The sequence below is a fragment of the Meleagris gallopavo genome, chromosome 6 (genome assembly GCF_905368555.1).
Source record: "Meleagris gallopavo chromosome 6, MGAL_WU_HG_1.1, whole genome shotgun sequence".
NCBI lineage: Eukaryota > Metazoa > Chordata > Aves > Galliformes > Phasianidae > Meleagris > Meleagris gallopavo.
In genome coordinates, this window is record NC_139409.1 from 32,487,014 (window position 1) to 32,775,371 (window position 288,358).

At 39.2% G+C, this 288,358-nt stretch overlaps 2 protein-coding genes and 1 long non-coding RNA gene across 7 annotated transcripts; 2 read left to right on the forward strand and 1 right to left on the reverse strand.

The window, feature by feature from the left end:
• The first annotated feature begins 10,587 nt into the window (after positions 1–10,587).
• On the forward strand, positions 10,588–61,349 carry TAX1BP1 (Tax1 binding protein 1). Of its 5 annotated transcripts, none has more exons than XM_085226262.1 (18): positions 10,589–10,741; positions 12,398–12,581; positions 24,571–24,673; positions 26,778–26,965; positions 27,724–27,882; positions 39,120–39,268; positions 39,391–39,481; positions 40,431–40,616; positions 42,819–43,046; positions 43,280–43,426; positions 44,690–44,783; positions 45,918–46,045; positions 46,892–47,017; positions 48,938–49,009; positions 52,420–52,594; positions 52,935–53,083; positions 59,420–59,505; positions 60,181–61,349. In XM_085226262.1, the coding sequence occupies exons 2-18, from the start codon at positions 12,405–12,407 to the stop codon at positions 60,380–60,382; spliced, it is 2,460 nt and encodes an 819-aa protein (XP_085082388.1). In that variant the 5' UTR covers positions 10,589–10,741; positions 12,398–12,404; the 3' UTR covers positions 60,383–61,349. The 5 variants fall into 5 exon arrangements, with proteins under 5 accessions (XP_085082391.1, XP_085082388.1, XP_085082392.1 ...); XM_085226263.1 differs by having other exon boundaries at positions 10,607–10,741; positions 12,378–12,581; XM_085226264.1 differs by lacking the exon at positions 10,589–10,741 and adding an exon at positions 11,053–11,210.
• Positions 61,350–62,131: 782 nt separating this feature from the next.
• JAZF1 (JAZF zinc finger 1) lies at positions 62,132–237,249 on the reverse strand. The gene is made up of 5 exons (XM_085226269.1): positions 236,990–237,249; positions 144,749–144,821; positions 91,183–91,379; positions 70,636–70,805; positions 62,132–64,464 (listed from the first exon to the last, which is right to left on the reverse strand). Exons 1-5 carry the CDS (start codon positions 237,102–237,104, stop codon positions 64,288–64,290), a joined length of 732 nt encoding a protein of 243 aa, XP_085082395.1. The 5' UTR covers positions 237,105–237,249; the 3' UTR covers positions 62,132–64,287.
• LOC146544134 (uncharacterized) lies at positions 172,444–183,368 on the forward strand. Its single transcript, XR_014883922.1, has 3 exons — positions 172,444–172,621; positions 178,659–178,765; positions 179,873–183,368. It is a non-coding gene; the product is annotated as an uncharacterized LOC146544134 (long non-coding RNA).
• Positions 237,250–288,358: the final 51,109 nt, after the last annotated feature.

The following is a 288,358-nucleotide window of genomic DNA, read 5'->3' on the forward strand; positions in this document are numbered from 1 at the left end:
ATTAAAAGGCAAAATACACATAAGGACTTTTAAAAATAGGACATTTATAGTATATTTTTGGTAATGTATATTTTCTTGCATTTAAGGATGTTTTTACCTTAATGAGAAACTCTTAAAAGCAAAGGGAATTGTCAAATAATACTAAAGGTTTCTGGATCAGCTTTCAGAGCCTGCCCCTGACATAACTGCATTCATGTGAGATAATTACTGTTAATCTCAAATATATAAGTTTCCATCACTTTGGGGAGATTTCCTTTTTTAGGACATCGACTTTTCCAATTATCGAGACTGGTAACTATGCACTATATTTACTTAATTTACTTAATTTAGTTATATATTCTGGAGCAGTATGTAATCCAGTAATTAACCATGAACTGAATGTGCAGTATGCTGAATATTGCGTGCGCACACACACACAGAGGGAAGCACATTCCAGACTTCTGCAAACATTGCCCTGGGGAAACACTGACACTTTTTTTGTATGAAGAATTCTTGTCTACTTTGTCAGGAGCATTCCTCCTGTTGTCTGGAATTGAGTTGCAGCTCATTTGGATGTCAGCTGAATGCAGAGTGCACAGGTTAATATAAGTACATACGTACCTGCACTATTTAATACCACGGTCAGTTAAACACTGTAGGCAATTTGTTTTCATTTTTATGCTTTAACTGTTAATCTTTGTGTACAGTAGCTTATTTTTACACGCTTATTTCACATGACAAAGAAATGCAATGAAGAGGATGACTTTGGTTCAGATTCAAGATGAACAGTTAAGGAAAAAAAATCCAAAATAAATATTGCTACATGTGATAAATAGTATCGATCATGCTTACTTGATTTTGACTACTGGATGCAGTGCATCATATACAGTACCCATTGGTTTATTGCCCTCCAACTGTTAGTCAATGTCTTTCTGTCATTTATGGGATACTGACATTGGAAAAGAAAATAAACATGGTAGGGCAACATGGAAAAGTGATGTAGAAAAGCAACACAGTTGGTGTGTTGATGATCTTAAATTTAAGGGTCCCAATCAAAGAAGTCTGCATGTAAAACAAAAAGTATGAAAAACATAGAAAAAACAAAAATTTTGTCCAACCAGCAAATGTATATACCAGTATTTAAACAGATTTGCATTACTCTGATAAAATCCTGAACTAACCTCATCATGATATAAAAATAAAAAGGAATATTAGCAATTACTTATTCCTTGGGCCTTCCTACACAAAAGTGCAGAGCACAGTACTTCAGAAACAGTTTCTTTGTGTGGTAAGTTCCTGAGCAAAACCGTGGTTTAACCTGGCAGGCAGCTCAGCACCATGCAGCTGTTCACTCACTCTCCCTGCCCAGTGGGATGAGAGAAAGATCTGGAAGCAAAATAGACCACGTGAATTGAGATATAAGCTATTTACTAAGAATAGAAGAGAAAAAGGGATCAGAAAAAGCAATTACAACCATACACAATGCAATTACATATCTGCAATGCAATTACTCAGCTAACAACACAACTGCCCACTGACTGACGTACGAATAGCAACACAACATCTCACCACCTGCTAACACCCAACTAATCCTCAAGCAGCCAATGGTCCCTGGCCAGCTCTCCACAAAGCAGGACGACATGTACCTAATGAAGCTCAACAAGATCAAGTGCAAGGTGTTGCTCTTCCGTCAATGCAATATGAATGCTTCCCAGATATATGTTCAGTCTGGGAGAAGAACTCATTGAGAAGAGCTCTGCGGAGGAGGATTTGGGGGTCCTAGTGGATGAAAAGCTGGACATGGGCCAGCAGTGCGCACTTGCAGCCTGGAAAGCCAACTATATCCTGGGCTGCATCAGAAGATGGGTGGCCAGCAAGGTGAAAAAGGGGATTGTCCCCCTCTACTCTACTCTGCGCTTCTGAGTCCCCACCTGCAGTACCATTTCCTGGGGCCTCTGGCACAAGAAAGATGTGGAGCTGTTGGAGCAGGTCCAAAAAAATTAAAAGATTATTTACAACATATCTGCTAACTGATGTATCAGAAGGTCATACTTTGTGAAACCCTTCATATTGATCAGCTGCTTTCTCACATAACAGTATGCAGATGTTTGCAGCCAGCACACATTCTTCTGTGTGAATTTCTGCCCACAGCATGTGTTATAAATTTTTAGGTATTTGGACAACTCCTCACAAGAGTGAATTGCCATTCTATCAGAGGCCACAAATTATGATTTAGAATTTACACATAGTACTAAGCTTGATTATCTACTGCTTGGTTACTAGCACATAGTAACTACATAAAAAAAGGAAAAGAAATTGTACAGCTAATGTAAGAGTTATTGGCCAATTCACTTAAGGCTCACAGCATGCTTCATCTGTACTGTGATATGAATTCCAGTAGAGCAGAGTCACAAGAGTATTGGTCACCAAAACAATAGGAACATTATGTAAAAGTCCAAATCATAGTGTGAGTGCTCTACCCACCACTCCCCTCCAAAACAAAAAAAAAAAAAAGAGAAAAAAAAAGGGAGAAGTGCTTTGCTTTCCTAAATAAGAAAAGTCAACCCTTTTGTTAATATACTCACTAAAGAAGTAATTTCATTTTTGTTGTCTGAGCTGGGAGATAAAATATGAATATATATTACAAAGAGATGTTGAGTAACCAGAAGCAACCAATGCACCTAAGAGTTTTCTGTTAATACATACAGTACTAAGCTAAAACTTGGCTATGATATTAATCCTAATGCCAATAGTAACAAACAATATTACTAATAATACTATTAATAATTAATATCACTGATTACAAATGAATCTATTCTGAACTCCTGGAGTATAACTAAATATAAATGAAATGCAAATCTGGTCTGCTGTGCCTGCCTTTTGATATCTGGTTGAATATAGGAAAAGATGCACAAGAAAAACCACATGACCAGTTTCCAAAATCCAGAGTTGTTGATTTAGGGGAAACTGGAATTTTCTGAGTTTTCCTCAGTATTAGTGCTTCTGTAAAATGGACATGATATGCCTGCTTATATACACAAACTGAAGCTTTGATTGCAAAATAAGATGGACAAAAATATTTTCCATAATGGATTTGTTTGAAAGAAAAACACTTTTTGAATGGTCTGTTTTTTTCCCCCCCAGTAACACATTATCTTCACTGAGCATGAAATCAAGCAGTGGTTTGTTATTATTAAAAATGAACATAGCTGTATCATTATCACTAGAGGATATATAATCCTATTATCATTTTACTCGATAAACAGTGACAATGTTGTGTTTGTAACAGCCTCCAGAGATATAATAAATCTAGCCAGGGAATGTCAGCCTGGTCCAAGACAGATTAAATTTAGAGAACTGGAACATAGTTCCCAGTAAACAAACACTTTGAGGTCAGGAGGTCATACTCACTCAGCTGTACTTCATAAGCCCTATTGGAAATAACTTTCATACCATCACTGAGTATGTTTCATGCTACCTAATAATACCGAGGGCCAAGCAGAGATAGAAATGATTTCTTGGTTAAATATTGAGTGTAAAATGATCAAGAAACAATATGTAAGTGGCAAATCAATATGATGTTAGACATTCAGAGAGTGCAGTTCATGAGATCTCTTCTGTGGGGAAAAAAAAAAACTAATCCCACTCTAAAGCTCGTGGAAATTCCCATTGCCAAATGAGCTGGATTTGGCTCTGCATGACTGTGAATAATATAGCACCAACTAAGGTTAACTATACTTGAATGCAGAAGAGTATTAGGAACATACAGCCAAGGAACTCTCTCATGGCAGTTGACTAACTGCTTCATAGTGGGGGCTACAAGTCAGCAAAGGTCTGGGAAGGAGAGAGAGAACTGCATACTGAATTTGCTTTTGGCATTTCTTCTGAGAGAAAAATTCCTGATTTTGACAGTCCTAAAATAAATACATATCAATGTGCTGCTTAATATGGATAAAGCTTCCAAAAATTTCTAAGATCACTTGGTGCTTTTTGGAGGGACTTGCACACCTTGATGGCCTTGCTTCAGGAAGTGGTGTCCTTCTGAGAGGCCATGTGCCATCAGCAGATGCTACTGACAAGCACAGGCAGGGCTGAGTGGTGGATTTCAACTGACACTTTAATGAAGCCTCAAAGAGTCCCCATTAGCACATTGTGTATTCAGGACACGTGGATATACAGACTGAATGCTGTGATAGTATGAAATACATTTTAAAAACAGATTCTAACTAAGTGTTTTGTATACAAAACACTATCTACAGGCCAGAAAATTCTTGCCATATAATAAACCAAAGCCATATGTCATGGCTGTGACATTAGTGTATGCATGTTTAAAAGACAAATAGTTGTTATCCATGTTAATAATGTAAAGTACATTTTGACTGAAAGAGCCAGTTCTAAAACACAAGAAGCAGCAACTGCACTCTGGTCAAAACTGCTAACTTTGCTACCTTACAATATAAAGTACTTTTTAGTGAAAAAGAAGGTCATTTGCTAAATACGTGCCTTCTTGTAGAGCATTGCAGAAATGTAAACACTGCATTATTGTTTTTATAGTCCTTATACAAGGAAGATCATTGCAAAATAAGATAGAAAAATTTTTCAAAAATGGTGTATGGTAAAATAGTCTGCATTTCTAAGTGAAATTGTACTTGATGAAATAAAAAAAATCAGAAAAACTGGATTACTTTCTATATACAAATCTGCATAGAAAAATCCAGTATATTCTGGTCTGTACAATGTTAACAGGCAGGATAGTCAGGAGGATGAACTAAATACCAATTATAATTTCTGTGCTGCATTTCCTAGTATTTGATTTGCACAAAATGTATGTTAAAAGTTACTGTTTTTGCACAGAATGTGAGAATTCCTTACATCTGAATTAAGAACTCCAGCAGCAGGAGGATTCCAGATCTGTTGGATGTTTTCTGTACAGACAGGAATACTGCAGGTTTAGACCATTCTCAAAAGTAAATGTGGGGCTACAGAGAAAAGCAGGGCTGCCTTTCTTAAGTCCCAGGTCAGGCACAGCATCACTCAGATATCCTTATATCCTTTGAGAAAAATATATACTATTAGAAGAAAACAGGAGAGCTGTCAGGCTCCGTACAGATAGAACCTGTGCAGACACTCCTGCATGGTGTCAGTGACGGCAGTCAGCCCAGAGGGGACCTGGAAGAGGATACAAACAGCATGCTTGTATGGCTAAGGGAAGTGTCCTTCTGTTCTCCATCCTCAGGGCTGAGGGCTTTGCCCTGAGGGGTAAGAGCTTAGAAATCTCCTTGCTTGTTTGTTTCCTGCCACAGGCAGTTTTCCTGCCTCTGAAAACAAAATGTTGGTCATTTGGGAGCTTCCTATTACTTTAGGATGGCAAAGATAAAAGGCTGGAAGAAACAGTAAATCTACCAAAGCATACAAAGCAAAAGTATTTACCTGTTTTATATCTGTTAAGATTTAAGTGACACCTACTCAGTGGTCATGTACATGCAGCTCTGCATGTGCTCATAAGAGGTATGCTAAAGGCAAAAAAAAAAAAGTCCCAAAAAACCCAAACCCAACTTGCTAACATCATAAATAAGAAATGAAACACTCCCCCAGACCTGGGTCTCCAGTGCACATATAGTAATTACACACCAGAGAGTAAAGCCTCAGTGTGTGCAAGCATTTAATTTGTTATTTGCATTTATTAAAAACATTCCTTTTCGCTTTAACAATACAGTAACCCAATAGTGAAATAGCAGCAATTCAAATGCAGTCATTTACAGACATGCGGTTTCTTGTGCCCATTGTACAGTGCAACGCTGCCAAGTCTCACACCTCAGGAGTAAGCTCCTGCTCTCTCCTCTCTCTGTCACACACGTACATGCACACACATGCAAAATTTACATGTCTGCTCTCACCTACACTCTTTTGGGAAAAGCCACAAATTTCATCAATCTCACTCATACAGATCTAAAAATCTTGGCAGCTTTTGAATAGCTTTTTTTCACCACCTGCAATTAAGTGTTGGAAAAGAAATCCAAAATATACACAGAGAAACTTTCTCCTTAATAGGAAATGTTAGCAACAGTGTGATTGCTAATATGTTCCAAAGTTTTACCATACCATCTTACTGGAAGGCAAAGTCCGTATGCTGTGTGATTAGATTTCCTTAAACGCTGGGCAATTCAGTGTTGTCAGCTGAAATGTAAAACATTATTTATAACTGTTTAACTGTTTTAAGAGTATAGTTAATAGTTTTCTGTAACATGATCTTAAAGAAGTTGATTAAGTGTGCTTTACAACGTGACCAGGAAGAGCTTCCGATTAGTGACATTGATCTATATATTTTACATCTCACATGGCCCATACTCTTAAAAGTTGGGAGTGTTTAAATAGGAGTTGAAGCAAAATGAAATCAAATTATTAGAACTTAAGTGTTTCCTTACCACACTTCATCAATATCAACATGTCATGCCAATAGATTGAATATCCACAACATAAAGTACCTTTCTCTGGTCATAAAAACTAGAAATACACAATTTTTCTGTCACTCATTCAAAGCAAAGATGGCTCTCAGGGGAATAATACAGATCTGGATCTAAAATTCATCATGGCTTTGATTCAGGCCATAATACCAATGGTAAACAGAAATACACTGGGCTCTTAACCTTAATACAATTTCAAATGTAGCCAAGGTTAAACACATGTGACAGCAACACATTTCTAATTTCAAAGTAGTAAATTGTTAATAGAGCTCACAAGTTTTAAAAGACAGTGTCATTATGAAAATAGTAAATGATTTCTAAACTTGTATCACTGTTTTCTAAGAGCCTGTAACATGCCCCATGCTTCCCATGACAATCCTGGTTAGTTTCTGCTTAGAGTTTTTATTCCTCATTGTACAATCAATGAATATACAGATGATATAGTATAACCAGGAGTTTGGCTGAGGCAATTATTATACTAGAGTAGGAAGAAAGGACACTCACCCTCTCCGGGGTTCACATGATAGACTCTGATGGAGCAGATCTCCAGAAGAGATCCTTCCCCACTGGCAGTCAGCTCTTAAATGGGTCTAGGAGAGGTGCAGCCAGGCTCCACCCCTTCCTGCAGCACAGGTGAATCACCTTCACCTGTTCTCCCGTGGCTGACTTATTGCTCACCTCAGGTGATTAATCAGAGGTTCAGGCTGTGATTCAGCCGCCCCATACACTTGTTCATCTTATGCCTGAAGAGGGACTTGTGCAGGTCTCATACTTAGTATGTATAACTTCAAAGCAGAGGGATTTTCACATCTTGGTCTACATTTCCAAATCCTTCAGAATTTAGTATTGCTCAAATCCAGTTACTGCATTCACACATATTTTTACCTTATTTAGGTGCGCAGTGAAAGTAGAGGCAAGGGACAAAATGGAAACACAAAGGATTCTGACCTGGTATTGAGAAACTTTTTTTACAATTAGTGTTGTCAAGCACCAGAGCAGATCCTTTAAGTGATGGTGGAATCTCAATCCTTGGAGATATTCAGAGCGTAGGTAGGCTAGGCCCTAAGTGCTCTCATTAGAGCTGCTCTGGAGGCCTCTTCCAAACTCTGTGGTTCTGATTCCGTGATACAGATAGGGAGAATTGTGTCAGAAAGATGCTTGATTTCTTCCTTAAAAAATTAAACAAAAAATTAAACATTGGCTAAGCAACGATTCTACATGCTTAAGAGTAAAATTCTGGAATATGTGTCAAATCTATTATAAAATACCACTTGAACAAAAACACCTTGCTGCGTTCTTGAAGCCAGTGTGGTTGGAAAGGTGGAAGTCAGAGTAAAGACAGGATTACTGCCACCAAACCCATAACAAGCTTTTCTAATTGAATTAGCGTATTAGAGAGTCTCACATGACAAGGCATTCACCAGAAATGCTATCGCTTTTTTAATGTTACAATATTAAATACAATGCAGATAATATAAACATTAATAGAAAAAAATAATATACTAAAGAGCTAGTTTCTCAAAAGATTTATATTACACAGATGAATTTAAAGAGTTAGCACCTTATGATCTCTGCCTAGAAAATTCAGATCAATTAAGGCACTTAATCATTAATTCTAACACCAAGTCCTCCACTGAACAAGACAGAGATGGAGCTCCTGTAGTGAAGTTAGTTAAGGGCTACTAAAATGATTAAGGGTCTAGAACAGCTCTTCAGCGAGGAAAGGCTGAGAGAACTGGGCCTGTTCAGCCTGGGGATGAGAAAACTCAGGGGAGATCTGAATCAATGTGTAAAAGTATTTGAAAGGAGAGTATCAAGTGGATGGAACCAGACTCTTCTCAGTGGTGCCCAGGGGTAGGACAAAAGGCAGTGGGCACAATCTACAACAATGGAAGTTCTGTGAGGAAATGACTGAGCACTGGAACAGGTTGCACGGAGAGGTTGTGGAATCACCTTCCCCAGAGATATGCAAGAGTCATGTGGAAACAACCCTGGATAGTGTGTGTTATGGGACTCTGCTTGAGCAGTTTACTACCTTGAAATTAGAAATGTGTCCCCATCACACGTATTTAACTTCAGCTCCATTTGGGACCAGTTGACTCCAGAGGTCCGTTCCAGCCCCAAGCACTCCATAATTCTGTGATTGTACTAAGTGCAAATTTCACCAATTCCAATTGCAAATTCTGTGGTTGAAATCTTCCTTTGTAGCAGTAAAAGCATGTTAATTGTTGGGATGATGGAGCACAGCTTTGTCAGTATACTTTCATTCTCAAAGTGGCAATAACGAAATGAGAAAAGGCTCTGCACCATAATTATGTAGAATAGTCAAATTGCTAGAGGGATAAGACTGTTATCTAAACTTACAATATAAATACATCAGTGACAATGTTTATTAAGTCATATCTATTTCAGTAAGAAGTGTTCTTAATTTAAGTAATTGAATAAACATTTCTAGACTTAGATGGTTAGGGTTATGTGCATTTTTCCACTAAAATTTTATATTAAAAAAAATGTGAATTTAAGTACAATGAAAGACAAGATTATTCTTTACTTATTTGTCCTTAATACATTGTATGAATCACAAGCATGTACAGTTTGTTTTAACTCCTACCTAGACATTTAGCAATATAAATAATAATTTAATATAGAAATATGACTAAATCATAACTAGTTCTCTTGACTGAATATTATGAACTGAGCACAAAAATAATCAAGATTCTTTAAAAACTCAGAATTGTGGATAACTTTTTAAAATTGGAAAACAGAAGTTTTTTTCCTCAGGCTTTTACTGTAAAAAGTATGTTAGCTGTGAAAGAAAGAACATCTTAATTTCAAAACTCCCAGTATATTCCATAAAGCAGCATCATGATAGTAAAAACAAAACTATTTGTCTCATCACTGTTTATGCTTCTCAGATACTGTGAAACTGAAGTTCTTTCAAAGTCAGAGCCCACAGCAGAACAGTATCTTGTGACTCTTAGATAACCCTTTATCACATCATGACATGTAAAGAGCAGTGAGAAGAAATGGAGGGTAGAGATAAGACAGAATAGCTCTCCCCACCTCCTCAGAAATACGTATGGCTAGTTATTGCACCAATTTTGTTTACCGCTACACAAATTCCTCTGTTCTTAAGGAAAAAAAAGTCTTGCACACATACTTCTTGTGTCTTCTACCTGAAAGGAGGTTGTAGTGACTTGTCTTCTCCCAGGTTACTAGTGATAGGACGAGAGGTAGTGGCTCTAAGTTGTGCCAGATGTTCAGGTTGGATGTTAAGAAATTTTTTTTCTCAGAAAGAGTGAAGCAGGCTGCCCAGTGGTTGTGGAGTCACTGTCCCAGGAGGTGTTCAAGGGTTATTTGCGGCCCTGAGGGACATGGTTAGCAGGCATGGTGATGATGGGCTGGTGGTTGGGCTAGATGATCTTAGTGTTTTTTTCCAACCTTAACGACTTTATGATTCTAAAACAATTTAGAATTTTAGGGTTTGTATATAATGCAGGAAATGTGTTGCTTTCCAGGGAAAAATGGAACATATGAATAACTTAAGGCATTATTATGTCTAGAAATAAAAAAGGTTATTGAATAACCTCTTGTACAGGTTACACGTGAAGATATAAGGCTGTTTTCAGACAACCATTAATGGCTGAAGAGTTTCTGTGCTCCAGCTTAGTTTCATTAGGGGTGACCATTAAAAAGCTGACAATCTTGCCAAACTGTCAAATCAATAAGCTGGTTATTATGGCTTAGAATGGAAATAGAATGAATGGAAATAGAGACAGCTATTGGAAATAGAAACAGTGGCGATAAAGAAGTAAAGGTGATTTCAAAGACCATTTGTGGTAGTGGTCATGTTGGGTGTACTGGGAGAAGCCCGACATACCAGTGTGGTTACTCATCACTGAACTCTGTTCCTCATCTCCGTTGTTCTGTAGGGAAGCTACAGCTTGGCACTGGACAAAGCTCAAGTAGAATCGGCGTTTTTATGAGGTAACGTGCGTAACCGGGGATTTGCCAATTCATGCAGGCAGGAGAACTGTGCATTTATGGCCGCTTTTATCTCACTCCTTGGTGGCTCAGGGACAGGCATAGGCCGGGAGCTTAATAGCAGCAGCTTCCGAGACGCAAGCTCGGGTGACGCGAGCACAAGCGACCGCGCTGCGCACTGCCCAGCCGGAGCGGCGCTCCCCGCCCCCCGCGGGCAGAGCCGGTGCTGGAAGTGACGCGAGCGGGCGGGGCTGCGCGACGCTGATGGTGGAGGCCCCATGTTGATGTCCCCGGCGTCCTCCGCGCCTCCCTAGGTAAGGGGCGCTGCCGGGCGCGGCCGTGGGGGGCGGGCAGGTTCTGCAGCCCCTTTCCCGCCCGCCTCCGCCACCCGCTGGGGCGGGCGGGGACGTGAGGCGGCGGGCGGCGGCGCTGCGCCACCGGGCGGCCCACCCCCTCCCCCCCCCCGACGGGTGCCGTGGGCCAGGGCAGGAAGGGGCCGTGCTGCGGGCGGGGGGCGGCGGGACTCCCTTTCCCCTGGCGCGGGCCGGCTGCTGAGCGAGCGCTGCTGAGGGGTGGCCGGCGCGGGCAGGTAGCGCCGGGGCCGCGGCCAGAGTTTTGAGGGTGGAACCGGCCTGGGCTCTTGCCTTTCCTGCCCGACGGGCTTTTCCTCATCCCGTCCATCTCACCTGGCTGGCCGTCTCCCGTGAGAATCGCTTGTCACGCCGCTAGCGAAGTCTAGACGTAGCTCTTCTTCCTCGTCTTCCTCCTTTCTGTCGCTGCGAGGTAGGCGCGCATCTGGCAGCCGCTGCCCTACCGCCGGCTGTACGGGGATCTGCGGCCCAGAGCCGCGCGTTCGGTGCCGGGCGGCTGTCATCCGGCTGTCCGGGCGGCCTGTGCAGGCCTGGTTATGGGAGAGCCTCGGGCTGCAAGCCAGAGCAGTCTGCAGAAGTCGTTTCTACTTAGCACGTGCTTAAAATAAACTATCTAATTTTTAAGGAAATCTATATTAAGAAAATTATATTCTAGTGTTTTTCTTACCAAGGCGCTTACGGGTGATGAAAATTGACAGGGTTTGTTTCATTTCATTGCTTAGCTTCAGATAGTAAGGCACTTCTGTTTCTTTTAGGTTAGTAGAAATCGTGGCTTTATACCTTTTAATAATTTGAAGGGATGGACCATTATGGTCTACTTTTGAAGCATCTTGTGGTGCTGTGATTTTTAGCACAATGTATGCAGAATGAGGTGGGGAAAGGAAAGGCTGATGGAAAGCTTTGGCAATCCAACTGAAGTAGTGCTAATCCGTCCAACTGCACAGAGACTTGAATGACTGCGCCATCAGTTCAGTCCGTTGTTGTTGGTAATGTGCAGGACTATGGGGTATCTGCGTTTAAAGTGGGTACAGCAAAATGTGCTCCCAGGCTGCTGACATCAGAAGAGAGGAGAAATCTTTTGAAGAAGATAGGGGAAAAAAAAAAAGCTGTTTAAATAAACTTTCTTCTTTGTTAAAATGTCTTAAAATGAAGCTTTCTTAATTTTACTGAGTGGGGAACAAAATTTTATTTATGAAAATGCTGTCAAAAAACACTGAGAAGTACAGGTTTCTCTGAAGCATCCAGAATTGCTAATGACATTTAATTAAGTCAGAATCCTGCCTCATTCTCCCACCGCTTGTATTTCCTTCTTTCTGGTACTCAGTATCTGTGTTATAGCAGTGGGGGCATCCACTTAAGTGGTGCTTTCTCTCTATCTTGGTTTCATCACTGGGATGACTGCCCTTTTTCGTTCTGAGAAGTGATTATTTTTGAATGAAGCTGAGGCAATGCATTTTGGTGGGCTTGGACTGTAGCTGTCTGTTGTCAGACTAGAGGAGTGAATTGTTTATTTTGTCTGTCTGGTATTTTTCAAATGGATTATTTTCTAATGTAGTTCTTCACTATATTGAAGTAGCAGCTTCTACAATTTTGTTGCAGATCAATCATGTCATCCTTTCAAGAAGTTCCATCTTCAGCCAACGCTTTACAGACTTCCAATTTTGCACATGTGATTTTTCAAAATGTGGCAAAAAGTTATCTTCCGAACACACACCTTGAATGTCACTACACTCTGACCCAATTTATCTATCCTCATCAGAAAGACTGGGTTGGTATTTTCAAGGTAAGTAAAATTTGATCTATTTCTGTTTTTCACATGTTCACTGTTCACTTGTTCACTGTTTGACATGTTCACTGGTTCATTTAACCAGTTAAAAATAGAGAAATCTGAAAATAGTAAGAACTTTCTCATAAATGTAAGAGGAAGAACCACAGTGTATTAGTTAACTGCTTTTAGAGTCTGCGCTTATATGATGAGACTGGAGTGATAAGTACAAGTGTGCTGAAGTAAAGGGGTACTGTGATGTGGTAGAGAATTAAACGGAAATGATTTGGGAGGAGGATTTTTAATAATATATTCAGTGACTGCAGTCAGTGAATCATGTAAGGGAGGCATTAACTACAAGCAGGGTGATTTTTCTCTGGTGGGAACTGGTTAAAAATGTACGCTTGTATTTTGATTAACTGGTGTGTTTTGACAAACAGGAGTGTGACTGAGCACACTTGATATTTAGTGAACAGTGTGAATGGAATGGAATGGAAGAAAAGTCAGAAGTTTAAAGAGAGTGCTGTTCAGGTTACACAAGCATTTTGAAATTATTTAAGTGTATCCTGAGAAATGAATGTTGTGGTTTTGTGTGTATCAATCCAAGCAAGGGAGGCAATTAAGCAGGTTCCTAGAAATACAGATCACATTTGTTTTAAAAATGCAGCGCAAAATGTGAAACATTTTTTCAGTGACTGCAGTGACGCTATGTCCAATCTACAGATATCCTTCATTTCATTGTCTGTGATGATAACTTCATAAGCTATTGAGGTATGAGGTTTTTATTCTGCTTTGACAATTGCAGGCAATATAGCTTAAGCAATTGACTGAGAAAGACTTAGAGCTGACAGAAGGTAACACGGCATCTTCCCTTTTACTTATTTCTTTTCTTCCTCCCCTTCATGTGAAACAAGCTCTTGTGTGATGAACAAAATCAGGGAATTGATGTCAGATTAAGTCCAGTGTTCTGGGAGTAAATTATTATTAGTGGGGAATTCCACAGCTGAATTTCTAGTCCATCTCATTCTCATCACCACATCACGGGACCAGGATTTCATCACCACATAGCGAGATGAGGAAAAGAATGAAAATTGTTTTCTGTTTTTCACTACATGTTATGAATATAATTACTTTCTATAGTTATAGTACAGTGAGGTAAATGAAGCCAGCTGTCCAACTGTATCTGTGCTCATCAGTATATATGTGTGTGAGTAATGCTTACAGTAAACAGTTCATACTTTACTACATTTTCACTAAGATTTTTTCCTGTGAACATTGTGTGGTGTTGATGGTTCTAATGTGCACTACTGTTCTATTCTAGGGGGGCAACGGCTTCAGCTGTATTCCTTCCTGTGTTTGCTCATCTGGTTCACTAAGAACTTCTTTCTTACTGTTTTAAACAAAATTTATAGCTACCTCTTTCAATCTGAATGAAAATCATTAACTTAAAAGTCCAATTCTCCAGCTGCAGTGATTTCTTCAGTAAATACTGTATCCCTGTGTCATCCTACTTGTTTTTCTAGTCCAGCTGTTTATGCAGCTGCACAGCAAAATGGATCAGGGAAATGATCTGAGTGAAAAATACTATTTCTTCTAACCCAACTTTTACCATCTTGTTTCCCAGTTGGATTGATTCCTCAGTTTGATCACTGTGTGATGCAATGGACAGCTCTGCAGTTGTCACTGTGAGGGAAGCAGGTGGATTAGGAAAGTGGGGAGGAAGGGGAAAGGTTAAGCCTGAATAATTGGGATGGCTTCTTGGTGTGGAATGATAATATAAGTTCATTTTTCAGATCTCTCCAGAATTCTCTAAAGAACAAGTAGTTCTAGAAACAGAAACAGATTTCATATACCAATTCTTAGATTTTAGCTTCTGAGTTTTAAAGTGTTTCCTTTGTTTCCACATGTCAAATGACTGTTTTTATTGCAAGTGCACTTGCGTGTGTGGTTATTGTAACTGTCCTAGTTTGTGCAACTTACGTGAAGAAGTGCTGTTAAAAGTGGAATCCTTTGTAGGAGCCAGAGGTTATTTGTAAGGCTTTCTTTCTGTGTGGTTATTTGTTTTATTAATTTATGAAATTTCTTTGCTCTTAGTTTTTTCAGTTTTTTTACCTGGTGTGTGTTCTTTCCACTTACTGTTTGTGTTTTTTTTTAACACCTTTGCACTTTTATGTTTTCAATTTTCTACCGATATTCCATTTTCATCACTGAGTATGGCATCTATTTAATACTATGATACTGCAATGAATTCAATGAAAAGTACCACAACTGGCTGCTTCATGGTTGTGGTAGTTTATTTACAGGTATCCTCTTCTCAAGGGTATTTTAGAAAGCAGCTTAAAATAAGGAGCCAGAGCAAGATAATGTACTACCTCACTGTTGTCAACAGACACATCAAGGAAGTCTTGTTGGAAGGTAGAACAGGTGTAGAACCTCAGGTCTAAGCTAAAGATTTATGCCACACAACATTATTAGAAAGAACTAAAAAAATAGTCCCCAAACATGCAACAGTTCTGAAATTCGACATTTATCTGTACATGCTATAGATGCAATGTTTGGGGTTTTTTGTTGTTCCTAGTGTGATTTAAACTGCTTGATTTTGGTGTTCTGTCATGCCAAGCAAAAGAAATTTCTTGCTGATGTTGTACACAGACAACTCTCTTGCAGACATTTCTATTAATGCAAGCACAGTGTTCATATACTAAGAGGGTAACATTGCGTATGCAGTGCATATGGTATGACAAGATATTTTAGTTGTACCAGTTTTCTTACAAACTAGATCTGCCTAATGGATATACACGTTGAACTATATCACTGGCAAAAACTTGGGGGAAAAAGAACAGCAATGAAGATGATGTTACTCTTGTCTTGTCATTTGTTTAAAAGTTCTGAGTAAACAGTCTTTTTTTGTATGTATCTTTCTTTTTCTTCTCTGTTCCCCACAGGACATTTTTGACTGAATTTTCCAATCTGCTGTCATTCACTGCTGCTATTTCTTTTCTGCTATCTTGATGTTCTGGTGGGTCATTTGTGATCAAACACAAATTGTTACCAAGGGGGAAAAAACCCCACAAAAACATAAAAACAAAGCAGTTTTACAGTTTGGTGTTGGCCTAGTGCTTGGCATGTGCTTCCTTAGCCTGAATTCCTCTTCGTGCTATTTTATGGGAACTAGAATTTGAGATCTGCTTTTCCTCTAGTGTGGGATTATGTGCAGAAGATCCTGATGCTCCTAGAGTGCGTGAGGGGAGAAGGCTTATTGTTCCTGGTAGGCTTAATAGCTGATCTGTACTCCCAAAGTGATCCAAGCTCAGTGTCCCCTTCTTCTCCTCCCTTACTCTTTGATGAACTGAAATGTGGAAAAGTCCTTAGGGTAATCCAAATTGAAACCTTTGAAATGAGGGAAGACAATTAATATGTGTTCTACATCTGTTTGCAAAAATTGGCTGGCTGGTAGGTGGTCCTGTTCTCCGGATGGGGAAGTCTACAGTTTGTTAGTTTGTTCTACAATAAAGTGAAATAATCTTATGGCCACATGATATATATATATATTTTTATATATATATTTGCATTATTAATATAAAATGTCCAGATTTGCAGAAGTGTTTGGAAAAAAGTGTTTGGCTTTTAGGAAGAATTGCTTATGCCTCCATCTAGAGCATATGTGTGCAAGTTGGCCTGGCATATGTTCAGTATGCAGTAGATGAAGCTTTACTACACATCTCAAAAGCTCAATGAAGTAACTTTATAGACATGATAAGGTGTGTTGCTTCAAGAGAGCAGAATTATAGGTGTATGTGTTTGTGGCATACGTTGTAATAATACCTAGGTTTCTGAAGATTTAATTTTGCAGAGGCCAGCATGCTGGAAGGACCTGGGGTATCAGGTGGGAATCTTACTTTTTTAATATAATGGCTTCACTTAGGCTTCATCACTAACTAATCAAATCTTTTCTGTTTCTTGGATCTAATAGTAATAATATGTTTTTAAAGCAATCAACATTGCTGTTCCGATAGGATCTTGACTTTAATTATAGATATACTTTTTGTATTGACTGCCACAGTATACGCCAAGAGAAGAAAAGGAAATTCATTCTTAATGAATTTTTTAATATCCGCAATCTAAAAATGATGGTTTGACTTTCTGGTGGTTTAAAGTAAGGAAAAATGAATAACCAGGGTTGGGAAGATCTTGAAAGGTTATTTGATCACAAGAAGTACAGGCTTGCTCTGAAAAGGTGCTCATTATTTAGGAGGTCATACCTCAGCTACTGTTTGTGCATCAGTGCAGTATGTGTGTGTTTACGTCCAGATTAATTCCTGTCCCTTCAGTGCTCTGATTTATAGCAAACCTTGGAGTTAACTTGTCTGTGATCTGTAAAATTTGTGGTGGATTGACAGGATGGTTAACAGATAGCTTGGTTTTTGTGTTGTGGCAAGACTATAGAAATGCTTTTTTGCAGTCCTCTGGATTATTTATTCTCCTTTGAACTTCGAACTGCAAATACCAGCACAACTTGTGTGAGCAGTTTCAAAGTCCTGGTTATGTCATGGGTTGATACGCTAGATAATAATTACTTCCATATCTGCAGATCACATTATGAAGCATAGGGCAACAGCTGGGAGTATTACTGACTCCAGTCATATTGAAATACCTTTTTTTCTGGCACGGAGTCATCACTGCACAGCACAACATGGTAGATACAGGAATGTGTAGTGAACAGTATGTCCTGTTTTTGAAATAGTAGGGAAAGAATTACAGAAATTCAGAATGTTTTGAGAATTACTATATCCACCAATAATAGTGATTCTTTTTTCATTTACTTTCTTTAGAAGGACTTATCTCAAATAATAGAAATATCTCTTACAAGTAATTCTAAAAGTAAGTCAATTGTAATGTTATTCACAGTTTCCTTGCTAAGTTTATGTGATGCTATTTTAGTAAGAAATTTTCACGTTCAATTCAAAGTCATTAATTTTCTAAAAATATTTGCTGTAATATGCATTAAAGAGGCAAGTGACATAACAGAATGGTCAGTAGCTGCTGGCAGTTTTGAAATAAAAAGGTTGTGCTAATATTGTTTTAGTGAAATGTGGTAAATTAATGTTTTACTTAAACCCAACCACCTTTTTTTTTTCCATTCTTCTCTCTTACAGTAAACTAACTTTGTTACTCTTTTATCTGTCAAAACGTTTCCTTGGACAGTTATTTACATGTGTACCAGGTTTTCTTTTAGAGTGTTCATATTGTTTCTGTATTTATTTTGATTTATGTGTGGTGAGAGAGAAAGTTGATCATATGGTCTAGGCACTCTGTCAACGTCACTTTCACATATTCTTCTGAACTATGAGATAGAAGTACAACTAACAAGAGATGATAATAGGTTGGGAACCTGATAGTACCTTGATACAGCAACAAGTACCATATGTTCTCAATAGCCTGAGTTAAAAGGTTGCCTGTACGTGTTTGTAACATTCAGCAGAGATGGACAACTTTGAGGTTTGGGCATGTATGTGATTTCCTTCTTTCAGAGGGAGTTCACTGTATACTTGCAGTACTGAAGAGTACTTTGTCAAATTATATTCCAAACTGCATAGTTTCCTTTCTGAGTAACAAAAAGGAATTCATTTTAACTCTGATAGTTCTTTTAGAGTTGCATCATATTAGGTATTTACTATAAATGCCCTATTGGACATGTCAGTGTTGCTTCAGCTAAACAGGTCTTTCCTGGATTTGCTTCTTTGATCTGTTGGCAGAACGCGTGCTGTGTAGTTAGGTAAGATGCTATCCAATGGAGCAGAGTGAAAGGTGCAGGTGCTGTTCTTGTGGTTGATGAGAACTGTTAGAGGCCAGTGAAGAAATGGCTAAAGATTCTTGTGATTCCTTGAAGCAGTCATGCTCCAGATTGATTTTTTTTTTGTGCTATTTCAACTCATTCTTCGCATTCATGTAAAACTCAAGAAATAAAAAAGGAAGTTTGAAAATACTTTTACATTTTAAACACTGTGCAATTGTAAGGCAGACTTCAGAACATCATCTTAATAATCAGATGCAAGTCAAAAGAGGTAAAATAAAATGGTCATTATTTTTCCTCAGTAACTCAGTGCAGGCATATGGACAGTTCCCAACTGTACGGTTACGTTTTTTTTTTGTTTTTTTTTTTTCTTCTTTGCATCATTTGGTTTATTAGTCAGCTGATTTTCTTTTTTTTTTTTTCCCTAGCTTCTTGGTGAAAATGTACTATGGGTAAAATGTAAATATGGGGGAAGCTAATGACAGTGAGGGCCGTTTTGGTGAGAAAAGGACTCGTATATGCAGGGCAGCACAGAAGAACCAACTTTGACAACTATATACCTATTAATAGAAGGAAGTGTTGTGTGGTATGGGTGCTGCAGACAGTTGAGTCATACCCACTAGTCCAGCCTGACTGAAAAGTACTCAGTGTTCATCATCTTGAGATTTCTAACCATCGGCATTTCCACTGTGACTACAAAACTGGTTATGTAACTAAAAAGTAGCTTATGATGTCTTAAAATGAAAAAAGCCCTTTTGCTCACAAGTAGCAAGTAGAATGAATGGTTTGCTCTATAATGGCCTATTAAAGCTTTCTGTTTTATGAAAAGAAAGTGAACTACATGTATATTGTTTGAGTAACACATTGCACGTGGTAATGTAATCTAAATATGACATTTGTAGTAGACATGATGTTTGGCTGTGTATTTTGTGTTTGGCTTGAAAACGTGGGTAGAGATGGTTGAAGTAGGATTTGGATTCTGAGCTGGTAATTTGTTAGTGTGTGGAAACAAACACTGAAATGTGTACACAACTTTCTGTTTTGAAAAAGGATTTCTGAGTAAAGTTTTTGACAATTAAAAGTGGAGAAAGAGGCTAGAAGGGTGTGTGAAGTACTAGGTTAGCAGCAGAAACTTTTTCTAATTCTGCTTATAACATTGATCTGTCATATATATATGTGTGTTAGTTTAGGGGAGTTGCATCATCTAAGTCTTGTTTTCTCTTTTGGCTGAGAAATAAGAACATGAATATTTCTTGAGTTTTTAACGTTGAACAAAGAATTTTGAGGGCCACAAAAATGATCCAAGGGATGGAACACTTCTCCTGTGAGGACTGGCTGGGAAGCTGGGGCATGAAGAGAAGGCTCCAGGGAGAACTGAGAGCAGCCTTCTGGTATCTGCATGGGGGCTGTAAGAAAGAAGGGGACAGACTCTTCAGCAGGCTCTGCTGTGATAGGACAAGGGGAAATGGTTTCATACTTAAAGAGGAGAGTCTTTAGTCTTCTATAGTGAGGGTGGTGAGGCACTGGAACAGGTTGCCCAGAGAAGTGATGGATGCCCTGTCCCTGGAGATACTCAAGGTCACGCTGGACCAGGCGTTGAGCAACTTGATCTATCTGTAGGTGTCCCTGTTAACTGTAGGGAGTTGGACTAGATGACCTTTAAAGGTCCCTTCCAACTCTAAGAATTCTATGATTTTGAGTTTTCAATAAATTCTTAAAAAGTAGTGGCATCATTGCAGTCCATCAGTGCATTGGACATTGGATGGTGAACTTGAGGTCAGAGTTCATAACAAGTTTCGTACGTAGTTTGACTGTTTCTTCTTTTTCTCCTCCTCTAAAATTCAGAGGTTTTTATGCCAGAGTTCTTCAGTGTTTTGTAATGTTTCTGTGCTTGAATGGGAGTATTGTATTATTTGCCGTTGCTTGTGCCATGATTTTGCTTTAGAATTGCAAACTGTGCCTTTTCTATTCCTCTTTGCTCTCAGGAAGTTCCACAGCGCATCCTGGTGAGATTTCTCATTTTAGATTTCTGGTGGGAAGCAAGTGCATATCTGTATACTTGCTTTGCACTTTGGAATTTTGGGTTTATGTCAGTTGTTGATGATGTGTTTTCTTTCTTTTTCTTTCTTTTTTTTTTTATTAACTGATGTGAAGTTACTTTCATTAAGGGAATCCCACTGAGTTCTGGCACAACAACAAAGTCTGTAGCTATTTTGGTGTAGATACTGTTTTGCTTGATGGTGCTTTCATATTGAAAATCTTACTCTAATTTTTTATATTTTTTAATAGAAAAATAGTTGTTTTAAAGATAAAGGTCTTAGACTTATAACATCTGTTACTTTTCTATTTGTTTTCTCCTCAGCATATAACTACTTTGGTTTACTCCTTGTTTCTTTCACTTCAGAAGCAATCCTGTGGAAGTACGGATTATCGTTGTTTAGTAGGAAAAACATGTAGAAATGTGACTAACTTAAGGTCTTTGCTGCACAATACACAACCTTTTCCTTTCTTGTGTAACAGTGAGAATTATGAGATTTGTTCATATTTTCTTCCTTGCATTGTAGTGTTTTTACATATGTAATTCCTAGTAGGGAAATCTGTTTTCTGAAAATCCCATGTATGAAAATAGTCATTGGGAAATCTGCTCATGCAGATAACCTTGCATGTGCCTTGTTAGGAAGTAGCAGGTTTCTAAGAATCAGAAGAGTGTAAGATGGGAGCTTTGGTAGGGGAAGTGGATGATGAGTGACCAAAAATAGGGGAAGTTAAGGGAGAAAATAAGTGCCTGGTGAGCTTCCCAGGGTATTGCCTGCTGGCTTGTGATGTGTCGCAATTCCTTCTTTACCAATAACCCACATAGTACGTGTGAAAATATGGTACCAACTCAGAAACAGGCCAGAAGAGCTGGTTAATTTGCCTTCTACCTAGTTGGTCTTTGTATTCATAGAACCATAGAATGGCTTAGGTTGGAAGGGACATCAAGGGCCATCAGGCTCCAACCTCCCTGCTGCAGGCAGAGCCACCATATCAAATACTACACCAGGCTGCCCAGGGCCCCATTTTTTTGGTAATTTGGAATTAAAATTTCAAGTTACAAAAAAAATGAAACCAAGTTTATGTGCATTATTATTAGAAATAAAGTATTCACAGCCTTTTTGGTTTCAGAGTAGATTATTCAGTTTACACATCAATGTCTGGTTTATTTTTTAAATACTTCAGTCTGAGAGGAAGGTTCAGTTGGAGGCTGAGTTGGACACCTAAAGGGAGGATCATGAGAGGAACCATTTTTTGGTTTTAAATCTGGATTTTGCTCCCTCTCTTGTTTTCTGAAGTGCTTGATTATCAGAAGGAGTTACCATTTTACTCAGGAAATCAGTGTATGTATGTGTGTTGACTTTTTTTTTTTTAATTTTTGCTGCTTTTTTCCCATTGTTTTTAAAACAAAGAAAAACTGGAGCACTCTGAAGAGATTGAATTACTCTGTTCAGAACAAACAGGGTGAAGAATTTGTTTCCTTTTAAAATTAAAACAAACAAGAATCAACAAAAGTTCCCCTTCCTCCCCATAAGATCAGTTATTGAGAATCGAGTTTCTACATTGCTGCTGCAGGGCAGCAAATAATGGTATATGTTCCTTTTTACAGAGGTGAAAGCAGCTTCTGTGAAGAAAGGGGTATTTGCATCTGACTTAGATTTGAAAAGATGACTAATGTGAAAAATTTGCTGAATATTTTTCCTGTGGATGTTTATTACAGAAAACTTGCTTTTGTCCCCCCAGGTTACCAGAAGAGCTTTTCTTCCTATTTCTGAAATATTTTACAGTGTGGGAATAACAGCCCCAGGAGATCTCATTTCATTTATGCCTTTAAAAGTTCCTCAATAGGGGATATCAGAGAAATCTTCAAAACTTGGGCTAAGAATAGGCTTAAAATAGAACAGTTGGTTACATTTTGGTGATTGTGTCAAGTCAGCCCAACTTCTCTCTTATGAATATCGCCTTAAAAAATGCTTGTTATTAGCAAAAGGAAGATCTGGTCTGTTTTTGCTGTTGATCACCATTGCTTTCTATTAACATACAAAAGGGCATGGTCATGTCAGAGCAGTAATTTTTTTTTATTTTCTAGACATTAACTGTTGGCACATTTCTTAATACAGATTGAAGTAGTACTTCTGTATTAGACAGACAGCTATGGAATCGTGTCCTCAGAATTCTTTTTACTAATTATAATTATTTTTTGTGTATACTACTTGAAATGTTTAACTATATAATTACTGTTCAGTTACTTTCAGTTCTGTTTTTCTCATTACCCACATAAGCAACTTTTTCTCTTTTTTTTTTCTTTTAGCAAACAACTTCTTAAAAATAGTTCTTAGTTCTTTCAAAATACACTGTTGCAATCTATCCCTTATAAAGGAAGATTTGGTATGATAAAGACCTCTGCATTTAGAAGTCTTTCCTATTGAAGTAATAGAAATCCTGTCTGGCAACTTAATTATTTTTTTGTCTTCTACTTTTTTTTCCCCCTCCTTTCTGAAATGCGGATAAATTTGTCCCTTGTCTCTCTTTACTCCAGAACACCGTACCCAGTTACTGCAAAAACAGTTGCATCTTCTTTTGGACCAGGTTTTTGATATTTTCTTCAGTGCAGTGGAACGTGTTATTCTTCACTTCTGCTATGCTATTATTGTTCTCTCAGTAATACACTCTGCTTTGTAGTGACTACTTGCTTTGGGTTTCAGGCTTGGATGTGTGTATGCAATGCTACAAACTTGGGGCAAGCTGCATGGAGGAAAAGGATCTGGGGAGATTAGCTGACAGCTGGCTGAATATGATCCAGTTATGTGCCCAGGTGGACAAGAAGGCCAATAGCAGATCCTGGGTTGTATCAGAAATGGTGTAATCAGCAGGAACAGGAAGCTGATCCTCCAGCTGTATTCAGCATGGATGAGGCCACACCTCGAGTACTGTGTTCAATTTTAGGCCCCACACTACAAGAAAGATATTGAGGCCATGGAATGTGTCCAGGAAAGGGCAGTGAGGCTGATGAAGTCTCTGGAGCATGAGTCTTATGGGAGCGACTGGGGTAACTGGCGCTGTTTAATCTGGAGGAGGTTCAGGAAGACCTTACCACTCAACTGTCTGAAAAGAGGCTGTGTTGATTGGCCCCTTCTCCCAGATAACAGCAGCAGGACAAGAGGTAATAGCTTTAAGTTGCACCAGAGGAGGTTGAGGCTGGATGTTAGGAAAAAATTATTTTCAGAAAGAGTGGTGACTTATTGCCCAGGGAGGTACTGGAGTCACCATCCTTGGAGATGTTCAAGAAGCACGTAGATGTAACAGTGAGGGACGTGGTTTAGTAGGCATGGTGATGAATGGTTAATGGTTGGACCAGATGATCTTAGTGGTCTTTTCCAAATTTAATGGTTCTACAACTCTATTTCAAATATGTTGGAATTTATTTCTTCAGGGGATAATGTTTCTTAATTCAAGGATCTGTGGTCTTTATGAAAAACTGGAAAACTGGCATTTGTTGAAATTATCAGGAAAACTGCACTAAGTAGGCTGAATTAAGCGTTCATGCATTTTATCTTCCTGCAGATTTAGCATGTTATATGTATGGAAGAGTGACATGCTGATCATTAATGCTGCAGAAGCTGTCAAAAAAATAAGTGCTAGCTTAAGCTTATGAAATTTTGCCTTTTCAGTGGAGAAAAGCTTTTATTTCATTCCTTCTTGTTTTATGATCAACCTGTTGAATTGTGGACATAAAAATAGTGAGCGTTGGCAGAAGCTGCACTAGGAAAATCTCACTATAAGCTTCTGAATTAATCTTTTTATATTTTCAGTGTATCTTTGCAGAAAAAAAGTAAATGTATCAAATAGGAGGTTAATATATACTGAAAACTGTCTGGTGTTTTAATTTATATGGACCCTTTTATTACCTTAGTCGCATTTATTGACTTAGGTAACAAGCTTAATAAAATTCATGCTAAATCTTTGACATGCTTGTTAAAATATTCCTGATTTGTAAACATTGTTAAGTATCTTTTTATTTCATGTTGAATGAGAAATATATGTATTATGGTATGCTGTAAGGGCCAGGCTGTGATATCTTAACCGTATATAGTATGTTTTTCTGCTTAATATTTTTCTCTCTCTCTCTCTCTCTTTTTTTTCTTTTTTGTTTTGTTGTTATGGTTTAATTTATTTTAGGTTGGTTGGAGTACTGCAAGAGATTATTACACGTTTCTGTGGTCACCTATGCCAGAAAATTATGTGGAAGGATCAACTGTCAACTGTGTCCTGAACTTCCAAGGTGAATTTAAATAAAGTAGTATCTGCCTATATTTTCTGTCTTCCTCAGTTAAAAAAAAATAAAATAATTCTATATTAAGATATTTAAGGCTGCAGAGCAGTTCTAGATTTTTAAAAACATATGTTGGAAGAGAATTTTCCACGTTAGTCTTCTGTGTGCTTTTTTTGTTACTGGTGTGAAATTCATTCTTACTTTAGATATCAAGGAAATTGTATGAGTAATTGTGTGAATGATTGTATTTTTACATGGTAATTGGACAGCGTTCACAACTGATGGAAAGAGAAACTGGAAACTATCCAAAGTGATGTCATTTAATCAGTGGTGAGGTTTTTGTTGTTTTTTTTTTAATCTTGTCATCTCTTAACGCATTGTGGCTTTGCACGTGTTTAGTCTGTGGACTTCAGATTCTCAACTCGAAGTAATTCTTTCAGAGAAAGAAGGGATACATAACAAAAATGATGGTTTATTGGAGGTTCACAGTTTCAGAGGACCTTTTGACAGAGAGGGAAAACTGCTGAAGTTTTTAAGAGAAGAATAAGGAGCAGAACAGAAAATGGTGTAGCACTCTACGAGTTTATACTGTAACTACACTTTCAACACCATGTGGATATCAGGTCCTTTCGCTTTCCTTCCCAGTCTCAAAAAGATGTGGTAGAACTAGAAAATAAATAGAGCAATGAGGAATATCAAAGTTAAGAATCACCTTCTGTATTAACAGTTACATAACCTACTCATCATTGGCTGACCATGTAAGAAGGAACAATGGCTATAGATTGTGGCCTAAGTGCTTTAGATTTAACATTAAGAAGAGTTTTTTTTCACCGAAAGAAGTGAAGAACTAATAGTAGCAACACTTGAACAGGTAGCCTGGGGACATTTGGAAGGATAAGAGTTCCACACGCACGGTTAGACAAAGCTGCAGGAGGCTACTGACTGCAGTCTCTTTTTGAGCAGGAAGTTGGGCTAGATGACCTTCAGACTTCCTTCTGTCAGGCTTCCCAGCCTGGGAAAGGAAAACAAAGGAGAAAAAGCAATCTGTAAAATCAGTTACTGATGGCATGAGTTGATACCCATTTTTCCATTTTAAAAAAGCAGGGACCAGGGACTGGCAGTGTAAGTTACCAGTGATGGGTTTATAACAGAGATAGAGATGATACACTGTCAGGATTTTATAGATGTATGTGTATGGGAACTGCTGAGTCACGGCCTGAACCACTGATTCACCTGAACCACCTGAGGCAAGCGCTGAGTCAGCCATGGGAGGACAGGTGAAGGCGATTCAGCTGTGTGACTGGAAGGAGTGGAGCCTGGCTGCACCTCTCCTAGACCCCATTTAAGGGCTGACTCACTGGGAAGGATCTCTTTCTGGAGATCCCTCCTCTGCGGAGTCTTTCGTGTGAGCCTAGATCTTTAGATATAGGTGAGCATTCCTTCCCTGCTTGTTTCTTTTCCCACTTTCACCACAGTAATCTTTCCAGCTGTAACACCAGCTGTAATAATGTTAAAAAGTCCAAATGTCCAAGCCTGTAAACAGAGCACCTCCATTAAAGTTGTTTAATACTTCTGTTCTGCTTACTACTAGACTCTTAACATCGTGGTTTTTTTCACTTTCTAGGGTTGGCTTTGGGTGTTTGTGAGTGTGGATGTATTGCTTAAAATGTAGTAATAATAGGGTGTAACAATAGAATATTAAAGTCCTGAAATGACTACTGATATTAGTTTATTGTCGTGTTTAAAAACTATCTGTACCTGCAAGTAGCAATAGCTGGGCTGAGTTAACAGTCTTGTATTCAATAATAATATGTCAGTTATGTGTAATACATGATGGGTGTGCATAGTGCCTGTTAACGGACACTATCCTAGGCCTCTGTGTCTTATAAAAAGGAAATAAATAAAAGGCTAGGAGAAATTCTGGGAGTCAAAATCAGTGAGAAGGATGATGTTTTCCTGTTTACTGTTGTGATTGAGTATGTCCGTACTGTAACACAGATAATCAGAATGAAATTCCTAAGTCACGTGGTCTGATATGTATTTCTACATGGAGACTTGAAAAATAGGTTTATTTGTGTAGAGTGTCTCTTCAAATTTGAATTTTTTTTGATAGGGTATTACCTACCTAATGATGATGGAGAATTTTACCAGTTCTGTTACGTGACTCATAAAGGAGAAATCCGTGGAGCAAGCACACCTTTCCAGTTCCGTACATCTTCTCCTGTTGAGGAATTGCTCACTATGGAGGATGAAGGAAACTCTGATATGCTAGTGGTGACCACAAAAGCTGGACTTCTTGAGGTTTGATTCAGTGTTTCTTAAAATATTATCAATTTATACATTCTTACATTTTATATGTACTTATGTATGCACAAACATGTGATTTGGATAGAATCTTCAGGAACAGGCCAGGAAAATAATATACTCTGTACAGAAGATAAATATATTTCTGGTTGGCTTCTCAGTTTTCGATTGGAGTTCAAAACATGTACTTCTTAAAGGAATCAATATTTAAACAGGTTGCAGGTACGACATTGCACTCAGCATAGGCTGCTTGTCCATTGCTGCCCTCTGTGCTCTCCAAGTGAAAGGACTGTAGGTGGGGTGGGACGGACAATGATGTCCTTTGTGTGAAAGTTTTTCCCCATTTTTTTCTGTTTTCATCCACAGTTCCTCCAACATTGTTCTTGTGTGTGTGTGCGCACGTGTGTTTATACTAAGCAGTTGTTTTGTCACTGAGCTGTTGTTGTCGTCATAATTAGCTCTTCCTAAGTGACAGTAAATATACAGTAAAAGCATTTCACTTAAAGAGGATAAAAATGTATAAATAAAGATGTTATAAAAATTGTTCTGTAATGGAATTGTGGTACTGTAATGTAATGGTGGTGTAATTAGAGTAGTGAAACTTCAGAAATTTGGGGAAAAAGATAAAGCTGTAAAATCACCTAGCCAGAAGACACATACTTCGTACTTCTGCTCAAACACTGGAGTAATTTGCCATTCTCTTAATGCATAGGAATTGGGGGAAAAAATTACTAAGATTTTTGTTTTTTTAACAGTTTAAAATTGAAAAAATAGTAAAAGAAAAAGAAGAGCTATTAAAGGTTACTTCTGTTCTGGAGAAAGAAACAACACAACTCCGGGATCAAGTTGAAAGACTGGAAAAAGAACTTAACCTTGAAAAGCAGAGATGTGACCAACTGCAAACAGAGCAAAAGGTTAGTTGTTTTATCAATTAAAGCCAACTCATAATGTCTGTAATCATGTTTTTTCAAGAACCGGTTGAACTGGGTGAAAATCAGCTCTCAAAACCCCTCAGCAGTTAGATAGACATTTACACTAGAATAGGTCAGTTCCAATTAACCTCCTGCCACTATTCCTTTTATGTCGTAAAATGGTTAAAATATTTAAGCTTTTTGGTACCAGGCATGGAAAGGTAATCGATGACAACTGTTACCAGATGTTTGACATTTAATTGTGGAATTCATAGTGAAGAAGTGGTTGATAGTTTAAAGTTTGCTTGTGTTACCTTAAAATGAAGGATGGTCTTTCAAATAACTCTCGTTAAGGAATAATTACACAGAAAACGGGATGTTGAGAATGGGAATACGGGGTACTGAAAATGGTAATAAATAGTAAACTTTTAAAAAAATGTTGGTATTGAAACAAAGATCAAGTCTTGGTTAGGATAAAGATCAAGAATGCTGCTGCTAGAACATGCCAAGAGTGAAAAGTTACTATCGACTTCTCTAAAAGATTTTAGAAAGATATAATGGTTCTGAAACAGAAAACCTTAGAAATTAAGTTATAGTTATAATTGATAATGGAAATAGAAGTCTGGCCTGAACCAAAGCTAGCTTAATTTGGGATTCTACGTTTGGTTAAGAGTAAATGTATACTACAGCAAAGACACACAAAAGTTGAACCTGATGTAAATATTTAAGCTGCTGTTTTTTTTCTAAAAAACTTTTAGGAGAAAATTAAAAACATGTGGGAGGGAGGTGGTGACATGGACAAATTTGAAGTAATGAAGCCTATATAATTTAGCTGTAGACAGCAGTTAATAGGCTATTTTGAAGTACTAGTGTGTGTATGTCAACAGTTCTGCCTGATACACCTTTGGTAGAAAGGAATTTGTTGAAGGAATTTGAGACATCATAGTTTACTTTTGTTTGGTCATAATGTAGTGAGCTACAGTGTTAGGTAAGGAAAATGGCAGTGGTAAAATCTGTTTTAGGAAAGAAAGTGTAAAATCCTGTTAAAAATTTTAATTTCAAGCACATGGATCAGTTTAATTTAACAAGACTAGAATTAAATACTTGAAAGCATGCATTTCACCTATTTGCAAAATCAGAAGCTTGATGAGGAAATGAGTGAGCAGTGACCTAGGTACCTTCCATTGTTATTTGAGGTTCTTATTTTAAAAACTGCTTGAGAAGTTGTCAGTTCCAATCCACATTAGATCTAGAATGCATTTTTAGAACAATTTGTGAGATGGGATTTTGACAGCTGTCCAGTGAGAGTAGCTAGGAACAAAAATGTCATGATATTCCTCATGCTTGCTGTGAATTCCTATAAACAAAAATAATTTCTCTTAAGATACCAGAACTTAGTAGTTAAATTTCTGAAATTAAATTCTATTTCTGTATTTTGTTGGAATGGTGATGCAGCGTGAAGAACTTCGTGCTTTTATTTTAGCTGAGCTATAACTGAAAGTTTAATCAGTGGTTGATACAACTCTACCTATCTGGAATACTCCTGCATTTTCTTAAATCATGCATTTATTTTGTCTCGCATAAGTCTTTGACCCTTTTGTTATTTTATTTCTTTTATATTCTGTTCTTTTCTTTTGGAATAATTTCTGCTCAGTTGAAACTTGGTGTATGTTTGTGTGTATACATGTATATGTTCCTGTTTATATACATAAGCAGAATGTAAATGCAGTGTTAGTCCTGAAAATTAAATTTGCATCTGCTAAATCAGATGTGGTAATTTAACTTGTTCGTCATCAGAGAGTTTAGTAAACAATACTTTGTATGCAGCTTTCTCTCAAACTTTTGAAGAGAAAAGATGACTTCCTTTTCTCTTTCCTCATTTTTTCCCCACTCCAATACAACAACAGGTCCAAGGTTATATGATTTATCTTTGCTGGGAACATTGTACAGTGGGTTCATGGATTGATTTAAAGATCCTTGAGCAGCAGTTCTGCAGCACTCAGTTCAATTACAATAACTGTGTATGGTTTGTTTGAAATAAATGAAGTCAGCTAATCTCAGCTTCACGTGACATGGATAATTGTTATTGGCAAGAAACCTAAACAGTTCATTAATTTACTTTTTTTGTAAGACCACAAGGGATAACCTTGAAATGTTAAGTAATTAAAATATAGTTATTTTAGATGACAACAGAATGAATCTCTACCTATGCTTAGTATAAAGTAGGTGGTTTTGGTTTAGGTTGTTTTTCTCTCTTCCCCAATTAAGTTTAAGAATGGCTATTTTAACTAATTAGATCTGTGGATTCATTCTTTTTATTCCCATTGCTTTCTTGTCACATGCATGTAGATTTTCAGTTATGCTCTGAATATTAACTACATGAAAATTTTTTAACTTTTTTCTATTTTATTTTTTAAAATGCTTTATTTATTTAGACAAAGGTTTAGATATTTAGAATTCTATTTAAAAAAACTTTCAATGTACTTCAGAGTATATTAAAGAAGAGTTATAAAAATGAAGTAGCCCATATAAGAAAAATAGAATTGTTGTAAAAGCTATGTATCATTACTTTTGTAATTTAAAAGGAAGCTATAGGTGACAGAAATCTTAATTTCTGTTAAAATAAACTTAAAATGTTTTACTCTTTACAAATTTTACCAGCATTTTTTGCCTTTTTGCAAATACTTCCATCAAGACATGCACAAGTAGTACTTCTAATTAACCAAAAAAAAAAAAAACACCTTGCTTAGTCATATTATTTGCCCTGAGAAAACTATCTGAGCTAATATTCTCATCTTTTGATCAAATACATTATTAGGTAACACTGTATTAAATTAGTCTGTAAGAATTGGGTTGAGGTTGGAAGGAACTGTTTGAGATCACCCGATGGGGACAAGGATGCCTTTCCCAAGGTCAGGTTGCCCATGGCCCCATCCAACCTGACTATGAACACTTCCAGGGATGGGACCTCCATGGCTTCTCTGGGCAGCCTGTTTCATTGTCTTACCATTCTCTTGGAAAGAATTTCTTGATTACAAATCTAAATCTGCCCTGTTTTAGTTAAGATCTGTGATTCCCTTGTCCTGTTGCTGCGGGCCCTGGCAGAAAGTCTCTCTGCATCTTAGAAACCCCATTTAAATATTGAAAGGTCACAGTGAGGTCTCCCCAAAGACTCCTCCAATCTAAACAATCCCAACTCTCAGCTTTTCTTTAATCACAGGAGAGTTGTTCCAGCCCTCAAACCATTTTTTTGTAGCCTTTAAAATAACTGAGTTGAACAGAGTTTGGATTGTGTGACTGGGTGTCATAAAATGTAAGTTATCTTACTGCAGTACAGCAAAACAAATAGAAGTGAAACTGGGGATAGAAAAGTTCTAGATTTGCAATTTCAAAGTGATTTGCTAGAACACAATTCTCTTAATGTCCCCTTTTTATTCATATTTGTTTATCCCCTTAAGATAATTTCCCCTTTCTTGGTACTGATTTTTCAGTCTTTTGTTTTCAGAAATAGCTCGGGGGTTATTTGAAATGAGAAATGTTCATCATACAAAAATGATTTCCTAAAATGAACAATATCACAGTTCTACCAAACTACTGTTTCCCTCCTATTCTTGATTATTGCTCTCTCATGCTTAGTTACTGTCGGAGTTCTGGGCAGTGGAGCCATTGTCCTGTGTCTGCCTTTTGACTTCTTGATCTTGAACTTGTATTGTTCTTTACAGACTATTTGGGGGAGTTTCCTATGGAGATATTCATGACCTGTGTGGATGCCTGCCTGTGCAACCTGTTGTAGGGTACCTGCTTTAGCAGGGGGAGTTGGACTCAATGAGCTCTTCAAGTCTCTTCAAACCCCTGCAATTCTGTGATTCTGTGATTCTATGAAAGTATTAGAAAATACAGACTAAAGGAGGATTCTGTCTTTTGAGAACTTAGTATACCAAATTGAAAGAATTCAGATGTGATGTAGTCATTCCACAAAGTCTGAGTAGTGGACTGTATGCACACTTGTGAGGCAGAGATTTGCATTTCTTGAGTTTTAAGAAAAGCTGAGTCCTTGTTTGTATTACTACTGACTGGCAATTCTAGAAGTCACAAAAAGCTACCAGTTTTGGTTTGCTAAGAGTGTCCTTACTGCTCAGGAGATAGTCTTTAGTTGCCTTCTAAGGAGGGAGAAGAAAAATGAATTCAAGGCATAAAATGACTGTTACTAGAGTTGCTGAAACTTGCTTTTCATGCATGTCTTGCATGCATAGTGCTCCAAGTCACCACCTGTTTCTAAAGGCTTCTACTTTAGGGTTAGCTTTTTCTTTTATGTTGGAGTGAAAAAAACACCTGTGGTTTTAGTAGTTGTACAATTAATGAATATACCAATGTTATGGTATAACAGTATACAATTAACAAATATGCAGATGTTAAGGTATAACAGAGAGCTTGGCTACAATGTTATTACACCAAAGCAGGAAACAGAAATGATAGGTACACTCACCTGTAACCTGGGCTCATGAGGGAAACTCCAGCAGAGTGGATCTCCAGAAGAGATCCTTCCCCACTGGCAGTCAGCTCTTAAATGGGTCTGGGAGAGGTGCGGCCAGGCTCCACCCCTTCCTGCAGCACAGGTGAATCGCCTTCACCTGTGCTCCTATGGCTGACTCAGTGCTCGCCTCAGGTGATCAATCAGGCTGTGATTCAGCAGCCCCATACAGCAGTACTATACACAGTGGTTCTTTAACGTAGTTTTCTTAGATTTTCATCGTCACTATCACAGGAAAAGAATACCTGCACGACACCAAGATTTGCATTAGCCAGTGTTGGTGCTCAAATGGAGCATATGCTTCAGCACCACTGTTGCTTTGCCTACAGAATTCCCAGCTCTGTGCTGGGGATTGGATAGGCCCAAGAGAAACCATTCAATTCATTCAGCAGTTTTGTCTATTGAAATTATATTTTGCCCATCGTATAGAAAAGGCAGTGAACTGATGTGTGTTTGTGTTCCCCAGTAATACAGGGCAAAGTTTGCAAAACTTCAGCAGGCAGTTCTCCATGTGCAGTGTGCATATTTAGTGAGTCACAAGTACACAAAGCTGGATGGATTTCACATAATATTTTGACAGACTAGATTAAACCACAATACTTTTTAATTGATGAACATGATGTTCTGTGGCATGGTTGTTTGTTGGTGTCGGTCAGCTGTCCTGGCTGTACTTCTGCAGCCTATTTTGTACTGATTTAAACCATTCTTACACTTTTCCCCTAGATTACATGAAATCATCTGTCAAAAAGCTTAACTGCCTGCTGCTATGTGTGGGGATTCTGAAATACTGGAAATATTTTAGAAATATTGGAAATATTTCAGAAATGTCACATCTTTTTCTTACTGGTTTGTTAGTTGATATTTTTACTGCTATGATGTTCCCTGATAATAGCACTTTTTTAGTTTTGAATAATACTGTATATACAGCTTGCAATTCTAGTAATACAACACTGTTAAAACGATGATGTGATTAGTCACTATAGTTGTTTTATTTAAGGTGATGCGCGATAGGTATGTAATCACCAGAACTCTTTCAGATTGCTTTCAACATTAGAGTCTTTCCTTGTGTTTCCTACTGAGAGCACTTGTTTACTGGTACATACTCTGTTGTGAGAGCTGCTTCAGTAAGCTGCTTTTACCTGAAAGGTAAAAGGGAAAGCTGAAGAACATTGATTCAAAAATTGATCGCCTCTTCATATGTAAAATAATAACACAAAGCAATAATACAGATTTCTGGTATTTATCTTATACATTATAAATATAAAACATATTCCTGAACTCATGCTTTGTGTGGAGTTTTTTGTGTTTGTTTTGTATTCCCAGTTTTGCACATCCTTAAAGTGTACTCTCTGGCAGCAGTGCACTTACCTGCTCTGCTAAGGTTTAATATTACTTCCAGAAAAGAGGAAGCACACAGCAGTTATAATATCTTTACTTCATTGATTTGCTCTTTCGACACTGCAGCTGTTCAGTTTTGTAAACACAGGTTTTCTGTATTTTTGCAGAGGACGCCCTGTATGTCAGATCTTTTGCAATCTTTTGTCTCCCTCTAGTGGGCAAAGAGCACTTCTGATTTCTTTAGTGTTAGATTGGCTTTAAATCTTATTCCTACAGCAGTGGTATTCCTAAACCTTTAACTTCAGTCAGAAGCAACAGATGTAGGAGTTAGCAGCTCGTTGTTTGACCCTATGAATACCTACAAAGTGCTTCCATTGTGACACGCATAAAGGGAGGCAGAAGTGAATGTACTGACTTAATGAACTTGTTCTTTCCCCCAGCTTTTTGAAAGTTTATTTCACAATTGAGAAGCGAGCTAATTCATCTACCTGGTAGGTCGTTTTAATAGGGTACCCATCCAAACCCAGATTCTCCTGAGGTATGCATCTGCATAGTAGCTTTTTTCAGGAAAGAATTTTATTTAAATATTAGGGTTCTGTTTGAATTGGCTTCTGATACCACCTTACAAGGGGAATTTCTCTGGTTAGTCAGTGACAGAATGCTGCTGTACAGTGTGATCTGTCTGCAGTACAAGTACCTAGTTAAGAGTGCATGAGTAAGTTAATCAAGTATTTTTTCAGTGCCTCTTTAAATTGAACTGTATTGTTTTTACATACACTACACACCCTGCAGGCTAAAGATCAGGAAGATTCATTGTTTTAAAACAAAACAAAAGCAAAGCAAAAGCCGACCGTGTAAAATAACAATTTAAAGATATAAAATAAACAATCAGTGTCACCAGCGATTATAGTACGAAAGGGTGCTGTAAATGTTCTGTGAAGAGCAAACCCCGTGTTACTGATTCAGTGATGGTTTAAGAAATACTCATACATAGAACAAACAAATACAACTTTATTTCACTGAATGAATGGAGATGCTCTTAAGTGTTTTAGATAGGTATCCTGCCTGCACTTCAATTCAAATTATGTATTTCTGTGAATGACTTTTTGCAGCTTCTAGTGAAGTTACAAGGAAGTGAAGAAATGATCGTTCTGAAATGCCTGTGCTGCAAACTGTGTGTAAATGTTTGGGTTGTCTCCTGGAGAAGAAGTGCACGCCTGCACTTTTCATGAGCTGCAGGATGACTGATGTTCTGTAGATGGACTTTTACAGAGTTAGGCCTTAATTTTGTACAAGGAGGCACATAGTGTTCGTTCTGTTTAATAGTGTTAGTTGAACCAACATGTTTAAATTACTACCGTATTAGATTTTGGGTTAGAAAGATTTGAGTGTTCAGAGCAGTATATCTGTCTGTCATAGTGATTAAGATAAAGACTTAGTGACATAGTTTGTTTGAGACTGCCTTACGGTTTTACTTTGCTGAATGATTAACTTTCCTTTTGAAAATGGTTTCATTTCAGAATGTTTGCGCCTTGACAAATATTCAGATGGATTTTTCAGTGGCTGTAGGGGCTCCGTGTTGTGCTGATTGCTTGTCCTTTGAGGTATTTTAGACAGGGTATGATGTCAGCCAGGTATTTCATATGATTCTGTTGGAGTTATTCTGATATCAGTGGGCTACACAAAATGCTCCTGCAGATAATCAGTTCAGATTCCTGAAATTCCCAGTGGAGTATGAAGCATAATGATTCCCCAGACATAAAGTTTCATCCAAATAAATCGAAACAGCTGAAACTTGGAAGATGTTGCTAGCTTTTTTTTTTTTAATTTAAAAAGTAAATACATCTGGTGTATCTGCTGAAATTACTTCTTAGCTGGAGAGTTGCATAGCTCACTTTTAAACTTTAATTCTTCTTTTGTAATGGATGTATTTTCTAAAAGTAAAATAAGGGCTGTGGGTACTAGCCATTACTCAAAGATGAACGATTTTGGTATGGATTAGCTTTTAAAAGGTGATCAGGGGGTGTAATGTATTTCTGATTAGGCTACACAAATGTAAAGGCACTGATGTGTAACTCAGAAATTGTTTTTATGATGTAATACCTCTTCTTTTAGCATCTTTTTATAAGGAAGAATAAGTGAATGACAGTGTTAAAATGACAGTTTTTTTTGCAGAGGGTAAGATAGATTTTTATGTGATTATGATAAAATTCTTTTTAAAATAATCAATTTTAAGTCTTTTGCCATTTTAGAATGACAACAAAAAAAGATTTTGGGTGCACTATCTTCAACTGTCTGAAGGTACATCAAACTTTTCAACCTGGAATTTTGGTTCTTGGAAAATAAATTCACCTGGCAGCTACCTCATGTTTTCTTTGTTGCAGTTCTTTAGTTAGACTCTTAGAAATTACAGTAGTTCTTGTCCTGGCAGCTCTTGTTTTGCAGCAGTGTTGGTAACTTCTTGCTTTTTGTTGTGACCCTTGTGATGCAATTTGCTTCTCCCTTCCATCGGTAAAACTGTTGCAACTCTTGGAGGTGGGAGGACTGCATTTGTAAACTGGATTAAAGAGAAGATCCAATGTAAAAATAATCTTTCAAACAAGTCTTTTTGAAGCAGTTCACTAAAATGATTCATGCTTTTGCTGTGTTTTTCTTCTAGTTAAGTCATTGGAAGAAAAGGTAGATTTACGGACATATCAGATAAATTAAGATAAATTAATCGGCATTTTAATTATCATCTTGGTACTGGCGGTTGTATATGTTGATACGTTTATTATATTCTTCCACTTCAGACTGTGCCTAAAACAGAGTCGACCTTTACCTGTAAAATAGTCAAAGAGCACTCATTTTAAATTTTTATAGGCGCTGAAACCACTGTAACTGGAGTGTATGGGACTGGGATTGCAGCATCTAAATTGAATTGCTAAGAATTCTGTAAAATAACAAGTCGTCTCTAAAAATTAATCCTTTCTTCTTTCAAAACTGTAGGCTTTAGTTGTATCTAAACAAGTTTATTAGGTGAGAATCTGTTAAGTATGGAACTTTTACGTTTTAATACCATGTCCCTTTAGAATAACTAGCAAAGCAGCATCAATTGTAATGCTGTTTGTGGAGTGTATTTTTTCAGGCCATTAATTCCTTTTAATATATGTTACCTTTGGCAGCCTGTTTGAACTGTTTGTACAGTTTGTATATATAATGTATCAGATTAAATTCTTTTGAAGGCACTTAGGTTACAACAGTTACAGTTATGCCAAAGTGGTGTGTAGAGAAAACACAGATATGCATTGAAATAGGCTTTTTACTATACTAGACTTTCAAAACAGAGGTGGGTAATTAGTCTCCACTGCACTAGGGAAGGACAAGCAGTTATAATGTGGTGTTGCTGTTGGTTATATGGCAAGTTTTACTTGCAATACAGGCTTTAATTAAAATATCCTGCCTTCATTATGCCGAAGTACACACGCTTTTGTTTGCAGGAAGCTGATAGCTCTTCAAAAATAGAAGCCTTACAAAAGTTGTCGGTCTCACTGAAAACACTGTTGGAGGACAAACATTGTATTCATGATTCTTCCTCCAAATTCTTAATTATTTAAAGGCACGTTATAAAGCCAGGTAGATTTCAGGTAGTTGGAATGGATCGCTCCTCTTCCCTTTTAATAGTATCTGTAACAAAAATGAAAATCTACTTTAGGTGCTCATTTAAGGCTCAGGAAGTGTTTGAGACATCAGTTATGTATGCCACCCTTACAATTCACTTCCCCTCTTGCTCCCCAGATCATCATGTCCAAACCTCTGTTTAGTTGCTTGTAAAAGCAGGGCTTAATTACACTTGTGAGCAGCATATTTTTGACAATTAATGAGTAAAAACAGTCCTCATTATATTTTATTGTACTTAAAACATTGTTAGTTAAGTGGAATCTGTCCAGTAGGGGTTCTCCATGAACTCTGGTTGATGTGTTTCTTGTGATACAGCAGTACGGTTTTGTTGTTTTGAGGCATTAAGTTCTGTTTAAAAATGATGAACAGATGGACTAGTGCTTTTATCTTCCAAAAGCAGAGTGAAAAGACAGATTGTACCTTAAACTCTGCACAAACATTATGAGTTATGCTGGAGTCTCTCATGTTGGTCAGTCTGTCTTGACCTTGTTTACGTTTTGATTTGTATCACTGGCCTGGATGATACTAAGCTGAACTCTGTCAAATTTTGCTAGCAGAAATGGTAATGTATCATTGTGTTGTGTGTTACTGATTTCTTTTCTTGGGAAAGTAGCATTGCATTGAAAATAACATTTCTCTGGACCTGTTTATAAACAGTCATTTTACTGTAAGGGAGATGACATTTAATTCTCCACTGCTTTGAATGGTATGGGCATGACTGTAATTAGAATAATGAATGCTGTACTTGTGGCTTCTCATCTTGGGTCTCTCAGTGTGACAGAGTACTCACTTCTGGGAGTGGTCATCATCCTGTATCTCTCTGTGAGGCTCCCAAATGTTCAAGCTAGTATAATGCAGTGTCATAATTAACTTCTCATCATAAGGAGTATCAGTGCCTCCATTTTTTTCTTCTGGCTGTGACTTACTCGAGTGGTGTAGTCAAATGCAAGTCCCCCTTCTTTTCAGGTGACAGGAAGTACAAATGGAAATACAAGTTCTTTGTTTTTTCATCTGAGCAGCCATTGGTTAATTTGCAGAAAGGAGATGGGTGAAAGATATGAGATGTATCTTTCTTTGTCCCGTATCAATAGTCTCTGGTAGTTTCCACTTAACTGTATGCTTGCGTTGAAGCATTTTCTTTACTGACTCCTTCCTAGTATATTAAATAAGCACAGCAAATGTAATATACTTTTATACCAGATGGGCAGCTGAAAATAGGTATGTCTTACATTTTCTGGAAGAATAGAAAAGCAATGGCTGTCTGCTTCATATTGTAGACTTGCATTTGCACTGAAGTAAAAGCATTGAGTAACTTCAAATATTTTACATTTTTAGAATGTTTTATATAAAATATCTTAATTGTATAAATGTGATACTGTTTAAGCAGAAAGCTCAAATTCATATTTCCTGCATGGCTTACTGTGTTAGTCAGTTTGAGTGTAAACATGATTTGGTCTTTTGTCTGATAATAGATTATTGCTAAAATTTTTATGGAAACTATATGCTGTTGTTTTATGTAGGAAACTTAAAATCTTGGAAGTAGAATGGTTGTTAAATAATCATTGATATTACAAATAAAATACGTGGAAGACTTGTATATTGTATATGAGCGAGAAATCAAAAGTATTAAAACATTTGAGCATTAATTCAAAAGGTATTTTGTTGTTTTGGAAATGTGCATTCTCAAATTACACTTGCAATTTTTTTATAGACTAGTATTCAAGCATCAGAAACTCTTAAAACTGAAAATGATGATTTGAAGAAGAAACATGATGAAGTTGCTTCAAAAGTGCTCCAGCTTGAGGAAGACATCATGGCTGTTACTCAGAAAGCCATTGCAAAAGAAACAGAGTTAGACAGGTATTAAATCTTTTTGTCCCTTATCTTCCTTATTTAATGGGTTCTTTCAAACGAACACTTCTTAATATGTTGATGATTCTTCTGCATTAATAGTTTTTACTATTAATTTGTTAATTTCTTAGCATGAAAGACAAGCTGAAGAAAGTGATGCTTGAGAAAGACCAACTTGAATGTGTGTTAAAGACAGAAAAGGATGAAAAAGAACTTTATAAGGTAACTTCATTCCTTATACATGCATATGCTGAACTGTTGAAATAAAAGTAATTTTTTTATGAGCCTGCTGTACTACTCAGCCTAATTTGATATGGCTCTTTTCTTAGCAAAGTAGATACAGAAACTGATAAAGCTTTAGGAATATTACCCCTAAACTTAGTTGAGCTGATTGATGACCGTTGTATCTTTTTGTACTCTTTTTTTTTTTTTTTTTTGAAGGAAACATCCTATTTCTGGTTGGTATGCTGAAATAAGGAAGTCTTCAGGTTGTGGGAAAAACTGTACTTATATATAAGATTATTTACATTCATGGGGAAATATCTTGTATGTGGTAGGCAGCATCAGATTTTATACTGGAAGTCATGTTAAAAGTCTTCAAATGTCTTTCAATGTATGCCATTTGTCTGTAAATCAGCAGAAATCATCTAGTTTCTGAATGGACAACACTTGAGCACAGCAGTTATTGCTTATCGGCATTATATAATAGTCTTGATGATGTTTTAACAGCAGCTCTAGTGTTGTACTTGTAGTTTCTTGTCTTGGTAGGTGGATATTGCTGGTGTAGTCCTGTCTGCCTAGGTAACTGCAAGTAGATACAATCAGAAGAATAATTTCTTTTGTTTTGTTCAAGTAACTTTGCTTGCCTTTAGTTTTTCTACATTTGTGAAGAGAGGTTAATTTTCAAAAGCTTGGTTTGATATATGTAGAAACCAGGATCTTAGCTTCTAGCTGTAGAGTGCATCTGTTGTTAGATGATCAAGCTGAAAGGATTTCAGCAGGAATCTTCTTCTGTGAGGGCAGTAATATTACCAAATATTTTATTTTTCTCTTTAGTAGTTCTGCTTTGTCTCAAAGATGAGTTAGAATTTAGCAAACATTTAAAAGAGCAAGTAGACAGCAGTTTTTTTAATGTGGAAGAAGAGTTTGACGTTTTTTAGCATCATTACAGATACACTTGAAGAATACAGAAATAGAAAACACCAAACTAGTAAAAGAGATCGAGACGTTTAAGAATTTGGATGCAAACAAAGAAAACATGATATCGTATTATAAAGAGGAGGTTGGCAGATTACAGCTATTTATAGCTGAAAAAGAAAATATGAAGAAAGCTTTTTTGCTCACCTCACCAAATAAGGTAAGCATTGCTAATATAATTGGCCTACTTTAAAATAAATATATTGAAGAAAGTATGTGCTTGACAAGAGAAAGGAAGATACTGATATTTTCAAGAAAAAGGCCGAGAATCAAAAGGGTTGTGGTGTCCTCAGCAGAAAATAGGCAAAGGAGAAAGTAAATTCAGTTCTATTTTGGTCATTCTGAGCTTGTTGAAGTGCCTCATGTAAAGAAGTCTGAGGTGAACTATGTGTGAAAAAAGTGATTTGTGAGTTCAGGAAAAGAGGTGCACTCCTCTGAGTTAAGAAGTTATAAGCATGACAGAGACTGAAGAATAGTGAAAAGACTGCAGTGTTGAGAGGATGATGGAGGAGAAAAGAGGAGGCTTCAGAAGGTGTACTGAAAGACTTTTGTCTGGAACTGTTGAGATACAATGTTGTAACACTGGAGGAAGGGTAGGGTACCATGTAAATTGACTAAATCAACTGAAGTCAGCAGTAAGAGTGCCAGTAGGACTTATAATGAGGAGGTGACTTTTGCTATGCAGTGTGGTAATACTGTGGCTAGCAAGCAGTTTGGTGTAGTACGAGAGTAAGTGTGCTAAAGAACTGATATCCATGCTGTACATGGTCCAAGGGGGTTGCTTAAAAATAGTTTTCGTGTGGTGCTGTGTATAGAATGCCTATTAGATGCTGGAGTCTGTTAGGTTTGGTCTTGATGCACATCTTCTGTTTTTACTTTATCCAAGAGGATTCTAGTATCCCTGCCCTGAGGGTGTTCTGTGAGGTGATATGAAGTGTGGTGAGTAATAGAATGATTGGGTGCTTTGCTTCAGAAGTCTGCTCTTGATCCAAAACAGAGAGAGATACTAGTTTTTGGGGCCAGCATGGAAAAGTCAGATTATGCAGGTGATGCGGATTTTATTTCTTATGTGTTTTTTTTCAGTAGTTTTCTCACTGAAAAAGCAGTGTAAAACATGAAAGAGACATTCCTAACTCGTGTTGCTTTAAAATGTAAATACCAGCAGAAAAGTAGTGCTATTGAGAATAGAAATAGCAAGAAGAAAAAAAAGAGATGCTTATATTGCTTTAAGTTACAGCTTGCATTCTTTTTGTCTTTTGAGTGCTGTACCGTTTTGTTTCTGACCATGTTAAATTACTCCAGTATTTTGCTTTAAAATAAAGAAGTGTAGTGTGTACAGCAGTACTGGAGGCCCCAAACATTTATGTCATAGTTACTAAGACAGAGAAGCATTTATGACATTACTGGTGGGATCATTAACATTTTTGCCTTACGCTGTCAATTTGTAGACATGTACTGAAATATGTTACTGATGCATGATGTGCTGTAAAAATACCTAAGGGTACTTCATAGCATCTCCTAGTCCATCCATCTTCATAAATGTTTACAGAATCTATATTCCACTGCACATGCTGTGTAATTGTCTATATGATTACTAAAAATTAACAGTGGACTAGAGATATTTGATTTTTATGTCTAGACTCACCAATATGAAATTACAGTCTCTTCAGGAATCCCAGATCCTGCAAGTGGCTTACAGTATTTACTTTTTATTTTATTTTTTGTGATCTTGGGCTTTTCTTGAAGATTGAGAGATCAGTAGCTTGGTCAGTGGCTCTTGGGCTGCCTTACAAAGCTGCTGCAGTGCCAAGTCTGAGGCGCTGCATGCTTCAGCATGCTCTCTGTTACTTCTTGTTCTCAAGACCTTCTGAAAAACATATTGGGCAAGATCTTAGGAGATGAAATTGTACGAAGAACATCTCAAAATTGTTTCATGCTGTCTTACGTAAACCACTTGTAGGCATTGTAGGGCCTTAATGCTGTAATTCTACAGTCTTACTGCAGAATCAACTTAATTTTTTTGAAGTTGGCTGTTCATGCCTGTTAATTCTGTGTGTAGGGGGAAAAAAATGATATTGAATGTTGAATGTGCTTAAACTAAAGCTGAAAATACAACAAAAATCCAATATAGGTAAAATAATAATGCCCAAATGTGTGGTTTGAGACGGCGATTGCTTGAAGATATTATAATGAGGGGTATTTGCAGATCATTCCTTTGGATTTAGTGTTTTTTTTTTTTTTTGCTTAGAACAGCCAACTAAATTTGATTTATTTATTTATCATTTGAATGTTCGAAATTCCTTCCTAACTTCTATTTAAGCTTTGAAATAAAGGTGATTGATTCTCTTCCTCTCTTCCCCAGGAGGATGCAGCTATTTTAAAAGAGCAGCTTCGGAAAGCTGAAGATCAGATTCAGGCTAGCAAACAAGAAGCTGTTCTAATGTCAAAAGAGCTGAGTGATGCAGTAAATGTGCGAGATAAAACGATGGCAGATCTTCACAGTGCACGTCTGGAAAATGAGAAGTTGAAAAAGCAGCTTGCAGATGCTCTAGCTGAACTTAAAAAAATCACAGCTTTGAAAAATGAACAGGTAAATTGTTAGTTCTTAGTGCTCAGGTTTCTGTGCATTCACAAAATCTGTCAGAGAAAGATTTGTTAATACTGGGGACTGAAAATGCTTTTTTGGATAGTTTCTACAAAATAAGAACTTACTCTGTACTTACATAGACTACTTTGCTTTCTTTAATTAGAAAATAAAGGTTTTTTGGGAATAGTACTGTTTGAACAGAAGGGAGAACAGTTTCTCTTTGAATTTTTCTAAAGGAAACTTCAAACACAACGGAGCAGGAACTGCGCAGAGAAGTTGAAGATCTGAAGCTTCGTTTACAAATGGCTGCTGACCATTACAAGGAAAAATTCAAAGAATGTCAAAAACTTCAAAAACAAGTGAACAAGCTTACGGAACAGGCAGTAAGTGAATGGAGAAATTGCACTTTTTTTTCTGACTTTTCAGCAACTATTTAATTTCTTTTTGCAAAAAAAAAAACCACCAGTGCTTTTAAAAATAATTAAAATTGTGCTAAACAACTGAGTTTTAGTTTACTGTTTTCTTCTATAAATCTGAACTATTCTGTGCCTTTTTTGGATGCAGCTATTATATGTGAAAAGTATTAGAGTTTGGATGAATGTGTAAGCATAACTTTGTTCAAGGAAGAATTTTGAAAGTGAAACAGGGAAATGCATAATTAATAACCACCACTTATGAAACAAAAGACAAACAAATAGAAACAGAAAGCCTAGTCCTAATGTCATGGAAATGGAGAACTTAAAGGAAGACTCTGAGTGGGGAGGGCATTTCCACAACCCAGCGTATAATTGTATTCCATTTCTATTTGATATTCTGATCACTATTGAGGCTTTGTTCTATAAATAAATGGGGATTTTCCAATGATGATGTCAGTCTTATGCCGCCTGGTAAATGAACTTGTTAGTGAATTTCAAACAGGTTTGAGAGCAGGGCAGGTGATGGAGTAGCAGTGAGACAGCATGGAAAATGGCAATGGCAAGATCAGAAACATGGTTTAGTGAGAAGTATTGGTGATGGATGGATGGTTGGATGGATGATCTTATAGGTCTTTTCCCACCTTGGTGATTCTATGAATAAATGTGATTTAGAAAAATGGACAAATTATTTAGACTAGCTGCAGAACAAATGGTTAAACTGCCTGGCTTTGATCAACAAATCAAAATTTGTTTATCATCCAGAAGGTCAATGGTGAATGAAGTCTCACATCAAAATGCTTGAAGCTTTTCTTTGGAAAGTATTCCAGAGCTTGACTATGTTGTAGATCTGATAGCAACCTCATATTTCACTTCTTTAACTTACAGCAGCAGAAGTATAGTACTCATTAATACTCTCTTCGTATTCTAATGGAATATTAGCTTTAAACTGATGGATTTAAGTGTAACTTTTTCTCTAGAGAACAAGATGTTCTAATAATTTGCTTAAAAGTTATTGTTCCTAGGGAAAAGGAACCTTGTAAAGTAAAGCTGTAAGAATTATCTGAGACTATTTTCACTGTTAGTAGAATAATATTGGTTTGTGTATTTATTATTCTCCTGGTTTCCACTCTTCCTCATCCAATTTCGGCGGAGGTGGCAGTGGAAGAAATGTTACTTTGTGCTTTGGGTTTCATTTAATAAAATACCAAAACAAAATTTCTTTTCACAAAGAAAATCGCGGGGAATCAGCAGAAACTGACAGAAGCATCTAATATTGTGACAGCTACTGCCATCGTTACAGACAAAAAGTTGCCTGCATCTCCAGGTATCAACAGCTTAGATTTTATCTGTTTGTATCCGCCTGAAAGTGGTGTCTTTGTGAAGTAGTCTGTAAACATATTTCTAGTGTAAACTAGGTAAAGTTGTTCTATCATAGTTAAAGGAAGGAAAGCTGGTTAGAAATGTGAAAACTCATCTAAAAAGCTGTTTGTTTTTTCTCTCCAAGGAGTGGGATTCAGAGGTAATTTCATTGCTTTTTTTCAAAGCAGTTAATATTAACTGGGACTGAAATCTGATTGTTTTGCTTGATAGTTAACACAGAACTGGTTTTGCCAACAGAGTTGAGTTAGGAAATAAGAAAACCATCCCACTCAAATTCTTGAATTATGTACAGTAGCATGCAAATTTTGCAGTTGTGTTACAGTGACTGCCCAATGGAATATTGTACTGTAAAATCAAATCCACAGTAAAATTCTGGTTATTTGATGACAACATTAAGTCTATAGAATGTTCTCATTATTTATAGGCTGTAGTAGCTTTATTAGAAAATGTTCAACTAATAACTTATAATTTTTATGCTCTGAGTTCTTAGAAAACTCATCTTACAGAGCAGACATAATAGCTTATAACTGAGCCTAATTTATTATTCAGCTTAAAGTGATAAATGCTGAGTAATTTTGTGCTTGATGCCTTAAAATTGACACACCTTTCTCTTTATACTGACTAATTTGTAATTTCTGGTCAGTTTCATCCCACTGTCATTAAACACAAGTGTTTCCTAGAACAAGTAAGATTCCAGTAAGACCAGTTATGATGCGTGATGGGATGAAGTAGATTGCTGAGGCATTCCATATCGTGGCAGAATAATAAAATAGCTAGCACCATATTGGAAAGGAAGCATTCTAATGCTTACTTTGTTGGGAGCTCGTGGGAGAGTTGCCTGGTTTTGCTCTGTGTAGTAGGTATGTGTTTGTTTATGCTCCACTTCAGTAGGAGAGAGCGAGCTGAATACATGCTGATATGACTGATGGTTCGGTATCATGTGGCTAGTGATACATTTGTCTCTTTGGATGACATGGAGCACTCTGTTCTTGATGCAGTGTCAGATTTGGCCTGTCATCTGTTTGATACAGACTTCATTTATAGAACAAAAAACCCAATGTTTGTGTTTCTTCTTCAGTGTTCACAGTTAGCCCTATTTCATCTGATGTAGTTTCGGAATTCACGGTTAAGGAGCAAGTACGTGAAATGAATAAAGAAATTGCTGAGAAAACAGAGAAGTATAAGAAATGCAAGCAAATGTTGGCAGTAAGTAAATGACTGATTTGGAAAGCTGAACAGAGCGCTCTAGGTGCTAAATCTTAAAACCACAAAGCCTACCCAGATGGCTTGCCTTACTGCTTGTTTGTGTGATACTCCATGCTTAAGATAGAAGTGTTAATATGATAAAACACTTTTTGAGTCAGCTCTCAGTTACGTATTCATTTGCTTCTTGTTTGGAGATTAAAAAAATAACACTACGAAGTCATAACAGATTATAAGGTTAGAATTAAAAACTTGGAATTTTAGTGTACTAATATGCTTTGTTTTCAAATAGCCATAGACGTTCACAGACTGTCGTGAACTCAGTTTATGATCCTAATTCTCTTACTTATCACATGATGACTGTACATCCAGGAGAGGTTAACAGAATAATTGCCATGTAATTGTGCTCACCATCCCATCAATAGAGAGCCTTCACTAGCATCCAATAGCTATTACTTCTATAGTGGGATCTGGGAAAAGCTTTGCCTTTGACTTTCTGGATGAAAGATATTTAGGGCGATGTAAAAATTGCAAGGGGAAATTGAAATGAGACCCTTGAAGGGGTAATGATGTAGTGTGGAATTGGGATTCTGTTTATATGGAGAAACTTATAACAGTGAAGCTAAGGAGAAGTAGCAGTATATTGAAAACTCAAGAAAAAATGCATATTCATGCCATTTTCATAATATCCAATGCTCAGAGCCACTGTAGTGAGTCACGCTTGATTCACTGAAGACATTTTAAATAGGTTAATTCTAAAAGCGTAGAGTTGCACAGTGCCATTGCTTAAAAAAAAATAAATATGAGAACAGTTATAAATGTTTCATGCTATGTTATGAACTGTTACAGGGTGAGAAGATGAAATGCAGCATTTATGCTGATGAACTAGCTAAACTGGAGCTGAAATGGAAAGAACAAGTGAAAATCAATGAGAGTATGAAATTACAGCTAGCAGCAATGGAGGATCAGTATAAAGTAAGTTACCAATTATTTTGTTTGTTTGTTCTGTTGTTTTGACAGTGAATGGTGTCCTGTTCTTAACTTACATGCTCATGTCTAATAGTTCAGTAGTTCAGTCTTAATGGGAATAAACACGAATATATTTTTTGCTGTAAAAAGAAAATCTGTCTTGCTCTGTAGGAGCAGTGCATTCTTCTGATGTTTCTTTTAAAGTAAGGCAAAAGTGTTAAGTAGTACACTTAGCAAATGGCTAGCAGTCTTTTAATACTGTGAATTTAAAAGAAACCGTAATTAACTTTAATCTAGTATTACAGCAAAAAGTAGTGGAGTTCTGATTTCCTGTTGCTTACAATAATATTAGCAGGAATATTGGTTGGTATATTTGTCTAAAATCTTGTTATTGAATGCTGCATGACCATTGTAGTAACATGTAATGCATTTTACTTTAAGTTAACAAGGGAGATTGAAGAAGAACAATGTATTATTTTTAAAATCATCTTGAGAGAATTACTTAAATTTAGGGGATTTCAACTGTAATTGTAGTGCAGTGATGTAACTTATATGCACCAGAAAGTCAAGCATAATGAGCAGCTTTATGTTACCCAGAGCCTTAATCTTTGAGGTTGTGCTATTAGCACATATGTTCCAGTGGCTTCTTGGGTAAACAAGGGAAACATAAGAGCGACCCATTTCCACCAGACCAGCTTTTAGACTTCTGCTCAATCTTACGGTAATTGTTAATTCAGTTGATAGGGTAGGAATGCTCTATATGGCCCAATGAAGGAGGCTTAAAGTGAACTGTGGTTGTATAATTTTAGTAGGAGCCCCATCTCATTAGGAATTGCAACACCTATTCATTATAAAATGCTAAATTAATCTACAGCTCATTTCAGCATTATGTAGGCTGTGCTATCCCTGTGTGATTTTAAACACTCTTTTAAAGCTCTAATTTGCTGTATAAAATGCATGACTCTTCCCAAGTTATTGAATTTTGTTAATTAACAGCAATCACTTGCCACACATAATTTAATGAAAAGTGAGTTTACTTATTTATTTTGTACTTAGCAGCAGGAGTAATAAATAATTGGTTCTGAATTTGAAAACGTTTTGACTGCAATTGAAAAATATATTATTGTGAGTATGGGTGTAAGGATGGAAGAAAAAGCTTTTCATTGCAGACAGCAGATTTCTCTCTCTTTGAACTCAACTAAGGAAAAGAATTTCAGAATTGAAAAAAAAAATAAATACTTAACTGTATGAAGCATTGAGGTTATATGCCACGTAAACTAGTGGAGAGATGGTCTGAAGTAACCTGATCCAAATAAAAAGGCCCTCTGTAGAGAAAGGTTGTTTAAATAATAATTTGGAAGGCTGTAGAAATTGAGTAGCATGTCTGCATTTCTCTACTCCCAGGTCAGCCAACAGACATGTTTGTGAAACAAATTTAGTGTCTTTGAGGTGCTGGGGGGTTTTGGTTCTCTTGGTTCTTCGGTGAGACGTGCAAGATGGAGAGAAGTGAATGACAAAAATAACCGAACTTCTCTTGTGTGGATTCTTTAGAAATAGTGTGGTGAGGTTTGTATATGTGCAGCTGTTTCTGGACAGCAGTGTCCCTCTTCACCATAAGTGTCACTGGTGTTTCTCCTCTTGGTTACCTGCTATTTCATCTTTCCACAACTGTTTTCTGTGAACTGATAGGAGAAGGCTGCCAACATCCTGCTGCTATCCAGTAGATAAACTTACGGTGAACGTTTGGTTTTGATTATTTGTAGCAGTACTATATGTTTCACGTGAATGGTGTAGGCAAGTTCTTTTCCATCTGAAAGATGAACTGAAGTCACTGCATGCCGTATCTTCATAATATAGCATGCAGGATTAACCTGCATCTGTATTTCACTAATACAAGAACTTAAATCAAAACTGATTTTCAAACAGGTTCAGCTGGCTGAAAAAGAGAGACGAATCAAGGAACTGGTGTCACAGCTGGAACTCCTTACCACTGAGAAGGTATTGTCACTACTACTGTAACATCTTGTCAACTGGGAGCTGTAGGACTCTGAGGAATTGTAATTCACTGTTAATTGAGAATTTGTGAAAATGAATCTAATGATTCATTTGCATATTTGAATATCTTGCCAGAATTAAGTGCGATTTTAAATGGCAAGCTCTGATAATAATACTAATTCTAAAAGGGAAAAAAGTAAGCTGATTCTTTCCCTCTAAAGGAAGGATCAGTCAACAGAAATTGGAGGAATTTCATTTCTTTGCAAGAGCAACTCTGATATCAGGAGTTACTGGCTGTCAGGCAGCACAATTAGTAAATCTTATTCCCTTTGGAATTTTGGCATAGGATGTGAATAGTACATGCCTATCTTGACAGTTTATTTTTTCCACCACTGGTTGGGGTTATTTTTGCTTTTATCCATTCATGTCCTGTACCCAGAGATGTACACATTTCAGCAGTAAAATTGCTGCATTTTTCATGACGTGTGCACACAACCAAATCCGTTTGACATCTGCAGTTCTCTTGTTGACCACTTGTAATAATAAGAGCAGTTTGACGTATGTGACAGCAGTGACTTTGGTAAAATACAACTGAAAACATCTCTCTCTAAGAAAAGAATGATACGCAAGCAGCGCTGTGCTTTTTGAATGTATGATAGAAAGTGACTGGCTGCTTTCAGGAGTTCACTGTCTCCTCAAATTCATTATCTTTACTGCTAAGCCAGGAACGTTTATGATGATGTGTCAATGCTAGAAGTACCTTGCAGGTGTCATGTGACAGATGAGCAGAACTGTTTTACTGAGAAGTAAATGATGTCTTCGTTACATTCTGATAGTACTGAGTGATACTGTGGAAAAATGAGAATTGTTCAGATTACTTGTTTCTTTTTTCATAGGATGTGGTTTTAATTATGGACAGATGCATATTAAAAGCAGGATTTTGCGTTCTGATACATTATAGTTAATCTCAGATTAAGATGTTTTCTGAAATTCCAGAATTTCAAGTAGTTTGCATTTAAATTCTTCATTTTTAAACAGTGATGTAACTTTTAGTACTTTTTTCTCATGTTTTCCTAATTCAAAAGAAAGTAAATTCTGAGTTCCAATTAACCTGTTTTAGCTGGAGGGAGTAATTTTAAACACCGTGCGTAAGGAGAGCAACTGTAATAATAATGTATGGAGCTTATAAAACCCTGGAACTTTGTCTACCGAATTTATAGATATTTACATTACAAAGAAGAATCAAAGTGCTTTGCTAGACTGGAATCATGTTTTAAAAGGTTCAGCACAGAATAGTAAACAGCTTTTCAATTTATGCCCCATTATCAGTGTTTGTTTATAAATGCCACCAAACATAGCATGCTAGAAATGTTCATCTGCTGTCTCTTCAAACCTATAAAATTACTTGGTTCCTATTTTATTTACATACTTACAGACTTTGATTTTGAATCGGTCTCTGCCCTGGTTGTCCAACTTCTGGCTAAGGCTCTCTTACAGCACCTTTTTACAGGCACTTTGATCTGCATTTTGTTTTAATCTTATGTGATGCTAAAATTGAAGCTTTAATGCCATTCCTTCTCATTCTAAACTGCTTCTATATTGTACGAGAAATTGATTTTAAAAAGGAAAGTCTTGATTTCAGTGATAATTAATTGTTCCTGCTTTGTATTGAGTAAAGATTAATTATTTAGATTTTACATGCTCAGTAAAATTTTAAGATGCAATCCTAACCATTTAACCTTGGCCACTTCAATCATTTATGCAACATAGTCAATAAATCTAATATAAATTAACACATTAACATTAGTTTTATATCATATCCACATGAGGAGATTTTACTTGGAGGATGTTGTGAGATCAGAGAAAATGTGCTGTTCTGCACTGTAGTGTTTTCTAAAGTAAGATGAAAGTAATGAGAAGGATGGTGCTTACAGTAAGCACTCAACAAAAGGTAATTTTCTGGAAGCTGCCTTACTCTTTGTAGATGGCGTTTTCCTCCTTTTTCCTCTCCTTCCTCTTTGAAAAAGGCTTTATATTGTTGCTGTTGGAGTCTAAGCCTTCCGTGTCTGAAATCTCATACTATATTGTTGTATAAATAAGTACTGTATATTAGCAAATGTGTAATTTCCATCTTTCTTTCGTTTTGAGTTTTTCTAGTTGCAGAATAATTACTGAATTGAAGTTGCGTTTTTTATCCTCCGGTGTTTGGACTAATGCTGAAGTGTTGTTGGGTTGTTCCTTTCAGTAACTGAGACATTTCACTTCTCATGTGGTTAAATATGTATCTGAAGTCTTAGGCTTAATTTCGATTTGAAGTTTTTTGGGAAGACATGCTTCTGTGTGAGAAGTTTGTGTTAACTCTGAAAGGAGAACCCAAAAACCAATGCTTTAACAGAATTGGGAAAAAAAATATCTGGGAAACATCTGTTTTAAAAATCCTAATTTTTATTTTTCTTACATCTCAGAATGTTTGCTTGGTTCTGATTTGTAAATGGTGTTTTTCCTCTGGTTCTTCTTCACTGCATGCTCTCTTTGCCAAACCCATTTTGTTAAATGGAAGGAAGAGAAGACTTCCTTTGGAAGAATTACAGCCAATGGACTGGCCACATTTAAGTCACTTCAGCTTTTTACATATACATTGACTTACAGTTTTAGTGGTATATAATTTATATAAATCCTTCAGTGGTTTATAGTAACTGCTGTCTGTGTGGCTCATAGGTACCAATTCATGTATATGCAGGCAAGGGTAACTCTAAGGAAGTTCTGTTGCACAAAAATGACACTGGTTCCAAGTTCTCTGCTGGTTTCTTTCCATGTTTGTGCGTGTGAAAGATACTGAGCAAAAACTTGTTCTAACATTCTTTCATTTCCAATTGAAAGTGACAGCCTTGAGCCCTACTGAGTTAATATGAAGCTACACTTCATGTAGGTGAGCTTTTTGCTGTTAGTTATCAGAGAGGATGCAGTGCAACGTATTTGATAGTTCTTAATAGCTGCCACCTAAGGGTTTGTAGGGGATTATATCCAGTAAATCCTTATTTCCTTCACTTACTAAAATGATGCATTCTTAACTTCCCTAATTGCACATACTTGTCACTGTTACTTCAACTCATCCTTTGCTACTTAATAGCTTTTTCTTTGTTCTGAGGATGCAGATTCTTCGTGAAATATTCGGCAGTTCTGTGTATACAATTCATATTAACAGAACAGATCAGAAACATTCTTTAAAATATCTGTGTTTTCTTTGCTCAAATGTTCCATTTGACATTAGGTCAAGATGAAATGAGAGTCTGAAGATGAGCGGATGTGGGTTTTTTTGTTTTAAATTTAAATAGTTCATTAAAAACCCCTCATCTTTTGCCTAAACCTCTGTGGAGTAATTATGTTTTAAACTTAACTTATGTGTTGTTTAGGAACTTGGCAAGACAGCAGGAAATCAAGCTGGGAGGATGATGGAAGGACAGATTTCACAGCCGACACTACATTTTCGCAACCCATACTCAGAGGAGAATGGACCAGTTCCTGCAGTGCCAAGTAGACTACCAGTACTGCAGTATGGAAACCCTTATGCAATTCAGGAAAGAAGAGGTGAGTGATTTTTTTTTTTTCCACATATTTTTCTCTCCCACCATTTCAAAAGCAATGCTGTATTTGTTTGGTGCAGCTAAAGAACAGTCTCAGTGCTGTACAGTGCTTTTATTTGTTGACTTTGTTAATGAGAATCATTAAATGCCTTCGTTTTGTTAAAGAGAATCATTAAGCAAAATTTTACAGACATCTTTTGAAAAAGTAGATTTCTGTTTTTTCATACCTTATCTAAGGCAAAAATATTTGAAAGCTTTGATTTGGGGTGTAAGGTGGCACATCTGGAAAAAAAAAACAAACAAAAAAAACCGAACAAGGATCATGTAATTAATTTTTTCTTCAGATGGAGCAGATGGTGCCTTTAATCCTGATGAGATCCAAAGACCGCCTGCTAGAACTTCCTTTTGGGAGCTGGAAGATGATGTAGTGTGTAGTCAGCCTTCACGCAATCTCAGTCGGCCTGATGGTTTAGAAGATCCTGAGGATAGCAATGTGAGTTTTCTTCTATATTATCTTTAATTTTCCTTCTTTATTATCTATTATGTTTAATTTTCCTAGCTGTGTTTACTACTGAGCATTGGAGTTGCACATAGGTTTTCAGTGTTGGATTTCAGTATGGGATTGATTGGTTTTTATTTGCTTCCTTGTTTGTAGGCCGGAAGTTGGTTTTTATTTGTTCTGATCCAACTTAAGTATTCTGATACCAGTAGTTTCAGTTAAATACTGAAAGAAAATGTCTGTAGTATCAGATATTTATCCCTGCCCATAAACCTCTTGTTCTTTTGTTAATTTATTTCATTTTGATTTTTTAGCCGTTAAGCTGATTAAACAGACAATGACAGATTCTCACTGATGTCTTTTTCGTGGCTTTGTATGTTTGAGGTGGAAACTGGTTAGCTTTGCTTTCTAAAACAGTTAACTTTCACACCATACCTCTATAAAACATAGTAAATTGGCTTCTGTAATAAGCTGGACCAAATGGCTTCATTTGAACAGGAGCAGACTTATTACTCTTTCCAATTCTAAGTATTCTTGCACCTTCAAAAATATTAAACAAGAAATACTCTTCTGCAAAGTATTTTGCTCTTTGCAAGTACAGTGGTATCATGACCTGTTTCTCATTTAGTCTAGTTTGCCACATTTAATTGCTATTAACCTTTGTAGAAACTGATCAGTGTTCAGACAGGCATGATTTTAGCCCCGGTGCTCAGCACCTATAATGGAGAAAAATGTATTTCTCCCTCCTACCTTTTGCCCCTGGTGTCCATTACTGTGAATAATTAGAAAAACTGTCAGAACTCCTGCAGCCTGTTCAAGATCTTGAATGTGAGCTTAATACTGTTGCCCACCTTTTCTCCACATTCTGCATATTTAATCTGATCGTTCTTGACGTAGATACTACATATGACAAGCTCTTCTCTTCTTGAGTCACCTGCTTCAGTTTAATTAGCAGGGTGTTCTTTCTGATCTATGTGCTTTGCCCTCTTGCAAACCCAAGAGAAACAGTGCTATAGTCTTGTGCTCATTTGCTGACACAGCTTAGATTTTTGTAATGAGATGGAATATAGCAGGCTTAAATAAAGTTCAGCTCGCAAAAAGGTGTCTTTAAATCAAGTAATTTACGTCTTTATTTTTGACTTTCAAATGAGAATCAGTTCCTTGCTGCCATCCCCCCTAAATTAGGCTGTACGTGTAGAGTGTACAATTTGACATGGAAATAAGTAGTCTCAAAAATCTTTTATAGAGTTTTAATGTGGAATTTAGACATCGATAACCAGGGAAAACATCCATTCACGTGGGTAATTCATTCTGAAAGAGAGCTTGTTGTTTCTGCAGAGGAAACAGCAAATATAAAATGATAAATGTGAAGTTCAGTTTGTTTACTTTTTGTACAGTTTGTTTTGAACACATGTAATTCTGTGCATTTCTAAACAAGATACAGAACCTTTTGTTGGAAGATGCTCTCTTTTGAAAAGGAACCACTGGTAGTCTTGCTGCTGCGTTGGAAGTGTTACCACTGTATAGGCTTGTCTTCTTCCCCTACATGCTCCTAATGCTGCACGTTATATTAGGTTAAGAAATCAAGGGTATTGTACTCACTTTCACTACTTCATAGTTTTTTTTGTAGTATCTGATTTATGATGGTGGAAATGTCTAAAATATTTATCGAAGATGAGAGATCTTCTAGACCCTGGGCCAATACGTACCTAGAAAAATAAAGTAGAGGCTGTCAGCACTGCAGCAGCCGTAAATGGACTTATCAAATGTGACTAAAATTGTTCTTTTCTGTTTGTAAAACAAGGTGGGAGAAGTGTGTGCTTGTGTAAGTAAAGCTTTGCCAGTTCATTATCCAGAATGAAGAACCAAAATGGGACCTCATTTTCTTTCATATAACCCACCTTGCAGCAGTGATTTCTGAGAAGGAAAAACTGGTCTGTTAGTCATCCCAGAAAAGCACGCATGCTGATTTTGTGTAGAGTAGTTGGCTTGCCCCAAGAACCCACCTTCACCAAATTTCCATTTTGCTTATGCTCTGTAGTTGAACAAACTATAATTACTTGGAGGAGGTATGTACAGGAGAGATCCATAATAAAAAAAAAAAAAGTGCTTCTCTAAAACTCACACGTTAGTATGAGATGTAGACTTGATTGCAGTTGGCAGTAAGCCCAGAATTTCTGTTCCAAGACTTAAAGAAGGCTGTTACTCACAGCAAATCTGTAGGGTGATTTGGTTTGGCAGCCTGGTCAAGCTGTTTGTTGGGCTGAATTCACAATGGTCTTTCTTTTAGCCCAAAAACCCCACTGTGCTTTCATCAGCCTGATCATAGCTGCCATTTACCATCCTTATCTGATAATAGACATGAAAAGAGTAGTTAGTGTCTGTGCAGATGTCCACATGCCTCCCGGGAGACCAGGCTGCTTGCAGAAATGTAGAGGGTTTGATATATGGTGCTCGTGCCGAGCTGAGTCACTGGAAGAAAATTGTGTGTGCCCTTCTTTGGTGGACAGAGCAGGGGAACCAGTGGTGTGGCTGTTCTTTGCTTAGAGCTTGAGATGGTCTTTGCTTTGCTTTCTGTCCCATGCTGATGTTCCCTGGAACTTGGAGACAGAAACTGCTCAGGTCTGTGGGTTTTGTACTGCACCACATGGCTGACTGCTGCTTCTGCTGGGCAGTCTCAGGCTTTTGATTGCAGTCATTAAAGCAGTAGGTGTTACATGAGACAAAAATGGTCAGAGTTGGTAAAACTAGGTGAGTTGTGCTTGTGTTTGGCTGTTAATGCCTACTTGCCCTTCTTCCGCTTTCAGTGGCAAACAAACTCCCTTGTTACCAAGCTTTATTGTGTGTAATTGTGTGGGTAAGTGTTGCGTGGTAATGCTGTATTTATCTTCATGATTCACACAGCCTGTTGAACTCACTGTGGCAGTTTTAAGAGTAAAAGTTACGATCCAGTGATAATAGTGAAGTTATGTTGTTAAAGGCAGCTCTTCACAATTCATTAACCTTGGTATCCAAATTTCTGGATGTGAAAAGCCTGGTATTTTTTTTAAGCTGCACAACCACAGGGCCAGCTCCTTGGTCAGCCTCTTGAATGAGGACGGAGGCCACATATCAGCCATGTCACATCACTGCCAGCTCTGCACAGGTCTTGGGGCTCCCGGTGTCCCTGGTCACCTGTGGGGTGAAGCAGGCTGCCGCTGGGCCCAGGCTTAGGGCAGAGTCATGTCTCTCTTGGAGTATGAAGGATGGGGCTTCTGCCCAGGTAAACTGGGGTGACTACACCTGGGGCTTTGGGGGAGTAAACTGATGCCTGTTCTTAAAATATAGCACTGACGTAGCTGTCATGGCCTGGCCTCCCAGCCTGCGTGGGTAGCTCTGCTTGTGAAGCAACTTCAGGTAGCTTCCTCAGCTAGGCTTTGGGGCTTTCATGGGGTGGTTTGTTACTGTGGGAAAGTGGATGATTTTGAAGTGTTACACATGCTTTTCAACCTGGCATAATTTATGTGAATAAGGACAGCATCACTGCTATGCTTGCATAGCATAGCAGAGGAGACAGACTTTGTATCTTAACAGATACCACACCCGCCATGTTCAATACTGTCACTTTGCATGGTGTGCAGGTCAGGAGCTATGGAAAGGAACACACAGGATGATTTTTATCATTAATTGGTGGGGTCTTGGGACACACCCAACAAAGTTAATCTGACATGAAAAAAGCTTTTTTTTAAACTATTATTAATTTAAGCTTGCTGGTTCTGAAGCAGTCTGTTCTTGCTGACACAGCTGATGTACATGGGTGGAGGGCAGTGGCAATCACAGAGTCACTGAATATCTGGAGTTCGAAGGGACCTATGAGGATTATTGAACCTAAATAAAAGAATCATAGAATGGCCTGGGTTGCAAAGGACCACAATGATCATCTAGTTTCAACCCCCCTGCTATGTTCAGACCCAACTTACACCAACCACCAGACCAGGCTGCCCAGAGCCGCATCCAGCCTGGCTTTGAATGCCTCCAGGGATGGGGCATCCACAGCCTCCTTGGGCAGCCTGTTCCAGTGCGTCAGCAACTCGTGGCTCTGCACAGGACCACCCAAAAATCAGACTGTATGACTGAGAGTCCAAATGCTCCTTGAACTCTGGCAAGTTCAGTGCTGTGCCTGCTGCCCTGGGGAGCCTGTTGCTGTGCCCAGCTACCTTCTGGTGAAACCTTTTCCTGACACCCAACCTATCCCACCTCTGATGCAGCTCCATGCTGTTCTCTTGGTTCCTTCTGCAGTCACCACAGACAGATTGCTTTCACTTGAGCATTGTACAGCACGAATGTGTTTCATTTGCTACTCAGTATGTTTTGGTCTTTGGCTAATGCATGAAGGCAGAGAGGTTTTATTTTGCAGCAGGGGAAACAAAAGTGACCAGCAGCCAGGGTGATAAAGCCTTTTCTAGAGGACTTAAATGTTAATTAGACCTGCCTGTGTAATGAAACTTTCTTGAAAGATGCAGATTCATTTTCTCAGATAAGTCCTGGTTGGTGTGCAGGCTGCTGTTCAGCAGTGTCATGTTTTTGGCACTGTGTTAGCTGTAGTGTTGGAGTACAGGAGTGCTTTAAATAGTTTTCCTCCTGTAACACATACATCCTACCTCTTCCGTGACAAAAGGAACAAATAATATTTTAAAACCCATATGCCTTTTTTTACTGCAGGTGCAAAGCAAGTGAGTTAGACAGGAAAATTTGTTTGTTGCTAGCATCTGTCACAGCAAGCCCCACTAGCTGCCTAATGGAAATGTTAAATGGCTGAAGCCGAACAGCTGTTGTCAGGAGAAAAATACTGAGGGAACCTTCCTGTCCTGCCCTACTTCCAGTATTTCTTCCTAAGGACAAAGGATGTTGGCCTGGAAGGAAGTGAAATATGTTGGACTATACCTCTGTTATCTGCATAGAGCATACTGCATGTTGTATATGGCCCCATTTCTGAAGACCAGCTGAATAGTTGGCTGAATTCTTGCATGTGCTGCATCTTTGAAATGAACAAGGCAATGATTTAGGAGCTGGAGTTGCAAAGCTCTTGCTGTATTTACCTGTTTTCCCACCTCAGAATGGGTGGTTGCTGTGCTGTGGTACCTCATTGCAGAACAGAACCACAGCGCTGTGACGGGGAGTCTCAAAAGCAGTCCCTGTAGGGACTCCTCATCTTTCTGCTCAGTGTTTCCAGTGAGAAACACATTTCTGCTCTCGTGAGCAGTGAGGGGCAGCAGCTATTTCTCTGGAGGCCGCCGGCCTTCCCAGCTTGATAGAAGCCTGACTCCATCACGGACTGGTCCTCAGCAGTAGCAGCCATGTGTGTGCTGCCAGTGCTGGGCAGGGGACAAGCCTGGCTGCTGGGGGCTGTGCAGAGCGCTCAGAGCTGGCTGTCGGGAGGAGGCGTGTGCATCTGCATCAGTGGCCTCTGCCCTTCCTGAAATTTTAAATTGATGGATTTTAAGAGCTTGCCTCGATGTTCTGTTGCGTGGAATTAATTTTTGAGTTGTAGCTCCCTGGTTGAAGCGCTATGACAGTTGGTAGCTGGTGCAACACTTGGGTGAGCATGGGTTTTCTGTGCCGCGTTACCCCTAGGCACGAACAGAGAGGGGACTGTATCAGTGGCAGCTTTGAGTAGCACAGCTTGTTGCTATACATATGTGGTCAGAAGGTGTCTGTTCAGCTTTTTGTGTTCATTAACTTCTTTTGTACACTGCATAAAACCTGGGCTGCTGAGATTAGAATCATAGAATTGCTCAGGTTGGAAAAGACCTTCACGATCAAGTCCAACCACATCCTAACCATACTAACCTAACAACCCTCCACTAAATCACGTCCCTGAGCACCACATCCAAGTGATTTTTAAACATATGCAGGGATGGTGACACAAGCACCTCCCTAGGAAGCCTATTCCAGTGCTTGACAACCCTTTCTGTAAAGAAGTTTTTCCTGATATCCAACCTAAATTTACCCTGGCACAACTTGAGGTCATTTCCCCTCGTCCTGTCACCAGTGAGAAGAGACCAGCCCTGCTCTTGCTGTAAGCACCTTTCAGGTACTAAAAGAGAGCAATAAGGTTTCCCCTCAACCTCATCTTCCCCAGACTGACCAGCCCAGTTCCTTCAGTCTCTCCTCATAGGGCACATTCTCTAAGCCCTTCACAAGCCTTGTTGTCCTTCTTTGGACCTGCTATAGCACCTCAGTGTCCTTTCTGTGTTGAGCTTCAGTCAATTCTTTCTGGACAGCAAAAAGATGCATTTAGAAAAGTAACTCTCCTTATTGGGTATTTAAAAATCCACTGTTTTTTACCAGGATGATGACAACACTGTACCTTCTGCTCCTGATCCTCCGAGCCTCCTTCTGCACGAACGTGGGACGGGATTTTGCTTTGATTCTAGGTAAAACATTTATTTTTTTTATTGGTTTTCAATGGGATGGATAGGTTTCTGTATAGCTAGAATCCTTTCCTTGGTTTGGGGGAGCGGGGATGGAAAGAGGAGGAGAAACATCTTTAAGCGTTTTCAGTTGGTGTTTGGTTTGCAGTTAATTATGAAGAGAAATCCCTGAGTGGACTGTTCGTGTTATACCTGATTTTTGACTGAACATCAAATATCATTTGGTAAATGAATGAATAACTTTTGGGTTTTTTTTCCGCTCCCTTTCCAACCTAATTGTGAACCTAAGTTTAGAGCTTTTATAAAGTGCTATGTTTGCTAAGAACAAGCATTTATGAGCAGAGAGAGTGGTTTCCCATGAAACCGCCCGGCCGTTAAGGCAGCCAGTGGGTTTGTATTCAGTGGTCGCTGGAATCGTGTCAGAATGATGTAACCTCGAAAATGCCAAATTGGTTCTTTCGGAATTCCTGTGTAAAACTACATGGCTGTGTTGAACACCTTCAGCTCAGATGTTTTAATTAAGCGCGCAGTACTGCCCAGGTACTGTCTGCTCACACACAGGTTGGTAGCAAAGCTGGTGACATCGGTGGCAGCAGATCCTACTTCTGACTTGTGCTTTGCAGTAACAGATTAAATGACTGTTTCTTTCTGTTTCTTCCTCTCCGCTTCCCGACGAAGCTTTGATGTGCACAAGAAGTGCCCTCTTTGCGATGTGATGTTTCCACCCAACTACGATCAGAGCAAGTTTGAGGAGCACGTGGAGAGCCACTGGAAGGTGTGCCCCATGTGCAGTGAGCAGTTCCCACCTGACTACGACCAGCAGGGCTTCGAGAGGCACGTTCAGACGCACTTTGATCAAAATGTTTTAAACTTTGATTAAATACTTCTGTTTTGCAGTGTAGCTTAAACATAAACTACTTTGAGTAGTCTACCTATGGAAAACAAATAGCACATCTTTCCTTTAACAGTGCAAATCTCTGAGTAAAGCTAGTATACTCTAATGGGAGCCATGATAAGTCTTGGCTGTGAGCTGCTATTTGGGTTATCTTTTCTCTACCTAACATTATACTAAAACAAACCAACCAACCCCTTCTTGTGTATGTAGTTATTTATTCCCCTACTTAGTGGCAGTTGTTAAGGACGTGGGAATGACAGCCTCAGAAAAGAGCCCACCTTCACGCTGTTCTTCAGCTGTATAGAAAACCACCAGAGCACCTATGGCTCTCTTCTCTGTGATAACTGAGGTGTGATTAAAATGTAATACAAAGATGCTTCTCCTAATGGAGTCATGCACTCTCTTTGAGTATCAGTTAAATCAGAAATTGAAATAATGAACCCAGCAAAAGTAGTTTTCTAGAATCTTTCTGCAGTGTAGCTGTATGTACTGTGAGATTACATGCCTGCAACGAAAGCAAGGGTGAGTACTTCAGTTTTACACCTAGAATGTTTGCCTTAAGGAATAATGTTAAATGAAGTATGTTATGCTTTAAGGCAGTATTTTTGAGTTGGAAGACAAGGCTGTGTTTAAAGGCCTGGAAATGAATTGTTTAAGTCATTAACCATTATGTTGCAACTGCATTCAGTAGAAAACGTTATATTTTTCACAACAGTGAATTGTGTTTGTTTTGGCTTTTAAAACCTTTTAACTTTATGTATTTCTTTCTAGTAAATATAAATGTGTGTATAGCTAAACATTTTATATTTACTTAACTGTATTAAGTAAAATTGCTATTCACTTGTTGTACAGTAGTCTTGTTACATTAAAGGTAAAGCTACTCATGGACTCTGTGGTCCTGTTTTCCTGCTGCTTGTTTTGAAATAAAGCAGAGTTCAGGTGTTGCACCGTTCTGGCATGTGATGTTGATTCTGTTCTGTATGGCAAAGGAACTGCTGCTCAGAGAGAGGTAGTAGAGGTTCAGAGTAACTCCTGTGCTGTGCAGTTCATCTTCCATGAGCATATGCTATGGGCAGAGTTCAGTAGAGGCCGCATGACACAGATGTGTGGCAGTGCCCCCACTGCATTGCTCCTCTGCATTCCCTTTTGTCTTTGTCTTTAAACTTGGGGATTCCTGTCTGCCTAAAGCAGAGCACAGATGGACTGAAATAATGATCTGTAATGTTTTAAGTAACTCAGTAGTGCACAAAAACAGAACAGATTACAGAAGCCAAAACACTATAATTATCGTATTTGTAAAGATGTCTGAAGTCTCAGATGCTGGTATATCCCTCCTGGGAAGGACAGCCTCCCAACTGTGTTGTGCCAAAGCACAACCCAGCCCTCTGGGTTTGGCTACTTAAAAACTGTAGTGAGGGTGCAGCATGGAGGCCAAATCTCTCCACTGAAATCTAACAATGGAGATTGCAACAGTTCCTCCTTTCATTTCTGACAGCTGTTGTAAGAAAGGTTTTCATGTCCCAGCACAAAAAGGGCATCTTGGAGCATCCAGACTGACCTGCTGGGCTGAGCCCTGCTGTCATGTTGGACGGAAACAACCTGTGAAATTCAGCATCCTTTGACAGAAAGGTGTTAAAGGAATGCAGCTTGACTATACCAAAGTAAAATCCACAGCTAAGACTGTATGCACTCCAGAGCTGAACTCAATGTCAGTGATGAGCCAAGAGCGGTCAGTTTAGGTCAGAGGCAGTTTATTTTAAATGTGATTTGATTTACATTTATAAGCAGCTTTCTTGACAGGAATTTGTTAAGTTGCCTTCAGTTCTCAAACAAACCTCTGTCACTTTCAAACTTAAAGAATTTGTCCCCAACAAAACATATGAAAATATAATTTAAAGCACACTTTTTCACAGACACAGTACAATACATTCACTATACACAGTATAACAAAATAGTCCCATCTTTACCTGTTTAATAATACTGTCACAATGAATAGGTAAATAGAAACTGGAATTTCATTTTTATAGTTGAAAGGAATTTACATGCAACAATGACGTTTTACGACTGTTTAGCTGTTGGATTTACTTACCCAGCCTGTAGGTTCTTGCACTAGGAGCAGAGCCAGGACAGAGTTGTTGGCCACATGTGTTGCCAAAACTGCAGAAGGTAGGAAACGGCCACCCAGGGCCTTTGGTGCACCACTAATTCTCATGTCTGGATCATCCTTGGAGCCCAGCTGACAGCACTGTGCAGTACAACTGCTGCTGTCTCATTAGGGTTGGAAAAAGAGGCATTTCATTTAAATAGGGATGTTCTACATGTATTGGAGCGGGATGAGGCCCGGCCTTTCAGAGGGAGTTTTACTCAGCTGAAGAATAGGCAACTGTTACCCTCCAACCATTTTCCTTTAAAGCTTTAGAACAAAATAAAGGGAAGGCTTATTCCTCACATGTGAGCTTTCTTTTGCACTTAGAAGGACAGGAAATAAGCAAAGGCGATCGCTGTACTGAAAATTTTGCATTCCTCACCGTGTCAGAAATGTTTCGAGGTGGGGGTGCCCACTTGATGCAACTGGCCAGCTGCATTCCAGGAAAAGCACTTGTGAGAGAAGAATGCTCAAGGCAGGATGGTAAGCAACAAATGTTCAGGTATGGTCCAGACACGGAGCTCTCTCATGTTGACTTCTGAGTCAATCTCTGACCACCTGCTGCAAGAAGCACTTAATCTTCAATAAGGCTCATATGTCACATTTTAGCAAAATTAATTGTAAAGCTAAACAGACACTTCCAAAGGGAATGCGGCGACTTATGATGAGAAGCAAAAAATGTACAAAGAAAATCTGAAAATACAATGAAGGTGAGGGAGAGACGCTAGAAGCTCCCTTAGCACAAAGAACGGACCTCCTTAAACCATGCACAGAATTCTTAATTTTTATTTGCAACCACAGGCACACGCCAGTGCAGTAGTTGCAAGAATTGGCAACACATAAAACATTAAATCTGTTGGCAATAGAGAACTACAAAGTGCTTTAGAACTTCATCTGAGATGAAGATAATTCTTTCTCACACACACATAAATTTGCACTTAAGTATTTCCAAGTGTCTTTCTAAGAGATACTTCAGGGGTAACTACCGAGCCGGACTGGGATATTGGTCCTCCGAAGTCTGATGGGCATGAACGTAATATGGCATCTTGTACAAAAAAAAAAAGCAGATTTCTAATACTAACGTGATTGTTTACTAGTTCAAATGGCAAGATTTTCAGCATTTCAAGAGGGGGAAAAAAAAAAGATTTGCAAGAGAATATAAAATACAGCAAGCACACCTTTTTATGTATGTTATTTAAGTATGAAAATATTTTTAGCATATTATGTTAAACATTCTTTCTTATTTATATTTTCGTTACCTAAAAGACTCGCTACTCCACTGATAACTCCATATGTAAGGCATGTTAGCTATGGTTTGACAACGGTGGTCTCCTTTTGGTTTTGCGCACACACTGACAGATGCATCGAGAATCTTCGTCACATTACAATCTTGAAATGATGTCAGTGCCAAGCTTTCCTCCTCTTACTCCTATTCAACGCTGCCATACAACTGAATACGCCACACCCCCTAATTCTTTTGTTTTGGAGAAAAAAAATGTTCTGAAGAATCTATAGCTTTTATAGCACCTTATCTTGAAGTAATGAAAATGGGTACGATGATTACATGTGCAAATGTACAAAATCATTAACTCTACAAAGATACATCATTCCAAAATTACAGAAAATTTTAAAGCATGCATTTAATTGTTTAAAGGGTTGCTGAATGCTTCCCCTGAAAAAGGTGGCTGTTCTCAAAATCAGCAACTGCTGGTGAGGATTTCTTGGCACATTTGTGACCAGCATGTTATTGCTGCATCTTCCTGATAATCTCAGCAGACACGGGGGGGTGGAAATTGATTGTGTGGTGCCGCAGGCCCTGAGCTGTCTTGTAACTCTTTCCGCAGCGACATTTGAAGGGTTTGCGTACGCGGATTTGTGTTCTGTGGCCGTTCTTGGCGTGGTACTTGATGCCATTCACATTCTGCGGGGGAGAAAGCAAAGCGTTAAGTGCCTGCTGCTCTGACAGCACCTTGCGGCCCGTTAGAACACAGCACTGACTCAACATCACAGCACACTGAGCCTTGGGAACTCTCTCCAGGTGTTGGGCACATGTTGCGCTTCGGAGGCGGGTGGGATAAGGAGGAGAGTATCTGTGCAGCTCTCATATATCTGACCTGGCTAATCCTGCTACCTCCCCGTGCGCTGCACTGTATGAAGATCTCATTAATTGGCTGTACATAAAAGTTCTTTGCTTTCTGACATTCTTCTTGCACAGCATTGAAACGTTTGACTCTGAGGGTCATTAACAAGCTACAAGTTGGCAGAAAGACTCCAGTCATGCTTCTCCAGAAAGTGGGAGCTTCACCCATGGCATTCATGTTCCACTCCGTATCATTGTTTATGGAGATGTCTGTGGGCACCAGACATCACACATCAACTTGTGACAGCTTGTGCATTGCCTCCAAAGAATTAACTGCAGGCAACAGAGGGGGAGTTGCACAGGGCACTGGAAGGTACTTCAGAGAACAGGCTGCCCAGAGAGGCTGTGGATGCTCCGTCCCTGGAGGTGTTCAAGGCCAGGTTGGATGAGGCTCTGGACAGCCTGGTCTAATATTAGATACGGAGGTTGGTGGCCCTGCATGCAGCAGTGGGGTTACAGCTTGATCCTTGAGGTCCCCTTCCAACCCTGGCCATTCTGTGATTCTATGATTCCCACCAGCTACTGTGTGGGAATATCTTACAGCCACAACTGAAGAATTTCTCCACTGCACTTTGGAGAGAAAGAACAAGACACAACGTTCACATTACTCTGCCAAAAATGGAACAAGCCTTTGTGGCCTAACTAGCACAGATGCTGTGTTCCCTGAGATACCCGAGGTCCTGCAGCAGCTTTCAGACAGTTTTGCAGATGGTTACGCTTTTCAGCACCTAAAGGGCTCTTAGGGCACGAGGACAAGGGACGTCACTGTGCAGCAGGACAACTGCCACAAGACATCCATCAGCACCTGAGCACAGAACAGACCCATGCCTTTGAAAAGGAGGAAATCTGAGGGTGACAGCCAAACTGTTGCTACTGCAGTTTAAAAACAAAGTAAACCTCAAACCCTGTATTTATCTTGGAAATTACAGAAGCCTGTTCAGACTCTGAATTTTTTTAACCAACCTCTTTAAGATACTTCTAACCATTGTTACAGGCCCCACAAATCTGCAGTCACAAACATCCTCCCTATTCTGTGCCAGCAATGCTCTTCTCTTGTTGCAGGCTTTTTAACAATCCACTCAGCATCAAGTACAGAACATACCACGGGCTTTGATGAAGGGAGAAAGTAATTTAAGTAATTTCAGGTGGAAAAATGAAAGGAAATGCTAAAACAGAAACCTATGTGGAATTAATTGGGCTATGGAAGGTTTGAAAACAGTAAAACTTGCAGGGTATGAGGAGCTAGTATAACATGAAACCCAATCTGAACTTCTGTCTTAAAGAAAACTGTTGTTAGAACTCTTCAGTGCTTTTTCCACCGCTGCAATGTAAACACTTTGTTGTATGTCTGGGTTGAGTTTGTTGAGGTATGGTAAAAAACGCTGCCAAACTCATACATCACTTTTATTGCTCTGGTTACTTAGGTTGCTCATTATTTACTCTCACAAATGATTGAGGAAGAAGATGGCAGTGTAGAAACCTTACACAGAAGGAAACAATTAATATAACCTGGGACCAGATCAGGAGGAGATACGAAGTTCAGCCTGGCACCGTGTGGCCTGCAGAGACACAAGGACACCTGATGGGCAGGGCTCCTCACATGGCTGTACTCATGAAACTACCCCATTCCAGAAGCTGAGAGCTCACTACCTAGCCAGTAGGGGAAAGAGACATCTCTTCTTTCAGCCATGGGCATCCATATGGCTTTTAATATCTTCCGGCTGTTCCTTTACAAAAGCACCAACCAGCCTAGCCCACCTGCTTCCCAACATCCTCTGAGGGAGGGCAGGAAAATGAAGAACGTCCCCATGTCTCCTTCCTTCTCCTCTCCCTGTAACGTAGTTGCTTTTGCTTCTCACACCAAAATCACGCTTCTCCCAGCTGAGGTTTTCTTTCTGGGCGCAGTTCCACTTTGCTCAAGGAAGTTCTGGCTTCTTCATTCCTTTAATGTCAATCCTCTTTCCTCCTCTCACTTCAAAATTCTCGAGGGGTGGTAGTCCCAATGTACAGGTTAATTTTTCTGGGAGCAAACTCCCAAACAAAATGTCTGATAGCATCTGCTCCACAGAAACTCCACAGCACGAACAAAAACCACCCATCAAGAAAGGGAAAGCTGCACAGAGAAACATCCTAAACCAGCACCAATTCCCTCCAGGCCAGGAAACACCTTCAGCACATCCCACATCTCATCACCCACAACTGCCTCTGAACCCATCCCTTGCCTTGCTTCCCTCTTTGGAAGCACACCCTCCCTACAAAATGTGTGCCTGCCTGGGCTCCAGCGCCAGTAAAGGCGCTCATCACGTAGATCTGACTGAGACAATCGTCTTGAGCAACCGTAACTATCAACACACCAGCAGCAGAGAAAAACCCTTGCAAAGGCAATCTGTGCACGTAGATGAGCCTTGGTTTATATGCCCTTTCAAACACTATCATAAATGAGGTGTACTTAGCAAAGTACATCTTCCATCCCAGTCAATTTCTGACCTGGCAATATACCTGCAGTGATAAACTATTACTGTTTTCCATGTAGGAAGCACAGGTAACTTCAAACAACTCCCTGACTGCAAAGAGAACCCCAATTGCTACTTTCTGGGCAGCCAGAAATTTTTCAAAGGCCAAGAACAGCTTAAGTGAGTTTGTTTCTCTAGTGTATTTGTAGGTAAAAGATGAGAACTCAGGCACACTTAGATGAGGACTGTCTCAGTACTGACATCTCAATATTTCATGACTGCACTAACAGAGATGCATATAAGGTACATTTTGTGTGTACATACAACAATCTTTTATTCTTGTGTTACTGCATTTGCTCAAGCTGGAAAAATGGTGACAGATACTCTAGGGTTTTGTCTGTAATAGTATACGTACATTATTTGTGGGATTTTTTCTCCCTTGCTCTTATGCATCAAACTCCATTCTATCTTCAGAAGTTGCCTTAATCAGTTTATCTACATCACATACATCCTTCTCTTGAATACTCATCATTTTCTGCCTAGGTCAGTAATGGCAATTAGAAAAAAAAGAAAGCAAGTTCCAGAAATTAGCAAGCTTCAGAGGCTGACCGGCATCTGTAAGTCAGCATGCTCCAAACTCCTTCAGCTGCTTTGGAATATCACACCAACCAAGTGTACAAGCCATTAAAGAAAAAGTTAATTCTTTTTCAGGATCTCATGCCATACCTTACAGAGCGCTTGTTACCAATGCAAGCGACTCCATTTCTAAAAAAAAAAAAAAAAAAAAAAAAAAAAAAGTAGTTCCTGAAGAACAATTCAATTTTTATGACTCATTTCTACTGCGACGCCTGTGGGAGACCGCCAGCAGATAGCAGCTGGGCAGGAGGCCAGTAGGGTCTTCTGATACTCATCTGGGCTTGTGTATAAACATGTTCTTATTACAGTTTCCATTGTCCGCCCCAGCCCACTCCTTGGGAGTATTTGTTGTACTCATTCTTGTCTTATTTACCTTTCCATAATGACTTTTCAGAGCAGAGGCCATCTTTTATCCTTGTACATTGTTTGCAAAAAGGAGCCCTGATCTCTGCTGGGTCCTTTAGGCAGTACTGCAGTACAAATAACACACCTAAAAATAACATCTCTGCTTCTCAAACGTACGTCACGTAGGGCCAGACAAAAGAAAACTGTGTATATTCTCTTTTCCTCCTCGCTCCCTAAAAGAATGCATCCTTTCTCAGCCGTAAAGTGAGCCTGGCAATTACTGTATGTGCATGTCCGTGTTCCTGTTTGTAGCTCTATAATTGTTTTACAGCCCTGACTGTGATTATCCAGTACCCACCAGAAAATCCCAGCGCTTTGATCACAGGACTCCCTACCCAGACTCGGCAAATAATTCATCTGAGGATGGGGGGGTAAGCAGAAGGAAGATGAAGAGGAAACAAGAAACACCGCTGACACAAAACTAAAAGGAAGGAAACGAAGATAAAAACGTAAAAGGAAAAAAAATAGGTTGAAAAAAGGAAGGAAGCAGAGCCCACAGAAAAGAGAGATGAGGTGAGGCAGAGTTAAAGGAAATGCATTTTCCTATCTGGACTGAACAGAGGTGAGTCTCTTAGGAATATATGGTGCTTTTTATTTGCTGCTGCTCTCTGTCTGTCAGCCTCTGTATGGGTCATTAATTTGTTCCCCATCCGACTGTTCTAACATTAATGGTGTACAAGATATCCCTTAGACAGTCCTCGTGCATTTGAGATGAAGGTAGCGAGATAGCAGAAGCAGGCAGGAACAGCTTGCTTATTTGGGCAATAAAATGACAGAGGGCTGGCAGTCAAACAGAGAACAGACAGGATATAGCAAATTACAGGGTTCCCCTTCTAGCCACTGCCATTAAATGAAAGTTTTCTGCAATGCATAGATGCCCTGTGGGCATAGTGACTTCTAACAATCACCATGGCTTGTTTGCTTCCTGAGCCAGGGATTTAGTTTTTATACCGTACCCTTCATCTGATGCAGCCTCTACCACATACAAGAAAAGTATTATGAAGAATGTGGTTATATCCATCATGTAATACATGCAAATATTCTCAAAACATCTTTCCCTCTGCCCTGTCCTGAGACAGAGAATAATCATGACACAGGTCAGATCAGACACAGCTCTGCAAAACCAGACCTGCATGAAATGAATGCACTGCTCTCTTGCTCATGTTACAAGTACTTTAAACAAGCATTAGCTGATCTCCCAGCACTGTACATGCATGTGTCTCATGATCTGCTGCTAACGGAGAAGCCACAGTCCAGAACAGCTGCAGGATCACTGACACACATTTTCATCCACTGCACATTTTCACGTACAGTTTATTCATTCTTGACACAACTGCTTTATCTCAATTGTTACTGGACTTTCTCCATTTCTCTTTCATACTTCTGTTCTCCTTCAAGTCCCTAATTTGCTAAAGGCTAACCCTAAGATAAAACAAGTACAAGAACAAACTCGACCTCCACTGCATTCTGTGGGGTACAGGTCAGTGCTTGAGTTTCCTGGTGCTTCATGCAGAAATGGTTTACAGGAATTGTGACTAATACATTATTTCTGTTCCTAAACTTCAATGACTACAGAATATTGTGATGCAGTCTAAACCGGCCAATAAAATTCCATCTATCCCTGCACCAGTTCACACGAAGCAATATCCCATCCCCACAACATTGCAGAATGTTCTTTACCAGCCAGCTCAAGGTTCAGAGTTAAAAGATTTTTCACTCCCATAAACAGACATATTTTTCTCATGATGAAGAGTAATCAGAAAGGGAAAAAAAAAAAAAAAAAAGCTTCCCAGCGTGTCACGCAGAGGGATGCAGGGATGCAAGCCCAGCACTCAGGGCCAGACACAGCGACGACTGTGCATATGAGTCACTGGGACACTGACCTGGAACAGAACGATGCCAGAGTTCCTCTGAGGCTCTGCCTTTTGGGAGTGACCTCTGACTTGCAAAACATTAACCACCACCCTCCTGCATCAGCTTCATGAGGCACAGCACCTGGGTGCAGTCTCGTGAAGGAGAGCTGCATCTCTCCCATGTATGCAGAAGGAATCCGTCCTGGGACGGATGGGCAGAAGCTTCTTATTTAGTGCCTCTAAAAGGCCCATGTGATGGCTTTGTTGGTACTGCCTCCCAGGCTGCCACTAATTTGTCTAAGTAATGGAAAGCCAGTTGAGATGCGTAAAGCAAAAGTCTTGCAAAAGTCACCATATATAATCTCATTTCACAACGTGGATGCAAAAGGCTTTACATTCTTTATAAAACTTCTAACTTTATAAAGATTGTAACTTGCCTGTGCTCGAGAGGAAACCAGTGACTGAAATCCATATTCTGCTAAAACAGCACAATAATGCATGGGACAAGTCTACTAGATGAGAGAGGTATAAAATGATGTAACAGGCTTTTTTCCCCTCTCTTACCTGCACAAGAAGAGATAAGGCAGGTCCGCACTACTTCTTACCTTATATCTTTTTTTACATCCAGGAACAGGACAGGCGAAAGGTTTCTCATCCCCTCCATTCATGCACATTGAACTAAGGATAGCTTCAGAGCTGATAGCACTTTCTGTAGTCCAGGACTCATCACTGTCTGATTCTTCATAGTCTACTTCCTCCTCATCATATTCACTACCTAGAAAAGCAGGGTAGTGAGATAAAACAAGAATAAATAAGAGCGCAGTGAGATAACGCGTTCTGCATTTATCACATCAGTTACAATGACTTGCAATTTCCCCACTTCTGTCTTTGCTGGAAGACAGCTACTTTTAATTTTATAAACCTATCCTTCTTACAGCTATTTATTCTTTCATAAAGATACCAGTGGCTCTTTTTCTAATAACCAAGACAGGCATTATTAATACATCATCATAAAGAGTTAACTGCGTGGCGCAGCAAGTTGAAAGGATTGATTTCAAAATGCACTTTTCCTTGCTCCTCCAACAACAGGATCCCTCCCTCCTTCCCAATGCCCAACAGAAAATGTGTTTTCCCTCCACCCTGCAATCAAAGCTCATTTTAAGGCTTTTCTTTATGCAATACAATACTGAAGAGCGTAATTCTACAGATCATAAACAGTGTAAAATAATATGTTGACAAGTCCTAATGCATTTACTAGCCCTTTGGAATTAATGGGAATTATAGCACAACATTAATAAGAATTATATTGTAGCAATTATAGTTGTGAAATTCATTCCCTCAGGTGTTGGGATAAATTGCATTGTGTGGCTGCCCCGGACAGACCGCATTATGTTCCAGATATGCTACGGCAGCCATTTGAGCAGCTGGTGCTGAGTTTATTTATTATTTTAAATTGCAGTAACTATTAATGAATTTCTCTGAAGAAACTGAATGTGAAACGAGAGAAATTGGGAAAGCAGAATTCCACCGTAAAAATACAGTAAAAAGAAGCAGGGAAGGGAAGAGCCCCGGCTGATTAAAAAGAAAATATATACACAGGGGGAAGGAGAAAAAAAGCTTAGGGAAACTTCTGTGTTGTCAACGGGAGGTGGTGCTGTGTTTCCCCTCCCCTTTATTCTTCCCCTTTCCCAGCTCTGCTAAATTTTATCCTTTCTGCTGAAAGACGATTTGGCTCCGAGTGCTGGAATGGCTCCCGTTAGTAAAGACAGTTATAGGACACTCGCACGGCTCTATCTGCTTCCCTCACATGTCCTCCACGCAGCTCGAAACGCAGACAGTTGCCTTATGGCACTTTAAAAAAGAAACATCGCGACTTCATGAAGAAAACCTCGCTGCAGTGTACAATGGGGGCTTTGTGAGATTTTTTTTCCCCCCTCTGCTGCTCGTGAAATTGAATACGCACCTATGGCCTTCAGTTCTCCTCTCCCGATCCCCCCTCCCTGTAGGCTCCCTCCCGCTCAGCACCTCCTGCTCATTAAGCAAAAATGCATGTCAACTGGTAGCTGTAAGCACTTTGGGCTTCTGAGCTTTAATCAGATACTGGAAGGCAGCTTACAGATGTCAGGCTATCCACGCTGCCTTCCTGCGGTTTCCATCCTTTCGGGGTGGTGTGCAGATGAGGAACGATGGATCGTTTCCCCAGGAGCGCACGCACACACCCTGTGCAGCATCTGCAGAACTGCAAGGCCACTGCCTGAGATCCCTCATCCCACACAGAAGGACTGAGAGCCAAGGAAAGCATTATTGACCTCTTAAAATATTTCTGAACTCTAGGAACAGTCAACCTAAAATGAAGTTAAGAGTTGTTAGAGTTTAATTAACTAATAAAAAAAAATGGAGGCAAAACCACAACTCTGCTTCTACGATTTCCTGCCCTTGATTGTATCTTGATGGAAAAAATTCCTCAAGCTGCTCCTTTCATGCTTTTCAGCTCAGTCTTTTTTTTGACCAAATGCAACAGAAAAACCTACTGTGAACAACTATACGCATTTCTAGGATAAGAAAACACATGGGGGTTTTGGTCACTGTCACCAACAATTTCTGCCATCATAGAGAATCCCTTGAAGGGGGGTGATCTCCTCACAAACAGGATTTTGTCTTCCTAAAGAAAATACCTGAGACTGAGACATCTACTGAGGATATCACCACTCTCAGTGACAACAAGGAGCACGCTTTTATAAAACGTGCATTAAAAAGCCTAATAGGCAATACAAAACAGAAGGGACAAAATAAGCAGAAGTGGTGGGAAGTTGAAATAACTACAATGGTGCATTTCTTCCTTTACTTTCAAGGCATCCTTTAATTTTTCTAATAGCTTTACACAGATCCAACTCTGCAACATCTGCCTGGCTTTTCTTACGAGACTTAATGAAGGAGGGAAGAAAGCAAGAAGCACGTCTGAGCATCTGTAAGCACATCCCCCCAGTTTCATTTTCATTAGCTTACCTGCACCAAAACACAGCATTTTGTCCGGTGCAGACAAAAGAGTTCTTTAACAGTATAAACAAGCTCTCTGGTGTCTCTCAGATTTGCCAATGGGGATTTTACAAATAGGATTACATGAATAACCATAGGAACACACTTTCCTTCTCTCCCTGAGCAGCCACACTGCTAATGATGCAGCATACCTCAAAGGCACGACTTTACACAAGCTGGAACCACAGAGTCTACCACTGCTCTTATCTAACAGCGTCCTACTGAACTCAGTTGCTTGTGCTCTCTTAAAAGACAACAAACAATACCCAAAATGTATTTAAGAGGGAGCTGGTATAAACAAAACGTAAGAACCGACTGTCTTAAAAAGAATTCATTAGCAATAAAAATTTCTCCTTTAAATAATTATGTTGTTTCAGTTGCCATAGAAAAACAACACCGCTTTAGTCACGCTTTCAACTGATTCCGCCTCTGAATTTCATTTCCTCAGTTGTCAGTGTCTGAGAGCAGCGACCCAAGCAGTGCCCCACCAGCCTCACTGCTTGCGTGCAACAAACCAGAAAGGGAAAAAAAAACAGAGAGGAGAAACAAGAAGCCCGGCATGCAGGTCAGGGACTTTAATTAAGCACCACACGGCCACGGCTGGGCGCAGCGTTCCCACGCCGGGCGGCAGTCAGGTGTATGGGCAGCCGGCCAGGGGACAGCAGTGCTGCAGCTCCGCGCTTCCATCGAGATACAGCTTTCTTACTTGCTGCTGCTTCTTTCTTTTTTAGACTTGGGTGCTGTTGCACAATAAGAAGTGTCAATATTTGCTTGTAAAGGGGAAAAAATAAAGTGTCAGCATCTTTGCGCCTAACCTATGTCAGGGTGTGACAGCCATCTGAAATAACCACTGCAAAGCTCCTGGGACCTCGGCTGGCTGCCCCCTGCCAGGACAGATGGGTGCTGGGTTGGGGTACACTGCTTCCCTGGGCAGTGAGCAGCCTCTCCTGCAGCACAGCATGCATGCTGGTGGCCTCCCTGCTTCTCATAATGCTCAGAAGGGCCACTGTTCCCCACTCCAGTGTTCAAAGGAAAAATGCCCCAACTAGACTTCTGAAGCAAATGGCGGCTCCAAAACTCAACAACAACACATACCTTTATTCGATGAGGTTCTAAATACCTGGAAGGGAAAGGCTGATCCAGCAGCTCCTGCTTTCAGCAAGGTGTTGTACAAATTTACAATGTTACTACCGCAACCAAAGACTAGTTCTGCAATAGCAAAACCCCTCAATTCTCCAGCTCTCTCTTCTGGCCGTGTTCTTCCCAAGCCTTTCTGCTAGCTCCCTGCTTTTCACCATATCCAGCTGCATGTGTCATACAGCTTTCATTCTGAGACCCCACAAAGACCTCACCCTGGGCTAGAATTAATGTTTTCTCTTTCCAGTGCCTAAATAACATCTTCCCAGTGCTGCCCCTACTTCTTGTATGCAATGTTTTCTTGATCCTGGCCCACTAAGCCACCTCCTTTCTCCTCATTCCAGCAACCACACCAAAAGGCTCACTTCAGCTGTGCTGTGCCACTATATTAAAATAAAACAAAACACGAAGCAATCCAGAGGCAAGGAAAGAAAGCTAGGGTTTTGCTTGCTTGTTTTCTGGAATTTCCCATGCTGAGACCATGCCACTGCCACTCAAGCAAGGGGTGGGCTCCACAGGTGGAGATGGACATAAGCTGGACACCAGAAGGCATTGCTCGTGTTGGCTGCCATGGTATTGCAGGTATTGCATGCAATTACCACTTGTGAGAAGGCATAAATTATATACAGGGTCACAAAAGCATACCAACAAATTATTTCTGTTTCAATTTTTATGCAGTGTAAACAAAATTCAGTACAACTGAGGTGATGCTTAGTGATAAACAGCAGCTTATTTGCCAGAAGAAAAAAAATATGCATTAAAGGAACTGTGACTAGTGCCTGGGCACTAAAAAGTCTTAATAGTGTGATAAAAAGCAAAGTTGCAGCATCAAGACTTGTTCCACCTCTTCTTCTACTCAGCTTTGCTATTGAAGTCTATGAGTATGTCACATCACCCTGCAGCAAAGACTTGACCTGTTGCACACCTATCTTCTACTTCTTCCAGCACGTGAAATAAGTAACTTAAACACCTCAAAAGCATCTTGCAGGAGTTAACTATCTGACATTCTAGCATAGACAGCATCCCAATTACACTGTTGAAAATCTAAAGCTTTATCTTTTAGACTTGTGGAGGTTACTTGGTATTCACGCCACTGTAGCCAAGATACAATCCTACCCTTCCTGTGCACACCTTCATTCCTCTGTGTGGTTTCCAGAGGACTTTCCTCCTCAACTTGGTTCTAACAGGTGCACACCACTTGCAGTTATTTAACGTGTATTTAACTTCTGTAGTGTGCCTAAAAACACAAAGCTGATTTAAAACAGTACATGCTGCATGTGCGATTACAACAAATATGATCTATCTTGATCTGTGATCAAGAACATTATGAGTTCTTCCTTTCTCCTCCCAAGGAAAAAAAACAACAACAACAACAACAACAAAACCCAGACACAAAACAACATATCCTTGCCAATTATTTCCAGGACCAGAAAGCATACATTCATGCATACAATGAACAACTATGAGCAAAAAGCCCACTGCAGTGGGAAGGAGCGTTGCTAGTGTCACTGAAAGTTCACGGTTGTTCCAATGATCTCTCATAAAAATTCAGCTTCACACTTTGTCCCGTGCGGGACTTGCAGTTTGTATTTCACAGAAGCAGTTTTATGAGAGCACTTCTTATGTTAAGGAGTTTGCATTCCCGTATACCGTGACAGCTTCCTTGATTAAAGAAAAAGAAAAGGAAAAAAAAGAAAGAAGAGAATAATTAATATTACAAGAATTGTGGTCTAACACTAAAGCACATTTATAGAATTATCAAAGTTCTCCCCTGCATGTCCATGGTCTCCCTCCGTGCTCAGCAGCAGAGAGAACATTCCCACAGCTGATATTCATTGCTGGTCTGAGGGCATATCAAGTCATTCGAAACAGAATAGTCTTCCTTTATATTGAGCACAGGAAATAAATGCTAGGAGCAATGAAATACGAAACAGTTAAATAAAATATGTCACAGCTGCCACGCAAGTTCTTAGCCTAAAGGCTGAAGAAGGGCTCTTTGGCTGTGACCTGGTACGGGTGGCACAATGTGCTGCTGCTTCTGGCAACAACCTTCCAACACTGGATCACCCAAGCCGTCTGAGCTGGGGTTTTTCCTTTGCTTGCTTGCTGTTGGAGAAAGAACTGAGAAAACAGAAAATCCTTTTCAGGCTCTGTAACAGGTCCATTCAGATTAGTTTTTCATTTTTCCAAAAGTATGTTAATCATTCATGCCCGCGAAGATGCTAACACATATATAATACAACCAAAAAAAAGCTTGGGTAGATAAAGCAGACCAGTGTGTAAGTGCTACAGATGCTGGTATTTCAGACTGCAAGTGCAATTCTGGTGTTTGATTAAGCATCTACGTGGCATGAGTGCTGGGTTCCCCACGGAGAAGACTGGATGGGCTTTCTACAGGCAGCACGACGCACACCGCTCAGTCTTCTCTCTTTCTCTAGCCAGCATCTCTGGGCCTGGTTCCTGAGTGAGAGGCAAACGCGTTCCCAAAGGCAGAGGAATGCTTGGCAGCACTGCCATCGCTCGAGAGAGCTGCCTGAGGTGGTTATGATTTGTCAAGCAGGCGTCCGCCAAGGCTGGCAGAGACCTCCGTCCCTCTGCACAACCACAAAGGAGCCCCCAAAGCAGCAATTACAGCTTATTACCGCCTCGGCCTTCCAGGGAGCCGCAGCAGGTCGTGGTGGCTGTGCTCTGTGTGTCCTGCCCTTCAGCCAGAGCCCTGCCCTTCCTCACCACGCCAGTCAGAGCAGGATTCGGCCCGAGAAATGTCTTCTGGAGAAGCCGCCTTGCCTTCCAGCGCTCTCCCAGCACAAATCCAGTATCGGGCACTAAATGACTGGCTGTTTAGGAACCATTATTATTTAGAGGAACTGATTTTCTATTGTCTCTGGATGAGGCAAAGCTCAGTTAGTGAACAAACCCCACGAGCATTTCAAAAATGTGCCTCGTGTAATGATGTGCATGCAGATTGGAGTACAAAGAGTAATATGATTTTCAACATTGTTTTAATGCACAAAGTACTTTAAAAAGCTCTGAAGAAGTGTTATACCATGAACTACTTGTTCTTTTTTGTTTTTTAGCAGCTGAAGGGTAGTTTTCAGCCACCAGGGTCTGCTGCACCAAGGGGCAACATTTAAGCAGGCAAGGGTGTGATCAGGCCTTTCTGGACATCCCCCAGGGACACTCAAAGTGGCTGTAGAAATGGCAACTGCAACTTGGCAGTCACAGGGAGAGCCCAAAAAGCTCGTCTGAACAGTGATGCTTCGAACAGGATCATCCCACAAGTACATGTGAACACCCACTGATAACCTCAGTGTTTTAAATAAAAGGGCAGATGGGGCTATTCCAATATTTTAAAAGCACTTTTGGTTTCATTTAAATGCTCACTGTAAGCCCACACTGAATTTTAAGCAACCTAAGATAGGTTCAATTAAAAAGTTTGAATCTTAGGTGTAAACCACAGAGATTTCAGTTCCTATAGGAATAAACACAAAACCAAATAGACTGTATTTTCACATAGAATGACTTCAGCTGAGGCAGCCTACTAGGGAAATCACCCCAAAATGCTGGAGATAAAGCTAAAATGACAATGGGAAAAAATCACCATCATCATGCTTCTTTTTTGAAGTACTAATAGTATCACATTAGCATTCTATATTCTTATCTGCTGTCAGTAAAATTTGAAACTACTTACACATTAGAACTGCTCAACATTCTGGGCTACAGGGGAATCAAAAATAATAAAACTACTGTTAAAAAAATTCCTCTAGAGCCAATATACAGCTAGGTGGAACAGCTGGATTCTGTCTGGCCTTAGGAAAAATTACATGCCACTTTCTATCTTGATATATCTGTATCTTGATATACGCGTGGCAAAGAACACTCTTTAAAAATAAAACAGAAAATTCCAGCTCGGAGCTTATAAATCCATCACAAGGAGCCTGCACACCTCTATAAGCGGATACGCTGTAACTTATTGGATGTATAAATGCAAATAAAACATCCACGTAATAAGGTAAATTAAAAAAAAATCTCTATTTGCAATTAATAGTGAAACAGCAACTAATCACAAAAACATGCATGGAAAGAAGGGATTCTGGAAAGAAACAGTCAACTGATACCGTGCCATGTGTTTTGTAGAACAGGACCTTCTGAAAACTCTGCAGAGGTGCTAAAGCAAATTGTTAGAATGTCACTGCACAATGTGCTGTTGAGGTTTTATGGTCACACTGCGCCAATAGTCTCGGGAAGTTATTTTGCATTCTTACATAAACTTTTTTTCCCCCCCCCAATCCTATTTTCCACAAAAAAAAAAAAAAAGAAAAAAAAAAGAAAAAAGCTTTCAGTAATGTACAATCTTCTGTTTATACACAGTACAGGGAAAATAGGATAAACCCAAGGACACAATCTCTGCTTTAAGCGCATCTTAAACGTAGATTTCTTCAACTTCGTATAAAGAAGAATAAGCTATGAAATGCTTAAATGAAATACCAAACAAGAGCATAAGCTTCCTGTAATTAAATGGCAATGTTTTACACAGCAACTTTTTCTAAAATCATGACAATAAAAAAAGTAAATAAATAAATGAATCCAGCAGACCCCTCCCAACTGAGGCTTAACTTGTAAATTAATGTAACAGTAATAAAACCGATGCCAGCTGGAATCCTTTCTTTCTCTGGCTTTGGCATGAGCCACAAGTGCAGGTATATGTTTGAGGAAAAACAAAGCAGGACATTTTCCACCTTTAGTCATGGGATGTTAATTAAACTCTGGCAAACGTTTAAAGATAGACTCAAAATGTTCAAGAAAGAATTAAAACCAGTTGGGGCTGAGAACAACTCCATCCTTCCTCCCCCTTCTCTCCCTCCCAAACATCTGTTCCAAACTTATATTCCAAAAACCACAGCGAGAAGAACATTCATAATTAATGTTATTTTGGCTTTTTAGTTGCTAGGCCTGCATTCTGAGGTTAGCAATACAAAAATGCAAGTTCAGGGCGCTTTTGCTGTACTTAAGGACTCTCCTGATGCACGTAACAAAAAGGTAGGGAAGAAAGAGAATAGAGAAGCTCTTTTTTTTTTTTTTTTTTTCTTTTCATAAAAAGAAGGAAAAATGTAGAAGCAGTATCAGGAAGCAGTTTCATGTTTAAGATAAAGGATTACAATAAAAAGTACCTACATAAATGAACTGCAGTTTATGAAGCTATGAAAATACATTTGAGACGTGTTTTATAACATCAGGTTAAACATGCTTTACAGCTGCACAAAAGCCATTCAGCCACTTACAGTACAGGCCATAAAACTTGCAATGCACACACTCCTTACTACCCAACTGCTACGTGCTTCCCACTTATCAGCACGCAAACCAAAAAATGATGCACCAAACTACGACCAGGCTGCAAGTCCAACAAATTGCTGCATTGGTAGCACCTGTTGCATGGAGAGCACAGCTGATTTCAGTAGAATTTAGCTATGCGGCTGCTTCCAAGATGAGCTGGATGGGTTGAATCATCATGCCAAAGGTGTCCTGTGGCAAGCTGCCCACAGAGAAACCAGGGCAGCCCAGAGCTCTTTCAGTAATTTTATGCTGAAGAGATTCCATGCTTGCAAGCCCTGGGAGGATTACAGCCTTGCTCAACGACATGGGAGGCAATGGCAGATTCTCCATTTCAATGCAGTGAAGGCTAGCAGGATTTTATTTTGCACGAAAACTACACTTGCACAAAAACTACTCTACCTGCCTGATCATCTAGATTTAAGAAACTCCAGCTATTTAACCTAAAAGAAAACCCAATACTCAAAATCAATAGTAAAGACTAAATTTAATTCTGAACCAGGTTGGCTTTTGTCATCCTGCCTACCTACAGGATAGGGCTGTAAAGGTTTTTAATAAAACCTCATTATTTTTTGAAAAAGAAAAACAATTTCAACATCCAAAGATTAGCACATATTCAGGAAGGAGTTGTATTTCCTCTCATTTCTTTTGATAAAATAAAATTCGCACCGCAGTGCCCTTGGTATGCAGCCACAAACCTTCCTTTGAGGCTATCACGGTTTCAGTAAGGTGCACAAACATACGTTAGCAGGTGTGAGTTGTTTCATACAATGCATCATTACCCCAAGGCTGAAATGAAACTACTTTTCAAGTTGTTATTTTCCATTGCTCCTTGGCTTCTGGTATCCTTTGGCATTAGAGGCAGAAGTGTCAGGAAACTGCTAAGGATGATGCTGTCTGACTATATATGGAGATATCTTAACAAGACAAGAGACTGCGCTAGGGTGGACTAGGTCTGATCTTCAGTTAGAGTTGTGCCTCCCACCTGCAAGGCCACAAGTGCTTAAAATATAAGAGAATATATAGTTTTGGGGTTAGGAAGCCTTTAGCTCACTTGGTAACATGCGAGAGCTAAACGGTTCCTGCGTTTCCTGGCATTTCACCTCATTTTGATGACCATGTACTGGCTAACATCAACTCACAATACACCATTTCCCCTGTGAAATAAAACTCTGCATTTTAAATCATCAAGTGTGAAATGGCACATTAGCCCTTCCTTTTTTCTACCTCTGATTTGCTTTGGCTAGGGTGCAAAGAAAACTCAAACATTTGCTTAAGTTTCACCATCTTCAGCACGCTGAAGTGCTGGCCTAAGAAAGTATGCATTTTTTTTTTTCTGCTAGGCACTTTACTAACCTTCTGAAACCCATAACTCCTTTGAGTGTGCAGACATACAGCACTAGTAGAGTGTTCTTCTCAGTTCTTGAGTCGCTATAATGGTAGAAAATAATCCCGTTCAGTCTTGCAGTGTGGTATTTTATGTGTGAGTATGTGTGTGCATGTGTGTATACGTGATTTAAACAGCCACCTAAAAATGCCACATGTCCATCTATTATTTCCAACCTCCTGAAAGACATTTGTGCATTCAGTTAGCAACTTTTGAGGTAACTAGCAGATTATTCATAAAGCTAAATAGTTGTGGGGTTTTTTTAATCCTTCCACCGATTGGCCCTTGCAGTATAAATACACAAACATGAATGCTGTCATTGTTACTCAGGACCACTGAAGTTCCTTTTTGAGTGTCAAGCTATTCCTACATTAAACCAATTATGCCACGAGCTGTGAAAGGCAGTCGCATTCAGACAAAACACATGCCTCTTCTTTGCATGTGGGGGGATGAAAGATCCACGTTCAAAGGATGCACTTTTACACCAAAAAGCTTCTATCACAAATTAACAGAGACAATTTTTACTTTAAGCTGGTCGTACATTTTCTGTTCCTGACCCCGGTTTGTCAGGTTAGACTTCTAAGATGGGGATTATAAAACAGTTCCTGCACTTGGAAGTACTTTAAATCTATGAGCCATGGTTCTATTACTGCTTTGTAGCTCAAAAATCAAAACCAGTGATGATTTTACGAGTTGCTGTAGTCTAGACAACATAGTTACTTTTCAATGAAATTGTTCCTCAGGGAAAGTACTGTGAAAATTCCCATACAATTAATTACAGGTATGTGCAACTAAAATACAATTCTACCGCACAGTAGCTCTATAATTGCTGGTACGTTTTATGTCTGTATCAAACAAGAATGCTCCAAATGAGCTGGGAGGAGGAAATACAATGAACGGGAGGCTGCACATAAAGCTTCCTGCAGTGAGGGAGATGAGTAAGATGCAATATGAATTTTCTGATGCACCTTCTCCTCTAGCAAAATGCAGACTTCTGCTGGAAAGCACTACTTTAGAACGAGTCAGTCTTTATAGAATGTTTTTTTCATAGAAAACTGTGCTCAACACATTTTTTCCTGCCAAAGTAAAAATGAGAAATTTAACAAAAGTGTAAGGAAAATGTATCCATAAAGCTGGAAAAGGAAGGACAACAGAAAATGCAGAGGAAAGCTTTGAGAAGAATTTATCGTTTTTTTTTTTCTTTTTTTTTTTTCCAAAAAAGCCTTCATGTATTTTCCCCTCGCAGCACAGCCCTATTTTTCCCAACAACTACTTAAAATAATTTGATTTTCTGAATGTAAGGCAGATGTGGATGTGGTTTGTAGAATGGCTGAAGCTTCCAGTTTTGCCTGCGAGATGATAAAAACTAACCAAACAGAAAAATGACACATGGGCAGACCTCCCTGGCTCCTGTTAAGAGACATGCCCATCACACAGCCACATTTCATTAAATGCCGTGTAACAAGACGGTACAAAGGAGAAAAAAAAAATCAAGATATTCTTTGACGGATCAAAGATATGAACAAAATAATGAAATAGAAATGAAATAATTTAAATAGAAAAGACCTGCCTCTAACTTTCGCCCTGCTTAGATTTTTCAAGCAAAATCTCCCTTCCTTTCTCATCTCTATTCCATTTCCCGTGCTGATCCCTGGCCCTCAGTAACCTCATATTGCCAGAGCCCCCCTACAATCTTGCTGGATGCTGTTCCTTACCTGGCTTATCTCCCATGCTAGATATGAGAAACTAATCTGTCACTAATCAGTTTTTTTTTTTTTTTTTTTTTTTTAACTATTCCCTTTGTTTTGGTTTGGTTTTGTCAGTGAGTAATCAACATCCTATGTGTTTTTGCTTCTCTAAGGAATCTGTACGACAGCACTGCTGGAAAGACGGCTTTTACTGAAGCCAAAGCAGAGTGATAAGCACTTGAACATTTTTCTCTGGAAAACTGGATGAAGGAGATAAATACGTACAAGTTTCACACTTGGATCCCTTTAAATCAGGGGAATGTAGCATCGAGTTCTGAAAAAGCTACATCTTTACTGCTGGTGCTGAGAACAAATCCCACCTGTGCTAAGAAAACGCTTATAGGAAATAATTGCACTTTCACTTATTATTTTTCATTGTTATTGGAAACCTTCCTCCTACAGCTTTATTCCTCAAGGCAGAAACTACCACTGATTTTACTTATTATTCATGCCCAGTCACCACCTCAGCCAAAAACTTGTGCTAAAATCTCCTACCATGTCTCAGTACACACACATTACAGTTAACTCATATGTAGATCAACTATTTCACACAATGGCCTTCATTATTTTTTTAATTATTTATGCATTTATTTTTTACAAGAACACCCATAATGCTCGGTTAGAATAGTGCCTCAGAGTGCTAAATGCTGGGCAAACATATGTATATATTAATTACTGTGTAGGATTAATATAGGCCCCCAAACCTGCAATTAGATGGAACCATTTTGGCTCCAATAACCACAAACAAAGTTCTCATTCGTCATCTGCATGGAAAAGGTGAAATCCTGGCACCAGCCAAGTCCCCCAGAGGGAAGCTTTGCCACAGACCGCTGCAATCGCCTCGAGATACTTCATCATGTATTTTATTGTACATTGTAGGACTGAAATGTCAGATGCATTCAGACAAACTTCCATTATGCTGGAGAACATGATTTGGTCTACATGTTTTAAGTATGGCTTAGTTATTTGCCCACACTGTTTATACAAGAGTGGGTCTGCATATCTGACTTTCAAGTAAAAACACTGCACACAAGTGGCAGCTAAGCAAGTAGAAACTTCTGTTAATATGAACAACCAATGAGATGGTTCCTCTTACACCTCAAAGTGCGTTTTTCAAGTTACAGTAGAACTTAGTTGATTTGTGCTTTACTACACTAGGCACCCCATAAGTCATACACACAAAAACGTGGCACTGTCAACCAACTTCTCAGTGATGATTCTATAAAAGAGCCCAGGGATTTTATCTATATTTCTACTTTTCATTATTTTTTTTCAGTTACATTTGCATAAAACTATACTATATTACTACAAGGTGTAGTAATTAAACTTGAGTATTTCAGATTGCTAATGCAGGTGAAGATATTTTTTTTTTTTTTAAGTGAATGGCTAATGTTTTGTGCATATATAAATTCTTGAGTTTGCAGCTCTGCAAAGTGCAAACATGTTTTATTCTGGTCTGACAAAACGACTTGTTAAATGCTCAGATTCAGGCATTCACTTCCTCAGTGACTGGTTTGATGCTTATCACCAATCCGTGCTTAAATGCATTTGAGACAATTTTATTCCTTTGCATAAAAGCTGAATTTGTAGCAAATTTTTAAAACAGCACACCCATCAACTTGACTGTCCTGACTAAGGTGATTTTGCAACATACTATCCTTAAAAAAAACAGCACACCACAAAAGAGCAAGCTCTCTTCTACTCACATCGGTACTGAGCCAATCTGCATGGCTCCAAGAAAAAGCTGTTGCAGATTATCAAGCGAATAGCAGATTTAATGGTTCACAGTCTGCTCTGATTCACCCTAACATGGAGTTCAGAAATACCATCTGCTGACAGAAACTGAAAACACTCTGATATAAATAGCAGTTATGCTAAAATTTCAGATTAACTGGGCTACGTATTGACAGCACATCTGTAAACAAAAACAAGCTCTGCACACCTCGTTCCCTCTCCTTCCAGCCCTCAATCAATTTCAGACCTACTTTACATTTCTACTGTCCACGTTAAACTTACAAAGCAGCTTAGCTGAGCAGATCTGCTTCTCTGCTGGGCTCTGTTTAACGTGCTGCAATGGCTCTCTGCACAACAGCTGTCTGTGCCATGTGATAACTTCATTGTTGAAAGCTTAACATATGGAAACTGTGCTAGAATGTTAGCTGCACTGATACCTATGAAGAGAAACGAGCTCTTGCATTACAAAAAACAACACATTTTTCAAACAACTACAGTAACAAAAATCAAACACATTTAGAATCTAAACCATATTAGTTTCTGGCACGTCTCTCACCCCATTTCAGTACCCAGTTCCAAAGGCTGATTACTATTGTATTTTTGATTGCTATTACCAGCAAACAATGGGTGGTTTGCTTTCAACTTTAGCATTTTCAAAAATGAGAATGAATAGGTTCAAGAGAAGGCCCTTGGGGTTCATTCAAGAGTTATCCATGAAGGAAAATGCTATACAGGAGAATTCTATGAATAATATCTCATGTCACTGAGATAACATTACTCGATTTAACAATGCTTATTGAGAAAGCTCCCGAATTTTTCCATGCTGCTTTGCAATCTCCCCCAAAGCAAAGCCCCCACGAAGACAAGCTCTTAGTGAGCCACAAGCGAGGTGGATTCTTACAGACTCATTTCTGAGACCCAGCCGCCTTGGACAAGAGGAGAAAAGAGAGCCTAAGCTGTAACACAGACAGTTTAATCTCCTTTAAATTAGTCACCCATAAAGGGAACAATGAAGCTCTAAATTATTTCATCAGTAGCAACACCCATTAACACCAAAAGGAAGCTGTAACTTTTTGGTCAATGTTTGGCCAGGAGTTGCACGTGAAAACTGAACAAAATCCAAATGAATAAGAGGAAAGATTAATAGCCTGAGCTGTAAGAATCTATTAACTTTATTGCATATAAGTTTATACATACATGGTATTAATCACAAGAAGACACTCTGTAGTGGAGTGAACAGGGAATTATTCTCTTTAATAGAAACTAAATCTACAACACACCTAAATATTTAAAACCATTGTACAGATTTAAGAGTTCGGTTACGCTGAGTATTGAAAGGACTTATTACAACAGGCTCTGAAAATACACACTAGCTGAGGACTGATTTTTTTTTTTTTTTTAACTGAAAAAAATATTAAGTTTCACTTCCTGTCTTTAAATCACATCTTATGTAAGTCATGGTTCACCACTGGTATGATTTATTAGAAAAACATTAGCCTATTTCACATGATATATTCTAACTGGCTGAAATGGTGCAGCTTTAGGATTACTGACAGAGCTACAAAGCAGTCTTGATTTCAGCTATGGCTATGCTCTATGCACTGTATCTAGACATGCACTATCAACTACACAGTTGCCACAGATTTGCCAAATCGTTATTCAAATAATACTCTCAGATGGTAAATACAATGTTTTCTACATCAGTAGTACTAACCTGAAAGCCTCAGAGTTTTCCTGTATGTCTAAAAATATTATTGTTTAGAATTTTTAAGTCTGTTTGATTATAATATCACTGGTTTAGCTCTAGATTTATTAAACATTCAATTATATGAAGTATTTTTTCCAGCAAATTAATTATCAATTTCATATTTTACTTTAAAAATAAAACAGAAAAAAAAAAGGAAGAGGTCAAGAAGTTGGGAGTTTCTTGTGGGTGGAAAATGGGGACAATTTGGTAAATATAAGATCAGACTGGTGGAAATTTCAAAGAACTTGGCCATACTGTAGAAATGTAAAACCTTTCTAACGAAGTCAATCAGAAATGATTGCACAAATGTGACTCCCCAGAAAGGCATTTACCCTAATTAGTAAGATAAACCAATAGGTAGTCAGCTATTTAAATGACAGCTGCAAATCAAAATGGGCCTTGCCAACTCCCTCATAGGGTCAGCTCTGACCACCCATGAAAACTTACTCCTTTCATCTCCTTTACAAGTGGAAGGACTGACACATGGCTGCAGCTATTGCAGCCAACCATAGAATCCTCAATGCTTGTTGCCAGGACTCACTGCCATCAGCTGCCCAGTGCAATCAGGCAGTAAGTAGGTTTATAAACCTATTAAAACTGCATAAATGTTATACCTTGTAATCTATTAAAATCAAAATAAACAGGAAAGGAGGTCTGAGAGCCAGTTTCTTCAGAGCAAAATGTAATGCCAATTATGAGGTTTCCAAATATTCCAGCCTTTTCGGGGGGAGGTGAAAGGGACAAGACTTAGGGCTGATCCATTAAAAAACCAGTTGGTAGTATTAAACCCTTGCTTTAGGATTTATAAGAGGGCCAAAAATTCACTCCAGGCTGAAATTTACAAACCCAGGTTTGGAATCATTAAAAAAAAGAAGAAAAAAAAAAGAAAAAAGTCATATATACAGAAGGAAAAAAACAAAACAAAACAGTGATTTCAGATGATTTTTGGCACTTCTTCAATGCAAAAAAACCTACTATTTATTTAAGTTTTTAAGTTTGAGGCTTGTTACTATGAACTACTTTTTTAACTAAAACTAGGACAAGGTTATTTTTATAATAAATTACTAATAAATCACTATCACTGAATCCTTTTAAAGCCCTTCAGTATGAAGAGATACCACAATTTTCAAAGGAGCATCAACGCTCTGACTTCCACTCAAAAGCCAGGAAATTAGGGGTGGAAATTTCATCTGTGAACCACACAGATGTATAAAAATGTTTAAGAAATTAACAGCGTACGTGAAAGATGCCAGCCCCATTTTTATCCATAACTAGACTTCATTAGTTTTGTGGGTTTAAAAAGGACATTTAAAAATAAAGGCAACACAAGTTTTTGTGACTTAATTGAGCACTCCTTAAAAGAAAGATATTTCAATGTTTGAGAATGTTAATGTCTTTCCAAAATAAGCTGTGTGCTGCTGCTACTTAGCTCCACTTCCCTTGCACCCTAAGGAGTCTATTACCGATGGAAGCCATTTCTTCAGCTAAATCCTGCCTGCGAATCCTAACAAGAGCTTTAAGCCTACTAAACGAAGTCTCCTGGGAGACACTATTGTTACAACAAAAACTGGAACAAATTTCTTAAAGTGAACTGTAGGCAATTATTGGAGGATGTAGGTCTTGAGAAGAGAAAACTTGTTACAGGAGACGGAACAAAAAGTCAAACGTAAGCAGAGACAGCAGATGCCAGTCACCCCTGAGGGAACAGAGGGGAGCTGCAGAGAAGTAACTGCTGCCTTTCTGCTCCCCACCAAAATCACAAATGGGCAGTTTCAGGGGACTAACACACACAGAGTTTGCAGATAAATGTGTGTCTACCTCATTACCTGGAAAGAGCCTTCAAGAATATACTTCAAGGCTCATTACCTGAAAAGAGCCTTCAAGAATATTCTTGTTCACTACATATTCCTGCTGAACATGCCATTTGCGGATAATGCCATTTGTACACAAGGTGGTGGTGCACATACACACGTATTGTTTGCAGCATGTATGTTGTGAACTTGGAAGCTGCTCAGCTCTGTCTGAGAATTTGGCCTGTAGTCCTTTGGCATACATTTTTACTGCAAAGCTTAACAAACATTCTCTGCAGCCAAACCACCTCAACTGTTTCTTATCAAATTTCACTAGCTAAGTGGGTTCAAATCTGGTCAATATATGGATGGGAGATCATTATGTGAAATTACACTTTGCTGAAAAATGACAACAGTAGCTGAACAGCAACAGGCAATGGTGGGACATACACTCTAAGGACATACAGACAGATAACTGAGGTTCAGGCCACTTTATTCAAGACAACACCACCACATCTAGCGAGGCCAAGACAAGTAGCAAACCTAAATGGAGGACACTAATTGGAAAATGGGACCCAAAAGATTCCCAGTTTGTACCACAAGAAAGAATGGCAAACAGCCATATACAGGACAGCTATTCTCTGCTAAGGGATATGCAGATATTTGCATGCCATCTCATCATCTTTTAAGGAATGCACTCTCTATGTCTTCTAAAGTGGAACCATCCTGGACTTGCACCTAGCACAGCAACAGTAATGCCACAGCTGAATTTCAATACCCTTACAAAGTACAGAACAACTGAGATCAGAGATAATGTAAGTAACACTGCAATGATGAATAAAACTGGTAAAAGCAATTCTATTTCTTTTTGGATGAAGTATAGGTGTAAAGGATGATGAGGACAATGGTTATTTTGGATTCTAGAAGTTAACACCTACCCAGATGACGTTCACCTAGGCTCCCTACGCAGTGCCTGCATAGGGATGAAGAAAAGAAACTCAGCCACAGCAGGACTCTGAGCACATGATCTACATATCAGAGAGTCACAACATAGTTAGCACTGCAAGGGACCTCTGGAGGTCATCTGGTCTAATCCCTCTGATCAAGCAGGGAACATCTAGAGTGTATACATGTACACACACATATATACACATGTATATGCAAGTATGTTAGAACTATAACTGAGAACAAAATCCCATGCCAAGAAAATGCTAGGAGGAATTCTGTAGTTATCAAAAAAATTGCACTGCTTATTTTAGGTCCAAACTTGTAAGATGACAAAAATGGAAATTCTGAGGTGAGAAGTTTCTGCTGAAATATAATTCAGTTAATAAGTACTTTTTTTTTTTTTTTTCTTTTGGAAGAAACCAAACATCTTCAAGAAAGAATATCTGTTTTACATGTTGTTTTTGCTACCAGGCTATTCCAAATTCTTACCTTGGAATATGGCTCCAAGGGGAAACTTATAATAGAACGCAGAAAGTGGAAGCTGCTATTATTTATAACCTGGCAAGTAGGACTCAGTTAACTTAGAAACTCACTTGGCCAAAACAAGCTGATTTGCCTAACTACAGGTAGAACAACATTCTGAATAACTTCAAAAGATTGAAAGTTTATATAAATAACAAAAATAGAATTATTTTAGTATAAATTTTCTTTAGTGTTTAATGGAGTATATTTCAAACAACAGACATTTAACTAGTAGTCCTGACAGACATTCAAATGTGTGCTACCTGACCCACACATCATGAATTAGCCTACTCAGTTGAAGTTGAAAAAAAACAACAGAAAGGAGAAATTCCTTGACATCTGTATTAAAGGAAGTGAATCAGTTCATTCCAAAGAGGAGATAATTAAGAAAAATTTACTTGTTAGATGTTCTATATTACGTTCAGACTTCATTGTTTAGCTATATTCAACATGCTTTCCTTTTTCATATTCAGGGATGCACAGAACAAACCATTCATTTCCGAACTTAGAGAGTGCCACATGGACCACTACACCTTTTTCATTTAATTGTTAATGCCGAAATGTTAAATAGCTTATGCAAAATACATGGCAAGGCAATTTATCAAAGCAGGGATACTAATGCTACTTCTTACTAAGAGGAATACGTTGATTCTATTTATTACAAAACTGCACAGACTGTAGCAGACCAACAAAAAACCACTTTATCTATGGTACAGAAATTACACCTGAAATTCTCTCAAGCACTTTCAAGATAAGAACATTGCCATGACAACAAACTGAAGGTTGAAGACATGGTTTGGCAAAGGAAGCCCTGTGTAGATAAGAGGGTACTCCCATTTTGCTGCGTAAGTTTTGACTGCAAACTTGTATATGGCAAATTTACTTACTGCAAACTCATCTGTTGTGGACTTATCAGAGGACTTGCAATGGCAAACCCTGTAAAATCCAGCAGGCACAAAAGGATGCCTGAGAGAAGCCCCGGGAGTCTTAGAGATTTCAATATTTTGGCTGACCCAACGCTGGACAAGTGATCTCTCTCTGTTTGCATCCCTCTCTCTCTCCCTGCCAACACCTCCTTCCCTTTTTTTCTTTTTTTTTTCTTTCACAAAGTTAAGTAATGCAAAGCTAATTTCAATTTCTTATGAAGTCACATAATGTAGCTTCACAGCTTAGGCAGATAAATGTAAGAGTGCCAATATTTTTAAGATAATTGTAGTACAGAGATTCTCATTAAAATTGATGACTGTGCGTTGACCTTGAATATTTCTTAACATTAATTTAACGGGAAAACTTACAAATCTGTTCACCTCTCTCCCCCTTCACAGGTGACACATGACATACAAGCATTTATATTTTTAGAATTGAAAAAATGAAAGCATCACTACTGTTTGAAACAAGATCTCTAGCTAATATGGAACAGAATGACTTAGTCAAGAAATCTGCCTCAACATAGCAAGCAACTTTCAGTTTCTTCAAGTGGTGAAAAAAAATCTTCCCAAGATTTTTATACCTGGGAAAATCAGGATGACTTGGTTATTGACAAATGTGCTGACTTTTCAGTCTGTTGGCTGATCTCAATCAAAACTGTAAAAGATACTAATGCATAATTCATGGGAACTGCTAGACTGAGTAGACAGAGTACATTAATGCCTCCAACAGAGATAAGATAAAAGAGTGTTCAGTGCTCACCTGTTCTCCAAATAAATATTCTCAAAAGCCACGCAGAAAAAATGAAAGCTGATTTGGGAATAAGCAAAATCGTATATGCCTACCTGTTGGAGTACTACTACGAAACGAAGAGGAAGGAGTGATTGGAGGGGTGACAGGAGGAGTAAGGCTTCCACTGCTGTGGCGAGGTGGAGTGGATACATTCCCACGGGACACTGTGCTTGACAAAGTCAGAGAGAGTTTCGGCTGAATCTTTTTCTTCAAAGACTCCTGCTCACGTCGAGCCGCATCAGTCATAAACCTACAACAAGGACAATTGAGAGGATGAGAGACTTCAAATGCTGTCAGCAAGAAAGCTTTAGGTAATGCTCTTAGTGACCAACCGGAGCTTCAAAATCAGCCATGACAAGTTCCTCCACAACATACAGATTTCAAGAACAAACTCCTCCATCAACTTTCTGATTTTTATATAATTCGTATTAGGCATTTGCATCATGCACAAATGCACAGGCTTTTTAAATCTCCAACCACAGATCAGTATTGCACGCAATATTACAATAACTACACTTAATCGCTCTGAAAAAGTTGTCGAGTAGCTCTAGTGGAGATAAAGTTAAGGTCAAATACGTTGAATAGGAAGGTCAAAGTGGTATTATGAATTACAATGTGTAGATGCATCATTTCCAATGTGGGATAATCACAGTTTTTTATTCTAATAGTTTTAGACAGCACTGTCTGGAATAAAAGACATCCAGTTAAATTGTAATTCCTCAAATGGGAATTCCCAACTCTTGAAAACCAAGTCAGACCTCTCTGCAGGGATTTGGTACATGCTACAGAAAACACTTAATGCAACTCAAAGTTCATCTCTGCGGGATCCTAAGAGGAAATTCCACCAGCACAACATAAGGTGTACTTCATCAGTGCAGTAGTTCTAGCAGTGCAACTTTTTACTTGGGAATATCTCACCTGGAGTGATATTAGTTTTCTTCACTTCTAATCTGACTCCTTCCAAAACAGAACAGTTGGAGTGAAAAAGACCACTTTTATTCTAATCAAAAGTGCATATATACACAGTTACACCTGAACACACAATACTGCACTACATTGACATTTAAAGCATCACTGCTAGCACCTGCCTTAAACCTCTCTTGAAAGAGCTGGGGATCTGCTACAATGGGTCCTCTGCAACTCAGAGCTCCAGCATTAAGTGCTCCAGCGGTATTCTAATTCTTACTTCCTTTCACTTCCACTGAACAAGGAGCCACCCTGAAGGATTCGCACAAAGACAGCCCAAAGAAAATCTTTTTTTCTACATAATTCTATGTTTTTATGCCAAGGTATAAACCATGTCTGTCAGTAAATAATACAATAGCATGTGATACAGAATGTTTAAGTTACATAGAATCATAAAGGTTAGAAAAGACCTCTGAGATCATCCAGTCCAACTGTCAACCCATATCCACCATGCTCACTGATACACATCCTTCAATGACACATCCACACGCTCAAAGGTTTTTCTGACTTCAGAGAAAGTCAGTTTTTAGCCAAAATCTCAGGTTTAAATGATGAGCTTACAACCTTGACAAATTGTGAAGGGTGTAAGTGAGAACTTCTGTGCAGACTATATGCTCAGTTGCCCTGGAGCCAGCTGTCACCTAGAAACTCATATTTGCAAATCCAGTAAGGAAACAGAATAACAAAAATTACCAGCAATTATTTGTATGGGACTAAGGGCAACCTGGCTTTCTTTCAATAGTTACAGTCTCCTCAGTGAAGCCTAAGAATGAGTGGACTCATGGCTGGAAGCAGCACCAGAAAACAATTCTGGAAGAAATGCTGTGGATGCTGAGTTGTTGCACAGGCTGCAGGCGGCTGGGAGAGGTGCTGGGAACCTCTGTGAGAAGAGGTAATCTACCACTCCCTATCAAGTTCTTGGTACACAAAAAAATCTATGTGCCACCAAATGGCCTGCTGTGTGACGTGACATGTCCCACTATTTTAGAAGACATAAAAGCAGCCCCTGATCAACGTCCCAAAACCAGCACAGAGCTGAGAAATAGATGTACAGTTAGCAGCAGACCTAAGAAAAGGCATCACACCAGTCAGCACATGAAGAAGCAGGCTACAGGCTGGACCAAGTGATTCTGCAGATTGCAGTATTGTAATGATTGCACATACAGTGACAAAAAACAGGAACACATAGGTGAGAAGCAGTGCTGTCAGTTTTGCCATCGTTTTGACCCTCAGGTCACCATGGGTCTCACAGCAATACATAGCATAAACCACACAATCTGCAACATGGTGCTACGAGACAGCCTGATTTCTTCTGCAGACTCAACCAACATTTTCAATTAATGTGAATCACTGTATTCATGGAAACCCAACATTTTGTGACTGCTCGCAACACCTGCTGGTTATGAGTGAACACCAGAGATCTCTAAGAAAAACAGCTCTTCTGGAATGGTGAGAGATGCATAAGGAACTGGAGGGGAATTAAAAAAAAAAAAAAAAAGAAAGAAAAAAGGGGGGGCTTTTAGACACGTATGTCAAATATGAAGGACAAAATTGGTCCGTATCTCCAACTTGTTTGAAAAATCAATTGAGGTATTGTAATGCAGCAGCATAAAAATTCAAGTATCCTTAGAATAATAAAGATGTATCCCATGCAACCATACCATGAAGGCATTAATAAGTAGATCTTTGCCACGATATGTACCATCACACAATCTGCATACATAAATAAATAGGTATATGGCATGACAGCTTATCTTCTCTGTAACAGAGACAATGCATCATGTCAAACATAGATATGGCATTTTTATTAAATACTTAAAAAGAAGATATTCATAGTAACAGTTCACTTCTAAATTTCTTTTCTCTCAACAGGGTAGAGATATTATTTGCAAAATAGTCCCCAAACAGAATTCTAAATTTCATTAAAGAAAAAAAAAAAAAAGCAATAATAAAATGGCCTTTCAGTACACATTTGCTTTCACCAGGAAACTTCTAATTCACTATGTTTGGAATCTGTAGTATGATGTGTGCTTGCTTGTGGATGGGAAGTGTTATTCCTTATGAAAATGTTATGGCAACATTATAAATCCTTGAGAACTTGGATGATAACCTCAAGCATGAGACGTTAAAATGCACCAGCATGAATGCTGTTATTTAATGAACTCAGCCATGAATAACAATGTTAAAATAATATTGAGGTATAATTAGTCTGGTTGAGGTCCATAAAAATCAGGAAAATTTGAAACTTCTCCCTGTCCTGTTAACTCACTCCCATTTGGGCTAAGCTAAGCATGCCGGGTATGTTCCAAAATGTCATTTGTTGCCTTCACTGTCAAGTTGAGACAGATGGAAGGCAGAGTCTGTCGAGAAGTTCAGTTCTTGATATGTGAAGTATGAAATTAACCTTTTCAGATCCAAATAATCTCTTATATGTTTGCTGAAGCATTGGCAGTACTAAGCTTTTAAAAAGAAATCCTGTTTAAATCGATTAAATAAAACATTTTTCAGTATTCTAATTGAAACGTTATATTTGTGCTTAACAATGGTTGTGCCCTTCAAAGCCTATAACATAAGCATTTTAATGATGGGTATAGAACAACATTTCTGACTACAGCTCTAATTTTCACACTGAACGTATATTATGGCTGCAACATCAAGTGCACAGAAATGAAACAATTATGGTTGAATATTGATCTTACATGACTGCATACAATTTTCTATGCTCCATTTAATTGCACAAGATGTATGGGAATCAGACAATGAACTGTAACTAAAACAGGCTGTCTTAAGACTACTAAGGTTGTATCTCACCTTCCTTAATAGTCTCTCCCATTATCTTCTGATCCGTCCCGTCTCCTTGCTGAGTCAGTTTCCTGTTGCTTTCAAGTCTTAGTCTCAACCCCAGAATCTTGCTATTCAGTTTCAACACTACACAGATTTTATAGTCGTGGTTCCCTGTTGCACAAGATTCTGTTTGCACCTCATAGCCCTCTCTCTCCAAGCCCAGTATATCATGTAGGCACAGTGGAACAAGAAGAATAACTGTTCAATTCCCAGTCATTCCCCAATCATATTTTGACAAGCATGGGATTTGTGTGCCTCTTTATAGGTGCCTTACTGTATCAGGGAGGAGCCCATTCCTTACAAAAAAAAAAATCTCTTTTACTCATACTTTTTCTCCCCTCACCCTTTCACCTTCCTAATAATTCAAATCCCTGCTCCAAAGCACATAGGTGCTATGATTGCTGAACCAATTGCTTGCAGCAAACTTCAATAAACACAAGTAAAATAGAGTATTTCCCCTCGCTCTCATTCCCTAGAATAGTTTGAGTATTTTTATTGAAACTTTCCCAACAAATTCAGCCTGAAGGAAACACCCAGCATGGAAAATTTCAGCCCAAAGAGCTGAATGTTGGCAACATAATAAGCAACTGAACAGACTTATAATGGAAAGCGTTGCCCAACCTTCCATATAGGTGGCAATATAATACATCAGCATTAGCTGTTGTTAACAGCATGAAAGTCACAAAAAGCAGAGGCGACATTCAAATTTAGAAAGTCTTAAAATCAAAGCTTTGCAACATTTGTAAGTTTTCCTCCTCCCAAGCCCTGCATCTCAAAAAACAACTCTGAAATGAAGAGTGAACAGAAGAAGAACACACTCACAGAAATTTCCGTGAACTAAATATACTAGCACGTACTGTTTCGAGATCATGCCCCATCATGACTCACATCATGATGTCAGAGTTAGTTTATCATAAACCTCTTAAGATGCTCAATTCTGGGACAGTTTAAGCATTCTATACTCACATCCACAGACTGACGGCAATGGCATCATAAAAACAGACTGTCCTGCAGAACGTACCTTCATACTAACGGTGTGGTAATCAAGGTAAAAGACACTCTTTCCTGCTCTTCCTCACAATAACAAACACAACAGTGACACCTGACAGTAATGCACATTTCCTACCCCGAACCTCACCAGAGACATATTGTCCGGCCCATAGCATGAAAAAGCAGCAGAACAGAACTAGTTCTGACCCTTTTTCTCATTATCACACAATTAATTATGGAAAAATGCTGATATTGACATTAAGCTCATTTGCTCAATTTCAGCAACCTGCTCTGGGAATAGGCTGTCATTTTTCCCACAGCATGAGAACATGAGGCTAAGCTTCCATCACTCAGATTTCCTCAGGCTGCTACTTAACCTGACAGCTGATCAACTTTAAGACCAAATGGAAAGAGAAGAAAAAAGTCCCATGTGTTTTACAACAGATTTGTATCACGTTTTGTGTATTATATTCATTTCAAGAGGGGTCAAAATTGACTCAACCGATGGCCACAGACTAGATTAACTACATACTGAAAGCCACACGTTAATTATCTTGCTATGCTTTGCACCTGTAAGGGCACAGTGCTGATTACGTGTCTGCTTTTCCCCTTAATCTCATTTCCACTTTTGTCTCAAGGTTTTTGTGCAGTTTTTGGTCTCTGCGTTCCCAAGAGAAAGGAGGAGGCGAGGATGTTAAGTTTAGGCTGGAAGTAACTCTAGTTGTACAGTATTTTAAACTTTAGAAGACCTCTACTATGAAGAGGTGTTAGGAGGATCCATCTCTCGAGGCAGGACATGCAAAGACAAAGCAGTAAGGTTTGGTATTGCTAATACTGGGAAGAGGAGATAATTGTTAAGTTGAACTATTACTGGGTTAAGCAGAACTCTGATGAAATCTAAACCGCAGGAGCTCAGCAGTAAGCTGTCTCGTCTCTTGGGAAGGATGAAAGCCTTTTCTCTGTTGAACTTCATGAAACCGTGACAAAGCAAAGAAATCCATGCCCCCAGTAATGCCTTGCACACTATGTGATAATGAGGAAACAAACGTATGAGCAAGGCTCATACCACCTAATAATTCAAATTATTTGATGAGCCCCCCCCCTCCCGCCAGCACTTTCACATGCCATCCTTTGTAGTCTGGGGGAAACAGAAGTATTCTGCAAAAAAACACTAAAAAATCTGTTGCTTCACAGAAGCTATCAATCACCTTTTTCTTTAGAAATCTTCCAATAGTTTTAGCAAAACCCTAAGAATACCAGTGTGACAAAGCCCAATTAAGACGTGCTTAATCACGCATTCCTTCACAAGTATCTACATCCTGCTAAAACATATGATTTATGTACAGTTTCTTTTTGACTGTCTTTTTCCAATTTCAGAAAAAGCATCCAAAAATAGGGAAGAAAGACCACAAAATAATCCCTTTCAGTGATTCCCCCAGACCTGTATTTCACTTACCCTAAGCAAACCAAGCACATAATTAAAGGGTATTACTAAGTTTCAGGACAAGAATCCTTTCCAGCCCAAGATATGTTACAGAAATACCAGATATCTGTGTTGGACTTCAGCAAGGCAACATTCCTGAGATCAGGTCTTACAAAAGAATTCAGCATTCATTCTCAGTACTTAGTCACACTGATTTAGTGAAAGCTTTCTGTGTTGTAAGTAAGGAATATTTCTGACAAACTGATGACTATCTTAGGCCAGAACAGATTTCTTTTCATTATTGGTATTTATATAATAATTTACTGGTACAATTATTTCGTTTTTCATTATTCAACATGCTAACTTAAGATGTTAAAATTATTATCACCATGAGATATACTGTAATACACAAAAGTTTTCTGAATACATGCATATTCAGCAGATGTATTAGAGATTATTATTATCACTTAACTCTTAGAAAAAGGTTAAAAGCAGAGTTTGCACGGCGCTTCTGCTGCAGCACTGATACAAGCACAACATGCAGCCATACTCATACTGCAGTCAGTAGTCAAGGGTGCAACCTTAGGAAATCTGCCCAACGTGAGCAAGACTTCAGTGCATTTCCTTTCATTCTCTGCTTGTCACACGTTCTTATAAGACACAATAAAATATCCACCAACTACATCTTCTGTGGATCTAGCATGGAAAATTGATTTATTAGATTGAGAAACTTCACATTTAAATACGTGTAAGTGGAGCTAATGGTAATGCCAAATAATCCATTATCACTCCAAATGAATAACAGTGATGCAGCAATTATCTAATCATCCTAAGCCATGTACTTACCCCAGTAAAACTCGTGTTTATTTGCTGTTGATCAATACAAGCAGAGTTAAAAGCACTGAGGAGGACTTTAGTGTGAATAAACAAAACCTTCCATGTGAGTTACATTTCATGTTTCAGTTAATGTAGTTCTGGACCTAAGCCCTACCTTCCCATTTTTCTACATTAATATTCTGTGTTTTGCAAAGATTTATTTTTTGTTCTGCTTTTCTCCCCTCTATTCTGTTAGTTGGACACTTAACACTAATTCCACTCTGTCATCTTTTCACAGGGCACCAAAGTAATCTTTAATTTAAAAAATCAAAACCCAAAGCCAGAGTTGTACATTTCCCCACCATAAAGAGTTGTTTACTTAAAAACAAATATTCCAAGCCTTCCAAAAAGGGATTTTATTTTTAAAGCAAAGCAGTTTTTTATCTGTTTCCTTCCTTTAGTTTGTGTAGGTCACGTAACAATTGCAAAATTCAGGACTATACTTGATTTATATATATACATACATTTGACATTGTCACAAAAAATGTACACTGCATAGAAAACATTAAAATAGTAACGCAATCAGGAAAGATGCAATCTTATTTCAGATATTTCATAATAAAAATCTGTCACTTATGCCCTAGACTGATGATGGGGACTTGAGGAAGAGCTCATAAATGCTTTCTGCCATTGTTAAAACCAACAAATAATATAAATGATATGCTTAAAAGGAGCAAAATCAGAAATCATCTTGAGAGCAACAGTAATTTCTAAAAAATTAGAAACATATTTGTTTCTTTCTTCTTTTCCTCCCACTCTTTTCCCAGTTTTTCTGCCCTATTTTGAACTGAAGCAGTGAGTTACAGAAAGGAGCTATAACTTGTCTGCAACTTCCAAATTCCACAATTTCCATGGAGAGAGGCTGGAAGACACTGCTTGTTTGTCACCTCTGTTACAAATAAATAAGAGCTTACAGAGCTGCAACAACCCTCTCAACCATATCCTATTATAGCATTAACTACGCTGTGCTTTACCTCCATGTCAAGTTGTTCCCTATCAAACTAGTTCTGAAGTTTTGCCATTGGCAGAAAAGAAGCATTCAGATAGTGTGAAACATTTTGCAGGCTCTCTCTCATTAAGGCTAGATTTTCAGAATGCTGCAGCAATCCTTTGCCTTTGATGCAATTTTGCAGTCATCATTTCAGAAATCATCCTCCCTGCATTTACTAACTGGCTTATTAGGGTGCTTATCAACCTCGGCTTTACTTATGGTCATTAATGAACAAACAAGTCACTGCCTGCTTCTAGCAACACATATTGTACGTATTACTGCTTAATTAATTGTTAGATATAACTCCATAAATCCTTACAGTTTGGTTCATATCCTAGTTAATATAGAAAAAAGTAACGTCACTGCCATAAAACGTTAGACGGCTCAAAATGAGAATTTCAGTAGACATCAATAATGTGAAATACAAACTGTGACTAATAAGAGTTCTTCCAGTAAGACACACGCATACATTTAAATAAGTTTTTTAAAGCACCACTTCAAAAAGGCACACTGTCACTTTTAAAACTTGCATCTCGCAAGGAAAAAGAACAAACTTATTTTCTCAGCAAGAATAACTATAATGCCTACAGATGATCTCATACGAAAGAATGCTGATAGCATCTTTGTAGGAATGCTCTCACCATATCAGTTATTCAATTTAAATGATTTAAATATTGTTATTTTTCTTTTCTTTTTTTTTTTAATTAGACTAGTTTGTGCTTTAACATGAACAAAGTGCAAAATTCTTGAAGGCAGAGTGAAAATTAAGCATTTATTTAAGAGGGAGGAGAATGCAGGGCAGTTGAAGAGTTTTGGTTTTTTTTTTTTCATTTGTAGAAATTTGAAGCTTCAATGGATTCCCAGAGTCTGTAAAGAAGATGAAACTACACTGCCCATGGAATAAGAAATAGGGGGTCTGCATCTCCTAAGTTTGACTCAAATCTCAAAATAGTTATGTAACGTAATTAAGTAACGTACCAGCCGTGCTCTGGCTCACTGCACAGGCTCAAGTACTGTCAAATTGCCTAGTTCCAGTAGGACATTTTACTTTCAGATGTGCTTAACCTAAAATACTGTATTTTTTCCATTACCGGTCCACCCTCTTTCCTTCTTGAAGAATTTATTATAACTATTCAAGTAAATCAAGTTCTCGCAGTCAATCCTGCAGAAAAAATAGATCTGTGTATTTGTGACATCCACTTTTACTGTTGGACTTGGTTTGGCTTTATTGATGCCTCAGGGACTTTAAACTTTAAGGAGCAGGGAGCCGAAATGTCAAATATTTTACTCTTGTAATGTTCCATTTAGGTCATGGTATTCCTGTGTCATTTCACACCAAGTTTCTCTGTGAATTCAAGTCAACACCCAAGGACAGATTCATCAAGGAAGAATTTAAAAATAGATCCTATCACAAAACATTCCTTATTAGCTACGAAGATGTCAAATATCAAGTACATAAATCAGCCAGCCTTCAATGCTTTACACAGTATTAATTGGACACAATAACCAACACATTGTTCAGTCTTCCACAAATGTGTCACATACTGCCAACAGCGGTTCCACCAGCAGCACCACTACAGTATGAAATCCAGGATACCCATTCAGAGAAATACAACAAAAATAAACTCTAGCAATAATAACCTGCATAACAAATAAACTCTTTAAACCTATAAAAGTTGGTTGCCTTTTCAATACAGAGACCCCAAAGACTCTCATGATGCAGTTTAACAGTTTAAACAAACACTACACCTACCTGGGAAAACACTTGATACAAAATACAACTCTTCCATTGACAGGGAGCATGTTCAAAAGATGCTGTCCCGAGCTTAAAATCTAAGCTAAGACTTAGATGGAAAACATTTTTTAAAAAAATGAGTTATAAATCTGTATTGAGAGGCCTGGGTGGGGTGAAGCTTATAATGGAAAATTGCAGCAATCTTAACATTAGGAATGTGAAATGTCTGGTCTTAATAAACCAAATTTTCAGATTCTTGAGTTGTTTGGAAGGATGATAGCAACTTGCTAACAGCCCACCCTTGCTGAAATGGCAAACCGAACATTCCTGGCGCTTCGAACTCCACAGTAATTAGTCACGCATCTGTAATAGAGCTGATGGGAAAGACTGCTCCTAAAAGGCAAGAAACTTCAGGTGAAGGCAGGTGAGGGAAAGTGGAGAAAGAAGATAACCGTAATTCATGTTTTTACTCTTCCACGCAGAAGGAAAATGCTTGTTTTTGTACTTACATGCTACTACTAAAATGTACCTTTCTATACTTGAGGCTGATTTGCCTGGGAGGAATCAATGACTAAGTTAACAGTTCATTATGGAATCGCTGCAGCGAGGGAAAAAAACTGTACCTTAGAATCAAGGACAACTCCCAAGGTCCCATTATTCAGCTGTGAGGTACAAAAAGAAGATTTGCATTCTGAAACTGTGTCCCACTCGTTTATCCCAGGAGCCTCAGGGCATGCTATCGCACCAGAACCAGGCCTGTCTGGGAGAGCAGCGAACCTCCCGGTCTCACTGGGTCTAACAGACACCACTCCCCTCTCCGGCAGCCACTCTTCCACCTCAGCTCAGAGCGAAGCCCTGTGAGGGTGCGGAAGAAGGGCCGGCCATCTGAGCGGCAGACAGCAGGGAAGTTCCTCCCGCGCCGTTTGATCTGCTTTGCCGGCATTATTGCATAGAGCCGGGTTTTCATTAGGCTGGGAAAAACAGCGCTGCGACACAGCCTGCTACCATTGATTATAAACGTGCCCTAACACAATGATTGAAGAGAAAATAGATGGTGTAATACAGAAAGGCCTGACGCTTGTAAGTGGAAAAAAGTATAAATGACTATTTTAATTAATTTCCTAATGTAAAACACAGCTGTAGTCATGTTGGCAAATATCACCTGCCTGTTTTAAGTTTGTTAAATGAAATCATGCTCTTTAATTGGGTCTTAACGCACAAAAGAATGTTTTATTTACTTTTATTACAATATCAGCATTTTAACTTTGTTTGCTTGTGCAAAAGCTTTATAAATTACTTGAATCACTTAAATCCGAATACTATAATCTGCAGTTACAATGTACCAGTTTGAGTTTCAACAATTAAATGCCTTTTTTGTGGACTCCCGCTGCTATGTGAACTAGCTGTAGGCTATTAAAATAATGAGTCCGGACTGAGTCATCTGATCTCAGGCTTGGTGCAAAGCCTGAGGAAAAGGCCCGAGCCCACAATTCCCGGTCTGTTTACCAGACCGAGCGCGGCGCACCCGCGCCGCTCCCTTCCCCCTCGCGGCCCATGGGCGGGCGCACAGAGCCCTCTGCCGGCCGCAGCCGCCCAAGGCGCCGCCCCGCGCTGCCCACCTGCCGACGGCCGGCCCGGCCGCGCCGCCCGCACCGACGCCGCGCCGGTGCGACTGCCTACAGACGCACACAGCATGTTCACGGTGATAGGTGGCCTACAGCAGCCTCAGCTCCAACTCCCGGCCGTTCCCAGAGACTTATTAAGTTGGCTCACGTGCCGAGTACTTCATCCACTTCCTTCATCCTTCTGTGGTTTCTGATGCTGTAAGATCACGTGAGGCAAAAATAATTAAGCAGAGAGCTTTCTTTAACTAATCTCCATAGGTTTTATTTACTATTACCACTTCCACTTACTCCTCTTCTGGAAAAGAAGAGCTCTACGTATACAGTTGTTACTTCTTTACACTCCAGTTTTATTCACACATACAACCAACCCACACACGCACTCCTGCCTGGCTCTCTCAGAATGCTGCTACACTGATGTCCTGTGCATCATCCCATGCACCTTCTGACACAGGGGTCCTTCAGATCCCTGCCCTCTCCATGCCACAATACCGCTGTACTTCAAGTTGTCTGCCCCCAGTTAAATAGTGCAGCACTGCATTGTCGGCTTGGTCATGTGTTTAGATGCGTATCTGTGTGTATATATACATACAGACACACATGTACGTAATATATATGCATACATGTACAACACACTTATATGTACATATGTACACACAATACGTACATGTATACACATATGTACGATTATATGCATATTTAGTATGTATAACTAAACATATGCATGTTCACTACATATAGATGTACATTCATTTTTCATTTTAATAGTGGAGGGAAAATCTGTGCTGTGCCAAAGGAATTAAAAAAAAAAAAGTTTAAAAATACCTGTGGCCCAGATAATACGGCTTGTGGAGAGCGCCTACTCAGACAGCACGTACCTAATGAGATTGAGCACAACTCGTATGATTTGCAGTCTCCTGGTGTTTTTTTAAGTTAGGTCCTGATTAAAGAACTAATTTGGAGAGGAGAACCCTAGCAGCTACATAAATGCTACATAGCTATATGATCTAACCTCTCTACTTGCAGATAGGTATTTTTTAACTTGGTTTAAACTCCAGAGACACAGCACAAGCAAGCTGTGAGAATATCTTAAAAGCTCACAAACTACAGATTAAGGAAGGGGAAACTTTACTATTAGTCAAATTTTGAACTGTAGTTAACTTATGATGAAGTCTTAAGTGATTTTTAAATTTCTGAGGCTGAAACACATCACCAGCAAGCTAACTGTAATTCCTTTACAGAAACAGCCTCAAACTGCCACCACCAGTATCTCTAGTCCTCAGTCAGAGCTTAATGCGTTATCCCACAAGAAAATCCCAGTGGCTTTTAAAATCCTTGAATAAGATTTGTTGGAGAGCACTGTTCCGATATTGTTTGGTCATGCTTTGAGTTTGTAATAAAGTGGCATTTCAAGTAGAAATCATTTTCCATGAATGAAAACTGTTTCAAAAAGTTGACTTGGACAGAAAAAAAAGGACATTAACACTGAAAGAAAAGGCTAATGATTACGAGAAGACACTTCATCACACAACCTTTGCATTTGCAGGTATTAAACAGAATTCCTTCTGCCTTTTTTGAAATGTTTAAGGTAACAGCGTTTCTTTGTCCTCCCCTCTGCCTGTAAGATGGATTAGAGCTCAGCTCTCTTCCTGAATGTCTAAGAAATCAACTCCAAGCAAAGTTGTGAAGCATTTATTGTAATTCTATTTTGTTATTCTATTTCATTGTTTCTATAGAAAGTAAGATTTAAAAAGTTATTCTGAACAATGCTCTGGAGTCTCCCTTGATCCCAGTAATAGAACAAGCCTTAGAATAATTTTTCATTGATAAATATAGGAATTAAAAGATTAAAAAACTAGCCTTAAGAACAGGCAGATGGAAAGTGCCTCCACCGACATGCCTGGGATGCTCTGCCATAGGCAGCAGCAGGGCCTGGATCTGTGCTTTGCCACCAGCACAGTGGTTCTCCAGGGTAGCAGTTGGGCAGAGCAGAGCCAGCCCTCAATATTTTTCCTCAGATCATAACGCACCGAATCCTACCCTCCTGCTTCTAATGAGCAACTGCTGAATGCAATTTTTTTAGACCATCAAGTTACCACTAAACATAGGCTGTGGCAGCTGCTGTGCTAGTTGACAAGGGCAGAGGTTTCAAGTCCTTCTGGTCAGCCAGGTCAGTTACTAAACACAGCCAGTTTACACAGAGCTCACTGGTGTGCTAAGGATCTACTTGGGATGAGTAGATGTGAATGTGAAGCATTTTATTATGGTATTTACAGGTAGTCAAAATAAAATAGGGATTTGAGTATGTATTGGGAAATACTGTAGTGAATCACTTGGATAGGTTCACCCCTTGACACAAACCCTTTTCTATAAAGGGAAGATTTCTGAAATTGCCTTTGTGCTATTTTCCTGTGCAAGCTGTAAGCGCATGCTCACATATAATCAACTATAATATTTAAACTCCTTGCTATACCTACAATGAATATAGTATACATTGTACCACATAATTGAAAGAATAGCAAAATTTGTGTATATATACGGTCCATATCTTGAAAGAAGACGACTCACAGAAGTCATTATTTTTAAAAGGCAAAACAAATTTAAGAAGAACATGGATTTTAATGACGACTATGAAAATGAGAATAACAAAATATATTAATTTAAATGTTAATAGCATCTTAAATTGATTTTGCTGTTGTCCAAAAGCCCTAGACGTTGCACTGAACCAAAAACATTCAGTGAATCTTTTGATATCTCTGAAATAACTACTGCAAAGCTGTCAAAAACTTGACCCTACTCTGATAACTCTACACTGAGATTTTCAGATAAAATGTATTGAAATGAAGCTGGATATTGCTGAACACACTACTGAACTGCAGAGGTCTTCACTCTAGCAGAGTCAACAGACTTAAATATATGCAACATTTTTCTTGCATTTGTTGGAAATTGTTGTATAGCACTGAAGGTTACCAAAACGAAAAGTAAAAAAAATTGATAAATGTGTATCTGCAGTAAAACTCTGACATTTAGCATCAAACTTCACCAGCAGCACTCCCCCCAAAGTTAACTCCTTGCCTCGTAAGTCATAAACTCACAGTGATGCAGGCTGGTCTATTCTCAGTGGCAACATAGCAGCAATGCAATGTGGTGGAGCTGCTCAGCACCATTTTTATTCTCATCTCCCACTGATGTTGGAGTAATTGAAAACACTTGCCTGAGGTGCTCAGCAACTTGCACAATCAAACACAAACACAAGCAAGCTTCAGTACTGCTAGAGTCCTGCATGCAGAGGAGCAAAACCACTGGGGTCACCACTGTGCTTGACTGGGGTCCAAGATAAGTAGAATAAAATGGGAGTGCTACCATAAAAGGGCTCAATACCATGGGTGTTAACATTTTTGTCAGCAGCAATTCAAAACAGTAATGACAACCTTGCGGGACAAGGCAGTGCGAAGGTGAACTAAAAATGAGCATAAGTGGGTTGTGGGAGGGCAGGAGAGAAAAGTCAGGAGCAGAGCAGCTGGGTGGATGGCTGGCAATAGTCCCATGGTAACAGAAAAGGGGAGAGTTAAAGCCCAGCTACTGCACTGCAATGCAATCTCGGCGTTAATAAATAAATAGGTAAAATGATAAACTCTTTCCAAAACTAAGTCCCATGCAACTGTCCCCCATAAAACAAGATGAGAAAGACACTGCCCAGTTCTCCAGTTATAAATGGCACTTGGTCCATTCACATGCACCTGTGAACTTGCTGAGAAAACTTTCTGGACCATCAGCATTACCCTTGCTTGGTCTGCTCTGACAGCACACAACTGGAGAAGCACTGCAGCACAACTCTCAACATACCAGATTGCCTAGAAAACAGCAGCTGAGTAAGAGCTGGCATAGTTTGTGGGGTTAAAGTCCCAGCAACATTTACAGACTGCTTCTCCATCCTCCCCAAAGTATTACTGCTTAACTCTTATGGACCAAAGCACAATTTCAACAATGCTAGTGCTTTCCTCATGCAGAATGTGGGAGAGGACAGGTGATGAGGATTAAGAGAAAATAAAATTTGAATGTCTTCAGCATAGCTGAGGAAAACCACACCACAGTGTCATGATGTAATGGCAGAAACACGAACACGAAAAGCATAAAATTCAAAGCAAACTGTGAAGGAATAGAAAAAGAACCAAAAACCCTGAACATCAGCCCTCCTGTCCACCAACACATGCAACTGATATAGGAGTGGAGGAGGGAGGCTACTCAGTGTAATATTGGCAGTGATGAGCAGATGAGAGCTAATGGAAGAAACAGAGCTAGCAGTTCAATCACCCATGACATCAGGCTATCAAAAACAATCTGGTCATTATCACATTAAAAATCTATAAAGTAAATAAAATAAAAATAGAGATGAGAACATAGAGGTTAAGATTCACTTTAGTAATGGACTAATGACTGTCATTAGTTTGGAACACTCTGCAAAACAATCTACTCAAGCTAAACATTATTATCCATATTAACCGATTTACTATCAAGAATGCTGCCTCTCTGCCAAGATCTGGTACTAAACCAGATAGATATGTTCTCTTGATATCCTTTCCAAGTTCTGATGCAGTGGTTGACTTGTCTTCTTAAGCCTTTGGCTATCACAGCAAGTTAGAAAGTGGAAAATAACTTTTGATAATTTTCATCCAATAAAGAAAGAGTTTTCACCAGAACACGCAAGCACCACAGCAGCCACAGAACAAAATCTGAAAGTATTTTTTAGAGGGAGTATTTTAAATGTATTTTAAATCTTAACTTTTCCAAGAAGAACTCAGGAAACTGTTCACTGTGTGTTATAAGCATACATAAAGGTCCTTACTTTTAAATAAGCAAAGATATAACATCTAGTGGATGGGAGTTAGAAACACTCTGACTTCAAATTAAAAATAAATAAAACAATCTTGTTAATAGTGAGGAAAAGTTACCAAGTGAAACAAACTTTGTCACTTGGCTTCAAACCAAAACTGGATGCTTTTCTAAAATGTATGCTCTACTCGAAGTCACATGTCACAAAATTTGGTGTATACTCACTGATGCAGCAAAAGAGTGTAGTTCTTCTGCAGAAGCAGAGAGGGAGCTCCCTTATCTTTGCTATGCCTGAAGCAAGACAGAATAGGTCCCCTCCTGTACTATCAAAAGCTTTGTAAACCCTGATACACATAACTGTTCAGGGGCCTACACACAGCTCTTATTTGGAAATCTCTCACTAGAGCCATATGAGAAAGCTACTCCTTCAGGAGAAAAGAGCGGGAAACGACTTTATGTCACTGGGAAGAACCTCGTTGCATCAAATACAGAGGCCAAGTTAATTTAAATACCCACCAACTCATCTCCAGACAATATGAATAAAGATGTACACTTGGCCTTTCAAATGCCGTGACAACAGTTATTTCTGTTTTGTTGTTTCATTTTGCTTCTTGAACAAATAAACAAAATCAAAACAATCAGCAAGAAGAATCATAAAGATTCAATTCTCTACATCTTATTTATTTCCATTTTGGAATAAAGCACTTTCAAATATTCTGGCTATTTCACTAGTGTTACTCTTCGTTTTGTAATTCTTAGTCAAGGAGACAAACATCACTAAGAAACTAGTAACCACACGTGGGAATAAACAGTTGAATCAGAATGTACTTTTCCCATTTCTCTATCATCATTGTCCAGAGACTGACGAAAGAGCCCACAACCGGTTTCTCTGTTGGGATAATCTACACCTCTGCATTTATAAGATATCATCTCACTGTCTTTTCAAAATGAAAAAAAAAACCCAACATTGAATAATTAAAATCAGGACATGTGGGACTGACGAGAGAAGGGGAAAAAAAAGACTAGATTGGAATTTTGGTATAGAATTTAAGCCAAATCTGTGAAATTCTGAGTTTCTCCTCACAGGTAATAGTGAAACAGGGCCACATCTCTAACAGTGTAGAAAGAAGCCAGTTCAGAGAAAGCAGCAGCTAACTTCACATCCTCTGGAAGAAATCTCTTTCTGCTGGTATTTGAAACAGAACTAGTTCCTATTTTATTTGCTTACAGGCATTACTGCAATGCAAGAAAACATCCAAATCTTTCTTTCCTACCTAAGGCTGGCTGCAACTCAGCTAGGATAATGCACTCTATCTGTCCTGTAGGAATACAGCAGGGGAAGGGCAATTACTCCCCAACCAATCTCCATGCTGATTTGTCCAGTATTTCACCTTCCCCCCCCCCCCCCCCCAGTACTAACCCATTCATTTGAGATTTTTGGGTGCTGCTACTAGCCCCTTATATATAGCAGTGCTTTTGTCTCGCATTATTTTCATAAAAGCAGACATTTTCCTGAAGTTTATTTTTATGGCTCAAGGTTTCCTTTGGTTCCTCAGTAGAGTGCTTCTTATCCAGAAAGCCACTGCTATTCACGTACTTCCAAAAACAAAAACAACAAAGTCTATACCAAACAGCTCCAGTGACAGCAAACATGCAGTCCACGTTATCAGGCTCTCTCAGGAAACTGCTTGGACTCCAAAGTCAGGATTTGCCCTATACAAACAGTTTCTGCAGTGCTTAAAGTTACATATTTAGGGGAAAGTCATAATAGAATCTGAAAAGAATCATTTTATGTCTTTTCCTAATGTCAATAGCATTATCTATTTATTTATTTTTATTTAAACAATTAAACAGCATTTCTTCCTGTCTAAGTTTGAGGCTGTTTTCACTTAAGCAACAGTCTTCTGCCAAAAATTTTTGTACATTTGCATGTGCTGAACAACGAAGTGAAAATATGATTGTTAGCATGGCTTAAGTTGAGAATACACAAATGATTAATAATATTTTATTTAGGTTTAGCCACATTTGACTCAACCTTTGTAGAAGTCTTGAATCGTGGCATATTAATGATTTTTTTATTAGATTTCACAAGTTGTGGAAGGTGTCTTTTATCAAACTAATTCCGAATTTATTGCTGAAAATCCTTTACAATTTACGCTCTAATGAGAAATAAAACATAACTGTAGCAGGGGTTGCTCTTAATACCTTTTAATCTAATCCAATACAGCAGATTTTATTTGGCTCTTAAGTATTTAGCTTCCCATCTAAAACCCCTCAGCCATTCACACGCTAAGACCACACTAACAACAGATTTCAATAATAAAGAATGTGAGAGGACCTTTCGCTTTGCTTTTGCCCTTTCGGGGCTTGATTATTCTCATATGTTACAGAATGCATCTGGAACTAGGCAATGGTATGTATTTGTATTTTCAGGTCCCAAGTTCTTTTTCCACTTGTTCACATGGTCTTCCACTTACCCAAAACCACGGCAGGGCTTTCCCCACTGCCCAGGGGTGCAGGCTGGCTAAACTAAGGCCAATTTTTTAAAACAGACAACAAACATAGCATTTCTCTTTAAAGATTCCCAAGCTATTCTAGGGAAATCAAGGAGAAGCAGCTCTACAGGATAAGTTACACATTCCTCGAGTAAACTCCCTCATCCAGTTTACATGGGAAAACTACAAAGACAAGGTAAGAATAAAGCCTCAGGCTGTCTTCTCCCCATTTTCCTTTCTGAAGAGTGTGAAAAGCATCTTATATCCATGTAACAACCCCCTTCCAGCTCTCAGATAACCCTACACAGCCTCTGTGCAATTTCTGGGGTAAATCCGAAAAACAGGTCTAACCAAGTTACTTTTATGAACAGTGCCAGTTTTACTGCTCTGCTTCTTCATTCTTTCAGTGTCTTTATCACCAGCCAAGAATTCATGATAATTGGCATTCTGCTTTGCAAACAAGATAAAAGCTTGCAAAAAGTCACTCGAGAGGAGTAGGAAACACTATAGATGTCTGCATCCATTCTTACTCTTTTCCACATCACTTTTCAGAGCAAAAGTTGCAGAATTATATGCCCGTTAGTCTATGCTAGAACTACAATTCTTTTTCCTAAGGATTACACATGAAGATCTGCAATTTTACTAATATCTCCCCCAGCTGATAGAACTGCTGTTTTTTTCATACTGAAACTGCCAGCACTATTGAAATCCTTAGCAGCACGAGGTGTCACCGAACATAAAGCTATTCCCTTGGAATTCATCAGGCCGCAAGAAATCTCCCCCAGATAGTTTCATGTCCAAAATGTGACGGTCATGCCACAAGTAACTACCCTACTGTCAGCTTGTGTGTTACCAGGAATGGAAGACAGACATCTCTATCGTGAACAGCATTTCACAGTGATGTAGAAATACTGAATAAGTAACACTGTCCAACTGAAGTGTTTTTTTTTTTTTAGCATCCTGTTTTACTGTAAATTCAGTCTGTAGTTTGGGAAGTGACATTAAAAACCATGGAAAATGAAGCCCTTCTCCACTATGCATCTGGGATTCTAAATATTATGAAACTTGGTTTGCTTTCTGCAGTTCAAACCTAAGCCTGAATTTAATGTGTTTATCTTTTCTGAAAAGTCACCCTCATTGTCAACATGCCCTAAATCCAAGTAAGAGATAATATCTTTAAGGGGCTTTTTCCTGGACATAACCTATTTTAAATTAGTTCACCTAAGTAAAATTTATTGTATTTTACTTTATTTTTTTCTTTTGCAGTAAAATCTAGAATCTCTATGTAATGCCTGCTCGTAAATCTATAGATGTTCCATGGGTCTTGTATCCTGCTCCCCTTGCCCCACTGAGCACAAGGCTCTAAGGTCTCATTGCAAGGAATATCTTTCAATATAGCTCATTACCCCCAGAATACAATGTTCCCAAATCTTAAAGATATGCTCTTTTAGGAGTCAATAGAAAGACGAAAAAGAAAAAGAGAGGAAAAAAGGCCCTTTTTTACATTATCAATATTAAATGTCAGAAGTCAATGACACTATAACTACTGAACACAGTTTGTAGAGACAGAAAAGAGAGACTTAAATTTAAGGAAAACAAAGCAACAGTACAAAACCACAAATATGTATTTTACGAAATACAAGCAAGCAGAAGCATACAGCTGAACAACTCACTTGGGACAACAAACTTCACACAGTCATGAGGACTCTTTTCGTAATGTTTCATCTACTGGGAAAAAAGGAGAGTGGGGATAAAGAGAAGCAAGAATGAGATATCTGCCAATTATGTATATCACCCCTTCTTTGCTTAATCTACCCAGCTCTTTGTCTTGCTTCAGTCAAGGAAGGGCTATCCAACTGCTTTTTATTTGAGGATAGTGAAACAGGCATATAAATGCTAGTGCTATATTCACTAAGCACAGTGTAACTATTAAAAAAAAAAAAAAAAAAGAAAATCAGTAACTTCAGTGACACAAGTTGTTATTTTAATGGTTTTACCAAGGCCTTAAGAATGTTCCTGTTGATCATCTATTACCATTCTCCACCAGAGCCCTTGGGCCCAGCCTCTGACCCTCCTGCTGTCCCTGTGGAGGTGATGGTTTCAGGCCCTCCTGTTTGGCTTGATGCCCGCTGCTGTCAGGGCAGGGCGGCTCCCTGTTCCCTTCCGCACCAACCTGCCTGTTCTCACCGCTGCTTCCCAGCAGGACTGTTTGTGCACTTGTGGGCAAGCTGGAGCACAGATCTGATCCAAGTGGAAACCAACTCAACCAAAACCGCATCAGATGCGCAAAGCCAGCACAAAGGAAACAGGCAGCCTAAGCAGGGAGAGGCAATCAGCCCTTTCTGCAGCAGCAGCACCAGCTTGTGCCAAATGAAAGTGATGACAACCTCAGACTGACTTGCCTCATCGAGGACTCTCTCCAAATATTCCTCACACCAATTTTTTTTGCGTGACAAACCTTTCCATTGCCTGTTCCCATATACTAATCCGGACACTGGGTTGGAAGTACACAATAGGAACAATTTCTTAAGATACACTGGAGAAAAGGAAGGGACTTCAACCGTGCAAAAGCCTAGAAGCTATTTGTCACCATGTCATTCTCCAATTGAGAGTCCTCTGCTCATTCAGCTTAAATTAAAAAGTTATGAAGAGACCAGAACTAATGAAGCACGATTTCCTAAGGCCATGCAAACTACTTCCTACAGCAATAAACACCAGCTCTTTCCGTGTCTTCTGCCATTCACCCCTCCCCCCCCAGTCTTCATTTTCTTCCATGACCCATTTCACAAGCTGCCTTCCAACATCCAGGTCCAGATCCTCTCTTGCTGTGTTTATAGCAGTTTCCACCACAACTGGAACCTTAGACAAATCTCTAAATATTCACTGTATTCACTGTATCCCACTGACTTTCAATAGCTCTAGAAGTAGCCACATTATTCTGAAAATAGCTATATTGTCTGAAAATGAAGCCCTTGCAAAGGCACCTAGAGTTGAGTTTTCCAAACTGCTAGTCACTTGGAAATCTTCATGTAAAATCTTGACTTGGTATTGAGCCCAAACCTCCCACCCAGCTCATTTGGTACCCCAGGAAGCCTTCTGAGGATGGGCTGGGACTTTCACTCAAGCCAGAACTTGGCTCTCCTCCCAGCTACATGCAGCAAATACAGCAGCAGGCAACTTCCAACCCACAGCAGGGAGAGAAAGTTTAAAGCTGGGCTATTTTCACATGTGAACTCAAGAGTGACCCTGCTAGGAGATGTGGATGAAGCAGTGAAGACACACCAGGCCTGCATCCCATACACATGTGCAGTCTGTGCATCACTGTGGAGGACTGCTTTACCTTAAACTTTTGAGGTGCATCTGAAGAGTTACTAAGTAACAAAGCCCATTCATTAAATTTATTGATATATTCTTCTTGAGACATAGCTAAGGAATTCTTGTAGTGGTAAGACAATATAAATGGGATTTAAAAGAAATAAAAACATCCTTTCCTAGCAATTTATTATTTTAAAATATGTTTCCCAGAGGGAATTAAAAAAGCATTTACATTTTAATACGGACTATCTAACATACAGTCCAAAGGACAAATATTTTAATAGAGCATTTAAGATGTTTTCTTAAGAAGTCTGGGTCTTTGATATTAAATTTATGACCAGTCATTGCTTGACAATTGTAATTAATATGCCGGGTGATTTTCTGAATTGTGCTTCCAAGAGACATTATTATTTGTAATCTCTCAGTGTAGCACATAAATTATGAGCCACGTTCACCTGTAATAGACTGAAATGAAACTTCAAAATTGACATTTATGAAGAAAAATGAAAAGTCCTTTTCCACCATGAGAACGGGCACATCCCACAGTTTGCAGGCAGAAGTTGAAGTTTTGTGTTATGAAATACCTGCCTGTCAAAAACAATTACATACTTAAAGAAAGATCTCATAAACCAGGCAATGTCATGCATGATCAAGGAGTTTTACGTACATGGCAATTTTTTCTTGCAATACATAGTCATTTTTCATTCCTTTATGAGACCTTTCTTGATGCACTACTATGCATGAATATAAAGGAATGAAAAAAATCACCTCCCTACAACAGAGCATAAACTATTCATAAGACAATTCCCTAAAATATAAGAGGCTTCATCTTTTCATGAAAAAAAAAGAAAATTTCCACAAATTCTCTTTTCATTAGACAGTTATGCTGTCCAATTTTTAAATCATGTGTAACACGGAAACACAGACAAAACTAGAAACAGTTTAAACCAGATATATGGCAACTATATACTTTGATGATCTAGATATGAAAAGCATTGTATGTAAAAACAGGCCTGAACATTTACCAGATATTAATTTGCATATTTGAAACAGTTGAACATTCTTTCAAAGCTGTTGATCATTATGGCTACAAAATAGGTGCATGCACAAGGTAGGTAAATGGAGAATATGTAACATGTACTTTGTCAGGTAAGGAGCAAAAAATGTGCTGTTAAAGGCATCTAAACCAAATGAAATTCCTGAAGTAAGTGCTATGAATTGGTATTACTGCAAATGCTTGGGTATGTAAAGCATGCCCACACTCCACTAGCTTCAGGTGGAACCACAGTGGTGAATTTTGCAAAAGGAGTTTTGGGACACATTAGGAAAAAAACAAAACTAGTACAGAAGATGTATGTTGACAAAATCTAACAGAAACTAGAGGAAGGAACTGCCGCTCAAAGATTACCTCTGTAGAGTATGCAAGCTTGTGCAGGAAATGCTCTGGGGTCCAGGTGTCCCAGGACCTAACACACAGATGAGAGAAACAGAGGCACCTAAGCTAAGCATATGGAGAAAATTATGCTGCAAGTTACTGAGAAACACCTGAAGGACAATGCGGGCATTGGTTACAGCCAGCATGGGTTCATGGGGGGAACGTCCTGTTTAATTAAGTTAATCTCCTTTTATGACAAGGTCACCCATCTAGTTGATCAAGGGAAGTCAGTCAATTTTATCTTTTTGAATTTCATTAATGCTTTTGATACTGCTTCTCATATAATCCTTCTAGACAAAATGTCCAGCATTTTGACAAAAACACAATGCAATGGGTGAGCAACTGGCAGACAGGTCAGGCCTACAGGGTTATAGCAAACAGAACTACATCAGGCTGGTGGCCAGTCAGTGTCGGTGTTCCATGGGGCTCCATTTTAGAGCCAGTTCTTAGTCTTAGGTGCCATGGTACAGAAGGGACATAAAACTATTAGAGGGTCCAAAGGAAGGCTACAAAGATGGCGAAGGGTCCAGAGGGCAAGATGTATAAGGAGTGGCTGAAGTGCCTTTGTGTGCTCAGCCCAGAGCAGAGGAGCTGAGGGAGGCCTGATGGCAGCTGCAGCTCTCACAGGGAGCTGAGGGCAGTGCTGAGCTCTGCTGTCTGTGACAGTGACAGAGCCCGAGGGAATGGCATGGAGCTGTCAGAGGAGGGGCAGGTTGGGTGTCAGGAAAAGGTTCTTCACCAGAAGGTGGTAGGCATGGAACTGGCTGCCCAGGGCAGTGGTCATGGCACCGAGCTGCTGGAGTTCAAGAAGCATCTGGACAACGCTCTCAGACATATGGTCTGATTTTTGGGTGGTCCTGCATGGAGCCAGTTGAAGTCAATGATCCTTGTGGGTTCCCCTTCAAACCTAGGATATTCTACAATTCTAATACGTTCTATCACATCCTATGGAAAGATGCTTTTTAAAGCAAAGTAAACCTACCCTACTGGGCTCAGCAAGTGATCTATGGATCACTGTGAGTTATGGACTTTATCTTAATTGAAGATATAACTTGGTCATTGTGTACATTAATACAATAATATGCTATTTTAAACTTCTGAGAAAAAGGTAGAAAAATCCTTGACATGGATCAGAGAAAAACTACAGTTTTAGGCAGACCTGGGCTGTTCAAACACCTTCAACTTAAAAAAATATATATATACTCAAAATCTGAGAGGTGACAGTTAAAGCTACGAATCTAAATTAATGAGATCAAAGTGAAAACTAAACCAAACTCTGTCCTTTTCCACAATTCAGCATAAAATACGTGGAAGTACCAAAGTTTAGCCTCAAGTTTGGTGTCAATGTTTTGATACGTTCACATAGGAAAATCTAGCTTTTGTACTTCCGAGGTCTAAACTCGTCAGAACATTCTGACAATTTTAGTCTGGAAAATATGAGGCATGCAAAGTTCCAGGGAATAACCCCGCAGAGCTTTTTTGTTTTCTGTTTTGGTTATGCAACCAGCTTTCCCTCAAGCATTTATGTCAGAGTTCAGTGTAAGGGAGCCTGATTTAAGAGTCTGTCACTACCAGATTTCTCTGGCTATGTATTCTCCCCCTGATATGCACACATCGTAGATACAGAGTAAAAATATCCACTTTCAAGGGAGTTATGAGTTAGCTACAGGCTGAACCTACAGCACTTATCTGCTTAATTACTGTATCATTCTTGCTAGCTCCCAGTCTTAGGGTTACATTAGTTGTCTAGGGCACAGAGACTAAAATAGAAGCGATAAAAGCCCTGAAGTTAAGGATGTCAACAGAATTACTGAAAATACAGTGAAAGGAAAAGTCTAACCAAATAGTCTCAGATTAATAAATACATCTGTTGCTTGCCACTACTGATAGAATTGTTGGTACTGTAACTATAGAATTATTTCTGTCTGTTTTTAAAAGGTTTAGTCTTTGAATTAGTACAGTCAATGCATTCAGCCTACAAAAAGACGTCTGTCCAGATTGAGGATATTTTTTTTGCACACTTGTGGACAAGATGTTGGCTTCATTTTACAACCAACATCTTGTCCACATCAGGGGAGCGTTCTCACACAGACATGCATACCATGTGGGCTACCTGCTGAGTTTTGGCAAGCTTGGCAGACTGCAGAACATAAAGGGTAGGCAGTTGTAGTGGAAAAAACCTTCATGGGAATTTTTTTTACGCAATGAAAAAAGAAAAAGTTTTTTTTTTTTTTTTTTAAAAAAAAAGCAAACCGTTTTCCAATGAACCACACTGTGAGCTGGCATAAGGAAGATAAGGGCAGGAAATTGGATGTAAAATTGTGCATAGGTCCTTAAACAGAGGAGGCACTCTGCAAGTTGCCAATGTGACATACACATTTCTTTTCTAAAATTCAGCCACTTTTTTCATTTTAATTAGCCATATGGAAAGTTGAAAGACTTGTGAACTTACAGCATCAATCCCACATGTTGAGCTTAATTTTGGAGAGGTTTTACTCGATCTTGTGTCTTTAATTTACTTTTATACTCACACATATACACCGTTAGGCAAAACAACACACGTAGAACAAAATACTCCTTATGTTATGAACAAAGTTTGATATTACTTTGTTCTTATATAAAGGTGCTAAAGTGTTTCAAATTAGGAAACGAAATTCACCTACAAGTGGTTACATTTTAGTGCTCCACCTTCATAAATTTTACAAATATCAGTGCAGCCAACTATTCTTAGTTTCCTAGTAAGATTTAGAAAGCTAAGCAGAATAAAAATGATTGAAGCTCTAAAAACAGCAGAAGCCGAAAGTAAAAAATGCAACAGCACCACCTAAGGCCCATCTGAAATAGTGCAAAAAATCATCTGAGATGTTACAGATCCCTACTCCTATTTATACAGCTGTAACATGCATTATAAAATTGCAGCACAGCATTTCTTCGAGTCTTGAGTGTTGGCTGACCAAATCCTGATACATATTTGTTCACATTTACATTTCCATACAGCTCACAGTACTGTATGAATCAAAGGGTGTGGGTTCAACTGCTAAATCCATTTATACTCCTGATTTTTCCATTCTGTAATTACGTGATATTGTATTTCAAACACATCATAGACAAGAAAATTTTAAAAAGCATTTTCAAGTATTGCAACAAACCATCTAGCCTATCCACCAATGGTGAAGTTTCAAAGCATGAAAGTGCAGGCAGATGCAGACTTTTTATTTTCTAATCTAATGGAAGTATCAAGATCACTAAAACTTACAGTGAAGAACTTTCTTCCAGTTGCTAGCCTCAGGAAATCACTTGTTTCTTCTGCTAATTACATGACTATCTCAGATAGCTCTCTTCTTTGCTTGTTTAAACTCCATATAATACTCAAAGCTGTTCTCTTCCTAGCCTTTGCTAGCCTTTAAATGAGACCTAATCTTCTCTTTGACTTCATTTATTTCTTTTGATGTACAGCTTACTCCTTCACTTAAACTCACTGCCCCACACCCTGCCACAAATGAGTCTCAATGCCTCCTGTAACAGCACTGATATTACCTTGCTGCCTATGGAAAGAACAAGCCCCAACACATTTGACCTTTTAAGACTTTACAATAATCCTATGCTGTAGGATGACTGAATGCTTTTCAGAAATGTGACAAAAGTCTGTTCCTACTGAGGAACACAAACAAGCACAAATCACTTTTGATTTTATTCTATTATTTTATAAGGAATTAATTTGTTGTAACAGATGGTATCAAGTAAGTTGAAGATTTCATCAATTAGTCAGTGTGAGATCACTACAGAAGACAGACAAATGCAATCTCCTAGACCTAACAACATATTTTTTCTTTCTAGTTCATAAATTAACAAGGAGTTACCAAAACCCAACCACCTTTCTGACAAACAGGCCTGTAAGTAATGTAATAGGTTTCAGTAAGCTCTGCTAAAGTAGGAGCTGCATTAGAAATAGATTATCACAGCAAAAGGGAGGTTGATATCACATCTTCTGCCAGTATTGCTACAGGTGATGCATGTTGCTCAGCTCATTAGCTGCAAAAACTCATGCTGTCCAAACCAGATCTTACAGAGAAGATGAACATATGCTGACAGCAAAGTCACTGTGGGCATCTGATTGACCCCCTTTGCCAAGGGCAGCGTACTTCATGCATCCCATGTGAATTACGGTCTGCCTTGAGCAAATGCTGACTATGAGCTGGGTGAGTGAAGAGAGGACACCCCGAGGAAATGCCCCACAGAGAGAGCTTCCCATCAGCCAGACCTAACCTAGCACGCTCTCTTAGCTACCCAGGCACTCGGCACCTCTCCCTGCTATCCACCTCTGCCCACCTTCCAGGTGCAGCCCAAGGAAAGCACCGCCCGAAGGGCCTGCAGGCACAGAGCTGCTAGGAGTGGCCTCCTTCTCTTTCCTATTTTATTCCAGGCACAACTCCAGCCACTGTCCCTTGTACTTAGACTATGAAAGGAACTATTTGAAACTAAATTCCTAAATAATGCCCTCTGAGCAGATGTGATTCCCAACCTGCTTGCAAACACAGCTCTTTCACTGTGTAGATTTAAACTCACACCTCCCCAGGATTTGTTTACATTATTAACACAAAATTAACAATGCATTAACAATGTTCATTTGAAAACTCTAACCAGACTGGGGCAGGAGAGATTGCTGGGCCCATAAAAGCCTTCAGCCTGTATCTTACATCAGTGGTCCTCAGCACTTGCAGACCAATGGCAAAAGTACAAGCTATTTATGTGCTGCAGTCAGCATTGTGCTCTGCTCTCCCTGTTGGCCTCAATTTTGGCTTTAATATCCTGTGGCCCAAGCAACAGTAGAGTCTTACACAGTGAGTTGTTTCCACAAGCAAAGGGTTGAACGCTACAGTGATGCATCCTCCTGCTCCCTGTTACTCAAGTGGGATAGCAAGGTGCTTAATTACCTAGAAAATAATCTTCAAATAACATTATGGGAATGTCATTCCGGCAGTCGTACAAATAACACAGCACTGCTTACATTCAGGTATTTCAAAGGATTAAAAATTAACGCAGATATAGGGAGACGAGTCAGTGCCATACAAGTTTTATTTCAAGTGCCTGACCACAAGCTAAACTTGCCCTAGCACAGAGCCATTTAAATACTTTATTCTCCACTTAAAAGTGACATTGTTCTTGATGCAGCTACCAAAATGTCTCACTGTTCTCATGACTTGAAGGAGAAACATTTTCTAACTAGGCTTTACACAGTCACCACTAAGGAATGCCACAACCCCGATCCGAATCCTTGCTCTCGCACAGTGAAAACCACCTCCCCTTCTCTCTCCTAAAACAAAAGCAGAGTATCTCATGGAAAAAAAAGAAAACAGAGCTGAACACCCACTTAAAAGAGAATGTATGCTCACAGATAATTAAGGTTTAACAATTGAAAATCACCTACTTTTTGGAACTGAAAAATACCTCAAAATATCTTACATTCCTTACCGTTATCCTTTAAACATATAAGATTTGATAACATTTTTTGACGTTGGTTCCTTTTTACAGAATCAATGCTTCATTCTTTCAATCTTACCAGAAGGAATTTCATAGTAATTAATGCCCTCCTTAAACAGATGATTATTAAAGCGCTATCATTATAAAGAAAGACCACAAGCACCATTTCCAACGAAATAATGAGTGAGCCATGAGAGTTGCCAACCAAGAAGTGGAAACATCAGCCGCTCTGCATGAAATATTCAATGCCACAAATCATCAGAAAGGACTTTAAAATGTGAGCTTGTTAATCTCAAAACACATTCTTTAGCTGAGCAGAGTGGAAAATAGTAAGTTGTAGACGCTTTGATAATAGCACACTACTTATTTAAGGAGTTCTTACTAAGAACCATAGTAAGTTAAGATCTTACAGAAGAGAAGGAAAGCAATATAAGGAATAGTACACATCACCCAGACATGGAAGCTAAAACTGCTTTGTACTGTTAAAGAGACATGAGAGGCCTAACTGATAAACACATTTTGTAGGAAACTACTGCATCTCAGAAACTCTTAAAATTCCTTTTGAATACAGCATATATCAATTAATTACTCATCTCTGGGCTAGCTCATCAGGAAAACACACTAGGTTCATAAATGCTAATGTTTTCATTTGATTTTGTACCCGTAAGAAGATACAGGTGAACTTGCAAGTGTATTGTGTGAAATATACTCGCCTGTGTACACTGCCTTCAAAAACATATCTTGATGCAGCATGTTGTATTAAATGGGTTTCTTTAATTAAATGAGAGTGCCATAGAGCATGTCCATACGTGAAGTAAAAACAAGAGCTGTGTTAAATTAAAAGCATGGTATCTTACTAATGTTAATAAATTAGGTCTGCCTCCAGAATAGAATATTTCTTTCTTCCAAGTGTCAAATTATTATGGTGGTGATAGGAATGGAAGAGTAATGCTATATCATCTTTTCAAAATTAATATTTCTTTGTAATCAATTAGGAATGAAATTTAAGACTTAAACAGATACAAAGTAGAGACTCCTGCACAGCATTATCTCTTCTTTCATAAATAAGCTCATTTTAGAGACATGATCCTCCTGCCAATATTACATGAAATTAGCATGGTAAATACTGAAATAAAATGTTTCTTAAGCACTACTTGGCCTCATTCTTTTGCAGACTGCACTTAATCTTTATTCATCCGTAATCAGTATTTATTGCGTGACCCTGACAGCTTGCTACTGCTGTGATAAATTATCTGACTCAAGTCAGATTAAAAATGCAACTCTGAATCCTAATTATCTCAGCAGATCCGCTTAGTAATAGCATTTCTTGTCAATTATGGAATCACAGCATGGGTGTCAATTGCAACAAACGCATGGGGCCATCTCAAAAGCAGACTTCCCATGATGCTTTCTTATCTGCCATATGTAAATCCCGGATTCTTTGTACCTTTGGTGACCTTTTATTAGCTAACTGACAAAATGATAAAGCTAGTCATGGCAAAACTCCCACCACTAGACAATTATCCACTACAGCTCCAGTCAGTGGGAGATCAACAAGACATAGTTAATTGTGATGCATTTTATTGACTTTCCCTGCTAATGGACCCTACAGGTCATCCAAAATGGTAGGATTAGGTGTTTATTTCCCATCAGAAATGGACAGCAATGTAATTTTGACCCAAGGGAGAGGATCCATCCTTTGTTTTCAGTCTTCAGTATGATGCCCATCATCTGTTCTTAAGATTTGTGAAGTAATTTATACATACATGGAAATAGAAGTGCTGGCAAAGAATGATCTGCTTCAAGAATTTATAAAGCTGAGTTATTTGGTGCAGAAGAGCATCAATTAACTTGAAACAATGAAGAACTCTCTTCCATTGCCTCACCTAAATCACAGATTTCATCCTCCAAGGGAGGATTCAGGCTCTAGGACACCTCTCTCTGGCAACTTACTGAGGCAGAGAAAAGAAATGCAAACAAGAACAAGAAGCATGAAAATCAAGTAACCTCTCACCCACAGAGATTATCTAACAGGATGATGTTTCTGCAAAATGCATCTACTTGAGCATACACATGTTTTATAGATAAATACTGCTTGCACTCCAGAACTATCCTGCAAACTCACACCATCTTGCATTGCTTCCATTACAATGTTATGCACGCATAATACTAATGAGGGTAAAGAGAGAAACAAGTTCAAAACTCTTCAGCAGCTCAATCTTCCTTCTCCCTCACAGCTTTTCAGGGACCCCTCTACTGGAACACCATCCAAGAATTTTATAGCACACACCCAGACGTTGCACTAGAGATTGCAAATTGGAAAAGTCTGCTCTGATTTTGGCACTAGTGACTCCACTCCAGCTACCTTCTGGCTGTGTGCAGTTGATAAAAGCATCAGGCTCTGCACAATGCAATATTAGTCAAAGATCTGTCATTTAAGAATCTGATCCATGTTTGTTTTGTAATACCATTTATTTCTAGAAGTACAAGTTGGGCACAAGAATTAAGATCTTCTCAATTGTGTGAAATGAGATTTTTGAAGAACGCACACTGAGCTACATCTTCCATAGTCCTGCTACCAAGGATATGGATGTTTAAACAGCATTGGAACAGGTTGTCTAGAGATGTGGTTGATGCCCTGTCCCTAGAGACTTTAAAGGCAAGGCTGGATCAGGCCCTGAGCAACCTACTGTAGCTGTGGTGTCCTTGCTCACTGTAGGGAGTTGGACTAGATGGCCTTTAAAGGTCCCTTCCAACTCTAAGGATTCTATGAAACAGAGCCAGAGCTGAAACTGTGATGTGTTGTATTTTGGAGAGATACTCTTAGGAATCTCTGACAACCAGCACTCCCACGTCATCACCTCCTGAAAAGGAGGTGCATGCAGCATGAAGAATAGAAAATTAATAAGAGAAAAAGTGCTTCCATTTCATAGCATTTTTGTTCAACCTATTCCTCAAATGCATTTGCTTCTCTTAAGTAGGTAAGATTCACATAACCCTCAAGGAAGTGAAAAGGCTGATGAATTATTCAGAGTAATTCCAAAGTGAATGATAGTGGTAAACTATGATGTCTTTTCTTACCATAAACAGAAGAGAAAAAAAAAAAGCTTAAAAGACAGATAGGAAACATGAAGCACACGTGGAAAAAAAAAAAAGCCAAGAAGTGGACACTAAATACTTCAACTAAGTTGTGAGGTTAAAAACAAAACAACCCTCATGCAAAAAAGCCTTTTGCCACATTTTCCTCCAACCATATATCTGTGTCCAAGTTCTTATTAATGTAATTCTGTTTTCCACTTGGGCCATTCTTTTATTATTCTGTTTTAAGAATGCAAGACACACTAACAGCACCCTGTAGGGTTAAAGACCATAACAGACTGACAACCAATGCTCATACTCATGAAGCAGACCTAAAATACTGCCCAGTTTTGCACACAAGTTTGTAGGCTAAGCTCCTTGCTCAGTTAAACGATTCCAAATGCTGAGAAACTAGTTTATTTCACTATATATGAAAAACTTGTGAAGATTGTGTCAGTTTATAAATCAAGAAGATGGAACAGATTCAAATGTCTATATCAAGTTGCATAACATTCTTCCAATAACACATCCTCTGAAATAGTCCCACAGCAGAGAGGAATACTTAGTTCAATGCAATGGTTCTCTGAAACAAATCAAGGAGATTGCAGTCCCAGCTGCAAATGGAATGAAATAACTCCCAAATTTTGAAAAAACATTTCTGAAAAGAGCTCCAAAAGAAGATATTTCAGTGCTGCATGATTTCTTCTTTACTAAGTGAGCTTAGTGTAATGACCTGATCTTTGTGCCAATTGTTTGTCAAATTAGTACAGCAAATATTGAAATCAAGTGTTTCACAAGTTCTACATGGTCTGGTTTTCTCTCAGGCTGCACTTAACCTTTAGTGATTATCCTTTGTAATTACTCTTTGTTTCCCTGCAAAGAAAATGTTCTTGATTGCTCTTTAACCGTTGTGTAATTTCTTCCTCTGTGGAACTGTTAGGTGTTTTCCCTTGCTATAGACCTTTGTGAGCACAACCATCATTCTTGAAACAGCTGAAATTGAACACCAACTGGAAGATTCCATACCACTTTGCCTTGACACAAAAACAGAAGTTCTTCTCGTCCTTTCAAAGTGGAGGTAGTTACTGTGATAATTCTGTAGAGGTTCTACACCCTCCAGCACAGTTGACCCAAAAATATTAGATAGCACAAAGCTATTCAAGACAGAGGAAATATGAAAGATATCACGTAAACAGATATCTTTCACATTCCTGCTGAAAGCACATCTATCTGGAAGTTTCACATCAAAGATTAGACTAACACAATACAGAGTCCCCTTTTCTCTTATGCTTATGTGCATTCAAAAGGAATAATAAAAACACTTGTTTCACATCAACCCATAGCAAAGAGCTATGGATGAATTTATTCATCAACTATAGCTACATTAATCAAGGTACTTCTACTGTCAGGCTACATTCAAATCAGGTTTCAATTTGCACTCCTTAAATATGAGATTACTGTAACCATGTTTGGCATCTAGAAGTGCTGATCTATTCCAAAAATACCATCCCACTCATCTCTCTGCTTGATTTATTTTTATATATTTTATAATGCATATATCCAACATGGTTTATATTCCACATAATGCATATCAGGCAACGAAATCTACAGTGCAGGCTCTGCAGGATGGTTTCTCCATTTAGACTTCAATCCTATTAGCAAAGCTCCATTTGCTCTCTAACATTGCATCTGTATTGTTACATGAGAAGCGTAGAAGGGTGTGAGATTCCTCAGCTGCAGAAGGGAAACCAAAGAGCCAGTGCTGAAGGCAGGCAGGCCTTTGCTGGTTTACTGCTGCCTTTCCCCTTGGTAGCAGACTGCATATATGAAAGTTTGTCTTCAACCTACCTCCTCCCATGCTGCTGTAGATGACACACCCTTGCCTGCCGCCTGTGAATTGGCTGCACAGAGTCATCCCTCTGCAGAGTGATGGAGTGAGTATACACAAACACAAATGATTTTATAGCAAAACAACTTGTTTGTTAAGTTCATTGCCTGGGAGAACATACAGCCCTTACTCCTTCAAGTCTTTTTAAAAACTATTAGTGATACACTTACTAAAATACTTAGTGGTTACATCTGTAATTGAAATACATTACTGAAGACATAAGCTCACAAAATGACCTGAGCTGTTCTTAAGGAGTACTACCCAAAGAAAATCCCTCTCAGAAACCTGGGTTAGATGTGAACTGAAAATTTGGTGACCAGTAGTCCAGCTTGTAGTGTTTAACAGCAAGCCACATCTTGTCATTTGTCACTGTCTGAGCTTCCATTTTTTGTTTATTTATCGACTTACCTAAACTACAGCAGTGCTATTACAGATCACTGCAGTAAGAGCTCAGGAAATGCAAAGAATTGATGACAGAAAAGAAGAAACTTAACACTGCAAAAGACAGTTCTTCTTTTAAACCAAATAGGGAACTGTAATCACAGCCCTGCATCAGAAATCTGCTGTGCTCAAACACAGCTTTTATAGCTGCTATATAACAGGACATCAACTTGAGAATGACAGGAGGGTATTGAATTTCTCCCACTGATCCCTTATAAAGTCCCAGCTTTCCTTCTGTAACGTTCTGCTGTCTACAGAATTTCCCTTGAAATCTGGAAAAAGCCGCAGCTGGTAGAGTCCCTCTGCTGCTCTGCCAGAACACGGGAACTTTTAATAAATCTGTACCAAGCACTGTAAAGCAATCCTGGCTTTGCCTTTCATTAAAGGGTGTGCTTTCTTCTGAAAGAGACTGGCTCTCCCACTGCTCCCAGCAGGTTTTTTGGCAAAAACTACTGCCAAGTCTTGTACCTGGGACAGAATAAGCCTATGCTGAGATGCAGGCTGCAGACTAGCTGAAGAACAGCAGCCTTTCAGAACATCCCCTGTGGATTCTGGTGGTCAAGGGGCAGAAAGAGCCAGCAGGGCTTGCAGGGCAGCAAGACAGACTGGCCATGTCCTGGCTTGTGTTAAGCAAGTCTGAAGCCCTCATTCCTTCTACATGGCACTCAGGAGAAACAGATCTGCAAGCTGTAGTAGAGAAAATCTCAATTGTATATAAAGAAAAATGGTTTTGCAATGAGAGCAGTTAGGTACTGAAAAAGGCTGCATAAAATAACATGATCTTGATCAAACTTACCCAGCTTTGAGGTTAACCCTAGTTTGAGCAATGGGCTGGACTAGAAAACCTTTGGGGATCATTTCCAACCTCATTATCTGGTGTCTGAAAGAGGACAGATGCCTTTCCTTTCCTATAGGAAAAAGATCTTGTCTTAGCATCTCCCTCCCACAATACCAATATTTACTTAGATATTCAGTGCTGGATTTTATCTTGAAATCAAGCTAATGCAAAATTCAAGGGCCTGAAATACAGAGACCCGTGATTTATCTAGAAAAATGACATTAAAACTTCCATTGTATTCTTTGGTAAAGTCAAAAGCCCCAGCTTCCTGCTATGGACTGGGTAATTCTGTTACCCAGACTCTATCAATTACTCTATCAAAACAGAGCTCCTCTTTGATGTTAAGTCCTGAGATTCCCATATGGAAAGCAAAAAAGTTTACCAAACTGCTACGTGTAAAACGTTACCTTGCGAGAGACTAGCTTACATTATTTTCCTTGCACTATACTCCTCCTCTGTTGTGACATTTTCATTCATTCCAATATAAAGTAGGTTTCAGAGCATTCAGAGTTGTAACACAGACACATTAATCATCAGCCTAATACATGTCCTGTGTAGTAGCTTTATTATCTTTTCAAAGCAGGCTTGTAAAAACAGAGAAACTGTGATCTTTTATGCTATCCCTTAATAAAGTTATTTTAAAAATGCTATAAAAATGGTTTCGTTTTTTTTCCAAGCTACAGCTTAATGCAACTAACTCTTGTACATCCAAAACAGTAAAGTCTGAATAAGTAGTTTTAAAAGTCCCTGTGGACTTGTAAGCTAGCAAGAGTGAAGAATTCTAACCACTAGAGACAGAAATGGGAAGGAATCCTGAGTTTCAAGTTACAAAACATGCCTGTTCTTTTGTCATTCTGACGAGGCACTGCCTTGCAAAGTACTCTCACTTCTGTGATAAATTTTCAATTTCTATTTCTGTATGCCAGTATTTACATATTTAAGACAAGGGTGTTGTGTCTTTTTTCCCATTTCCTTCTTCGTCAGTCTCAATGACAGTCTAAATCCTTATGCACTTAAGTTAATGAGTATTTTATGCTGTCTATGATTGTGCCAAGATAGCACAGCCCTAGCAGACCCGTGTCCCCTTTCACACAAGGCGATCAGCTCATCCAGGGTGAGCATCTTCTCCACACTTGCAAGCAGCAGTGACTTGGGCAGCAGAGCACTGTGCCTTCCATGAAGAGCACATTCCTCCAGTGCCGCAGTCTGATCCCTTCCCTACCTGCTCCTCTTGCCATAGAAGCAGGTTTGTCATATGTTTATAGCTTTCAGAAATGTCACTTTCTAAGACAGATTTGAAACCTCAATTCAACGCGGAACGCAGCCAAAATGTTGCAAAAATCAGTGCTGGTGATACACAGTGACTAATAGCAAGTTTCAAATCTCTTCTTGTCATTACCCACCGCTGTTCATCCTCCCCTCCTTGTGAGGTGGCAACATGCAGTAATTGAAACGAAAAGCATGAGTTAGGTGCAACTTTTGCACCCAGGCCTTGGGCACACCTGCACTTCTGGACAAAAATCTGCTACAACCATGCAAGCCCATCCATGACAGACATAGATGGGATATTTGCATGAACTGACACTGGCCTTGAAAGAAAAGCTTTCTGACTAACTAGAGCTGATTCATTAATATAGAATCAATAATAATAATGGACTTCTACCATCCCAGCATGAAAACAGCTCCTCAAGCTCTGTGTGAAGCAATGAACCAACCACCCAGACCGGTGTCACAGAGCAAAGCTCCGGATGACATGCTGGAGGGCTCTATGTAGTCACTAATATAAAGCAAGATGTCTGCCATTTTCTGAGAAATCTAAACATTTCTCCATTTTTTCTCCCCCAATGAAAAGTAGATCTTCTAAAAATTCAATGAGTCATTCAGTAAGTCTCCAGAAACTTCACCCCGAACTTGAAACATTTCCTTCCTGAAGGTTCAATAAAAACCTATCAGCTTTCACAGTAAGCTTTGATTTGGGTGAACCAAGATCTTCATAAGAGATGAAATTTTTAAAATAACCTTTCTCAGGAAAGACCAGACAATGTATTGCTCCAGAGCAACTATCCCTCTGGAGAATTTCAGCATGATTACATCACTTGAGAACTGTTTCAAGATGGATCACTGACCACAAGCTGTGTTGAGCGGCCATTGCATCCACCTCCACTCTTGAGGCAAACTGAACAGCGGCCAAGTGCAAAGCCACTGCTCCCTCAAAATCATTGAGGAGCTGGTGGTATTCAGCACACTGCAGGGCAAAAGATGGCGTTTCATTTTAATCATGAGCTAAATCCTTCCATCTTCCGCCTTACACCATCCCTCCGCTTCCTGAATTTTATTTATTTATTTTTTAAATCAGAGCAATTCTGAAGTTCTAAGAATAAAAAGAATTTATCATAACAAGGAGAAAATTTAACTCATGCTTTATTGAACTCTTTAATTGGGGAAGGAAAAAAAAACCCTGAATTCTTTCACTTTTATTTTTACATCTGGTAAAAAGTATGGAATTCAGAGAATTTGTGCCAAGTTTTGACTGGGAATGAATTTTTACATCCAAGTAATAAATGGCTAGGGAAATGGAGTGGTTTAAAATGCAAATGCAGGGATATTAATTATTGTTGTTATTGGGACATTTACAAGAATAGCATGAGCAGTATTTTAGAACAAGCAATGTCTAATCTTTTAAAACTACTCTAAAAAAATAGAGGTAGAATAAAAAATAGTATTAAAAAGTGAATTCCCATAATGTTTTAGTTTGTTCCGTCTGAAAATTTATTTGAAGTCTGGAAATGCCTGGTGCGTGTATTCACTACTTTATAACTTAATTTGTTCAACAAGAACGGCAGTATTTTAACAACCTGAAACAATTTCACGATTAAAGCACTGCCGGCTTCATCAGCGCTAAAGAGCTCACTGAAAACTATCTAATCTTTATAAGGCAGAGACTCATAATTTAACTGCTGAGAACAAATGAAAAGTATAATTCTTTTTGTGTTGCTTTAGTAGTAACATGTGGTGACAGCAAAGTATTAGCATAAGCCAGAACTTGGTCACACTTTTCTTTCCAGGCATGTAGCAAATATCTGATGTCTATGCAAATTCCACCCAAAGCAGAGTTGTCCCAGCTGGAAAGACATACATTGAAAGGTAAATTACACAAAGCTGAGACCATCTGGACTAAAATGCACTGTCAATAGGACTTTAAATCGACTAATTCCACAGAACGAAGGGAATATATTAAGTATGTACAATGGTGTTTTAAGGCTTTTACCTAACACCGCTAAAAACAGAAAATAAAAATGAGAAATTAAATGATAAAAAATGAATACAAATCGATTTTGCTATTTTCTTGGAATGTGATTTTGAAATGTGCATAGCTGAAATTTAGTGGTATTTTATACACACCATACGTTCAAGTTCACAAATGCCCACTTTCTGACAAATGGCAGGTTCGGGGAGCCAGCAAGCCCAAGCTATTACATGAATGACATATACAAGCAATTCCACTCAAATGACAATATTCTAAATTGCAAGCTGGATTTCTCAACAGTGATGAACAGAGCAGGAGGTACATAAGTCCTGTGTTCAAATAAAGGCGAGACCTAGGAATTTCATTATCTGTGCTTGTTAAAACAACCCCGTTTTCTAAAGTGTTAAAAAATAAATTAAAATGAAACCCCTGAAATGTGCAGTAGGTCTCCCAGCGTAGACATTTTCACATGGCTGTTGGTACTGCGTGGTTCTGTGCAGGCTGTTACTAGAAAGAATGCCTAGACAAAACACCTTGAAAACTTTGTTTCTTGTTCAAACCACACACTACAAAAGCGGATGTGTAGAAAAATTAACAGCTAAAGGAAGGAAAGTCAACCGAACCTTATGAACCACAGCAGTCTCCACTTAAGACTGTGGAAATTTTTACGTTTAATTCACATTGCACTGCTCATCTTATCCAGTCTTGGAAAACTAATCTCTATATTATGTATTAGGGAATTTAAAGTAACATCTGTTTCACTGAGATTAAATTAACATATTTGTATTTGATTAACTTATTAACTGTAATTCTCAATATGTTGCAGAAACAGACACCAACTAAAGAAATGCAATTGACAACACCACCTGTCTGATAACGATTCTAGGAAAGAGCAGTTTGAAACTTGTGCTATGTCAACAGAGGAAATGTTTGATGAAAAATACATTTTTGGTGTTTTATATGCTACTGTGAATATTTATTATGCCAGTAGTCTAATCTGTGTATTAAATATTTCCCATTCCATCCCTACAGAAGAACTGCAAGCGTACATCCATCTTAACTTGGCTGCTGTCAGCAATCTTTCTTTAGTTACTGTGAACCCAAGCAGCATCTACAACAAAAGTGGGACACCAGAAATGTTTCCATTCAAAATGCCTCCTCCTATAGCTCACCTAAGGGTGTTCTAAAATACAGATTCTCAGTCTCTAAGTTGCAATGCGTAGACAGATATGAAGAGCAAATATGATTTCCTTCCATTCCACTTGTTTCTCCCTGCACTCTCTTCCCCTATCTGTTATGAGATCCTTTACCTCACAGCAGGAAGTCTTTAATATCCTGACACCTTCTCTTATCCTACATGACACTTCCTAAATCACACAGCATCTCAACAAATCAATTGCAAAACATCACGTCTCTCCCTGCTGATCTGATGCACTGAGAAACTGAGAATCAGAAATGTTCTGAAGTAATTCAGAAAAAATACTCACAGAGCTACACCCTGAGTTGCATTATTTTCATTTTCACAAGAGACCAGGAGGAAAAAACAAAACGTGCACTCAGGATGCCAGAACGCCAAGGCTAATGGTGGCTAGGCCTCACAACTCTGAGCTGCTTTGGCTGAATTCCTCCTCAGGGCTCTGGCTTTGTTCTCCTGAAAGCTGCACCACACAAGCAACCACAAAAATGCTGCCTTCTGGGAACTGCTGCTCTCATGAAGACGACTTCTCAGGATACTTTCTTCATATATGTACAGTTTCCAGGCTTGATACTTCAAAGTAATTGTTCATATAATCATCTAGCTATGTCTTCAGAGTCTGCCATCTGAAAACAGAGCCATATTTCAGCTAATGTGAACCATTTGTTGAAAAGTTAGCATAAATGTTTGGTTGCAGACAAAATACGCACACTGCCCACTGCTCCAGGCTGAGAGCTTTTGCCCTTTTAGATACTGCTTCCCATCACCACTACCATGGGATATCCAATCCCAACTCCACAAACCTTACGCACATTTGTCTACAGCATGCAGTATCTTCAGGAAATAAGGTATTAAAGAGAAGTAAAGAGAAGGAAGATTGAATTTGTCAAGTTTCTTGGACAATCTGGGCAATGCTTCTTACACCAAGTTTCCCCTAGAACTGCTTCTGTCTTACTCTGTCCTTTACAACTCCCAGTGCACTGAAGTTGCATTATAGCACAGCACTTAATTTCCTCATAGGTGTTTAGAGAATTCCTTAAGGACGAACCAGAGGAAGCATTAGTGTCAAACACAAGTCCACAAACAATACAAGAGTTTTGCATTAGATGATATGAACAGAACACAAATTGCTTACGACCACTAAAAATAATGGAAATCTGCTTTCCTAAAACAATTTCATGCCAAGGCTGGTTCAGGGCTGCTCTGCCAGAAAACAGCTGAGTTCTTTTCTCCAGCACACAGAGCATTCCTGAGGGTCTTTCTTGCTCAGCCAAGAACTTATTAGATGAAGATGAAAATAATTCATCTAACTTTAAGATCTCTACCCTACTGTTAAGCCTGCTCAAAAAAGCAAGTAGGTTCCACAACTTTGGCACCAAGTATGGTAGGTTCCTTGAAACCAGGCTTCATAAAGACATATCTTTTGTGAATTTTCTTTTGCCAACCGCATTCACACATACTGGAAATTAACTAAAAATTCAGCAGCTTCAAGTGCTACCTAAGCTGATTTTCACATTGTTGAGAGAGAAATAAGAAGGAAACTGTTTGTTAGCAGCATAATCCCAGAAGAGTAATACCAAGTCCTGGACACTCAAACATGCAATCATGCCATTTGCTCCCATGACAGCTTACAAGAGGGACGCAGACATCAACATCAGTAAGTATCTGCTGAGGAAGAAGAATCAAAGATTTTTAAGAGATGTCAATCAATCAGAAGACTATATTTACTGGAGACAACCTAAAATAGAAACTTTCCTTTTACATTTGCTCCTAAGGGTCCCGAAATAACTCCGATGAGAAACTCAGTGTCTCCCTCTCCAGCTGCCAAAATGAGATGCTGGCCCCCACCTATCACATTGAAATACTCTTCCTGGACACACTTTGTGTACCCTCCTCCCTTGAAATATCCTTTTTGTTAGTTTTAGTCCATGTACCACAGCTCATTTAACCCTTTATTACCCTCAAACACTCTTTTTCCTCTAATTTCTCCCTCATTTTCCCCTGACAAGATACCTTCCCTGAAAGTCCCATATATGTATTCACAAGAGGAAGCTACGACATCTGCACTTCCAGTCATCAGCTTTTCCCTGTCCTCTGTTAAGTGGTTCAACACTGCTATAGTACTTTGCACAGCAGGCCAAGAAGGACCAAGAGAGACTTTCTCCAGCATGGCTGGAGATGGTGCCTACACCTGCCTTTCCTCCGTGCACTTCCAGGCATGAAGAAGCCTCTTGCTTTCTATCGCCTTCCTTCCTATCTGATGGGACTCTCCAACCATTAATCACTCCTTACTTTAAAAATTACTTTTCACAGGTTTCAGCTCACTTTCACTGGATGAGGAACAAGCAACGTCCAGTTCTTCCTGAAGTCACTGGTGGTGTGAAATGACTGAAAACATGTGAAACCAATACACTTCGTGTGGCTCTATTGACACACAGTAAGTGAGCGCAGATTGGCTGCAAATTCAACCCAGACTTACAAACCCCAGCAAAGGTTCCTGTGAACTTGATCCAACCTTCAGGTTTGTTTCATCCAGTTTCAGGTTTCATCGTGAAAGCCTCACAGTGCCCTACACATTGCCCCAATAAACGATGTCTCAAACAAAATGAGGACATCAGCAAAAATGAAGAGCTCTTCAGATAGCAATGTTTTAGTTTTATACCATGTGAGAACATGCACTGACAAGCGGTACGCATACAATTACTGCTGTTACAAATCAAAAATTGTTCACTGCTAATGGACTTCTACTTTATTATCATTTTTGCCAAGAAACTATTCTTAAGAAATACCTCTGTGACATATTTCTTTTTTTTTTTTTCTCCCTCCATTGTAATCATTTACAGAGAAACTGTGAACCTTTTCATCACCATGCTGGAATAAAAAAAAAAAAAAAATCAGCATGCTTTTCAGATATCCAGAATGTGAAACAGGTCTGTTAATGGAAGCAGCATTTTCTTCATGCAGACACCATCACTGAGGTGGCATTGGTGAAGGAAAAATAATAATGAGGAAATAGAACATCTTTTATAAATCAAAAGATACAATGCCAAAATACACTTAATGACTTAACTCATTGAACACATGAGGTCTTTTGCTACAAAACTGGTATTACCGGCCATGTTTCCTTACATCCCCTCAACCATATTTAAACAATAAATAAATAATCTCTAGACTTACTATACTTTTGGGAAAGGATGTAGATTTTTTTCTTACGCTGCATATCGCACAAGCAAAATATTGTAAATTTAATAGTCTGAACTCAAAACTATTATAGCCAGTTAGGAAAGTTATAAACAGTTATAGGAATGGTTTAACTCCTGCGCAAAAATGTTGCTGAAGGAAAAATAAGCTTAATGATAAGTCACAAGATAATCAGCTCCAACCTCTTCTAAGCATTCTGCTGAGATCACTGAAGTCAGACCTCACTTACGCAGATGCGGCTTGTAAAAGAAGTCAATCAGAAACTGCAACAGGAAATTTCCCATAACAGATTTAGAGGCTGATACACCTGAAGTCAATGTACCTACCATTCCAGATGGTGGACCTTACTATATTGGCCTCTAAATCTAAAGGGAAATCATCACTGACTGCAAGAAATGTACAGCAGTGGAGTGGCTGTACTGTCTAAAGTTTCAAGCTTAGAACAGTGTAACTGCACAGCTAACTTAACAGATGAACAACTTCAAAACCAGTTATGAATGCACAGTAACATCTCAGAGGCCATTAAAACACACAATGTGAATGATCAGTTACATGTATTGAACCCCAGGTGCAGTAGGAATAAATGAGGTCATACTACATGTAGAATTAAAAAAAAATAGAAGTTGCTACCTAAATGTAATTATACATTTAGTTCTATCATACTTATTTCATTCACCACCACAGGTTTCACAACTCTTTTTTCCAACCTCCTACATTAAGCACTGAATAACAAAAAATAATAAATTGGAAACATCAGGTTGTATAATGACTGTTTGCTTTTTGTAAACAGCACTGCCCAGCTGACATAGTTCAACTGCTTAACAACTTTTGGTAAATAATGATCAGCTAGAAATGGCATGTGAGCAAGTGAGATAAGAAATAATAGAAAGGCAGGTCATGCATACATAGAGCCACCTTTCTGAAGACAGGGAAGTGTTTTCTGTGTTTTTTTTTTTTTTTTTTTAATACTTTAGTATGAGCATCTCAGATGGGAAGTTAACACAGGGAAGGAAGCTGTGTGCCAACTTTGTTTTTGTTGAAAGCACTTTACATTGCTGTAGCAGTAAGGGAACGTGCCACCATAAATTATCAAGGAATGCACCACCACTACAGCAACTATGAGTAAGAGGATGTCAAGAGGAACAGTCTTGTATCCACATTACTAAAACGGGGTATATAACCAAAAAATTCCCAGCCTGAGTGTTTTGGGGCAAGTTACGGATTCAAGGCACAGGGTCAATCCTTGACACTGATGGTGCCAAAAAGAAAAAAAGTTATTTATATGCAGCTGTGGGACAACTTGCCTCTTCTGCACCTCCACCTAGAACATCCCTTCATCAGCTTGTAAGAATGCACCAAGATCATAAGTCCTCCTCAAAGCCAACATACTGCCAGCATTGCCCAGACTGCAACAGAAAAGGACACAAGTGGCAGAAGACTGAAGAGGCTGGGGGCAGGAGGAAAGACATAGAAGACAGCAGGAGCAGAAGTCAGCTACCAAGAGTTAGGAAGCATACAGCTTCATCATTACAAACAAAACAGGCTGCAGGACTCATTACAAGTTTCATTAGAAACATAATTAACACATCTGATACATTACGAAAGGCTATAAAAAGACTGCATGGAGAGAAGCTAGAAGAATACACCAAATGGACTACATCTACCCCTGCAGATGAAATCACATTTGTAATTATTTCTGTCTCTGCCTTAATACACCAATAATCCAACAATAGTAAAGAAAGAAAACCTTTCTCAATTCACTGAGAAATTACAACATGAAATCTGCGGTCCTCAATCAAACAGCTTCAGAGAAACCAAGATGCAGAAAGTGTTAAATCAGTTTGACTAATTCTTCTATAGCTGAGCCAAATTACCTGAATAAAGCCTCCTTTCAATAGCGTTTGCTCAGGGAATCAAGCAAACAATTTGTGGAACAGTTTCACGCCACCTCACTCTAGTACAGGTCACTTAGACAATGCATAATGTCAACACACAAACTAACTATTATTAGAATACACTGAATCAGGTTTTAGAGCTCGACTGAGTGAAAAGCATACAAGTGCCCACTTGTATGTGCAAATACTTCCAAGAGCTGTACATCACAAGTGGCCCTGTACCTGAACCAGGGGTGTAATGCTTACCTTCAGATAAGTGACAGCTGCGGTACTCGATGCACTGCTCTGTAAGGATTTCTATTCTGATCTACTTTTCTGTGCAAATTCTTCACTTTCATCACCTTGTAAAGTATCATCCCTTTTCAAGATGGGAACAAGGAGTTTTGGAAAAATTCAAGGTCAAGATCTAAGCAATGAAATAATAATAAAAAAGGAAAATCTTATGGTTTTGTATGTTTCTACTCTATTGAAAAATTATTTTCTGATTAGGTGATGCCATACTATGTTTGCAAAAGCAACCAGATTGTAAAAGATTTTTTCACAGATGATGTGCCAGGGCTTTTTCCTTCTTAGTATTAATAGCACTGTGCCTATTTGTTAGAGCAGTTTCAACGTTAAATGAAAAGTCAAACAAAATTCAATTACATAGGAACCTTTCTCATATGTTTTTTCTGATGCTATTAAACATTTCTCTACTGTATAATACTTGCTCACAATCCAAGCAGTCAAGCTTTTCTGACTCCTTGTCATAATACATATCCTCATTGCTCTCCATTTCACCCTCAGGTTTGGTGCCCATCAGGTGCAGACTCCAGTTTTAATCCTTGTTTTGAAGCTCCATGGCATGAGGCGAACTGAGGCTTTATAGCACAGAGCACAAGTTGTTTGCAGCTACGTATTAAAGGTGTGAGGTGACTGTTACAGTCTGTCATTCTGTCCCCAGGTCTCGGAGAGCCATCTCTGAGAGCATTTTGTGGAAGCCTGCAAACTCCCTGGTCAGCGTGCTGAATGCACTCCTGCCCTCATTAGGAAATGAGGGAAGAAGCCAGCTCCATCAAGCCCTCCACCTGGTCTCCATTTCTTTGGACACTGGAGTATTAGAGAAGAAGTGGTGGGATAATGAATGCATCTTTGCAGGATATACAAAAACTTTCCTTCTGGCTCACAACCAAATCGAGAGGTCAACTCAACCGCAAAAATATTTTGGGAAAATTCAGGCTCAAACTAACACTTTGGAGTAGATTTTATGTAACGGAAGATGACATCAATATTCTTTCCTCATGAGCCAAGTCTCCAACACTGCATGTAGTCTCTCATGTGCACTTAATCTCTAGAATAAGCTACAAACTGCCCTAAAGAAGGACCAAGGCAGCCTCTGAATGCAGCTTCCAAACTGCAGCCATGTTTCTGAATGTCTGCAAGACAAAAAGACATTGTGCAGCAACTCCGTTTTGTTACACCGCCTTTAAGCTGACTGTCCCCCTCCTGCCTCAGTACTGAGGAGACCTTGTGAATGCTGGGTGAAGAGCTGTTACTGAGGTGTTATACACAAAGGTGAGAAAGGGGGGATGAAGTGCTCAAATGCATTTCAGGAATTAGTCCAGAAAGTAGTCTGTTACAACTCAATAAATTGCAAACTAGTGGGCCACTCCTTACTAGAAGAATATGCAATATTAGAGTATATAAAAACTAGTAAAGGAAAACAAGTAATGTGTTATAATTTGAACTACTAAATTTATTTAAAAATCTCGTTTTTAGTCTTGCTGCAGGCTGATCTTATGCACATCTTTTCATAACAAACCTATTACTATGAAACAGATCAGTAGTTTCTAAAAATTATATCAGTAAAACTAGAAAAAGCAGAACTACTTCATAAGAAAAAAATCAAACACAACCAAAGTCACACAAAAAACTCCAGTTGTTTATATGACAAGAAAACTGTAGATTAAAAAACAAACACACACACCAGGCTCCAGTTAAGGAATACAACTGGCTGGTCTAGACTGCCTTGGAACTTACCAGGGATGGTAAATTCCCAATCTGTAAGTCACTATGCTTAGCTCAGTTGGTCATGACAAGCTTTCAGCAAGACACTGGATAAAAAGGAACTTCCCTAGAAAGCCTGCAGTTTCCTCTGTGTAATGTTTCATTGCTGATAGTGTTTTAAAAAACAAACAAATAAAAATCAAGAACAATACAACAGCAACCACCACCATCAGGACAGGAGGAAAGTAGCTGTCAACAACAGCCATTTCTGTGAGCAAAGGGTAGAAAGAACAGCGACTAGCTTAATCCCTTTTGTCTTCAGTCACACTTGAAAGAAAACTAGTGCACCAATGTAAAATCTTTGATCATCCTTTACTCTGAAATCGAAGTATATCAGAACTTCCACAACTTCTTTCTGCAGAAACTGGTGCATTAGTGTCGTTTTTAAATAGTTCTGCAAGCATGTTAAATAGCTATAATATAAATCATGAGCATTTTCTGTTTATATACCAGAATCTAATAAGAGTCTCATTGTGCCAGCATACACAGAAACGATACTGAGAGGGCTGGTCCCACCATATGAATGACAATGAAATATGTGAATTCAATTATTATTATTTTATTTTATTTTTTTGAAGCAAACACATTCCTTCTGAAAGCACTACTACGGCTTATGGTTGTATTTAAGCATATTTATTTTAGAATCAGAGAACAGAATTGTTTTCTTTTTAAGAAGGAAACCGAAGAATTATTTCCCTCCTTCCCCATAAAGAAGTGACCTGTCCAAGAGTAAATGGAAAAATACATGTAGAAAACTGGAAATTGAAACAGGAACTGCCAAGATCAAATCCAGTGCCAGAAAGACAAGGCAATTTTTTCATCAATTTTGGTATGCCACATTGACCAAAGATGAAGAAAATCCTCATAAAGACAAGACTCTTGAAAGCCTTGGGGACTTACACTGATGCCTCTGTTGTTTGGTAACTAAACTGAACACAGAAGTTCAAGGAACTCCAAGGAACAATGGAGACTTAACATCTCTTTCACTGGAGACTTTTGCATGCATCAGAAGTAAAGAGATGAATATTTCTTTTCTATGAATTTTCCATATGAACAATGCCAGAAAAAAAAGCTAATCACCTCTCAATTAAAAACAAAAAACAACCTTACAACTAAAACACATTCTTTCAGTGTCCTACACATTTCAATTCATTTTATAATTCGTATTTCAGGGCATGGCATTAGGGCTTTTCTTAAAATGCCAATCTGCTTTTTGATCTTTACAGCTGACATGAAATAAAAGAGCTGTACATTATATAAATCTTCAGTTTCGCTTAACTTGAAACTGATAAAAAGAGAAAAGAGAAAACAAAGCCAACTGCATAAATCCTTCCAAACCAAAAGGCATTCCCCTCACTCTAACTAAAATTCATTTCTGCACATCTTGTTTGAGTTATCATCTGAAGTTTGTCTTGTTCCATCTCCAGAACAAGTCAAAAAGCAGAGCGTAAAGATATGGCTAAATGAATAAAAACACATGATCTACTAGGTCACTGCAAACATAAAAATAAGCTCACACAGAAAAATATTATCTGGCAATTGATGCATTACTTTGATCCCTTTGTTTCTGTATTCTGTCGTATGCATTGAAGCCAGAAGCTACTGGAAGCATCAGCATGCATCGTCAATGAGATGAGAATCAATAGTTAGCGGGAACCTCTGCACTTTCACAGAGATGTGATATTTAATTCAAGGAAGACAGCACCGCATTACTGCAAGAAGTTAAATTTCAAGACAAAGGGCAAGAACTGTGGTAGTAAGCACAGCAAGATGCATCTAATCCAAACACGTGGTATGGCTACAGAATTCTGGATTCACAAGCTCAGACTTTGTGTGGAAAAAATCATCTCCAGCAGGATTCAAAAAATGGAAAAAATTTTCTAGTCTCTATCCTTCTACTTCTGAATCACGATGAGAGATTAAACAGCTCATGCAAGAGGTTGGAAGAACTCCTGAAGAGGTCAGTTTGTTTTCTTTAGTTATTATTTTGTTTAGCTCTTTCATTCACAAAGTCAAATTAACTGTTCTGAAATTAAAAGTCTTATGTATTTCCTTGTAGCATGTCTTAATAAATCTGCAACGTACTACCAATAATGCACCTTCAAAGCTGAAATCTCCAGCCTGAACTGGAAGAACTGATCTGGTCTGATCTCCTATTTATCAGATGAATGGTACAGAGAACAGCCATTTTAGAGGAAGATTCTCACTATTTCAGGAAGGTTCTACTCTGCATATGCTTTCTGAAAAAAAACTTCATTTAGATGGTAAGCAAAGAGAAACAAACTTACATCTCTCCAGCCTCACGATTTTAGCATTTTCTTCAATCCAAACTGCTCCAACAGACATTCAACTGAAGGTACACCAAAATCACAAGGAAGAAAGGAGTAATCTCAAGAGGATAAATGATATCCTATCTCAAGACAGTCAATAACTTTATGATTAAACAATCCCAAAAGATCAGAGGAGGAAATAGAATCTTTGTTTTCTACACATTATACAAGTTTAAGTCAGTATATTTATTGAACAGTATGCTTACAGTTGAAACCAAAGGGATACACAGAACCAACTTGCAGAGGAAACTCACTAAGCACACCATCGGATATCTGCAGTGACAGAAAATGGATATGAATAGAGGTGACCAATGGGAAGAGAATACCTCCTGTACAGAAAGGAGTAAGACTTCAAATTTCTACCTACTGAGTACTCAACTCAGTGCTTTAGTGAATAAGTAAGTCAATGCCAAAGAAATAAGTTGCTAGTATCATGTGGCTTGAATGCTCTGCTAGGAAACCACGTAGACAGAGTCAAAGAGCAATGCTTCAATATAAAAAACATTCAGGTTGGGTATTCAGGGAAAGGTTCTTCACCAGAGAATGGTTGGGCACTGGACCAGCATCCCTAAGAAAATGGTCACAGCTTTGAGTTGTCAGAGCTCAAGAAGAGTCTGAACAATGCTCTCAGACACATGGTCTGATTTTTGGGTGGTCCTGTGTGGAGTCAGTTGAACACCATGATCCATATGGGACCCTTCCAACACAGAATATTCTATGGATTCTTCTTATTTCATTAGTAACATATGTACGCTAAATATACTGCTACCTGAAGATTGACCACTTTTTAAAATAACTTACAAATTAATATTAAATCCTATAAAATTAGTGAGCTCAACAATACAGTGGGAGTTTGCAGCAGTTAGAACTTCATAAGCAATTAACTCCTTTCACAAAAGTGTTCAAAGAAACATTTGATTTTACTTCAAGTGGTATTAAAATGAGAAGCAAAATTGGGAAATCTGTTCCGGAGAAGTCAATAATCAGCAAGACAAAAGGGAAAAGAGAGGCCTGGCACCTACAGGAATTAAAAATGGTAACAGTGAGGGCAAAATCTTGCTAGTTAATATCAGGAGCGAGAAATAGAAATGTCAGGACTGGCTGGGGCAATCTGCTGACCCAAGAATGACATCCAGCCTTCATCACAGGTTTTGTTTGCACACAAGAGTAAGGTTTATAGACATGCAGGTAATACTGAGAATATTCATTCCCAGCATTCTGTAACTGCTTTCACAACTGATGCTTAAAAAAATTTTCTGTTATAACCTTTCTTTTATATTCTCAATCATCAACAGAAATCTACTTTTAAAAAAGAACCTAGCATTAAAGTAATTTGAAGTATTTGTTAGCTTTTTAGAGATTTTAAGATTAAAACAATCTTTGCTTTCACTGTTTCCTCAATGTGACTTGGAATAGAAAGACTAATATAATTAACTGTTCATTTTCAGGTGTAGGAGTATTCTAGTTTCCTTTTTTTCCTGACTATGATAAGAAGTTTTTAATTAAAGCAATTTCTGTGTCAAAGAATAGAAAAAGTACTTACTTTTATTAGAAACTATACCAAATGCCTGTTTTTATGGCACGTGCTTCCAATACTACAAGTTAATATAGCACTTCTCACCTGCTGTCTTGAAGGCACAAGGAGTTTTACTCCAATCAGTCAAGCTTTGCTCTCATTTTAGATCCTCACCATCTGAAAGTGCTGAGTCCAGATGGCTTCTGAAATATTTTAAAACATTCAAATAACAAGAACTTCCTCTCCAGTAAGCCCACAATCCTAAAGGCCTTGACAGTATGCTACAACTCCAGACCTTCACATTCCACATAGAACAGCAAACCTGAGAGGCATCTCCATTGAAGTCCCAAGGCAACAGACTCAGAGGCACAAAGAGGTGAATATATTCCCAAAAAGATTAAGCAAAATCCACACCCATTATAATTAAAGCAACACTGAACTTAAGAAATAGAACAAGCAATGCTATAGACACTAACCATTGTAGTTCAATGCAATGAGAAATATGAAGATGTCTGTAGGTGAAGGAAGAATCTCTAGGAACTACTGGAGGATGTAGATACAATTGCTTGTACACAGCTACCGACACACCACTGCCAGTGTCCCACTCATGCAGCAGCACCACTGGACTCCCTGCAGACAATCTACTCCTGTATTTACAGACTGGAATCAGATTCATTTTCTCTGCTTTGCAGCAGTGCAGCTTACTCCAAACTTGTCTTTTAAAAAAGAAAAAAAGAAAGCAAATAAAAAACAATGATCAATACTGAGGACTGCATTAAGACTACATTAAACTCTCTGAAAAAAGGACTTGCTGCAATCCAGTCAGCGACCATTAGAAGTGTTTGATGTAGTGATAATAAACTATTATGGCCTATAATTTATATTTTGTCTGCCAATTTGAAAAGAAACTTTATCTGATTGCACGAGGATCACATACTATGGAAATGGCATCTGTGTGTAGTTACTGAAGGCTGTAATGGCAGTAAATTTTCAGCATAGAAAGAGGCTGAGCCTTACAGATGTCCACAATCTGAAGGCTGTTTCAGAATTTAAGTGCATGTACAATATTGTCAAATTATGCCTGAGAAAATAAGCTGGGAGTAGAAGGGAAATGGATGCAAGAGTATGTTTCAGATTGTCAACAAGACTCCTTTATCTTTCTGTCTCTTCTATCTCCTTTATTGATACTTTATTCACCCTGCTATCCAACCAGACAGCTCAGATTTATGTTTTGTTTTAGCTTACACTGGCCACTATGCAACAGGGCAATGAGCAGAGTATAAAGCACATCCACTCCATCATTCTTTCACATTTTTCTACATCAGTGTATACTAAGTATACATTCTAAGTATATCTTAGAATATAATTTTGACAAGCCCTGAGAATCACAAGTCTGTTTTCCCAGGCTCCCCAATAACGTATTGGCCACAAAGAACATGTTGAATATACAGACCTGCAGAGGAAGATTGTTTTAAGGTCTGGAAGTCACAGCAGGAACGAAGTTCAGTTCAGTTCCACTTGGAAACCATAAAAGCACGGGTTTAAAAAAAGTGCAGCAGTATCTGGTGTTTGATATCTAACAGTATGCAACATGTTTATGACATGTATCAGGCTACAAAATCAGAGCCCATAGCCTGGGACAACAAAGCAGAACCCAGCTCTGGCATATGTAGCGGGAAATAGAAAGGCATGTCTATTAGTGTAATGGATATTGCTGCTCCCTCAAGAGCCTGAGCTGCCCAGAGCAGGTGGCTCAGTGAAAGACATCAGCACTTTTAGAAGGAAAATTAAATCACAGTTAGAAGAATAATTAAATAGCAGCTGATTTAAGTAAGAGTTAATAAAGATTGGGTTTTGCTCTAAGAAGTACTCAAGTTCGTTCTGCACAATTATTTCTCAAAAAGGGAAGAAAGTTTGGGTAGAATAGGTAGCAACTAAAACAGACTCAGTCACACAGAAGTCAATTAAAAAGGATACCAAAATTATGAAATTTAGACAAAGGATCTTTACTTTTAAAAGCAGTTTTCGATTTTGAATCAGACAATCAAGTCCCATGGCACTTTCTATGGTCTCAAAACAGCTTTTCCCTAATTTTTATAAAACTTCCCCTCACACTAAGTAAAATAACCACAGAAGCAACAAGAGAAAACGCCCAAGTATATAATGGAAAAAGAGAAGCAAACCAATACACATGACTACATACCAAGCCTACATAGTGCAAAAAAAGTTTTATACATTACATGAGATCAACAGAAGTGAAGTGTTAAAAAGGGTCATGGTTAATTTCAAAATATGCTTTAAAAGAGTAGGACTGTGTCCAGGAAGAACAGCGGCCACTGACCAATTAGGAAATCATGCCAATACCAGCTATTTGCAACTCTACTAGTCTCATGCAGCAGAGAAAATTTAGTCATTTCAAGTGATTTTTTTTTTTTTTTTTAATAAACTTTCCTACCTCTTCTTTTTTCTCCCCTCACTAACACCCTTCCCTCTGCAGGAAATGTTATACAAACCCCCCGGCTCTCAGGCTGTTCACTGTAACACAGCTCAAAACACAGCAGCTCTTCCACAGCAGAGCACTCAGGAGGTTTCAGTTCTGCCCTCAATCAATAAGTGAAAAGCCAAATCTATTTTCTGTTATTTAAGTGAATGCTTTAAAAAAAAATGTTAAGTTTCTTAATTTTTTTCATGTCTTAGGTCTGGCAGCCTCATCCTCTAAGTGAGCAGTACTGCAAAAGGGCTGCTTTATGCCCTATATTGAAGTGGTTAACAACTCAGTTAAATTTTAATTCAATTGTCTTCGCAAAACAAGTGCTATCACAGTGTCATATAATAGAAAATGAAGTGCAATACTCAGGAGTCCCTTTTAGCATATGCATATCCACATATATTGTGCAAAACATGATTACTTATACTGGAAAAAGAACCATATACTTACCTGTTAATGTAACTTAGAGCAACATAGGTTGGCTGCTGAAGTTCTTGTTTCTCTAATACACGTGGGTCTGTATCTGAAATAAAAAAAAAATACATATACTGAATTGTGTTTTCTACTTTTATGCTGAAACATATGGAACTGTATACAGTGGAGTAGCATAAGAAAAAAAACAACAGATAAAAAATAGCTCAACCAAGTCAAGCAACATAGTATACTTAGCACAGCACAATCATTTGTTCATTCATTCATAAACACAGTATTGCATTACTTTACACAAGAATTTGAAACATCAACAGTGATGTAATTTCCAACTGTCACACAGGCTTTCACAATCCCCCTCATAAATATTAGTTTTCACTGCTTTCCATGATTTACAGTGCTAAAAGGATCAAGCTTTCCTCCTTTTTAATGTAGCCATTTCTAAACATGGTTGACACATTTTGAGATGTTTCAAGACCGATTATATCTCCTCAGTTGGGACTTGATACTTTTCTCGTGCATCTGAGTTTCACTTTCTCCTTTCTCTGCAGCTTATTTTTGAAACTCTCAATCAGAAGTCAGAAAAAAAAAAAAAAAGGCACTTGAAGCAAAATGTCTGCCAAGCAGAGCACTGCCACCACCAAAAGCCCTGAAACAAATGCAATCCAAATCCCTGAAGTACCAACTTTCTCTCTCAAATGAAAATAATATGTTTTCAATCACTATTTTCATCAACCCTTTTCAGATAAGCTTTGCTTTTATCTGAAAATGAAAGTCTTAATTTTCTCAAACTGAAATCATGGAATATGCTTATAACTTCATTAGATTTATTATACAAAAAAAAAAAAAAAAAAAAGAGGATTACATTGAAGTTTCAAATACAATGCTGCCCCCACAGTGTAGAAAGGCACCTTTAGGAGCTGAGCACAAATAGTCTTCAAAAGTTTCCAACTGAAAATGTGCATCATGCCTGCACGTAATACTACAAAACCATTAACAATATATTTTATGCATGACTTTAAAAGCAGTTCTGGATGCAACTTCTGCTTTTTTAACTATAAACACAAATTGCTTTCAGTAAATAGCTCCCCAGAGTGCTGCTGCTAGCCATCTTTTATTTTGGAGAACTGTGTTTGGAGGAAGAAAAAAAAAAAAACAAGCATAACCTACCCAAGAACAAACAAACAAGGAGAGTTCTTGTAGTTAGGCTGTGTTTTAGATTGCTCTCATTTTTTGCTGCAACTTTAAGCAATGCTAATCTCAAAAAGCTCATTATCCTGATAGGCACATTTGTTTAGTCTCATCAGTTGCTTCTGATGGGTTTTGTGGTTTTTGTTTTTAAAACATGATAAAATTTATTTTGGAATCTCTCAGCTACCTTGCCATAAGGAAGATTTCTAACTGAAATGAATGGAGAATGTGCTTGAGGTAGGTGCAATAATTGCCCTATTGCCTGAAGCCAATAATGTCTGTATCTGGTGAGGAGAGAACTGCCTGTCTCACCCCTCAGAGCTCAGACTGACGCTAATCTTTCTTCCCACCTTTGTTCCTGGGAAGCTCAGACTCTAGGATTTGCTGACACATGTTATCAATACACCCATAAAGAGATAAATACCGTCAAGAAGGATAAAAGCCCAAGTACCAACCCAGACAGCAACCTGGTCTATCTTCCTTGCCTTTCTGGTGCCTGGGGAAATCCTGCAGCAATTACCAGCACAACACTCTCCACATTAAGTTCAAAGACAACAAAGCATTGGCTACCTTCCCAGCTATCTTGATGATTCTGTATGAGGAAGCGAGGTTCCCAAGAGCTTTTCCTTGCCTTTGTTTCCGCACAACACAGCCACATATAGGAGGCTGAGCACACGACCGCTGTCCTGGTGAACTCTGTTAGATCTACACCTCTGTATAAGGCACGGCCTGCCATGAAACTGCAATACTGATGTCTGCAGAGCACTGATCCCTGACAGAACTGTCCGAACACTGCCTCAGCCCACGTATAGGCCTCCATGGTTAAATGACTGTATCTTCAATAATCCAGCTCTTGAATGGGATTAACCTCCACCTATAAACCAAAAAGTTGTGACTGAAGGAGATAAAATTAGGGGTGATTTACACCACAGTGCTGCACCTCTCTGTGGGAGAAAAGGGAAAGCTTTGCTGAAGAGTCCATTGCTCTTCCCCTGCCTGCCACCTTAACACTCACTGCAGATGGAGAAACCAAGATGAAAACAAAAAAAAAAAAAACTGTAACCTTTGGAGAGGTGTGTTACTAAAGTACTCTATCTGCCAGCTGGCACCTGTTCAGAAGAGTCCTGCCCCTCCAAAGGTGCCATGTGACACACAGATGGCCTAGTTAGCCACACTGGTTCTTCAGCTGCTCTTGGAGCACTCATCTCTTCCCCGGGGCAGCTTCAATCCATTATAGCCTTACCATGTCAATTCTCACCTCAGACACTCTTCCTCATTCCCTGCCCACCCCAGCACCTTTCCTTTCCTTTCCTCTACCTTTGTCTTTCACACAGCCCTTCCTACTGCTCCTTTCCATTGCCGTTGGTGCCTTTGTGTCAAAATCCCCTTCCCTCCCAGAAAAAAAACCTTCCTGACATACAAACAAGTTAAGAAACCACATGGAAGCGTGTGTAACTGCCTGTTCACCTTGTGCTACAGGACTTAACAGCTATGCAGCGCACGCCCACAATGCTCTCCCCAAGTTGTCCACTTATCAGTTTCCCCACTGCTCACAGAACGGCCCGGTTGAGTAAAAAAAAAAATGTTTGGTCAATGTTTCTCCAAGCATGCACAGGCTGGTCAAGTCAGCCAGGGGTAACCTAGACACTTTCCAAACAGACATCTCTAATGGATTAAACACTCGCTGATGACAAATCTCCTTGAAAAGTATTTAAGCAGCACGGCCTCAGACCGATCTGTACTCCTTTGCTTATAAAGAAAGAAAAACACGCAGACAGAGCACACAGAAACAATCAGATGTGGTTTTGAGGGGACTGACCAAACCCTAGCTAATTTGCATTACTCTAAGCGGTCATCCTGGCTTCCCGAACTGACACAGGATACTGCAGATTCACTATTACATTTTTTTGTTGTATCACTTTAAATCAAGTGGGAGAAACTGCCACCCACTGTCTATTACCTGGTTCCTCTCATAAGCATTATGTTTCACTGATTTCATTACACAATGGAAAGACAGAAAGCACTATATAGTTTCTGTAACATTCGGGGTTCCATTTATTTATTTATTAGCTATGTACTCTTATTTTACTGCGGAGTTAGATTTTGGAAACCCTGTCGTGTTTGTTTTTTCTATCTTTCTATATCAAGATGTTATAAAGCCTTGTGCTTTTTTTGTTCTGAGTGCTCCAATTCACTATTAAAAGACAAATTTGAGGGTACCAACATCCACTTGAGATACAGTTTTTTTTCAACTAATCAGGGACTAGGCACCTCCAATCTCTCACGTCCACAAAGCGCTTCATACTGGGCAACCATACAAGTAGTATGAATACATAATTAAGGCTAACGCCATAAATTGCACCGTAGTTCCTTTAAACTGCTCAAATGAAGCCAGGCATTTCTGCAGAGCATGTGCTAACCAAATGAATCACGGGCTGCTGAACCAAGCTACCATTACTAAATCAACTCATTCTACAAAAAACAGCTTGCAGCTTGAAAATGCTGCAAAATCCTGACCTGGTAAAGTATTTTAAAGAGAGCAAATAATAAAAAGGCATACTCATCCCATCTAAAGTACAGACTTCATCAGACACAGAACCTTTTTCTACATGAGCATTTGTGCACAAAATACATGCCATGTTTTAGTTGTTTAATAAAATAGAGCACTAGGGTTTTGCCCTACCTTTACAAGAGATGTATAATGAACAACTTCACACGGGAAAATTTTTCTAACGTTTCTGCACTTAAATTACTGTAAAAAATAATTTTTCACCTTAAAAGACAGAGACAAGGGCTAACAAATTTCAATTTTTATTTGACAACCACGAGCTTTCTTCATGTAGTGCATAGGAAAAGTGCTAAGTGGCAAAGATGATCTCAGAAATAAAAACGGTGACTTAAAGATGGTAAAATTGAAGCTACTCTTGAACATCTTATGTACAAAGCGGTCAGCACTGTTAACATCCCATTGTGCCACTATACAGGCAAGAAGCTGAGGTCAAGACTCAAAAGAATCCAGGTACTTAAGAAGCACAACTGAATACTACGTGTAAATGAAGGGACAGGTACAACATTTGAGGGGAGGGAGGGAGGGAAGATGAAACCACAGCTTTAAAGAAAAATGGTTGACCCATCTCCCAAAGTCACTTGGAGTTGTTTATGATAATCACACCGTTTTTGTGCAAGATCGGAGCACGCACATAAAATGGAACGGAACAGCACATACAGAAGTTCTCCCATCTCACTCTTGCTTGCTAGAACAGTCCTACAGACATCCCACACGCCCACCACTGGGTTTGCAGAGTGTCTGTCTAGTATTTCACTTGGCCTTAAGAACTGGTTGATATAAGGCTGCTCAGCTAATTAATTAAAACCTACACTTCCCCTGAAACTAGCTTGCTTCACTAATGATGCCAAGGGAAACATTTCTGTTGGCTTCATCCAAAGTCCACAATTGGTCTCATATGGACATAGCTTAAGAAGCCAGAAACAGATAAATTCAGTGTTACTGGAAACCGTTCCCAGCCCTAAACTCCCACTGCAAGGAAGCCACTAGGAATTTCACAGTTTCAATTCCAGATGCAGTGCGATTCAGATCTGTGATCACAGTCTTCAGATTCACAGACAACAACGATTTCGCAGACATTCACATGGTACCTCAGTAGTATCTTTAACAGAAAAAAATACATTCAGCTTTTCAACTTACAACACACGCATTCAAAGCTTGTCCAGCTAAGGACAACACCCCTAATCTAGCACAGACTGCTGCATATTCTTTGCTCCATGTAACACATCTTCATCTGTCATCATCTCTAAAAGGGAAGCAATGTGTTACAGCAGACAGTGCTCTGCACCTCAGAGACAGGAGACTGCAGATAAATACCATGAGTCTGCAAGAGTTTTAAACCCACTTGACTTCAAGGACACCTTTACTATTTTTTATTATTATTTTTTTAATATTGAGAAGATTAAGTTTTTTCCATGATCATAGTGCTAAATGCCAGTGAGATGGACTTAATAAAATGTGAAAAACAGATTAGATGCTAAATGCTTCCACATTTCCAGACTGAGCTATCACTGAATAGATGACTAAGAAAGCTATGTTCAGGCAAGTTCAAAAAAAAGAACATTGTATTTATTTCATCTTTCAACTTTCCAGTGAATGATGGAGGCTCCATACTACTTTTTAGTACAAAGTTCCCCCTATTTGGTCTATCAGGATGCCACCGCAAGGGAGACCATTCAAAAACAGATGATAAAGATGTTCAAAAGCAGTCTGTTGAAAATTAAAGCACGGAAAACTCCAGCAAGACCACAACAAACAGCATCAATTCACTGCTGCAGTCTCTTCCAACCCACACAATTCTATGGTTCTATGGCTATAATGCAAAAAAAAAAAAAAAGACAAAATCATAGCTTTTTGGTCTGAGAAAGCTTTTTGTTTTTTGCCGGACACTAAGATACTTTATGTTACTTTTGTTAACCTACACAGAAATAAATCTCTGCTTTAGTCTGACAGCAAACAGAACGGTAGAACATATTTTATATAACACTACTACTGTGCAATGATGCTTCATCCTTGCTAGCTGCCACCACTGAATTCAGACCTTAAACTCTCAGAAACAACAGCCGTCCTGTACCTCCCCTAATCCAGACAAACGAGGCTCTCATTACAGCTTTAGATGTACTAATTTAATACGTAATTATTGAAAGGATGACAGGCTAAAAATGGTAGATCAACAGAACACAACTGAGTAGATCATGTGACACTTCCAGCTTTTAATTTAAAAAACAAATATCCAAATAAAGGCAAACAATACAGTGACTTGCAAATGTCCTGAAAAGTACCTTTCATTAAGAAAAAACAAAAAACGCATTAAAGATAATTGATGTATTTGTAACATAATCACACATAAAAAGGTATTACTGATTTAGATAATAGAAAGGAACACAGAGTAGAATCACAGATACAGATTCTTTAAAATGTTGAAATTTCTGCAATTAAGTTAATTATTGCATAGTAGTAAGTGACCGCAGTGCTCCTCAGCTGCTAAAAGCAACCTTTGGATCTGTCACACTGTCTTCAAATAGGCAATTAAAGTGAAAAATGAGAGTGCGCATAACTTTCCAGTGCTATATATTATATATAAATAACACAACACACAAATAGGAGCAGAACAGAAGTTCCCAACCCAAACACTTGATCAACTAAGCCACATCCTCATTTGTCTGAAATTACACTACTTTGCTACTTTTGTGGTCCCTATTACAGACAACCTACTGACTTGAGAATAGCTTTTCCTTGCCAGGAAATAAAATAATTTTTCATTCCTCTGTCCCAAGTGATTTGTGTTACTCAAGGCTGCACAGTATCAAACACACAAGAGCAAGAAGTCTAGCAAGAGGCAATGGGCAGACCTAAGCAACTTATCTGTTCCTTCATTTCTTAACAAGGCAATTTGGTTCACCAGAATTTGCTTGGAGTTGTCTACAGAGTCAAGCCTCTTGCTTTACATCAACTTACAGTCCTATGAATCAAGCATAATATTTGTGAAATTTTTCTTATTAAAAAATATCATATCTAGAAGTGTTCTCAGTGGGAAGCTCGAGGGCCACATGCATACTGATAAGAACATGGAACATCCCTTCCCACCCTTGCATCACTCATGCAGCTCCTTCTCCAAACACCTACCTAAAAGACCAGCAGTCTATGAAGCAGGGAGCTGTGCAGAAGAGCACAACCTTCATTAGCTAAGAGAACATTACTGCACACTGTGATTACAGGGATCCTTAAAATATTCTCGGTAGCTCATGTCTCACTATATAAAAAGCAATGCTGTAAATCAGATACCTGATTTCTATTCAAACGGGAAGTAATTGCCAGCAACTAAGCTGAGGAGCTACAAACATCAAAAAGGTGTCTCGTGATCTTTCAGATGTAGTGAACACACACATTTCATATGCTACGATGCTTTGCCACTTATGTTAATTAGATTTTATTTGAAACATATAATTATTGCTGTAATCAAATGCAATAATTGATGGTTATTTTAAACAAGTAACAGTCATTAATTAGATCAATAGGAGACAAGCAGAGAGTTGGAAGGTCCCCTAAAAGAAGGAAAGACCACGAGTCTGCTGCTACTTTATTTTACTTTTTAAACTCTGAGATGTATTCCATTTTTAAGCATTTGAAATGTTAACATCTTGCTTGCAACTCCTTAGTGCAAATATACTTAATGAAGCTTGAAATAGAGAAAAATTAGAATGCCATTTTCACTAAATTTTCCAGCATTTAATTCAAGTCAAATAATCGCGGGAGGTGGCACAGCAGAGTGTTAAAATAAAAGGTCAATTCTCACTTAACAGTCAAGTGAACACAAAGGACATAACATGCAATGTAAGTACTCCCTAAATGACCACATTTCAATAACGAAATGAACATTTATTTTTTCTTCCTCATCACACTATGATCAGTTTCTTTTGTCAGAGTTTTAAAAATGCACGTATTGTGGAAAGTCACCTCTCATTCATCCAAGCCTGAAGTCCCCCCAAAATAATAATTTAAAAAGTCATAATTTAGAGTATTCTACTCTGAAACCGATAACATCAGCTTCATAACACACAGCACTCCCACCATTACACACACATCAGCACGATGCTCTTTTCCTCATGCTGGCCTCGCTCCCTGCCCTCTGCACTAGCTGCAAGAGCACAGCTCTGTTGGCAGAGCCCTCTGATGGGGACACAGCGAGAGTACATCAAAAGGCCTTCTGTTGACAGAGTTGTATCGCCTCACTGAACGACACGGGAGGCCAATAAAAACACTCTGCCAGCATAGCTGTGACCACCCCCGGGGCGAGCAGATATGGGGACGTTGGTCAGGGAAAGCATTTTTCATTCCTTGCGCTGACAGCCTGGAGACAAAAGGGGAAAAAGGCTGGAGGTTACTTTCCAAAGCAGACTCAGCCCTTGACACAAATTTTCTAGGTGCTCAGGCAAAACGCCCCTATTTCCAAAATTCACACATTTCTCCACTACATCATTTCCCATTACATTTCGAAGTTAACAAAAAAAAAAAAAGCGGAACATTTGTCTTATGTTCAGCATTTTGCCAAAATTATGAGGAAATAATTTTTGGAGTTGGCACCGGGCTGATTTAGGGTTGAATTTAGTGGGTTATTATGAGAACCAGGTTCTGGCCTGGGCAAATCCGCTGGGAAGATTGGCCTTTTTTGGGCAAAACCTGGTAACTACCAGAAGAGCAATTTTAACAAAAAACACAGGAAGCCTGTACTTTCTCAAATCGAGTGTGCAAGGTGAGTACATGCTTAAATCCATATTCCAGGATAAACAGTTTTGCATAAAGCAAGCAGTTATTTCAAAATAGCTAGTTTTCCTATTAAAAATTTTTGAAAATTTATAGGTTGGTGTTTTGCCTTTTTATTATCATTACTCAAATACTCAAAGCCTTGTTTTAGTCTAGTTTTAATAATGAAAACCTGGCTAAGCATTCCAAAATAAATAAAACCCAGTATTACTTTAAATAAAAGTTCAAAATATATATCTTGACAGTTCTGATGCTTGGGGGCTTTATTTCCCAAAGTAGTAATGATCTCCAGGAGTTAAAATAATATAATTATATCCCAACTCCATGGCCAACTAAACCACAACTGAACTTCGGTGACACATATTTCATCTGCAATGTCAGAAGATCTTCATTTCAGACGATCAACATAACACTAAATTTCCAAGTGTCATTGAAAACAGGCTGCTTCTAAATTTGGCTAGAAACACTAAAATCTACCGCCTCAGGCAATGTATTTAATGCATATGAAGGTTGCTCCAAAAATAATGCATCCTATTTTATTATGTTGGCCTATGATGTCAGAGGCAAATGTTGGTCTTATAGCAGTAGGAGTTGAACCTTTCCACCAATATTCCATTACATATTATTGGTGTGAGTAGACTCACAGAATGGTGTCTGACATGGAAGCGAGTATGAAGCAAAGATGTGCCACTGAATTCTTCCAAGTGGAAAAAATTGCACCCACTGATATTCACTGATGCTTGCTGAATATTCATAGAGACCAAACAGTGCATGTGAGCACAGTGAAAGTTGAACTGCACAGACAATGTTTTTTAGCAGTGATGCCATCAAAACAGCTATAGAACTGTAGGTCACCTCTGTTTGTGTAGATGTTTATGAATACAGAATGCAGGCTCCTGTTCATCACTGACAAAAATGCACAGCTAATGGTAGTGACTGATGAAAAAAATAATGTTTTGTAGCTGAGAGTTGGCTCTATCAAATAGCGTTATTTTACTCCTTGTAGCTGTTGTAGTTTCCGAGGAAATAAACAGGAGGCATTACTTTCAGAGCAACCTACATAAATATCTTTACTGTGTCCAGTTCTGGGCTCCCTCGTTCAAAAAAGTCTGAGACCTCCAAGAAGGAGTTCATCAGAGGGCCATAAAGATGATAAAGGGCCTGGAGCATCTCCCATATGAGGAAAGGATGAGTAACCTGGATCTGTTCAGCTTGGGGAAAAGACAACTGTGAGGGGAACCGATTAATATTTATAAATATCTAAAGGGAGGTGGTAGGCAAATAGATGAGGCCATGCTCTTCTGAGTGGTGCAAAAGGACAAGGAGCAACGTCCTAAAATCTGAACACAGGAAGGTCCAGACAAACAGAAGAACTTCTTTACTGTAAGGGTGATAGAGCACTGGAACAGGCTGCCCAAAGAGGGTGTAGTCTCCTTCTACAGACATATTCAAGACCCACCTGGATGCTTACCTGTGTGACCAGTTGTAGGGAACCTGCTTCAGGAGGGGGGTTGGACACGATCTCATGAGGTCCCTTCCAATACCGTGATTCTGTGATTGGCCAGGAACCAAAAGGAAAACTGCTTACTATACATTATTTACTGTGTCATCAATGTCTTGCACAGAGCAGTTGTTCCATGTTTGTTTTCTTTGCTTTGAGAGAAGGCTGTTTTAGAAGGAGACAGTACGTATCCTTCCTGTGACTCACTGAGGGCACTGTAAGAGGTCACCTGTTGGTGTGCTGCTTCACACAACCGCTGAATCGCAGGTGTTGGAAGGGGTAGGATCACAGGAGATCAAGTCCAACTCCGTGCTAAAGCAATTTCTCTTCAGCAGGTTACACAGGGAAGCATACAGGCAGGTTCTGATTACCTTCAGAGGAGACGCCACAGTCACTCAGGGCTGCCTACTCCAGTGCTCTGTCACTCTCACAGTAAATACGTTTTTCCCTCAAGTTCATATAGAACTTCCGGTGTGCCGGTTTGCGCCTGTCGTCCCTCGTGCCATCACCAGACACCACCAATCAGAGCCCGGCCGCATTCCCCTGACACCCACCCCGCACATTTCACCACCGACGTGCCTTGCCCAGGACGGAGATCGGGCCGCCTCGCCGCCAACACGACGCCCCCTCGTGGCGGCACCGAGTGCACGGGCGGCCCCGGGGCGCGCGCCGCTCTCCGCCGCCATTTCCCGTGCTGGCAGCCGCTGGCTGCCCGGTGTTACTTCACCCCGCGCACCTCCAGCCACCTCTCTCGGTGTTATCCCTGTGTTTCTGACACGCACAATTCAGTTAATCCTAAAATGCTGAAATTTAGTAGAAGCTTAAGAAAAAGCTGTTTTAATGCCAAGCATATTATTAAGGATTGTTTTCTCTTTATCACCCCCATCAAAGCCATGCTGAATTCAACAAATAAAAACAAATTTCTCAGCATGAACACAAAGCACTGACTGAACCATCTATTAATACACTACTCATTTTTGCATACCTGAGCTTGCTATGCTGTTTCCAGTGCAAACTGCTGGCAAGCATTATCTCTCACTCCTCACTCAGTATAACTCCAAAAAGTACCAGCACTCTGCTTTAAGTTGTAATAACTTGGAAACAAGGGAGGTAGGGAAAAAAAAGGACATCAGAATGTTGAAAAGTCAAGCAAGACTGTCTTAGAACACGATACATAAGTATCTACAGTATATATACACATTTCCTGATAGCAGTGTTTATCTCAAAGATGCACATTCCTCTCACAATCCACTGCTAATTTTATATTTAATTGCTGCAAAAAAAAAAACAAAATACTTCATAAAGTGATGGTTCAGTGTCTTCTAAATTCTATTACTGTTGCTACTCTAACAGCAATTATCTGTTAAAAGCTAATAGGATTGTCCATTATTACAGCAGTAAGTCAGTATTATTTTTCTTCAATACTGTTCATTCTCTGGTCAATGACTCGTTATAAAAGAAAAAGTATAGCGTACACTTATTGAAATTAGTAAAGGGATAAAACAGAGTAATTCAGTAAATAAAGGTTCTGATGCTGAATTTAAAGGCAATTTAAACTCTGACACATTCAGCTCAATATGTATTCACCTACGCTGCTACTGCTCTGTTGGATTTATTTCAGACATAATTTTTAAAATTCCCTACATAGCATTAAATAATTTCACCACAAAAGACTTACCAGACTACAGAAAGACACTTTTTACTTTAAAAACAGCAGTCCTTTTTCAAAACATATTTTAGTAATAACCTACAAATACAATTGCACGTACAAGAGAAAAACAACATCACCTTTCCAAGTCTGTTACTATACACAATAACAGATGGATCTCCTTTGTAGTCAATTCTCTCTCCTCAGGAAATATCCTGAAAAGTTTAACCGAACTCTTTAAAACACATCCAGAGAACATTTGGTTGAAAAGGTAAGGCCTGTTAAAAGGATATGTACTTAGAAGAAGAGCTTCTTCGCTGTGCTGTTTCCAAATAAACTAATAAAGGAAACCAACTGACAACCAAGTCTTTCTCCAGATTCAACACCTGCATATCAGCATCAGGACCATACAACTGCATTCCTGCCAGGATTAGTTCAAGATATTTGATTGAAGTTGCTTTGAACTCTCTTGGTATTCAGGACTAAGTGTGATCACTGGATTACAACAGAAATTAAGACCACCAGCAAGAATACTCCCCTCTGATCTTCTGAAGTTCCTTAAGTTTTTTCTTCGTCCCTCCCAAATAACCTTTTCTATTCACTACTCCTGTTTCTAAATAACTTTGCCAAGGCTAAGTGAAATATCTCTCTCTCCATTCAGTTTGGATTTTAGTAGCTTTTAATATTCATTGCTTAATCCAGTGTGAGCATTTTCACTCCTTGCTCTACAGAGTAGTATTGATTTGCAGTGAGAAGCAGAGAAATGCCTAGTAACTCCTATGTAATTTATTCTAGCTCTAAGGCTTTTCTATACAGTCAGTAGACTACCTAATAACCTAGTCAAAATGAAGACAAATATTTTCTATGACAGAAAACTGTGGGAAAGGTGGCATGAATTAGAGGGCATGGAAATAAATACCTTAAACAAATCACCTCAGTGGGAGACTGACATTGTTTGTCTGCCAATGAACTCCAGACAAGATGCTCAGAAAAGCTCTGTAACAAAGCAAAAGCTGCACATTGTTTCAGGGTTCCCATGTCAGCACCACCCTTGAAGCCAGAAGCAGTCCTACAACTTGGCTGGCTCATTAAAAGCTTCAGATGCTCCTCACCAGAGAATCTCCAACTCGGAGACTGAGCCTGCCAGCTTGATGTGGTAACAATCCCTGTTTATCATCTTTTCCTGAGTAGATCTACCTCTTTCATCTATATGCGCTTGAAAAACAGTTTATTAAATTAGTAACACTGAAATATACCAGACTGACAGCTGTCTTAAAACCAAAATCAAACCCAAAGAAAAAACAATACACCATCAAACCTCTGTACTGCTTTGGTAAAGAGAAATCCTTTCTGAGCAGTCAAAAATGCAAGTTTTCCTATTGTCGTGATCGCTTGGGTAATCACCTTCCAGCTTCCAGGACCGAAAGCATGCACTGGTATATCATTCTCAACAAGATGTGATCCAAGCACTGCTACCTTTGCTTGCAGCCTGACTTCAACGGGAAAGAAATTTGGCAGAGTGGGCTGCGGAAGGAAGGCACAGGAAGGTATAACACTTAAACTGCGATTAGGACAGAGGTACATGACAGGAGGCACAAGCACTACAGCCATGATGTGGCCTGAGGTAGCGTCTGCTGGAAAGACATGGACACAGAGTCCATTCTCCTTGTCCATGCAGTAAGTAGCCTTCTTTCTGCAGCTACCAGCTAGGACTATAAATCAGCAGAGTTTGCAACATTAAAAGCCACTACAGCTGCAAAGGAACCAAGATCATAAATTCTTTTCAGTGAACCTTTGAACAGCATCAGGCAGGAGCAAGGCTTTCCTCGCAATGTTGGACTGCTGTAAATACTCACTTCAAATTTAGTTTCTATTACAGGAGATGGAAAAGACCTGTATGAACTACTTAAAAAATTAAACGAGTAAGACCCACGAGGGTCTTACTTTGAGTTCATATCAGCCTTTTTTAGCTCCTTTTCTTAAAATATTTTATATTCTCTTGAATGCTAATTGGACAATAGCCTAGGCTGAAGAACATCTCCAGATCTGGTCTCCCCATTCCTATTAATTCATATCAAGTTAACAGAAGGGATATAGCCTGAAGTATTTGTCAAAAGGATTGGCATGCCATCTAGAGGTCTGAGGAATCCACATGCATACACATCTTCATTCAGCCATAAATGAAGCTATGAAAAAGATAATCAGCTTATTTTCTCATAGAGCCTAAATGGCTCTTCTTTTCCAGTTGATCACTTAATTTAACAAAAAAGGAACAGACTACTTTTTCTACAGCTCAATATAGCTGTAGCTTCCTTTATGTGTTACCTATGCAAACCGTATCTGTGGTATACTCTAAAGCGCCTAAGAATCTATGATTCTATGATTTAAGAGTGACTTTGGAGTGACAGAGGAAAGGAAGATTGCAGTACATGCCACTGTTACAGGGTCCTTGAATTTTCTGGGAAACTGAGGAATAGATGCAACCATTGCTCAGCTCTTTCACTGTGACTCGGGCTTTAAAAGTAAGAGAAGAATGTTAGGAAATGTGAGTGGATGCTATCAGTAGATAGATCACAGTTACATTTCTGTAAGAGAGCATCCATGAACAGTCCATTTCCAGGGGCTTAATTCCAGTTATGCTTGACAGGAACGAAGAAGAGTACCTAACAGCTACCATATTATCTGGAATAGTGGATGTGGGAACAATAACATATCTAAGTCTGCTAAGATGTGAAACAGAGTTTCATGGATGCTGTTGAACAGACTAGGAGATGACACAGTATTTTATCCTTTTTTGTTTCTTTGAGCAAAGCTGGATGCAGTTCTGGTCTCCAGTGTAACCAAGAGATTCTGGATGTTGTTTTCCATCCAGATATAAAGATTTTTGTATTATCAGGGGAAGCTTCACTCCTCCATTTGTAAAGCAAAGTTGAAAAAACGTTCACGGGCAATAGGAAAAACACTGCATACAAAGCATTGTTTTAACCTATCACCACTAATCGTAAAGTTCATCTCAAAAATTAAGTAACCAAAGTTAATTTTGATCCCAATTTTAAACAACAGAATGAAGCTTCTGTGCTGGTAGGATCAAGGGCTACAAATTCCATTTCCAGCTTGGCCACAGACAGATTAATTAATGGTCCTGACAAAGTTCAGTCTTTGCTCAATTCACCAACAGTCTCCTGTCCCCTTCACCTTTTGTCTGCTGTATCTGTTTACATTTTTAATGCAAAGGGCATTGCGTTTGGTTTTTGCTTATTAAAAAACACACCTCAACCCCATTTGTCTGTAGATAAAAAAGAGAATCTTTATGCTGTTTTATATGCAGTTTATATATACACATGCTGGCAGAACTGACAGAGAGATGTGAGAGTAACTGTACTTAAGAATCTTGCCATAAACACACTTCTTTACACAGTTCCAACAAAAACAAAATGCAATTTGCCTATACCATTAGCGGTAGTGCATGACACTTACACTTCACAACGTAACAGCTGTAAATAAGGATGCAAGGGACTCAAGCTGTAAGGTACAGCACTGAGGAGAAAATGCAAGAGATCCTATCCTGTGAATGCATGCTGACTGCATCCAAACATTAAGTGGTCGACAAGTGCTTGGAGCCACTAAAACAGATAGATGAAGGAGAGGGGGAAGGGAGATGACACCCCAACCCACTACCACCACTCTGAATGAATAAAAAAGCAGCACTCAGTTTGAATTCACTGTGGTGTTTCTGGCAAAGTGTCTGCTGAAGCACTGCAGATTTTATAGACCTAGAGGAGACACCGAAGAAATACAAACAAATCAATGAATACCAGCAGTGAGAGATAAACAGTTTCAAATGCTTCATATAACCAGGATCACTTTGCAGCCAGATTCATTGCCAAGATGAAGACTTGGAAAGCTTCTGTCAGACTATTTCCAATTACAGTGCTTTATGAAAACACAAGGGATACAGTACGCCTTGATGAGAAAAACCAGTGTATATATAGACTCATCATCCCTGAGCAGAAAGCACTGAGGTAAGTACTAGTTGTTATGGATACGTCTGCATAAGTAATGGTGTTATTGCATCTAACCTTCAGTTTTCATTTATTTTCTATTGAGGCGGGGGGGAGATTTACATTTTATGTTATAAACAATCGTCTGCCATCCCGTGTGACTGAAAAGTACATCCAAGGGATGAGTTTAATATAAACCTAGAGACGTCAAATACCATACTTAGAAGGTTTTGGAAAATTTTAGAAAACACATTGCTGATTGGTCTTTTAATCAATGAATACACACAATTAAATGCAAGTCGTTTTCATGACAATGGATACACAACTCATTTGTGTGCTCCTTGTGCCAACTGACCTCCTACGCTAAGAACTGTTCTTCTATTAGTGAGAAATACTATAGTGGGGGGAAAAAAAAAATCGTTGATGAGCTCACAGTTACTACACATGGCACACATGCTAAAAATAGGACCACATTTGACAGATTTTCCTGTATCTACATAGAAGATGGAGAATTTTAAGGACCAGAATCAACAACTAGGCAAAACCCTAAATTGGTTTTGGTACTGATAACACTCTGGTTAACTGAGGTATTGGAGATATTAGGAGATATTTAGGAGTTGGGCTCAATGACCTTGTAGTCCCCTTCCAACTCAAGATATTCTGTGATACACATCTGAAACCATTTGTCTGCTTTTAAATAAATTTTGATGCCAGTAGGAATCTCTTGGTTATTAATAAGAACCTAAGTTTTCCAAACCTTTTTCCAAAGGCAAATCTGACAGACAAAATTTATGTTTTATACTATTAAACTAAAACAACAAAACACTTTCTTTGTTGTATTTAGGCAGTCATTGAATATATACACAGTCCATAAGGTAGTTTCTGCTGCCATGCATGTTTTGGTCACATTAAGACAGAAACAATGGAAATACAGCCTACAGTGCTCACATCCTGTACTTGGAGACCAGGAGACTCCAGCAGCCCAGAAGAAGAGTTGCAAGGCAGCTCTCTTTCAATGTCTGCAATAAAAAGCTTTTTATAAAGTTGAAGATCTCTTAGAAACTTTTGCTTCTTTGCCGTTTCTAACAAATCTGCTAGGTTAAAAGAAACAATGACCAATTTCCAGAGACATATAATCTTGCCAAATTTGAATGGTTTTCATAAAACCAAGTACTCTTCACTCTCTGGTAAATTCCAAGACTTGTTCCAAAAAAGAGATACGGATCATCTGAATGAAATAGATTTCCTTTGCTTAACATCAGGAAAACACATTTTTTCCTAACTTTCCATAAAATCACATGAAACTTGTTATTTAAAAAGTTACAAAATAAGAATGTTTCCAAAAGCAGACAAAGAATACAGAAATGCCATTCCAAATGGAAAGAATATAACTAACAACAGTCTGGCAATGGAAAATGGAAGCTCAAGGAGAGATCCTCCCACGATTCCTTTACAGATCTCAGGCAGTTCAGTATTTTAAGTCATCTTTCACACAGCTACAGAACAAGGAACTGCCATAAACAAATAGCCTTACAAAAGAAAGAAGAGCATCCTGACAACAAGAACACTGAAGGAGATACAATCTAGCAAGATCTTCCTTCTGCTTTTTTATTTAAATGAACAAGTATTTCTTTAACCCATCTCCTTTACATTTAAATGAGGAGTGGAGAGAATAATGTGCCAAATAATTTTGCACTTATCTGTTTAATAGAAAACAATCTCTGAAAGTCTCTCCTCAAGCCTTTTGCAGCTCAAAATTTCCCAGCTCAGTTTGTACCAGCCTTGGGCACATCAGCATTTATTTCTTGTTATATTTTCTAGTAAATTTTCAACTATTCCTGCCTTTACTTTCTGCCAGATCCATAGCATCAGCAGCTCTCTCTACTCTGAAACATTCCTGAAGTACGAATTTGACAAAGAGAATGAGTTCAGACCAAAGGAACAAAGCAATTCTCTGATTTTTCACCCTTACTGTTACTTCTACTGCAAACAAGGATCAGGCGAACTCCTTTTAACACAAGCTCCATTATTTTTAAAGCTTTAATGAGGTTCCAAAATAATTTACCATGAAACACAATTCATCACCATCCAGCTATATATAGGAAGGATTGATTATTGAAATCAAAGGAAAACAAAAAACAAACAAAAAAAACCCAACAAAAACAACAAACAAGCAAAATGAGAATATAGAATTAGCATTTTGAATAGGATTTTTGGCCACAAAAAGAACTAGAAACGAGATTATATCTGTCATTCCAAAACTGTGACACGTTCTTCAGAAGAATACTCAACTCTAATGCACCACTTACATTAGCCAGTCAGAAATCTGTAGCACAAAATTTATGTATTCTGATTTTTGCAAAAATGGCTCCAATCAGAGAAGAATACTTAGTTTGCTTGTGTGTTTTAGCAGCTTATTTGTAAAATCTAACCACACGATTTACAAAACTGCAACTAAAAATGTATGTATTTCCATCAAAAAACGGTTAAGCTGGAATCTCAGATTTAGCCCACTGAAACAAACAGCAGGCCTCCTGGAAACACCAGTCCCAGGGGAGTTGCATCTTCTAGATGGTAGAACGTTCTCCAGCTCTCATCATGGAGAGTAGCACTGACACAATTCTCCTGTGTTCTCAGCAGTATCGGATTGTAAGGAACTTCTCACTCAATGGAACACGCAGCAGTGTTCCTCCCCCTGCCCCTGTTGCCAGCCACATCCCACAGAAGCCTCCTGTTTCTGGGAGGGCTCTCTCTCTCTCAGAAATGGGTACACTCAGTGCAACTGCTGCAGTCTCACTATGCCTGGAACTTCGTGAGCCTGACAAACTACTGGCACTTGGCTGCAAGCTCAACTCAAACATACTTCAGTCTGTGAGAACTGCCATAACTCTTGTTTACGTTGCCTGTTCTCATGTTGCTCCGTCTCTCCTCCCATCTGCTTGCAGCAACCATGCAGCACTTTTTAAAAATTATTTTTTAATTCAGAGGGAATCTGAAAATCAACTGAAAATAGAGGGTCAAAATTTAGGTCTGTATTTGACCTGCCAAACAATCAGGTACTTTCCTAGAAGTCAAGACAGGCATTTGGACTTAGATACTGCCAGAACAGAAAGCAGCTCTCCTTTTCAGATGAGTAACCAGTCTCTTTTGCAACTTCAAAAATAAACCAGACAAAGGCTGCACTGGAACAAAAGGTACATTAACAGTTTACAAGAGCTGCAGCCCAAAATAAGATCACAAATAGGGAAAAAAACAACTTTCTGAATTTCATGATTTTGCATAGCCAAATTTAACTCATAAAAGTAAATAATTCAGAGCTGAGCATAAGATTTTATCCTTCATTTCCTGTGACTTCTGGAATTTGTGGAGTGCATTCTACCAACTCAAAGCTGCAGAATGAATAGTGGAAAAACTGTTCATACTTTGATACTTTCTCCACCACAAGTTTGGAAAGAATGTAACTACGCAAATTCTACTTGCAGCAAGCTAAATATAGGGATGAAGTTCTGCATGTCACATGGGAAAATGTCTTGTCTTTGTTGCTGTTTCCTGCCTAGGTTGCAAGAGTGAGCAGTATCTGAAGCCAAAACGAACATCGAAAATGAGAACTACAAGAAAGGAACAGGTACTAACAAAACAATTTTCCAGGTCTATTAGACAGTTATTAAGATGGATTCATTTTACATGCTATAGCCTCGGGCAGAAGCTTAGATGAACAAATGGGTTGATCCTGCAACCTTTCATTGCACAGCTTAATCTTACTGCTTTCGAGGAGTAATGTACATAAGACCAAACACTGGAGGCCCTGAGATCAAAGAACTCAGACAAACAAATAAAGTGAAAGCAGTGCTGGAAGAACTAAGTGTAGCTGGTTAAGAAGTGGGTGCAAGCAGAACTGCAGGCATTTGTTCTTAGGATCCTTGTGATACATTACATTCACCTTTTGGGCTAGCAGGCAATGATGACAGCAGTAGCAGCAGAACACAGGAGGTGAAGTCAGAGAGTGCTCTTCAGATGCTTCCCTCTCCGAAACAACCAGCAGAGACAGACATAGGCTGCCTTGAGAAATCAGGTGCTGCCTGCTACCAGCTGCAAGCCACAGCATATTGCTAACTGAGGGAGAAGTTCAGCACTCAAAATAGCTGCCACTGTAGGAAAGAGGCAGCTTGTGCTGGGTAGCAGCTGCAGAACCAGAGCAGAGATTTTACTTTTCAAAATACTGCTGCTGTCATGCAGAAGGACTCAGGGGTCAGACCTCTCCAGCAGAGCAGTCAGAAATTGAAGCAATTAATTTGCCGTTATGGAGTTTATCAGCCAGGATAAAATGAAGCATGCAGGAACTGTACCCTCCAAAGCCTCAGATAAATGGTAATTTGCTCTGTGAAAAGTTCATGAGGCAAAAACAAGACCTCTGATAGGTAACACACTGCAGCTAAGGGAGGACAGGGAGGCAGTGCCACCTGGAAATGGAAAAACCCACATTCTCAGCTCCTTCATGTGGCCTGCGATAGCCTGCCATGAATGCAGAACTCCTACCATGGCCATACACCTCTCAGTAATGTTATATATTCTTCAGTAAACCATTTTTAACTACAAAGAGATTCATCCTTTGGGTCTCAGCAGAGAAAGGCAGGATTTCAGGAATCCCTGTGAAAATGGAAATATCTGCTGTCAACCACCATCTGTCAGGACAGATGCGTCTGAAGCAGTCACACTCTGCATTGTTTTACCAGTGGCTCAGAAAACAAGCAGCTGTGAGAGTTACAAAACCACACACCCTAGACAAAGTAATTTCACTAAACCTGCTGATGTCCTTTTCAGAAGCCTGGAATTTTCACTACTATGGGCACTGATTTGATTTCTGTTGGACTTCTTACTACATATATCCTGCTCCACATCTGTATCACTGAGGCCTTACTTATTCCACACAGACAGAACATGTTGCACAAACAATGTCTCATTTAAGCTCATTTCTTTCCTGTAAGAACATGCTGGAAGTAGGTATATTGCAGCAAGCTCTATTTACAGTAGGCACTGTATGGGAGATTGGAGAGCACTGAAGGAGCTTGAGGTGCTCTTCTGAGGGCTTCTTTAAGGTAGCAGTGTGTTTTAGATGTGCTGAACATGGTGACTGTACAGTATTCTAGAAGATTAGGACAAATACATCATCGAGAAAGGGAGATGCAACAATGCATTTCAAGGACTTACTATCTTAAAGAATACAGGCTGGGGGATGAGCTGCTGGAAAGGAGCTCTGCAGAGAGGGACCTGGGCGTCCTGGTGGACGACAGGTTGGCCATGAGCCAGCAGTGTGCCCTCGTGGCCAAAAAGGCCAATGGCATTCTGGGGTGCATTAAGAAGAGCGTGTCCAGCAGGTCGAGGGAGGTGATCCTCCCCCTCTACTCTGCCCTGGTAAGGCCTCATCTGGAGTACTGTGTCCAGTTCTGGGCTCCCCAGTACAAAAAAGACAGGGATCTCTTGGAAAGAGTCCAGCGGAGGGCCACAAAGATGGTGAAGGGCCTGGAGCATCTCCCCTATGAAGAAAGGCTAAGTGAACTGGGTCTGTTTAGCCTTGAGAAAAGAAGACTGAGAGGGGACCTGATCCAGGTTTATAAATATCTGAGGTGTGGCGGCCATAGTGGTGAGGCCAGTCTCTTTCCAGTGGTACGTGGAGACAGGACGAGGGGAAATGGACATAAGCTGCAGCACAGGAAGTTTCGCACGAATGTGCGTAAGAACTTCTTCACGGTGAGGGTGACGGAGCACTGGAACAGGCTGCCCAGGGAGGTTGTGGAGTCTCCTTCTCTGGAGATATTCAAGTCTCGCCTGGACGCCTACCTGTGCGACCTGGTGTAGGGAACCTGCTTTGGCAGGGGGGTTGGTCTCGATGATCTCTAGAGGTCCCTTCCAACCCCTACAATTCTGTGATTCTGTGATACATACCTTCTGGACGGTACTCAGAATCTGTACAAATAACTGATAGAACCTTCATCTACAGAAGTGAGCTCGCACTGTGGTGCACCAGATAAAGTGCACTTCCAGTTGCTCATGCTATTAACAATGGATTCCATTTATAGTGTTTTGATAATATAAGTACTTATATTTTGCTTATCAGCTTCTGAAACTGAGAGTTTACAACTTTATTTTGGAGCAAAACATTGTTTTAATAAACACAGCAACGAGATGAAGATTGTCTGAAGTCTGTCCTAACTTGTGATTTTATATTCATCTTTCATAAGCTTTACATACAAAAGAACATTATTAACCATTTTCCAAATTCACGTAGAGGTAATACCACATTAAATAGTCTCTCCATTATATTGGGTTTCTTTTAAGACTAATAATTCAAATACCTTAATTTCAGAACTTAGCAATGAGTAAACACAACTAGTTCTACACCCTCCATTTGCTCTCCTGAGGTATGAGAAAGCTTTCCAGGAAGTTCAACAGACCTCACTTTAAGAATAATGATCTACAGATAACCCACCAACTGTACAAGACTTTTTTAGGGGGAGCCAAAAACTCTGTTCTACACAAATTACAGAAAAGGGCACATTATAAACAACACAGATATGACTGAATGGAATTGAGGCACATCACAGATATAACATGAGGTGTATGTGTATAAAGGAACTATGGTTCCTTATCTGACAAAAGAATATGGTTGTTTAAATTCATTCTATGGTGCTCAATGCTAAAATTATCTCCATTTCTATAGCAGTCAATCTCAGACAAAGTTGTAACTTCCTTAATGAGCAATCCCTTTAAAACTGTGGCTCTACATCACAGCTCAAAACTCCAAACCGAACCAGAGTAAACAATTATTAGAAGAACACAAAGTAAGGCAGAGAAGGAGAAACCAAACTAAACATCTGCTTTATGAGCTACAGATAGAGTCAACCAAAACAACTTCTCTTTTACCTTTAGACCCCTTTATCCCCTGCAACGCTATGTTTTCAAGCTGAGTTGGAGTCTTGAGTTGAAGAGAAGTCTTACACTGCCAAAGAATACATTTATATTTTATGCTGGTGCATTACCTGACACAAGATGTAGTAATACAATTATTTATTTCCCAGTGAAGATGCTACAGAAGCAAAGGTATGAAAACAGATGAATAAGGTCCTGTTCCCAGCCTAAATAACCTCATGTCTGCTACTATCACACACAAAAAGTGCTACTAGAGATATCAGCTGAAAAGGAACTCCCCACAGCAGCACAGCTCCCAAGTTAGCAAGTGCTTCTGTACCAGCTTCGGATCATGCCTCAGGAGACTAACATGGTTATTAAGTCTCTCTTCAGGTGCTCAAGGAAGTTAGAAATTCAAATAGAGTTTCATGAAAAACACATACTCTAACCCTATTAAAACAATTTAGGGAGCACTAAATATTGTAATTCCCTGCTGCAATTATATTAATGATGGTAGAAGAGAACTTCTATACATCAAGAAGCCTAAGAAAAGCCTAACAGCAGTTAAATACATTGGAAGGCTATTAAAGGAAATCTGCATTTATTTAAACCAGCTGCCTAAAAGTTCTGAAGGAGTAAGACACAGTTATTAATGTAAGCAGAGCTAAACGTTGCTCAGATTCAATTTGTAGCCATTTTAAGCGGAAATACTGGCACTCAAGAGCCAAACAGAAAATGTAATTATCACAGCTCAGTTTTATTTATTTATTTAAAGTCATCCAACATTCCTCTGAACATTTTAACGGAAATATTTTCAAATAAAACATTAATGTATTTTTTTCCCCAAGAGTAAAACAATTAGCACAGCAGGCTTTAATCAAATGGTTTACATTCCCCTACCCTGAACTCTCCAACTACAAGCATCACAAATATCTCTTTTCAGATATCAACAGGCTAAGAAATGCCAGTTGTAATTACAAACTTTATGAAGTTGACAAATGAATTCATGGTAACAGCTCCGTACCCCCATGAACTCTCATAAACCTGGAGGAAACCTAATGGATTCGGCTCTTCTGTAACCATACTCCAGCAGTTCTCAAGAGAGAGTTTTGCTAGTTCTCCTACAGGAGACTAATGAAGCAGCAACAATCTAGCAGGTTACTTATAATCTAGGAATGCTTTAGAGGATGATATGTCTAACTCTATAGAAATTCAAGACAAGGAATAGTAATTCAAAAGCAGGAACTTCTACTACTAATTTAAGAAAGACTACGGCTGGTAATTTCCATTCACAGACCTCCAGCAACTACATGAGAAGAGCACCAGGACTTGTTTCCAACTACTGTGTCAAATCTGAGGTACAGATTTTTCCCAACTACTGTGCAAATCTAAGCCTAATCCCTCTTTAGAAGAATTTCACAGTACTTTAAATTAAATAGTTGTGTCCACTAGATATTGTTTCAGTTTCTGGAAACCTATATCTGAGATTTCAAACCCATGATCAAATTGTGGCATAGACCTGCCAGCGCACCCAAAAGCAACTGGAAGGAAATACAGCGGTCTTCAGCTTTTGTAGCTTGTGGACCTAAGGAACTAACCAGTTGTTGTCATCTTCCAGGAAGGACTGTGCAAGACTTAATAAAATGTATGCACGTACTACAGTAAGACAAAAATAATTTGAAAATTGCTTCGCATGTTACTGCTCCCTTGTTTTATCAATTCCTCTATCCATAGGGCTTATGGAGAACATGGAAATGATGTTCACTTGACACAGACGAGGCTTCCCCTTTTCTAATTCCCCATGACCTACTACAGCATAATTATAAAGACAAAAGGAGCAGTATTCAAAACTTAAACCTGGCGATAGCCTGTTCTGAAGCCTCTTTCCCAAGCATCTCTGTAGTAGAACATCTGGCATCCTGTGAAAACCTTTCAGTGCATCTGCTATATGGTGGATGTCTCCGTTGTGAGGAGTGTGCATACACAGTAGCATCTCATTCTCTGAGATGGAAATACATTCTTTATGGTGGAAGTACAGCAAAACCACTTTCTGTTTTCAAAGGTCCAAGCTATTGTTTGTTTTCAGTCAATTTTTCTTGCTGTTCTTGTACACCTCATCTACCTCCTGTCATTAGATATTTGTTCTGTAATTACAAAACAACTTTCATTATCCAGTAACTTGCAATAATTCATCTCTTCTGTTCTGGAATGTAAAACTTCTGATCGTGACAGACATTACACATAAGTGAAGGTTACAAAGCTGCATCTGATTCCCAATAGCTCTGCATGCATCCAGCTGCTTTAAGTTAGAGAATGACATGGAAAGCCACCAGATCATTACTGAGACACCAAAGAAGAAAATTTAAAGTAGCCTTGGGGAAAGAGGGGAAGCTGAACACCTAGACTGTATGAAAGGTTATAGGGTATTCATGACACAAGCTGCAGCAGGTTTTTTTCCATCTTGCTTCTCTTAAGATTTCAGCTTTAGGAGCATGAACACTACCTAACAACACTCACAAACACTATTCCACAATCCTTATATAGATGCCAAATGCTGTAGGAGAAGAGGGACCACACTTCTACTTTTAAAATTGAAGTCTGCTAGAATGCAGATCACAGTAACAAAGCAGATAGTGGAACAACGAAACAGCAGTATGAGGCAGTAGAGTGAATTATGATTAAGTTCTGTTTTACTGCTTCCTTCTTTCCAAATCTAATACCTAATCAACATTTTGGAACAGTAATCTGTGTCAATGGTTCAACGATTCAGATCCTGGGTTTGAGTACAAAACCCCACGGTAAAAATCTGAGTCCCGTAACAGGTCCTCTATGAGGAATATATGCAATATCACACTAATACCATCACAAGAGGCAGCAAAAGAAATTTAGTTTAAAATAAATTTACTTGTAAGACTAATTATTCCACCCAACTCCTAGGGCAAACTCTTTCATATTCTATACTAAGAATCTGAGGCAGAAAACATTTAGAACTGTGTTCAGTCTCTAATACGCCATACATACAGCTCTATAACATACACTACAGTCTTAAGTGACTTTTTAAAATGAGCAGAACAAATCCATGTTTTCATATCCTGCAAACTTTTGCTACCTACTGATTTCCACAATGTTGCTCATAGCCAGAGGGTTTTAAGAAGACTGTTGCAGAGAACCACTCTATGTGCAATACACCCCCAACGAGCTCTTCACAATTTTCATTAGAAATATAAGAAACACTTAATCTCAATGATTTGTGACATGCCTCCATAGATTTCTTCCAGAACTACTGATAGTAATTGCTTATAAGGGATGCTATAGCTCCTTCTAGCAACCTCACTCCCATAGTATAAACCTTGTGTTTTGGGCTACTGTCAAACAAAATCCAGCACTGTGGTCTAGATTTAGGACAAAGACTAATGGCTATTTCCATGTCTGGTCAATTAAGTCATTTTTCCGAGTCTGGAAACAACAATACACAGACAGTAAAGTCTCTCAGCAGGGGTGAAATGACCTTTTATAAATCATATGATGCAGTCCTGATCATTACCTTCTCTCAGCAGAATGTAAAATAAAGATGTCAGCATGAAAGAAAGTGCAACAGTGCAGAGATAAGGGGAAAAAAAAGCATCCAGTGAGGAGAGAGTTGTGTGGAAATTAGAAGACCAGAGTTCAGCCTTAATTTGTTCATTCTAAACAAGCAGGACAAATTTTTCCTTGTACATGCCCTACTTCAAAGAATTTGTAAATGATAACTATCCCATTCAAAACTGGCTTAATTTAAAAGAGGCTGGATGGAGTGTGAGCATATCGTCGAAGAAAATGCTATTGTGAGCCAAATACTCCACTTCTGCTTTGCTAAATTGCTGGCACTAAATGGGCTGTATCCCCAGAACACAGTATTTTCACACGTAACACACACATTTTTACTCAAAAAAAAAAAAGAACAGAACCTGACAGAGCTACTGAATAAAGACAGTGCAGGGAGAAGGGAGATCAAAAGGAGTTTCCTCCTATTTCCCTCTAGCTTGTTCTACTTTGTAACTGCAGGTTGGGTTTTGTCACTGCTTTCAATCACAGATAAACCTCAAAATGATTCAACAGGAAATACAATGCCAGTTGAACCATCAGTGACACAAAAATCCTTAATTTCCCCATTAGCCCTAAAGGATATCTTCTGATTAAGCTTAGAAGCCGCACCGAAGCCACAGTAGTATAAACCTCTGTTTATTAATGCAATAAAAATAGAGTAACTCTGCATGTCAGATTGCAGTAATGGGCACTGAAATAACATTTTGCTTCCTAAAAGAAGTGCACTCACAACACTAATGACAGGACTGAGACACTGCAGCCTCTTTACTACTTAGCTTGCATACCATCAAAGAAAAACATCTCTATCACTTTCAGATACGCTCATCCAAATGACTGTCAGATTATTCAGACTAATTCATGAGAAAGCAGGCAGTCCTTTAACTAATGGGATAGAAACATTCATCTATAATGCGTGGCCTACATACTCCATTTCTGCTTTTATGTACTGGACTTCAAGCAGCATACCTGCACTTCAAACTCAGCAGCAAAAGCCTAATCTCTACAGTATTTCTCACTTACCAAGGAAGTTCTATGTGCTGCCTGGGAATGAGACAGTGGTTGGCGCTGCTACCCAGAAGAACCACTCCTCAATCATTTGTAACTCAGAGACTTTTCTCCCACTGAGTTCTCCAGTATTCGACTAGGCTTTAGCTTATACCACTATCCCCTCTCTACCCGTAAAGCCTCTTCATCCAGAAACAATCTCTCTATCCTTAAAAGTTGAATGTGGGAAAGAGAGAGATAAAACACTTGTTTTGCCTTGTTTCCCTTGTACAGAAAACAAAACAAAAGAACACGGACATCTAAATGTCACCCTGGACAAAAGAGGAATAAAGAAAAAAAAGTTGGAACAGGCTTCTCAAAAGTACAGCAAAGGAACGCTAAGATGAGAAAGTTCTGTTCTCACACAGCCATAAATTAGCTAAAACCAAATTAGTTCATGTTTTTCTAACTTGAAACTGTTGAGTTGCATCTTTCCAAGAGGGAAAGAGGTCATCTTGTTCTCCAAGATGAGCTGCTGATGTTATCGACCTTCAGCAAGGAGGGCAAATTTACTTTTCAGCATTCCAGTCCAAGTACTAAAGCTTTCACGTGCTCTGCCTCATTTGCTATAAGATCTGTGATTCAAAACCCGCATAGAGTGGATGGGGCCAAAGAATGAAGGACTGCCATGGCTGCCTCTCACATCCCTTCAAGAAAGACTGAAGAGCTTTAACTAAGCCAAAATAAGGTAAGCAAGAACATATTAACCAAATCTTAAATAGTTTCCACTTCTGCTACTGAAGGTAACCAGAGCAAATAACTTGTTCTGGACTTCATTTCTAATTTTAAGCTAAGAAACACTCAAGATATGGCTGTAACCATTCTAGAATCACATCCAATGTACTCTGCTTTGTTCTGAATGCCTGAGCCCAGTTATACACTGACACAGGTAAGACTGCTGCTATCACACTTGTGCTGAGAACACCTAAAACTACTTCAGGTTTATTACATGCTGCTATCTCAGTGCTGCAACAAACTCCATTGCCCTATCTTCAACACCTCTTCACAGCCCATTAAAAAAAATGAAATGAAATCTTCACAGGGTGATCAGTTAGCTGTCTAACAGGGAAGAGGAGGAGAGGGGTTTCCTTGTACCTCCACCTGTACAAGATGCAACTCCTCCCGTTAAGCAAAAAAGTAAGAAAATACAAAGAGCAGAAGTACTACAACTGCCATAACATAAGTGCTAGTTGACAACATCAGGGCAAAACTCAGTTTCTCTCCAAGAAAAAAAACAAATACAAGAAATCTCATTCACTGAGATCACCATATTGAGCCATCTGCATTGGAAGTTTTAGCATAGGTTTGCAAACATTTTGAAATGTTTCTACCTATAGCGCAACCAGATTTTTATAACATTGCTTTAATCTGAAAGCTGTACTTCTGCATACTCATTTTTTATTGCTGGTTTCACTTACATGCATAGAACAACAAAAAAACAACAACCAAAGCTCAGTGAAAACATGTATGAAATTTCCCAATGAAGGTCATTGTGCAATGAAAAAGGGTTATAAATGACACAGTCCATCAACATTTAAAGCCTGCAAATAAGAACAATTAAGATCAACTACAAAAGGGAAGTCAAACAAAAATCACAGGGAAAAGGATCACACCTTCAGTTGATTTAAAAGGGCAGTAGAAACCCTGGCATGTGATTTACTGGCAGAAACTAAACACTCTGGTGTGGGCTAGTTGTAAAGAAAAAATATTGTCTTTTTTTTTTCCAGTTTGAAATCTAGTGTGCTGAATCTTAAGAACATAAAGGTTCACTCAAAGTGCAACCTTCTTTTGATGTTAAAGGGAAAAAAAATAACCTCCTTCATATCTTCTATATTAAAAAAGTTCATTAATGAAAGGCTAAACGTTTAATTCTCAGGGATGGTTCTGTTTTTTGTCATTTTTTGTATAGTTAACAAGATCATAATTCAAATAGGTCACACATTGTAAATATCCTCACTATATTGTTTTCCTTTCCTCTATAATTAGACCACCTTTTGTTACCAAGAATCCTATAAACTGTTTAAATGTGAATGGTTGTAAACTGCTCGTATTAAAAATTAGGCATCTCCTCCTCCCAACTTGGTACAATGGGAACCGCATCCAGAAAAAACTATGGCACATAAAATCAACATTACATCTCTGACACCTCTTTCTGCAGGGGTCTGACCCACATTACATCATCCACACACTTCATACAGCTTCTGTCTTTTCCTCCAGCCGTGCAAATGACTCTTGCCTAAACGTCCACTAACAAAGGGAGATGTGCAAGCTCACTGACAACCTGCCATGAAAAGGAAAATCACCTTGTCCCCACCAGATCTACGGGAAGGGCAGCACTACAGCTATCCCAGCAGATTCTGGGAGGGAAACACTGAGCCCTGCTTGCTCCCTGCTGCCCAAGAGGATTACCAGCAGCAGCCAGAGAGAGCCCAAGGGCCAGGACAATTTCCCAGAGCCAAAGCATCTCTGTACCATTCTGTTCTGCTGTTTTAGATGTCCAAACGTGCTTTCTGAGAACAAAGGCAGTCCTTAGGGGAACGATGGCCCCTTCCTGAACATGCTGAGCTGCTGCCAACCCAAGGCATTTCATAGGATGCACTCAGCCTGTTTTCTGCTCACACATTTTGCCATCTCTTCCACCCTTTGAGATCAAACAGCAGCAGAAGCATCAAGTGCTCTCTTATAGAACAGTTACACTGCATGCTTCTTAGAATAAGCAGAGTCATGAGATCCAGAAATAGCATATGGGTATTAAAACCCAGTGAACAGGCAGTGCTCACAGCAGCCATTAGTAGAATTAGCGGATGTTACCTATATGTCTTTTAACAGACTCCTTATGACTGGTACAGATCTCTTTAGCCACACAGATTGTATGGAAAGGATCTGACTGACCAGAGATGATGCTATCAGAATGGCTTCGTACAGTGCCAGTGGTTTGATCAGCAATACACAGCAAAAGCGCTTGCAAATATTCCCAGACAGAAAGCTGGCATGCTTGTGCTCTGACCAAGTGGACCTGAATGGAGAACACACACAGTATTAGGAAATACAGCACTCCCAGGTTATTTTTTTGTGTGTCATCTGAAAGAAATAAAAATTAAACACGCAAGTTAGCAAAACATTTTCAAAAATTGAGTTTAAAATAATGTCCAAATTAACTGAAGTTCTTAAAATTTAGCTTTTTCCTCCTCCTCTCCCTATTTGTTAGGGATACAAATTGTGGATTTTTTTTCTGAAATACACAGGAATCTGTGTGATTGATTACACTACACGTTCACCTACAGATGATTACATGATTTTTCTGAAGTGAAACAGATTTCTTTTACACCTGATTTTGACAACAACCACTGTTTGGCGCATGCTGCATGAATCCTGATGCTACATGCAACTGTTTTCCAGCAGCACATATTGAACTCTTACTTACACATCAGTAGTCTACAGAAACCCTCACTGCTGACAACTGAAAATTCCCCCTTTTCCAAGCACAGCTTTCATATTCCAACTTTGCAACTTCAGTTGTCTCTCATTTCATGTTATTTGATCAGAAGAAATCATGGATTCCCCTAACTCCCAGGGAGAGCTGCAGCCTGTTTATCCTCCCCGTTGCAGGAGTACAATGCAAATGCACAATGGAAGACAAATCAGTTTCCGCAGTGCTGCTGGAGAAAACAGGGTGCAATCAAAACCACTCAAACCAGAAGGATTTAATTCAGATGAGATAGGGTTATTATTCAGAAGTAGAACGTAATAAAAAGGAAAATAATATTAATCAGTTTTAAAAGCTTCTAGATCCTAGAGGGGATTATAGCCTGAATTAAGTACTACAGAAAAAGACAGCATAATTTTTCACCAAGTACATCTGTCTGGTTAATCTACTCAGGATACTGCCTTAACAGGAATCACGTAGGAAAATTGCAGAGGTTTGCTTTGCACTTCACAGGCTGTTTCCCAGCACATTCCAACAAAGCTGTTTGGATGGCGTTGTGACCATAGTGGGAGCAGATACCAAACAACAAACACACCCCCACTGCTAAGGCATTTTATAAAGGTGCCAAACTGCTGCCTTTCATGGCATCCCAAAATAGTTGTGAATAGCAGCTTACCATCCATTTCTGTACTTCAAAGAATATTTTTAAAGCATTCTGTTATCTTACAAAGACTGCGAGATGTTTCCCATTGCTATTCTATACAGTATTTCAGTGTTTAAAAAAGATAAAGAGAAAAGCTCCTATAAAAATAAAATGGTATTTGATGCACTACCATCATTACAATAACTAAAAGAAAACTAAATCTCCCTATTGCAAACTACTTTCCACTTGCAATAAAAAGCTTGGTTTTCTCCTTTTAACCCCCATTAAAAGATCAGAGGGAATGCTGACATACAAGATTTGGCAGGCACTCAGAGTGGGTACCCCATCAGACATCTCTTGTTCTTAAAGACTAGACATGAAGTAAAAATGAATTTTGGCCTGATATCAAGCCTTAACAGTAATCTATGGTAATTTAGCTGTTCATAAACGAAAACGTTCAACCTTTTTTAATTTTACCTTCAGGAGAAGTGAAGTGAAACGGAAGAGTAATTTAATATTGAAAAAAACAGCTTGCTAAAGGGGTAATTTCATTATTAGACTCTTTTAATCTTGTTCAGAACACCAATATGTTTTATGGATAAGGAGCCCATATTTGGACCTTGGTTCATATCCCATTTTCCACTTACATTAAGACCTACGCCAGGGTTTCTTTCCTACCACTATTGCACTATTGGTCTTCTCTTTCAAGAGAAATATTTCTGACAATAAACATGATTCACCCTACTCTGTCACAGAATATGAAATATTTCTTGCATAATCACAATAAACATCCTAACTAGAAAGCTGGTAAATTGCCTTTACGTTTGGTGTACTGAAATGCTTAATCCCGGTACCATAAATTACATCAATATTGAATGACAGCTAGCTTTCTAGCATGATTAACAGTGTCAACATATCGCCCGCCTTGTAAATCTATGTTATTTTAAATTCTCATTCTGACTGGTTCCATCAAATCAGTCTAGGAAGAACTAGGCTTCACCAAATGCTGTGCTATTCACTTCTTGTGTCAAACCCCAAGAACGAGCCAAGGTAACTCACACCACGTCTCACAGAGACTTCTGCCTTAAATGCCAGGTAGATGTATGGCCAGAGCAGGGAACCCAATCTCATTAAAGTGATCTCCTTTCTCCAAGTGGTATTACCAAAGACAAAACCGGAAACACTACATTTTAAAAGAAAGTACACTTCCATCTTCCAGCACTGTGAAAAACACCGACCTTGTGACAATTATTCCAGTATTAGTATCAGTGATGGAAAATGAACAACCTGAATAATATCGCTAAGTATTTATTTTTTTTAATAATCACCGCACTGATGGTGAACGTCCCAGTTTTACACATAGGACTAACATACTGCATATGAGCTCTACTATACACTCCTTCGCAAAGACTGTACAGAAAGGGAGTGATAATTATGGACATTTTCAAGGACAACATCAATTACAGTAAAAAAAACCTCTGCAGAATCCAATGGAAACTGATGTTTAACTTCCACATAAAATTAAAAAACAGCCATCCATTACAGTATCAACTTGGTAAAGATTATACTTGAATTATTTTAGATGCTTGTCATCACCAATTCAACATAATATTAACTAGCACAACAAAGCAAAACACAATCACCACAGAACGACGGTTTTCATGGAAATGCTTTAACAACGTAAATGTTGTACAGAAGGTAAATGCAGAAAGATTTTTTTCTAATACAGCAGTTCAGATACCTCAGTATTTCTACTGTGAATTTGTCCTTCCATATAATCGGGGAAAAAAAGCAGCATACTTTGTTAGAAATTTTATGACAAAAAATAAAAACCAACATCTGAAGATGGAGCAGCAGTAATAATAATAACATGGCCAATAATTGTTGATGTCAAGCGCAAGATGACTTCTCAGTGTTGGATAATTAAATACAGCGTAGGATTTTACAATTCCTATGGTGAAAAAGGAGAACTCTCTAGTTAGAAACAGTTTTTAGAATAAAATACTGTATGGAAACAAATACGACAAGTTTAGATTCTGAATTACTTCTCTCCACTTTCATCAGTGTATGAATGCCTCAAGATAATATCAGCAACTGCAGCAGAACAAAGAAAAATCAGTTCTCAATGTATTGAAATTTGCACTTAATGCACATGGATTTTGCTCATAATTTACTTATGTTCTATGGTAGAGCTTATGAATATCAAAACAAAATGTCATGTTGTTTGTACTTAAATCCTTGGAGCATCCATCATATACAAAATAAATATCAATTACGTAGGCTCACTCTTAGTAGGTTCAGAGTATTATGTATGTGTGTGACTCCAAGATGAATAGTGATTCAACATCTAATTGCATCTATTCCTCTTCAGAGGTAGTAGACACTTCATTTTGAAAGACTCCTACTTCGGAAATTCTCAGCAACATGAGCATTGAGCAAATAGGCATGCTGTGGTTACCAAAACAATACAACTGGCATCAACTGGCATCAGTTAGATACTGCAAATCCTGCCCTGATTTAGAACACTCAGAAGAAATAAGTGTTAATAATCCCACTAAGAAGAGCATGAAAATGTGTTCTGTTTGCACAATTTCTACGAACACAGCAGCAAGGAACATATCGTGAAGTGTTGAGGAATATTTTCTCTGATTCCAGGTCTAATTTTCCTTCAAATCATTAAGGAGGGAGCCTCCATCAAGCTAGCCCACGAAGTTCAGTTTAAAATAGCGTCAAATGTCTGAAGAAGGTATTCCACAAAGGAGGTAATGTGCTGCTTCTTGTGAGTAGGAGAATTATCCTGAGACATGCACTCTTTATTTATTCTGGGCAAAACTCACTCTAAATCACAAGTGTAGACATGTTTAATGCTTCCTTTCTTCCTGCTCCAATGCCGCATACTAGAAAGCAGCAAAGTCAGACTAAGAAACTTTTAACGAGGTACTACTACGACACGGGTTTCCACACCCTGCCCTACTGCAGATGGTACCACTATTACTGTTTGCAAGCTTGCAATAACTGCTCATTACTTGTGTCTTGAAGGTGGGTTTTCTGTCTTACAGAAGACCCCCCCTTGCTATCCAGGAATCAGAAGGGTTTGTTGTTTTCACCTCCTACAACAGAGATCTCATAGTTAAAAAAGGGCACAGGATATCCTGTCTTGAAAGCGCACTGCAGCTCCCTCCAACCCAGCCCATGACAGGGGACGGATCTGTCTGGTATTTCAAACATCACAGTTATCCCCATACTGACAGTATCCAGGAGAGGGCAGGAAGGGAGGGAATTTCCTTCCAGGACTGTCGTGCAGAAAGCAAGGAACAGTCGCACCACGTTTATAGACACAGTTAAACAGAGAAGGAATGTGAACTATTTGGCAGCCGCTGCTCAAGGAAGGCAGAACTGGAGAATAAAAGTGGTATTTTGCAAGGCTCAGGTGCAGTCACAGCATGAAAGCAGAAACCTGCAAGAACTCATTTTGTACTTAAAATTAAAGGTAATATTTTAAGTATTTACATAACAGAGGACTATTAGAGGAATTAAGGAATGCAGCAAATACTACAAAGTTAAAACTTTAGGTATCTAATGTACAGAGAAATATAAGGAATTCAGATACATTGCACAACAAGCTGCTGCAACAGTTTAAAAACATGTCAGCCCCCACAATAAAATCAACCTACAAATTACAGAGATCTTTATAACCATTGCAGTTGTAAACCGTATTAAAATTACGTGATGAAATTACTAAGGTCACCAAATATGGCCTCAGCACATTCATCTTGGCTAATGGGGATGGAAAAAAAAACAACACATGGATGAGTAACTTTGCAACCCATATCAAATGTTTCTAACACTGCTGATATTTTGTCTTTCAGGCAAACAGAGCGAGGGAAGAAAATTCTTCCTCTCAAGATAGCACAAGTGGAAGCACACCAGTACACAAATAGAAGAAATTCATACTTAAAATAGTACTAAGATTAAATTTGGATTATATATGAAATAACAGAGAGCACATGCATGCGTGCACAAAAAAACATACTGAAAATACCTACACTAAATAATGCCAAGGAAAAGTCCAACAATTACTTATGCACGTTTTAGCCAGCTGAAGTACATTTATTTCAGTCTGACTGGCAAAATATAAAGCAAACCTTGTGCTGTTCTACCAGTCAACAAGCATACACGTACATTTTATACACACATGCACATGCATGCACACTATATAAAAAAAACAAGTAAATCCGGAATTTCAGACATTTCTGAAAATCCAGTAAAAATTCTGAGCAATGGTAATTTCTGCCGTTACTTTTGTGTGATCAGCCAAAATCAGACTTAACAGCAGTGTGACTTATCTCCCTCTGAATTCAGATCACAGCTTCCTTCCAGTGGCACTTGTGAGGCATGCACTGATTTGTATTCAGTAAACAAGTACCTTCATTTTACAGCAGCTATATTACCTCAGTTTTTACACCACAAACACTGCTGAGATACAAAATACCAAACTCTAAATGAGAAATAGCTGCAACAGAAGGATGGCCTTGAAATTTCACTTGCATGTTTTTGGAAACATAAACGATCTTTGCAGGAGTTCAAAAATAAGCCCATCAGCAACTCAGGCAACCAGTGGATGATTAGGCACCAAATCAGATTATAACTGAAATCTAGTTTCTTATGTGGGGATCTTGTGAGGAAGAAAAATCAAACTTCATAGACTTCGCATTCTAAAGTCAAACTGAAAAACAGTAAAGAGAACAAACAAAAAGCAGCAGACACCTCTCCATTTCATTTCTTTAGCATCTTTTGAGATACTTATCTCACAAACACATACACACTCTGCCTCTTTACACACAGGCTATCACGCCAAGTTGCCTTGGTCCACTCCTCCTTCAACAAATCATTTATTTATTTATTTTAAAAGCAATGAATTCCTTCTTCATAAAAAAAGCCTGGCAAGTATCTGCTCAAAGATTGGTCTAGGATCCACATTTTCCTTAGGCAGGGAATCAATAACAACACTGCTCATTTTGTCAGAGCAGGGAAGCCAAAACTCACCCACGTCTGTGCAAACACTTGGCAAGAAAAACCACTGCACATCTACTTCTGCTGTTAGTCATCTTACCCTGGTGAGTTCAAATGAACTTTGATCATCTCTTCTTCCTGAGCATCCACTAAGTCATTTTTTTTTCTTTACAGTTAATATATAGCTTACAACAAAATGTTACAAATTTCAGTGCACACTTGTCCATGTATGTATACGATAGTTCATGCTTATCTGCATGTTATTACGACTGAACTACACTACAGTTAAAATCCATGTTTAACTTTTTTTCTTTGTAGGGGTGCATGTAACTGAAGTCCTATTTTGGTTACAGTCTGATCTCAGAGGGCAATTCAATGGGAACTGCAGGTGCTTACCACTTCAAGAGGAAAAAAAAAATCACTCCAAGTATAACACACACACAAGACCTCCCTACCCCCATAGCATCTAGTCAACTTAACCTCAGCTCTCCACACCTAAATCCCACCAAGGCAGGACAGACGTCTCTAATTGTCTTGGGCAGGTTGTGCACATGCATTTTTCAGTACTTTGCATGTTACCGAGATAAATCCAGTAATTTAGAGTGGCAGAGTAGGCTCTTCTTCAATGGATGGATATCTTTTAAGTCCTTATCTGCATACAGATGCAGATTTATGATCCTATTACCTGTAAAACTGTGACCAGCACTTTCCAAATATTCCTTAGGGTGTCAATCTGGAGAGTTAACAGGCAAGAATAAAAGCCGTATTTTAAGCCTGTGCTAGAATTTACATCTACCATGAATGACTCTCAAAGAAGTGCCCCAAAATAACCAGAAGAAAAAAGCCTTAATTTCAGGTACAAAAACTGTGTCCAGAGAGAAAAGCAGCCCCCGATTCCAGAATCCTTCCCTCTTGCAGTCATACAACATGGCTGCTTCCCCTCTGACAATGTATTAATGGGAAACTTTAAAACAATGGCACAGCTTTGAAACTGTAGTTTAAGGGCAAAAGACTATTTTAGAAGGAACAGCGTTTTCAGTAGAACTAACAGAACTGTAGATACTGCGATTTTGGTAACATTACAGTGGTAAGCAGCTGTGAAATACTGAAGCCAATGCACGCACAAGCACACACTTGAACACAAAATTCTAATTTTTTTTTTAATTTCAGAGTAATGACACCTTCATAGAAAAGCAGAATCCTATTGTTTGTATGCATCATTCTGTTTTCTCAATCCAAAAAGTCGATAGATGAAGCAAGGAAGATGCCAGCTTGCAAAATGGACAAAACCAGGTGGTATACATTATTACTACTGCATACCTACATACCATTATTACTATTATATATATATATATACACATACACACATGTATATGTATATGTATGTGTGTATACATACACACACACACACACACACACACACACACACATCCACCATAGCATTTTTTTTCCCAAGAAAGACATGGTGCTGTGAAGTTCAGTAAGAGGTTGTCATATCAGTGATGTTCAACATTCAGGACGCTGTATTCACTCAACAGAAGAAAACCCAAGAAATTAATGACCTATTTATCCTCACAGGAGTAATTAAAGAAAAATAAACTGTATTGAAAATACAGGCAAATTATGACAGCAAATATTTATCGTTTTAGTAAAGTTCTTGCAATTTCAAAATGTCCATTTCTCTTCAGAGATCTTTCTCTCCTACCTAACGCAAGCAATCAGTAATTTCTGCTTAGGAGACTATAGTATTTTTTTTTTTTTTTTCATTTTCTCTTTTCCCTTTTATTTACTACTAGGATGTTTGCTAAAAGATCACTTATCAATGCTTACTCACGAAAGCACACGTCCACACAAAGATTTTGTACAAATTTATCTCCATGCAATCTTCTAGAGATATACCAATGTTCATGCTTTTTATTGCCTTTAAGGGTATCTTTGAATTTCTTTCAAGTGTCTTTATCACTTCAACGCATCTTGGCAAGCCTGCTACTTCCTCATATTTTTAAATAACTTTAGAGTTTGAAGACTCTGAAGTGGAGAGAGATTTTTATACCAACTAACAAAGAAGCATGTCTTCAATTAATGCCTGGCTTTTGGGGTAACTGAACAAACCTTCTTATGGACTATATGCTTTTCTGGACTCAGTTTTCAAATCAGTTGCATGACAGTTTTCATAAAATGAATATGCCTAAACATTTTCAGTGCCACCTATCAACACCACGTATCTCTTCAACATAAGCTCATTTGCAATGCACCAACATACCCTTTTGAACCTGCCTACTGTATATACTTCATCTCTTATTTTAGCTCCAGATTTACCCTCAAAATGTGGTGGTTTTTTTTTTTTCTAAATAGCAGACTGATGAAAAAATGCTGAAGTACCTTCCTGCAAAAAAACTTATTTAATATTATTGTCTGATTTCCTCTTGAAATACTAAAATGATCTGTCAAGAAAATCAACTGTTTTCTGGAAAGTCTTTGACCCATCTCAGCTATCAAACGTTGTTTCCAGTGAGGCATCCTCTCAGCTACTATTTACTCCAGTTCCATCTGATCCTGTCCAACTTACTGACAGTACTGTTTACCTTCCTATAGCATGAAATATGACAAAAAAGTATGTGAAGTGTACCATCTAAAGGTCTTGCTAGAAGTTTCCTTAACAACTGGAGAGGCATTGAGTTCAAAAGAATATGTTACGCACCTAAACTTATCCAACTATATTTCAATTGGTCCTGGTCCTGCTAAGTGGCGTGCTGACATTCCACATGCAAAATAATTGTGAAGGTGGGCAAGTCTGACTTGAATATGGGTCTTTCTTTGCAAACCTGAACATGTCTTTCTAACACTGACCCCTGCTACACTGTCCCATAGCTACAGTGCTTCTTTTTCAACCCAACCGAGCATTTTCCACAAAAATAGATCAGTGCTCATCCATCACAGCAGACTTCCTTGTGCTCATACAAGACATGTAGGAAAGACACACAGCTTCTCACACATTTCCTTGTTCTGTTCTGGGAAAAGATAAGATCATAAATGCTGAAGCCCTCTACATTGAAATTCTTGAGGGACCTTAAGAAGCCATATAGAACTACCTATAACCATTGCAATGGGAATTTTTCCTAAATATTAGTAGTCAGCTACATTAACAAAAATACACTCATTTTTGATGTCCACATTGGTCTTAATAGGTCAGTATGACTGAGGTACTGTCACTTCATAAATATATACGCATACACTACCCGAGGCTGCTGAGCATCAAAAGGTTGCATGAAGAAATGTACCAACAAAACAGAACTTCTTCTTTGATATCCTCCGTGAAATTAAAATTAAGATTACCCACTGTACTGTAAACCTTGTTAACCATAACAAGCTCTTTTTTTTTTTTTTTTTAAACACACCCGTAAGAGGAACACTGATAGCATTATTCCCCTGTAAGATCCCTACGTTTAGTCTTTTTAAATGACAGGAACGACAGTTTCATGCTGTCCATTAAGAGTCACTATTGCTAGAGTCAGGATTTAATTTCTTAGACTTGTACTGATTTTACTTTTATTATCTATTTATTGTTCCTTATCTAATTTAATCCTTTTACTGGTTTACCACTGATAGGAATACATGGCTGGTCTTCTGATCTATATCACATTACTTTCTCTTGAGAGCTGATCAGATGACTTGTGGTGAAACCTTCTCAAAGTAACATCAATAGCTAAGCTGAATCTAACTACAGACTTAACAGTGCTTACAGAAATAGCTCAGTCATTTACCACTGCTACACATATAAATTTGTTATATTTATCCCTGAGGGTTTCCTAAACTGTAAATAAAGGGTACTTATTCTAAGAGTGAGCAAAGACATTCTGCAGAATATTTTGTTCAACTTACATCGGAAGAAGCAGTTATAGGAAGATGACAAGATTTCACAGACTAAATGATACAAGTCCAATGCTTAGAATTTCAAGAGTTTAAAACAAAGAAAACAAGAGGACGTTCCTTCAGAAATCCAGGAAACAACAGGTTGAGAGCTGCAGTTATTGGTGAAAACTCATTGGATGTTGGATGGCTGCAACCTTGCCAACTGTTATTTATCTGAGGAAGGGGGGGGTGAAAAAAAGCAATTCAGCCCACACACACACCAGCAGTTGCTTCCAATGTGTGATGGCATAGCCTACACACAGGCTTGCTTAACGCAACAAAAGAGTACATTTGTTTTTGTTGCACACAGTACTTCATAGCTGACGGAGGTTTTTCTAGTTTCAGGATCCCAAATTAAGGCTACCTGAATTGCATCCCACTTAAGTCACACTGATGGACAAAGCAAGCTCCTTGTTCAATCCATCAGCAACCACAAAGGCTTTGAGTGTGAACTCAGATACTTTTATATTATATCCTGCTTATACTCTCTCTCTCAGTGCCATATATATATGCACACACACACAGCTATATACAAACACAGGTACACAACAGAACTGAATAGCATGCTGTCTCCGAACAAGGTAGCAGCATGTGTATGCACACATGTACTGCATTAGTATGTACAGACAAGATATATAGACATATTTATGCATTAACATTTGCATCCAGTCATTTTTTTTAATAGAGAAGTGATCATTTTGACAGCCCTGTGCTCTCAGGATGCCACTAAGAGAATTATAGAATTCAACCAATGTTTGAGACATGAGGACATAGCATTCCTGTGGCACTGGAAGCTGAACAAAGAACATAATATAAATGTGGAACCTTGGAAAATATGGACTGAGTATTTCTCTCTTTAGTATTTCAATAACTTTCATCCTTTGTAGAGGTATCGTAAAACTGAACTTACAATTCAAACATTGCGTAGGTGTATGAGGAAGAAGGTCAATACATTAGATATTACAGCTTCAGAGATATAGCTCACAGTAGCATTAAGGAGAAGAGCTTGCGCATTTCATCAAGGTCTGGCTGCCCTACAAACACTAAATCATCGGTGCTTGTACTTCTGCAGATTGCTAAATCAAGTCATACAACAGTAAAAGCACAGAATTACTTAACACAGCCATGCACAAAGCAGAAGGCATGGTTGGATTTTGTGCTATTGCAGAAAAGGCAATGTTAAATGTTATGTAAAGCTATTCCCTATACATCTTCCATAAACCATAGCCATCACTTGGACTGTTTAACCAGTGTTCAGCTCAGTAAGGGATTAAAGGGAGGACAGTCAACTATTTCACTTGTGGGCATGTGTCTGACAGGAACCATTTCTATCGTAAAACCCTACACCAGTATTAATCACCTTCTGATTGATATTAGACAAAAAACCCCACCCTTAACCATATATCATATTCAGCAAGTAAGGGACTTTCTATCTTCCTATCCTGACTTGCCAAAACAGATGGAGGAGCCTGCCTCCTTTGAAAGCCTCCTCCTCCCTGCTGCTCAGGAGAGCATCTCAACCTCTGTATGAGACAGGCAGCAGAGCCTGGAATCCACCTCCCTGCTACGCAGCCTCTGTTAATGAGTTATTACCACAAAACCTGAGTATACTTCTGTTTGCACAGCCCCCAAGCTACATAACTCCAACACTTCTATTTGCTTTGGAGTATAGAAAAACTGGTAACTTGACATGTCAAAGTTGCTTTGACTTCTCTGCCACTTGCAAATATTTTTCCTGCAGCGCCTTTCCTCTGTTGGTGCTCTCCTGCACCACAAATATTCCAGTCCATAGTGACAGCACTTAGGGCTGATTAAAGTGTTTCCAAATGATGACAAAAATATGCTCAAACAGCACTAGACTTGCAAGGACAGATCTGCAACAGAGAGGGAAAAAAAATTTATGAGCAGAACCTGCTTTGAATTTGCACAAGAATCATTACCTTCACCATCCTCAATACATCAGGAAAGCAAATAATTACAATTACAGATGGGGCATAGCTCTTGCATATTTAACATTCTCAGTAATTTCAGAAGTAAAGCAAGTCAAATCAAATGCAGCAAGTAATTTTTTCTTCTACAGAAACAAAACATTTAATATCACCCTTGTCTATCTCGTTCCTTAATTTAATACTTGTTTAAATAATATTAGTCCTTTAAAACAATTCTGACTCCTACACTTAAAAATAACAATCAGGAATTGCTTCAGAGAGAGGTAATTAAGTTTTAATACAGACTTCTTTTTGTTAAGTGGGAGATTGATAGCACTTGTTAGATCCAGGCACTGAGCCTGTGGGCAACATGCAGCTTCACACTGCTCTACAGCAGAGCCCTCAGCTGCTGCAGCCCTGTCAGGTAGGGCCTCAACCACAGGAAACTACAGATGGTTGAGTGACAGACTTGCCCAAGCTCTGAGATGTAGTCCTTGCAAAGGCTTTGCATTGCAGAGAGCCTGTTAAGCAATTTGTGCTTCATGAACTCCAGAGACTCAAAAACCTGCCATAGATTCATCTCCTGTGGCAGAAGAAACTTTGTCGGAGATGAGAATGTGAGCAAACACCAGACAAAGGGAAAGAACACATCTTGAGAAGTTCATTTTGATAGCATGAACTCCTTCTCAATACTCATTGCCTCTCCATCATACTGCACTGCCTTTCTATCACCCAGAGGCACAAAATGCATCTTTCCTTGGAAAATATAATTGGAACCCCACCTCTCTGACATCATCTTCTCCTCAATGGAAAACTTGGTTACAACTGGCCAAGAGACGAGACAAAAACAAGAAAAATAAAATACATACATTGTAAGCACAGCTGGGTCAAGTCGTGCTTCCTAACAAAAGAAGGCTAAAGGCAGATACAAAAGACAGACTCTATAAAAGCCTTACAGCAGAAGTAGCCCAGAAATCTCCAATCACCAACATAGATACCAAAGAAGCACTAGAAAGTTTATTCTTTCTTATTACAGGCAAAAATCACATCATAACAGAAAGCAGGATGAGCAGGAATCTCAGATATTTACCTACTCCCCTTAGCTGCCAAGTTGATCAACTGTATAATAAAATTCCTAACATTTTGTTGAATAACCTCCAAAAATGGAGGTACCAGTCTCAAAGTATTTCCATCACACCTGAGCCTTTCTTGCTGTTAATTCAGGTGGGTCACTTTTGTCCTCTTAGCATTTGGTGGGGGGAGGGAGTCATAAATTTCTTCTCTGTTCTTACAAAACATCCAGTCTGACCCAGTCATTGCTCTTCTGGGAGCTGGGACCCAGCTGGCCCACTGCTTCAGTTGGCTCTTGACATAAATTCCAGCTTTGGCCTTCTCAGCATGACAACAACAACAAAAAAATATTACAGAATCGCTGAATTGTAGGTGCTGGAAAGAATCCCCAGAGATAATCTAGTCCAACCCCCCTACCAAAACAGGCTCCCTAGACCAAATTGCACAGGTAGGCATCCAGGCGGGTCTTGAACATCTCCAAAGAAGGAGACTCCACAGCCTCTCTGGGTAGCCTGTTCCAGTGCTCCGTCACCCTTACTGTGAAAGAGTTCTTATGCACATTTGCACAGAACTTCCTATGCTTCAGTTCGTGGCTGTTTCCCTTTGCCCTATCGCCATGCAACACTGAAAAGAGTCTGGCCTTGTCCCTTATTTATAGACACTGATCAGATCCTGAGTCTCCTTATCTCAAGGCTGAACAAACCCAGGTCACTCAGCCTTTCCTCACAAGAGAGGTGATCCAGGCCCTTTATCAGATTTGCAGCCCTCTGCTGGACTTTTTCAGAGATTCCTGTTTTTCTTTTTTTTTGTAGTGAGGAGCCCAGAACACAATACTCATTAGGTCCAGCATCCAAACTGCACTGCCCTATTTGGAGTTGTTTTGATTCTCACTTGGCTTTTCTTTTACAGTACTTTTAACTACACCATCCTCTCTGGTCAGAATCTCTTGTACGAAAGGCTTAGTGCAGACAAGGCCATACAGAAAATGATGGAGAAAAAGAAAATCCTTTCTGAGAAGAAGTATACATTGAAGAACAAATACCAAAATTCATTTTTACTCTGTTATTCAGTTGTTTGTCCTAACATATTATATAAGCAATCATAACTCATGGTAAGACAATCAAATTCTTAAATCACTAATGGCACTGATTTAACAAAAGATAAACACAACTTGGTCAAGTCTCAGATGAAATTCACTTTCTATGAAGAGCCAAAGCAAACAAAAAAATAAACCAACTGGATAATGGAAAAACAAGGCTTAATACAAGGAGTTTAACAAAAAACCCTTTCCATTACCTATTTTTCTGACCTATTTTGCAAGTTAGTAAGGCTGAAAAAAAAAAAACCAACAAAAAAACAACCAACTCACAGGTAACTGAACTAAAACTTCACTAACAAAAGAAAAGCAGGGAACAAATGAAACATCCAGCTGAGAAGCATCCCTCAGGGAAGCAGTGATTCCAGTGAAGTCAACCCTAAGAAATAGAGGAAGCAAACACTTAAAAATACTAATTTAAAAGAGAGAGAGAAAAAGAAGAAAAAAGGATGAGCCTGCAAGTTTTTCCACTTCTTTCTTTTAGTATCAATTAGTCACATCTGCTTTAGAAATTAACTGAAGCTCTGCATGCAGTAAAAAATGTACCTTACAGTAGTACTGTCCACTTTCTAGGGTCTTTTCCTACATCCTTCCTCAACTCTGACCTGTACTGGCGTGCCCTTTCCTTGCAGCAAGCAAATCCAGAAATCTAGTAATGAACTGCTTATGAATTTACCTAATCTAAGGTTTATGTAAAGGCACAGGCACTTTTGACATTTAAAAATGCATTTTAAGTCTTAATTTGACAATAAATGCTTTGAACCATGAGTATTAACAACGCTATAAAGACAAAGCTAACAGATAAAATAACAGCAAGTTGGAAAGTAACGGGAGTATCTCTTCTAGTCTTAAAAAACCCCACAGTGTGTGGGAACGACAGATCTGCTCTGACTAAAAAGACAAAGTTGGTATGCTTAAAATACATGTTTAGGATCCTAGAGTTGGCTTAAGTCAAACAGCCTTGATTGGATGGGGTCCCTCACCAGTATTAAAACTGCTCTAATTGCATTCTTCAAGCCAGCTGAAGGCTGACAGCTTCCGCTTGCCGGCTTGCTATCAGGGCACATCAAGGAGCTCTATTATGAGAGGAGCACCTGGTCCAAATTTATTTCAACGGCCCAGAGCAAAATGGGAAGGTGCTTTATGTTCAGCCACAATGGTGACATTTTTACGATACATCCAAAGTTCACAAACAAACAAATGAAGGATTTGAAAGGTGCACGAACAGAAACTGTGACAATAAAAATTCAACAATAATATATCAATTTTAAAACATATACCACCCATATTCCTCAGAGCAAGGCCAAAAGTTCAAGGCAAAGAAAAGAAGAAAGCTGTGTAGCTAGCTTGGAAGAAGGAGAAAAATCTCAATACATTTTAGAAAAAAAAATAATGCTGAGCCTATTTAATCACACTCCAGGTTAGCTGACTACAAGTAGCACCAGTCATCTCATCTACACCTGAAGAGGTGGCACACTGCAGGTTCAGCAGAATACCAACAGACAGAACTGAAAATGTTCTACTTTCTGTTCAGTTCTACCTGTGCAGCCATGCCTCCCCTCACTTCACATTAAAAATCAAAACGGGGGAATGCTGAGAGATGCACACGGGATGACATTAAGATTTCCAGATCAGCAATCAGAAAAAAAGGCAATGATTATTACAAAACCTGTTATCATTTAATATTTCTGAATTTGAGAGATAACACTGCTATTTTCAATCTAACCTTTATGAACACAACGCTCTTATTCAACTCATGATTAGGTCAAGCTTATTGTTGCAGCTACAACTCCATGATAATTGCAATCATTACGTGCCTTTATAGATTTCTCAGGCACAGAATGACTGAAGACTGGACAATGCACTAACTTTATTATTATTACAACTTTTTCAAATTAAAACACTAAAATTCTCCACAGTACTCACTAATCACAGTAAAGGAAGACTGCATTAAAATTCAACTATGCAGTGACTTAGTAACTGTCAATTAACTGTTAAGAATAATATCAGCTAGGAACAATTACAAATGTATGCTTCAAAAACAAGAAACAAATCCTTATGAATAGTACAGAGTTGTTTAATATATCAAGATAGGAGCTTGACAGCTTAAAAATTTTTTGTTAACTATAACAATATGCTGAAGAAAATAAATACTTCAATTGGTGAATTGGCTTTTGGGCTGCAGCAGAAAGCATCCATTTCCTCCCACTTGACAATTGTAGACAAGCTCACTTTTTCCAGTCAGTACATATGACCAGATCCACTACCTCATATGAAGTTATCAGCGCGCACAGGAGAGGTATTTTTTGTTAACAAACAAATAAAACTGTAATTTAGTAGCTGGCTGAGAAAATCTGCAGTATAAGCTAAACAGTAAGAGAAAGAATACTACATTCAAGGAAGACTGAAATATATAACTACACTGGTAAAAATGCACCATCTTGAAAAGTGAATCACAACTAACACAAAGAACACTTAATATGGCAATGACTTTTCACCTAAAGTTGCAGCTCTGCCCTCTCACGCAGTTTCCCCGCTATTCTGTGTAGAAATTAGAAAACAATGCACAAGTGCAGATTCTTCTTGATGGAGTCTGCTGATACCAATCATTATTGTCATGGCTATTGTGCTTGATCAGCAGTGTACTTCTCAGAAACATTTTCCATCTGCTTTCTTCCCATCAACTGGAATAAGTTTGCTTAAGGCTTTTCTGAAGAAACGTTTCCTTATTTTACTTGTTTTTAGTATAGTAACAAATATTCTCACAAAGTAAATTTTATTAAGTAGTACTTAGCATTTAAAGATTTAAAGCATTCAAAGCCCCACCTTTGCCCCAAGCCTCTGAAGAGATTTAAAAAAAAATGCACATAAATATATATTATTTAAATTAAAAAAGTCTCAAGGGGGAAAAGAAAGACACAGCATAAATAGATGGCTAGCAAAAGAAAGAGTTAACAAAAACTGCAGTACACCTCAAAATTAGCTATAAAAGTTCCATAACGAACCTTCCAGTCCTGAACTATCTCTCAGGAGCATTCATGTATATTTCTTTATGCTGCCATCTCTCACTGCAAGTGTAACAAGAAAGTTAAAACGTAATTTTACATGTAGGTATATCACCTCAAATTAGCAGCATAAAATTACTGACATTTATTCTAAAGAAAGCCCTACTGGCGAGAGGTAAAATGCTGAACTAGCATCTGTCAGTACTGCTAATTGAGGTAAGGTTGAGAACTATAAAGTACTATTAAAGGAGTAAAATAATACCAAATGGAAATGCTGAGAAGGTACACTACCCTTTTGACACTCTAAATTATTATCCTGATTAAAGTAGCTAGTATGTTCGACTCTTAAAAGTGCCACGAACAGTAATGCTCTTCAGAATTGCAGGGAACATTCTTGTGCTCCGCATACCTGAATAAATACACTTACAAATTCCAGCAATATAATACCTATACGCTTGATGTGTTTTTAATGAAGTATTCCATCTTCTCTATTTTTAAATAGCATCTGTGTTTTTAGAAAAAGGCTGGAGTGCCACATTTTCACCTACAGGTTCAACAGTTCCACCTGGCCCTTTTCAGCCTCAGCTGTCAAGAGACCTGTGGACCACGAGCTACTTACAAGATTCTCGCCATCATCTTATGAATTAAAACCAACACTGTATTTAAAAGTTAAAACTAGATGTAGAACAGTACTGGCAAAACTCACTCAACTTTCTTTGTTCTTGTTTGGCGTATCTATTCCTGTGTCAGAGCAGCATGACTAAATCCGTAGGGCTCTGCCTGTTCATTTAGAAACATAAGGCAAATTTTACAATGGCATCTAAAAGTCTAAATAATCTGTATCCCTTGGTTTATCAAACACACATTCCTTCTTCCTTTTCCAGGGTGAACAGCAGGGGAAGAAAAATCAAAGACTATTCTGATCCCTGCAGTCTGACCTGTGCCTACAATTTGTTGCTAGCCACAGCTTTTAAAAAATTCAAGAGCTTGCAGAACGCCAGCAGACATGGTCCAAAGAAAAGGCAACATGAAGAATACTCTAAGATGAAAAGGACTATGTTCCATTTCTTTCTGTGTGACTCAGTGTGGTAGGTTAATTCACCCGCAGCTACCTGCTCTTTGGGGAAAATGTTGAAACCTAAGGGCAAAGCAGTCACAGTAGTACGTCTGCTCTGCTGGTATTCTCAGAAGTATTAAGCTGTAGCAGTTCAAAAGCAAACATTTACAGCCAGATCCTAAGGGGTTTGTCTTTGTACAGACTGCTCAGACTGCATTAGAAAAAGAAAAAAGCATGCAGTTTGGACTTGCTTCACAGTAACACCAGTTAACAAAGAAAAAGTTTGTGCCTTCCCCTTCACTCACATGATAGACTGAAACATTTCACCTGGTTTAACATTTTGACTAAAACAAAGCCAATACTTTATAACTGAGCTTATTTTCACCTTATGAAACTTACGCAGTTTTGTTTGCAGAGTCCTTTAAAAAAAAAAAAAGCTTCAAGCCTTGGTGACTCTCATGACCCCACAGAAGTATCCTTCACCTACTAATCTGAAAGTCAGTTCTCATATGTGAGATTGCATGCATGCGTACAGACACAAAAACCATTCTCATTCCTTCTGAAGCAAAGGATTAATGATGGTGCATTTAATTCTTTTGCCATCTTATCTCAAAAACTTTAAATCCCAAAGGTCTTCTAAAAATTGAGAAGTCATGGTGAATCAACTACAAGTGAACTGTTCTGAAAAGGCAAAAGGACACAGTTATCCTGGAGTTCAGAATGTCAGAAGTCCACCGAGTTAATGAAGGACTTGCCTGCTGCAAAAATAAGTCCCTGCCTTCACTAGAAGAGTAAAGAAAAAGCCTGAAAAGCCACAAAAGTTCTCCCCTGCATTTTATCAGTATTCAAGTGACATCCATACTTCAGAATGAATAGAAACACAGCAGTTAAGTAGGGCATTGAAGCAACCTCCACAGAGCTGGACACTCTGTAAAGTTCACTGGCACCCAGACTATCCTTCTGCAGACTCTTTGCACCCCTCACAATCATCAGAAAGATCATTAGATTCTGACACATCCTTCTCATATATCCAAATGACCTTTCAGAAATGCTCTTCAGGTTCTCACAGTTAACACTACATACCAAATGTCACCAAAGTTTTTTGAAGGAAGTGTCACTAGCAGGCATTTTGACAGGCCGTTTTGTTGCTAGATACCACAAGAGAATTTCATCACGCTGCAGGTGGAGATCAAAAGATAGAAAATGCATCTGTTTCCTAGCCAGGTGTACCTTGCTTCTGCCACTCTGTCAATTTTTCAGCACATGCTCAGGGAGGACAGAGGTCCCTGTCCCCAGGAGCTGGAGGCTCTGAGAGCCGGGCACTCTTAGCTGCATTGGGAGCTTTAAAGAGTTTGTGGCAGCTAGAGAAAACAGTCAGGATGGGCTGCATTATAGAGCAGCTCCCCAGTTTGGGAGGATCCCAATCACGTCAAGAAGAACAACTGTAACTGCTGCCAACTGATGTGTGGTTTTCCCAGACCTCATATGTACCTTAGCATACGACCCCTAAATCAACTTGCTTCTTCAGAGGCAGAGACTCAGCTTACACCTTATTGCACATCCAAAACAGAGCACGCTGTCAGAATAAATACATCCACTCCTTCCTGCTTGGTCACAACTGCGAGCCCACTGTACCAAAGAGAGCAGACACATTCTACCTCAAGATGACTGATGACAGCAGGGAGCATCAGGCTTCCCAGCCACAGGCTGAGAGAGCTGATGCTCTTTAGTCTGGAGTAAAGAAGGGTCCAGGAGGACCTTATAGTAGCCTTCCATACCTTAAGGAGGCCTATGGGAAAGCTAGGGAGGACTTCTTATAAAGATACGTAGCAACAATATGAGTGGAAACGGCTTCAAACTGTAAGTGTAGATTTAGACTAGGTATCAGGAAGAAATTCTTTACTGTGAGAGTGGTGAGACACTGGAACAGGTTGCCCGGAGAGGCTGTGGATGCTCCCACCCTGGAGGCAATCAAGGCCAGGCTGGATAGGGCTTTGAGCAACCTGGTCTGGAGGAAGGTGTCCCTATCTATGGCAGCAGGGCTGCAGCTAGATGATCTTAAAGGTCCCTTCCAACCCAAAGCTTTCTATGATTCTGTGATCAGCAGGTGTGTTTCTATATAAGGGAAAAGGTACACGGCTTCATCTCTCCCTAAGCACCCTCCTTTTCTCCTATCTTCCAAAGGCAGTAAGATGGTCTAGCTCAAACAAGTTCTATAAAAAGCATTAAAAGAGAGGACCTCATGCAGTTTGAACATCACAGGGACAGGTAAGTTTCAACAGAAGACAACTCCATTAACTTCCAGAAAACTCAACTATTTCCAAACACTCTTCAACAAGCAGATGAGTGACAGAACTGGCTCAGAACTGCTCCTTAATGCATACCCCTAAGCTCCGTAACATTTTATTTTTAATCTGTGTTATCTAGTACACCAGGAGTGTTCAGGCCCATAAGGCTCTCCAGCTCTCAGGAGCACGGCTGAGTCTGGTTTCAAGCTCATCTGACTGCCACTGACATTACAGTATGCTCCATGCACTAAAACTGTGTTAGAAAACCACAAAACGCCACAGAATTCAGACTTCTTAGAGCCACGTAATTTACAGAATTAATTCACTAATAGGCAAATAACTTACCAAGGGAATTTCAATGAGGAGGTAATTAACAATCTCAGCAGCCGTAAAACAATCTTATAACAAATTATAACACAGGGCTTACATGAAATTTCCCAGGACAAATTGCACACAGGAACCACGCAGGGGGCTGTGCCTGTCTGCTCGACATGCTGCTTGTCGGGGCCGACTGCAGCTTACACAGGAGGAGGCTTTAACCATCTTGTGAAAACAGAGATGATAAGAGGAGCTGAGGTACCACGGGAGCGTGGTACAAAGAAAGCAGCTTCTCCAAATAAATAGTCTGCACAGCTGTAAACTAAGTTCTTGGGGAAGCAGGAACATATCCTCAGATAAAAACCACGTCTACTTAAATAGATACGTGGGAGCAAGGAAAGGCTGACATTTCTATTGCAACAGAGTTAATGGTGCATGGAAATATTTAATTCCACGTTTTCAATTAAATTTGCTGGCTTTTGCTGATTGTTTTCTAGTTGTGATACAAACTGCCTATAATACTCTTCAGGGTTTGGAAGTACATAGATTTGAGAACTGTGAAGTAAGAACTGAAGTGCAGAAGTCAGCAAAACTGGGTGGACTTTATCCCATCTACAAGCTTTCCACATCCAGAAGAGTTTCCAAACACCAGAGCAGAACCTTAGAGTTTCTTAGATGCTCTTTCCCAGGCCTTTATAAATAAAAGACACTAAAACACTGCAGGCAAAGCACCCTTATCTTAGACACCATGTACTTAAAGCAGCCACCCTATGTAACTCCTGTTATTGCTGCCTATTAAAAAGAAAATATCTGAAAACCAGTAAGTTAAAGCCTTGCTGCCACAAACAAAGTAAAGGAATGCCCCTTTTTATGGTGTGCTACTGCTGCCTTAAGGGGAAAATCCTGTTTAGGGCAAACCCTAGTAACAAAAAAGCCCAGCATCGTTGTTGTATTAAACAGATCCCTCTTTTTGCTGATTTTATGGCACACGTAGAGCCAAAAACCTCCTTATCAGACCAAATGCTCAACTACTTACTTTGGAGCCAATTAAAAAGGATTGTAAGATGACTTTTAAATTAAGGCTTTCAAGATATCCAACCAGCCAAGTAAACTGTGAGAGCCGGATGCCTGCCCTCAGAACGTTTAGTCCTAGCGTCCCACCACCCACTCCCTCTGCTTTTATAAATAAAGCTATTTGAGATTCCAGGTTCCTTCTTTGATATGTACAAGCTGCTTCTGGGGAGGTTTGGGCTTTTTATTTGCAGATGGTGTGGGAGAGGGGAGGAAATATGAGAGAGGAAGGAATCAAAACCACTCCACGCAGCTTCAACTCGCATCACAAATGGAAAAGTGCATAGGGAAAAAAAAGGATGAAACTTTGTTTCTCCTTTTTAAACAGTATTTGAAAAACAGGGAGGCTGCTCGCTTACATGGAAGGTAAGAAAAGACTGATAAACCTTAAGACACACTAACTAATTATATGGTATTCAGTTATATTCCATATAATCACACGGAAACAGAAAGTACTTGCAAGCATCCCTATTGGGAAGAGACCACGCATTAAGGTCCAATCATTATTTGTCACATTACCAGCTTGGAATACAGAAACACCATTCTGGTGTATTACAAATACAGCTTATGTAGTTTGCTTTGAAATCTGAACACCAGCATTACAATCTATAAAAGGAAGAAAAAAAAACACAAACCACAGACAAACAAAAAAGTACATTTAATACTGAGATAATGACTGAAAGAGGCCACAAAAAGCATTCAAAACTGTCTTAATAGTAGACATCTCACAGCGATGTTGACCACCAACAGCACAGAAGTCTCTCTAGATCTGTTCTACTGCATTAGACACAAGAAACACAAAGCATAATTAAAGTAAAACCACTGACAACCATAAACTATTCCAAAATGTTTGTAGCTTGTTTAAAACATGCTTTTTTAAGTAGTACACTTTTTTTTTTTTTAAAGAAAAAAGTGAAATCACAGATGGGGGTCAGTGATATTTTGCTCCAAGCAGTCTCTATGGGTTTACATAAGTTAACTTAATCTAGGTGAGGATCATGCTTAGACCCCTGTATTTAACTGAATATGTTTTTAATGCTTTTCCCACTGACCTTCACACTCCATTGCAGCAATTATATTTTATCTATAAATTGGTGTTTATCGTTGGTTTATGTTGCAGATAAAAGCGTTGAGGTATTAACACCGCAAGAATTTTTTTTTAGAAAGCTACTGCACACATACTACATTTTAAAAATATTTATGATAGAAGTGTATATACGTATGTATGCACATAAATGCACACACTGACACTGAGCCTGATTTCCACTAGAGAGCAAAAGGTAGCAGAAGCCTTTCATCTTAAGAAAGAAAGTCACTTCTCAGCTGCAGAAATACTCGGTACAGATTCAGGGGGAAAAAAAAAGTACTACAGTGGTTTCTAACTTTATTCCATTGGGTTTTTTTTCCTTTGTTTTTTAAGTATATCTGTATTTTAAATTACTTGCTTACAGTCTAGAAGTTGAAGGTATAAATTTCATCCCAGAGTGAGTTTTTATGATGGAGTTATAAACCCCTAAAGAAACAGGGTTTACAATGGAAGTGCTGACATAACTAACTATAGCAGCACTAACAGTGCCTCTGTAATCAAGGCACATTATATTTATGAGGTAGGTAAAAGTCTGTAACCATTAATCACTGAAATCATATTGACAGATTCTAAGTTTGAGGTCCACCAGAATGAATGTATTCACTTTTTCACACCATCGATATGAAGGGGAGAATTTGCAGGCACTTTTATGGTCTTAGGCTTTGACATCTTTACAGAAATCAGTGAGGGGTTGCCTTGCTGAAACACTGCGTTAATCTGCTGCCTCAGCATTTCCAGCTTTTCTACCAGCCTTTTTGCAAAATGCTGGAGAAGAAGGTTGTCCAAAAACCAAACGTGACCTTATTCACACGAGTATGTTTCACGAGCTGGTCATTACAAACATTAATTCTTTGTATTTCCACCAGACATTTAAATTATACCTAAGAATGATTAATCACCCAAAGAATAACCAACTCCTAAATTATAACTCAACATCCCTATATAAAACAATCTAAAATGTCAGCACCTCACTCTTTATGATATCACACCATTCCAATAATTCTGTTTTACAAGTAAATTCCTATTATGCATTAATAAGTGCTGTTGGTGGCTAAACTTCATGCCTTTGAGTAATGACCAGGTTGAAGGCAATTAGGCTGGCCAGGTGCAGCTGGGTTAGGTACTAATAAAAAGTTTTTAAATTTTACTATTTCCGTTCGGATTTTGGGGATGCATTCCAATCTGCCCAAATTAGGGAGGAAATTGTTTCCATGTTTTCAGCTGTTCCATGGTCTGTCTATTGCTGACCGATAACCCTCATGGATTTTTTTTCTTGCTCCCTCCTCCACGCTCACACATGTGGATGAGCTCCTGGACCCAACACCTTTATTTTTCAGTTTGACAGAGCAGTATAATAACAAAATTTCTTAATTGTTTTAAGTTCTCAGAAAACGTTTTCAATTTGGATAAAGAATTAGGCAGACTTGGGTGAACTTGTCTGAGAACAAAAATTCTGGTTGGTCACTACTTGTATGTAGATGCAGAGTAAGACCTGTAAAGACAACTATATCATTCGCCAGCCTTCTGTTCCCTGCACTCCTGAGAAAGCCCAGACTGCCAACCATTTGTTTTCTGTAACATGCGAATATTACAAAAGCAACCAAGCAACCACCCAGAATCACCTGAAACACTTATTTCGGAATCAAAGTGGTTTAGCACTGTTTACACTAAATTTAAAAGCTATATTTTTATTTAAGTCTATTTATAATGAATGAAACGCTGATGCTTGTGGTTTAAGTCCAAAGGCAAAGGCCTTCAATCAGCCTGCAAAGAGCCCTCTGTGCGTGATGCACATTTCTATGCCTTGCTGCCCTCCTGCCCTCATCAGGTTTTCACGCACGCATCTTGATCTAGCAGAGACAGCATCACACCATCCACAGCCAGAGGGATGAGGGAACCTCCACCACTTTCTGGAGTAACATAGGTTCTTTCTAGGTGCTCACAGCAGCATTTGTTCATTTTCACTCACCCCTGGTAAGCCACAGAGATGTCACCTCGGCATCAGAAGGCTGTGAGTCATGACTTGCAGATAACTGTGAGAACACCCTCCAGCAGGATCAATGAAAGCTCAGCCCTAGAAGTGCATGCTTGCTCAGTGCAGCCTGTGCCAAAATACCACCTAACCCAGGCCACCTGCATTAACTGGACAGCATCACCAAAGATGTTAGGATTTCGCCACAACTAAACCACAATCTCTGCTTTTTTTTTTTTGTTTGTTTCCATAGTGTTTGTACTGCTTTGAGTCTGGAACACAAAAACGAGACAATGGAAGCTACAAAAGTAGCTATGTGCCAACCAAAAAAGAAGCCATTGTTAATTCCTATGAGGTTAAACATGGCGTAGAAGCACTGCTTGAAGCCACCGCTTTGCAGACACAATGAAGCAGCTGCACCTTCAGAGGGCCCCTGCCACACAGCCCCATTGTAATGTGCAGGGAGGAAAACTGCAGGATACCGAGCCAAAACTCACTGAGAAATGCCAAAGCGCTTGCCCTGTATGAAATATAAAGTACTGTTTCCAGGCATCCTCAATTACTCCAATGCCTTGAGCCTTGCAGGAAGACAAGGTTCCAGTGATGAAGGCTCTCAGAAGCCTGGAGAAAGCCAGCATGCAGAGGGACCCCGCAGCTCACAGTACAACACCCACTCTTCCTAAGTAAAACCAGAGGCAGTTTCTTAAAGGCTTTTAACACGGCACTATCTCAATCATCCAGTCAGCCTTTTTCTACCAGACACTTGCAGAATAAAACTGCACTGTAAACAGAGTGGGTGGGATTTTTTAAATTATTATGATTTTTGTTCAGCTTTAACAATGACTTGGGACACGTTCGCAGCGCGGGGCGGGGCCGCTCCCCTCAGCCATCGGCGGCCCTGCAGCGCCCCCTGCTGCCGCGCGGCGGGACGCGCGCTCCGACACGAGCCGGGCTGCGGCAGGAACGCCCACAGCCGCAGTTCCGCTACACCAAAACACGCCCATAGGACAAACTATACACACAGAAAGCGCAAGAAGCGGTAGGCACGGCTATTTAAGGCTTCAGGAATAATATATTTCAACTCTAGTCAAGCAGCTTAAGTTCTCTCTTAGCATAAGATCTTTTCCTACACTGAAAAAAACCCACTTTGCCTAAGTTGTACGCTAGAGTCAAGTGCATACGTACGCTGTGAGACCCATCCTTCAACTACTGCCACAGTGCCTCGTTAAATGCCTCCTCTCCTGTGATGGATGGGGATGTATTTCTAAGTAACACTTTTTCCTGTTACAATAACCGTCTTCAGTTGTGCTATTTCAGTGTATCCTTAGAATTCTAGCCAGCAAAAGACAGGACAGAATCTTTGTGAAACAGACGATAAAACTGCCAGTAAAGTCAGGTGTATTGCAGTCACTTTGTTTGTATTTTATATCTGTTTAAAAGAACAACCAGGATCCCTTTCCAAAGCCATCAATAAGGAACTGCAAAGGATGAAACAGTATCATTTGTGACCCACCAAAGCAAAATAAGTGAAATACCATAATCCACCGTTCACACTGACAAAGCACACATTCTTTCGCATCAAGCACCATTAAAACACATGGTTTTTAAAAATGTCAATTCAGAACTCTGCAAAAAGTGCCACTTCTAAGCAGTATGTAGCTTCTTTGTTGGAGCCACCTACCATGAAACAGAGCAATGTACTGCAGTTAAAGGCAGTGATCAAAGAGACATAACATGCTTCCAGGAAATGTGTTTTCCTAAAAAGTATAGGAAGAGATTTTTCTGCATCTTCCCCAGAGAAAAGTTGGAATGCAGCCCAGCACAATTCCTTGTCTTCTTTTCTCCCTTGAGGCTGATGCTATAAGTAGAATCCATGAAGAAAATCTCAAAAGTAGAAATCACAAGCAGTGGTTTTCAATTTCAGTAAGTAGGATGCTCCCATAACATAACCTCTGTTATGTTGCACTAAAATAAATAAATAAATAAAATAAAAAAAAAAACCACGATTTTTCAAAATGTATGATATGTGCCTAATATAAGGATATATATAATATATGTAGGATTGGTGATGCATGCACCTCACATCTGTCTGCTGCAGGAAGCTGAGAGCCAGGTGTCACTATGAGTGTAAGGACTCACTCTGAAGTCACGACTGCAGCTACACAGACACAGCCAAGCAAACAGCAGCCTTGCTGCCTTGGGTAGGAAGAGACAATTCTGCAGCAGTGGCGGCCTCAGCAACACACAAGAAAGTCCAAGAACATCACTCCGTCCAGATGTCATTCCTTCCTCAACATTTTTTGATTGCAGAGATGGGAAGATTCAAACCCACTTGACTGCATTATGACACTGTACCATTTACTTCCTGATTCCATTAGGCTTTGAAGCAGCACCAACTCGCACCCAAGTCCACAGATGCACAGTATCCAACTCCCAAACTCTCCAGACTAACTCCTACAAAACTGAAAAGTTTTGCCTTTGGAAATGAAGTTGAAGACTAACTAGAAGTAAACAGCATTTTGAAGTACAAACATGATACAACTTTAAGATAGGTTTTCCATACTGTTTAGGAGAAAAATGGACACCATCTTCAAATTGCCCTAAAGACGAACACACAAATTGAGAGAACAGAGCACTGATTTGTGTTCAAGAAACATTCATACGTTGTATGTACTGTGGGATGTGGTTTAGTAGGAAACATCAGTGACAGGTGGATGGTTGGACTGGATGATCTTGGAGATATTTTCCAATGGTGGTCATTCTATGATTCTTCATCTGCTTCTAAAACTTAGCTACTTGCAGCACTCTTCCCTGGACAGGACACATTGGTGTAAAACAATCCACCTGACCTTCATGTCCTAAACTATAATGATAGGGGTCTCAATGCTCTAGCTTAAAAAAAAAAAATATTGAGACGAGCCTACCCAGGTCCCTCTGCAGGACCTTCCTACACCTAGGCAGGTCGAGACTTCTTCCCAACTTACTATCACCTACAAACTTAGAGCGTGCACTCAATCCCCTTATCTAGATCATAAAAAAAGATACGAAATAGAGTCAGTCCCAAAATTGACCTTTGAGGAACACCATTTGTGACTAATAGCCAACAAGATTCAATCCCATTCACTATCATTCTCTGCAAGTGGCCACCTAGTTAGTTTTTTACTCAGCAAAGAGTACACCTGGCAAAGCCATGGGCTGCCTGCTGCCTTCACTTGTGGCTAAGCTGGGTGCCATACAGCCACAGGCTCCTAGACACTAGGGCAGAAGACAGCCTCTGAGGGTGCTGCCTCATGCTCCAGCACTGGGGGAAAACAGTCCTGCTGAAGGAAGGAACTGAAACTGCATGGTTATTCTAAATTGCAACTTTTTAAAGTTCAGGTCTTTAAGCAAGTTACTATTGTCTGTTTACAGGCAATGAATACTCTGAGATAGAGAAATTGCAGAAAAATGCTGATGGGAATTGGGATGCAAGAATCCAAAAGACAGTAGTGAGTCATAAGATCGCAAAATAATGCCACCTTGAGAATGTCTTCAGTATTAATAGGATGGTGAAGATGGGACATCTGCCCAGGAAACATTTATTCAGGAGAACTAGGGAATTGAGAATAATAGGTACTGGGGAGTGGGGTGGGAAAGCTGCAGCAGAGAGATTTCACAGCTGGACTCAGAGGGGTCCAAACTCCAATAAAGTACATGTTTTTAATAGTGAGAATAAGCTACTGGAACAGCTTACCAAGTATTAAGATGACTGGTACCACCCAGTGTTAAACTCACAATTGGATAGGTGCTTACACAAGCCCAACAACCAGAACTCCGCAAGGGTCTCAGCGTAGACCAATGCAGTGAAGTTTCCCTGTCTGTAAACCAAATTTTTATAGCAATGTTTACTGCTTCACTTTTTTTCAAATAATTTTTTTAAACTTTAAAGAGCTGCTGAACCAGAGGGAAGAGCATACAGTGGGCTAATCGCTTGGCTCCAAAGCCCAAACATAAATCCCAGTTGCACACAGCCACTTCTATGAGAGACTCTGAACCATGATTATTCATAGGAGCGATTTGAGCAGAGCTAACTCTGTGCTATCAAGCCCAGAGGATTCTTACCCCACAACTCATTTCTCTGGAGCACGGGGTCAACTAAGGAATAGCTGAAACTTCCCTTATGCAGCAGGGATTCAAAACCAATTAAGTTTTGGATTTGCTGTTTTAAAGTTAACCTAAGAGACTGGGAATTCTCATTCAACAGCAAACTGTTGAAGTCAACCAGTTCCAACACAATATTTTTTTCTTGATATGAGGCAACATATCAAGTCAAACAACAACAACAGTCAAAAATCCCACATCACAGAGGCACGATCCTCTTCCTCCTTTCCCCTACACTCATAAAACCCACCCAACCTGACCATGCTGCCAGACACTTCACGTGTCACTGATGACACACAATGTGTGCACATGAAAATGCAAGGACCTGAGCAGGACAAAAACCCACTGCAAACAGGAACCCTTGCACATTCCCACATGCACTCTAGCTGCATGCGCAACATTTCAGTGTCCACTTTATACTCTTTCCCTTTCCCCAGAAATCATCCTCCTGTCGCATATTTAATCCTTTGAAAGAAATTCTGGCTAGAAAGTACAGTCTCAGTTGCCTTACATGCACGCTTAAGCTTACAGCTTTCTCAGTTTTTCCTATATACTGTAGAAGTTACCAATCTTCGTTATTAAACACGGAAAAATCGCTGACCGCTCAGGCTGGTCACAAAGTGAAAAACCCAAACCACTACAAAGTAAAAAATCAACATAAATATACTTTGTTTGTTTTGACAGCAGTCATTTACAACAATATTTAATGGTGAAAAAGCCTGAGATGCAAACCTTGCTAACTTCATTGCCAGGTTAAACTCACGAGTAAAGTCCCAAAACAACATTTAGCAAAGTTTAAGGTCTAGCTAACATTCACACGACTATTTGAAGCCAAATCATGGTTAACTTGGAGTCATTATGTATCCAGAAGCCACGGTTCAGGATTCTTCTGGGCATCCTTTCCTAGCTCTTGTCTGGAGGATCATTATCACCTGCTCCTCTTGCCAATCCAGTAACAAATTTGCCAATCCAGTTACAAATTTGTAATCTTGCCTGCTCAGGATGTTTCGGCAGAGAGGGCCATCCCCAAAACTTTAGCCACAGATGCACTAAAACAAGGCATAAACAAGGCTCCCAGTTAAGCAGAGAACTTTTAGTTATAGATCAGACCTACAGGACAAACTACAACCACCACCTCAGTTTGTTTTAAGGCACTTCTTAGGATTGGAGACAGATTTCTATATAACTTTAAAAAATAAAAGTATAATTTTCAGCTAAATTTGTCACTGATGATCAATTTAGGTAATCCAAATATTATCAATAGCCAGCACAAAGCCTCCTTGTGAATTTGTTTTTTTCCCCAAATAAGTAACTGCAGAGTTCCAAGAACACACATATAAAATATCGTGACTGACATAAAATAGTATTTAAAACACAAGAAAACAATCCAAGTCACATGTGAAGTACAACACCAAGAACAATGCTGTTCCTTGTGCCAAGTGAAGATGTCTGATCTCAGAGAACAGAAAGTGCTCTTTTGTGTGCAGGAGCTAAAAAGCGTTCCTGGTACCCACAGTCACAACACTTCTTGCCCTGGGCTTCCAAGATGATGCTCTTTGGCAACATCCCATGTGATGTAGTCCAAATAACTAAACTGAAACCTCTGACAAATACATTTCAGCAGAAGGCAGGCACACAGGCACACGCCATAGCGCTCACAAAAACACAGCCTGTTGGTGTACCCAGGCACTTTCAGGCAGTCCCAAAACGGAGCAAGAAGCCAAGCAAGAGAAACCATCTAGCTAGCAGAGAATAGAAATATTTAAGAACGCTGCATGGCTTACAGTCCTGAAGATGATCTACTGTTCCAGTATCAACAACCACACATATTTACCAAGTTAGCTCTCTGGAAGTAGCACTGATAAGGCTGAAATACTGTCATGCCCACTGTTTTTGCAGCAAGGTGTAAGAAATCAGCAATTAAGACTAATGAAAAACACAGAAGCTGACTTCTAAATAGAAAGAACTCAGAAGACAGTTCAAAGAGCTGAAGACTATAGACCACAAGAAAAGAAATAGAAACAAAGGCAAATGAAAACAGGCATTATTCATGCTTACACATACAGCAGATGAGCCAGTTGCAATTAAAGGAGCTTTTCAAATTGTACCAAAATCGCTAGCTGCATCCTCCATAGCCAGGAAAAAAAACGAAGAACTGGGGCTGGGAAAATGGACAAGAAAAAAAAAAGAAAAAGAAACTCTAAACCTTTACCTGGGGGAATCAAGTCTAAGAATCTTAATTGACTCAATTAAGTCTGCAGAGAGCTGAGATACTGTAAATACCAAAACTCACTAGGAAGAAGGGGAAAAAAACCCTCCAAGGCAGAATATTTCTTTATTCTATGATCTCCGTTGTGCTGTGCAATTCAGAAGACAGAGATTTGCCCTAGGGCTATATTAGGGGTTATGCTTTGTGGTTTACAATTTTGATATGCCATATCTGAGGTTTCTCAGAATATCTCATGAGAGGATAGGATTACAGAGTATGACAGAAACACTTGTTCTGTTGCAGAAGTTCAAATCTAGGGAAGAACATATTACAGTACACAAGCAGTCTATTGAGCTGCCTGTTTCTCCCTATTTATGGTAAACAGAAAAATAGAGTACTTACTGCTTTATTGCTTTTTTAAGCTACTAAAATATCGTAACATATATTGGCAAAACCCTATGACGACTTTTTCTTAGCACGTTCTCCCCACTACAAGAAAGATGTTAATGCCCTGGAACATGTCCAAAGAAGGGCAACCAAGCTGTGAAGGGTCTGGAGCCCAGGAGTCTTAAGAGGAGTAGCTGAGGGAACTGGGGATGTTCAGTCCGGAGAAGAGAAGGCTCAGTAGAGACTTCACTGCTCTCTACAACTTCCTGAAAGGTTGTAGCAAAGCAGGGTCAGCTTCTTCTCCCAGGTAACAGCAACAGGATGAGTGGTAATGGCCTTAAGTTGCACCAGGTAAGATTCAGGTTGGTTAAGAAACGCTTCTTCTCAGAAGAAGCAGTGAGACACTGAAACAGGCTGCCCAGCGTGGTGGTGGAGTCACCATCCCTGGAGGTGCTCAAGAAACATGGAGATGTGGCAATAATAGACACGATTTCATGGACACGTGTTGATGGCTGGATTTGATGACCTTCATGGTCTTTTCCAACCTTAATAATTCGTTGTTATCTAATTTGAAGAAATAAAAAAAAGTCAGGTGGAAGCTTTCTTAGTACTATGCTGCTACATAAAACCCACTGCAGTGTTGGTGTTTGGCCTCTTAAGTGTCAAAGCAAAGAACACTGTATGAAATTGCTTCACAGTCACAACAGACAGAAAGCAATAATAGAACCGGCAATCTCATTACAAAGTGCATTCTCACTCCCATACATTAGCTAGGGAATTTTAACATTTTAGCTACAAAAATATATACTCAACCTAGGACTGGTGATTTTTATTATTCTTATTCCAAGTGTCATTCCAGTCAGCAACAGAACGTGGTACCCGAGCTGGACTACAGTTTAAAGAAAGGATTTAGAACCTGTGCACAGAATAAAGTGAAAGTTTAAGCTCAGAAAAACATTATCTAAACCAGATGTTGGCTTCCCAACACTCTATTTATGATATCTTGTTTTAATATTTATACCTAGGCCAGGCACTGCCATAAATCAGGCAGAGCCAAAATATAACGAGCACTCTGAAGTAAAGAAATTACATGCTCCCGCAATGTAAAACCAGTTTGTTTGGATTGTGACGAGAATAAATCTCACAGCGGTTTAATGATGTTTTCCTTCACCTGCTTCATCGTGCACCACAAAGCCAAGACAGAAAACCTGAAAAACAAATGCCTACGGAGCAGGAGCCATAACACAATTCAAGCAGGCAGCAGCAGGCCTGCAGCATTGGGGAGGCCTCAGGCAGCACTGCAGCATGGCCACATGGCGGCTCCCCTCAACCTCTTGCAGGCTGTGGGCACTGCCTCGGCCCACTCTACTGCAATTGACACATCTGACCGGGCAGTGCACATCTGCCTCAGCATGAGATTGCAGTGCACCTTGGGGCAAACTGTATCATGGGGCACGTTAAGCACGGCATAGCTGGGTCATAACAGGAGAATCGCCTCTTCTATTTAATGTTGGTGCAGCTTCACCTTGAATATCATTCACAGTTCTGAGCTACAGAGTACAAAGAGGATGTTACGTTCCTTGAAAGCATCCAGAGGCGGGCTCTGAGGCATGTTTTGTGATAGTCAGATATCACAGCATGGTTTGGGTTGGAAACGACCTTGAAGCCCACATGGTTCCAACGCCCTGCTGCGGGCAGGGCTGCCACCCACCAGCTCGGGCTGCCCAGGGCCCCATCCAGCCTGGCCTTGAGCACCTCCAGGGCTGGGGCACAACAGCTTCTCTAGGTAGCCTTGTGCCACTGCCTCACCATCCTCCTAGTAAAGAATTTTTTCCTAACATCTAATCTAAACCCATTTTTATAGTTCAAAGCTGTTAACCTTTTCCTCCTTCACTACACTCCCTAGCGGAGGTCCCCCTTCAGCTTTCCTGTAGGCCCTTTATAGGTACTGGAAGGCTGCAACAAGGTCTCCCTAGAGCCTTCTCTTCTCCAGAAGGAACAATCCCGCTTCCTCAACTTTTTTTCACAGGCAAGGTGCTCAACTCTCTGATAATCTTTGTGGCAGAGGACATTGGCTGTCCAGTCTGGAGAAGCAGTGGTTGAGAGGTGACCTTGCTGCTCCCTGCACCTCCCCGAAAATGGGAGGCAGAGGGACGTGCTGGGCTCTGCTTCCTGATAAGCAACAATAGAATGCGAGGGAATGGCACAAATCTGAGTCAGTGGACATTCACACTAGTTATTATGAAATTTTGTGGTTTTTTTTTTTTTTTTTTTTTTAAACCAAACACTGAAATAGCCTTCCTAAAGAGGTGGCTGATATCCCATGCCTGTCAGTATTAGAGGCATTTGGACAGCGTCCTTACGAATGTACTTTTGATTAGCCCCTTAAGAGGTCAGGCAGTTGGGTTCAAGGATCCTTGAAGGTTCCTTCCAACCAAACTGATCTAGGTTTTATATGGAGGCCCTTACAGTTACTTCATCACATTTCTCTTCAGTGTATCAACATAGACAAGATTTAGGTTTCAAAGATAATGGAAAAGATTAAATCAATAAACTATATTCAGATTGAGAAGTATGATGTAAACCAAATGAGATGAGAATCAAGTACTCCTGATCAAAACCTGTGGAACTTCACCTCTGAAAAACTGAAAATGTCACGACAATGATGCACACATGAAAGAGTGGCATCTGGAGGGAAATCTACTATTTCATACAGCATCAACATGAAGTGAATGCGCAGACCACGTCTACAAGAACACAAGTTCACTGGCATGACATTTTGTTTCTGTGGTGAACTGAGCTGCTGTAGACAGCTTACATCAGAAGCAGGCATTGCAAGGCAAGCTTCCCATAAAGAGCCAGCTGTTTAAGTGTGTTTTGCTGTCAAGAGACTTTCTCCTGAGATCCCACTCGATCCTACCTCATCTCCCCCTCTCTCTTAGAGCATCACCAATGAAGCATCAGGTGGCTGCACTGCCAAAGAGTGTGGGGAGAGGACACTTTCATGATCATTACAGGCTAATAGCGCGAGCTATGGAGATAGGATGAGTTTGCACTGTATTTAGAAGACTCCAAATACTGTCTTTCCACGTGAAAGCATCTCCATCTAAAAGCATAAAACATAGTGAGGCAGGAAGCACTTGCCACCTCCCAAGACTGAAGAGGAATTCAATTTATTCTGCATCTAGGAATGAAGGGTGCCCTAAGTGCACTGAAATGTTCTCTTCAGCACAGCTGGACTGGTAGCTTTCCACACTGCCCACTGAGTACACAGGATCAAAAGCAAACATGGAAAGTAACGTGTATAGAAGGGAAAAAAATAATAATAATAATAAAAAAAAAAAATCACCTGAGCAGGCTTCAAATGCCCATAGTGATTTGAAGAAACTCCTAACTTTCCAGTAGAAGCTCATAATAGTACTGGAGAAGGCCAAGGCAGCTCTACCTCAGTACACAGCTTCACTATTACTTCATTGTGCATTTTCAAAATCAGCAGGAATCCAAGCAGACAGGGAGCCACAACAAGAAGCAGAGGGACCCCTCAGTTTTTAAACCTAGGGCCTTTTTTTGTAGCTGCTTTTACAGTTTCCCTTCAACTTGGATTTCTACTGGCAATAATCTGCAGTCAACTTAAACAAATAAATAAACAACACCTCTATCTCTATCCCTATCCCCAACACTCCCACCACCCCAATAAAAAGGCTTTTGGAAGGAACACTGAAAAGTAGTGCTTTCATGGTCTAGGTGTAATTTACAGCACCATCTCTGAATGATAACCTCAACAAGTGCAGAGAGGAGAAATACTCGACAAGAATAATAGTAGTAACAAAATCATGGCACCGATGAGTACACAGTCCAAAGCTTAATTCATACCAGCCCATTTGTCTGATTTTGCAGCTAATCATTCCTGCTCTCCATGAACAGCAACACTGATGCACAGGTGCACTGTGTGTTGGTAGAAAGCTGAATGAACAGCAGCAACATTCTGGCAATTAATACTTTTGGCTCTAGTAACACAAAAAAACCTGAAGTCTGTATTCCACTTGCTATTTGTGACATTTAATAATAGGATCCCCCATTACAGGGCAGCAGTTTATTGACAAGTGTGTGATGCCTGCTCAGCAGCAGAGCACTTTGGTTTGATGCATGACCAGCTGAGTCAGGAAGTAGAGCTGCCACAGACACAACGTTACCTTGATAGCTACTCACTGCAGCTGCGAGGGCCTTCTGGCAGCTTCTGGATTGCCTTGGCTACAGCAAGCTCCAACAAAACTGAGACCACCTCCAAATATTAAAGTAAAAAAACAAAGAAACAAACAAAAAAAAACCCAAGATGTTGACACCACGCATGGGAGAGTACTGTCAGAATGAAGCCAGAAAAACAGCTCTCAATCTGACGTAAACCCTGTTCAAACAAGTAATCCTTAGGAAACCACAGGTGTTGCAGTATTACACTGAATTTTTTAATAGAACTACAGCAATTGGGTAGAACGTTTTGTGCCAGAATATGACCAGCCACCAGTCTGAAGAACACTGTGTGCACTAGGATAAGAGCTGACCAAGAACTTTGCAGGAATGGGATCATCCTTTTGCATTCCCAACTGAGAAGCTAAACAGAACATGGGTGCAGACACAGAATGGATTGTGGGAGTACATTTTAAGGTAAGAGGTGCAGTGACCTGGAATATTATCTCAGCCAATGTGGACAACTACTTAAATTGAGATACTTCCATAACAACATCCATTGAGCTCAGTGTTGACCCTTCCTTTGTGGTCCCTTCCAACTTAAAGGATTCAGGGATCCTAATAATCCATGATTCAATGAGGACCATTTAAAGGAGAGGCAGCTGACATACTTCCCCAACATCAGAAAACAGGGCATATAGCCAAACCCCATGGTTTTTTAATCTTTTCAATGCCATTCTGCCTTCAGAAGATCCAAAAGTTGTTTCCCAGAGGCAGCAAGCAAATTATGAAGATGTCATCTTAGGTCTGAAATCTTGTATGCAAATAGCCTCAGAAGAGCTGGAAGCAATAACCATGCCAAGGAGTTTAAGTTCATACAGGTCCAGCCTAGAGAAGGTGCAAGACCTTGGGTGAGAAGAGATGACTGACTAGCAAGCACCACCACCAGATTCCTGCGAGCACTGCTGTCCAACAAGTGCTGCTTTGGGTGTCTAGCTAATCTTTCACAATGGGTTGGAGGCTTTTTTTTTTTTTTTGAGCTGAAGCAGAATTTTGAGTTAGTTCACAACTAAACATCATAAGGTAGAACAAGAGATACTTCTACAGAAATATTATTTCTCTGTGAAACTTGAAGCCTCAGGTAGTTCTACTTTGTTGAGAGCTTACAGAAAGCATGGTTGGCAATTCATTAGATACATTGCTTAGACATTTAAAAATCCTCCCATGGGGAAAGAGTTTCTGCGCCTGAGGACTAGGAAGTGATAAAATCCACTCAGATTTCTACCAAAATCAGGCTCATCTTCACCTAAATGAGAATTACACTTCAGAGGGAAGATCATTTGAGTTTTCCTGCTGGACTGGAGATGGAATGAGCCCAGTCAATCAGATGATTAAAAATAAACAATCAGCTGACACTGAAGTTGTATCAATTCCCTGGTAAACTTTAAAAAAAAAATTATTTATTTATTTTTTTAAATTTTTTCCAGTTCCTGCAGGAGCCACACAGAAGTAGGTGGTTGGGTGCACATACATACAGAAAAAAGCAGGACAGAAGAGATGCAATTGTGCCTTCTGGGACAACTGCATGCTCATGGTGCAGTACCAAAAGTAGCAACTTAGCACACAGACTCCAGCAACACTCCTATCTAAAAAAGCCATACAATGACACACATTTAAGGAAAAACATAAGAATTACTTCTAGTATGGAAATAGAATGGAAAACCATGGTCTCACGTCTTTTTTCATTGTCCCTTACGACGCAAAGATGGGTTGCTTCTTCACCTTGAAGGCAGGAAGTTTCATAAAAACATGTCCAGAGGCCACAAAAATGATCCAAGGGATGGAACACCTTTCCTACGAGCACAGGCTGAAAGAGCTGGGGCTGTTCAGCCTGGAGAAGAGAAGACTCCAAGATGAACTGATAGCAGCCTTTTGGTATCTGAAGGGGAGCTACAGAAAAGAAGGGGACAGACTCTCTAGAAGAGTTTGTTGTCATAGAACAAGGCAAAATGGTTTCAGACTAAAGGAGTGGAAATTTAGGTTGGATATAAGAGTCTTTTACAGTGAGGGCGGTGAGGTACTGGAACAGGTTGCCCAGAGATGTAGTGGATGCCCTGTCCCTAGAGATTTTCAAGGCCAGGCTAGACTAGAATCTAACCAACCTGATCTACCTGTGGCTGTCCCTGTTCATTGCAGGGTAGCTGAACTAGATGACCTTTAGAGGTCCCTTCCAACTCTGAAGATTCTGTGTAGAAGAACTTCTTTAAGGTAAGGGTGACAGAACATTGGAACAGGCTACCTAGAGAGACTGCAGAACCACCGTCTATGGAGATACTCAAGACCTGTCTGGATGGCTACCTGGGAAACCTATTGTAGGGAACCTGCTTTAGCAGGGGGGCATTGGACTTGATGATCTCGAGGTCCCTCCCAAACCCTGGAATTCTCAGATTCACTTACTTGAATCTCAGCACACCATGCACAAAGTCCAATTAAGAGGTTGCAAAGCTGCAGTTATGAAGAACAAGATCTGAACAGTAATTGGAGAGGGAAAAAAAAAAAAAAGAGGAAAAACATACTGCACATAAAAAAGCCCACAAAAAGCATTCTTCATATACCAGAAAAAGAACAAGAAAACTGCCAGGAGTAAACAAAAAACCCTGTTTCATTATTGCGCTAGCAAAGCATAAGAAAAGTGAGGCAGTTCAGTCATGACACAGTGTCATACATAATGCTGGGATCCAGGTTGTTGTCACAGCCAACACCAAAAGGAAAGAACTGAACATTCAATAAAACATAACAGAGTGGTATGCATTGAAATACAGGGAACAATCCAAAGCCCAGAAAGATACATAGGAGACAAGCTGTTGGACTATGTGCAGCCAAATCTGCTCTTTAACTGATCATTATTGTTAACTCAATGCCATCTTATGGTCTCCATCCATGGATTCATATGGCACAAGTCCTTTATTCAAGCCCTTGCTCTGAGGGTGAATTGTGTTTTGCCATTTGAGTCTCGGGCTTTACAATTTAGTCCCTCTTTCACATGTGTCAGAAGCAACTCTGCAACTCCAAGTGCATCTGCAAGGTAGCAAGGACAGGATACTGTCCCTTTCCATTGGCATAAAACAGCCAGAGCCAGCAGCCTCCAACATATGACAGTAGACAGTTACCGAAACAGCAGATAATTTAAAAGGTTACCTACACTGATACAGAGGTATGAAAATATAATTCTGTCTCTCACTACAAAGTGTTTCTACAAAGAAACATTACAGGCTGTTCCACCTTTACAGTATTCCTTCAGACACACTCCTATACAAATTGTATATAAAAGTACTGTTAAGTAATCATTTTCATTTGACAGTGCCAAAGTCATTCTCTTGGCAACTCAACAAGAGAATGACAAAAGTAGTAATCTACCAAAAATTAAATTCAGCGATCAGCTCAGCCTCTTCATTCCCCTAATTAAAGAGGTTCAGGTTATAATTAGAGCTCCTACAAAAAACAATGACACTAGTTTAGCAATATGTTACATTATAACGAGCACAGGCATGCACACACACATCTACACATTAAAACATAAGTTTGCAAAATTTTCTTCTGAATCGAATTGGAAAAAATAAGTTTGGAATAATATTGTAGGGAGCCAAAACCAAATACACGTCAATGTTTGAGCCCTTGCTGTCCCCTCTCCTTCATTCACATTTTCTGAACCTCATTTCAGTATCAACTTGCACATTGTCAACCACTTCCAAGAATGTGAGCCTTCTTCTGAAGAGAAAAATGAAGAGTTAAGAAGTTCAGACATAACTAAAAACAATGAACTAGAAGTCACTAGAACTAATCTGATTTTGCTTCTCATTGCATCCACAAATGCAATTTCATCATTATAACGGAGCCAATACTTGCCTTCAATGAACAGCTGCCTACTCTTCCCCAACCTGAAGACTGTGATCAAGCATAGCCTGCTTGTACTATTAATAGGATCTACAAGAGCTTTGGCACAGTCATATCTGAGCAAGAATTAGTGGAAGGCTTTAAAGAGATTGGAAAATTTCTTTCTGTACACCTTGAAGTACACACGGAGTTGACTTTTTCCAAACAGAAACACTGATACTGCTGTATCAGTTAGGAAACGGTAGCCTAGGCCTTTTATAACCCTTAGGCTACATCATCTTAGGGGACTGAGAATGCAAGTCAGAAATCTTTTTACTTACGTGTTAGGAGTCTTGCAGCCCTTCAAACAAAACATACTCACCTCAAGCTGCTAACAGATAGATTATGCATTTGAACTGCTATTTAACATCTAATTATTTTATCACCAAGTAGACCAATGTGCTTTTCTAATTATACAGTTACGCTTATCTCCTGCAAAGTCTTAACACATAGAAATACACTGATGAGCCATAGAGTATGAGACTGCATACTCAGCTAATTTTTTGGATATCTGCATCTCTCACTTTTAAAGCATTGTGACAATAACACCCCTAGGTTTTTACTCTCAAAACCTGTTTGACTTCTGTAGTAAATTTTCAAGACTATATTCAACAATATTCAAGTAAACATTCCAGTTCGCTCTTACAACTGTATTACAGGCCCCCTTTGGTTGTCCACTGCCACTCTGCTCATCTTCGTACAAAAAAAAAAAAAAAAAAAAAAGGAAAAGCACAAAACAAATTAGGCTCGCCAAAACCATGTAAGCTCCTACCTGCCAGCAGCTAGCAACAGTATAATCACTAGAAACTCTCTTGAAAGAGGTGCATACAAACACCTGATGAAAACTATAAGGTAAGCACAGGGAAAAAGTAGCATCACTCGATAGTCAGCAATAGCCATAACAATGGAGACTAATTTACAAGATAGAGAAATAGCACAGAGGGTTCACTGCAACTAAAAAAGAGCAATAATACATGAGTAGCTCTACAAGCTTTGTAATATATAGTCAGTAAAATACTGAAGGATCAACACAACTAAGAACATGTCCCATGTCCTGAGGTGCCCTGTTAGAGACAAAGATAAAAGCAGCAAATGCATGAATGAATAAGCATTGCTGTAGGACCACAAAAGGAACAATTAAAAGTTCAGAGTTGGTACTGAAATCAATGCAAAAAAGAAACCAAGTGGGGATATTTTATTACTAATCAAGAAAATACAGTGGTGAACAATTGAATCCACCCACTCGCAGCGACTTCGTAAGGCCAATAACCCTTTCTGAAGTAGAAGAGGACATGACAAGTTACTTTTGTGCATCTAAGAGCAGAGATAGCAATGGATCAATTCCAGTATAACAAAAAATTAAATCCAGCATCCAGAACAGAAGATTAATATTCTTATTTGAGTGATTCTGTATATTTTGTGTGCATTTTCATGCCTGTAAAAGTCAGTCTCTAGTAAAACATTGCCAGAAAAAGCAAAAACAAAAAAAAAAATCCTGTTCTATACTGCAGTTATTGTTCCAGCAAAAAGAAATTACAGGAATTATAGAGGAATTGTAAGCATCCAAGCAGCAAGGAGCACACAGTGATCTTGCACTATGCATGATAGAAGCATTCTCAACAGCCAGTGTCCCAGAATGTATCTGCATGCACCCTTTAAACATTTCACGTGAAACACAGGAGCAGTAGAAGGTTTCTAAAGACACTTGGAAGATAACAGTCACTTAACACAGATATAGAATTCCTTAGCAAGTCTCTCTATGGATAATTCTGACTTTGAGCTAACCAGGCTCAAGCTCTACACCTTGCCCTCCTTCCTTGACAGAGCCCAAATGCAATGAGGGCCTGCTGAAGGACTGCAGGCTCACAAGCACCAGCACCTGAAACACAGGAGCATGCCAATAAGAATTAGCATACCAACCTCTCTCTACAACCACACTGCACCACGCAGGCTTTTTTTTTTTTTCCTTCCCCCCTCCATCCCCCTCCTTTTCTCTGCTAATGAGAAAAAGCAATTTTATTTGGTATTTTCCAGTAAGGAATGCAACAGGTGCTAAGAGCTGAATGGAAACCACATCTGTTCCCCTGAGATGGCAGGCCCTGCCCGATCACATTTTACAATACATATTTTACATGCACAGATTGCCCAGAATCTGAGGAATGCAGCCCATACCGCTGGGAGACTGTAAAAAAGCATAAGGAATCCATGGGCTTTCCTGCAGCAGGGATATGGAATGCCTGCCTGGTTCACACAGCATTACGATCATAGCAGTCCCTGACAGCAGGCAGTGTGATTAAACCCAGTAGCGCTCCTGTAAACGGCCGTCTTTCTGGCCAGGACATGTCACACTTGTAAACCTTGAATCCTTTTAGTTCTGCACAGCACAGAAGCCCATTTGCCCACTTAACTTGACCATGAAGGTGGAAAGATAAGAATTAGGACTGTTTTCTGAAGGGATTAAGATGGGCTGACAACTGAAATTGGGCCACCCTCTTCCCAGGCTTAGTGAAGTTTGAGTGTCCAAGAATGTCTGTGAGCTGCTGATGTGTGAATAATGGCTGCTGTGTTTGCCTACACAGTCACTGTACGACAGCCTGACGGATGGCTTTGTAACAAGCTCTGGGGTCCGTGAAGCGAGGAGGACGGCATATCCCAAACAAAACTGGATGCTGTCTGGCCTGGCTGAGCAGGGAGGTGTCTCCCATCCACCATGCGAGAAGCCACATTCCTTCAACTGCCTTTAGCAAGTTGCAGGGCATTGCCACATTTATATGCGCCACACAGATAATGCACTTGAAATGCTTTGAGACTGATATGAATAGGAACTATTCTTCCCTTTAATTAGCATTTTTGCTAGATGAACACTGCAAAGTGCCAAGCTGTGGAATGCTATTAGGAGTTCAACTCTATAGACAGTTGACTGCCAGAATACAGCCCGAACTGGAAGATTTTCCACGTATGAATCATTCACATTACTTGAATGAAAATAACTATCAAAATGATCACTCTGTCAAAGGTCAAGAACTATGTGCCACACAAACCCTGGAAAGTCATAAATTCATCTGCATTCTAGGCAACTGTACAACGTTCTTTGGCTGGTGACTAGTACTTTAACCACTAGCCACCAAAAAAAAGGCATTAGAGTTAGTGTACCTCTAAAAAGATAGTTTATCATTAAAATATCCACACTGTTTTTCCAACAAAGCCAAACAGCTGATCTTGTCTATGTTGAAAAAAAAAAAAAACACCACAAAAAAAACAGACAACTAAATCAGTCATGGATGATTATTAAACCATTTACAAGCATATTTCAAATTTATATATCCAGAACCTCACTGTAAGTTCTCAAAAGTAGGAAAAAAAATATGCATCCAGAGAAGTAGCAGACATTAAAGTTACTGACCGAGTGTTGGTGTTCTTATACTACCAGATGACTTCCCAGTTAAATAGACAGTATGGATTACTAAAAAAATAATAATAAAAAATACAAAAACATTGGCTTGTTTCCTAGCAACAGCTCTGCTAAAATTACTTAACATTTCCACTCAATCAAATGTAAATTTGACTATGTTATCCCTTAAATGTTGATTATAACAGCCCTTTTCAAATGCAAATTCAATGTGTAAAGTGAATGTAAACGTTGACAAAGCTGATAGGAAAATCTCCTGATTAACATCATTTGCATGTACACAGCAACATTATTACAAACCTTAAGAAGACAGAGGGAATTGAAAAATGGCTAGAGAATCGCTTTACCCCTCATCTCCTTCTTTTCCACTGTAAGACAGATAAAAACAGCCTTTTGGACTACATGCAATATACCCACTGTTTAAAAGTGCAAAGCATCAGCTGTATCTGAATTACAAATATTGTTTTGAGAAATACTGTTTCATTTCTCAGCCATAGAACTTGCTGGTTGTAGAAGACTACATACAGCACTGGGGAGAGAGTAATGCTTATAATACCACATGGGCTGCAAGTTCTCTTGCCTCTTCTAGCAGCAACTGTAGCATAAAAAACAAAAAACAACTGAAGGTGGGGTGAATTGAACTTCAATCACTTCCTTTCAAGGTCTGGAAGTTTGTTCTTTGCACTATGATTCAACTTTGGGATTCAAACACATTTAGGTGCGCATTCATTATAGACGAGGTAATTTTTGCATAAGACAGAAGATGCGTAAATGGGAATGTTACAGTTTTTCTTCTTACTGCAGCATTCCACAATATGGGTATTAAAATATATAGTTCTACAATATGCACATTACATTAGGCTGATTTGCTGCTACTTAACCAAAAGTCAGCAGGAAGCTGAGAACAGATGCACTGCACCTTCAGCACATTAGAAGAACTCAGAATTAACATCTTCAATTGAGAGCATTTTCTAGCAGAAAACATTATGCTTCCTTCTTAATCACCTCCATAAAGACATGGGCTCAAACACAAGATTTATATCTACAGGCATAAAGCAGACTTGTAGTTGGCAATAGGCCAGATTTGTTTCTTATAGTGATGTACCTTGATAGCTCACTGTGACACAAATGTGCTACTCCAGCACATTTGCAGCGTAATGACTTGCACAGCATCAACTACATCAGTGCAAAGCAGATAATTTAGCACACAGCACCATAAAACAGTATAAGACAGATTATATTTCCCAAGAAAAGCAGAAGCACTTTCTTCATCCACTGAAGATTTTTAATGCAGTTATTGCAAGCCTTGTGAGGATTATCTTCTCTATCCCAGCTTGGAGTTACTTTAATATTTTTTGAAAGGCACAATCCCCTCTCTCTGCAACCTCAGCCCGCAAACTTCAGTAATATTAGATCCTGAAGGCTGATATGGAAGACTTCACAGCAAAAAGCACAAAACAACAGATGAGTAACTAAGAACAACAATTAGTCAAAATGTTTATATCAATATCAAACAAATCATCCCCTTCTCAGAAAGCCAAACCCACTTCAAAACCATGGATATGGGACGCAGCCAGTTTTGAAACCATGAGCTGAGAAGGGAACTCAGGATGACATGCAAAACCACTTCATCCTCCCATGCCATTCCCACTTGCTTCCCCACTACGTACAGAGTTCTTACGTGTGCCAACTATTGGCCACAGTACGATTTCAGAGATACAGCCCACGTTTGGAGATGCATCCTGAATCAGACAGCAGATGATAGCAAAGCCGGGGGGGCAGAAAGAGGTTTGGAACTTATTCTGCTAATCCTTCACCCTTACGCTGCATGCTTGGTGCTCCATTCAAATCTACCTTCTGGGAGGAGAAAAAGACTAATGCAGCCTTTTTTTTTTTTTTTTTTTTTTTAAATTTTTGATATGTTATTTTTGTTTGAAATGATTCCAGAAACTTTTATAGTACAGTACAGACACATGCAAATTCTATTATCTTCTTATTAATAAATATATTCAAGCTAGTTTTACAGTCTGAAAGGAGAGGTTGGTCAAAATTATTTACTGCACAGAAAAGACTTCATTTGACTTCGTGGGCAGTATGCTTAAACACACAGCACAATACTTTTTTAAATCTCGTGACTCTCTCTAAATGATTCACAACCAGATTGTTCCAACATTTCAGTCCGAATCCTGAAGAAGACACAATGAACCATTTTCCAGTTACAGCCAGTGAAACTAAGGAAAACCAATTCAACTGAAAGACTTACATTGGTAAGTGTAAGATTTGCCATTAAATATACCAGCAATGGGCAGATACAACAGGTGCATGCTGAAGCACAGCTGGGCATCAGTAATGATCAGTTGACTGGACTCGCACCTCAAGATCACGATGCAAGTTTGCCAGTTCCAATCCGCTACCATGACTGGAATTGATCTTGGAATTGAAATAAATGACTCATGTGCAATCTGCTAAGTTTCTGGAGAAAAGGCACATTTACAAGTAACATGAGAAACATTTGCTACAGAACAAAAATATGTAAACAAAACACAGGAAGGACATGAACAGAACTCCCCTATACCATATGGAGTATAGTTGCCAACAAAGTTCCAGTTACAAAGATTTTGAACTGAAACTCATAAATCAGCAGAAGTTAGTCAAATGCAGACAAGAAACCAAGCAACAACTTGTACTTCAGTATGGATACCTCACCTACAGAAAGAGCCTCACAGGAATTATTCAGCTTTGGCTGAGGTGCTGCAGAGACTCCTAAAAAAGTGGAGTGCAGCTATTCAAACCGCATGATGCGCCAGGATCCTGGTGTAAAGAAAACAACCATTCCTTAAATTAACTAGGGGCTCAACTTCTAAGAAAAAAGTGTTTTATCTCAAATAAAGCACACCTGAAGTTCATAACTGTGTATGTAACTACCTTTCGCATATGCTTAGCATGAACATTCAATTCAGTGTACTCACAACAATGACATATGTCAAAGTTTATTTGGAAAAGAGTTTATTTTCACTTGTCACACTCTTATAGACCTGAGCACGTAGAGTTCAGCATTTCACCATGAATTTTACACACAACTGAGGAGAGAACAAAATGGGCTAAGCTGGACAGAATGAAATAGGCAAGAGGAAATGGTACAAAGAAAAATGCGAAAAACTAACCCAGATTTAAACAAAAATTAGAGTAAGATTAGCAAACATGACAGACACTAGTTTTTAAACACTTTATCTCAATAGACAGATTTGTAAAATAGAGGTTGAAACACTTCTAAATACAACTGTGAGACAACTGTCTGGAAGTTGATCTAGAGGATCCCATTCAGCTCTGCACAGATGGACGAAGTAAGTGAACATGAGGATTAAAAACACAGCAATGCAAAAGTAGCACAGGATAGGGGAGCAGCAAAATCAGAAGGAAAAAAAAAAAAGGAGGGAAAGCAAAACAAACAACTGCAAAAATATTACTCTAAGTCCTCAGTGAAGCATAGGATAAAACAATTCAGTTGCAAGCAGCTCAACAGTCAGAAGAATCCAAACAAAAACCTGTTTTCATCTCACAGGGGAATACAACCAGGGCAGCATACCTCCCACTCTACCCTCCTTATGCTGGGACAGCACTCACCTATAACACAACCTACCAGTCACAGGAAACCTTCTTCTGGCTCTCAGATATTCACATCTGTGTGAAAGAGCTGACACTGAGAGGGAAGGGGCAGAACTGGAGTTTATATAAAACTCTCTTGCAACCACACGCACGCTACATGACCCTGGCAAGCACTTTAATCTTTTATCTTGCAGGCAAATCTCTCCAGATTTAAAAGGAAATAAAAAGAAAGAAAAAAGGAAAACCACACACCTGAGAACGAATGAACACAAACAGTGCAATGACCTAGAAATACCACCCTGCTTCACAGTGTGTGAGACCTCGGTCGCCCTCCATCTCTACAGAGGGCAGGAGTTGCAGGAGGGGGGAAGGCAGAAGAAAAAATAAATAGCAGCAGTCTTCATGGCAGTGTCAGGCTCCACAAGCAGGCCGCAGGCCAGACCACAGTATGGTTTATGATTCATAGAGAAAAAACTACTTTCACAGGCTGTGATTTCTGCCCTAGCTTCTTTCATGGGCAGTGGTTTTGGTAGATAAATTATATCTGAATCAAGAAGTGGCTTCTGTAAGCATCCCAGATCAGCTTCCTACCCTTGGCATGCTCCTTTCCAGCTCACAGCTGCGCACCCCAAGTGGCTTTGGAGAAACACCACCACATCAGCATCCTTTGGCCAAGGAAGGCAAGTGTCAGCAAATGTTATCACAAAGGATGTGATAACAGACCAACTGCTCATCAACACCACTGTGATCCTCAGTAGCTTCGCAACAGTGCCACTGTGTAGGCATGGAGTTACTTTCCCCACAGCAGCCTGTACAGTGCTGTGCCCTGCACTTACAGCTAGGACAAAGTTGCCATCACTGATGTTTTGGCTACTGCTGAGCAGAGCACAGCATCAAGACTTGCTCCAACCCCCCTAGCACCAGTAGGCTGGGAAGGGGACACCGCCAGGGCAGCAGGTCTAATCCAACTATATCTTTTGCCATCTTCTTCCTTTGAGGAGAGGGACTTCAGCTGCTCATGGGCAAAACCACCAGTCACTGAGGACCCTGACACTCTAACTCATCTGTCCTACTAGAACATGCAAGCAGTGGCACGTGACCCTTTCCTGCTGCATCAGACCCCATTTACTCAAATTTCTCAGTTCTCAAAGAACAGAGAGGAGACAAGGAGCGTGGGGAAAAAAAGGAAGAGACAGGAAAAAGATTTGCTAACTACAAGAAACTTTTACAATCCCAGTCCCACCACTGCTTAACATTTTATTCCTCAATTTTCTCTTTATCCAGTTGTTCTTTTCTGCAAAGACAATCTGGCAGCAGCACATTCTTTTATTCAATACAAAGTCAAATATAATCCGAGATCATTAAAAAGCAATAAAGCACTCCTTCAACAGCTAAAACAATAGCAACAGAGTCAGCAACAGCACTCTTGCTGATCTGGAGTCTCTCTGTCCCTTACTTTCTTAGGGCTGTTTCGGGCATATTCTTCTCTTTCAAGCATACACACAAAAAAGAGGATTGACTGAAAAAAAAAAAAAAAGAAAGGAAAAAATATATAATAGAAAATGCAGAACAAGAAAAACATGAATATAGCAACTAATAAGTAATTCTTAAGCACTTAATAAGCATTGGATTTGGAAATGGCCTCATAGACACTGCTCTGAAAGTAAAGCTCATAGACACAAAGTTTAAAAATCATACTTGGCTGCTGAAATAAACACTTATGGTTCACCTCACCTGTCCACATATTTTGACCATTTAGTTGATTCTGAAGGAGAAAATCTTAAACTAAAATCTCAACAGCACACAGAAACAGATTGTTTTCACACAAAAAACAATATCACAAGTTATGGTAAATGTATGTTAAAAAAAAAACAACAGTGATCGGAAATAGAAAGTAGCCATATACTCCACTAAGTAAAATCCAGTTTGAATTCTATGATGAAAGGGAATTTAGATTTCAGTTTCCCATCCAAAGTATTTATTTACATGCATCATGTTTGCACTCAGATAAAGGAAAAAGTGAAGATCCTTTCCGCATACTTCACTCGTGTTTATTTACGCATAAGCTTACTTATTGAGCCTACATCACCTGATATAAATATTGGCATCTTCTCAGTGGAGAAGTCACCCATGTACAATCCAGAAGTCAGGTCTCCTAAAGCCTTTGTTTTCACAGCCCTGCTGCCCATCACCAGCTGCTTCCACCTCCCTTGAATTCATTCTCTCCGTGACTAGGCTGAGACAAGTGGCCCTTGCAGTAACTTCTACATATGGAAAAGGCACACTACCAAGCATCAATGTTTATTATTGCCATCAACTTATCTGTAACTTTAACATTGTTATCAACCAATACCTTGCACTTAAGCAGGAAAACTATGTTCACTTGTTATCTTTCATTAGACAGTATTCCCTTCCCCTTTTCACCTAAATCAATGTGGAAATTCATACACCGGACCAATATGTGAAACAGAATTTTCACCTCCACAGGAACATGGTCACATTCTGGAAACCTCGGAATTCAGATTTTCACCCACTTTATTACTACCTGAAAGATTTAGCAGAAAATAAAGTAACAAAACCAAAACAAACATTTTAAACAGAGCATAGATAAGATAGGAGTGCTTTAAGTTTAAAAAAAAAAAAAAAAGAAAGAAAAAAGAACTCCACAGGAAGCAATACTCAACACCACCACACAGTTCCAGCATTTTCCTCCAATCTCTTTTATATATTACTCCCAAAGTAAAAGTTCAAGACCTGTTATATTACATAAACCAGTCATGGAAGAGGAGATTAGACGACAAAGCAAGTAACGAAAATCTTTCAGTACTCTAGATCTATTAACACTGCATCAGCAAATAACTTGGATGTTATTCCACCCGCTTCGCAAAGTGCCCTCCTATTTTCTTCACCCCATCAGACAGAATCCACTACAGCAAAATTGGTTCTCTGTTACTTTAACACTGTAACATGATGGAAAATGCAACAATGGCAGCACAGTAGCAAAACCCCAGGCTGCAGCCCAGTGAGGATCTGCTCAAATGCAGCAGACGTGGACAAAGAAACAGAGGAAAGAATCTGCCTACCTTCAGAAGGCTCCATGTACACAGGATCTCCAGATGAGATACCTTACCTACCAACCCTTACATAAGGTCTGGGAAGGGTGGATCTGGCTCCAGCCCTTTCCTCATTCAGGTGCATTGCTTGCACCTGAGCTCGTCTGGGTTGGCCCTGCCTTCCTACCAGGTGCTCAATCACCAGACTCAGCACTTCCACTGCAGTTACATAGAGTTAGAAATACAGTGTAGAAGTGGAATTTGCGTATTTGATAAGTAGATTTATCTCTGTAGTCCATATATACAACAGCAGACTCTGGCCATCTCTCACAGGCAGTACTTCATCTGGGTAACTTCAGTTGGCTGAAGCAGTTTGAAATGAAAAGAAACATACAGGACTAAATCTTTGATTCACATCAACTATCTCCAAAGCTGTACAGAGACAAGAAATTATGATGTTGAAAGTAATGCAGAAGTTTCTATCTAGTTGCAAAGCACTGGTGACTTTTAGAAGTCATCTTCAACATTCATTTCTATAGGAATGCTGGATGTATGCAGAAAAATTTCATTCCAAACACCATGGACTCAGAATTAGCTACAGAGTGCAGTGTGGGTAAGCCAAGTTTAGGAAACGGAACAGTTTTTCCTTTTCCTAAATCTACTTCAAGATGGTAACACGACATTACAAATGTACATCAGTGAAAAAAAATTGTGTATATTGAAAAATGTTTGCTCCTCAACAGAAGGTCTCTACTCCCCCAAAAACAAAACCTAATGAAAGTCAGCTGGCCACATACAGGCATGTATGTCTCAGTATGAGACCCATGGAAAACAAAATGCATAGGAACATCTTCATTCTCAAGAAACGCCCACAATCAATTCTCAAATTCGAGCCCCAAACAAATAATAATAATAAAAAATAAATAGTATGAGTTGCTATTCCATTTATCTAATGCCTCACACTGGGCCCGCACTGTGGTTATTTGAGTGCTTGAATACAGCTGATGAATATACACTGAGTAGCCAGTCTTATTATTACTATGTTTTTGTGACAGGCGTTTCCCTGTTCTCCTCCAATCAAGATATCTACTAAGAAGTCTGTGTACAAGCCAGCAACTATGTTATTCAAACCCTTCTGGTAAGGTCACGTCACTATTACTGGATGTCTTTCATATTACAACACATCCCAAGCAACAAAATAGCTAAGACAAGTTGCTGGTATATTACCATGTCCACCAAACAACTAGTAAATGTAATGATCAGGAAAACTTTTATAAGTGATGTGAAGTCTTCAAATCTCTTTCACAGCACAGAAATAACCCTGTGCTCTCCCTGCATTGTCTCCCCATTTGCATCCATGAAGGGAGGATGGAGTGGCTTTTAACTAAACCTACCTCTCACTACTGCATCCTCTCTTTTCCCAGGTCATCTGATTGGAAGAGCTGCCAGGTTTGGTTTATTTATCAGTATAAATACTTTCTGCAGGTTTACCATGTAAGAATCAATGGAGTTTGTTTAACTACATCCATTTCAAAAAGCAGGCCATACTGAAAGTAGGCACTGCAGAAGGTACTGCCATTTTCAAGAGAGTGAATAAATAGCTCAGCAGTCCCTAAGTACAAACCCCTCTAGAAATGTATCTTACAGTGACTACGCAAGAACTAAAATACTCCTCTACCCATCAAGACAAATCATCAATTCTCCCTTTCCAAAGTAAACACAGCGAGTTATCTATAGATATATGACAGTTCAAGCACTACAAAGTGCTATTACAGTCGGGCAAAAGAAAACAGCCCAGGCTGCAGCCAAGAGAGGATCCGCTAAATTGCAGCAGCCACGGATGAAGAAACAAAGGAAAAAAATCTGCTTACCTTCAAAAAAGCCTCAGGTTCACAGGGATCTCCGGAGAGATATGCTTCCTTTCCCCCTACCAACCCTAAATGAGGTCTGGGAAGGGGTGGATCCTGGCTCCACTCCTTCTGTCACTCAGGAGCACTGCTTGCTGAACTCCCCTTGGTTGGTTCTGCCTTCCCACCAGGTGCTCAATCACTGATTCAAACCGTGACTCAGCATTTCCACTACATCTTTCACGAATTGCTTTCATTCCTTGCTTCAACTTCAAATTTATCCCTCTTTATACCTTGTTATATTCTGCTTCTTTGCTGTCTCTAGCAAAGAGTGTGTGAAAGATCAGGAAAGAGATGTTAGGCATCAGTAAAGAATCGAGCCAATACATGCAGACTGGTTTCCTCTTGACTTCAAAACTTGGAATTTCAGCATTAGACCTTCAGCTTGAGAGATGAATATCACACACTTGGTGAAGACAGAAAAGGAACCTTCTGTGCTTAGAGATTTCAAGTACAAACACAAGATTCTTATTAATACAAGTAAACTGTATCATACTATTATATTTGTGTAAGCATTCTGTTCCTAAGCTGTACTTGCACTACAGAGTATAAAAAATAAATAAATCAGAACAGTGAGCATTCACAAGAAAAGAAAGCTTTGAGATTTTACATGATGGAGTGGTTCTGTGGTTCCAGGACAGAGGAGCAGAGGCTGTGACAGAACAGCTCCAACTCTAATGGAGAAAAGTAAACCACTCACCTGCAGAACAGGAGAGCAGTGACAGGCTGGAGATTTTCTGAAAAGCAGTATAGAAGAGCAAGCAACTTCTGATCTGCCTAAAAATCCTAAACCATGTACCTACCAATCTTAGCACAAAATACATGCATATCTTTCTTGGTGGATTTTTATTACACACAGGGCAAAACACTTTATGTCACCAATAACCAAAATCTGCGGTCTGTGTTTATGTGTACTGGAACAACTGCTCTTAAGCTGATCACTGCCTGAACAGATTTTCACTCACAGACAGCAATATGTAGGTGTAGGATTCATCATCCTTTTCCTTCCACCCATCAGAGCTTGACACATGAAAAGAAAGGTGGCAGGGAAGGAGTGGAGTTAAATCTTCCTAGTTCAGGAAACAAAGCCAGGAGATTAACAGAAAAAAAAGTGTGAAGGTCTGCCTTTGTTCCACGTGTCAACGCACAGATGAGATTTTTCAAATTTTATTTTAAATTTCACCCTACCCACCAGTATGCAGTTTTTTTGTTGATGTTGATATGAAAGAATGACTTATCCCACGCAACTGTCTTCCCACAATGCAGGTACAGGAAGGTTTTTTTCTTCTTACCTCTGCAGATTACTATCCTCTGTCAATATTGCCAACAACAAACTAAACAGGTGGGCAGTTTCAACCACCTCTCTCCACCTCTCACTTTTCCTCAAAACAATCTAGTTGGTCTTCAGTAAGAATTAAATTTTAAAATTACACCTGCAAAAAGATCAACATTATTATTATCCCTAATTATTGATGTAACAAGTCTAACAGAACAAAATGACTGCATAATAAACACTGTGCTACTACAACACATAAGTTAGCAGCACTGCCTACAGTTCCAGCCACACACCACACAAAGTTACAAATAAATACTTGCACGCCTCAAACATTTATGCACACCTGCTGCTACAGAACATGCATAAGCAAAACGAGTGTCTGGGCTCAGTTTTAGACCTAGCAATACAAAAACTGCTCTAGAGCTAAAATCCACCAGGTAAAGGTAGCTCAAAAGTAATTTCTTCTAAAGAGCTAATATTAAAATACAAGAATGCAATCAAAATTATCCACACAAAGTAAGAGCAACAAATATCTTTTCCCCATCCTGGGCATCCAGTTACCATCTCACACTGTATCAAGCTGTGCTTACAGGCTCTTAATATTTACCCCGGCCCTGGAAGCTGGCTCAGTGAGCCATTACAACTCCTTGGCATGTAACTATGTTCCAGATCACTATGTCCAATGCAGACTTTATTTCCCACCCTGAATCTGGTCTAAAGAGAGCCCTGGTAATTGCCTCAAGATAACTGTCAGCAAAAATGGGTTGTTTGCTCTGAAAACACAATCTCACCAAAATTGCCAGTGAAAAAGAGATCATTCTGGATAGCTGAAATGAGAAGATATTACATCCAGATAACTGACTCTCTGGATAGCTGCCCTAGGACAGGGAACAATAGCTGGAATTATACTGTTTAGCATAAATGCCAAAGATAAAAACCATGAGGATTGACACAGGCACAACATCTACATTTCTCACCTACAGTAGCATTCATGTGGCTCAGGATTACTCAGTCAATTTAAGAAATGTTCTGACATGTAAGGAAGCTGAAGTATTACCGATGCTAGGACTGTCTGGGAAAAGTTCTAAGCACACATAGAAAGCCTCCCTAAGGTACAGAGAGGTCCACAGTACTCTGCATTGAAATGATTAATCTCTGGCTTGAGAACACCAAGCAGCAAACTCCTGAGTTACCTCCTGTGCTCTCACAGCTGTGTAGATGTTCTGCTGCCCTTCCACAAATCCATCTTATTAGTTAACTCACTAAACAAGTCAGGAAGTTCTTGTAACATGGTCTAAATGAATCTGTGGGGGAAAGGAGTTCTTTGTAGGTTTATATAGATCTCTACAGCATTTACTTACGCATCCCCCTCTATTCTCATCTTAAAAAGTTCATATAACAAAGCCACAAAACTTGCCCTGCAAACATCCCAGGAACTTAATGGGATAAACAAGAAAAAAACTCCCTCGTCCAAACTGAAATAGAGATGAGTGGTTTATTCATGTATTTATTGCAGAACTAGGACCTTAACAGCTCACAGAGCATCCAAGTGACCCAGTGCAACAACCAATGATGCCTGAGAGGTAGCAGACACTCCTCTACCAGATATAGGAGCTACAACACTGCTCCAACAGATTGTTACAAAAAGATGTAAGCTTTCTGGTCTCCCCACAAGTTTGTCACTAAATTTACTAGAATCTAAGTCGGTACTTTGATCAAACACAAAAGGAAACATGAATAATGGGTAGATCCTCAATAATTTGATAACTGGGAGTAAACAAGCATCTGAAGTCTTCACCAAGCCCTGAAGTGAACTCCCATATCAATCACATGTGTGCTGATGAAAACACACAAAATGATACAAACATTTTTGCTGTACCAACAAGGAGGGAGTGATGATACAGGTTTTGTTCATGGAGTGCTACAGCCATCCAGCGCATCATGGGGCTAAGTTCATATTCACATACCCATGCCAGTTTCAGATAGCAGTGAAATTGGATCTCTGGTGTCCTAAATGCATCACCCTTCAAATTCTGTGTTACAGCTCCACTTACAGCTCCTGCCTAGGTAACTCCTAGAAAGGAAGATGACTACAGTACACGTTACTGAAGACATGATACTTTACAGCTACCTGCTTCCACAGCACACAGATATTCAGCAGTTCTATTTTCTTTCAGCCAGTATTCACAATTTGTCAAAATATGCTGGGGAAAAGAGAAATTATTTTCACAAGAGCAGAAATATTTGCAGACCTGTCAAGTTTGAAAAGTAGCCCTGGGGAAAAAGAAAGAAAAAAAGTGGGGGAACCTCAGAAGTGTCCAAATAACTCCTAAATTAAAAACAAACAAACAAACAAAAAAAACATTCTGATGGAGCAGTTTTAGAAACAGTAATATTTCAGAATGAAAGTGCTCAGCTTTTCACAAAAACATCATAAATAAAACCTTTTTAATTCAAGCCTGGCTTCAAACCCCACTGCTTTTTTCCCCACTTTTCCCACCTAACTGATAATATCTATTTAAACTAATGAATTCTATTTCCACTTCATCCTTTGAACCACGAAACGGAACATTAATAAGATGTAACACCTGTATTTCAGTCAATGTATTATGTTACCTTAAACAAAACTCAACAGTAATAATATACTCCAGTTTGAGTACACATCAGAGACACAAACAGCACTGCAGTCTGCTTCGTGAAAAAATCCATCCCTTTTCTTTATCACAGCACATAGTTAAGAAGGAAAGTCCTAAGAACGTGCGCTAAAAATGCACAAATCATAATCAAAGAAAACCATTAAACCAGAATACTACTTCAGCCTCTCAAAACTAAAGGAATGTACAGTAAATAAAGCACTTGAAATTGTCTTGCTGTAGAATTAGAACCTGACTAACAGTACAGGTTGCTTAAGTTTAATTGTGAATTATTATTCACAGACCCTTAAAACCAAGGATCTTTTTTGTTAATTGCAGCTAATTTAACAAATATATTGTTTAATTAACACTAAAAATCTTTGTCTCTGCTTTCCTCAAAGTGTACACAGCTGCTATCTATTTAGATTTTTATCATCCAATTTTTGAATTACTGGTGTTTACTAAACACAAATAAAATTAGTTCTCAGTGAAACACAGCTTGTTCAAGAAAAGGAACAATAAATAAAGAAAAAAAACACATTCAGAAGAAATACAAGAAATGCATTTAAAGCAGGTTAGCCTCCAGTGCTTATTTGTTTTGCATGGAAGTATTCTGCAGCTTGACATAAAACATTTCTGATTACTTGCTTATGTTTGCACTGTATCATATAGGAGGAAGGAATGGTAGAATTTGCCTCTGAATTAGACAGGCATGTTCCTTCACCTTTTGGCATCACTTCTTCATTTAATTATTTTATTACTCGCATATTGACTCCTCACATTCTCCAGGAAAAGATGAAGTAGACAAAGAAAAGAATTCAATAAATATCTACCTCATTATTTAACATTTCTCATAAGGACCCAGGAGGACTGATTAGTCACAGAAACATTCTCTCACACCCTGAAGAGCAGACACAATAATCACTATACATTTTCTTCAGAAGACAAGCATGCTTTACACCAGCAAAAAGTAACACAAGCATTGCAAGTTACCTGGTATTTCTTCAGCTTGTTTTATTAGCTGATTCATATTTAATCGTATCTGTCATTGTACAAGATGAGCAGAATGAAAGCTGCCAGTACACAGCCCAGCAACAGACCTCACCCAAAGCCACTCAAGTAGGCAAAGAAAACACTCCCAATAGCTTTATACAAAGCCTTCAGCCTAAAACGAAAAATGTGTTTGTAACACATTACCAGATGTTTGTTTTCAGCCCTTTCTTCCAATAACATATACAACTGAAACTTTAGGGCACACATTAGCCTCTCTTAGTAGTTGGTAACCTCAGAACAGCACTGTATTTTATGTCAAAGAAGTATCAAAAATCATATTTTAGTTGAAGCTTAATGGCAATTCCATTTAGCTCCATGTGATTAATTTAATTTAGACTTAGTTACAAATACTGCATTTAACATTTTATCACAATTTCAATTCAAACCCAAACAGCAAAGGGAATCAGATCTAGAAATAGAAAAGAATCCCCAAATCTGTTATTCTCAAGATTACAAGCAGGGAAAAAATTGCTGATCAGAACCATTGGTCACAGAAGGCTTTACTTAAGACAGAAACAATTCCCCAAAACAAAATGGCTTTTCTCACCAGACCAACTTGCAAAGTGAGTAGGCAACATCCTGGGAACATGCAACCCTCCACACTGCTGGGAAATGCATTTTCCATAAAGAACAAAAAATCATGGACAGATCTGGACAGAAGATTAAATTAAGATAAACATGGCTACAATTAGGTTTCTCTAGTTGCTTTCTATGAACAATAATTGGTACTACTGCTGAGGTAAGCAAGTAATTGTTCACTTATTTCGCAAGGCCATACAATTACACACATTAGGTAGCACGATGGAGAGTACAGGTGTCTGTCCCTCAGCTTCCAGGTACTGGACAAAGCACTCCACATACTACTCTACCCGATTTCCTCAGAAGGACTGCTGCTCAGCCACAAACATTGCCTCATGCCCTGAAGAGCACACATGGCAGCAGCCACTTTGTATTTTCTCCCAAAGACTATCCCGTACAGTTGCTGTATCACTTACTGCATAAAAAGCCTCAGGATAAGATCTACCACTTCTTCAAAACAGTAACTCCCAACTTCAAATGTTAATTCATACATTAGGCAAAATGCTAAGAAGGAGCTGTGTGAAATAACCACCCAAATCACGTTCATGCACTTCTGAAGAGTTGTTGCAGGATTCATCCCACTACTGGGGAACTTTGATGAGAAGCACCACAGCTTCCAGCTTTGACAGCAGAGGCTTGTATATTTATACCTCATTAGAAGCTATTCAACAGAACTTCTTATAAAGTTATGATGACGTGTACCTACAGTAAATGATCTAAGTTTGTGTGACTATCTATGCACAAGGGTGGATTCTTCCTTCCATCAAGATCTACTGGCCATTTCAGTGCAATACAATTAACAGCCTTCAACTCCATTAACCACAGAACGGCTTAGGGTGGAACCTTCAACATCACCTAATTCCAACCCCCTGCCATGGACAGGGCTGGCACCCTTCAGATCGGGATGCCCGGGACCCCATCCAACCTGGCCTTGAGCACCTCCAAGATGGACATGCACAGCTTCTCTGGGCAAGCTATTCCAGTGACCACTATATATTCAAGCGCTCATTTCATTCACATTCATTCCCTCAGCACTTCTCAGGAGAAGAAATGCTGTCCAGAGCCATACAGATGCACAGGTGAGCGTATAGCATGTTAGTCCTTACCACGGAACAAGTGAACACATACTAGTTCATACAAACAACAACCTCATCTGCACATATGATTAAAAATACCTCCCTTTAAATGCAAACCACTTTTTTTTTTTTAATTATGTTGTCAAAATCTGATAAGTGTGATTCAGCTCACTTTAGTGATGAGTTTAGTCAGAATAAACTTTAAATGAAGAACTAGTTTCAAGGGAGCATCCCTGCTCACGGCAGCGGGGTTGGAACTAAGGACCTTTAAGGTCCCTTTCAACCCAAGCCATTCTATGACTCCACAATCATTTGTATGTATGATCTAAAGGATCTACAGCTAGAATGATGAAAAAAATCAAATCACAGATGAAACAAAACCAAAAACCTAAGCATTTTGTTCCCAGCCTAGCAACATCAGAGAAGTAAACCAGCAACCTGCAAGAGAACAGAGCAGCCAAAAACCAAGAGGCAGGGTGACTGCCTATTAAGGCAGACAAACAGGCCCCTTCTTGGCACACTTGCTGAGGAGGTGGCAGCACTTCAGATTACATGGACAATACGCTGGTAGAAAAAGCTCCCAAAGAAGCATCATAAAAATCAGTAATCAATGGTTTTGAATCGATTTCCACTTTAGCTGTGAGTCATGTAAAATGCAAATAGAGCACTTTTATAGTCAGTGCTGCTGCAGAGTTACAGGAGTTCCTTTTGCAGACGTCCTCACTGCAGAGGACACTGTTAGGGCCTCCGGGAAGTCCCAAGAGCTATGCTCCCAAATTAGCTTAACTATTTTCAGTGCAACAGAATACATAAATGTAGTAATTAAATGCAAAAAATAGAGACCAAAGCCAATATGCTGATGGGTTGTCAGCACCATCTCATATTTGAATGTTTCATCCAACATGCCCAACTCCCCCAGTCTACCAGCACCAATCTTTTTTTTAATGTCGTGGTCATTTATCAGGTGGTCTGTAAGATGTTAGTAAGAGAAGAGTAAAAGAAACAAACACACACAGAAAGCCCCATAATTGCACAATGAACTACTTCATTATCGTATCATTATTCATGAATGCTGTTACAAGTAAGGAAAGGAACAGCAGAAACTAAATACATTCCGACTTTGGAATGCCATGAGCCTTTACAGTAAGTTGAGCTTTATTGGCAGGGCTGATGGAAAAGATCCCTGGGTAAATACTTGTTCCCATCTTTTCAGAGACAACATAGCTCGAAAAATGACCAACTTCTCACCAGCACTCCACTGATGGAGCTCCCATTCCACTGCACACATTGCAGCAACTGAGTCTACATGCAGAGACCACCATGAGTCCACGCTATGGATGGTGTCCCACAGAGCTGTTCAGAGCATCATGCTTGTTATCTGCAGCGTGACACCATTTGCCTTGCAAGCTCTCACTTCAGTTTAAAGTAACAGTGGAAAATAACCGAGTTTCCTTTATTCTCACAGCACACCTGTAACATCCCAAGCAACCTATGTTTTACATGGCATATTACTCAGCTCTGTATGCCAGAAGCTGCAGTTAACTTTTAACAAGATAAATTTTGGTGCACATTTCTTATCCTGTGTGACAGAAAACACTGCATTCCATCTGTACCAGACTTACAGAAAAAGCAGGTGCAACACAAGCTCCTATTTGGAGGTTTGCTTCTTCACTCCAAGGCTGCCTTCAAAAACATTAATCACATTCTGGAAGAATCCGCACCTGGTGAGTTTGGGGCTCTGATCCTTCAGGCTGCTCCAGGAGCCCACCACATGCACCAACTCGTGCAGATGAGGCCTGGAGGTGAGAACGGAGATCCACTTTGGCATAATAGGTGCAACTCCCTACTAATTTGTCAAGCGTTTGATGAAGTTGAGCAACACAACATACCTGCATCATCTATGCTTGAGCAGGTTGCCTTTACCTTATTGCTACGTGGAGGGGAAATGTTAAAGCACATTTGTGCAATTTTCCACCAGTTTGCACCCCTCAGTTGCACACGTGACATCACATGGGCAAAGCTTCATCTCTGTGTAGTCCAAGCAATGGCAAACAACATGTTAAATGCAGGTGTACACACTGAAACTGCACTACTTTCTTGAAACAGGAAAATAAGCAGTGAACATTACATATGCAACGATTAAGGAACTGCAACATTTCAGCATGAAGTTATCCTCTGTGCAGAGAGCTGCTGACCCCAGATTACAGGCCATGTGAGCTGGTCTCTATCTTTTTTGACACTCCACAGGCTGTAGCACCTCAGGGCTGATAACCACTGGAGGGATGCAAGATGACTTGCCAGCTTTCAGTTTGGGTCACTGTTTCTCCTGAGCTTTTCTGTTGCGATGCACAATGCGGGAAAAGCTTGGCAACTGAGATTCAGCAGAAAACCCCCAAAGCCAGAGCAGTATCACAACTCACAGCACGCCGAGTCATAAATTACAGAGCGTTGCGGTGTGTGGTTTTGTTACCTCATGCTCAACACGATGGTAATTACGAGCCGCACACCTCCCATCTCCCTGACCCACAGCACTGCATGAAGGTAACGCTACAGTTGCGATTTAAGCTTCTCTCATTTTTCAGTCGTTCAGGCCTGCTTATTGAAATTAGTCTGAAGTGTGCACCATCCGCTCCATCATTTTGTAGCAGCACGTTATTTTGTTACACTTCCACTGCATCACAGCAGCCTGCAGCCCACTGGTGCTTAAAACTTCTGTATTTTCTGCCCTGATTTTAGAAGAAGCGGCCCCGTTTGGGGCAGCTCGAACGCTGCAGCTTCTCTATAAACGAAGAAACGTGAGAAAGCCGGGGAAGTCGCCTAAAACTCCAGGCAACACCTGCCGGGGCCGAGCCGCCGGCGGCCAACTGGAGCGGCGGGGGGACGCCCCGCCCAGCCCGGCGCCGCGCTCCACGCGGGCACGCCTGGGGCCTAGCGGCGGCCCGCAGAAAGTTGGCGTGAACGGCCGCCGCGCAACGCCGCGCCGCACCGCCCCCTCCCCTCAGCGCCGCCCGCACAGCCGAGGGGCGGCCCGGCGGCCCCTGCGCACGCTCCTTCCCTCCCTCCCCGCCGCCCGCCCACGAGGCACCCTCCTCGCCGGGAAGGCACTGACGAGTCATCACCCGGCCGCCCGCAGGCCCCGCCGCCCCGGCGGGACGGAGCCGCGGGGAGAGAGCGGGGAGAGCCTACAGGTGACGGCTCGGGCTCCGCCGAGCGGACGGCACGAAGCCGCGGCTCGGCCCCGGGAGCGCCGTTCCACGCCCCTCGCCCGCAGCCGTCCCCCCCGGCGCCTCCCGCGCGGTCGGGCTGCGGCGGGCGAGCCGTGCTCCGCCACACCTAGCAACAGCGCTGACAGGACGCAGCGCGGCGGCGGGAGGAGGAGGAAGCGGAATGGCTGCCGCCGCGGCGGCTCCCTCCCTCCCCGGAGCTCTGACAGCCGGAGCCGGGGCGGAAGCAGCAGGCGGCGCGCTGCGCCCGTCCTCCTCCTCCGGGTCTCCCCGCTCCCCGCTGCCGACGCCAACTAACTCCCTTCGCTGCGCCCAGCCGGCTGCACGCGCCCACACCCACCGTGCCGCCGCCTCCCCCGGCCGCCCTCCACGTCGCCCCGCGGGACCGCTCCGCGCCCGCCCGCTCCCAACGGCGGTGGCGGCCGCCGCCCCCCGGCTCCCGCCGCACCTTGTGCCGCCGCACACGCGGCCGTGCCCTGCCCTGCCCCGGGCGCTCACCGATGTGGTTGTCCTCGATGTGCTCGATGAGCTCCGCCAGGGTCGGGAAGTGCAGCCCGCAGCCCCCGAACCTGCAGGCGTTGGAGAAGAAGGAGGCGGCGGCGATGCCTGTCATGGTGTTACATCGAGATCCCCCCGCCGTGCCGTGCCTGCTCTACCAGGGCCGGCGGCGGCGGGGCGGGGAGAGGCGGGGGCAGGGGGGGAACGGGACGGAGCGAGAGATGGGGAGAGAGCGAGGTGGGGGTGGGGAGAGGAGAAGGAGGTGGCGGCGGCGTCGGGAGCGGCGGAGGGGAGGGCCGGGCTGGGTGGGGGGAGATGAGGCAGCCGCAGCTGGGAGGAGGGACCAGCGCCGCTCCGTAACAGCTGTGCAGGGCACCGCGCTCCGCGCCCGCCGCTGGGCCAGGGGTGTGGGGGGGGGGGGTTGCGGCCGCCGCTGCCGCCGGGGGACACCCGCCTGGGCTTAACGCGGGGGCGGCGGAAGCGACGGCACGGAGCCGAGGGCGGGGAGGCGAGGGCGCGCTCGGCCGCCAACTTTCCCCTCTCAGGGGGCGCCGAGGTGAGGGAGCGGGCTGCGGCGGGGCGCTCCGCACACAGCCGCCGCCTCAGCCGCATCGGAAAGCCGGGGTCACGCAGCAGGGTGGCTGAGTCGAGGCGAGGCCGCGGGACCCGGCGCTCACCTGCGCGGGGCCTGGGGCACCTGCCAGGCCTCGGCGGGCAGCGAGGTGCCCGGAGGCAGCGCTAGAACGGCACGGCACGGCACGGCACGGCCCGCGGGCTCGGAGAGCGCAGGGGGGACCGCACCGTGCTCCTGAAACCTATTTTGACTTTCTGTCTCCGGAAAGCTATTCAGTGGAGAGGCTGGCTGATTAATTGATTTTAATGAAGGTCTCCCTAGGCTCAAATTCACAGACAGCTTTATTTAAAATTAAAAGGAAAAAAAAAAAAAGTGAGTGTGCTTGTCAAGAAAGCTCTTCTTCTTGTTCTTTTTTTTTTTTTTTTTCCCATTCCAGTTCTGTTATCATCTTTATCTACATTTATACAGCCCTACAATGTTATTAATTATTTGGAGCAAAAGTGTGACTAAAAAAAAAAAAACCCTCAAAATCTGCGTAGAGCTCTATTGATTCTATAGACATAAATAATTGCACTGATCCTGTTGACAGTTAACAACCTCAGACTGTTCTCAGCACTATAAAATTAGGCATATGTATAAGAAGAAATAGAACCCACATCTGTTTTGTTAACAGCATTACAGGTGGGGATGTTGCTGCAGTAGCTGAAGAGTAGCCGAGCCTGAAAATGCAATAGTATGGTCTGTGGATGGAAAATGAGCATTTGCCCACTTCCAAGCAACAACACAAAAGTGTGAATAATCATCCTGGTTTAAGTTAAGAGTGTCCTATGTATCATAGAGCCTGTTAGTGGTGGTGACAAAACAAGCTTTGTCCTTTTAGTTGGGTTAGTCATTTTCTTTTACATTCATTTATTTTTTTTCACATACTTTTACATACTTTTTGTGATATTTCTTCTGTTAAGAAAAATCGTATTTTTCTTAATGTTTTCTCTACAAATGCAACCCCTATAAAAAAAAAGTAGCTTGTGAAGAAACCTTTTACTTCAACACACAGAGTTTGCAAGTAGATTTTGCAGATAGACTTTGGATGTTGAATCACAGAACTGCTAACAACATGGCACTTTTGGAGGGTGGAAATAGGTGACACACACACAGTGGTCCTCAGAACATTGCCAGGGTTGAGGGCTGCAGCGAAAATGCTAGGTGACAGCTTGAACCAGTGATTGAGCACCTGGTAGAAAGGCAGGGCCAACCCAGGAGAGCTCAGGTGCAAGCAATGCATTTGAGTGACTGGAAAGGCTAGAACTGGGATCCACCCCTTCCCACACCTCATTTAAGGGTTGGCAGGGAAGGGAAGAGTATCTCTCTGGAGATCTCTGTGTATTTGAGGCTTTTTGAAGGTAAGCTGCTTCTTCCCTTATTTTCTGTGTTTGCTGCTGTTGTAGCAGTCTGGGATCTTGCTGCTGAGCTGTTATCATGGTGCTTTCCATTGTGTTATGAGGGCAGTCAAACTGTGGCCTAGAACATTGGGGAATGCGTGCTGTTAAGTATTCTGTGAATGTGGGGTTTTTTTGGTTTTTTTTTTTTGTTTGTTTTGTTTTGTTTTTGTTTTTTTAGAAGGCGGGGATAATACAGAAGTGTTTAATGTCAGATATCTCCCTTGATCCATTAGGTTTGAGAATAAATACTTTGTAAGTAACTATTCTTTTAATTTTCCACTATCTGTTATTAGAGAAATTTTGTTACTGAGAGTTAACTTAGCAAAGGAATTGTTCTTGGGTAAGACTGTGGTTCTGCAACTTTATACTATGTGAGATGTTATTGGGAATAATGCTGTGAAATTGAGTACGTGCCCATGTGATCAAGGCATAAAGTAATAAATATTGTGTGAGGAGGAAGAATTAATATAGTAAGGAGTATCTTCCACAAGAAACTGCTGTACTGGAAGCCACCTGGTTTAGTTAAACATGTAGGCCTTTTTAAACTTGTAGTGTTTTTGGTAAGCATGGATTCTCTATATTGTTAATAAGGTCAGGACTGCAGATTTTGTACTTTGCTCGTTAAGAGGCACCATCTCAGTGTAAACTAGCCAGCATAAATCAAAGAATATTCCTAATGCAAGGAATCAAGATGAACTTGAATGTGTATTAAATATAAGAATTTCATGGGGCTGAACTACCATGTTCAACAGATGCGTGAATGAAGTCTATGATGAAACAATACCATGATGAATGTTAGTAATTTTTGGTGTCAGTAACTTTTAATACCTGTTAACAGAGCACTTGCTGCCTACAAAGAAGTCAGAGTAGGCTTGTAGCAGTCAAGTAATCAGAATGGTTTGGGTTGGAAGGAACCTTTAAGATCATCTAGTTCCAACCCCTGCTATAGGCAGGGATAGTAAACATCCAAGGTTAGCCACCTGCTTATAATAGACAACATCACAATCGCTTTCTGATGCTTTAACTTAGTTGGTTAGCTGCAGGTCTCTTTTCATTACTTGTTAAATTCTATGGATTTTTTGAAACCTTTTGAGCTAGGGAGAGTACTTAACTCTTGCAGCAGTTAAGTTGGAGAGTTGGGAGCTACTCAGTATTGTACAGAGTAAGGATTCAAGTAGATATATTTTTCCTATTACTTCTTCCTACTCTATAGAGCCTGAATTTGTAGATACTCAGCTATAGTGCTTTGCTAGAAAGTTAATAGCTAAGCCACTTCATTTTTTTTCCTATGATTTAAGCATTTGGAACAAAAGAGTTGTGAGAGGACAAAGGGGAATGGTTTCAGACTAAAAGAGGGGAGACTTAGATTGACTATAAGAAAGAAGTTTTTTATAGCGAGGGTGGTGAGGCACCAGAGTTAGTTGACTGGGGAGTTGGTGTACACCCCATCCCTGGAGACATTCAAGGTCATGCTGGACAGGGCTCTGAGCAACCTCATCTGGTTGTAGGTGTCCTTGTTAACTGCTGGGGAGTTGTACTAGGTGAGCTTTAAAAAATCCCTTATGTCTCAAACAATTCTATGATCTGGGAGGTTGAATCGTGTTTAACAGACTAGATCACTTACCAAATCCAGTCTATCTTAAGGTCCTTTGTTATGAGTAATTGTTTTCTTATTCAAGCTTTACTGGGATAGAAACAACAGTATTCACGGAACAAACTAAAGGAACGCTGAACTTAGTCCCTTGTTTTGTTCTGTGGGAGAAATAAATGCAAATTGGACCCAAATGATTTGTCAAGCTACAGCTAATTGCTGGGTAAATCTATTTCAGGGGTGATAATAGCTATCTGAAAGGATACTTTAAATAAATGGAGCTGAAAAAAAGCTTAAATGGCTGATAGTCCCTGCTTTATTTATTTTTGAAGCTAATTTGGAGGCCACTAAGACCCTTGGTTCAGCAGTTACTTCTGCTTAGGCAGAATCTTGCTCACAGCTGAGAGCAGGGTGCAGGTGAGGAAAGGCTGTGCTGCTATTCAGGCCTTTTGAGGCTGAGTGGATTGCTAGGTCATCTGATTACCTGCTGATAAATGCATGCCCTATGTCTGCATCTGTTCTTCACTAATGTCACACCTTTAAGTCTGCTTCATGTAAAGTCAATTGTGATAAAGAAACATGCTTAGGGAGATTTTTAGTTGTTATCTTCATTAAAATTATGGTTTGTAGTCTTGGTTTGGTACTCCTTTTTTCCCTAGGTGTACTAGCTCTTACAGAATCGCAGAATGGCCAGGGTTGGAAGGGACCTCAAGGATCATGAATCTCCAATCCCCCACCACAGGCAGGGCCACTGACCTCCCCATTTAATACTGGACCAGGCTGCCCAGGGCCCCATCTACTCCGGCCTTGAACACCTCTAGGGACAGAGCATCCAGAAGTTGGTGTTCTGACTGCTGGTCTTTCTGATAACGAATTTTTACTAATGTAAAAATGTTGTTAAATCGTGGTAATAACTGCTGTAGTGTAACTGCTGGGCCTTATCTGAGGGTAGGTTGCTGCCATCTACTCACTGCGTTCTGAATCCTGGATTATTCTGTCCTAGTGTTCTCTGGACAGCTAGAGGTGGGAACTGGAGACTCTTGGTAGCTGTTGTCTGTGGCATCGTGAGGATGATAAAACTTCTGTTAAAGATATTTCACCCCCAACTAAATAGTAAGAAAATCATAATACTTGGTTCAGAGTTTTATTTACAGTATTATTTATTTAAAGTACTTGGTTTTAGCTGCATTTCTAGTAGTGAGGCATTACTGAGAACATTGTTATGACTTGCACAAGAATGATGTGAACATGTGAAACTTCTTAAAATTATAGTCTTAATGTGGTCCTGATTGTTACAGACTTTAAGTCATACTTGAAACATTTACTTAGGTGTTTTTTTTTTCCTAAAGAAAATATAGTTCAAGGGTAACTAGATATAACAAAGAAATGTTGCCAGCACTCTTCCCTAAAGCATCACTCATTAATTTCTCAATGTAGGTTTTTACCATTTTATTTCTCTCTACCTATGCACACTGCCTATGTAAGATGCATCTTACAAGTTGGGAAGAATTCATAACCGAGACATATCACTGCTGCAAAATCATCATACAAGTAAAACATATTTATGCATTTTTGTGTCACGAGAATCCTATTTTTAATTTATACTGCTGAATTAGTTTTCTCTTGGCAGTGCACTGTGTAGCTTCAGGGTGCAATGGAAAAATAAAATGTGAAGCTGGGAAAGCACTGTATTCCCCACTAGTTCCAGATGCCCCAAAACAATAGATAGAAATCCTGCTTAGTTGAACTTGAGAGGCTTCCACAATTTCAGAAGGACAAATCTTCAGATAAACAGGAGATCAAAGCTGCCTCTCCACTTTCAGTTACCAGCATCCTAGGAAAAAAAGAATCCTCTTGTTTTGACTAATTCAGGAAATCTGTAGCTTCTAGGATATTATAGCATAAACTACAGTTAGTGTTAGCTTGCCTTGGAATTATGAAAAGCAAGCTGTTTCAGTGGTCTTTTTTTGTTTTTGGAAAAAAAAAAAACACCCTTGCAATTAGATGGGTATTGTATAACCTACTCTATTCTGCTACAACCCAGAGGATGAACATGCTTCTAAAACTTTTTTCATTCAGAACATTGGAGACAGTGAACATGTACATTAAAAAGAAAAAAAAACAACACACTTAAAGAAATAGCAATTTTGTAAGTCTATCTCAATGAAAGCTTAACTTGTCATTTAATTAAATCTAATAGTATGTAGCAAAACTTCCTGTTAAATAGTTTTCACAGCATCTCAAAAGCACATTCTGAATTCCTTACCTATTCCAATTCCTAAACTGAAGACGCAACTTCTAGCTAACTTTATGATATCTACTGACGTTAACTTACAAAGTCAGTCAAAAAAGACTTTCGTTCCAAAATGCATCAAAATTATGCTATAATTTTTGCCAAAGTAGTTGTAAGTTAAAAACAAACTTGTTTTCTTTTCTTGGGAGTGAAAGTGTCATCACAACTGACAGGACATCAAACTCCCTTACTCTCTGACCCTGAAGATCATTTATGATGCCGTAGTTACAGGATGATTTAAAGCAGTCCTAAGGCTGTTCTGTCAGCATCAGTGATCTGCAAAGACATGAGGCATAGCAGGAGCTTAGTGCCATCTCCCATTTTCCTTCCCGTTTCTCTTCCCCAGATCAAAATATAGCTAATAAACCCCAAATCCTTCATTTCTGGATCTCCTCGCAGAAAGTTGTGTATATTAGAGCCCGCAAATTCAGCACAGACTCCCTTCTGTTTAGCCTAAGAATTTCCCACTTAAAAAAATTCTTCATTGAGCCAAGAATACCAGCAATACAGAAAATTCTGCACCAAGGCATAGATTCCAACAAAAATCCTCAGAAGTACAGAGGGTCAGAATCCTCTGTGTTTGAGCAGGAGTGCAAGCAATTGCATAGGGAATTTCTCCTTTTCTTAAAAGGCTTGTCTTTCAGACATCCTTAAATTTGGTTAGGGAGAAGAAAGCTTTGATGTGAATTCAACTTATAGCACTAGGGATGGTCTGCAGTCTCTAAGAGTAGAAAGACACGTAACTTTGTTAACAGGAGGCTTCACACTCATTGAGTATAGAGCCTGACGGCACTGGAAAGTTGATACACAGGACACTGTTCAGAATAAGATCAACTTTCAAATAAAAGAAAACCCTACCTTAGTAAACGTCACAAAAAAATCTCCTGTGGCAAACAGACTGTCAGAAGCTCAGCTTCAAGAATGTTGTGAATTGGGATATTGCAAGTATTACAAATCATAATCGCCACTATCACTGTCAAATAAGCATGTATTTCTTGTGGCAGCTTAAATTAGCAATACAAATGATGTGCTCATCTTCCTTCTGTTCCATCTTCTTTTGTTTATCGTGGGGTCACCACTGTAGTACTGAACTAAAGAAGATCTATTAGTGAAAATTTATGATTTTCCAGCAAAAGCCCAGAATTTGTAGACTGGCTATAAGGAAGAAGTTTTTTACTATAAGGGTAGTGAAACACTGTAATGGGTTGTCCAGAAAAGTAGTGGATGCTGCATCACTGGAGACATTCAAGGTCAGGCTGGACGGGGCTCTAAGCATCCTGATCTGGCTGTAGGTGTATGTTCATTGCAGGCGAGTTGGACTAGGTGGCCTCTAAGGGTCCCTTCCCTCAAACGATTCTATGACATGGTTCTATCATATCATCTACAGACAGACTTGCCTCCCCATCTAGCAGATTGCTATGTAAGGTTTACTTTGAATCATCTCTTTGTATCTGCAAATGCATCGCATCACTAGAAGTAGATATTGAACAGCAGTAAGAGAACCAGTGTCTCTGGGGTACTACAAGGGAGTGTTAAAATGGTGCTGCACAAAATCCAAACTGAAGAAACTCTTGGGTCAGTAATAAAATATTAAGAAAAAATTAAAAGGAACGGAGAGAAAATGTGTGAGGAGGATTATGTGAGAGAAACATGGAAGAGGAGAGATGATCAAGAATAGGGGTCTAGTATCTCTTCAAAGAGTATTTGTTGTCTGCTGTATTAGGGAAAGGATACAACTCCATATAAAAGAAAATGTGAATTCTCATTGCCATGAAGGCCGGAGGATTCCCCCTTTTACCTCACTGGAGTGAGGCATAGTTGGGAAGGATTCAGAATTCCTCCAATACATTTCGTGTGTTTTAGATCATAAATACTAGGTTTAAAAAAAAAAAAGAAGCTCATACATTTCTATAAAATATACCCTTTTCTTCATTTGCATAACAATGTATAAGGGTTTGAAGTTGGGAGATGCTTAATTACATTCAATGAGTGGGATTTCAAAGTATGTTCTGACTTGTGTATACCCACTGTCTGCAATGTAATTTTAGGTATACAACGCTTTGCATAATTTCATCTGTAAACAGCTGCAGAAGCTCCTGCTTTACATAAACAACTGCTTATCATAGTCTCAAAGTCATGGGTCTGTTCTGTAAACAAACAAACAAAAAATGCCTGTACATAATGTGGTATTTGGAAATGTATTTGGACGTTACTCACTCTTCAGAACCTCATCTGATTTTGTTACCTTACACAAAAGAAGCTGATATGCCTCTCCATTAGATGTCAAGAGCCCTTAATGAAGGAAGAATTGAAAAAAGATTCAAATTCACCTTACTTCAACCGAAACAATTTACTGACTTTCCAATAATGACTTTTTCAAGCTATGGAATGTAAAAGAAGTAATATTTAGTAGATATAGAGATACTTAGTCTTCTAGAAGGAAAAACAGCGTATCTCAATACTCCTACTCATTTTTAGTATCTTTCTTACAAAAGTTTCAATGGAAATATCTTTGTTATAATGTCTGTGTATATCTGCAGGTAAAAGTCCCAGTGTCTTTGGTTATTTTCTCCCATTTCTGTGTATGTAACTGTAACTAGACCATGGCCAGCCCCACAAAGGCAATAATGGAACAAGAATCCTTATCCCTGCGTTTTTTCTGAGGAGGGACAAAACGGAACAGACTTTTTTTTTCTTTATTGACAAGAGCTCCCTATTTGTTCTTGGTTTGTACTCAAGTTACTTGTGTTTATTTTCTCTACCAAACTTCCAGCATATAACTTGAACATCCAGGGTTGCACCAAGGAGGGGGGGAAAAAAAACAAAACAACTTGAGCTCAATAAAAATTGTCTTTTCTCTGAAAGAGGTTCACCAATGTGTACATGTGAGAATTCTTTGTTCTATTTTTATTTTCAGTATTTCCCTTTGTACAGGGTTGCGTGTAGGGATGTGTATCGAAGAGTAGAATTAGGGGCCCCTTACATGTTTAACAGGTGCACTGTGACTCCATGTGATGACAGTAAAAATGTACTCAAAGGCATTGACAGGTTCTCTCTTTGTCTTCCACTGGTTTGTGGGGCACATCACCAGCTTAGCTGCTGCTTGAGAAACTGCATGCTAACCTTCTGCTGTCTTGGAAGTATGCACAAGTATTGTGTCCCAGATTTTGAACCTGAAATTATTTTTTTTCAATGTATTAATAGAAAATGAGGTTTTTTTTTTTAATGGACAAAACAGTAATAAACTCTGTAAACTTAGTATGTTGTGTATAGTAGGAGGAATCTTTCAGCTGGAATGATCACAAACGTGTTAAGGCTGTTTGAGCTGATTTCATTTAGGATTTCATTAAGGATTTCATTTTGGAGGAAAGAGTAGGTTTCCTCGGGCTGATGTGAAAATGTGGCCATACCAAACCATCCCACTACAGTGTTTCCATTCATGCCCTGATCATAGAAAGCAGATGGATTGCTTTTCCCCCTCCTCTTAACCAAGCCCAGCTGAAGTCAGAGGGGTTCCACACCTAAATGGATTTATAGGCAGTTCACAGCTGCTTCCCCACATTAATGTTTTCTGAGCTGCAGCGTCAAACTTAAAAGGTCAGCATTGGGGAATTTATGATTCACTTTGTTTTACTTTTGTTCAGGTTTTCTTTATTTCTGCTGCTTGGGAAAACAGGAGCCAAATATGTTTTCCTCTCTTCTGTGTTTGATAAACGTTTAAAGGATTGTTAGTACTCAGGCAACATCCTCAGTTCTGCAGTGGCTGTCTTTGCTCCTTTGATCTTAAACAGCTATGGTGGTGGCTCAACTTAGTTTTTGAGAACATAAAATCACAAAAACATAAGTTTGTAATCTCTATAGGCTAGGACATGTCAAAACCAAAATGGAGAGCAGCTCTTTAGTCTACAGAAGATGCAGATAGGTGGATCAAATGGAAGAAAATGAAATGCTTTTTTTTTCTTTTTCTTTTTTATCACTGCTTCAGTTCCAGTTAGGAGCAATTGATGAGGTAGTTTTAAGGAGGTTATTGAGGATAAGGACTTAAAAACTACTGAAGTTATTTAGCATATTTCCAGTGCTTGTTTTCACTTTATAAAGTGGACTTTGCCTTGTAGGCTATTTTCAGGTATGAGGTCCCTCTTGTAGAAAGCTCTAGGCTGCATCTATTCCTGGAGTCATCAGGGCAGACTTGGAAAATAAAAATGGGGATGTTAATGCTGTCACCGCAGCATCTGCATAATCATAGTTAACAGATTTCATTTTGCTGGATGGGTTAGGTCAGTCCAGAGCAGTGTTTCTCATCCAAATTGTTACACTGTCCCTCACTAAAAGAGAGCTGCCTCTTTCTCTGTGAGTGATGTTGTTCAATTCTGTCAGGTTTATTTACTTATGAATGAGAAGCAGAAGTGCCAAGAGGGGGACATCCTCATTACTGGAATTTTTCAATAGAATAACATACATGTTGGGAACACTTCTGATGTCCTCTTATGGCACTTACGACTTATCTCATTTTTACTTCTAGAATGTATAGAGAAGTGTTGAGTCTGTTAATGACAGTAGGTGTCAGAGCTTGTTAAGGGCCATAAACTCTGAATTTTACTTGAAAAGCACACAGTTTCCTTACTTAGTGGTGAAAATCTTGCTAATTATTACCCAATACTCTTGTTATTACCACACATTTCCTAGTGTTTTTTTCATTTCAGTTTTGATGCTGTATGGAAGCAATTATCATTTTGTCTTTTAGCCACATTGCTGCTTGACCCATATTGTTCTGATTAGTGAGCTGTGAGTAGAGTAGGAATACATTACTATCTCCTTCTAGAGGTAATTTAGATCTGTGCTGAGCACCTCACTACCTTGGATTGCAAAATGGTCTTGTTTTCTTTGCTAAATGAAATGAATAAAGTATCCTTTGGATGATTCTATTCTCACCTTGCTGAGTATTTCCAGTTGCCAAAGTTTGTTTCCTCAATGAGTTTGATACAATACCTGCTTGTTTCCCTCCATTTGATGCATATATATAGTCACTAGAGAGTATACATTCAGTTTCTTTTGTACTCGGTGCACTCTATCAGCTGTGGAAGAAAGTGGCCAGGATGGAAGAGGACAAACAGTTGTGACTTAGTCAAGGCAAGAGCCAAGTAGTACAACCACTAGAAGAGAAGATGATTTCAATTTTATTCTCTTCAGAAGGGTTGGACTACACTGTTAGAAACCTAACTCTTCATCCTTTCCTCTCATGTCAGCAGAGATGAATGTTGCCTGTTTAAGGGTGTCTAGATTGTATGTATTGCTTCTGGGCAATCTCATTGTGTTTTAAGACGAGCTCATGGGACAGAGGATCCAGTGCAAAGGAGAGCAGATGGCTAGTGTCAAGAAGGTTGTGTAAGTGTTACAAGTAGATTTGTTTAGTTCTGCAGCCTGCTGCACACAGTGGTCATTTTCCCATAGACTTTTCTGTTATGAAACTTTATCTCAAACAGAGGTTGAGGCTACTGTATAAAAATAAATGAGAGATTTGCTTTCCTAGTTGCATTAGAAATCTTCCTTATGGTCCTGAATTGTCTGCTTTCTGGATCCTGGACTAATTTTCAGCTATTGGTTGTGATCTGTAAAATTAAATGACCAGAGTTCTACTTTGAGACATTAACTCATGAAAAGTAGAGTAAATTGAGTTGACACCCAACTGCTTAGAGCAGTTATCATGTTGTGTGTGGTGGTTTGTTTTTTTTTTTTGTTTTTTGTTTTTGGTTAGCAGACCCTATAATGCTTTTTAATAGAGGCACAGGTGAAAGCTTTGCTTTTTCTTAGTTATTTTCTCTAGATTTGTTAGAGGTAGCACAGAGATTTCCTGTGAATTCAATATAGGTTGATGATGAGTAGTGTAAGGGAAGAGCTATGAACAGCCAGTCTTCTTTAGGACCTTTGTCCACTGCATCTTCTTCCTCTTATGGTGTGTGTGTGTTTTGGTTTTTTGTTTTTTCTTTAATAGACCAAGATTGTTATATTTCAGGACAACCTTTTCATCCTTGCCTATAGGAGCCAAATGTTGCTTTAGCATGGATTCGAGGTTTGCGGTTCCAGAAATTGTTTGCCAAGTCAGTTTTTACATTATATACTCTCTCTCTCTCTCTCTCTCTCATAAATAGATGCTTACGTTATTTTTTTGATAGAGTTTTGGACTAGGTTTTCTTGTTTGTTTAGTGTGGCACCAAGATTTTTCAGCAGCACGATGTTTCAAGGTTAAAAGTACCATTTAACCTAACAGGGAGAGAGGATCATGGCTTTTGATTCTGGGCTGCAGAATGTTGCTTTGCTCCTTCTCACACCACCATCTAAAGAGTCAAGAAGTTATCCTATTAGATGGCCTCAGTAATGCCAGAGGCTAGGACAAATTAAAACAAAACAAATAGCAGCGCTGTGGTTCTATAGAAGAAAAAGAATAGGGGTAAAACTTGTGTACATATGAATAAATCTATATAAAATAATACAAATATATTTTGTTGAGTTAGGCTTGTATGTTGCCAAATACAGACAAAACACACCTTAGACGTTGTATATCTGAGAACCTACTTTCAATTTCACAGATTACAGAACTTCATGATCCAAAAGCCCTTTAAACAAGAAGCAAAAAAAATCACTAAGTCTCTATAAAGAGGAATTTAGTTCACCTACAGCTGAAGCTGTTTCTTTGAATTTCATCTCAGACAAAAGGAAGCAATCAGGTTGCACCCTCATGGGGCAATTGGTTACAGCTGTACTACTTTAGTAGTAGGAAGAGGTGTTTCCTTCCAAATATGGGGCTTCCTTCTGAAAGTAAAACTACGTGGAGAGAATTTAACCTTCTTAAAACTAGCTTTTGTTATTTTAGCATAAGTTTTTGTGTTGATACTGCTTTTATTTCAGAAAAGTATTTAAAGTTTATATAGCTAAAGATTTAAGATTATACAAAAGATTCCAACAGGATTTTCTACTGACCTAAATACATTCTGTTATATTGTATTTAACTCAAGCCCATGAGAGTTTTGTGCAAACAATCTTTGTGTAATCAGGGAACAAGAACAGTCATTAATAAATATCCAGGCAAGTTGCAATATCCTTTAGAAGTCTTTTATTTCTAAAGTGAATGAAGATTAGATTACTGGTTTATCCAGAAATAGAAAAAGCATTTGGAGAGAGAAAGAAAGGAAGAAAGAAAATAGCAGAAGCCTGAGTTCTGCCTCTAGAAAACACAGTATCATCTTAAGCACCTCTGCAAATGTCTGCAATATTATTCTGGCGCCCTTGTAATTAATGGAAATGAGGCATGGATTATAAGCAAATAAGGGGGGAAAAGAAACCAAAACAACAGACACATCTCTTCAAATAAAACTTCATGAAAAAGTCAAGAAACTTCAGAAGTCAGTGTTACTATTAACAAGTTTTGGTTTTCTTTATGTGTGGTGACTGTGTAACGTTAACTGTGAATGTTCTGGAGTAAGGGTGTGATTAATGCTGATTTCCCAAAAACTTAATAATTTCTTAAATAATTCAAGTATATTCAAAATCTGGCTTCCACCTTTCTGCCTTCAACTGTGAAAAATGACAATGTGTATGATTTTTCACCCAGAATTATTTGTCCACAGTTTAAGAACCATAGCTACTTACTTTTTCCTCAATAACTTTAACTTAAATAAATTACTTTAAATATTCTTACATTTAAATTTCCATTGACAACGATTGAATATAAGTTATGGAAGCCTAAAAATGAAGGTCTAATCAAAAAACAGTACTACTTTGTAATACAAATTATATTTCCCTTTCCTCTTCATGTACACGTATGTTTATGTATGTGCATATGTATGTGTCATTCATGTATCGTATTGAATATGCGGTAGCCTTTTGAGTTCTGGGCACTCCAGAGTGAAGGCATGACACATGTTGATGGGCCCACTGGAGGGCCACCAAGCTGATCAGGGATGGTGTATAGTATACAAAGAGAGGCTTTCTTCAGCCTGGAGAAGGGAGAGCTACAAAGGGACCTTACTGCTCTCACAAACCACCTTGTGTCAGGGTACTGACAGAGTCGGACTTTTCTCAGAAACTATGGTGACAAGAAATGCTACAACAGATGCCAACTGGAACATAGGAAATGCCAGTTAGCTATTAGGAAAATCTTTTTCACTATGAGGGTTGTCAAAAATTAGAGCAAGTGCCCAGGGAGGCTGGAGAATCTCTGTCCTTGGAGGTATCCAGAATGGGACTAAATAGGGCTCCTGTGGGGGGAGTGGGCTAGCCAGAGAACCTCAATCTCCTGTCATTTTGTGATTTTTGTTTTTTTTTGTTTTTTTTTTGTGCTTTTGATGATGGATTACATTTTGCTCTGATCAGCTTTTAAGCCTGAGTAATTAGGCAGTTCTATACGTTGCCTTTTCCTGAAAGGATTTTTAAGTCTCAAAAAAATAAAAAGAGGATTACGATTCTCTGCACAACAAAACTCACCCAGGGAAAATCATGAGCAATAGTTTACAGCATATAATGTGAATTACTGTTTTTTAAAGTCTAGTTAGGAGTTGCAGCTGCTAAAAGGATAGCTAATGGTCTGTTTTCAAGAAAGGTGGTGGTGTCCTGTCATTAACCAGGTGAAGACTTCTTTCCTAAAGTACTGTTTTCCCTCTGAAAATCTGTTTTTCCTTCCAGTGGAAAAGCTGGCCTATGGAATTTTATTTTAGATGTCTGCTGAAATAGTACATTCAATATACTTCACATTCCTTAAGTGTTGTTCATGCCTGTAGCCCCTGGAAACCATGGAGCTTTCATCGCTATATGGCCTAAGAATATCGGTTTAAACACTTTGTAAGCATAGATTCTTGCCCTTTATATTTTCACTGCAAGTAGCAGTTATGACTTAAATCCTCGTAGGCTTTCTAAACAAGTAAGACTATTTCTTGTTGCATGTGTATCTCTGAATGAGATTCTCTAGTATGGAATCTGGACTGTAAGTGTATTGAATAATGCCCTGTTGATCTTAACTATTTACCAAAAGACTGCACTGAATTTCATAGACCAGTACATTTTACCCCCCTCCTTTTTTCATTGAGGAATGACAGCATGACTGAAGCAAAATCTGCAGCTTACTGTAGATAGGCTATCTAACTCATAGAGTTGTAGAATTGCTCAGGTTGGAAAAGACCATCAACATCATCAAGTCCAACTGCAACCTAACCATACTACCCTAACAACCTACTGCTAAATCATGTCCTGAGTGCTGAATCATCTCTGCTCATTCAGAGCAGACAAGGCCAACAGGGGCTTGAAGCCTCTGTTATAGACCATACTTTAGACTCTTTAGATCTTGGTGTTTTTTGACTTGGTTTTGTTTTTGTATAGGTTTAAATATGGTTGTGCTTTTTCATTTCTCACTCCAACTCTGCTAGAATCTCCGTTAGAGTCACAGGAAAGCACTGCATTTTTTATTTTATTTTTTTCACACATCAGGAGTCTAAGTTGTCTGACATAGATGTTCAATTCCAGTTTTCATTGTTATACAATTCCATGTAAGGAATAATGTCTGAAGATGTTCTTTTGTAAGATACGCAACTTTAGAAGAAGAAAATAGGCAAAGTTGCTTGTAAAGTATGTCTTAGTCCTCTGATACAAGTCACACAAGTCAATGAGTCATTTACCATGCCTTTCTATATTAAATATAAGATTGAATTGTCCCTACAGGCAAAATACTTGCCTTAATTCTCATAGAAATTAAAATTACTAAATGGTGAGGGAGAGCATAGTGCATTCTTCGACCGTTATCTGAGGGCTTTTGTTAATGAGTTATATGGAGCTTGAGGGCTGTACATGGATAAGTGGTTGCACTACAAATTGAGCAACGATTTTCTCAGCAGGATCTTACACAGATTGTTCTTTTTCTTACTAACAAAACTCCCTGAGATGGAAGTGTTCTCTGTGATCAGTGGTTTAAGGGATAAAATCTACCCCCTAGAACAAGATCACTTCATGAATGAGGGTCTTTAAGGAGCTTTGAAGTCAGAGATTATGCAGAGTGGAAAAATAGCATATCAAATAATAAATTGAATGATAGAATATGAGTTGGAAGGGAGCCACAAGGATCATTGAATCCAATCCCTGGCTCCACATAAGAACACCTAAACTCCATGTCTGAGAACGCTATCTGGGTACTCCTTGAGCTATGACAGGGAATATAGGAAACAGCACAATTTCTTTTTTTTTTTCTTTTCTTTGACAACACCTATCCACTAATAATTACCATACTAAAAAAACCTGAACTCGTTCTATCTATACATAAGAATTTGGGGGCTGCTGTGATTGTCCAGAAGTAAAGCAGCAATGATAGGGTACCTCAAGGTTGTGCTTATCCAGATATAAATGATGTAGGCAAAAACACCTGACAACATAAAAATCACTGAAATGTTAAAACTTTCAAAATCAAATTTCCTAATTCAGTAAATGTCAAAAGGCTGCAACAGACTTCAGTCATTCCACACTTTTTATCTTATGGTTTATGAATGGATGGACGATTGCAAAAAATATTTCCCCGTCTTCCTTATGCATACAGTGAAGCAAGCAAAAGATGCTGAAAACAAACTTTGACTGTTTACCTGTTAACTTAGATGTAAAGTAAAACAATCATGGAGATGCTGCAAAAGATGGTCCTAGAATTCCTTTTCAAGAAACTTTGTGGTTCTTTGACTGAAATATAGAAAAACATCTTCTTGATGTTACTTTGTGTAATAGCTTTGTGTCAGAATTAGGAAAGAAGCAGATCTCTTGGAGCCAGTCCAGTTCCTCAGAGAGTATTATTTTTTTTTTTTGCCCAATACAATAAATAGATTACAGAAAAAAATATTTGTCTGCAGATCTTGATGGTAGTGCAGTCACTGCCATAAACTGCGTTGTACTGAAAATATCTGTACAGTTCAGAGCATGTTACCTTCGTATTATAATCTGTATAGCAGCGTGAACTTTTGGCAGGTAATGTAGGTTTTAATCTCACTAAAAGGCTTTTATTTTTTTTGTTTTGTTTTCTCTTCTGGAATTAGATTTCTCCCCTCTGAAGTCGGTGGAAATCTTCAGTGAATTAAAGCAGGCCTTAGGCTAGATCTTTAGCATAGGCTTATGTTTCTTTTTTTAATGTATATCTTTAACATAAAAAGGGTAATAATCTTAAGAGAATGCAAAAGACAGTGGAGTGAACGTTAGAAAATGGAAACCTTTGAAACTGAAAATTTTACAGATTACTCAAATACATTTGCAATAAATTATGTAGCACATTGAAAATGTGGTTGGGAGGTTTTTGTAATACTTTAATGTAGAGAATATAGCCACATTTAATGAAAGATGAACATGAAGAGTGCATTTGGTAGAAGTAGCATCTGTTTTAGGCTTTTCTAATCAAGGATGCTGGAAATAGCTAAACACAGATCTACCTACTTCTTTCAGGTTGTAAATTGTGCCTACTTTTTATTCTCTGCATCACAGTATCGATTTCCTTCTGGAGCTTCAGGCCAAATTGCCTTAGCAAGAGAGCTGCAGGTCAAGGCTGTTTCTCCAAGCGAAGCAGCAGTGGTGACTGGCATGTTCTCTTCTGCAGTGCCCCAAATCTGGATGCCCTGTAAGAAGAGTGAAAGGGCTCGGGCGTGAAAGAAAGCAAGAAGTTGCTAAAAATTTCCTGCATGCTGGTTGACTAGTCCTCTAGCTGTAAAGCAGGTATGGGTAAAGGCAAGATCTGCTGAAATAGAGGAGTGTTTTAAGATGGTCTTCAAGAAAACCATAGTACTGTCTGAATAGGAAGACTCTGAAAACAGTGGGTCTCAGCCAGGTACATCTCACTCCTGCAAGAAATCCCTTCACAGCCAGTTTCCTCCCAAACAGTGAGGTTCCTGTGTATGAATACAGGCTTGGCCTACCACCTTAGCTCTCATTTCAGTGCTAGAGAGTACTTTTAAGTCTCTGTCATGAGACCAGTGACTTAATTGTCACTTTGCTTGCCAGTGCCTGCAGAGAGGCTACACTGTGTGAGAGCAAAAGTGTGTGTCAGTTGTTCCCATGAATAATCAGAGGATCTCCAAATATCCACGACCTTTGATAAAACACTGTTCAGCTACTAAAAATTCCACAGTCTTCAATTGGAACAAGTAGAATTCTCCTCATGCTCTTAACTTCTACTCTTCTGCATAAAACACTTGATTTTCCCAAATGAGGTTTTTTCTGAAGAGATGGGACACCTTCCCCTTTTTTCCCCTTCTGCATTTAATCATTTCATCATCCATTATGTAGTCTATCTGCCCTCTTGTGGTTTCCTTTTTGATCTTTCCACTTTTACTTTGCATTTTTCAGAGACTTCTTGACTATTTTATGTTTCCTGTACTCTAACTGTGGGATGAGCTCACAGATCAAGTTTCACCTCACTGTGTGTTTTCCTAGTCTAACTAATTCTGAAATCCACTTTTAGCATTATGAGACTGGGAATTGGTGGCAGCCGTGGAAAGAAATCCAGTGTAATGGTCAGTTCTCCAGAAATTTTCCCACTTGTTCTAACAATTGGAGCTGAAAGTCTTTTCTCTTTATTTTAAAAATTCCCTGTTTCTAGTGAATTTTGAGGTGTTTTCCATCTGAATGGTCTTCTATGGAAAATAGAAAATAGGTGTTGAGAGGCAGTTCTGAGCAGGGTGAAAGTGTGGAATTAAAGAAAGATGCTATCAGAAATAGAGCATTTGTCTAAGATAGAGAATTAATGATCTCTTAGCCTGCTGAGCACTGTATTCCATGCAGTAACATTATTGATATCAATAGGGCTACTTGTTTAAAGAAAAAATTCCTTTTGAGAGGAGAGGGATTGCATTCATGTTGACAAATCAGGCCCTGTAGGGCAATAGGCTTTGTGTACCTGTTTGTTTTGTACGTGATTGTATCATGCGAAGCAGGAATGCTCATGGTGCCTCTATTGTGATACAGAAGTGTATTCTTCCTCGTTGTCCTGTGTCCATCAAACAGAGTAATTACTGAATTTCAAGCACTACCATCATCACAGAAGGATGTACTTGAGAAGAAAAGTACTTCCCAATGTATTGCTCTCTGGTCTGGCATAAGGGTCGCTGTAAAGAAATCAAGGATTTGACTCCTGTTTGTGGTTTTGACCTTTGAAGATGCTTTTCAGATCTTTTGTCCCAGATGGTGTAGCTGAACGTGTGCGGGAGGCAGCTGACAGGAGGAAGTCACAAGGAATGAGTTCTTTCAGTGGTTCTCTTCCAAATACTGTTTTGTACAAGCTGTCTTAAAACCACCAATCTCCCTGAGTTGTGTGCTAGAGTTTGCTGAATGACGTACTAAGATTTAACAAATTTGGCATTTATTTTCTTCCTATTTCGGTTTCCAGGAGTGTCTCACTGTGACGTGCTTCTAAATCCCACATCTTACAAAAATAGGTACAAAAGTGCAGTGCTGTGAACCTCGCCCATTCTTTGTGGCTGCTATGTGATTCACAAGGAAGCAAAGTGACCTTGTATTTCACTTGATGAGAATCGCTAATTGATGAGAAGGTGTTTGTCAAAGGCTCACACAACAGAGCACACGAAGTGAAAGAAATAAGAATGGACTATCGTTACATTTTGATACTGCTTAGCTTGGAAATAAGAACTGAACATCGTGTATAAAAGTACTCTATAGGCGTATATAAGCTCAAATGAGCTTTGAAAATTGAGGAAGCTGAAAGGTGCTTCCAGGAAGCTGAAGGGTGTACCTATACAGAGAGCTGTAGACAGACAAAGGATGCTCATCCCAAACTTGATGGCTGCAAGCCAGCTGGGAGCCAGCTCCAAGGACTGTGCTCCAACTGCTGTATCTGCCCTTGCTAACTTGCTGTATGTCCTGGGCTTGTGCCAGTAGGTATTTGTTTCCTTTCATAAATTCCTTAGTTTCATTTGCCATCTCACAGCCACTGAAAGATAAATTTTCCACCATTTGCTACTGTACTGTACTGCACAACCAAAGCCTTTCCTTCCCCCTCAGGACTTGTAGTAAATGTAGTTAAAATGTAAGTCAGACTTATTTAAGGCTGTGACAGAGAGCAGAATTACAAGAGCTCTTCCCTACTGATCCCTTACACAATGAATATTGATCTGGCTCACTAAACACACCTCAAAATATTTGATGATGAAAGGATAGTATCCCTTCTTCACTGGTGTAGGAGGTTTGCTTATTATAGTTTCCCACTTGCCAGATTATCTGTGTCAGTCACAATTCAGCACACAAAAGAACTTCTGAAAACAGAGGTATAAGAAAGGAATGATTAGCTTGTATTTGTATTTATCCCTTGCTCCATTAGAAAAGTCAACTTCTTTGCAGTGTGACAGATTCCTTAAGAGCTGATGCTTGGCCTTTACGGGCAAACGTACACTTCAAAGTCAGCTTAACTTTAGTAAATTGTCTGCTACCTGTGACTGTTTATTGTTTGTGATGAGGTTGAGCTCCAGAAAGAGAGCATGTAATTGTTACTCTTGCCCTTCTTTCCCCAAAGCAAAAATGAACTTACGACATCATAGTGATACATTCTTCTAAATGGAGTTCCTTTGTCTTGATCTATGAAGTGCAACTAATTTTATCTGTGGACAGATGCTCTGGTTTTGTAGGTATAGGGAAAGAAGCGTTATCTGTGGAACAAGCAAACAAAACTAATCTTGTTTTGGGCTTTGCTTGAGAGCTTCTGGACTTGGGCTGTTGGCCAAGTTAAAACTTTTGCTGGCATTTCTGCACCTTTCTGCTGGAGGCTGTGCTGCTGTTGGTTTGTGTCTGTTGGATCAAGCTGAATTCTCATTGCAACCTTCCAGTACCTGAAGGGCGCCTACAAACAGGAGGGGAGTCAATTCTTTACAAGGGTAGATAATGGAAGAGCAACGGTTTTAAGTTAAGGGAGGGAAGACTTAGTTTGGATGTCAGGGAGAAGTTCCTTACTATGAGAGTGGTGAGGTGCTGGAACAGGCTGCCCAGAGAGGTTGTGGGTGCCCCGTCCCTGGAGGTGTGCAAGGCCGGGTTGGATGGGGCCCTGGGCAGCCTGGTCTAGTATTAGGTATGGAGGTTGGTGGCCTTACAGTGGGAGGGGGGTTGGAACCTGATGATCATTGAGGTCTCTTCCAATCCAAGCCATTCTATGAAAACCAAAACATCCTATTCTGCAGACTTTCAGGACTTAATTGTTCTTGTTCTTTTATCTTAAAGCTTAATTGCTTCCATCAGAAGTAGGGCATAGAAGGAACAAAAATAGAATAATTTTATTTTCTCAAACTGTTTTGAAAACCCACAGAGCTTAATTTTTGGAAGAAAATGTTTTTTTTTTTTTTTTTTTTTTCCTGTTCATTTCGGGACAGTTTCATGTCTCACATTTTGGCTGCAAATACAACACCTGTTGGTTTTATAAGCTTTTTCTAAACATGAAATTTTACACTTAACTGGAATATTAGAAGCCTGCAGATGTTTCAGCATTCATGAGAAGAGATTTGGTCAGCAAATGCTACTGAATGTCACCCAAAAGTTACAATCATATTTAAAAATTTGGGGCTGAATTTTGTGTTGAGGTAACTGGCGCAGTTCTGATTTCAATGAAAACTCACCAGTGGCTGCTGCTGTGAGAACCAATCCTGGTTTTATCAACAGTTTTCACATGGCGTCTGCGAAATGTGGCACTTTATTTTTTTCCAGGCAAAAGTGATTTGTAGTAATATTTAATTTGCCCTTTGGAAGTCCATTGGCTAGGCCTGTGGTTCTGCAGATTGGATAATACTTAAATTTAGTTACTGCAAGGTTAGCTTGTCTAAGTCATTGCACAGGAGTAAATTAGAATTCCAGGCTCAGGGGTTTATATTTTCATATATCTAAGTTTTTTTTTTTTTTTTTTAAAAAAAGGGAAACTTATTTTTCTCAATTGTTCTTGTTGCAATATATGAAAAATAAAAGGCTTTTCTTCAATTTATGCTACGTCTTTGGTTATCAGCTGTAGTATTTCTGGTTTAAGCAGATGTAATATTCATCCTGCTGTTTATTGTACTTGTAAATGACGTAACAAATATTATGACATTGTAATTTGATAGTTTAAGATGGATTGGAGTTACATTCTTGCTGCTTACATGACTGCTGATACAAATGATCCATGATTTTTGCATACAGAAATAGTTGTATTTAGAAAGCTATGTGACATAACAAGTGTCAGAACTCAGTACTGGCTTTTTCAGATGATCATAGATATATCAGAATCATTAGATTATTACAGAATTTATACAATTTTTTAATTGAAGAAGCATTGCTCTTGTAAGACATAAGCATGGGAACAAGAAGTCCTGTTTGAGAAGTCAGACTGAAGTACACCTGGAGTTTAGCTGACCTTGAGACAGGAAATCCAAAACCAGCCTCACCTCTAATAGCTGTGATAACTCATAAGTATCCCCAAAACAATCAGGGCCCATCTCATTTATACTATGGGTATTAGAGCAAAATTAGTATTTTTATAATGGTGAAATTAAAACCGGAGAACTGTACATCAGTTTTCATCACCTTGCACTGTTAGGAGTTATAAAGCCTGCATCATCTGTTAGTCTGAACAACTATCACCACCTTTGGCATAAATGTAAAAACATACACCAAAAGACCTTTAAATTTAGCTGGCATCTAGTCTATGTCCAATATTGCTCTTTAAACTCACTCACGTAAGAACTTACGCTAACCAAATGTTGAAAAATGCCATTATTTTTAGGAGGGTATGGACTACAATAGTGCTCAATATTGAGTGTAATTAGGTGTTTGACGTAATTATTTATTTACTTATTTATTGAGATTTAAATACATCTTGAAGAAAACGACCCAAAGAGACATAGCTTGAAACAAAGTCTATTCTCTTCTGGGAGTTTTGTGATGGTTCTAATAGAAGTGCTAGTAGTTAAGAGAAGCTGGGCAGCATAGTGGAGCATTCTACTTGTGGCCTGAATTCGTCTTGCACTGAGGCAGATGCAAATGTCTCTGCCTTTGTGACCTTTAATAAAAATAGAAGCCTTTTCCATTTCTTTGAGATACTTTCTAACTCCTAGTATTTCTCGGAAGCTTATTCTTTCATGTCACCTCCCACTAACCTTTCTGTTCTAAGTTGCTAATTTCTCCTCAATCCAATACTGAGGGACAAAGAGGGACCTTCTGGACTTCTCATTTTAATGGGCTGATCAAATTATTAGAATCATTAATATTTTCAGTGCAGATCTGCAACATTTATCCAGATGATCTAGGAACAGCTCCAAAAGATTGACAAGGAAACAAATTGTTTGGTCTGTTTTTGACAAGTTTCAGAACAGTGGTATATGTAAAGTATTTTCACTGAGATAATTTTTAAGGCTCGCTTTTTGGAAGTGCACAATATGTAACACCAAAGTCAGTGGATCTGCATTTCTCTGATATCTGGTTTTCATGGCCCGCGTAGTATTTTGTGGGTTTTTTTTTTTCCTTTCTATTGAGAGACTTAAGATGTTGGCAGTGGGAGTTCTTCTGAGTATGTTAATAATGTGAGTAATGCTATCAAAAGGTGCTATTACACCTCCTTATCCAAATGAGGAATAACATCCCTGCTGGAGCTATGACGTTGCTGTTTCGTTGTTGATATTTTGTTCTTCCAAATGGTCAGAATATTAAAGAGACTTTTACCCCAAATCCAAATGTGGGACTCATCCCCTTACACTGTTGTCTCACAGGCTGGGCTGGGTGCAGCCCCTGGGGTGCTGGTAGAAGAAAAGTTTAATGTGAGCTGGCAGTGTGCTCTTGTAGCCTGGAAGGCCAAATGCATCCTGGACTGCATTAGAAGCAGGCAGGGCTGGGAGTGGGTTGTCCCTCTCTGCCATTGTGAGGCTCCATTTGCAGTACTGCATACAGGTCTGGAGCTGCTGGCATGAGAAAGGTGTGAATGCTTGTGAGTGTCCTTATCGTTGAACTCACCTTATTTACAGGCAGATACAGCACTTGCAACTTAATATAAAGTTGAGTAAATCTGTAAGACCCTGTGAAAATTCTGAAGCCACTGAACAAGCAAGAGCAAACTAAGGAATAGCAGAGAGCCAAGATCTTGTTAATACTGGTGTATGCAGATCTCTTCAGGGGAAAGAAATCCTGAAAGGAAACATGGCAGCTAACTGTCTCAGCACAGGAATCAAACCCTGAATGTACTTCATGAAAACTCCACTCTTTCATCACGGTGTGAGGTTGGGTCATGACTAAAGTAGACTGGAAAGGATCCTTGTGATATCCTAAGATGAACCATTGGAAAGCCTTGACTTCAGCGTGAGGAGGAGGAAGAAACCTCTGCTTTGTGAAAAGCAACAAGAACAGCTTGTATTTTGCTCTTGTAGTAAATTTGGTCATGTTGTGAGTGCAGCAAAACAAATCTGATATGACCCTATTGGAGTCTTCAGTCTTCAGAACACCAGTTGAGGACTTTTTCCAGCTGCTACATTTGTGCAAAGCAGCAGTATAAATGAGATCTTTAGTGCTGCCAATTATCAAACCCTCTGAAGGAGCTTCTGTCCTCTCTGAATTCCAGGGAGCACAAACACTGGTCACTATTGAGTATTATATTTTTAATGTTTACAACTGTAAATGCCACAATTTTCAATAGATAAGGACAAGTGGAGTAATAAAAACCAAAACAGCTACACCAAAGATGTCCTGTTTTTTGTAAACATGCATGTTTTCTCTATTTGCTGTTCTGCCGTTAGAGGAGGCTGATCCACCTCTTTCAATCTTAGACTGACTTCAGCTTATTTTCTATGTTGTCTCCCTTGGCCAGTCTTTGCTCAGTAATAAATTCAGTCAGCAAAATTCCATCTCAGAACCAGATTTGGAGCTGAGTAAGAAGGGGCAAACGAAGCATTTCTGGGTGAAAGGACAAAGAAGCTGCGTTCTAAGTCAACTGTTCCCTCTTGCATCCACCTTAACACCATTATCTCCCTCCCCTTGTCTTCTCCTGTGCTCAATGATCCCTGAGAGCCAAATCACTTTGGTTTGGAATGGGTGGATATTCTTGTGTGGGCACACCTCATTTTCCTTGATAAATACGTCAATGTCTTAGCGCTATTTAATTCCTTATTCTGTTTTCCAGAATCAGCACACATATAAATCACTGTGGTCAAAGAGTAGACATAACAATGGAGTGTTTGTTACCTCTGCTATCAGCTCTGCCACCACAGTAAGTATGACTGAAATTCCAACGTTACTCACAAATGCTGCATTAACACAGTCTTTCATTATAGAAAGGGACAGATGTTGATATATCCACAGAGGAAAGAATCAAGTCTGGATGCAGATCTTGCTTTGCAAGTCATTCAAATAGGTGGCAAGGTGGAACTGTACTACTATTCAGGCCAAGCAGATTCAAATCACTGCAGATGCATATCTAAATACAGATGGTTCCCAATTTCCTGCTCTTTTTGAACCGAGAGACATTACAAGCTGATATTCTAGGCATGAGAGAATTGTTGGCCACCATTTGGAAACCATAGAAGGAAATTCTACCTGAAAAATCTTTGGTTTTACTATATTTATCTCTTACCCTCCTACATCAGAGGCAATTGAATCTATACTCCCTTCTCACATGAGATGTCACAAAAAGTTGAAAGAGCGTGCATAGCTCATGGCTTAGTGCAGATGCGATAAGTGTATTTTCTTGAAGTTACTGCTTGTTAAATCACTTTACATCTAACAACCTATTTCTAAAACAAAGCAGGCATTTTAGTGCATTTTAACAGCATTGCAAAATTTATGCAGAGATCTTGGTCATGTATGTTCACTACTGTGCATTTGAGTCAGACTAAGCAGTATGCCCAAGAGATAATGGCCTTCAAGACTGAGCATATAAATCCTTAGTGGTCTGCTCAGTACTTGTCACACCTTTGCTGGGAATTGATGTTTCTTTAATAAAGTGAGTCTGTGGACTGGTTTTGAATATCAAATATAGTAGTGGTTTTAAATCTCCTGAGTCTGCCATCTGAATTAGTCCAGTTAGAAATTACATTTCCCACTCCCCTTTAAAAATGTTTCTGCTACAGTTAGCAGGATCCCCTGTAATTGCTAGTCTTGTGCCTGTGGAGAGAGGACACAAGGCAGACCCGGGGTCTCCAGGCTCATGTGCTGTCCCCTTGGCCACATGCAACACCATGCAGAAACATCAACAACATTTGTCTGGGTTGTCAGTGGTATGTCCTAAACTGAACACATCACAGTGTTCCTGAAAAAATACCAAATGCTTGGCCTTGAATTTTGCCAGGAGTAATGAACTGGAAAGCATAGGCAAGGCTGCTGGAGCTTCTTGGTCTCTGTGGTGAAAGCACATCCCACTGACTTATGGGACTGACTGGGTGGTTGTCCTCCTCTTGATTTCATGCAGGATTTTGACAAAGGGAGTTGAAAAAGTAAAGCTTTGTTAGTGGCTTACTTCAGTGGGATAAATATGAGAAGAAAATTAACTATAGTTCAAAGAACCATCTGCATCTTTAAAGAGCTTTTCTAGGATGTTTTAAGAAAAATCTAATGATTTAAGAAGTCATCTAAGAACAATTTAAAAATGAATGTTTAACTTGAGGAAATGTAGTGAAAGAAAAAAAGGGAGAATTTAAATTTGCTAAAACTAAAATATAGGAAACCTTGAAAAAGTAAATGTTCATTCTTTATCAAAATTTAATCTTAATTTTAAACCTTTGGCCATCAGTGTAAAGTACCACGCAGTCTTCTGAATGTAAAATTATCTCTTGCTGCAGAGGTCTTCAGAATCGTAATGTGCAGTCCAGCTATATTCGTGTGCTACAAGCTGTCAAAATACTGATGAGGGATATTGACCCTGAGATCCCTGATTGGAAAAAAAATGTTACCACTAAATGGCTGTGCTATAAATAGTTAAAGCTGACTATATTTCTGCAGGGAGGCTCTTGCTGGCTCTCCGTGAGCTGCCTTTGAACAACGTTTCACACGAGGCGCTCTCCTGCTCCCATGCCAAGAAGCAAGGAGCCTGGGGGCCTCTGAGGGCCACCAGAAGAAGTTGCCACCGGGTGTAGTGGAAAATGTCTTGGCTGCTATTACTGGAGAGAATTTATTACCCAATAATAAACAGCTATTCACAGCTATTCCAAGGAAAGTTGCCTATAGTGTTGTCAGAAAGTCACTACTATTGTTTTCCCAGGTGTTTTACAAAGTTAAGGTTTAATAAACAAGCTGCCACGAGATTTAGTTTCTTTGAAGGGAAACTCATTTGTTAAAGGCATGCTTTTTAATGGTGTGCATTAAATTAAAAAAAAAAAATCTAGAAATAACACCAAACTATTAATGTATGACTGCCAAAGCCCAGAACAATTGCTGTCATCTTAAGTTAATTTCTGTTGTACTTCCCCTCCTCCCATTTCAACGCTACATAAATCCAGATTGGGGTCTAACATGGGATGAGGCACGCACAGTTCTTACGCGCTCTAAACTTGTGTTATTCATCTTTCTTGGGAGTGAAGTTGTTTCTGTCTTGAGTGTTGAGGAAAAGAAAAGAGTTACTCCTGCTGTTGAGTTCATGCCCTTTATATATCCCATGCACCACAGCTAGAATTTTACATAGATAGAAATGGAGGACCCTGGAGAGTTGGGGTAGATGTGTGAGACACCGGATCAGGATTCAAATAGCCTTGTTAAGATCTGAGCTTTATTGCAGTCTTTATTTGCTACACTGGGCAAGGCACTGAGTGTGCTTCTATCTGGAGGTATACTTGCAGCTTGAGTTTGCCTACATGGTTAACTCTAAACTAGCTCAAGCTGTCATAGCTGTTGAGAATGGCAGCATAGACTTCAGTGCACTGGCAAGACCCCTTAGGGTCTGCGGACAGATGGTCAGCAAGTAATGTGCAATTTAAGTACGCCACAAACCATGCAACCCAGTTTAAAGTTCTGATCTGGTGCAGTTGTAATTAGAAGAGGCAGTGGATTCCACCATTTGTTGCTGCAGTTCCCAGTTGTGTTAGGGAAACATAAATATTATTCTTGCCCAAGCTTTTGTCTGTCTTGTCTACTTAAATGGTGACCTCTTCATGACTGCAAATCTCTACTATTTTATGTTTATAGAGCAAATAAGGCTTGTATTTTCATTGTGATTTGGAACACTTATTGAAGTTATGGAGTCGTCTCTTGTCTACATCTGAGAGAATATTGTTTCACGAGTCTGCTGCATGAAGCTTTCAATAGGATAAATAACTGAACATGCTTCTGCATGGAAATGCTCTGGACAAGGGAAAACCATCCTCACATTTCTCAGGATCATTAGGTAGGAAATTTTGGCTGCCCACTGTTACAACTCTTGCCTAAATGAAACGGAGTTCAGTGAACCAGACGAAGTCTGATTTTTAAGCCTTTGGCTGTAAATGGAAAGGTCTGTGCTGTCATTAGTCAATGCCTTTTCAATGTGAAGTGCTGTAGCCCAGAAAATCAGTGGTGGAATTCTGTAGCAGCCAAGGTAAATCCTCTTGCAAAACTCTCAGCGTGTAAGGGTAAGCTCTATGTTATGGGAGGATATACTGCTATACTGCACAGGGCTGAAATATGGACGTTTTGCAGTACTGCCTCACTTCTGATTTCCAGACCAACTTTGAATTCTGTAGTGCTCATGGTTGCAAACTGCAGATGCTTTTTGTTGACAAAACAATACGTCTGGTAGGGTGTCGTACTTGGACCAAACTAAAATTCCAGCAAGAGGTTTCTTCTGTGCTCTTTGCTGTTTTTCTTTGTGTATCTCTAAAATAGTGCTTTGAACTTTAGGAAATGCATGCAGACAATCATTTAATATGGGAAAGACTGCTGTTCTGTTTTTATTTGTTGTTCTAGGAAAATGTTAAAGTTTGTATTTCCATAAAACCATCCTCCCCTCCATCAGCTGCCAGTGACCATGGTTTTCTTTTCTAAACCTCTCTACTAAGATAACCTTACCAGACAGGAGCCTTTCCAGGTAGCTATGCTCACGTGACTACCAAATCATGTACAGAAGGTTCCTTTTGTCTGGGCAATGCCCCCTTGTCAACAGCAGTGCAACAAGTGACAGTATTTGAAAGGCTGCTCTTGCAGGATTCTAAGTATGAATGAAAGTGGTGATGCTTCTTTTTCTTTTCTTTTTAGCTGCAGTTTAATGGCTATTTTAAGGAAAACCAGCACAAGGTGATAATGTGATTTTAAAAAAAGCACTGAAGACTTGGAGCATGACCAGTTCTGCTGGAATTTGGTGTTTTAGGATTTCTGGAGTGTGCTTTTGAAGGAAGAGAAATTTTATAGCAGTTGTGAAGAATTCTATTTACCTTTTCTTTCCATATGCATACACAAGTGCTATTTTCCTTCCATTAAGCCCTCCTTCAAGAATCTGTTCTCTTATCAGTCCACGTGAATTTCCCCATCTCATCCTTCTACCACAGAAGCTTACCTTAGCTGCTATCTTCTAAATATTTGTTGCTATCATCTCATTTTATATTGCTTTCTCAAGAAGGAAAAAACAGTGCTATCTCTTCCAAGTCCTTACTTTATTAAAACCCTGAAAATCCATTTTTTTTACTTTCTTCTACTACCCTCACATTACACAAAACCCTCATCATTTCTGAGGAGGACTCTTGCAACTCTCCACCTTCATTTCTTTCCTCCTTGGTAGCTTGGTTTTCCTACCCAAAGAAAGGAAATGGAAGCATTGGCTGCATTTTACAGTGAAAAAGTGACCTACGCAATTAACAATTTTAATTAGAAGTTGTATATTTAAAATAAAAACCGTGTGCTGTTCTGAATAGATTCTAGTTGCATACCAGTTCAGGTTATCTTAATATATTATTAATTCTAATAGAAAAATGAAGTAAAATGTTTCCATTTCAACTACTTATGAGAAGAAGGATTCAAAATCATTAGTGGGATAAATCCTGTGACAGTGAAATGTGCTCTTCAGTAGGTTATCATGTTGTAACTGTGCCATTGCAAACTGTTGCCTATAGCTAGGAATAGAAATCTGTGTGAGCCACAGGTTATGGGAGATGGGTAATGTCAAAAGATCTGACTTTACAACTGATCATTTGTGTTGCAAATTATTTGGAACAGTCTCAGATTTGGACAGGCATAGGTCAGACTAAAAGAGCCAGTGTCCACCCATGGCTGCACTTTTTGTTGAAAGGACTGGCATGCACATAGATTAAATGTTTCTGATGAAGCTGCTATGGAAAGCAATGAAAGATTTGCCAGGTACAACACATATCAGCTTTATGCAAAAGCTCGAGCCCTTGAATAGATACAGGATTTGTGGGTGTCTAAAGTCAGCACAGCTGCTTGTGTCAGCATCAGCCTTGGCTTGCTCACTGTTTGTTGCTCTGTAAATGCAGTACACTGGGTGTTCATTTTACACAGAGATGGTGTTTGGTATTTACAGGGGTGTCTTTTTCACAAAAATTATAAGGGATTTATACAACAGCATTTAAACTGCAGAGTAACCAAAGCCATGTCTTGCAGGAAAGACAAAACAATGCATTTTTTATTTTGGGTTATAGAAGAGTGAGATACAGCTCTGGATTTGTTATCTCTAGGGATGTGTGAATTTTCTATTTGCTTTATGGTATCACTTTGAATTGAATTGTTACTGCTACTGTAACTTGGTTTGTACTGACAGGTTCAGTAACACCATGTTATGTCAATTCTTAGACAGCATACTTTAAATGAAATTCTATAACAAGAGACCTTACTCTATGCCCAGTCCTCGTAACTGTGCTTAATTTTGTTCATTGTTTTTTTTTTTTTTTTTTTTTTTTTTTTTTAATTCTGAATAGGTCAGGGGAAATTTTTCACTGAGTGTGATGAGGTACTGCTACCAGATGCATGCCCCATCCCTGGAGGTGCCCAAGGCCAGGTTGGGTGGGGCCCTGGGCGTCCTGATCTGGTGAGTGACCATTCTGCCCACAGTTGGGAGTTGGAACTACGTGGTCTTTGATCTCCCTTCCAATCCAAGCCATTCCATGATTCATGTAGCTTTTGAATTTTGGTTGTTTGTGCTTGCAAACAAGTCTGAAGAGTTGTTTATCTATTCTGTAATTCAACATAGAATACTGAATTAAAAAAAAAATATCTAAAAGTAGAAGGAAATATTTCGCATCCAGGTTTTGTCAAAACATGAAAAACTTCAAAGAAATTTTAAAGAAAACATTATCCCGGAAAAACTGCTGTTATTTATTAATTAAACGTATCCGTTCTTAAGCATGGTGTTGCTATGAAGTTACTATTAAAACTAAAAGATGCTGTTACTTTAGAGGAAGCCTTTCTACAAAGCTAGAAAGCAGAAAAAAAGCTTTTGTTAATTTCATTGTCTCCTCCACAGATTATGATCCAAATTAATGGGTTTTACTCTCCAGTGAGAAGACTGGGCATTCACATTGTCAGGTTGTGTGTTTTGGGAAGAAGCCTTCTGCTATGGAGCCAGTAATTCACAGGTAAACAGAATAACTTCATATATTGTTCCAAGTCATGTCACAGGTCTCCTAGTCTGCCTTATATCTTGTTGATTGCAATTTGCAGGGGAAAATCAAGTCTGACTATTGTATTTTAGGACATTTAAATATTAATATATACATATATATAGTAAAAAAGATGTTAAGATGTTAATAAGGCTGGTAATGATGTTGTCTTATACTTCATGACGTGTGCCAGTGGGTGTTCTGACCAAACAAACAGATTCATCCAAAAATGAAAAGTAAAGGAAAAATCCTCTGTTGTAAAGCACTGCTTTACGTTGCACATTACTGAATATATAAACAGTTTGCTGAAATGAGTTAACACGGGAAAAATTAACACTTGCAATGCAAGGAAATGTCACTGTTCTGTAAAGATCATGCGTCATTACTTTACCTGTGCAGATTGTCCTAGAAAATGAAAGAATTGGAATTAAATGCTTATTACTAACATCTACCGTATCATGCACCAACCTTAATGTTTATTCTCCAAGGACTTTTTATTCTTCAAGTGTGTGACCAAAGTCACTTATTTACAAGCCCCTGTTGAATTTAAATGATTGGCCATGTGTATTACAAGCCCACAGCATATGCAAGATAATATAACTATTGAGAATGGAGAGTTGCATAATCCTATGTTGGCTGGGGATCAGGAGTATCTGTGTATGTTGTTAACAGAGTTCTGCTGATGTGCAGTAACTTCCCAAATCCTCCCAACTTGATTGTATACTTGATTTGGCTGCTGATAAATTATTTCTTCTGTGTTTGTTTTTCAGAAGTTTACAAAGAGAAATGGTACACTTTTAAGCTGTGTGTGTGTGTGTGTGTGTGTGTGTGGCATAACGACATAGGTTGCTCCAAAAGCAGTGCCTCCTATTTATTTCCATGAAAAGTACAACAAATACAAAGAGCACAGTAATAGTACTTGACAGAACAAATTCTTAGCCATGAAACAGTATTTTTCAGCATAGTCACCACAATTAGCTATGCATTTTCGACAACGATGAACAAGAACCTGCATGTCCAGCTCACAAAAATCTGTACCCACTGCTGAAATGCACCACCCACAACCTCACTGTGTTCACATCCACTTTTTGATCTCCATAAATGTTCAGCAAGCATCAATGAACGTCAATGGGTGCCACTTTTTCCACATAGAGGAATTCAATTCCACACCTTTCCTTTGATGCGCTTGTCAGATGTCAATGTGTCAGTCTGCCTCTCTGCTGCCATCTGTTGTACTGCAACAACATGCAATGGAATGTTGGTGGGAAGGTTCAATCACCAACATCCACCTCTGATGTTGTGAGCCAACATAACAAAAATAGGAGGTATTACTCCTATAAGGGAGCAGACCTTGATTATTGACATTCATCTGTTTTTAAAGTCTAAGTTTATAGTTATATATACGTTTTTCTAAGATAAAAAAAGACTTATGTTCATTATTTTCTTAAAAAAAAAAAAAAAAACACAACAATAGAATAGTCTTCTACTATCTGAACAGAACTGGAGAAACAGCTGCTGGAAAGTAGATACAGCAAATATCCAATCCTTCATTAATATTTCTTCCCTAATCCATCCTGTGCCTTTCATAGGAAACAATCCTGCCATAGTGTTTGAAGGGCACCCGTGTCCCATGCAGAATTAATACTTCTCTACATAGTTGCTCTGATAAGGCACCTAACGAAGTAGCTCATCAAAAATGCTCTCTACTTTCACCATGGAGCTCAGCCAGAGTTTCTATCCTATGTAGCTATTAAATACATCTTTTTTTTTTTTTTTTAAATATGCATGAGATATTTACAGTTTTGTCGTGACTAAATGTTTGTAGTCTTAACATAACCCACACTCTTCTATGTGGCTGTTTAGGTCTAACATTTCAAAGGTTTGCAAGATCTCCTTGTGTTTTAGAGGATATAAGCAACGCTCAGTTTAATTAACATCAGTGAAGGTGTGCTGCAGATATATATTTCCTCTGCTACTGGTTTTCTCAATTTTACTTAGTTTCAAGATGTTAAGATTTCCAAAATCTTTTTTTTTTTTTTTTTTTTTTAATACAAGGGGAGAAGCCTCTTTTTATTTTTTACCTTTCTGTTTTTTGCTGGAGAGGAATTGTTTCAGGTGGAATGTTCATCATCTTGGTGAGAAAGTAGTGAGGAAGAGGTTGCTGTGATTGAGGATGCAAAATAGACAAGACTGTATGAAGTAATAAACCAGTGATTCACATAATCGTATCATACAATTCCCACGTTCCCTATACCACAATTACCACAAACTTCTTTCTCTTAAGGTATGTTTTTCTTTTGTAGCACCATTTAGAAAAGGCAAAAAAGAAAACAATTCTTGGACCTATTAATGCATCTGAAGATCTTTTATTATATAGCAGAGAGAGCATTGATCAAGACAGAGGGCCTAGTGCTCTTGATTCTAGAGAAAGTAGGTGTCAGGCCAAATCTTATCATAATTAAAACTAGTTTGAAGGCTGTTTCCAATTGCAGCAGCTGGTGTTGGACTATGTTCCTCTCCCTGCGCACATTCCCTCCTGGTCACAGAGGAGCGGGGATGTCACCAGAGCATCTCCACGCAGACCCCAAACTGCTTCTGTGCTGGTGGCCTTCACATGGTATGGGAGGAAGCACTCTCTTGTAGGTAAGGGATGCAATCCTGAGTTGCAACTGGAAGGTTACTGAGGAGGCAAGTGCTCCAGTTTCCCAACAGCAGCCTTAAAAGGCTGTAGGGTACATTTTCAAAGCACTGTGCAGGATTTCAGCTATGCGACTCATTAATGTGAATGGGAATCATGTTGTTAAAATTTTGTGCAGTGCTTTGAAAACATATCACTATCTGCCAATTCTCTTTTCTGGGCAAAATTATCAAAAACAGGCCTTGTAAGCTTTTTTTTTTTTTTTTTTTTTTCCCAAAGAAAGTTTTCAACATTATATGCCAATAAATCAATGGTTTAGCAGCTTGATCTGTGCTTGTTCCTTCTTCCTCTCCTCCACATTTCCATTTTATCATTGACTTTGATTTTGTGCAGAGTGGTGGTAACGTATAGCTTTTCCAGACATTGCCTGAAAAAAGAGTGCTGGAGTCTCAGATTGAACTGCAAATTGTGCAAAAAGCAACAATAGTGATATAGAGGTATAACAATATTCCTTACATTGTTCAGGCTGTAAGGCAGGATCAGTAAGGTGAAAGAATCTACTTAGATTTTTTTTTTTTAAGACTGTTTCAATTAGCAAATTAGAATCTCTTAGTTAAAAAAAAAAAAATAGTTTGAAGTATTTGCATTTATGTTTTCAGGGTAGCCCTGGGATCTGCTAATTACAAAATATCAGTTATCAAGAACATGTGTTAAGCAAAAAAAACAAACTAACTAAAATGATGATCTCTCACTTCCCAGGAAAAACTACGCTTCCCTTGGTTCCACTGAGTACTGTGGGAATTACCCTGAAATGCTGGTAAGCTCTGAACTACAACAGAAGAGTGAATTGTGCTCCTATAGCTGCATTTCACATTTGTTCAGCACACATTGCTATGCTTTTCATTCTTCCTGCAGAAGTGAGAGACATCTCCAATATGCAGTTCATTACTTGCTCAGTGAAGAGTTGCATCATTTCTATAAGCTCCAAAGCTTTTCACCTTTAGACCAGGAGTTCACGTCTGTCCTTGGAACCATATCTTAATTTGAATTAATCCCTGGAATAAAATGATTGCTGTCTGTATGGACAGCATATCATATGCTTCTGCAGCTCCATTTCTTAGTCGGCAGCTGTTCCATTCAATAATCATGCTTTTACAAGTCTCAGCAAAGATAGAGGACTGGAATTACACCCTCTTTCTTTCTTGAAAGTCACTGTTGTGGAACTGTTTTGAGATAGCACTGTTAAGAAGGTTTGTCTGCTGCTGCTTTGTATGTGGTAACTAGTAGGCAGAGCAGGACAATCTGAGCTGAAAATAAAAATGGTCTGTCTTTCAATCCCTAAATAAGGAAATAAGGGAATGCCACGTTTCTTCCACTGATTAGGTAAAGGTGAATGGAAGTACTCTTTGAGAGGGTAACGCGCCCATCTGCTTACCTGCTTAGTTCTGTCTTCATTCTTCCTTTCCAGGAATAACTCATGTTTTTGCGCAGTTTGCCATGTTCTTAACTTCCTGACAATATTGGAAGTTAGTTTATGCAATGTCCTATCTTAAGAGTAGAATCACTTTATTTAATGGTGTTTTTATGTAATGATGTCCTTCTGTGTTCCGCTATTTATATAGATTAAAACATACCCCCTCTTATGATTTCTCAGAAGATGGCATTTTGCTACTGAAAAGAGGATATCTGGATTATAACACCAGCTACAAGGATGCCACAAAAATTAGTTTGGGAGAGATGAGTTCCAGTACATTTTCCATTAGTTGCATTTCTTCCTGTGTCATTTCTAACATTTTTTTTATGCCTGCTTTGGGAACTAGAGCTGTTCTGTTATGGTGGCAGCCTATGTAAGAAAATTGCAGCAGAGGAATGTCTGATTCTGCCTAAGAATATCCTGTCCTGTTCCAGAGACAAACTGGCATCCAAAAGTATTTAAATATGACACCCTGAAGTGTTTGGGAAAGTCTAACTTCTGAATTCTATTGCAGCATCATACTGGTTTGCAGGAAGATAATAGTTATGGAGTGAGTCAGGGAATATAACGTTGTCTGTGGAAAATTAGGAACTCTGTTCCTAGTGGTTTTCCAAAGTAAATTGCTTGGGAAAAATCTGAGTTAGATGAGTTTGTAGGTTCTTGTTTTATCTAATGTAAGGTATGGTCGGTGGCAATTCTTCCAATGTAAACTGAAAAAGAGAAAGTGATAGTAGACTGAGAAGGTTGGTATACCTTCTTCAAATAGATGTCTGGGGATCCAGCATGAGCAGCACTATGAAAACAACAAAGAAGGGCTCTTATGCCTTTTTCCCTTCATTATCTTGATTGTCATTAGGAAGGTTATAGCTTTTATTTCCATGATAATTATTTTCCGCAAAGCTCAAAGCACTCTAGAGAGTTGGTTGAGATCTGTGAGTTCTTTATTCAGGTGGAAAAACTGACACACGGAGAGGTCTGTCTTCAATACAGTGCCCTGACATCCCACTTTTCCCTGGTGCTCTCATTAGTGTCCTCCTTCTTACCCTACCTGTACTCACAGGGCTTCCATTTTGTTCTCTGCAGAATGCCAAAAGCTCCCATAGAGCTAGGGCCTATCACCAGCAGGTTGACAGAAGGGCTTCAGAAGCCTCAGAGTTATCTCTGTATCTTCATCAATGACCTGCATGAAGGGATAGAGTCCACCCTCAGCAAGTTTGCTGATGATACAATGCTGGGAAGAGTGGCTGATGCCCTGGGAGGCTGTGCTGCAATTCAGTGAAACCTGGACAGACTGAAGAGTTGGATGGAAAGGAACCAGATGAGTTTGAACAAGAACAAGTGTATAGTTCTGCATCAGTACAGATTAGGGGGTGACATGCTGGACAGGAACTCTGCAGGGAAGGACTTACGTGTCCTGGTGGATAACAGATTGGCCATGAGCTGGTAGTGTGTCCTTATGGCCCAGAAGGCTGATGGTATCCTGGGGTGCATCAAAAGAGAGGCGGCCTGTAGGTTGAGGGAAGTTCTTTTCCCTTTCTGCTCTGACCTGATGAGGCCACATCTGGAGTACTGTATCCAGTTCTGTGCTCCCCAATTCAAGAAGATGGAACATCTGGAGAGCATCCAGTGGAGGGCTACCAAGATGATCAGGGGTGTGGAGGATCTTCCTTGTGAGGGAAGGCTGAGAGACCTGGGACTGTTCTGCCTGGAGGAGGCTGAAAGGGGATTTTATCAATGCTTGTAGATATCTAAAGCATGGGAGTCAAGTCATTGGGGCCAGGCTTTTTTTCAGTGGTGTTCAGCAACAGAACAAGAGGCAACAGGCTTAAACTGAAACAGAGGAAGTTCCATACAAGAAGGAAGAAAAATTCTTTCGTATGAATGTGGCAGAGCACTGGAACAGGCTGTCCATGGAGGTTATGGAGTCTTCTCTGGAGCTATTCAAAATCCTCCAGATGCAGTCTACTGCACTATATGATTCTGTGATTCTGCGTGTTTCTGTAAGGAACAACTATACTGCCCATGTAAGTGGAGCAAATTGAACAGGAGGTGCCAACTGAGCTTCCAGTTTGATCAAAAGTATAACTGAACCAGGAATCGGAGCAGCAGGTGGAAAGACTGAAAACCCATGAATTCTGTATTCTAACCTATTATCAAGAAAGTTTTAATTGGTAATGAGTTTAGTCAATTTTTTTTAATAGAGAAAATAACAAAAAGGAAAAATTAGCTCAAAACCAGTCATCTCTTTGGTAAATTCAATTTAACCTCATTTAATGGAAGACCTAGGTAGGTAGGGAGAGCTCCCACACCTAGAAGTCCCACAGACTCATAGGTCTGCCAAGGTCTGGCACTTTGCCTGTGCTAACAAACTCTCTGACAAGTGGGAGCACTGGGGATCTGTGTGCTGAGATTCCCCCTGTGGCCCGTGTCTGGCAGAACTGAATGACTCAGGTTCAGCATCGTGTGAGAGCAGCTGCATCGCTGCTGGACCTGGTCCCAGAGCTGGCTCCAAGCTCCTCAGCAGCACAATGACTCAGTCTTGCAGGGGTGCCTGAGAAACTTTGTAGCAGGTAAAGGAGCGGGGGTGGGGTGGGAAGGAGGGCTGGGTCTGGGGGGTGAGGGAGGCCCTGCTACCCCCTGCTTCCAGGCTGGGGTGGTGAGAAGGGAGCAGCTGACCTGTGGGAGCTCACTGCTCAGGCTGCGTGCTCACATCCCTCCCTAACTGCAGGGTAACTCAAGGTTGTTTCCCTTACGTTGATTATAAATGGTTTTCAAATGCCAACAAATCCACTTTAAAGCATTTTCCTAAATAAAGCTGGAAAATTTATGGAGTCATTTCAGATTCAGGATTATCTCAGCTTTCGGTACCTACAATATTTATCATATTTCTAGACACTCATGAAAACAGCCATTGTTGCCTTACATTTTTTTTCTCGTGTCACATTTTATTTTTCTTTTAGATTCCATGGCTATTTTTGTCTTCATTTTTCTTCTAGATTTTACTTGCTTTGCAAAATTTGTTTCTCTACCATTATCTTAACTTAATTCTGTTTGCTAAACTTTCATTGAGAGTGTGTGTTCATGTGTTCATTTGTCTGGATGTGGGGGACATGGTTCAGTGGTATGGTGGGGTTGGATTGGTGGTTAGACTAAATGATTCAGCAGCCTTTTCCAAGCTTTATGACTCTATTCTGTGATTTTTCTGCAAATATTTTTAATTACTATTTTGAAACAACTTTCTCTAGTTACATCTTTTTCTTTTTTTTCCCTCCATAATAAACTAAGAAAGGAAATAAGGGTAAGGGACAACATTTCAGTACTTTTTCAGTGAAAAATTGGCAAAGTAATTTGTGTTGGTGCAAAATCATGTGAAGTGAAATGCAAGGTCCTTTTAGCTGTAGAGCACGGTGAATGAAACTCAGCCCTTTGGGAAAGGTGAGCAGAAGGTCAATGGGCCATGGAAATCCTTCTCTGACTTCAAAAAATAGAGTTTAAGATTAAATGTCACTTCATATGTAGATATTACATTAGTTTTTCTTTTTTATTCTATTTTAGACATTGCTGTCTCATTTGTTTCTCCTCACTTTCTTTCATTTCCTATTTCTTGTGCCATCGGTTCTTTTGTTCCAACTGCTGTCTTTCTCCACCTTGCTTTCCTGACTGATCTGTTCTAGAGATAAATGCTGTATTAGGGATACATGATGCTTGCTCCAAATAGAAAGAAACGTTGATTTTTGCTGTTAGATAAATAAATAGATTCTGACAAACAAATAGATTCTGATTCTTGTGAAAACAGCTTTCACACCTCCAAATCACAAGGAGACAGTGATATTAGGATCTGAACTAATGAAGGTTTTGGTCCAGTGCTGTGTGGATTGAGTGACATAGTTACACTTATTTTATTTTCAATGCCAGTTTTTTCTTTGTACGTGTTAATTTTACCAATCTGTTTTTGTTTCAGGTGCCTCCAAGTACTGTTTTCAGTAATAGTGTTATTACATTTACGTTCTTTCCTCATATTTCATAAAAACTACCAGCCAAAAGATCAAAAGCTTTCAGTGCAAAACAGATTGTTTAAACAGCTGAAATACTTCTTACACGTGTCTGCATCTACTGCATCTTTCTATGAAGTACTAAGTATCACACATTTAGGCATCTGCCATCTTAGAAGTGATTTCTGAGTAATGGATGTGAACAAGTCATCTCTTCAGATGGCAGCTTTCCATAACTGCATTCAATTTCAGGAGTGCTGTTATTTGATATTACTTCTTTTTCTGGTAAACTTTATTTCCAAATTTCGTTTTCATTATGTTTCTTTTTTATACCATTCCATTATCTATCCCACGGGAGAAACCAAGACAAGTACTTTTGAAATAATAATAACACAGAAACTGCATTTGTATTCTTTTAAAGTTGTAATTTATATCCGCTCTCACAAATCATGGGAATTTATAACAATAGGCCCATCTGAGTTCAAGAAGAATAGAGAAACCTTCCATTGACTCAGAAAGTTTTGAAACAGGACTTGTTCTATGTTCTCTGAGGCATCAGTAAAGCATTTATGCTTTTAAACACTCCTGTATCTTTTTTCTTGCAGTAGTCTTTTTATTTCCTTTCTGAATTTTTGGCTTCAGAAAGTTCTGTAGATAAGCTGTGCATGTATAAACTTCCATTCTTAATTAGACTAGCAACACAACTTAGTAATTTACTACTTACTAACTTAAACTTACTGGCTTTTGTTTTTACTGATTGCCCTCTTGATCTTGTGTAATATAAATTAAAGTCCATTCTTTTTCCTTCTAGGTGACTAATATCATTATCTTATCATGCCTTGTAGCTGGTTTTCTCTCTGAGGCAGAAAGCTGCAATATTTTCAGTTTCTCTTTACATGTGATCTTTCTTATGTCCTTTTTCTCTTCCAGTTCTTAATTTCACACTACCTTTATTGCAATAGCGGAACTGTAAATGCTTCTCAAAACAACCAGTCAACAAACATCCTGAGCTGGTGGGAAGACCTTGCTCCAGAGAGAGGAAGAACAATATATTCTCCATAGGTTAAGATGTTTTCTAACAGTGTTAGGCATGAAGTTGTTGCACTCGGCTCTAATTCAGTAGACTTTTTTCTCACATGTTAAAGTAAAGTTTGTTTTAGGTCATCAGTAGCTCATTTGCAAAATGAAGTTCAAGTGATTGCTTTCCTGTGTAGGTGTTGATTACAAAAAAAAAAAAAAAAAAAAAAAAAAAAAATATATATACACACACACACACACATATTGCAGTGTTTGTTCAAGATGTGGGAGAGGAATCAAAATAGGCATAAGGATTTGCAGGTTTTCATCTGTGCGCATGTAGCTAAAATTAAAATAGAGCAGAGAAAGTCCTTTTTCACTTTTCCCAGAATATGAAAGAAGCAAGTTCTGTCCAGCTGAAAGCACAATAAATAGGTTGCATTCCTGAAGGGAATTTCTATTCCCAATGCTTAACATTGGAGAAACACAGCAATTCCCTTTCTGAAGACTGGAATTTAGTCATTAATATATATATATTAATGACTAAAAAATATTATATATATTTATTAATATTATATATATATATTAATTTTATTATTAATATATATAAAATATATAATATATATATAAATATATATATAATATATATTAATTTATATATATATCTGTATATATATATGTGTATATATATATATATCTCTCTGTGTGTGTATATATATATATATATATACACACAGATATATATATATATATATACAGATATATGTGTGTGTATATATATATATATATATATATATTTTTTTTTTTTGGAGAGGCAGAGAGAACCAGCTCCCTTGTGTGTGACTTTGCCTAGTCAGTTCCCTTAGGGATTAACAGTCATCCTCAGTGCTAATGGTGAGATTTTCCTGATACCAGCTCTGTATGGCAGTGCCCTCTGAACAGTTCAAGGCTGCTGTTCCTGAAGGCAAAGAAAGAGCAGGTTGCCCAACCGTTCCAACAGTGTCGTATCAATATGGACTGATCAAGAGTTGCAATTAATGATTCTATGGACTAAATTCCAATTTCAGTTTAAGCAGTTTAAATTTTCCCTGAAAGCTGGTCAGTGATTTCAGCTACACCAATGTAGCAGAGAGGAATTTGGCTACAGGTCTGACTTTGGCTAACATACTGTAATGTAATTAGTTACGGAAACTCTAAAAATAATAACAGATGCTTTACCATTCCTTTAACCAGTAGATTTTGGAATGTCAGTTTCTTTAGGAACAAAATAATTTGAAACTTCTTAGAAATTATTTTGTGTATTCTGGAAAAAAAAATATCTCATTTTCACTTGGAACTGCTATCAGTGACTGACAGGGCAACTTCATCTGAAAACCAGCTTGTCTGGCTTACAACTTGGCCATAGGTTTTGGATGACATCTGCAAGTCATTGCATGAATCAGAAAAGTACAAATTCACAACAGTTTTACTCTCTTAAGTTGCGTTTGACATTTCCTGTTTTTTAAGGTTTCCTTGGTACCTGATACATAGGCTGCTAAACACCAGCTGCTCCCAGTGACTCAGATATGTGACCTTTGATCAATTTATCTTGTCCCAATTAATCTATTTCCATGTTGGAGGGAGGACGTTACTGTTTGTTGTGAGTATAAATGCTGAGCAAACACCCTCTTCCTTTCTGTGCAGCACAAATCCCAGTCTTCTGTGGGTAGCAACCCTGCCCATGGTGGAGGGTTGGAACTTGATGATCTTCAAGGTCCCTTCCAAACTAAGCCACTCTGTGATTCTTTCATTCTATGGCCTGTAGCTTAGTAGTAGCTTCTATATTTCAGGCTGGTTAGTTATAACTGCAAACTAGTCCAAACTAACCTCTTTCTCCTCATTTTCTGAATCCTATCAACACTTAGCAAAGTTTTATTCTGGACCTAAGATATTGTCTGTAAAGGAATTGGGGCTGTATGACTGAGCTTGGCTACTTTTTTTCTTTTTTTGAACACTCATTTTTTTTTCTAAAATTATTTAACTGTTTTTACTTATTCTTTGGCAAGCTCAATAAAGGAAAGAATAAAAAATGAAACAATTATAGTGTGTTGAATTTAATCTGCATCTTTTTAGAAAATAAGACATCTTTTTGTTCACTAGGTGCCTATATGGAGGGTTTTAATTTTTTTTTTTTTAACTAATGAACATGGAGATCCCTTTAGAATTACAGTATTGATTTTTTTTTTTCAATTTTTTTTTTTTTCAGAAGCTTTTGAAAAGTTCATGATCCACAGATCCCTGAAGAAGAAATGCTTCTTTGGGACATAACATGTATAAGACATACTATGATTCTACATATGGATTTATGTAAGTATACATATGTACGTATATTACACCTTTTAATCATTTTCCATGAGATTTTGTAAATTCCAGGACCATCTTGAAATTCCGAAATGTTATGATACTAGAGGTAGTATGTATGTTTAACATCCCCCTTCCAGGCCCGTGCACAAGTTTATTTCCGTTGTTTGGATTATGTCAGATAGGATGAAGAGGGGCATAAAGGGATGCAATCTTTCTCTGCCACAGGTCTAGTAATCCACCACTCACACTTAAGTTAGAAGATATCCAGTTTTCCCTGTGATGTTTAAAAATCATCTAATATCAATCCAGACTGCTGCGCACTTTTGGTTTTAAAACAATGGTTTTAAACTAATGATTTTAAACTAATGGCCTTACACTAAGACAGGATGTTTAGTTTAGATATCAGGAGGAAGTTTTTCACACAGAGGGTGGTGATGCACTGGAACAGGCTGCCCAAGGAAGTTGTGGATGCCCCATCCCTGGAGGCATTCAAGATCAGGCTGGATGTGGCTCTGGGCAGCCTGGTCTGGTGGTTGGCAACCGTGCACGTAGGCAGGGGGTTTGAAACTAGATGATCATTGTGGTCCTTTTCAACCCAGACCATTCTGTGTTCTGCAGGCAGCATGTATCTGTCCGAGGTCTCTCTTTTACTATGTCATTCTGTGGAGACATTTATTCATTTATTTTTGGGCATGTTTGGTAGGTGAGACTGTCACATTACACAAAAGATATCTTCAAGGCAACGCTGCATTAGTGTTCATATTGCTCCAAATACTAGATTGTAAAATATGTAAAAAAAAAAAAAAAAAAAAAAAAAAAGGTTTTATGATGAAACCTTTTTTTCATTTGGAAGATTTATTTATACAGTTAGCAGTGCTACTCCCTAGAATGGGCATTAGCTCAAAATGCAAAAGTTTCAAAAAGTTAAAAAAAACAAAAACAAAAAGCAACAACGACAACAAAACCCAACATGTTAGCTGTGCCACAGCTTTCAAAGGTCATATCTGGGACACTTGCTTGATCCATGATGACTGTCATAATTAAAGACTAAGCCTTTATTCCATGAGGAGTTCAGCTCTAAGGTGACGGACTCAGCTTCCAGTGTGGTGAAGGAATCCCATTTCCTTTTCCCTCTTCATCCCAGGACTGAGTTGCTGAACAGCAGTCTTCCCACTTCTCAGTCACTCCAAACACTGCACGCGGATCTGCCAGCAGAAGTCCTCTTTGCTTGGGAGTCTATGATCTGTCTATATGTCATCTGGTCACAGCAAGCTATTATTTGTATGTCTACAAGTATCTGTGGAAAAAAAAAAAAAAAAAAGAAGGTGAAATCAATGGATTGTTGACTAAATCTTATTTTTCATTGTAAAGGCTGGTGAAATCCGCTTGGGTGATATATATTGACACTCCTGCCTAGCAAATGTTATCTCAGTGTTTGTTAGCTTTTTCCCCATATGCTTCTGTCTTAGCTAGGCGTTTTGTTTTGTTATATATAATTTTAAGTTAGGGTATTGTTTTAGGCCCGAGACAAATAGATATTGTAGGGAGAGAGTATTTATACAGAAATACTTTTCCTGATGTACCTATAGAACTGTCTCTTGTTTTTAACTGTCTCTGCTTTTAGCTACCTTTTCAGACTGAGCTCCACGTAGACAAGCAGGTCACTACTAAAAAACCTTCAGAATATTAATTAAGAAGTGCTAGAGTAGCTTCCTTTATTCCCCATTTTTCACCTTTTCCTCCTTCTCTTTATCTTTCTGTAGCGAAAAGAGCAAAATAGGCTTGGTTCTTTAGGGAATTCCTGGCTCTGCAACATCAGTTGGGGTATCTGCTCTTGTTTTCGTAATGCCTTTTGACCTGATTCATTCTGTGTTTGACTATCCAGCTGTATTCTGAAGGATCCTTTCTTTTGATGCAAATATTAGCCTATACAGTGCATTAGCTAAACAGAGTAATTGCATTTTAAACATTGATACTATATCAGGGTTTTCTTCCTCAAGAGTAAAATATTTTCTGTTCTGATCAAAATATGTCTTGCACAGATGTGAACTGAAGAGTACTTCTGCTGAAGAGTTAGTTTATATTTGTGTATCGCAAAATTCTTGCACATGGGTAGATGAGAAAATGTTTCTTAGAGTTTGTCTGGTCTTATGAGAACTCTATGACTAGGTTGGGCCACCTTACTGCACCTAGTTTATTATTCTTGTATGGTTTTTGGAGAATGGGAATGCAGACAGACAAAGAAATAACGTAGTAATTAAAAAATTTTGATACCACTTAGGAGAACTGCTATATAAAAAGATACATATTTATTTCTACATAGTGAATTTCCAATTCACAGGTGCAATAATCCACTTCAGTTGTTTTATCATTCTCATTATCACTAAGTCAGTCCTGTACTTGAACACTTCTTAAATATCAACATCATACTTTTTTTTTTAATTTGGGATATGACAAGACAAATCCTCTCATCCCTTCCAAAAGATAGGTAGTCCAGATGTTGAGAAACAGCTGAAGAATGGAGTTTGACCAGATGATCTCCAGAGGTCCCTTTCAACCCCTGTGACTCAGAGATTTGGTGTACTCTTGTATTCAAAGTATAACACAAGGAAAATGAGAAGATTACACAAATTCTGAAAGATGATAGTTCAAGCTGAATGTCCCAAACCCCTTCATACTGCAATTTCTCATCTATGTCTGCCAGCACCATAAGTTGCACATCAGTAGATCTGATTTTTTTTTTTCTCCTTCCTTCTGAGAAAAGGCATTCTGAGCCAACAGCAAAAATCAGGACAAACACGGAGCATATTTGCCTGCTACATTCTCCTTGGAAAAGCAATTTTTCAGGAGATGCCTGTGTTTTTTGAAGTCCTCCTCCTACTTCAGGATTATTTCCCAGCTTCCCATGGTTGGCTCCTGTAGCCAGCTTCTCTGTTGTTTCTTCTATCTCCTGAAGTGATCACTAGTATTCAGCCTTCTCTAAAGATTTGTTAGTACTAGTAATATATCCCCTGTCATAATAAAACAATTTCCAATGAAACATCATCTGCTTATCTTAGCAACAATATGGAGGTGATCTTGGACTGTATTTTTTTTTTTCTTTCATAGTATCTATTCCATGAATGTGGATTTAAAATGAAAGGATGTGGAATATCTCTGAAAACTGTTCATGACAGTTTTGCTGGTTTCTGTCAATGGTCTTATGATATTGTCAACTTTTCGTCCTTTTGCATTTATGTTCATGTTGTTAGATTCAAATTAGACAACTTCTATCAGAAATTCCCAGTGAAACAATGTTCTTGGCAGTTTACTCTTGTGATTGTTATATTACACTGCATCTTTCATGGGAAGAAATCAGCACAACACATTTCAAATGGTTGATGTTTATATCGTATCCATCATACTACTTTGTTTTCATGCATGGTTTATTGAGGGCTTTGGCAAAAAGAAAAAGTAAATCTGATTTTGCTCTGATAAGAAGTTTGCTAATAGCCACACACCACAGGGCTGTAAAACAGGCTCCTATGAGTGCAGTGCTTTCACAGAATCAGGAGGTAGCCATGTATGTGAGTGATTCAGGTGTATCAGGCATCTTTATTAATTTTTTCACACATTAGCTTATTTAAGCAGAACCCTTTAATGGTTGGCTGTTGGTTTCATTGTTTTAATGGGCTCTGCAAATGCTGATGGGAAGCAAGAACTCAAAGAAACAAAGCGTTCAGACTTTTGAATATCAATACAGACTGTTCATACTTCTCTTTGCCGGGTCACATTAATTCACTTTAGATTTTGTTACACTATAATGATCTTCAGGAATTTTTCTAAGATTAGACCTGCAGAAATATTTGATGTGAAATTGCTTACATTTAAACATAGTTTGGACAATGTCCTGCAATGTCTGTGAAAAAAATGTCTGTCAGAGCTGGGCATGAATATCATTTTACATTGTCTGGACGTCTGGAAACGTTTATAAGTACATTATATTGATGCATTTGAATTTCAGTGTTTGGGAAGGGAGTGGTCAAGAAATTGCAAACCTAAAACTACATGTTATCCATTTCTAATTTACCTGCTCTCAGTAAAGGTTGCTGAATGTTATTTGATTTCTTTTTTTCCATGGAAACAGCGGTTGGGATTTTTACAATCTGATCAAGAAAAGTAAGCAAGGAACAGCGTATGCATTTTGTCAGATATTTCTAAGAGGCAATCAAAGAGGCGTGTAGGATTTATCAACTAGATGTCAGTCATCCTGCAGTAGAGCAATCAAGGGTATTGTTTTGCTTTCTATTGTAATGTATCTACCAATGAAACTCAAAGATGGGGATGGAGGAAGGGAGTAATGGAAGTGGCTTACTCTCAGCTAAAGTGAGTTACAATACATAAAGTTGATCTATTCCTGCATTCAAGCACTTTCACCACTGGACAATGGTGATGGGAATGGGTGAGAACAAGGAAGCCCCAGGGAAGAGGCATGATATTCCACTCTGAATCCTTACAGATACATAAAAAATATTTAGATTTTCCTTCAAAATAAGTCTTGACTCCTTTGTACTTTGATCTGATTCATATACATAGCTGAGCATAAGTGCATTGCTCCTTTGCAAAAGGCTCAGCATATCTTTAAAGCCAAATACTTTCTGTGCTGTTAAAAAATGGGACAAGGAGCAATGCATTTTGGGATTCGGGACAGAGGAAACTATATACAGCCTTTTAAAAACAAAAGGCTTACATAAAAGCTACCTCTCCTTCTGCTTCTGCTCCCTGGGTCTTCTCAAAGGAGCACATGACTTCTGTGAATGGACAGGTCATGCACTGAGTCATGCCTTGGCTCCATGCTTACAATGGAGGCAATGGATCCTGGCAGGGGGAGCCCTCCAGGAGATCTGTCCCATCTGTTAGGATCGCTGTAGACAGTATCGAGATAGCTCGGCGTATGATCTTTCTATGAATCATCATTGCTTCTCTAGCAATGCGCGGAATTCAGTTCATCATAGCTGGTAATGCTTTGGGGACACATTAGGTAAGAAAGCTATTTTCTGCAGTCGCTTTTTTTTTTTTTTTTTTTTTAACTTAAGTCCACTTTTACCTGGTTCTCATTACAGATCTGCTGCTGTCCTACCTTCTAGAGAAGGCTGGTAGCAGCAGAAAAGTTTGTGGCAGCTTAAGGAAAGGACTTGCAACATAATACCTTTTCTTTGTTCCACTTTTACTTGATTCTAAGCAAATGTAGTCATTCTCAGTGACTTCTCCTCAAGTTTGAGCATACCAGGAGTGAATTTGGCCTGAAGACAGCATGTAATATAGTGGACAGAATGTGAATTATTAACTTGGAGGTTAATGAAATGTGAATGACCAGTGGAGTTTCTCCAAACACACTTTTTAAATATAAAAAGTGGGCTCTTGCTCTCTTTAATCAGATTATTGGCTAGGGTTCAGGAATCATTTGGCAAAATTATGTAGCTTATTCAAGCTAGGTTTACATAATAGTTCATAATAGAGGAAAAACACTGTATCGTGATCAACCTTCAAAATCACCATGAACCTTCAAAATTCCAGTCTAAAGTATAAAGAGCCACAGAAACGGATATAGTAATACCCAGAGAAATACCTTTATTCCCAAACAGCCCAGCTGCAATAAGCAGAGCTCGTTGTTTTAAACAGAAGATTTTAACCTTCGGAAGACTGTGACCTTAATAAGAAACTTTCTTCTTGTTTTGTCTTTGAGGAATTTAGTTCTTTTCCTAAGAAAGTTAGGTTTTTCTTGATAGGTTAATGTTAATTTATGTTTGTTTATAATTAAATCTTGCCTTTATGTTTCACCTCATATTTATATTTTTGCTAATTATCAGAATGTGTGTTTTTTTAGTTTTTTTGTATATAACTGAAAATGGAACTTTGCCTTTTAGAACTTAAGCAAAATTCCTGAATGTTATTAGGCTATAAAATATTAAATGATATCTCTTATTTATTGGAATACTTGTTCTTATTCATGCTTGGGTAGAAATGCCTTTGGAAAGATAGGGAAATTCAAGTCACAGTGCAGGAAACAATCTAATCTGCCAAAACAAAATAAAGTGTGTGGAATGAGTTGGATGCATGAAAAAAGCATGAGTCATTTAAAACTGATTTCTGTTAAAGGCATTTTACCAGTAAGTGGTCAACTTATTATTTCTGGTCATGAAGTCCTTCAGAATTTAAGAATTAAGACATCCATGCCCCTTGGAGTTTTTATTCCTAGCTTGGAAGAGGAAAACAAGTTTCCCTATGTTTCAAATCCAAATTGGTTTCTCACTTTGAAGGAACTCACTAGTGGCTGAGTAAAACTGAATGAATGGGAATGAAGAGAATGTTCTTGCCTTCACGGGCCACTCAGGATCTCCCTAAAACCTGCGGCCTGTCTGTGAGAGCACTCTGTAGCCATGGACAGGCAGAGAGGCCTTTAATATTTCTGTACCAAAAGGAATTACCAGTTCGTGCATTAGGTGTCACTGCTGCCTAATGACTTGAGATGGACCTTCCTGTGTGACGAAGGGAGATGGAGCACAGTAGCACAAGGGGGATGCTGCGTGCAGGCTGTGGGCAGCATTTTTCCTTTTTTGCCCTTCCTGCTCCTCTCTGCAGCTCTTCCTGGAGCCAGATTTACTTGCATCGGATTGGCCTTTTTTTTTCATTAATGGCCTTGAGCTAAGTGTGTCCCAGATGTGATACTCTAAAAAGTTTCAGATACACAGAGCCTCATTGCCGTGGCCTTGGAGGTCTGTGCAGTGCTGCATGAGTTTTTGCAAGATGGACAGCCCCCCTACAAGTCAAAAGTTGTTGCATCCCTACCAAGGAGGCTTACACTAAATAAATCACACTAACACAGTTAACTGATGAGAACAACATTCAGCTCCAAAAGAAAAAGGATGAGGCAAAAAGGGACAGCCTTAGGTAGGAATGTATAGCATCAGAAGGTGCTTTCCTTAGTGCCAAAACCATTTCATTAGGTTCCTATGATTCCTCTGGAGCTTTGTTTTTCCGACCCCTACTTGGTCTCTGATTACAGGTATATCTGCTGTATGATTGAGGCTGTACAGCATTCGCTGTTTCTGCACAAGTCTTTAATGGAGCTGGCTTTGAGAAGCCCTTTTCTCAGCACACTGCTGGCTAACCAGCGGCTTGACCGTGGGGCTGGGTGGGCTTCTAAAGGTGACTCAATACGAGGAATAGCAGCTGACATCAGCATGTCTGCTAGGGGGTCTTCAGTTAACTGTAGCAAAGGCAGCTTCAGTAGGTAACAATTCAGTGCAGTGAAAGGTCAACAAAAAATGGAATGTGTGTGTTTAAAAACAAAAAATAAATTATATATATATATAACTATAATTTCTTTATTGAAGTTAAATCAAAGGACACTGAACATTTTGGCCCAGAAAAGTATAATTAAACAGTGCCTTTAATCATCTGATATAATTCCTCACTTGATTTTTCGTTTTCTTTCCTTCATGAACATGTGTTTCACAGACTCAGCCCTTAAAGCTAGCTGCAGACGTTAGAGCTTTCTTTTCCACCAGAGTTTAGATCTCTTTGCTTCTTTAAGCATTACGTTAACCATGCAGTCTGTACACATGAGGGTGGATGCATGGCTGTGAATGAGAGTGTGCTCCCAGATACTGTAAGGAAATGGGTCCTTCTGTTCTCAACTCACCCAGAGGTGAGACTTCTGTCTTGTCATGTGCTGCTAAGGCTAGGCTGTACAGAGGAATATTCCCAGGGCAACTGAGAATCTGGTATTGGGTTAGAAACTGTTTTAAGAAGCTACTTATGATTTTGTCCTTGCCAGTTTTAGGGACGTTTGCTGCTGCCACCCAGCCTGTGGTGCACAGCACTTGATAGGATGGGTCTGTGCCAACCAGCGTGACTCTTGCATGTCCTGGAGCTGCAGCAGATATCTGCCTGATGCTGGGGAGCAGAAGAGGAGGGAGAAGTGTTGGCAACCCTGTTTGGGAAGGCAGGAAGATGGAGTTTGGGAAGCAAGAGAGGGGATTCACAGTGCTTTGGAAACTGATGAAACACAAACTAACAAAAGGTGGGAAAATCTCTCTATTCTGGTGTATTTGGGAATATCTGATCTGCTGAATACCATAAAAGTTTGTATATAGTCTTTGTCCATGGTAATTTTGACCAGGAACAGGCTTACTGTACTGTGGTAGCTCATCACCTTATAAATCCCCTTCAAGAGCATCTTTTCACCTTTTGCTGTGATTCTCTTTCCTCTCCTTACCCCATTAGTAGTAACTTCCTTTAGCAAGTTTATCCTCCCTCAGGGCAGAAGGAGGAGCTAAGTTACTTCATGCTTCTTACTGCTGTGGAACTATATGATTTTACAATTCTTCTTTGCTATTATATTATTTAATATTTTAGAATATATATCTTTAATATTAGATATCTGATGCTGTACATCTCATCTGGTTTAAGATATCTACCTTTGGAAAAAAGA

What these genes read in the sequence shown, in the direction of transcription:
- TAX1BP1 (XM_085226262.1), top strand. Translation starts at nt 12,405, where the DNA reads ATGTCATCCTTTCAAGAAGTTCCATCTTCAGCCAACGCTTTACAGACT. An exon ending in AAAGTTGCCTGCATCTCCAG is followed by an intron (nt 44,784 to 45,917) that starts GTATCAACAGCT and finishes TTTCTTCTTCAG; the next exon opens with TGTTCACAGTTAGCCCTATT. An exon ending in TGCAATTCAGGAAAGAAGAG is followed by an intron (nt 52,595 to 52,934) that starts GTGAGTGATTTT and finishes TTTTTTCTTCAG; the next exon opens with ATGGAGCAGATGGTGCCTTT.
- JAZF1 (XM_085226269.1), bottom strand. Translation starts at nt 237,104, where the DNA reads ATGACAGGCATCGCCGCCGCCTCCTTCTTCTCCAACGCCTGCAGGTTC. An exon ending in GCTCTAAGTTACATTAACAG is followed by an intron (nt 91,380 to 144,748) that starts GTAAGTATATGG and finishes TCCTTGTTGTAG; the next exon opens with GTTTATGACTGATGCGGCTC. An exon ending in GATGTAAAAAAAGATATAAG is followed by an intron (nt 64,465 to 70,635) that starts GTAAGAAGTAGT and finishes TCTCCCCCGCAG; the next exon opens with AATGTGAATGGCATCAAGTA.